General features: G+C 40.1%; 13 protein-coding genes across 16 annotated transcripts; 6 read left to right on the top strand and 7 right to left on the bottom strand.

The window, feature by feature from the left end:
* Positions 1–31,893: 31,893 nt before the first annotated feature.
* paxbp1 (PAX3 and PAX7 binding protein 1) lies at positions 31,894–42,139 on the top strand. 2 transcript variants are annotated; one of them, XM_083926382.1, is made up of 18 exons: positions 31,894–32,331; positions 32,561–32,677; positions 33,939–34,145; positions 34,544–34,765; positions 34,864–34,964; positions 35,827–36,050; positions 36,407–36,596; positions 37,711–37,834; positions 38,476–38,578; positions 38,869–38,984; positions 39,116–39,315; positions 39,419–39,566; positions 39,675–39,796; positions 39,909–39,985; positions 40,086–40,152; positions 40,424–40,570; positions 40,992–41,146; positions 41,376–42,139. In XM_083926382.1, the coding sequence occupies exons 1-18, from the start codon at positions 31,995–31,997 to the stop codon at positions 41,494–41,496; spliced, it is 2,778 nt and encodes a 925-aa protein (XP_083782508.1). In that variant the 5' UTR covers positions 31,894–31,994; the 3' UTR covers positions 41,497–42,139. The 2 variants fall into 2 exon arrangements, with proteins under 2 accessions (XP_083782508.1, XP_083782507.1); XM_083926381.1 differs by having other exon boundaries at positions 32,558–32,677.
* A 355-nt stretch (positions 42,140–42,494) lies between these two features.
* On the top strand, positions 42,495–60,776 carry slc7a1a (solute carrier family 7 member 1a). Of its 2 annotated transcripts, XM_083926680.1 has the most exons (14): positions 42,495–42,564; positions 42,649–42,707; positions 48,259–48,540; positions 48,632–48,814; positions 48,913–49,071; positions 50,079–50,256; positions 50,471–50,604; positions 52,378–52,600; positions 53,831–53,967; positions 54,338–54,440; positions 55,655–55,860; positions 55,955–56,106; positions 56,209–56,317; positions 56,889–60,776. In XM_083926680.1, exons 3-14 carry the CDS (start codon positions 48,354–48,356, stop codon positions 57,071–57,073), a joined length of 1,956 nt encoding a protein of 651 aa, XP_083782806.1. In that variant the 5' UTR covers positions 42,495–42,564; positions 42,649–42,707; positions 48,259–48,353; the 3' UTR covers positions 57,074–60,776. The 2 variants fall into 2 exon arrangements, with proteins under 2 accessions (XP_083782806.1, XP_083782805.1); XM_083926679.1 differs by lacking the exons at positions 42,495–42,564; positions 42,649–42,707 and adding an exon at positions 46,051–46,180.
* A 12,150-nt stretch (positions 60,777–72,926) lies between these two features.
* On the top strand, positions 72,927–122,452 carry mtus2a (microtubule associated tumor suppressor candidate 2a; the record flags this gene model as incomplete). Its single annotated transcript, XM_083927284.1, has 15 exons — positions 72,927–74,963; positions 76,502–76,760; positions 80,313–80,561; positions 89,966–90,130; positions 93,228–93,326; positions 117,597–117,784; positions 117,862–117,987; positions 119,281–119,347; positions 119,713–119,927; positions 120,062–120,167; positions 120,458–120,531; positions 120,637–120,735; positions 120,868–120,987; positions 121,107–121,207; positions 122,023–122,452. 15 exons carry the CDS (start codon positions 72,927–72,929, stop codon positions 122,450–122,452), a joined length of 4,335 nt encoding a protein of 1,444 aa, XP_083783410.1.
* Positions 122,453–126,841: 4,389 nt separating this feature from the next.
* On the bottom strand, positions 126,842–130,472 carry stoml3b (stomatin (EPB72)-like 3b). Its single transcript, XM_083926388.1, has 7 exons — positions 130,372–130,472; positions 128,549–128,652; positions 128,373–128,445; positions 128,167–128,249; positions 127,877–128,080; positions 127,559–127,693; positions 126,842–127,403 (listed from the first exon to the last, which is right to left on the bottom strand). The coding sequence occupies exons 1-7, from the start codon at positions 130,433–130,435 to the stop codon at positions 127,215–127,217; spliced, it is 852 nt and encodes a 283-aa protein (XP_083782514.1). The 5' UTR covers positions 130,436–130,472; the 3' UTR covers positions 126,842–127,214.
* Positions 130,473–131,902: 1,430 nt separating this feature from the next.
* Positions 131,903–141,077, bottom strand: proser1 (proline and serine rich 1). Its single transcript, XM_083926767.1, has 12 exons — positions 140,490–141,077; positions 140,344–140,409; positions 139,827–139,895; positions 139,511–139,605; positions 139,331–139,424; positions 138,874–138,984; positions 138,526–138,627; positions 138,002–138,080; positions 137,607–137,699; positions 135,024–136,365; positions 133,288–133,432; positions 131,903–133,165 (listed from the first exon to the last, which is right to left on the bottom strand). The coding sequence occupies exons 1-12, from the start codon at positions 140,532–140,534 to the stop codon at positions 133,040–133,042; spliced, it is 2,367 nt and encodes a 788-aa protein (XP_083782893.1). The 5' UTR covers positions 140,535–141,077; the 3' UTR covers positions 131,903–133,039.
* A 621-nt stretch (positions 141,078–141,698) lies between these two features.
* On the top strand, positions 141,699–146,655 carry vps36 (vacuolar protein sorting 36 homolog). Its single transcript, XM_083926833.1, has 14 exons — positions 141,699–141,862; positions 142,046–142,114; positions 142,227–142,297; positions 142,811–142,925; positions 143,073–143,162; positions 143,707–143,793; positions 144,220–144,252; positions 144,411–144,488; positions 144,739–144,873; positions 144,979–145,044; positions 145,183–145,247; positions 145,632–145,716; positions 145,877–145,953; positions 146,123–146,655. Exons 1-14 carry the CDS (start codon positions 141,767–141,769, stop codon positions 146,202–146,204), a joined length of 1,149 nt encoding a protein of 382 aa, XP_083782959.1. The 5' UTR covers positions 141,699–141,766; the 3' UTR covers positions 146,205–146,655.
* A 2,465-nt stretch (positions 146,656–149,120) lies between these two features.
* Positions 149,121–156,464, top strand: thsd1 (thrombospondin, type I, domain containing 1). Its single transcript, XM_083927610.1, has 8 exons — positions 149,121–149,186; positions 150,239–150,363; positions 151,348–151,742; positions 151,833–152,493; positions 153,514–153,675; positions 154,514–154,922; positions 155,025–155,565; positions 155,668–156,464. Exons 2-8 carry the CDS (start codon positions 150,312–150,314, stop codon positions 156,307–156,309), a joined length of 2,862 nt encoding a protein of 953 aa, XP_083783736.1. The 5' UTR covers positions 149,121–149,186; positions 150,239–150,311; the 3' UTR covers positions 156,310–156,464.
* fgl1b (fibrinogen like 1B) lies at positions 156,457–160,380 on the bottom strand. The gene is made up of 9 exons (XM_083927611.1): positions 160,290–160,380; positions 160,100–160,198; positions 159,570–159,825; positions 159,235–159,394; positions 158,980–159,077; positions 158,770–158,858; positions 158,044–158,169; positions 157,868–157,932; positions 156,457–157,301 (listed from the first exon to the last, which is right to left on the bottom strand). Exons 1-9 carry the CDS (start codon positions 160,293–160,295, stop codon positions 157,121–157,123), a joined length of 1,080 nt encoding a protein of 359 aa, XP_083783737.1. The 5' UTR covers positions 160,296–160,380; the 3' UTR covers positions 156,457–157,120.
* A 2,220-nt stretch (positions 160,381–162,600) lies between these two features.
* tpte (transmembrane phosphatase with tensin homology) lies at positions 162,601–169,200 on the top strand. Its single transcript, XM_083927512.1, has 19 exons — positions 162,601–162,827; positions 163,636–163,726; positions 163,851–163,931; positions 164,015–164,062; positions 164,143–164,304; positions 164,726–164,845; positions 165,623–165,722; positions 165,851–165,914; positions 166,015–166,079; positions 166,284–166,344; positions 166,435–166,516; positions 167,341–167,429; positions 167,566–167,627; positions 167,714–167,794; positions 168,096–168,201; positions 168,309–168,406; positions 168,499–168,594; positions 168,689–168,759; positions 168,845–169,200. Exons 1-19 carry the CDS (start codon positions 162,773–162,775, stop codon positions 168,945–168,947), a joined length of 1,635 nt encoding a protein of 544 aa, XP_083783638.1. The 5' UTR covers positions 162,601–162,772; the 3' UTR covers positions 168,948–169,200.
* A 420-nt stretch (positions 169,201–169,620) lies between these two features.
* Positions 169,621–175,364, bottom strand: smpd1 (sphingomyelin phosphodiesterase 1). 2 transcript variants are annotated; one of them, XM_083927104.1, is made up of 9 exons: positions 175,232–175,364; positions 174,741–175,020; positions 173,784–174,104; positions 173,133–173,413; positions 172,559–172,732; positions 172,109–172,280; positions 171,731–171,807; positions 171,035–171,180; positions 169,621–170,955 (listed from the first exon to the last, which is right to left on the bottom strand). In XM_083927104.1, the coding sequence occupies exons 2-9, from the start codon at positions 174,957–174,959 to the stop codon at positions 170,537–170,539; spliced, it is 1,809 nt and encodes a 602-aa protein (XP_083783230.1). In that variant the 5' UTR covers positions 174,960–175,020; positions 175,232–175,364; the 3' UTR covers positions 169,621–170,536. The 2 variants fall into 2 exon arrangements, with proteins under 2 accessions (XP_083783230.1, XP_083783231.1); XM_083927105.1 differs by having other exon boundaries at positions 174,741–175,016; positions 175,232–175,340.
* A 952-nt stretch (positions 175,365–176,316) lies between these two features.
* ilk (integrin-linked kinase) lies at positions 176,317–185,619 on the bottom strand. Its single transcript, XM_083926765.1, has 13 exons — positions 185,488–185,619; positions 184,790–184,926; positions 180,828–180,993; positions 180,613–180,708; positions 180,331–180,427; positions 180,120–180,203; positions 179,947–180,032; positions 179,738–179,847; positions 177,820–177,947; positions 177,542–177,663; positions 177,294–177,393; positions 176,939–177,069; positions 176,317–176,805 (listed from the first exon to the last, which is right to left on the bottom strand). Exons 2-13 carry the CDS (start codon positions 184,876–184,878, stop codon positions 176,656–176,658), a joined length of 1,359 nt encoding a protein of 452 aa, XP_083782891.1. The 5' UTR covers positions 184,879–184,926; positions 185,488–185,619; the 3' UTR covers positions 176,317–176,655.
* Positions 185,620–187,779: 2,160 nt separating this feature from the next.
* Positions 187,780–191,265, bottom strand: timm10b (translocase of inner mitochondrial membrane 10 homolog B (yeast)). Its single transcript, XM_083926574.1, has 3 exons — positions 191,077–191,265; positions 190,893–190,988; positions 187,780–189,300 (listed from the first exon to the last, which is right to left on the bottom strand). The coding sequence occupies exons 1-3, from the start codon at positions 191,104–191,106 to the stop codon at positions 188,647–188,649; spliced, it is 780 nt and encodes a 259-aa protein (XP_083782700.1). The 5' UTR covers positions 191,107–191,265; the 3' UTR covers positions 187,780–188,646.
* An 8,591-nt stretch (positions 191,266–199,856) lies between these two features.
* LOC310957210 (uncharacterized protein) lies at positions 199,857–205,771 on the bottom strand. The gene is made up of 7 exons (XM_083927680.1): positions 205,661–205,771; positions 205,112–205,450; positions 204,536–204,645; positions 204,239–204,395; positions 201,818–202,285; positions 201,021–201,129; positions 199,857–200,808 (listed from the first exon to the last, which is right to left on the bottom strand). Exons 1-7 carry the CDS (start codon positions 205,740–205,742, stop codon positions 200,685–200,687), a joined length of 1,389 nt encoding a protein of 462 aa, XP_083783806.1. The 5' UTR covers positions 205,743–205,771; the 3' UTR covers positions 199,857–200,684.
* Between the last annotated feature and the right edge of the window lie 3,750 nt (positions 205,772–209,521).

Below are 209,521 nucleotides of genomic sequence, written 5' to 3'. Positions count from 1 at the left end.
TCTCTCTCTCTCTCTCTCTCTCTCTCTCTCTCTCTCTCTCTCTCTCTCTCTCTCTCTCTCTCTCCCTCTCCCTCTCCCTCTCCCTCTCCCTCTCCCTCTCCCTCTCCCTCTCCTCTCTCTCTCTCTCTCTCTCTCTCTCTCTCTCTCTCTCTCTCTCTCTCTCTCTCTCTCTCTCTCTCTCTCTCTCTCTCTCTCTCTCTCTCTCTCTCTCTCTCTCTCTCTCTCTTTTTCTTTGTCTCTGCATGTGTTTGTGGGCATGCATGCAAGTGTGTCTGTGGTGTTACATCCTTCCCTGGTTAAAAGATATTTCTGTCACAAAAAGGTTTTGTAAACAAGGGGAACTTGAAGACACTTTGCCCCAAGGCAACAAAGCTATCATCTCACTCACTTACCCATACACTCGTCTTTTGGGGTTTGCAGGGGTTCACAACTGTGAGAGTGACAGATAAGGAACGGTAGAATGTGTTATCAGCCCTACATACTATAGAAATTCTTCTCGCTGTGTCACAGGAAAATGGCTACGACTGATTTTTATGTTTTTTTTGTAAAACTATAATTGTGATTAGAACATGCATGAATTAAAGGCAAGATGGAGATATGACTAGTCCTTCACAACTCCTAGATTTCTAGAGTTGATTTTGACTGTTTAGTGACTTGAATTGATGTATCATGCTTGGAAACTATTAAAACAACTGGAAAATATGTAATGCACTGCTGTGTGCCAATAAGGCAGTCATGTCCCCCAACTTCTGCGGGAGCTTAAAGTCAGCAAATGCAAACAATTAACAGTCACACTGGTGTAAGCACAGAGTTGTATTTTGTGTTTCTGCTTCCCAAGTAACAAACCATTAGTATATATTTAGCCCTATCAAAACAAGCAATCTTTTTGTTGACACATTCTGTCAGTGTGTTTTTGAGGCTCACAGCTAATAAGACAGTGTAATTACAACCAAAATGCCTCCCATGATATTTGATTAAAATTGCGGAAACTGCATGAATATCCTTTCAGCTATTCTGATTTGCAAAAATAAAAAAACATATGTGGACAGCTTTAGGATCAGCATTCCAAATGGCACTCAATTTATTTGGTTGTTTTTACAGCCTTCATTGATGTACTCAACATCTAATGATGCTCATCTTCCTAATATGGTCACAAGGCACCTTTCCACTAGAGAAAGATGGCAAGGCAGGCAAGTTACTGCATAAGAAAAATTATCCCCAGCTATTGTTTGATAACTATAATACTTGCATAGTTCATTAATTCATCCTTTTGCCCCTCTACTCAAGGTTTCTTTGTTTTGCCTTAAACTCGCTACCCAGCATGCCCATTTAGTTGGAGGGCTTGAGTGCTGCTTCTTCTTCTCCTTCTTCTTCTTCTGCCATGTAGAGACTGCTGAACAGTCCTGGTACTTGGAAACAGATAGGGCCGTTAAGGTGCTTTCATTGTCTCCACCATCATTATTTGCCTGATGCATATTCAGCTATGACTAGGGTAATTCACTTAAGATAATTATGGGAAGTAGATTTGTTGTGTAAATTCAGCCATCCCCATGTCTTCTCCATAACGCTTTTTCTTTTTTTGGTTTCCTTTTGGCCTCACCCTCCAGAGGAACAATTAGGCCAGTGATCCATTGAACAATACAGACAGCATCTGCCCCCTCCCCTCCCTACCTCTTTATTAAGAGAAATGCATGTTTCAGTTGCTTTTTGAATGCCTGAAGAAAATAAAACTTATACGAGTACCATCGAGATAAAAGCTGCATGAGCTGCTATAGAATCCATATTTCTAGAGTAAAAACATACCATGTGACATTCCTGCCTTGCTAATATAGCCAGGTACATTTTTTCCACCCATCCCTTTCTTATTGATCATCATCCTTATCTGGACTAATTCTGCCCCCTACTGGGTCTAGTCTTTTTTTATTCATTTAATAGTTATTCTAATTTTTCACTTAACAGCACAATAAGCATCTGTTGAGTATAACTTTCAATATGCAACCTTGTCTTTAACAAGATTTCATGTCCTCATTCAGGGAATTGTCGCTGCAGAATGTGCAGCTCACGTTCATAATGTCTTTCCTGTGTCATTTTCAGTGAGGACGTAGCAGTAGGAGCCATCTGTTGTGACTTCAAATGCAACGTGATTTCACAGGCTGCTTTTACTGCCTGGAACTATTCTGGCCTCCTCAGCCTGTCTTTATGAGACACATCAAGGACAACTAGCTTGTAAAGTATGTTTGTGAATATGTGTTTGTGTGTGAGGGGAGAGATTGTGTGAGAGAGGGATAGAGAGAGGGCACCATCTATTGCCCTGTAACAAAAGCTGCTCCTGTTAAATCACCCAGCTGAATACACATAAACACTGACATGCATCATTTGCAGAGGTAGGCAGAGACATGCCACCATTACTCTGTTCCAGCTACTTGACTATATTTTTCAAATATTTGTCCTCTAAATAGCTTCACTGGACTATTGGTTGTGCTGATTCAACTACAGTATATTGAAATAAACCGCTATGTGTATTGTTTTGTCATCATATCATTTAACCTATTTTAATTTAAGGAACTTCCTCTTAAATGTTCTGACATTTTTTTTAATCTAATGTACAGTAAGTCTACAATGGATAAAGATACTGAGCAAAGGGATAGTTCAGATTTATTGAAGTGGGGTTGTAGCCTATAAGGTACTTATAGTCAGTGTATTTAGCTGTAGTAGATGGCGGTCGACATGGCCCCAGTTTGGAGAAGCAGGTAGGGGGACAGGCACGGAAGCTAAGCAATGTACTGCTGTGGATAGGGGCTGCATCTAAAGGTATTTTAGGCCCACCTAACAACATCAATGCCAGTGTACACTATATTGGAAATATTTTCAACACTTTAACTTGCTCTTAGATAGCCCTGTATAAGTTTGTACATGGTAAACTAAAACTGTTATCTATGCTCTTATCAAGCCACCAGACTCCATTGATGAAAAAGTAATTTTACCTCACAGAACACAGGAGTTGCTGGTCAACCGCTGCCTCAGTTGGTTAGTTTGTTAGTTTCTAACCCAAAACACCAAAGTCACACAGTAACTCACGCGAACAAACTAACCAATCAAGGCTGCGGTAGAACAACTCACATGTTCTCCAAGGTAAAATTGCTCTACTGTATGTAACTGACTATAGCCTACCTCATATAACCTCATTTAAAAAATTCTGAACCATCCCTTTAAAACTTGTAATTAACAAATGTTTACGTGGAAACTGGTTAGAACACCAATTAAAATATTCTACTCGTTTTACTTTGCATATTACATGTAAGGAGGAAGGTTTTGTTTTTTTTACACCCTAGGAGCAGGCTAAAATGGCATCCATAATTGACACAGGTATGTCAGTGCTCAAGAATTCAAGCAGATAACAGCCTAAAAAATCCCATTAAGGACTGAATTGAATAGATTTGAAGGGACCTGGCATACGACTAGCCTCTCTGCTGACATCTTAACTCTAATGTTAATTCTGCATTCACGTCATATTGAATTTACCATGAATATGAGAATCCAACTGGGGGAAAATGGGCATGTCAGCCTCCTCGTGCAAAAACAAGCAGGATGTGGGAATTTTTGTTGGCTCTGATATATCCCACTTGGCATTACAAATTGCAAAAAGCCTGTCAGCTGGCAAACACAGCAACAAACCCACTGATGTCAGCAGTCGGAGGCAATACAAATTAGTATGATCAGTCATAATCACACTAATATAATCAACCAAAAAGCCTGTAATGTAAGATTGTTTGTGTTGGACTTAAATTCAGACAAAAACTGTGTGGAATTTAGTCAGTCCAAAGAGGTCCCTTCAATATGACATTAACAAATAGAATGGCTGACAGAACAACAACAACAACAAGAACAACAACCTAATTTTATTCTGCCAGCATTAAAGAAACGAGGCAGTTGTACCTTGGGCATTAGCTATTGATTTGGGTTGAGTTTACTGCTTGGGGAAATGTTGCCCTTTAATTGTTCCCATTACAGAAATGCTCCCTGCTTGCTGATCATATCAAACTAGTACAGACCAACACGAACTTTGCATTCAAACAGTCACCCAATCACATCTGACACCACAGACTTCTCAGACACACCCTGAGACACCTACACTCTCAGGTGTGTAAATTATTAAAGCAAACACAAACCTACTGCAATTACAAAGTCATACTTATGGCTGCACCCTTCAGATCACGCAGTACAACAGTAGATCAGCTCTGGGCACAGTTCAGTAGTACGGTAGCTCTGGCACAGCTGCCTTGTGGCTGTGAAATTGTTTCAATGTCCACAGAAAGCATGTACCCAGCCTGTCCTTGTTCAAATACTGCCATTTTTTGACATTTGGAAAGAGGACGTGGAAGTGGAGAATGACATGCAACAAAGGTCCGTGGCTGGACAGGAATCAGGGACACTGGAAAACATGACCTTAACCCCTAGGGCCAAGGCCATCGGGTGGCAACAGGTTTTAAATTTGGGATAAACAGATCATTTATATATCATATATCATACAGTTTCTAACCAATACAATTGAAATTCACAGCGAGCCTATTAAATATTACAGAGACAAAGATCAAGTTAAAGTTTTTTTTGACCATAGTCAACTTACTGTCAGAGTATACATCTATATTTAAAATAGTATTTGCTATCTATGTTGTTAGGGATTGCAGGGATTGAAGGAGAATAAGATATTTCACTCACACTCATTTATATCCTTCCCTTGAATACCCTCACCCCGGCCTGTGCATAAAATGTAAGATGCTGTTCATTTGACCGATAGGAGAGAGGGAAGAGGGAACATCACTAGGTGCCAAGAGCCATTATCAGGTTAGCACCTTCAGTGCTCAGTGTTACACACACACACACACACACACACACACACACACACACACACACACACACGCACACACACACACACACACAAACACAGATATACATGTTTATATTACAATCTTAACATATGCTTGGGCTGATCTACAGTGGTGGCATTGTGTCAAGAAGGTGTTTTCAATCAAGTATTTTCAATAAAGTGCACAATCTTTGCAGCAGTTACTAGTTCTCAGTTCATAAACACATCACTTATTTGTCACGCTTGACTGCTGATAGATGTAATAACCACTGAAGGAAATAATAACCCTGATGATGAAATTCCTCATTACATAAATTTGCAGTATTTGTAGTAAATTGGGGTGCATTACAGGAAGAATATAAGCATTTTAGAAGTCTAATCGTCATATTCAATTAAAAACCATGGAAGATCATTAAGATAAACAACAGACATGTTCACTTATTAAGCCTTTAATTAACCATATAATTGCTTCATGAACTCCACACCTTTAGGCTAAATCAGAATTTTTCCATTTTCAGTTTAGAGATTTGTGGCTATTTTTCCTTTCATACCGTCTCTTCTTTCAGACTTGTGAAAAGACAACTTTGTTAAAACTTCTATTGTTGTCTATAGAGTTTTCTTAAATTCACCAAAGTTACTATTAGATACAACCCCATTTGCATATTTAAATATAACATAACACACATTATTTTAGAAAAAACCTTTTAACAAAAAATTGGGATTTACAGTAGTTAACATTTTGTATCCTATTCACCTGTTATGTGAGCCAGATAGAATTTTACAAAAGCCATTTTCTCCAAATGTGTTTTTTGCTCATATACTTCACTAGCACTTACATATTCCTATCTATAAACTGTAGGTTTTTATACAACATATTATTCCTAAAAAGCAAAATTAGATTGTGTATGTCTATTGCCAGTATTTTCTGATTTACGGAGTTATAAAAGGAAATATCCTAAACCCCCTCTGTAAAAACCTAATATCTCTAATATGTCAACAAAATGAGATAATTTAATTTTCAACCTGGCTTGATCCTGTGTTCAGATTTCTGTTCTGGAAATGTACGCAAATTGGCACATATTTCAGGACAATGTCTAGTTCACATAATTAAAAAACCTTTGTACATGGGGCGCACACTCTACCAGGTGGGCTAAGTAATGTCTCAACCATGGAACATTCAAATCATTTATTCAAAGAAAAGTTTTTCCATTTTGGAAATGGAACCAACTACTGTGTAGACTGAGTTGATGGATAAAGAAAAATATACAAACCTGAGTTATCTTGTCTTACTCGCCTCCTGTCATTGACGCGGGCCTTCAGCTTCAAAAGATAATTTGATTCTTCACTCCCACATCAGGAGGGGGGAGCCTACCTTAGCGTCGTGGGTCAGTCCGAATTTGTGTGTGTGTTTGTGTGTCTGGTGGGTGAGTATTTATTTGTGCTTTTATTTTGTGTGACTACTTCCACCTTTCATCACTTAGCGTGTCTTATTGGATGGCACTGCTTTGTATTTGTGTCTGTAATCTGTCTGTTCACAGGAGTGAAAAGGTTTTTGAGGAATGTTGCCTGTACTGAGGTCTGTGTAAACACACAATACTGGAAAAAAAAAGGTTCAATCTCACTCACATCCCTTTTTTTGGTCTCTGTAAATATCTGTTCAGTCTGACTGTACTTGCTGACCTTGTTGGTGAACTCACCAGCACTGACTGTGAATCAGAGTTGGCTGTGGAAAAAGCAGCTGAATACTGAGTGGTGCACATTTAACCAGGGCATGTGAAAAATTCTTTTTTACAGGCGCTCTCTCTACAATAATCCAACCAGCACTTCATACGGCACACAAAGCAAAAATACAACATATAAAAAAGAATTCCTTGGAGGCAGGGACAGACTGCTGTGATCTAAACTAGGTGTACTTGACAATGGCCGTGCTCACTGCCAATGAAAGATAAACCTTGTAAATGACACAAAAGAATGAATCGTGTGATTGGTGAAGTCATAATAACATGAATGCTACATTGTGTTAGCTTGTTGGTGGAACAGTTAACAATGTTCCAACACACTGCGGCTAATATGAAGGTGTGGATTAACTTTTCTTGCAAGTGATGCTGTCACAACATGTAATGAAATTTTAGACTATAGGCACTGGGGCTCATCAGAACGACCGGTGTTATATTGCCATAGATACAGCTTGATAAAAGCTTTATTCAAAATCATCACTTTCCTTGAGCAGGGAAGGAATATTTTTGGGGTAAAATGCACAAGTGTATATGCATGTGCCAATTGCAAAGCAAAATATGCGTATTTTCCCCACGGAGAGCTTTGAGTTAAAGACTGTATAACCTAACTGTTTAGCCCCAAATGGTTTCTAATTATAAGTACCATGTGCTGGGATAAAAAAGAAAAATACAAGTAAATTACAAATTGAAGTAACGCTTGCCTGTTTGTCTCCGCCCAGCATATTTAATCAAGTCGTTTTCATTCCTAGGGCGTCAAATGGGCACCAGAGTGACTTGTATGTTAGTTGTCTGTTGGTGGATTAAGACCGCCAAACTACATAAGAAGGGAATATGTGGTTGGTGGATAGGTCAAACCAACACTGGAAATCTACAGCTGTAGAAACACTGGACTTTTACCCAGGAGACCAGGGTTTGTGTCCCATTAATGTCTGGTTGGTCCTGTGCATAGTTACGTTAAAAACATGCTTATTATAACCCCACCCACAATCTTTTCCTAACCCTAACCAAGTGGTGTTATTGTTTAAACCTAACCATGTGGTTTAATTTGAGCTCACAACGTAAACAACGTCTTCTTGTTTAAAACAGTGACCATGTGTTTTATACTCAGGACATTTCCAAGTGACACCAAAGGGTCAGGACAAAACAGCAGAATGTGACGAGTTGGGACGAGAATGGGTTGATTTATTACACTGATTGCTTGATTGTAAGAAAGTAATTGTACACATTCTTTAACAATGATTACATTGCTGGCTTTAAACATTGTGTCTATTTTAGCCTGATATAACAGCTCTGTGATATATTCAGTACAATTCGTACGAAATGATGACAGTTAATTTAAAATATTTTGCGGCCTTGTTAGAGGTCTACACTGAAACACTAAAACCAAAGGCTCCTCTTGTTCATGTTGGAAGTATAACGTGCACACGACACCAAATATTAATGTTTGATATATGGTGGTCAAAAATCAAACAAAGACAGGGTTAAACCTATGGGTTAAACACATTTCCACCATAGTGCAGTTGACTCATTTTAGCATGGTACAAGAATGCCTTAAATATAATTGCATGTGAATACATCAGATAACACACACGTTTATTTTATTTTATCAACATCTATTGTTTTAGCTGCACTGCATTGCTATGGAAGCCAGAAAACTATCTAATGACCCCAACAATCTTATAGCTATTATGTGAATGCCAAAGGTTAGGTAGAAAGCTATCACATCGGCTAACTCAATGCAGCATTAAAATGTAGCATTTTGATACATTCACAGTATTTATATAGCACCTAGACCTGCTTTATAATCACAAAAGAGATGAAAATCTCACTTTTTGCAATATGGGGCCGTTAATGTTAAAAAAAGAAGAAGAAATTCAAGCACAATTAAATAGCAGTGGGGTTACATTTCTCCTCTCGCAAAACTGTTTCTGACAGTGGGGTAGAAAGTTTGAAAGGTTTCAGAGAAGTTTAAAAGTAAAGAAAATGATCATTTTCATACCGAGCTGATGTTTGATTTATATAAAGATAGAAAGGAGTCAGTGTTCCTTTGCTGTGTCATTGGAAAGTTAATAAATAAGTTTGTTTATGTGACTTCAGTGTCTTTTGTAGTGGCTTTCTCTGCCAGTCGTTATTTCTCGCACTTTCTCTGACACACACACACACAAACACACACGCACACACGGGCGCACACGCACGCGCACGCACACACACACACACACTCACACACACACACATAGCTGTCTATGAATCCCTGGAGACCAATTTTCTCCTGCAGCTGGCATACTGGAGGTGGTACAGGCCATGGGGCATTTACCCATTTACTAAAGTAATGAGGCTTACTACTATTCATGGGTCTCTTACTCCTCCGCTTAAACAAAAAAAAAAAAAAAAAACTCCTCCATTTTCTCCCACACGCAGCGCAGGAAAGTTTTTTTTAAGGCTCAACGTTAGTTCAAGAATTCACATAGTACAAAATCAAACTGGACTGCTGCAATTTAGTGTTCTTCTAAGGCACAATGGCTTTTAAGGGAAAACGCAGGTTTCTAACTGAGCTGTTTCCACACAGGAGTAACAATACAGTGGCAGTCTTGATCACCACACAAGCACATCTGTGTGTAATAAAACAGCCCCCATAAAGAAAATACATTATCTGAGTGAAGCGTTGAGGTGTACCAAAGAAGTTTCACAAGCTGTGCAGGCCCTGTAAATGAGCAGGGAAAAACAGAGAGTAAGAAGATTAGTATTATCTGAAAGGGAGCAGTAATTTTAGCTGCATTATTGGACAATGGTTTAAGCCTCATCCCTAAACTTCTGCTTGTTGTAAGGATACCTGTAATTCTCTGTCATATCCATCAGGATGCAATTTCTTTTTTTCTGTGGCAGCACAGCACCTGACAGTAAACATAAATCTTTTACTGTTGAGACTGATAACAATCAGCAACAATTGTTTGCATCCTTAAGTGGAGGAGGTAAAGTAGAGGGTCATGGCACATTTCAGTGGCAGCAAAGAGACAGAAAAGCGTGTGCACATAACCCACAAGTCAACTGGATAGGAATTAAGAGGTGGAGGCCAGGCTGGATGAGGAAATTAGAATGATAATTATCTTCCTGAATGAACTTCGACGAAAAGCTTTTTGTCTTAAACAACAATGAGAACAAACTACTGTAAGTTAATTTTTCACAAGAGGGTGATTTGAGGTGCAAAAATGGAGCACATATAGGGAAAGAACTTTTTGAAAAACCACATAAACAGCATGTAACTAAACACAGGAACTTGGCACATTAAAAACATGAGGACACATACATAAAAATGCATACACACTGCCCTGATAATAACAAAGAGCAACAGTGGGAATCATCCCACCCATCACAACTATAGGTCCCATTATGGAAAAACCCACATCCTGCTCCTCATGTTCAGGAGACCAGTGGATCAGCACAAATGAGTTTCTGTAGCTATTAGTCATACCAGTGGACAGTATAAAGCAGGAACTAGTGGTAGGAGTTGAAACTTATGCTGAAGTCAGGAAGAATTTATTATTGAGTAGGTGTATGTTAAGACAGCTAAGGGAACTGGAGGATTGAAGCAGACAAATGAAAGCAACTTTCAGTCCCACCAGAGATTGTCAGCAGCAGTCTGAGGCCTGAATGTGAATTACAGTCCAGCACTCAGCCCCTCTGTTTACTTGGTAGAGTTCACCCTGATGCGAGAGGAATGGAAGATGAGGGCAGAGTACCCTTTCTAGATTTGTATGCCACATTTATATGACTTAAGAGATTTGTGGACAGGGCCAGAAAGGCCAGCCAATGACTCTGGCTGGAAAGAAAAAAAAATGCAAGTTGGAGTCGAGACTATGGAAATTCATTTCCCCACTAGAATATACAGGAAGTTATGATTTAATGTTGCAATGGCAATGTTATTGTCAAAGACTCACAGGAAGTCATAGAATTTACTGTTCCCGAAGCAAGATAGATACTTTCTGTCCAATGTCGATCCTTTGCCTTTTTCTTTTTGGTATTTTTTTTGTTTACTTTAACAGAGTTTCTTCCCGTTGTTCAGTAAGTGAAGAATACATGATACAATAAAGACCCCAGCATGACATAGTATATTTAATTAGGTAATGATATGTTTAATTTAGGAGTATTACCCCCTGCGGTCTAGAACCTGGTGGTGGTGAAGAGAGGTGACTGAAGATCTGGATGATGGGACGTGGAGCAGGAGGTAAATTGGGTGGAGGAGGGTTGCGTTTTGAATTAAGATGACAACCGAGAGCAGGAGAGAGGAGAACAGATTTAAAGTCCGACAGCAAGGATGGGTTTGGCTTAGGGAAACTGATTGGTTTAACATGAGCGGATGCCCGGTAAGAGAGACAAAAGATTGTGAATGCGTAAAGAGAGTCTTCCTTGTTTAACTTTCACTGATCCATTTAATTCTAAATATAAAAGGAAATTCGAGGTCAAAGTGATGATGGTGAGGGTACTCCACTGGGACTCATTTACCTGTTCTGATCGTACTGCAATTTATGTATTAAAGTAGGTCGATGTATTACATATTTTCTGGATTAATGGTGAGCAAATGATTATGGATTTAAGATGTGTGTTATAATAGCTGATAGAACTAAATTCAAATTACATGCAAATATTCTCTAACTTTCATTCACTGCCCAGAGTCAAACTAAGCCTCGTCTCGTGCGAGTCCTGACCCCACAACGCAGCGATGCTCTCCCACGGTGACTCTGTGCTTCTTGCAGGATTCCGATTGATTGTCAGCCTCAACTGTAGTTGATTACAGTCAGATCAGTATTGATGGTGGTAAAGAATTGGGGCACGGTTTATAAAGTCTCTGTCGACATATGCTTAAAAAAACAAAAATAAAGAAGATGAAAGTATCTGAAGGGAGAGGTGCCCAATTGAACACCAATGGCGACAGAGAGCCCCGGCTCTTATTTACCAAACCTCATCAGATCTCTAAACATGAAAGGACGTTTCCTCTATAACCACTAAACACCATAACAGATACTTACATCAGATCCATGTGCACTGACAAATGATTTGTATTCTTCTTCTCTACTGTAGTTCTCTTCTTGCAAAAATGCCTGGATGTGGAATTTAAGCAGCATAAATGTCTCCTGACAAAGCAAAGTTCAAGTGAGAGCTGTGGGACTCCAAGTTCCTTTTTTCTGATAATTATATTCTACATGGTTTTTGGGCTATTTTTTTCTTGTAATTCAAAGTACTTAAGAATTTCATGAGGAATTCTTAAGTACTAATTTCAATTTTAAAAAGTCTGTCATTACTTTTGAGCCCCAGGATTAATAGGATATGAAGCAACATTAATCTAGAGCATAGCGGTAAAAGTAGGCTGAGAATGAAGCCATGTGTCACATCCATGATATACTGTATGTAAACCACCCCTGTCTTCTAAAGAGATATGTTCTGATGAATCTGCATCCATATTTATGTTTTTGGGGAAACATTTTGTCCAGGCTGTTCGGAGAAGTTAGGACTTCATGCCTGATAACCCTTTCAAACTGAGGCACGTTGTGGTACGGTTGCTGTTAAACCATAGACTAGATAAAAAATGACAGACTTTAACTCCGCCTCATTTCCTCTTACCAAAAATGGGGATTGATGTAGGGGGGAAGGAGATATGTCTATCTGGCTGAGGTATAGATGAGAGTAACGCATGAGGCCGCGACTTAAGTGCGACTCGAGTCCGAGTCTCAAACTGAGACTCTATATCTGGTAATGGCTAATAAACTAATAGTTTAGATCACAGTGTTGTTATGTTGTGCATGTTATGTAATGGGGAATATTTTAAGTCTAAAAACAAAAAGGTTATCTTTGCTTATATTTAGGATGAACATGATTATTGCTGCCTTGTGTGCCCCCCATATCACCGGGTTTGAATCCACTTGATCTTTATCATCACCCTCTTCGCACAGCAGAAGTCTGCTCTTGCAAATGTGTCAATAGTTTTCATTGGTTTCACTCATTTTTCACGACCTTTTTCAACACAGTTTTCAACACAGATCTCATGTAAGAGCTCTATTGGGATAATGTGTTAAACAAAAGGAAAACTCTAAAAAACTAAGCTGATAGAAATTATCTCCATAATTATGGATCTCTAATGCACCTGTGTGTATGCGATTTGTTACTACTTTCAAACTTCCAGTGAAATCATATCGTCAGTGTGTTCAGTGTGTTCCCTCAGAGACACAAATGAAAGCACATTATTATACGCTTCCCCTGTTTCATATTCTTGTGGTTGTCTGCAGAGTGGAAGGTGAAGTAGAAGTAATTTGCCATTACTATTCCTGTTGATCGGTGGAGCCAGTTGTCAGCACAACACCCTGAATGTGTGAGGATCATCATCTTGCATTAGCTACTGTGGCTCTACCTCATGTTGGCTTGAAGCAACTTTCTTTGACTTTGCTGCCATTGTCACTAACTCTTGTATTTTCCCCTTACAGTTTGACAACCTTGTTTTTGGTCAGGCCTGGGCATAGCTTAGTACTTCTGCTTTTTTGTCCCAGATGTGATGTTGCTTGCTGGGGTACATTTGGATACAGTTTTTTTCTTTTTGAGTGGACCACTCAGAAGTGTTCACACAAAGACCTAAACTGAAAATTTTGGGCCAAAATGATACATTTTGTTTGCAAAATGCTCTTACACTCACAAAACATTTAACACATGCAACAACAACCAATATTTCCTTCAATATATTATTTCAATCAATCATTACACAATGGACTACAAATTACAGCTATCAACATGAACCGGTTCAGCCTTATTTAGAGCATTATTAGACAAGAAAGCAGATCACAGCGTTCTTTTTGTCCAAAAGAGGATTTCACTAGAGATCACAAACCCTGATCTGTACCTTTTATACTTTTTTTTAGATGCCCTGTTGAAATACTGTAAAAATAAAAACAACCCATGTTTTGAATCAGCATCCTTTTGTGCAGGTTTTTCCATGCATATGAAATGCTGTTTCGATGTAATACCTATTACATCGAAACAGCATTTCTTCATTCTAGGTAAACACCTAGACTAGACCAAGTCAGACATTCTGGTAACGCGTTTCTACTTCCTCAAATAACCAATAAAGAATGTCACCCAAATTTATAAAAGGCTACTCAAAAACTTTTTTTTATTGTACTGCATCCAATTTTTCGATGTCATTCTTTTTAGATGGAACACAACAGCCATATACTAGGTTTCGACTTAGTCTTTGACAGAGATCCAGGACCACCTGTGCCCCTGATGTCTTGTTTCCATCCTTTTACTTGGTTTGCTGATGATCCTAGATTGAAAAATTGTGAAAAGAGGTTTCACAAAGGTAAATAAGAGATTCATAATATGTGAAAAATGTGTGAAACCAATGAAAAGGTGTGAATAAATTGGCGAGGGAAGATTTCCGCTGTGCTCAGAAAGTTATGAATGATGAGAATGATGATGATGAAGATCAAGTGGATCCCACTTTCATTCAGGTCTTAGCAGTTGAGAAAAACTGTAACACAATGAATCACATTTGTCAAATTTCTGTATGTAATTGTTTTGTTTTAGTAAGTGCAGGGGAACACAGGACTAAAGGCACATAAATGTGTACCCATCTCTCAAATTCTGAAATCGCATTAATGCCGAAATTAGACTATTACAGTTTTTCACAATTTGAAAAAAACATGTTAAATTAAATTTTAATCATGGCAGAGTAGTTTTAGATACTTTAAAACACGTTGTGGGACTTTGAGTTGAAACTAATTAAATCCACATTATTACGTTTTTTAGACAGTGGCTCATACTGTCCATCATTCCATCCATAGAACAATAGAGTAACTGAGCTAAGCGTGTGCCATGTGCCCAAGCTTTTTTTTTTAAACACTATTCCCATGTACACACCATTAAACTCATTTTTTTGCAGGCCAGACTGTGAATATGAAGCTCTTACTATAAAATGGCTCAGTCCTCCCACTCCTTCTTTTTCCTCATTCTCCACCCCACAGCACGTCGTGATGATGGAGAAAAATATAATGTTCTGAAGGCCCCTCATCTGGAAAGTAACCTTTCCCTTGCCTCTTTGCTGTGTTTTCTCATTATTTATATGTTAGCAGAGAAATAAAGTATTACTAGATACAAGATACATTGTTGACGGTCAGACGCTTGGTCAAAAAACTGGAGTCATTTTCAAACGTCACCCCATCTTCAATAGATTCCTCTTCACACACCTTTTCTTTTCCTCCTCACCTCCACATGCATCTCCTGCCCGGCTCTCACGCCGCCTGTGGCCCATCGGTAGCAGCAGAAGTTTGTGTTTCCACAAACAGAGAGAAGGCAGGAGAAACCCACCATGACAGGCAGATAACAATGCTGCAACACCACACTAATTGGCCTTGGGCTTACAGAGAGAGTCTGGTGTTCAGCAGCCTGGTATTTTGGGATGTGAGAGCAGAAGGGGGGTGGGTGGGAAAGGGGTGGAGGGTGGAGGCAAGGAGTGTCAGTTTTGATTATGGATGAGTTGCGAGATAAGGTGAGTTAGGACATGTTTTTGTAAGGTGGAAAGAATTGTGTGTGTATGTGTGCGAGTGTTTATTTGTGTTTGTGTGTGTGCGCGTGCGTGTGTGTGTGTGTGTATATATGTGTGTGTGTGTGTGTCTATGAGCGTGGATTGTGTGTGCTTATACAACGGGCATGCACGTCTGCCACACTAAGCTTGAATCAGAGGAGATGGATGAGGTTTTGGCACAATTTTTTCTTGCGATCAAAGAGGACACTCATAAAGAATTCTAACGTAACCACATTCACCCAAACAAGCATTTCATTTACATACCCACAACTGCCTTTGATGCGATTTCTATAAGGTCTTATTCTGAAGTCAGGCTAGGATGTTTCATTAGGATTGCTTATAACTGGGGAATTTACAGATGTTTTATTGATTCATGCCTTTGACATTTCAGAAACAAATCATTGTACAGCGAGTCTCAATCTATAGGAGGTACATTATACAACTACCAGCTATCTATGTAAGCTTATACTTACTTCACGTGATTTCCTCCGATTCTTTTCAACTTTCTTGTTGGTTCTCTTAGCAGGTCAGAAAACAGACTGCATCATTAATCATAGGATAAAGGGACAGCTGACCTTTTTGACTTAAAACAGTCCACTCAGCAGCTCAATAATTGAGTTGAATCAGATTTTTTTTTAATGTTTAATTACATAGTGTAGCACAAAAATAAACAAGAGCGGGGACCTCTTCTGTTGTGCTTTTTTGTCTCACCAGACCCACTGGGACTTCACCTGAGAGTTTGAGAGTTTTTTTTTAGGGATCAGGGTGTGTGAGTGGACATGACATTGTGTAAGTTAAGTTCTATAAGTTAAGTATAATATTTGCATTCTGGCTCATGTCCGAGTATGATATAACATACATGATGCCTTCTTCTTCTTCTTCTTCATCTTCTTCTTCTTCTTTTTTGCATGTCTGTTATGTCAATGGTAAACCCTCAAAAGAAAATAATAACACAAGATGGATTATATACAGATTGAGGCTGAAACCTGTCTTACAAGCTTCTCATATTCACATTTTCTTATCAGTCTTTCGAAGACAAGGATATAAAAATGCTTTTTTAAATAATTCCATAACACATAAAAACACATTGCACGTGTTAAGAAACAAACACACACATGCAAACACACACATTGTAGGTAGAATAATTGAAATATGTCATGAGGAAAATGAGTTTGTGGAAATTGAGTGGGGGCTGAAGGAAAGGTAATATTAGAATTTTAATGGACTCACAGCATGTACACTATGTGCGTATGTTTGTCCATATGCATGCATGTGTCAGTGCATTTTATAAATGTATTACATATAGAGTATATATATTTTGCAAACCCTACTCACTACAAAACTCTTTGTGGGGCTGTTATTGAGGGCATAATGAGTTATTGTGGTTGTAAAAAAAGCTTTATCACAGTCTTGTCTTTGAACATTTCCAACTAAACAATATGTTGCAGCACTGTATGTGATCTATTCTCCATATTTACATACGAATGCAGAATCTGTACTAAATGGTACAGGATTTAGTATTGGAAGTGTTCAGGTTTCTGTTTGCAGTCTCTTTGTAGTCTGCGTAGTATTAACCAATAACATTTGAGCCAGCTTTAGTTGAATGCAGGTAAAAAGTCTGTGTGGAGAGCAAAAGAGGCGGAACACATTGGCTAAAATGCAATCTTGGATTCCATTGGCTATCGACTGATGATAATTTGGCTGTTTATCAGCTTTTTAAATGTATTTATGTGCATGCATATGTATATATCTGTTTGTAGAGATTAGCCGAAATGGTGGCTACACCGGAACCCCAGAAATATTGGCCGTTTCCCTGAGAGGCTATATCGTCATCAGACCGATAGTCAATAGGTTGTATATGACCTAATGAAGGTTGACAGGTTTTCATTTGGCTTCAACTATATAGTATAAAGTCATCTCTACCAAAACAAACTGGAGCTTGTGACAGTTTCAAATCCTCTCTATGCCTCTTGAGAAATTAAGTTGCATGACTGTCAAATCCTAAAGGTCAACAATGGTCTTTCTCATCTGTCTTCTCAGGGGCCACACTCAGCAGCCTCCTGAAGATCTTTCCTATCATACCCGGACTTTGAAATCATATGAGCCTTAAAAAGGTATAAAAAGTATAGCTTTATAGTCGGCCCCTCCTCCTCCCCGGCTCGTGCTCAGAGAGAGAGAGAGAGAGAGAGAGAGAGAGAGAGAGAGAGAGAGAGAGAGAGAGAGAGAGAGAGAGAGAGAGAGAGAGAGAGAGAGAGAGAGAGAGAGCATGTACAGCGATTGTCGAGCGAGTGAGCAACAGTCTGAGTGGAGAGAGCGTGCTCCATTGAGTACGGACAAAGCAGCGAATCAGAAGGAATTAAACGGTATTTAATGATTGTTTCAATGCAGTTAGGTTTAAAGTACAAATAAACACACATATACCTTCACAGAGTTGTGCTAGAAGGTACCGCACTGGATAATGAGTAAAGGCAGAGCTTGATTGTCTCTGTTTGTGTCTGCTTTGCGCCCTGTGCTTATGTATTTGATGCTGAGGGGGAGGGGCATCACAAAGTGTCAGTTAGGAATCAGTGGGCTGCTCACCCTGCGCACTGTAATTGGCCAGGGGTTAAACCCCCACATCCAGGTGCGTCACCATCCCTCTCTACATGGCAGGTAAACAGAAAATACAGACAAGGGGCAGTGTCTCTGCAGATACAGACACAACCCATTCTTCCAGTAGGTCATGAGTGATGATTGAGAGGGATTACTTTTGTACTAGTTTGCACATGTTTTGTTTTTTAGGATAAATGCTTTTTCCATTAAAATATTAATGTTTAAAGTGACGTACACGATTAAACAAAATGTAGCAGTTTAACACTATTCTATCATTTTGACATGTTGTGGGGAGGATGTTGCATTTTTTTAAAAACCCTGGGACCTTGTTTTTTACGAAGTGAAACAAAAGGTTCAGCCCTCATTACCCCAATAATCCCTTATTTTATAGTATTAAACTCTGGCTAGAGTCTGTCTGTCAGTCTATCTGTTGCTGCACTTTGATATTATAACAATTAGGGAAAACAGTGTTGCCTTCCAGTGTCAGTTCTTTTTTCTTGTTCATTCCATTGATCTACACTTTTAAGGTGAGAGAAGAGAAGACTAGATTGGAGAGGAGTGTTTGCTTGAGCATCCGTTGCTCCTTTAAAAGTCTTCCAGGGTCCTTTTGGGAAGTTTGAGCCAATCAATAACCTGTCAAATAGAAAGCCTTTTCACTTTTTGGCCAGTCCACATGCAACTCAATCCAGCTCTCTCCTTGTTTTCAGCCTTACTCTCGTTTTATTACCTTGAGTCTATTGAGTGGACCTGCCAGCTCAAAGAAACATTGTCCATTCTTACACAGCTCAGACTCTTAATAAAAGAAGGGTCATAGTGTCATACGCTCAGCAAATTGGGTGGGGGGAAAAAAACACACATTACAAAGTATGAAGCTACTCCTGTAAAACCAAACCTCACCTCTACTTCTCTCAAGTGTTCCACTTCCTACCAACACACTGCTGGCTTTTGTTTCTGTGGACTGAAGACATTTTGTCACTTCAAAATTGATTATCTAAGCTCTAAAAGGGCTGACATGGTTCATAGTAAATCAAAGATATAAAGGTCCCTTTTTGAAAATTGTGGTAATGTCTGAAAATATTAATAATCTTGTAAACATTAATCAAATTAATAAATTAATTAAATAATGGTTTTAATGGCCCGTGATTTTTTTTAATCCATCTTATGACTGAACAAAAAGGATGTATAGGAAAGGAAACACAAAAATATATATGTACATTTACACTTTTCATGTATTATTATATTTAAATAAATTCTACTACATTCACAATAATATTCATGAGTGGCATCTGGCCCAAAACCATTTAAATTAATTCATTTTTAAATGATTTTATTTATTCATTATTTTCATCCTTTGATTACAATTGTGTGGTCAATGAGAGGCTTAAAGTGCATTTCTGCAATAAAGTTAACTAAAAGCAACGACTGCATTACAATATTTATCTTATCTCTCATATCGCGAGGAAAGATGGCCTTACTATTTTACAGGTCTCGGACGAGATTGAGGGCGCTATTCAGAGCACCCATCTATTCCACATACACACTTATTAAGAGGTTGCGCACGCAGCTTGCTGTGCTCTATGGGACCAATACCATGTCCATAGTAAGTCCTGCCCCTGTAATACAGCTTCATGTAGACCCCATGGGACCCTAGCTCCCAAAAAACGTGCATTGGGGTTTTATTTTCGGGTCCCAGTCATTATCTGTCCTGCGCATATGATGTTTACGGAATTAAATGATAAAATTTCATGATAAGAGTTGACAGTTTATTATAGGCTTGTTCAGTGAAAGGCTCTTGAAAAAGCGTAATGAGTATAAGCTTATGTGATGTCACATCATCACGCTTTTCCTCCACTTCTCAACTATGCATGCTGCTGCTGCGTGTTCTGCCAAGATTGTGATCACTATGCCCGTGTTTTTTGTGCCAGGATGTCAACATTCCAGTAAGAACGGGTGACTAGGAAGCAGACTGCAATAGTTCACATTTGTTTAAAGGAACAATTTGTATTAGAAAAATATGGCGGCATGTGTTAACATTCTGGGTTAGGAGAACATTCTTGCATGGGGCAGTAGCGATCCTCAATGTAAGTCCACTAAAGGTGTTTATTTTTGCCACTGATAGGCTATTGCTATTGTAAGTGTCTAAGAACATTATGAATAGATGAAGACGTTTCATTGTCCTGCCATGGTCGTGTCTAGTTATTGATGCAGATCAACACAGTACAGTACATACGTCCAGACATTTACAAATCTGAGCCCATCAATTGCAAAAACAAGCACTATTAGAGGACGTACTGTATATTGAAGTGCACAGTTGCCCCGTTTGATTATATCGGACATGTTTCGCGGCTGCTGAAGTGCTCTTGCTGGAATTCTTCACCAATCACAAAACATGTTGTTCTTATTAGTCACTAAGAAACAAAAACATGGGAAAATAAGGTCCAGGTTGAATAAAATTTGAATTCCATCTGAAAGGGGAATCTGTATTATGCAGCTATGCAAAGGTTCAGAAAGTTTTTCTGACTTCTACATTTAGACATACACTACCACATACTCATTAAGAGGTAACAGTTAATAATGTGGTCTAATAACAGCTTCAAACACTGTTTACAAATGTATCTAGTCAAGGGTGATAGACACAGTCGATCATTGACAGCTGACTTTGATTTATTTAGTATAAATTTATTTTACTCTCAGTTGGTCTCAAGTCATCTTGCAATCTGAACCAACAAGGTAAAAGCCCCAGAGAGGTTTACTCTCGGGACCAGAAACACCCCTCAGCTCAGGTAATCATCATATGTCAATCATCCATCACTTGCAGTCTGTCAGTACATGCTCATGGCATCACATCATTTAGATGATTGATGACCAGTTGGGTTTGAAAAAAAAATAGTAGTCTGTCTTACAATCTATTTCTCTAAGAAATACTGTGGTTATTCACATGCACAGTCATGCACACTTCTGTGGTTACAAATGTATTCTACTATTACACACCACTGTGACACAATTATCCATTAATTAAACCCTTTTAATTAAACTGAACACATATCCTGTTCGGGGAAGAATAAGCTGCTTTGGGGTTTGTCTGTCATCACCAAACAGAGGAAAATCTTCTCCCCACGCAGAAAGATGGTTAAGAAAGGCGCTCTCATTGAGCTCCCCTCAGTCAATAGTTCCTCCTCTCAATATCTGTTCATAGTTTGGGCATCTATTTCTTTTTAAACGTTAGTAATTGACTAATTAAATGGCATGTCAATCAAAACAGCAGAGCACAGTATAATGCAAGTGACTGCCTAATAACAATGCACAGCAGAGACAGCCAGTGTAGTCCAGATGTTGTTGCATACCACAACACCTGCTCTGCAAGGACAGAACAAGGACAGTAGTTATTTTACAGAATTATAACTTCTTTTCAATTAAAATGCCTTTAAAAGATTTGTCACTGTGAGTTGCAGTAACTATGATATCTGTAATTGAGATTCTTGGAAAAAGTTCAGAAATGATTGCGAACTAGTGGCTGTGAAGTTGAACTAACCTAGATGGAACATTTGATCAGTTTGAGGTGAAGTTAAATTAAGTTTTAATTGAGTCTTCATTAACCCTGTTGGGCTAGTTAACTTCATATTCCAAAACTGAGATTGTCAGTCTGCTTATTTAGTATATTTTATCCATATTACCTAGACCTATTAAAAAAAATATATCAACTAAGAGATAATGCATCACACACGTCTCATTGTTGACTCATTTGAGGAGAAAATATGAAGGCCTTGTTTATTGAATCTGCCGACATTAAAGCACTTGGAAATTTAAATCTTTATTTTAATCATTGCTGTTATTGTAGTTCAAACTTGACATCAGTGAAGGCTAACAGGTTACACAGATAATTGTATTGTGTGCTGTAGGCAATTTTTAATCACCCATTTATATGACAGAATGAATGCCAAGCACTGTCGATGAGCCAAAACCAGCCTTGATGCTGTTGGTTTTTGGGAAGCTGCCATTGGGCACAATGCAGCTTGGTTGCAAGGTCAACACATTTTTAAAAGAGCTCAATCTTCAGCAAACGGCAAAGTCTGATGACCAGTGGCGACACTGTGATTATATTGATACTTTGGATTTATGTTTTATTATTTATGAAGCATGTATTCATTTATAATACACCCATGGCCGCACTTTCCATATGACAAACATTTTTGAAAGACCTGTCGATACACCTCTGTATAAAATCAGCTAATATATTATACAAACACACATACACGTATCCCTATAAAGGTGAGTGTTAAGCCAGGCACGCTCCTTCATCGAACCACGCAAAATGCCTGAAAGCACATTGACCGTGGTAGCCCAGTGGGACTGCAAAGTCAATACAAACCAACAGGAGTGATTGATTGATTGATCCCCTGCTACCCTACTCTCCTTCTCTCCTCAGCCTCATCATGCCCTCCTTCCACAACCCACCACCCCCCTCCCTGCAGTCTCTATGGGCTTGTTCAGACCTAGTATCTTCAGTGCAAATTGGATCAAGATCCAGTTGACATGAACTATAGTTTAAACTTTGTATTAGAATGCATCTCAGCCCACTTTCACAATAAGCCAGTTTTTTTGAAAACTTTTTGAAATGACATAAGAAAACAATGTGTTTTTCTGATCAGTCTAACCTTATAATAATACAATTGTGGTCAGATCATTGTCTCAGAGGAGCAATGCAGTCCGACAGAAGGGAGGCAGCTGAGCTAAGTAAGTTTGTTGTGATGCGCAATTTGCATACTGAAATAACAACAAGAAGAATACATATGGCTGCTCTCCTGTCTTTTTGGCATAGGGCACTTGCTGTTCACACTGCCAAATGAATTCGGTCAGATGCGTCCAAGACCACCTCCAAATGTGGTCTAATTGATCTGATCTCAATGCGTCCTGGGTGCATTACACCAGTACACACCAGTACTTAGAGCTGTCCACTTGTGATCTGATCACTCAGGACGGATTTAAGAAATGAGTCTGAACAGGGCATGTGAAAGGAGAAAAAAAAACAAGAGAGTAAATTTAGTTCAACTTCTCACACCACTGTTTAAACTGGATTTCAACTGCAAAAGTTGCAAAGTACAAAAAAAATGCATTTGTGTCTGGCTACATTATTATAGAACAAGATTGCATTGGCTCTTTCCTCTGACACCGACTTCAAAAAATGTGTCAGAGATGTTTGGGATATTTGAGCTATTCAGATACATGTTCCTGATCACCTTGATTATTGATTGGGTGGTCCTATCCCAGTGCATCCACAATATGGTTTGCCTTTAAAGCCATTTAGGATAACATCACTCAAGACAAATTTTATTGTGTGTGCAAAAAATCCATAATCTCATGGTCATCCCCCTCAACCTGCCTACTATAAACTTTTCACAGGAAATTGAGAAGCAGCAAAGTTTCAGTCCTTATTTGTTGTATTGATGGATTTTCAAATTGTATTTATTTTTAATAAATAGATTTACTAGATAAAATATGTATTAAATATCTTCCATTTAAGTACCAATGGCTCGTATAATTCTCACCTGATTATTTATTATTTAATCTTTGTAGGAAAAAAAATGTGCATGTGTTTGACTAGAACTGAGGTTCATGGTGAACTCCCATCTGGACCCTATATCAGGGTGCATATTTTAATGAGCCAAACCAGAATGAGAGACAGGAAGCGAGGTCAGCTTTAAACACAGTGATTAGCAGTTCAAAGAGAACAACCGGGGTTTCATCTACTGCTCCTCCTCTTGGCCATCCCTCCCCTCACACTCAGTTCCTCTCATCTTCAAAAGACCCAGGTGGAGGGTGGAGGGTGAGGAATGGCCTCTCCTGGGTCAACCGACAGGGAGCATTGATGGCAGGAGGATGGGAGGCTGGAGGGCAGCTTTGTTGCCTGCTTGGCCTCTCCCCTTGCTGGGCAGTGATTAAATCAAGGCCCTGGTGTGAGGCCTTCTGCTGGGGCAGCAGTGGGCTTCTACCCCCGGGGAGCTTGGATGTGTTCCTGAGAAGAGATGTTACAAAGTCCCCGTTATTTGTTTTCTGAAATCATTGTACATTCCCTCACAGGACTCTTTTTTTCCTACCATGCACCAAATGCAGCACTCCAAGATGCCCCACAGCTGCTCTGAATCTCAAGTTGTTATTGTTAAGCGGTTGGATATCAAACATAAGATCAGGCTGGCTTTTGCTGCTCTTCACTGATATACTTCACATAGCCCCTGGACTTCAAGAACAACAGGCACTCAGTAAAGGTGACAGGAATCAGAAAAAGGTAATCTCAGGTCTAAGGGTCGGTGTTATTGATATTCTTTGGCTGTACACAGGCACGCATACTGGTTTTGATTAAGAATTTCTCCCTTTTCTAACCTCATATTTAGGCCCCAGAACCTTGTTAATTATGAAAAGTGTCCTGTGGAATTTGGGATTTAAACCGAGAGAGAAAATCTGGTGGAAATGAGCTTTCCCTCTACAGCTATTATTGAAGTACCTATGAGCAATCCCAGTGTCGTTCACTTTGGGTTGCTCAGTGGCAAGCAGCTGAATGCGGTTGCCCTTGGCAACTCCCAGGCGGGAATCTATATAACCATATGAATGTGACACATAGCATGTATGTTCAGCTGAAGCCCCAGTATAAATAAAGATTCAAAAAGAAAAACATTAAGCAAATTGCACATAATGTGTAAACTTTTGAAAGATTGTAACTCCGTCCTGAATAGCACTTGCGGGTGATTGCTGTGCCCCAGGTCATACTGCCAGCTTGACAGAAAGAAGGAGGAATGCATTCAGGGAGTAGAGTTTAGAGTTATTCTTACGCAATCACTCTTAAAAAATCTTTGTCGTTTCTTTACATGTAAGCTTTTGGGATTCTCAAACTCCCTCCTGCACAGTAGCAGTGATTGCTCTGCCCCGGGTCCTGTTCCTGATGGGTTGACAGAAAGAGGAGAGAAATGCATTCAAGGAGAGTCATCATTTATCCCTATGTAATTACTCTGAAATCAAGGTGCTGAAATGTCTGCGCTTGGGCTGACAGAAGAGAAAAGCCTCCTGAACAAATGTCTGAAACATACACTGCAGAGAAAATGAAGAGCCGGAGAAGAGAGGCAAATCAGAGAAAGAAACGTGAAATGAAGAAATGAGAGGGGATAAAAGTTGATACAAGGTCAAGCAGACTTAAAAGAGTAGGTTTAATGAGGAGACATATACAATGGTAAATCAGCAATGATGAAGAGTGGATTGTGGGGAAAGAGTTTGAGTGAGTACTTGCATACTTTGTGTGAGCTAAACTGTAGTCAAATCGTTATTTTAACTACATGGAAATGCGTCACTAAATTAACTAAATATGATTTAAATCTGTTGTCTGAAATCATCAAAACCTTCTCAGTTAAAAAGCGCTCTGTTTGGCCGTAACAGGAACATCTGCTGTTGAAAGTGTGTATGTTTCTGGATGTGTGCCATTGGGTACAATGGCATACGTATAACTTTAGTTTATACCAAAATGTTGTTAAAATCCCTTTCTGAATTATGCCCACTTTCATCTTCTAAACATCCGCATTAAAAATTCTCTCTTTTCATTTTTTCCTGCAGTAATTCTCTCAAACAGGAGTCTTCTCACCCTCCCTTTCTGCCAAATAAGAAGTTTAGTTAACACATCCAGCACTAATCTTGGGACCATTATGAACATTGCAGGGATGAAAGAATAGTAAGAGAGCGGATGAAAAGCACGGCGGGCTTTTCGCTTCTTCTCCTCTGTGCTGTCCGCTGATGAGGGGGTTTTGAGAATGTTTGAGTAGATCATTAAGGAGAAAATAAATCCTGAATTCTCCCTCTTCCCTTCTCTTCTTCTCCTCTTCTACTTACACTCGATGACAGCGGTTTGTGAGCAACGTCTCTCGGCGCGCAGATCCTTTCCAATTCAACATGCATCTTGCAAGACACGCGTTCACTCATATAAGCTGTACACACACTCAAGTGTTTGCGACTATGACAGGAAATGAATATTTAAGCATTGAGCCGCAGGTGTAGGAGACGCAGCCATTTCTTGAGTCTTCTTGAGCACATCATTTATTTACCAGTTTGAGGCTTCAAAGTGGGTTTAAATATCATAATTTTCTCTCTTGTGTTCCCTTTAATCAGGCACATCATCTCTTCCACCCTCAATGTTCATCTCCATCCTTTTTGCAGGAGAGGGACAATCTTGGAGATACATATATGCAAAGCAGGAGGAGATATGCATGCATGTGTGTGTGTCTGTGTGAGCAAAAGTCCTGATAGAGTTTCCTTGCCCGGACAGGATGTGCAACTATGGCTACCAGTGATGGGGCTTTGATGTTACCTGGAGTGATAGATGAGAGAGGAGGAGGGTTAGGGGAAAGGTGATGCTGCTGACACCGCAGTTCGAGACAACTTTCTTCTCCCCAACTTTATCTTTTAAAAAAAGCCTGTACCACTATTTTATCTACACTCCTTAAACTCAGCACAAAAAACAACAACAGTATGAACTGTAAAAAGGAGGAGGGGGAGGGGTGAAGGGTGTTAAAAAGAAGCATGAAACTGGTAATGTATAATGCATATGAAGGAGGCAGCTGGAGGTCATTGCAGCATTCACAAGTGCGGGTTAACACCACCTGAGACAAACACAGCGCAGTAATCAAGTCGGATCAGATATGGAAAAGCTCTATGTGACAGGAACAACCAGAGATAGGCAGAGGAAAAATACTCTCACTGACACACATAGTCAAATGGATCACCTGCACACAAAAGACATTCACCAGTATAAGAGAATGCAGTAGTATTTCCTTCTCTCTATAAAGTAAATAACTGTCAGAGATTCCGCACATGTTTAAAATGTGTTTTGTTAGAGCTTTTGGGTCCATTTGTGTTCAAATAGCTCTGTCCTTGCTAACAGAGGCAGTTTGTTCTTGATTTCGTCTCAGTGATTGATGTTTAGAATGGCCGGTACACACTTGTTATTCTTCCTCTGCTCGAGGAGGAATAACATACTCTGCTCACACAAAGCATACAGAGTGCCTAAACAGAAATTACCTCAGTGAATCCTGATCCCCTGTTAGAGATAAGTATAATTAGTTATCCACAGTAGTCTTTTTTCTTTTCTTTTTTTTTTTTGCAGCTTTGTACATGTGTGCCTGTATCACAACATTAATCTTCTGTCTTCAAAGGACGCCATTACCTAGAAGCACTGGGATATATGAAGAGCTAATTTCAAAATTACATTTCTGTCTTAAGAGAAAATGGACTTCCTCTATTATAAGAGCATGATTATATTCATGAAAGCAAAACGATATTATGATTCATATATGGACATGCTTTAGCGTTTGTTTTAAAAACTGATGAGTTTTGACATCTTAATTTTGTCTAAACTAATATACACAACCTTGCATTAATTGAGGTCCTCAATAAGAGGGGGAAGGTGCAGATAATTTTGTCCTTTCATTACGGCGCCTCTTTTTTTTTCATTGTCTTTCCATCTTCATTACCTCTTGACACGCACACTGTGTATTTAATAAGCTAGGTTATTCAACCCTGATGTTTGTTCCATCAATGCAAATGAAACCTTGGCTTCTATAACTTTGCTTTTATAGTTACTGTATCCTGCGGGGGTAATTTAAAGTGGCATCACTCCTGCTACACTACTCAGAGAAGAAAGACTACTCTGCTCCCTTTTACCACGGCTCCTTGCAAAGCACAGCACACAAACCAAACAAATAATGATAAACATTTCACCCAAATTAAATAGCTTTTCTTACACAAATAATCACCTGAAATGGCCACATAGCAACAGCTTCCTCTTAGCGATAAGAGGAGCGATTCGATGAGCCTTATGAACTTTTGAGTAGGAGTATTGATGTCATCTATATTCATGCTGGCTTGTTTCAGATACATTCATTGGATCAGGAAATGTCATTGTATTTCATTAGCATTTATACATGAGTGAACTATGAGCGCACCTTGGCCACAAATAAGACTTTGCTTTTTTTGGTTACAAGGGGCTACAGTGCCCCCAAGTGGTTTTTATATTATTTTCATGCTCACACCAGTCCAAGTTTGTGTGTCTCATTATAACTTATAACTAAGTGATTCCTTACAGGAGACCAGGGCAATGCTACTTCTGTCTTTCCAACTTGGTTTCAATTGATGGGATTCTACCTCATTTACCTTGTCTACCTTTACGGGACATTCACTGACCCAGCTGTAAATGTCCCATATTGTAAAAAGGGATATTTCCATGTCTTTGTTTTATTATAAAGCAGGCCAAGGTGCTATATAAATACTGTGAAAGTGTCAAATTTGTATCAACATTGCACTCCAAAAGACAGGCCCTATAACAGGAAATTCAGAGGAGTTATTATACATATGAAAATGTAAAGCTATCCAGATTAGTTCAATGAGCAAATATACAGTACTTCCGTTATGTTATGTTTATTTCAAACATACACCAGCCTTTACTGCATCTACAAATAGGTTTCTGAAATAAAAATATCAGCAAGAGAATGTTAACCACCACAGCTTCAGTAGCAATTGACCAGTTTTGAGAATACTTGCACTTCTTCAGAATAGTATGAGACTAAAGTTGTCTGCTCTAATGATGGATGTGAGAAAGTGTTATGGGGACAAAAATGTGCTCTGGGACTTTAACACTGAAATGCTACCATGAATGGGAAGATATTTATCTCCAATTATAATTTTAATGGCAAAGGGTCATCTTGATGTTAATTAATCAATCCATATCGCTCCAGCTTCATCTGTGGTGACACTTTAATTTCAGCAGTTATTAGCACTACCACAGCACACACTACACTGTGTCAAGTAATGGATCTGTAATGGCCCTCACTTACCGCAGCTCATGGCTGGCATTTATTAAAAGCACTGAATGCTGTCATAGTCCAGAATGCATATTATCTGTTCCTATCAGGACAGACATATGCTCCTCTGAACTCGTCCATTGTCCATAATATATTTAACATGCCACCATACATACTGTAGCAGGTGCAATTTCAGAGGTATGCCTTTGGATCTTTCATCTTCTCCAGACTATTTTCTCAAAAAGCTGTCATCAGGTAAGTAGGTAAGTGAAAGGAATAGCCTAGAGATATAATGAGGGGTGAATGAAAGTGAGCTAAAATGAAAAGAGACCATTTTTGAGGAAGCTGAATATGTGAGAAGGTCATACAGTTGAAAGTCTTTCAAATGTTTTCAACAGGTATTATTTCACTTATGTATCTGTCTGGCAATCTTCTTAAACATAAACTGACCACAGACCTAGCTAATAAGAAGCATATAGCTCTAAACAACACATTTGATGAGATTTGTTTTAGGAATTTAAAAGCATAACAACTAGAATGAGTATTAGACACATATATTCCAGGGGATAACACTCAAAAGCGTAAAAAACATATAATTCCAAAGTGGTCCAAATAAATGCATTATGCGTTTTATTCATTTAAGTCAAGTCACTTTGTCCACTGCCGCTGTCCTATATTCTGAATCTTAATCTGAAAAAATGGAAGGTCTAGTCTTACTTAAGACCATATGCAAATACTTAGTTCAAGACTTAGGTCAAGACTGGTTAATGACTGCACAGCCTGTCATGGCTTCACTGACAAATACAAATGAACTGTGAATATGTTATAGTGAGATATCATTAGCCTACCGGAAACTGTCATATGGGGTTGATCTGGCTGCCAAAATCAACCCCATATGTTATTACAGTGTCATCAATAATTCCTGTCACCTTAAGTAATATAGTTGAGTTATGGAGTTGCATAGGAATAGTGTGTTCTTACATTGCCAAGTGCTCTGTGTGAGTGTTGTGAGTCGTCACAATGATTGCAATGACACAAATGCAGGACACATCAAGTTCAGTAATTAGGCTTACACCTAGAAAACACACAGGTTACAGATAGTTTGCACTGTTTGGTGCTCCTAAAGAAAGAAACCATAGGTGATTGGAAGAGATGAGAGAATGAAGACCTGCCTGCAGCAAGAATTGAGAAATTTACTGCATCTAAGGATCTGGAGAGCGGAAAGGTTGAATTCAGAGAAGCCTCAAATTAAGAATAAAAAAAGACGATTAATTCCTGGCCAGATGTCAGTATTTACGATGGAGGTGGTGGCAATTTTATGGGCACTTTGGTGGGTAGAGGACAATAAAGTGGAAAATCCCATCATATAGGCTAGTGATACAACAGAAGCTTTCATTTCTATTTTAAAAAAGGCAAAAAGAATTCACTAGGCAGGGTGTGGGTCGGGTTTGATTTGGTTACCAGCATACATGAGTCTAGAGGGAAATGAGATCAATAAGATCAACAGTCTATCAAAGTTACCATACAACTCAGTCTATGTTCGGTTCGATTGTTTTTTTTCTATTTCTTTTAGATTCTAAAAATACCATGTATCAGATCTATAGCCTAATAATTGGATTATTTTTTAACCAGATATTCGTAAGGACATGTCATGCAATCATGCAAAAACTGAAATAACGAGGCAGCTTGCTAAGGGATTACTGTAACAATCTTAAATTAAAGTGAAGTGAGATTTTGAAACAGTAGGAGAGACATTGCTACATTTACGCATTTATATATTTAGCTGGCAAAAAGGTAAATAGTTGTTTGCCTTCTACGTAAGAATGTAAACACTTCTACATTATCAAATCTTAGAAAAAATGAAGAAAATAGGTTTTCTTTCACTAAAATACGCACAAACAGCAATCACTGAACTGACTGAAATAGGCTACATCAGGGCTCTTCCAGTAATTTGGAATTGAGGCCGGTTGACAAAAATGATCCAAAATGAGGGGCTGTAAAAAAATATGAGCATCACATTAATGGATATTGTAAAACAATGCAGCGACATAGGAGTACATACAGTATATTGTTTTTATTTTATCAATGTAAATATTAGTCATAGGCCTCAAAGTGCAACAAGCTTGTCAAAAACAATCCTTGTTGAATGAACAAACCTGTAAACCAGAGGTTTACACTCTATTATTGGACTCAAGTAAAGTTTGAGGTTCTTCTCCTTTACTTCAGTATTTTATTTACATACTACTTTATACTTCTACTCCACTACAAATCAGTGGAAATATTCTACTTTTTACTCCACTACATTTATCTGATTACTTCAGTAACTAGTTACTTTACCAGGCTGACAAGCACATATGAAACATTAGTTTATTCATCAAAAACTGGACTGACACAAATTAACGTAACATAAATGCAGAGTAGCATGATTTTTCTGAAGATGCCTTCTCAACTTCTCCTCTTTACACTCAGATATGGCTGCAGAGTAAACACAGGCTTCACAGTGACAGAAACAAAAACTCATCCGTCCACTCTCTGGTGAACTGGCGGTTTTCTGTGGCCACTTTTATTTTTCAGAGTAGAAAGAGACATTGTGGGTTTGATTTAACCACGGATTTAACCAGACTGAAACGATTTAGACAAACAACAGAGCGGAGCTTAGCGAGCCGCTGCCAAGAGGATTCAGAAACCCAGGAAGAAGAGCGTAGCGGGAGCGTGGCACATTCGGCCTGCCATAAGGGGGCGCATTTCACGGCAGGGGTGCTGAAAAACGGCACCGGGATTTGACGCGCTAAAACGGTAGCGCTGAGATGGTTACGAGAAAGGACAACGGTCATGAAGGCTTACGCTACGTTGCACCTTAAATAAACAGTTCCACTCCTACTATATATATATATAAAAACATATACATAGACATAGATATATATAGATAGATATATAGATAGATATATAGATAGATATATATACATATACATTTACATATTCATATTTTATACATGTACATATATACATTTACATATACACACATATATACATATATATACATACATGCATATATATGTATATATATATAAATATACATTTATATGCATATATATATATATATACATATGGTGCCTATTTATATTATTTCATTTGTTTGTTTTTGAAATTATTTTATATAATATATATATATATATATATATACATGACTAAATGACTATAACAAACTGTAGAGGGCAGCAATGCGACAGTGCAGCGTCTAGTCTACCAAACCCAAAGAAGAAGAAGAAGAGGAGGAAACGCACTATCTGACAGAAAATGGCTGACTGGCGGTGTGGAGATAATTTCCTTCTTTTCCAAACACAATTTTAAGGTATCCTTTACGTTCGAGCACACGCTGTTGCATTTAGCGGAGAAACACAATGTTTAAAAAGGCGAAACGAGCTAACTTTCGACGGAGGAATGAGTCAGACGAGGATGAACAGGAGGAAAGTCGGCAGCAGCCGCAGCCACCGCCGCCGCAGATATCGTTTGGGCCTGCGGTGGAGGAAATCCCGTTCATGGAGACTACGAACCACAGCGTTACCGGACCATCGAGCAGCACCGATAACTATCACAGCAATGGGGTTCAGCCTTACATTAACTGTGTGAGAGCTGTCAAGAAAGAAAAGAAATGCAAAGAGATAGCTATCGTCGCAGCTAACGTCACGGTGCCTGGACCCACAAAAGCCAGTCTGCTTAGTTTCGACGATGATGAAGGTAACGTGAAGCTAACACGGTAAACAAATGCTAAGTTAGCTAGCCGGATAACATTAGCTTGAACGTAATTATCCTGGAACTGAAGTATTGACATTACACTACTTGATTGCATAGTGGTAGTATAGTATGTGTTATTGCATAAACCAGTATACTTGCTTTCTTGTCCACCAAACGTGATCTGGATGGTGTGCATTGTTAACTGGACTTACCGCTCTTTTGTAACCAGAAGGATCCGAGGTGTTCAGAGTGAAGAAACCCAATCACAGTAAGAAGATCGTCAAACAGCTGAAGAAAGAATACAAGGAGGATTTGGAGAAGTCTGGAGTCAAACACGAAAGCAAATCAGGTGGGGTGTCCCACTGTGTCCATGCACACACCGTTTGTCTGTCATCTCTGCTGTCACATTCACTATATGAGAATACTTAAACCTAATTTACCTAGAGGACTTTGCAGCCGCAACGTTTGTCACTAAATATGAAACGTAGTGCTCTATTGAGGCGTATCATTGTAGTTTGGCTGAAATGTATTTGTATTGGAGTATTTCACTGTTTACTCCAGATCATTGAGGGTAAAATGTCCCATGTTGCACCATAAGATGTGACAGGGAAACAAAGAAACCTTGATTCTAAAAAAATAACTGAACCTTTCTAAAGTCATCTGAATGAACACAAATTTAATCACACAAATGTATCGATGGCCTTAATAAATCCTTCTTTCACATGAAAAATAACTGCTTCAAAAGCCCTTTAGCCTGCTATGAAACTAGCGTTACATTCTCAATGACAATATTTTACGGAAACAATTTGTGAAACATAAATGTAAAAGCCATTACAAATGTGACCCAATTTTAATATATTATTGCAGGAGTGTAACACTGCTTTTGTCAAGTTAAAATTTTTTGTCAATAAACTGTGCCTTGAGGCTAAGCATACTCATACTAGCCTTGTTAGTAATCGGTTTAGCGTTGGCACGGTGAGTTTTCAAATTTTCCTTTTCGCAAATGTTGTGGTTATCAAGGTTCTGAGTCTTGCTGGTGGCAGTTTCTGTCACTGATCTTTCTCTGACATAGTGTGATGCTCATACACAGTCGGCATTTGCTTTCACTGTAAACAAACCGCACACAGCACCCTTGACCTCTTACAGCAGAAATCATGCCAGCATCGTCCAGTAGCAAACAAACAACACCTAAGAATTGGCCACCGCCATCGGGGAATGTCCCTTTATTTGCAGATAGGTCAGTGCCAATCAATGGGGCATTTAATGGCCGATATCAATGTTTTTCAGTTAAATCGGTGCATTGCTAATACTATAATGCGCATAGTTTGGCAGACGTTTGTATGTCAAGGCCTGTGCGTGGTTGCAGTGCATGATCACAGAAGCCTGTCATGTGCAATACTTAAAGATACTCATTGAGCATCCTACCTGAGATACTCTTAAGATTCATTATGCTATTAGGGTATCTGAACGGGCTAGATTGTCCTGTAACATGAAGCATAATATCAGCCACACCATAGCATTAGTTAAATGGCCATTATGTTAAATGTATTAGACGCTTGTTGGATCTGTTATCCTCTTAGCTCACCTTTCTCTGCATTTGCTTTTCCTAGATGCTCAACCTCAGCTGGCTGTTGCCATCAAAGAGGAAGTTATCAGCAGAGCGGGTAGTGAACATGGGGAGGAAGAGATGGAGGTGGACAGTGCTGATGAGGAAGAGGCGAAGAGTCAAGGTGGCCAGGCACAAGGTCAAGTCTCAAAGAGCAACAACACTGGAGCATCATTTAACACACTTTCCTCCCTCGGCAGCCTGAGACCAGGTAGCGCGCGCACACACACACACACACACACACACACACACACACACACACACACACACACACACACACACACACACACACACTCAAATTTATTTTTGTTAAATTTTTCATCTATCATCACTGGCACAACAAGGCTTACATTCACATGAGCACTTTTCTAAAGAATGGGCAAACTCCTGGTCTTTTTGAGAGCTCTGTACTTTCTTTTCCTGAGTATTATATAATATGAAATATCACTGAGTTTGTTTTTTGAGATTTTTTTTTAATTGAATTCTGCTACTTATCTTAGACATAACTCCATACCCTTCTCTGAATTATTGGTCATCTAATCAGTGACACTAAATCTGACAGAAACTACACGAATACTTAGATCAAGATCTGTTTCTCTCTAACTCTAGGGGAGATCCCTGATGCGGCATTCATTCACGCTGCCAGAAAGCGCCGGCAACTGGCTCGAGAACTGGGGGGTGAAGCCCCTCTGGTAGAAACAGAGGCTCCCAAAAAACGTATGGGACAAGAAGACCAAGACGGCAGCGACGACGAAGATGAGGATGAGAAGAGGATCCGTTTCAGTGGAGTCAAGAACAAAAGCCAGAGACAAAAGATTGCCGAGGAGATAGGTACCCTAAGAAAATGGTGCACTGGCTGTTCGTTGATTACATACTACTGTTTTAATTCAGTCATCTCTAAGACATGAACATCCCTTTCACCCGTCCAGGTATTGAGGGTAGTGATGACGAGGCTCTGGATACAGGTCAGGATGAGGAGGTGAGGCGTTGGGAGCAGGAGCAGATTAGGAAAGGAATCAGCATACCCCAGGTAAGATTTACTAAATCTTCTGAGCTTTTAAATACTCCTAAATAATGCTTTTCTCTGTTTTCTATCATTGTGTATTGAATGTTTATTTGACTTGTTGATGGTCACAGAGCACAAGCAATTTTGAAAGTTGTGATTTTTCTGGCATTTAATGAACTACAATTAATCCAAAATGTATCAATAGTTAAATCTATAATGCAGAAAACCATTAATTGCATTCTTAATTAATTGTTAGTAGATAATAGTAATTATGCCCGCTACACACAAGTCAATTTTGGTTTCACGTTGGTAAGAACAACATACTATCAAATTATATTTACCGCTTGTCAACCGCTATTGACTTTGAATTTTTGAATGTTATATACTCCAAAACTGTGAATGATATTTGCGATGATGATTTTTACTCCCCTCCAGCTCGCGCTGTAACATGTACAGTCCACCTTCAAGCCAACTTTTCATCCATATTTTTATTTCTTTATGAACTTTCTGTTCAAGTAGAGAAAAAACTCTGCCTGATATCAGATAGAATTGTCAACTAGTTTAAATCCATTTACATCTTCAGTCAACTCTGTGGGCGTATTCTCTAGTCTGGATCCAGGCAAACAAAAACATTTGTTAACGCTAAAGTCATATAAATCACGTGAGATCTCCTGTTTTCAGAGTTTGGACTCGGGTTGTTCATGAGTGGAGTGTTGTTGTGCGCTGTTTTGGCCATATCAATGCTCTCCACACACTAAAGGAACTCAACTGTTAAATGTATTATCACATTTCAGTAATTGTTAAGATTTTAAAAATCTTTTTGTTGTGGGCCAGCCATTAGTCATTGTATTAAAGCATTATCTTTTTTCTTGTTTCTAATGACTAGGTCCAAAGCAGCCAGCCAGAGGACAACACAGTCTACTACCAGAACAGCTACGAGACCCAACCCTATGGCTCTTCCTACAGCATGCCTTTCACGTACAGCACTGTGGCCCCACAGATTGCCAAGCCAACTGCTCGAGCAGACAATGGCTCTGTTCACTATGGGACACCTGTTAGTGATCTAACCCCAGTATCCATTGATCTGGTAAAGAAACGCCTGCAGGATAGGTAGGTCCAGTGAGACTGCAGCGACATCTAACATCAGTCTTCAGCTCAGCTGCTGCCATCTTTGTATGCTGTGGTCCTGAAGCTATCCACAGGTCTAAGGACCAGAGAGGGAGTGTGGGGTTCTGGAGGGGGTTACATTAGTCCTTCCTACTTAAACTACAAAGGAGTGCATTCTTTTAGCTTCTTGTCTACTGTTAATCTGTTTTCGTGATGTTTCTCTGTTTATTTGATAAGTGCACTCTAAAGCAATTTCTGCTTGGTGTATGTCAGTAATTAAGAGATTAGACTAGCATTGTTTGTCCTCGTTCCCAGCCAGTCATCATTACTGTCTTTCCCTCCATGTCGTGTGTCTATAGGCTGAGCCAAATGTGTGCAGGCCACGACGCAAACGCCAGGCGCTACAAACAAATCGAAGAAGACCTAGCTGCCTCTGAGAGTGCCATACAGCAGCTGGAGGGCTCATCCAATGACAATGCAGAGCAATATAAATTCTTGCAAGAGATGCGAGGGTATGTTGGAGACTTGCTTGAGTGTTTCAGTGAAAAGGTAAGGGAGAATTTATCTGCTGTCCGATTAGCTGTTTTCTGTTTTGTGTCTGTGTGATCTCTGGCCACTTAATGTGGATATTAAAGAAATAGAAAGCTGTATTGTGAAGCATTAATTGAGTCATACAAAGCCTTGTTTTTAGTTATTTGTTGTTTTGTTTTTTAGATACTATTATTAAAGTCAGTTAACAGTGCTGACAAGCCAATGTGACTGCAAATTAGTAATTTGGAGCACATTTCATGTATGTCCCATATGCTTCCCTTGTGCTCTCATTAGAAATATAACAATCTGTTATCTCAGTAAAGTCCTTTATTTAAAATGTTTTTTGTATAGAAAGGAAATGCTATTGCTTCATAATGAATCAGCTTGTTTAACATTCTCAGCTAGTTAAAAAAGAATGAACGTATACAAGTCACAATGTACAAAAAGTAAACAAAGTTATCGTAAGATGAGTTGGAGCTGTAAGATATCTATACTGGATAGTGGCATATGCACACTTACCAAAGAGCATGAGTTCACCTTTTTAAAACAATGAATTGATGCCTCTGATACAAACTATGCATTTTGTACACCTATAGCTACTAAATGCATGTCTAAACAAATAATTTAGTCTTGATCCTGCAGCAGCAGAGAGAACTGGCCTGCAAGCTGCCAACATGCGTTTCCTCAACCACACTAATGTCTGTTTTAACCCCATTAGGTGACGGACACAGGACACTAACCAGCTATTATCCGTATGACTTAATATGGAGTCATTTAAATATAGTGTAAACATCAAGACTGGAACTGTATATTGACAGTGTTGGGTAAAAACCTTCAACGCTACAATTTTACTTCAAAATTGTGGTTTTAATGCATTAACTTCACAAGGCATTCAACTATGCTTTTAACTTGGTTTGATGCTACTTTTAGCTTAAACCATTCGCTGAACAAAAGTCCATAATGGACTTAGGACTTAAGGAAATATGAAATACGTTTTCACCCAACACTAGGGATATTTTGGTTCCAGCATAATGTTGTCCATCATGCTCCTCCCTCCAGCAAGACATCCCTATGACACGGAGCCCCCGCTGTTGTTTGGGTCAGAGGTCACAAAAAGCATCATATCTTTCAGGTGCCTGCTGTCCTGGAGCTGGAGGCTGCCATGCACCAGTTACTAAGGCAACGGGCCTCACGACTTGTCCAGAGAAGACAGGATGATATTAAAGATGAATCGGCGGAGTTTGCAAGCCTTTCAAGTCAGTCCATCTTGAAGGTTTTTATGATTTATTTGAACGGCCTCGTTAGTTCTCTGTGTGCGTGCGTGTGTGCTGTTCAAATTCTTGTTTCCCCACAACCTCCTTTAATGTTTCCCTCATATGTCTGATAAGGTTAATTGAAGAGTGATTTTGACTGAGTGAGCATGTATGTACATAAGAACTGTTTTATTGGAGTCGCTGTTTCGGCTACTCTTTATTGGCCGAGTCTCGCAGTCAGCTGGGTGACTGTAACTCTGCTCAGGCAATGAGTCACTAAGTACAGATTAAAAAATGATCTGCTAGTGACATGCCATCTGTCACTTTCACTGTAACATGTAGGATGTTGCAGCCAGGTAAGTGACTAGAACATTCATGATACCAAAGTATTTGTAACAAATATGATGATGCATTTTTATATATTAGGAGGTTTGGATCAATATTTGAACTTGTTTCGTATGTTAAAAACAATCCTTTTACCTAAAACTTGCCAATCTCATCCAATTTATGTTTAATCATTTTAGATTGTTCTAAATTTCAGTATTTTTTTTATGTTTCTGAGATGTTTCGGGTTTATGAGAATGAGGTTATGGGTTGTCTCATCTTTTTATTGCTGGTTCTAACATGGCTCCTGTCTCTTGCAGATAAAGCTGTCATGGCTCCTAATCTGGACTCATTTGGTCGAGACCGCACTGCATACCAAGAGAATAGTCGTCAGAGGAGGATAGCAGAAAGAGAGGCACGACGGTATGAAGCTTAATCATACTCAAAGACATGTTTCTAGGATTTGTAGGTTGAATGGTGACATGATTCTAGGCTAATGGTACAGACTCAATTGTCCCTGTGGGATGCTTTTTTTTTTGCTTTCTCACACTACAAAATGCCCCAAACTTGCATCTAGGCTTAGTTTTTTAGCACTGCAAAAAATCCTAAGTTCAGACTTTACGGAGTCATTTTAGTGCCGAGCTGTTAACAGTTTTTTAGAAATTCTGTCCTTGGTTTTAATTATCTTTCTTTGTGCCTGTGGGTGGGTGTAGAACTCGACGGCGACAAGCTAGAGAACAAAATGGAAAGAGGGCTGAGCATAAAGAAGGCTTATCATCTGATGATGAGGAGACCTCTACTGACATCACCAGCTTCAACATGGAGAGAGGTACATCATTAAATTGCTGCAAAAAATTAATAATCGACCATCATGAGAATTGGCAAATTTGTTGATTTAATGTGATTTAACATCAGACATTCTGTAGCTCATGCCTAACTAAAGCCTTTTGTCCCATTCAGATCGTATCATCAGGGAATGTAAGAAAGTGTTTGAGGACGTGCTGGAGGACTTTCATTCTCTTGACTGCATCAAATCCCATTTTGAAGTGTGGAGGAGAGAATACGCCGACTGCTACAGAGATGCTTACATAGGCCTCTGTCTGCCTAAACTCTTTAACCCTTTAGTCCGTCTGCAGCTGATTGCATGGACCCCCCTTGAGGTAAGGCGCGTGTGGGTGGGTGGTACACCCCCCCCTCCCTTTTTATTTTTTTAATTGGAGGGGTGAATTCTGAAATCCACTTGTCCTTTTTTCCCCTGCCAAGGCTCAGTGTGCAAATTTCGAGTACATGCTCTGGTTTGAGTCGCTGTTGTTTTACGGCTTTGAGGAGCACAGCACGTTGCAGAGAGGAGATGGGGATATCAGCTTGCTGCCTGCTATTGTGGAGAAGGTCATCCTCTCCAAACTGACAGGTAGAGTAACCCAAACAGATGCACCTAGCATACTGACATTTAGTTGGCATAACAATGCAGGACAGTACAAAATATGTGTGTAATTATGTGTTGGTTTGTGCGTGTAAGTGTTGGCAGAGCAAGTGTGGGATCCGCTGTCAAGCAGTCAGACAGCCAGGCTGGTGGGCTTCATTCACCGACTAATGAAAGGTTACCCCACTGTGCTGCACGGGGACAACAGATACACGCAGGTACTGTCCACTCTTACTACCTACGTACATACACATAGTGTGCTTAATCGGCAAAACAAGAGATTACTTTAAGTTCTTGTGGTAGAAAATCTTAATTTCTTTTCATCATCAGGAGCTTTTGAAAGCTATCGTCTTCAGGACCAGGCGGACCCTGGATGAAGATGTCTTCCTTCCACTCTACCCCAAAAAGTACATAACGCAATTGTTAACAGTAGTGGAAGTCCAGTTTCTTTGATCTGTACAATGGAGCTTGATAACTGATTAAAATTGTGTTTTTGCTTTTCTTCAGTGTGTTGGACAACAAGAACAGTAGTCCCTACTTATTCTACCAGAGGCAGTTCTGGTCCTGTGTGAAGGTATGTACAGAAGTGGAGTAAAGACAGTTGTTTTTAGATTAATTAATCCATTAATTTACCAATTACACTGACGGCTATCTTCAAATGAAGGTCCTGAGTGATTGTCGTCAGTCAAATCACATATACAGTAAAAGAAATTGGTGGTTTCAAAGGTGTATTCTTGACAAGTATAAATGCTTACCATATATGACTCTTTCTGTGTGCTTGATATAGTTTGAACACTACCCACTGTTGCTTATTTATGGTGTATACTGTTGTGTTTCTGTCCTAGCTGTTGGGCAACATCCTGCAGTGGGAAGGTATCTTGTCCAGTTCCTGTCTGAAGGATCTGGCATTGGACAGCACTCTGAACAGATACATCCTCTCTGCACTGCAGACCACAGATACCGGGGAGGACAATGTTCCGAAGTGCCAGAAGGTAGGAGATGCACCAGTTGTTTTGTAGTTTCATGCTTCATGTGTAAATAGACACAACAGAGTCATAAAATCAGACTGCTTATTTGTTTTTAAATGATTTAAGACAGGTTAAATGATTTCTGTTTAAATTATTTACATTTTACTTCAAGACACTAATCAGTAGTGCAGTGAATGGAGCAATTGAATGTTTCTTTCCAATAGGTTCACAGATTTAGTCTGAGATACGAGAGAATCAAACTGCACAGCTGTGATTGGCTGCAGTGCAATTCCCTTTGATTTTTTACAGCTAGCAGTCTTAACTTGACACACACCTGCTGTGGAGGAGCAGGTGGCTTATTTGGTCAGTCGTGGCAGTTTGTGACTCACTAAACAGCGTGACACAGCCAATGTTTAACTCCTTCTTCCCTTGTACCTTTTCTCAGGTGGTGGAGTGTTTGCCAGTGCAGTGGTTCTCTGGACTGAAGGGCCAGCAGACGTTGCCTCAGTTGGAGCCGTTCTGCCGGTACCTCACCCACCTGGCCAACTCTTTGCACCGCAGCAGTTTGGGCGTTTCTGATATGGAACGGCGCACTGTCAAGTAAGAGGCCCTGCTTGGCTCTGCATGTACATTTCATTTGTTTAAACTGGGGAACTGGAGTTACAGCTCCATCTGTTGGAATAATATAGAAGGACACAATGGAAGATTATCAGGGTTGTTTTGTTAAATCACACAACAGTTTACTAACTAGTAAATCTTTTTAAGCTGTGATGTAATGCTGTGGGTTTTTGAACATACTGCTTCTAATATCACCCATATCTGCCAACAGGGACCAGGTCAAAGAAGTTGTGAAGATGTTGGGCCAGATGAATGCACTGGACCACATCATCACGGTGGCAGCAGAGCATGGCATTAAAGACATCAAACCACTTTTGGAATCCAGGTCGTAGAGGAGGATACGGCAACAGCAACTTTTCATTCATCTTTTGTCATTTTCGGCACATATACAAGCCACAGGGATCACTACGGTTTGATTCCTGAAATGTGTGCGTAAATGGATTTGAAATAGAACTCAACAGTTGCTACCTTGCTTGAAAAAAATATGGTAAATACTAGTGGTGTAAATATTGTGAATAATGTATAGAAAAGTGTGCTCCTATGCTCAACAACAGACTGATATTGAAAGTAGGCCCTGTAGTCAGCTCTAAAAGACTTCATTCATACTACATGCTGACAATGTTTCAATGCTTAATTTATTAAGAGTAAACAACTGTTGACATGGGTTATTGGCATATGTCCGTCTATGAAATGTCTGACGTCTAGACTGATACCATACTCAACCTGGCTATCTGTAAAAACTGCTTCACCACCTTTTCACCTCACATGCTCAACTTTTCCGTATGCACCAAAGGAATACCCGATTTGGCCTAAAAGGTGGAAATTGCACAGCAGCAAAGATTGACACGGCTCCACCCTACAGTTCAACCTCGGTTGTCACCTGCAGACCGCCCCGATGCTTTCTATTCAGATTTGTAAAACTTTTTTTTTTTGCATTTTTCTTTGCCTGTGAATAAAGTATGCATTTGAACGATTGCTGCCTTGTTGAAATTAAGTGAAAGCTATAGCTGATGAGACAGTGTTTTTGTGTTGTTTTTACATGTTCTCACCATAAAAGGGACAATTCAGACTTATTTCTAATGGCCGCTTAATTTAAGAATGCTTTTTAAGTATTTGAGCTGTTTCCGAGCAGATGTGACTGCATTCTTTATTTTCAGTTTCACATTGCCTGTGTGATGATACAATCCCTTAACCATGCTGTTAAAATGAAATCAGACATAAATTTGTTGTTGATTTCAGTCAGTTGCCACTTATTGCAGTTGGTTACTAGTGTGGAAGTTAGAGGCTAATGGCTATTGCACAACTGTAATGGTTGGGCGGGGCTGCTTGTTTGCCCCTGTATCCCCTCCTCCATCTGAACGCGCTGAACGGAGCAACCTGAAATTTCCTCCTCACCACCTGTAAGGAGAGACGTAACTTTGCTGACGATCGTGTGTGTCGACGCAGTTTTCTTTTCTACAGTTAATAGTTATTCTTTGCTTCAGAGCTCAAGGAAACCACTGTCCTGGATCACTACTCCATGCGCCCCCGCAGCGTCTACAAGGTAAATAACTACTCTAACAACGTTGGAGTATGCCACAGACGCGTGCAAATGTTGAAGTACTTTGTAATTACTAACTTTCTAGTATCTCTGCCCCAGGCTAGACGATTTTCTGGCGGTAAACACTAATTGGGAAGCCGCAGGGAAACGGACTTCCGTGCGTAAAGTTTAACGGGTGCATGAAAATGCTGTAAACCGCATGGTCGTTTCGCTCAGACCCCATCTTAAGCACTTAATAGTACGTGCTACCTATTCCTGCAGCATGCATGCGAATATGGCCGAAGAACTACTGAAAATCATTTGCATAATGTCCTTTAACTGTAGCTTGTAATGGGTGCCAAACTGTGGAATCACCCAAACTTCTGGATAATTCTATATTTAAGGACTACTGCACATGCATTGTCTGTAACCAGGGTCAAGTAATACGAGAGAGGTGATCCTTGGGGCGGGTTAAGACTGTTTTTTTAGGAGCTGCGGTTTAACCAGTTAAAGGGGGGTGGGGGTGCGTGTGATGAAGTTGGTGGCAAAGAGTGGGATGCAACAACTCTTATACATCCTTACCGTCCAAACTCCGAAATCGGTTTTGAGAGGTTTGCACCCTTGTGGGGGGGATGGTGGTGGGGAATGTTCCGGAGTGAAAGCAGCAAGTGGCCAAGGGTGGAAGCGCTAGAACATGTATTCACTCACTGTAAAGTAATAACAGGGTTTGAATCCATCCATTTAGGTTGAAATGTGAAAACTCCTCTGTAGAGTTAAATTACTGATGTACTTTAACTTGGTTTGTAAAGGCACTGTTACTTGCCCGCTCTGGACAAATAAAAGGTCACTTAAGTGAAACACACAATCAACAAAACTGCGTAAGTCATCATAAAACCAAGTATTCTAGTTTGATGGAGGTATTATTCAACCTGCCTCAGCCTAATGGATTTGGCCTAAAGCAGCTGGAAATACAGTAAAAGTAATAAGCAGAATAAGGGAAAAAAGAGATAAATAAATAAATTCCAAATTTAGCTATACTTTAAGAACGATTAAGTAACAAGAGTTGACCTTTTCGATCCTCATGGCAAGACCAGTTCCAGTGGTCTAACTTTAGCTGAGCTCAAAGTGGGTCACTAGCGAGCAAGTTGCTGACTGCAGTCTATACAAATGGACAGAAGGGTGTGTGTGTCTGTGTGTGTGGAAGGTTTCCAGGTTAACTGAGATTCTGGATATGCTAGAGCTTCATATTTCCTCTTTGTCGCATCTCCAAGCTTCATGTTTGATTGCCTGCATCATTTGTTATAACTGCAAATCTTGTATATGTCTGAACAGTGTTTACCTTTTTGTTTATAGTCAGGTGAGATGACACAAGTTGCAATGGATGGTTGTGGCCATTGACTTGTCAAAGCTATGCACAATGTAGCTGCAGGAAATAGATTATACATAGAAGTGTGAACAAAACATAGATCAGAGGCTTATTGTGATGTTGACTAATATTTTCACAAACGCACACACACACACACATATTTATGCTAACAGAAGTGATTTGCTGGAATAGAAACAGACAAATATTGTGAAAGACATTTATATTTCTCTGCAGTGCAGTTTTGCTGCAAGGGCAAATAAATCTCTCAGGGGGATCATGTATGGAAGAAATACTTGATCAACCTTTGAAACACATGTTAATATATTATAGGTTTAAAACTGGATGGCTAATTCTGATTGGCACGGTTTCTGCTGAATACCTTATTTGTCTGTCAGCAATTGCTGACTGCCCAAATGATCAGCAAAGAGACTCCAGTGTTTAAGAGGTCTGCATGTTTATAAAAATCAGTATGGGTTTTAGCATCATTGTTTGTTAAATTGAATGGAAGTCTATCTTTTGTTTCGACAAATATGTGATTATTTCTCTAGTCTGTGTCAGGGAAGAAGATAAGAGTAACATTGTTGTGTGTTCAGACAGTCTATGGGTCAGGCAGGTAAGTCAGGTGGAGGGGACTTGGCTGTATATGGCTTTGCCTGTTCCTGACAGACTGACCAACCGACCGACTGATTGCCACATATAGTTGAACCAGTTCACGGTGACACAGTGGGGCATGCGGTAGGTCAAACAGCAACACGTACCTTTGTTTTGCCCCTGCAGACTAAAAGATAAAAATGTGTAAGGTAGCTGCAGTTATTTTTGCTACACCAGGACATATTTGGAAACATAAACAGTCACACGCTTGTTTCATCATTAAAATGGATATAGCATTTCAATAATTGCTTATTCATTGGGGAGTTAGGCTTTTGATAAGGGGATGTCTGCTTTGCAGAGTTGGGTAGCATCATGAACACATGACATGGGAACTGAGACATTTCAACAAGTAGCGATCAACACTCCGCTGTTGCATGCCGTTCTTTCTCCTCAGTGAACCCACCTCCAGGAAGCAATTCCACAGTTAGCTGGATGCCTGTAGTGAGTGTATGTATGTGAGCAGTTGTTGATAGCTGAACTCAATGACCCCTAAACAGTAAAACTGTCCACAAAACATTGAAGAACATGCATTATACTGTTCCATTCCTCCAATATATGCAGTATACTACACTTGCAAGAGGGGGACTATATTCCTGCTATTTATTATATCAAAGATAGCTATTTAGAACGCAGATTGAACAGGACTCTCAGCCTTCCTAAATGTCAAGCAGTGTCATATGTGAGGTTTACTTTCATTGGTTATAAGGATCACACCCCCTTTCCTGTTCATCCACTCTCTCCCACTGACGGGCACTGCCCCTGCTCTCTGCACACATCTCATGTGCTGTACTCTCGTCTTAAGAGAACACCTTTAAAGTGTCAGTGATTCAGGCATATGTGTGTACACTGTCATAAGGGACCATGCTTTCTGAAGCCTACATTTTGCAAGGCTATTGTTACTTCATTCATTCATTCCCTGCACTATTTATTATTGTGTAAATAATAATTTTTACAGTGCATTCAAACAAAGCTTACATGTATGGATGGATGTGTGTGCTCAGATGCAAAGGCCTTTCTGAATGCAGCCACTTTTAGAACATGCTTGTACATTTCTGTTACACAAAAGGTTGCTTTAGTAGATAAACTGTGTTACTTTGACTGTTTACATTGTTGCAGCTGCAACTCAGGCATTATATAAGAGCATACAGGCATCCAGAGTTATTACTGTAAAAAATACATTTGTTAAGGCTTTCACGGTGCGACAACTACTGTGAGATTTTGACTGTGTGCGTGTGTGTGTGTGTGTGTGTGTGTGTGTTCGTGCGTGTGCGTGCTGCTTGGAATAGCCAAGCCATGTGATTCCTCCAGATTGTATTTCAGAACGGCTGCTGTCAAACGCGCCGCAGTCTTCCCAGCAGCTTGGAGAATAGTTAAGAAATATGTTGTTTAAGCCCACTGTCACGGTCCTACGGTCTGTCACCGTTCCTTCAAACCTTTCGCTCAGATCAACAGGTGAAGAGTATCTGTAGGCGGTTTTCAAGTAAGTACTCTATGTATTTTCTCATTCCGCCATCTGGGAATAGGTAATTGACATTATGACATTGATCTGATTCGACATCCGTTGTGCCTCCCATTTCAAACAAACAAGGTTGTTTGAAATAGTCAGATAGTCTGATGCATTGTACTGAACAGTGTATCCTGGTCAGTGAGGGGTCACGTGTTTGTTCCTCTAAGCGCTTCATGATTACTCCTGGATATTTGAATACCAACTTCATTCAAATTCTTGTTAGTGACAATGATGTGGCACACAGTTATTTAATAGATTGTTTGTGCAAAAGCTGTTTTCATTGCAGTTAGTTAACAGATGAATGAAACAGACATTTCTCTAGATGCACTCTTAATTTGCTTAGTACGTCTTAAGCATACAGTTCCATTTGCTGAATATGTGAAAAGCACTATTTGTATCCTGAGTAAATGCAATGCAAGCATGGTTATGGTCCATACTTTTCATTCAGGAAGAACTACATTTGCATACATACAGTACATGCATTTGTTGCAGGAGCTGGGCTGTAATATCTTTCATGTCAGTACAATAAACCATAGCAAAACACTCAACTTAACAACGGGTTACAGCAGAAACTATTTTGCTGATCAGGCAGGGAGTTGGTCTTCGGGACGGTCCAGGTTCAGAACTCTGTTGTTGGCGTTTACACTTGCCGAGAGTCTGTGGGTTGTTGATCACTGCAGAGTGTGTGTAGTTGAGGCACATGTGTGTGTCTTTTGTGGCGGTACAACAAAATCATTATCTGACGGTGCTGATAAAAAGGAAACACTGCCATGTGCAATATGTTATGGTTTTTAGCTTTTTTTTAAAGATCTGTAGAGACTAGCTACCATTGTGACTGGTTGCATGCCAGACATACCATACCGTAGGAAAACAATAGTTATGGAGGTGTTTTCACGTGGGGTCAAATAAGCCATCTTAGAAATTACATCTGAGCCTGATTGTTTTCTGGAAAGAAAAAAAAGGCCACACGGTCATCACCCTACCTTACCCTTACGTGGAAGTTTCCATGAGGTATGACATGACTGTTGCACTTTCCACCTGACCTTTCTGGGTTTATGTCCTCTTGTGGAGAGGTGCCATTATCTCAAAATGGGTCATGGTGACACGCTGCTGCGTGTCCCTCGCTCAATTCCCTGGTCTGTCTTCTTTGGGACATACCTCTGGACTTCTGCCAGCAACTTAACTTACATGGCTGAAGGACACTGTTTATAAGAACCTCCCCTCTTTCTTGCCCCTTCCCATTCCCTCTGCTTGCCCTCCATATTCTTTCTCCCTCCAAAAAAATCAAGTATTACCTCTCAGTTTGTGAGCTCAGTACTGGGGAATGTGCATGCCATGTTGGACAGACAGACCCAGAGTATCTTCTCAGCCCACCTATTATAGGAAACAAGTCTTTCAGTTGCTTACACCCTCTAGAGGGTAGCGATAGTATCAAACTGCGCTGGCTCTTTAGGATTGTCCCTGTTTACACAGAATGACCCAAAACATATGTAAATAGTTACAGTCTTTGTAAGTTAAGCTTCTTCTGCTATGTGTAGGAGTAACACAGTGTAATGAGCCTCCACGGCATGTTTCAAGAACATCTTTTCCGTGACAATTCTCTTTGTGTTGTACAGCCTGTTCGAGGGCTTTGCCTCCTCTCCTGTGAGTTATGTAATACATGTCAGCAACGTATCCAGCAATAAGATGGATTATCCCTATAGGCCTCTGGTTTTTTGGCTCGCACATTGTGGATTTGGGTCATGTTATGTAACACCCCCAGGAAGCTGTGTGCTACTTAAAGTTTGTCAAGTTTGCCCCCCACCACCCAATGTGTAACCAGTTTTAGAAAGACTGAAAATAAAAAATTCCTGTTTTTTTTTCAAAGGCTCTTGAGTCAACTAGAAGTGTGTGTGTGTGTGTGTGTGTGTGTGTGTGTGTGTGTGTGTGTGTGTGTGTGTGTGTGTGTGTGTGTGTGTGTGTGTGTGTGTGTGTGTGTGTGTGTGTGTGTGTGTGTGTGTGTGAGAGAGAGACTTTTTAACTACTGTCCCTCATATTTTCTTTCCCATTAGGGTGTGTGTGTGACCTCTCCCCCTCCCCCCCTGTGGCCTCTGAATCCCTGGTCAACTTTCTCCCCTTCCCCTCCCTGAGGGCCAGACTGTGATCCATGGCGCTGGGGAAGCTTCTGCATTTTGGTAAGCAGTTGCTGAGGGTGAAGGTGGTGGACTGTAACACAGAGGACTCCCGTCTGTCCAGATGCCTCAACACTTTCGACCTGGTGGCCCTGGGAGTGGGCAGCACGCTGGGCGCTGGCGTCTATGTGCTAGCCGGCGCTGTTGCACGAGAGAATTCAGGTGAGTTCACATTACCGCAAACAGTTAAAAGATGTCTTGCAAGATAAATCTTAAAGCCGCTAATCATATGATATCGATTGTCCTCCCGTAGGTCCCGCTATTGTGCTGTCTTTCCTGATAGCAGCCTTAGCTTCAGTGTTAGCTGGTCTGTGCTATGCTGAGTTTGGAGCCCGTGTTCCCAAGACAGGCTCAGCTTATCTTTACTCCTATGTGACTGTAGGGGAACTCTGGGCATTCATCACCGGCTGGAACCTCATCCTCTCCTATATCATTGGTAAATACAATGCAAGATAGATAAACTGAATGCGAGGATACAATAAACAAAAGCACAGACACCACAAAATCTACCTCGACCTGTCTCTCTCGTCTCAGGTACCTCCAGCGTGGCGCGAGCATGGAGCGCTACCTTTGATGAGTTGGTAGGGAAGCGCATAGAGCAGTTCTGCAGAGAGAACATGTCCATGAATGCACCGGGCATATTGGCGGAGTACCCTGACATATTTGCCGTTTTCATCATAATTATCCTCACAGGTAGGAAAAGTTCTTTCTTTCTTTCTGTCCCCCTGGGTATGGAAGCCCTAAAGGGTCATAGGTACATGCATTTGATTTCCTCCGCATTCCTGTGAAAAAGATAATTTCACTCCGTTTTCTTGTGATAACGAGATGATTAATTTGAGAGATAATGAATGAAAAGTGACAGGCCTGAGATTTCCATCAAACCTGACATGTCATGCCTCGTAGCTGGTCAACTATGTAGTTAATGAGGTCATCAGGCTCACTTAGATTGCGCCTTCGATAAAGCCGAAGCCTTGTTAACCGTCTTCTTAGATGTGGCACACTAATGTGTATTTACATACATTTATCACTTCTTTGTAATAGCAAGGCATAAAGCTCTTTCATCCTGTGTCAGGCCTTGATAGAAGAGATCTGTAATGCGGTGATCGACATTCTCCTGGTCCTCTGACATTGCTACACTGAATGATGTTTCCTGTAATGATTTTATAGGCTAGACTATCTTTTTTTTTTCTCGAGATCTCAAATTAATTATGTTGTTATCACAGAAAACGGAGGAAATAAAATGTTTGTTTGTTGACCTTTAGAGCTTCCGTACATCTGTCTTGTGTGCTTTTTTTTGCCAGTTTGCAGTGTCCACCTTTTACACTCAGGGTTCATACGGGTGCTGGAAATCCTTGAAAACTTGAAGGATAATGCAATTTTTTTTTAAATGCCAAAGTGCTTTAAACTGCTGGAACTTTATACATTATAAAGTATGCCAAGTCTACCTACAAACAGTTGACATTTTTGGGAGTTTATTATACAATAACATGTAATTAATGTGACAAATAAGTGCAATAATCTGTATAGTGTATATACTGCATGTACTGTATATAAATATGGAATCTTTCGCAGCTGTAAGATGCTGGAAAAGCTTGAAAATGCACCATGAAATGCTTGGAAAATTGAATTGGAATTTGTCCCTTCACCCAAAACAAGTTTTCATTTCCTCTCTATCTTTCCATGTCTTCTCCATTTCTAAGGTCTGCTGGCATTCGGGGTCAAAGAGTCAGCGATGGTGAATAAGGTTTTTACTTGTATCAACGTCCTAGTCTTGTTGTTCATGGTGGTCTCTGGCCTGGTCAAAGGTACTCTGAAGAACTGGCAGCTGGACCCTGACGAGATCCTACATGCCAATTATACCAGTAACTCCAGCCTCAAGTAAGAGTGTAGACATACACACACTTCTTTCACATGTGTTACACATGTTATATCCTGTGTTATATTTGATACTACATTTTCCATCCTATAGCCCTCATCTACTCAGGTTAACCCACAGACAGACCTGTTTTTTTATTTGGGTGAAATAACCCATAAAAAATCATCGAAGACTGATCATCCTTTGCTGTTTTTTTTTTAATCACTCTTTTTTCAGTGTGACAGACATCCTGCCAACCAAAGAGATTTTAGGAGCGGGCGGCTTCATGCCATTTGGTTTCACAGGCGTGTTGTCGGGGGCTGCTACCTGCTTCTACGCCTTTGTCGGATTTGACTGCATCGCTACCACAGGTCAGTGCTGGAAGAAACCAGAAAACCCTCACTCTGTTGGCCCTTTCATTCCCTCGTGTTCCACTTCTCGTACCCTTCTACTGCCCTGCATATGTTTCAGTTTTTGAGGGTCCGATGGGGAGGGGGTGTTGTAACTTAATCCAGAGTCGGTCGCATTTCCATCCTAAGCATGTCTAAACATCCAGAAGTGTTACATAAGAGGGTCAGGGGCATAATGAAAAGACGCAGTTTAGTGCGTTTGGCCCAATCTCTTAGTGGAATGCAAAGCAACGTGACGCAGGTTAGCAGTTTAAATAATCATATGAGGTTTGGAGAGAAGATGTGCCCCGGGTTTTATCTACACTGTGCAGATTTACACCTGTGAATGGGTCCTTGTCTTCATGCATGCATTCTGTTCAATGGGTTCAAGGCAGCTGGTTTGTGGAAGAAAAAGGGCGAGTTTCTTCCAGTTTGCCTGCTTTATGGCCCCCCGGCATTTCCCACCCCTCTTTTTCCTGAATTCTAATTGGTTAGTGTGAGGTTGACCCTGCATGATTGCATGCGTTTGGCTTGTGGGGGCATGTCTGTCTCTCTCACACACACACTCACCAAACACACTCTCAGCAAGCCTTTAACTATGATTTGTGTGTATTTGTGTGTGTTCTGGCTACTTAGAGTTTAGTTGGCATGAAGCCATTATCCCTTCCCCCTCCACATGCACACGCCTTATGTAGATAAAGGAACACATACATCCACAAAACTGTCTGTTGACACTGTTGCATGTGATTTGAATATGATTGCCAACCACCCAATAATCTATGCGATCAGTAGCTGTCACCTGTTGGGAACAGTGGCACAGAGATGATCCAGACAGTCACTCCATCATCACAATGCGATTTCACTGCAGAACAAGTCTTGAGTGTTTCGCCTGAGGAGCTTGGTTGCGTAATCATCTGCAGCTGAATGGTTGTGTGTTTCAGTCTTGTTGGGTGCACAGGGAAAATAAGCTCCTTGTTCAGTTTGTTGCAAAATATTTCTTTAATGCATCTGTTTGCCCAGGTTTCCAGATTTATTGGAATTCTGCCAATACGGCCATACAAAAAGTGGTTGGTGTTTACAATCTGCTAAAAGCTTCCATTAAACTGAATAGTTAGGTACCAACAAACAGTGTTAAATGGGGGGATGTTGGACTGATGTTGGACCGATGTTAGAACTGACGGGTTTAACGTTTTCTTATTATGCTCCTTTTCAGGTTTATACTACTTTTCTACAAGAACATGTTCACATGCTTTAATGTTCAAAGGAATACCTTTTTTTCCCTCATACGGTCTGTCTCCAGACACCTGTATTCTTCCTGAAACGCTTTATTTTAGTGCCTGTCTCTTTAAGCCTTCCTCTCGAAAATGCCCAGTCTGTTGTGATTGGTCAGTGTTCCCGGGTGTTAGGCAGCTCCTTCTCAGTGTCTCTGCACCATCCTTGTAGCCGGGGAATGACTGTAAAGGCACTGTAGCAGCAATTTCTACTTATATATAGTACATTTGTGACATCACAAGCGTACAGAAGTCCTGACGGCTCATTTAAAGGCACACTTTCTGAATATTTCTCTGTGGATTTAGCATTTTGATAAGTTTTGATTCTTTCAATGTATTTATATAGCACCTGCTTTATAATAAAAAAGACAAGTAAATCTCCCTTTTTTACAATATGGGACCTTCAAAAATAGAATGCACATGAATTGAAAAATAAAAAAAAGTTGTACTTTTTGCTCTGTGTTACTGTCTGTGTATGTCCCAGGTGAAGAGGTGAAGAATCCCCAGAGAGCGATCCCTATCGGCATCGTATCCTCGCTGCTCATCTGCTTTGTTGCATACTTTGGTGTTTCTGCTGCCCTTACCCTCATGATGCCATACTACCTGCTGGACAGCAAAAGCCCTCTGCCTGTCGCTTTTAAATATGTGGGCTGGGGAGGAGCCAAATATGCTGTAGCTGTAGGCTCTCTCTGTGCTTTGTCTACTAGGTAAGCAGTTACACACACCTGCAAAGGTCTGCCATGAGCTTTAAATGCATGCTCATGTGCTCTAGTTCTCTTTCTCTCGTGTGCATTTTCAGAACTATGTTAATGCATATTTGATCCCTTGACTAAAAATAAGAGCACTGGCACTGCTAAAAATATATTGTACCATAAGCATGTTATGCAACTCATGTCACCAAAGACCACCACAAACTTCTACTGGTGGTTATTATTGTACATACTTTGTCTTATTTTGTTGCTTTGATTGATAATTATAGTAGATATTTATGGATTTTATGCATTCCTAATTATAAAATAAATAGTATATATAAGGTTAACGGTTCATTTGTGTGTGCTTTTATATTAAACATGTTCCTGCATGCCACTGTTGCCACTATGCACAATATACAGTATATCATGTTATGTAAAGTTACAGTGTGATGGTCCTTGTATCTGTGAGCTGGTGTCTTGTTGTCTCATGTATGTTCACGGCATTCTCGTGGGTGTAAGTGTGGATACTATATATCCTGGTCTTTCCCCTCGGTAGCCTGCTGGGTGCTATGTTCCCTATGCCCCGTGTCATCTGGGCTATGGCCGACGACGGGCTGCTTTTCAAATTCATGGCCGAGATCAGCCCCCGCACCAAAACCCCGCTAACTGCAACCCTCACCTCTGGCACAGGGGCAGGTGAGACACTAACACGCATGTTTTCAAACAGCATCCCATTTTACTTAGGCTTCTTTTTCATGCTGCTGGCCTGAGCTGTGCTGGGTTGTAAATACTGATACTGCACAATCTGTTTAAACTGTGTTTGAAAGAAACCTGCCATAAATCAGCCGCCAGCATGACAAGACAATTCAGGTTATACTTCTTCTGCTATAATTCTTCTAACATGGGTCAGTGGCTAAACTGGACTGTTTTTTAATGAACTTAAGGATACTTAATTTTCTACCTGCACATAGAGCACCATATTTGCTATAGAAGGGGGAAAATTTTGCAGGCTGGCATCAGAATGTCCTAGGTCCAACATCCACAAAATCCAGCCAGTCTGGTGTATCCTGTTGCACGTTCTCCCGCCCTAATCTGCAACTCCTGTCTTGCCAACTGTGTTTGTCTTCTTTTGCTAATTCTTCCCTTATACTGACCTCCTTCAATTCTTCCTTTCCTCTTGTTCCTCTACCTTACACCTACACCGGTCGTCCCCAATCTCATGTTTTCCTCCCCGCGCCTCCCCAGTCTGTTGGGCTCCATGTTCCCCCTACCCCGTATCATCTTTGCCATGGCTCGGGATGGCCTGCTCTTCTCCTTCCTGGCCCGCATCAGCGAGAGGAAATCCCCCATAACTTCCACTGTGACCGCCGGGGTTATGTCTGGTAAGATGGATAGGAAATGTAAGGGATAGATAAGAAAAACAAAGGCATGTATTTAAGGAGAGGGAGGGCTGGGGCATAGGGTAGGTATTAGAGGATGTGAAAGTTGATTTAAATAAAAACCAAGAGCAATCTGCATGATCAACTTTTTTTAATTATTGGATGCTATTTAGAAACATAAATAGCCACAGAGAAAGAGCGGCTTAATTATTACATGTGACCATTCTGTTGTACAAAATAGCCTACATTTTTCTAAATATATATATTTTTATGAATTATATATAGCTCAATATGAATTATTATACAGTGTCCAGGTTCCTAGGATCATATAAATATAATCCTTCCAACTCTTTCTCTCTTCTCTCTTTACTAGCTATCATGGCATTTCTGTTCGACCTGAAGGACCTGGTGGACCTGATGTCAATAGGGACGCTGCTGGCCTACACATTAGTGGCTGCCTGTGTCCTGGTTCTCAGGTAAGTGGGGGGGACACAAGTATAAAGAGTTTGACCAGGGACACTGGTTCAGGGAAGCAGAATAGTTTTTAATTAGTCCACCTTCCTGTGTGCCACATATGCTTATATCTCTTTTTAGCAACCAGTGAAACTCAGCCCTGCAGTCTTGTTGAAAGCAGTTTCTTACTCTGTTAATGACATTACAATATTATCAATCTTAGAACTCATTGGCTGTCAGTGTGACAACAATTTAGCCTCTTGGGGCAGTGGTCAATATTTCTGGTAGGGATGGGCACGAGCAGTTTATCCAAGATCAAGGGATCACATCAATTCCTCATGATCCAATCGAGTACTCGTTTTTACAGATCTACTTTTACAGCAATACAGCCTACCCAACCCCTAATGCTTATTCTCAATCAAAACAGTTACAATTAGTTTATTAGTAATTTGATATTTTATATATATGTATGTATATATATTTATATTTCTGTTTTTACAATATATATGTTATCTCTATAATATTGTTGTTGTTAAATATGTTGTTTGTATAGCTGGAGTTTGCAACAAAAATAATTTCCCCTGGGATTATTAAAGTATTTCCGATTCTGATTCTGATTTAAGGAATATTTTTTCATAACCCCAACTTCAAAACATTGTATCCTTACAAAAATGTAATTAAATCCACGGGCATGATCAGTTCCGCTGTGGAAAACAGGTGCTCAGCTGTTACAGAAATGGCAGGCATCAGCAGGTGCTGCTTTGCTCAGTTTTTGTACGGGTGCCTGTTGGACTTTCTGAGGATGAATGTATGGCTCACTGAAACAAGCTTCTAGCTTGTTGACATCCATATTTTCGAACTTGTCCTCCACGAAGAGCGTGTCCATTGCCTCTGTGCTTGCGACGTTGCGGCCCCAAACATCACTGCTTTCCCCCTCCATGCCGTCTGGCCCTTGCACAGTAACCCCGTCATGTAGATCACACAACTTCTCGCGGATGGTGAGGGGAAGAGCGGGTTTATTCAGCATATCAGCATGCATATGTAGATATCTTTTTAAATACATTTCTCTTAAATCCAGCTCCATTCTCGCATCTCCAGATGTTAATCGGACTGTAAACTATGACCGCCGCAGGGAAGAGGAGGTCTTGGCCTGGATTTCCATTATCCATTGGCTACACTGGAACCCAAGAAATTACAATGGTAAAACAGCTCATTGTTTATGTTTTGATTGTGACAGGTACCAGCCCGAGCAGCCCAGTATGGTGTATCACATGGGAAATACCCAGGACGAGGTGGACCTTAGCGACGGCATCAGTGTACCCAGTATGGGCATGCTGCCTGGCATGGAGGAGAGGTTCAGCTTCAAGACCCTCCTGTTCCCAGATAACCCCGAGCCATCCACACTGTCAGGCTTTGCTGTCAACATCTGTGCCTCTGTCATGGGTAGGTGATCATAGATTAGTTTAAAAGTCTTGGTTGTGCATGAAATTGCACTTAGTTATAAATGAAATTATTTAAAAAAAACCTATTCCTGCAGGAACGTTGATCCTGGTGTTCAGTGTACTGGCAGTGCAGGGAGGCTTCGCCGTGTGGAACATCGTAGCCCTCACTGTCATCTTCATGGTGTGTCTCCTTCTCACCTTTATCATCTGGAGACAGCCCGAGAGCAAGACAAAACTTTCCTTCAAGGTTTGATTCCTGAAACTTTACATGTGTAGGCAAGTCTGGATTAGATTTTTATATCTTTTTCAACAAATCGCCCCGTGTCCTTTGATATTTTTTACTCTTTAGGTTCCACTGCTACCATTCATTCCAGTGATCAGCATGTTTGTAAATGTTTACCTGATGATGCAGCTGGACAGAGGCACTTGGATACGGTTTTCTGTCTGGATGGCGATCGGTAGGTAATCTTTTCAGAATTTAAACTGACTGTATAAATTGTATTGGTCCCTTAAAAGTAAACTTCCTTTTGATTTGACATATTTCACTTGACAACTCTGGCTAAACAATAAAAATGTTGGTTTTGTCATACACTTCACTGCAGTTGCTCTCAGGCTAATTACACAAAACTGGCACTTGTTTGCTTTTGTAGTTTGAAATAGCCAACATGACAAATCACATTTCAGTTGAGGTTATTATGTCATACATAATAACACAACACATTTGGAAGCAGGAACTATTTTGAAATATCATGTTTCAAAAGCAAGCAACGTATATCTACAGACAGTTCACACATTTTGAAAAATACAACTTGTGTGTTTTCCTTAAAGTTCATATCCTTCTGGTGTTATGAAACACAATTTTAGTTGTTTATAGAATAATACTTCTCTTTAAATGTGATAAAAAAGTGAAATTGTCATTTTCAGCATGTATGTATTCACTGAAATATGTAATATACCACAGCTGTAAGGTGCTGGAAAAACTTGAAAACAGCTGTACAAACCTTGAACAATTATTGCGCTGCTTTTCAGGTTTTGTGATCTACTTCTGCTACGGCATGCATCACAGCGTTGAGGCGTCTCTGGCCCGTTCATCTCCAGATACAGAGATGAAAGGCTTCAAGTGCGAACACAATTCCGAGGCCATGTCAATGGAAAAAGAGGCCTTCCTGCACAATGGCATCGATGATAGGGAAGAGGACGATGATGATCTGTAGGACGCATTGGAACATGCAGTGTACATCTCAACCTCCCTGACGCCAGTCTGTGTGTGTAAGAGCATTTTTGACTGAACGATGCATGTCCATCACTGGCAGTACTCTCTTCGGGGGAAGTGATGATCAATAACTTTGACCTAAAATTCACAGTTTTGTTTATTTCCCCTTTTACTGGACACACACACAAACCTGGACAAACTCATGCAAAAATAGAACTTATTGAGCTGAAATTGACATGTTCTGTTATTTCAGCATTATGTAATGAGCTTGTTTCTTTCTTTTGCTTGGCCTTGAGCTTCAACTGCTCATTATAGGTTGGATTATGTTACTGAAATGTGGACTATGTGCACATGTGTAAAAACATTTGTTGTCTTTCATTATCAGCATAATCTAACAAATCAGATAATACAGTCAGTACTAAATACAGATTGGTACCAATAGCTATATTCTCTTAAACCCACCAAACTGATGTTGAAATGCTGCTCCCTGAGAAGCGGGAGCTTGCACAATACACTGTAACACACTTGTCTGTGATATGATCACCCCTGTTCGCATGGTGGTTGGGCCAATAACTGCACATACAGTATAAAACTGTTTTCTCACATAAACTCCAGGTAGTGTACAACGAATCAGGTCTGGGCATTGAGATTTGGGTCAGATGTTCTCACCTACTGATAATACTTTGTTTAGACACGCTGTGGTACCGTTGTAGATCGTGCAGGAGGCAGGACATAACACAGAATGCGTCCGGTCACAAAGCTGGTTCGTAATTTGGTCATAAACAAGCGGGTCTCTTGCCGTTCCAACATCGACCCATACAGACATTACATACAGACTTTGTGTAAATGATCCTTCTTCTTCACCCTGGGATGTTTGTTTTCTTTTCGGTTTCTTGTGAGCCGCATGATAGAAATGCTATGTACTAGGGAGCTGGCAGGGTAAAGTCCATTTGATGTCTGATCCAGCTGATTCAGACATTTGCATTCTCCTCCAGGTAATGTTGAGATAATTTCATGTTTGCAGTGCATGTGTGAAAGTGGGCCAGTGAGGAGCTTTTTTTCTGTTTCCATGAGCCCAGTTTTAGGTTGGAAGGATTGCATCGATACCATCAATAATAAGCCTGGGACCTCACCGCAAACTATGATGCAAAAACGTCTGTAACAAGAGACTAAAATACATATCTCGTTGGACAGTTTCTTACTATGAGATTCAGAGGAAGTGATTGGGTCTCAAGCCCGACAGGAACATTTTAAATTTCTCCAACCACTGACCAGTGATAGTTTGTTAACAGAAGCCTGGTTGTTCATCCTCTTCAGAATAATAGTGTCAGTTTTGAAAATACTTGTTTGGGACATTTAATACCCTTGGTAAATATATGAAATCTGGTTTGTGAATCCTGATACATGTTGAGCATCAGGTGAAGGCACTGACAGTATTTGAATTTCAGTCGATGTCATGTAACATTAGATATTAGTGGATTGTCACAGTGCTGGCTGCTGTGTCTTTTTGCATCTGTAGCTTAGCTTTCTTTTCAAAAAAATAATATGGGATGTATTTGTTCTCAATTTACTTTTCACATGTTTATTAATGTCTTTTTATTACCCGCTTCATTAAACACGGCCATTTCCAATATGCTTTTAAGATTATGAATTGGATTCAACTTGATAATTACAATTAAGTAAAAGTAAAAGCCTATGGATTATTTGATCAGGTAGATTTCCGCCGAACTTGTAATCTCATATACATCAATTTCTGTTTGAGGAGTGAGCTACAGAGGTCTGGTAAACTTTCTAATTCCACACACAGCATAGTGGTGGAACTCTTCAGACCCAACCGACGTTGACTCAAGTGACACAACTTAAGGGAATCATCGGACTTTGTACAGCTCTGGAGCCACAAGAAAAGGCGCTACACAAGTTTTTTTCCGCATTATCCCTGTAAACAGACTTTGGTGTAGTTCTCCATTAATGAAAGTTGAATTCATCATTTAAATACAGACTTATTCATTAACACTTTTATCCTGGTCCCATTAGTTTTAATCTATAAGTGCATTCACTGTGGTTTTGGGAATCCCTCACAACAAAGTAGCCATCTAGTAGAAACACATATGATCAAGACATGTATATAAGATATTGTTTATATTTCTTGCAGTAAATTATTTGTAAATTGGGGGGAAAACATATATTATGTTGCCCTGTTTGTATCAGACAGTGTTTTCTTTATTGTGTTTATATGATCAGTGCAACTGAAGCTTTATCCTCAGGGTCAGCAAAGTCATTGCCTTCACCTTCTTCTTCATGATTTGTACCATTCATGCCATATTAACAAAAACATTGCAGTTATAACAACTGTTATGAGTGTTACAGAGACATGTTATTTATGCTCATAGTGGAAGTATAATAATAATCTGGGACAATTTTCATTCTTCAACTCTCACTGTTGTCAACCATGCATGACTGACTTCCAGGGGCTTTGGTCATTTGTGAACATATTACCTTGTTGAATCATACTGGAATTCAGCAATATCTACTTTCATGATCATCATTTTTCTAAGAAAACAAACTATGCACAGCATGACAAAAAATATAGCAACAATGCAACTGATTCATGTTTTGACTACTCTCCTTGTTAATTTTGAATAGACAACGAGATTCTTGTAAATTGGAAATCTAATCTGGCATACCGAGTACTTGTTTTACCTTCATACCATGCCAAACCCCAGTGTTTACTTTTGAAAGAAGTTCTATGTATACACATGTGTAAATAGATAAAAGAAGGAGCTTCTTTATTTATCTTTAGATGCTGCTTTAAACCCTACTGACCTTAGCCTTCCCTTTACATAACATGTGTCACTTAATAAGGCTTTTGATGTTTAAAATCCATTACCAGTGTTGATGATCGGCGGCTTCATGTTTATGTCATTTTGCTGTGACTTTTTCTATCCCTTTTTTTTTGCTTTCCTTTTCCTTGGTCATTGTCGGCTTTCAGTGGGTTCGTAACTGTAAATGTTGAAAAAGCACAAAAACAGACTGTATGTATATTTGGGTCACGTCGGTGGTTTCTTATTTTGTTATGAATCACTGACTTCACTAGCTTTATATGGAGCTTTTAATCATATTTTACAGCCTTCTTCAGCAGATGGAAATTAGTTGTTAGTGTAGCAACACCGACATGGACATGGAAGTGGTCAAGGTCCGACAACAGAGCTGAGAAACTCTATCCGCTGTTGAGGACCTGAGATGTGGCTGAAATCTCCAGAAAAAGGCTAGTGAGTGGGCCTTGAGTTGTTGTTGTTTTTGTTGTGGTGTTATGTATAGTTTCATGCAGCCTATACCTCTAAAGGTTATATGCTAGATTAACTGGCTTCAAGATCCTACAGTGTTAGACAACTGGGTGAAATGTGTGGAATATTTCACATTGAAAAGGACTTGAAACGTCTGTGCGCCACCTTCAGGTACAGTCAGAACTGAACTGACCCAGGGATACTGAAACTCATGGATTTTCTGTTTTTAAAAACAAACAAAAACCTGTGTCCAATCACACACGTGCAAAGTTTGATGCTAGTGTCAATGCATAGCAGGTATTCACTCCTGTAAGTGAAGACATGTTTTACCTGTCCGTGTTTTTTGTTTTTTTTTGTTTTTTTTAAAGTCAGTGTAAGTTTCATGCATCACTCCTGTAAATAAAACGAGCTTTTCAACTTCCTGTCTTCTTATTCGGTGGCAGTTTTTTTATTTTATTTTTTGAAATCCACTCATTTCATAGGCAGACCTTTTGTCATATTTCTCACATGATCCAGCAGAGAGCGCAAATTCGCTGACAAAGAGAGACGCCTGAGCATGAAGGGTGCTGCTCTGCCAGGTGTCGGCTGCAGCATCAGCACCGCTCCGCCTCCTCCTGCTGTCCGCAGCAGTAAGAGTGAGAGAAAGAGAGAGAGAGAGAGAGAGAGAGAGAGAGAGAGAGAGAGAGAGAGAGAGGAAAGACACGCTTGTGCATCCGTTTGTGCATCTGACCGACATTCTTAGATGAATCAACACAGGAGAAACCTGAAGGTAAGCCGCACAACTAAAAACAACCTGCTGTTTTTTTCGGGGGTTTTTTTGTATTATCATCATATAGCCTATGTTATTTTTGCAACGATTAAGCATCTCTTTTGAAGTGTCGTACATATTTTGCCCGTAGGATTCGGGTCTTGGTGCCGACTCGGTTCGCTCAGCATTCTCGGGATGACATGCTGCATGGTTTTGTTTAGTATTTGCAGGCCCGACGTATAGTGCAGCTTGTAAGGGAATGTGTGTGTTACTGCAAAAAAAAACAAAAAAAAACAACAACACTGGAATATGGAAGTTGACCTGCAGATCGCAATGTAAGTGGAGCAGTAGGCTAAAGGACAACACAGCGTGGTTGGTGCGGTTGAGCAGGTTGGTGTGATGGATGGAGCAGGTCAGGTCTCTGTGGGTGATGCTAATGATAAGACATAGATTATCCAGGCTTTAGACCTAGTCCCAGCTATGATCCACTGTACTGAGAGGTGACAACAAAGTGACTTTGAAGGAATGTGTATTTATTTTGTAAGAATTATTATTTATATTTTTTGTACATGTTATATTATTAGATTTGTTAGGTATTATAGCATTATGAAGAAAAACAAAACAGTAGTTAAAATAAAAAAGATAAAAAATATCTGTTTTATAGTTGTGTTATAGTGTTATAGTGCTCTTATGCTGACTCAGACCGTAGCCATTTAATGGAAGTGGCTTTGGAAGGAGCCGTGTGTTAAGTATGTGAAGTTGACGTACACCTTGTTCGGGGGCTGACCATTAAAGGCATGAGTGAGACTGCCCTACTCAGCTGCACACATATAGACCTCATAAGACCTCACTTCTTATTTTTGTATCTTCAAACTCAAAGCCAGAGGAGACACATGCATAGTAATTGTGTGTGCTTCAGTTGCTTTTGCAACAATTCTCGTGTCCTCAGCCTCACCTTTAAGCTACTTAGAGGGACTGTAGAGGAAAGACAGGAAGGGGTGGATTAAATAAAGGTGAGCAGAGTGAGGGCATGTGCTGTCTCTTGTTCTGATTGATTGGTGTCTGATGATACGGTTGTCCTTGAGGTTGTGTGTGTGTGGGGTGTGGTTATGGTGCATCACCTATTTTATTTACTTGACTGAAATTGTTGTACTTTGTTTTAAATACTTTTTCGGCTTTGCAACTATGCAAAAGTTCACACCATTTAGCATTTGACTGCACTGCCGGACATGTAGTCGATAGACGCTATACCCTGTGCATAAAATGAGTGTGAGAAGTGTGGTTTTTATGTTTATAGGAATTGTCTGCTGCCATTATCGATCCGGATATCAGAGACTTCCCACGTCTTTGGATCTTCCAGTCCATCATGCTAAATCTTTCCAATCCCTCCCAGTCATGTTAATGTGGAGGTTGACACTGCATCAAAGCAGGGCAGCACAGCCTGTGGCCTTGGCTATAGCTGCTGTTCTAGATGCTGATGCATGTGTGATTGATTCATTACATCTGACCTCTGCAATGTCTGAACAGCAATCAATTCTGCAGATCTCTTCTAGGAAAACCACTCTCAACAGTGTGTGTGTGTGTGTGTGTGTGTGTGTGTGCGTGTATGCGTGCGTGTATGCGTGCGTGTGTGCGTGCATGCTTGTGCGTGTGTGTGTGTGTTTTGTTGTTGTATGGTCTCAGGTGCTCTTGTGTGTATGTTGGTTTCTGCAGGTAAGACAGTTTGTCACAAAGCCCATGAGTCTAACACACCGGTGCGACCTTCAAGGTCATTTTATAGGGCAGAACAGAGAAGGTGAAGGGAGGGAGAATATAGGGATGATAGTGAAGTGGAGGAAAAATATGTCAGTATGCCTCTCAATTTAGCATGCGCCTATATCCAAATCTTTCTTGTTTTTGTGTGTAAACATTATTTTGGTAAAAGTAGTCAAATGTGTGTTTGTGTAGAGAGAGAATGACAGAAAGACAAACAGGCTACAGTTATTTTACTAACCTGTGTTATGACTCAGAATTGAACCATTTGGAGGCTTCTTTTTTCTCAGTATGAGGATGGTGTGTGTGTATGTGTGTGTAAGTGTGTATTCAGTGGGAATGAAGTGTCAACACATGTGAAAACACCCATTCTCCACTTCACGCTGTCTTTGTCTGGAAGGTGGCAATGAGCTTGTTGTAGCTCCTCCCCTGCAGTCACTGTCAGGGCATCAGAGGGTGAACAGAGAGGAACGCCTCCGCTCATGACACATACACATACACATACACATACACATACACATACACATACACATACACATTCACGTTCACACTTTCCTGTCCTGTGAGGAGTGAACACTTTTTTTTACTTGTACATAAGCATGTGCATCAATTTGCAGAATACGTGCAGTCAGTTTGAGGGAAGTGCTACATTTTTTTTCTCCAGTTTTTAATGTATTTTTTGGTCATAGGTCATTTAAATTATATTAGTCAGCAAGCTACAGCCACTATTAGGCAAATTAATGCTACTCTATGAATGAAGCTAAACAGAGTGTGTGCAGCAGGACAGCCTGTAAGTCCACTTAACTTGACTGTGAAAAGCCACAGAATCATTCATTTTTTATGATACTTTTCCAGGATCGTACATCTACATTCTTTTTGAGCCTCATCCATGTTCCCAAAAATAAACTTATATGTCAGAACATATAACACAAACATGTGAATCCCTAAAGTGAGCATCAGACCTCAGGAGTTCTCTGCCCCCTCCTGTACTCTCTCACCTTCCTTTGTCTAATGTATGAAAACAGTCTTACACACACACACACACACACACACACACACACACACACACACACACACACACACACACACACACACACACACACACACACACACACACACACACACACACACACACACACACACACACAGCCCTTTCAAACCATTACCGTTTTTTTAATGCATATCATCACCACCCCAAAAAACCCTCATCTCACTCTATTATTCGCTAACCCCTCACTGATCCTTTGCCAGTTTTTCCTCCCCCACACCCCTGGGGTTTGCCACTTGCATATTACACATGCAAACACACACTCACACATTGCAATACAAACTAGAATCCCCTCACATCCCGGTTCATCTACACCCCCTCTCCTCGCTCTCTGCAGCATCATTTGTTTCTATTATCATTTTTTTCCTAAAATAACCAGAAGTGACTCAGCCTGTCTAAGTTGCACTCAGCTTTTCTTTGTCTGGGCTGCCTCACCTTGCCAGCTTTATGTCTGACTGTGTGTGTGTGTGTGTGTGTGTGTGTGTGTGTGTGTGTGTGTGTGTGTGTGTGTGTGTGTGTGTGTGTGTGTGTTTGTGTGAGCATGTGTCCTTATGGTCCCACAGAGAATTCTATCATTCTCTTTGTCTGCTACTGCTTTGTATTTGAAGTTAAGTCCTTTCCTCTTAGTCCAGTCATACAGTTTCACCTACCAGCCATGCAAGAGTTAACATTTTTCTCTGCGACAGGAGTGAGGGTAGTGGGTGGAGGGGCTTTGATAATAACAATGCGGTGCAACCAGCAACCAGCATGGTCAGACACCCCCTTTCTCCTCTCCTCCATGCCACCGCTGTCTGCATCTGTATGGTGAATTGAGCCCTGCAGTTAGAAACACAAGTTAGTGTTTTAACTGCTTGGCTCCTTGAACCAATAATAACCAAACCTCATGCCTTCTTCCTTCTCCTAATTCTCTCCTCCGGATTGTAGCAGCCAGTGTATTTCTAATCACGGCAGTCTCTTTACCAGCTCCTCTTTTCTCTTTTGTTCCCATCTCATTCCTGTTGTCGTTCCTCTTTTCATTTCCTGCACATTTGTCTTCCCTTTATCCATCTCAACTACAATCCATCCTCACAGGCTGTGTAGTGCAGCAAAACCAGACAGGAAAAGCAGTACCATGTCTAATTTAGTGGAGATTCATTTTCACTACTTGCCAACATAATTAAGGAGATTTTTCATCAGTAAGTGTGATTTTGAAAGCCACATTTGTGGTGAGAGGTTGTGTCTTTGTCTCTGCTCCTGCTGCAGTGATAGTCACTGTGTTTGTGTGTGTGTGTGTGTGTGTGTGTGTGTGTGTGTGTGTGTGTGTGTGTGTGTGTGTGTGTGTGTGTGTGTGTGTGTGTGTGTGTGTGTGTGTGTGTGTGTGTGTGTGTGTGTGTGTGTGTGTGTGCGTGTGTTTGTGTGTGTGTGTGTGTGTGTGTGTGTGGAGGTGATACTCATGTTACCCTTTGTAACTTTGCAAGCGCAAGTTCAATTACATACATTGAGCTCACATTTAAATCTTTAAGTGACACTTTTAGTTTCTTCTATTTCCTTTTTTAGTACAGTTTGTCATATTGTCAGCTGCGTGAATACCAATGAGTAAAACATTGTGTGAGCTTCCATTTTTCATTTCGCTTCGGCAAGTAAATCCTATTATTGGCATATTGTGATTTTCCGACAATTTCATAGCAGGTCGCAAATACCGCATGCCTGTGCGCAATAAGGATATTAATTCGTTTTTATTGCAAATTATCTCATTTTCTCATTTTCCTTATTCAGTTAAGTATGACCACCACTCTAACCTGAGATCCTACATAAATCCTGTTACAGTTCCCCCTTGCAATATAAGATGAATCCCCCTGGGGTACAAAAAAGGCGTGAGAGGGAGAGGGGGAGAGAAGAGGGATTATTTGGACAGTCTGCCGATGTGCTGTCTTTAAAGATGAAAATGGGATTGATCATTTCGCCCTGCCCTCATTGACTCTGTATTATTAAGGTGGAAGAGAAGATGGAGGAAGGGCAAGGAGGAAGAGATAGAAACAGGCATGAAAATATATTTTGAGAAAGCAATAAATCACACGGGAATAACCGAAATCCTAATTGAATACAATTGGGAGCTATACTGTGCTGTAGTAGGGGAAGCAAAGATTGTTGATAAGGAGCAGGATTTGTTGTTGTGTTTTGATGCACATCTATCAAAAAAGAAAAGATGTGCAAAGCAATTAAAGGATCCTATTTCTGGATATTCCCCATTTCTGCTTCACTGTTCTCTGTGACGGTAATCCCAATTTCAGTGCTATTGCTGTCTGTGTTGTGTCACTGACAGAGATGGGAGGAGAAGGACCGGATGACTCAAGCTTAGCTTATTTCTGAATAGACTTTCTCACCAAGCATTATCCTTCTGGATGATTATGTGAATAGAATATAAAGAACGCAGAGATACCAATACTTTACCCCCCCCCCCCGAAAAAAAGAATTGGACAAGAAGATTATTGTTTCTGTGTGCGCAGCATCTGTCAGTTTATTTTTGAAAGCACAAAAGCCTTAAATGTAGCCACAGTTATGTAGAGGGTAGATGTTAACAAGTTCACACTCGCACACACTTTCATACACACGCACACATTGCCAACACAATCCTGCAAAGTGTACAAGGACATGCAAGGATGATGTCATTAGAGATTAATTACATGCTTGCAAAGACACAAAACATGCTGTATTATAGGATTGGAGTTTCATCTTTAAGGATAACTAATACATTGCATTTGAACGTAAACCCTGCACTAAATCTAATTATGCCATGTGCTAACACTCAAGAGTCATAAATTACGGTTACACACATGTCGCCGCTCTGTCCATTTGTGTTCCCTCCCTCTCTTTTGCTTCTATTTCGGTGTGTTGGAATTCACTGCAGAAGTATGTGTGTGTATATGTAGATGAAAGAGAGATGGCACAGGGGGAATACGTGAGTGTGTGTGTCGTCTGGGATCCCCAGGGACCAAGGAGCTATAAAACCTGTCTACTCTCCAGTGGGGGAGGAGTGGAATAAAGCAAAGTGCCAAAGACAAATGGCTTCTGTAATAGCCACATGTGCTGCTGGACCGACAACAAAGACGCTGAGAGTGTGTGTGTGCATGTGTTGATGTGAGTGTCTGTGCAGGTGAGTATGGTCGTGCAAGACACAATGGACTCATATGCATGTATGTGTGTTACACTTCTTACCTGGCTTGACTTTTGAAAAATATTTGCAGTTAAAATGTATTTCTCTGAAATTTCAAAATAAAAGCTAGCTTTGTGATGTCAGTATTTATTTATTTTTTAAATTTATTTTACATAAATCACATGAGAAATTATAGAATCTGGGATGAGAAAACGTTGAGGGTCTCCCCTGCTCTCCTTAAAATTCCCGGCTACCTTAGCAACATTAAGAAATAAAAAAAAATCCACCCCCTTCTCTGAGCCCATCTCCCGTACTAATGATTTTCATATACAGTCCCTAAGAGGGAAGAATAGCCTACGTATGTGCTCACTGGTATGTGGGCTACCTGCAGACCAAAACATGTAAGAAATGGAAATATATGCCACCAGTTTTATCGGTGGGAGCAGTTTAGCACTTATTAGCATTATACCTATATGGTTACGGAATTTCAATATTACTTTACTCTTCTCTCTTGGGCTCCGTAAGTCACTTCGCTATAGTTCATATTATAGAGGTTCAAATTATGTATTCCCTTCCATCAGCCTAATTAGAAAGCAGTAACTCTCCCACGTCAACCCTCTTCTTTTTTTGTATCCATCAGCATGTCTCATCTCTGCCACCTCGAGTCTGTGTCTCATTCTTTCTCCCACACAGACCTACTCACATTCAGAGGAGACAAATTCTACTCCACTCTAGATTTTTATTTTTCCCTCTATTTCCAGCGAGTCCCTCATCATGTCACATTCTCAGCTTGTCATTTTCCACCTTCTGAGAATGGCAAGCAGCACTTGATAGGACAGGAGCCCAGTGAAAACCATCAATTCCAGTCCTTCACTGAATTTGATCACTGCTGAGATATCGTCTTATCCTGCCCCGTCCTATCATCACTTCAGCAATCTGTCTATCTACCCTCGTGCAGATGATTGCTCCTAGATGAGTAGTATGTAACCGGTTGAGGGGGAAAAAAACCCTGGCTTTCACTCAGCTCTTTGTGTTTTTTGTGTGCACTGTGCATTCCCATGGCTGCATATATCTGGATCTAGCATTTTATGGCAGAATGCATGCATGAGCTGTGAGTGTAAAAGCATAAAGCTGACCTTCAGGACAGCCCGTCTCTTTCTAACGATGACCCTTTTTCCTGATGGAAGACACAGGGGTCAGGACGTGTATTCTCCAATTTCCAGGGATATTGCATTACCATGACAACAGGAGCGGAACTGTTTTTTATTTTTACCTGTTATCTTCCCAGACGAGTTCAGACCAAGTAGTTTCGTCAAGAAAAAGGTGAAATAAAGTCTTGAGTCATTATATATTCCAGCCCAGATCAACCCAGCATGCATATATACAGTATGCAGGAATAATATCAGTCTTGTCCTCGCCGGTTTGCTATGAATTCCATCACAAAGTCAAAATCAGTAGCACAAAGTCAAATTCAGTAGCAAGGTACCGTATCACCTTGAGGCAAATTTATCTTATTTATTCATTTGGGATAACTGGAGCTTGGAGCACCGTTGGCAACAGTGGATACACAGCAGCCAAAACTGCGCCCTGTATATTCTCTTTTTTTGCTGTGTTACCTCTGCTCAAAGAGAAGGGGCTTGAAGATCAAAGATGTCTGCGTTTGTTACACTTGTAATTGCATAATTCATATCCCAGTCAACGGAAACATCAGCACTTTACCACGTGGTCTAAGAAGTGTGACCAACATGAGGCAGTGCGACAGCAAGGAAGAACCTGTCAAATAATTTCTCAAACAAATGCCCTGAAGCATCCCAAGATACACCTGTTTTTTTAATGTTTTTTTTATCATCAAAACAGGTCAATTTATGCACATAGACAGGTTTTTCCTTTTCTCTGTATGATTTATGTTAGGGGTTTCGGCAGATTTCGGCTTTGTCTGCCTCTGCGAGGTGCTGTGCAGCTTATTGTGGTACAGCCACTGTGACCAAGCTTAGTGCTCAGCCTCCCCAGACTGCTGTCATCAGCACAACCTCCAGTACTACATCAGTGCTGTAATTGATCTGCCACCATGTTCTCTCAGAGAATTCTCTCACTCTCTCCCTCTCCCATTCCCCTCCCTTTCTGCCTCTTCGAATTGTGTGCTTTATAATTAGCTAATGATTTGATTGTGTGCACCAGTTAAGGGTAAATATTAGCAGTGTTCACAGAGAGAACAGAAGACAGCGCATGGATAGTAATACATGTTTGTCTATTTGTCTGCTCCAATAAATTATAGCTCTGCCTCTCTGCAATCTCCGATCTCAGGCAGACTATTACCAGTATAGTAAAAAAATGTTTATTTTGACCAATATCTGATATCAACATCTGATCATTTTAGAAAATATGATACAGTGGCAAGTGAACAGGTATTCTAGAGTGTTACATTGTTTGATATCCCAAATATTCGCAATCCTTGAGTCAAACAACCTTCTTTAAACCTTATTCAGCTCACAACAGCTCCTATCAACAGATGCTTCAAGAAAATAACTTCAATTTGCTTCTAAGATGACCTTCAGGAATACAAATCATATCCTTGAATGTTTATCTTCCCAGCGCATTTGGACAAACTGTAGCTCGGCACCCGATTGGAGTAGCATCAGACGCGCCACAGGCAGTGAGAGCTGCTTTCTTAGCAGTTCACTCAGTTCACTGATATCGCTGCCACAGGAAACATGGAGAAGGCACCTGCTAATGAGTACGCACTCCCCCAATGCACACATATAATTAAAGGGCTGGAGTTCTATTTGAACTTTGGAAACTACTCAAATATTCAGCCTGATGGTTTGAAGACACATATTTGATCTAAATATACAACATTCATGGCAAACACAGACAGATAACAGACAGTTTTAATAGAATGTGATTGCAATTGAGGCTGTTATAACACCAACAAAATATATTCTCCTTGAACTGGAGTCCATTAATATTGCAGTCTGGTTCAAGACAGAAGGATAATTCCTCAAAGAGTTTTTGCATAATTATGAAGCGATTGAAAGTAGAGTGAAAACACAACTGAGTCATTTAATGTTGCCAGAGTTCTCTCGAGTTCTTTTACTTGTGGTTGTTTATTGATTTTACCTGTATTAACCCTCACTCTTTCAAGCACACAAACATTCAAGTGAATTTTTTTTTTTCAAAATTTCTGAAAATTAATAAAAAATTAAAAACTAGAATACCAGTGTTGGAAAAGTGTTGAGTCCCTTAAGAATAACCATTATAAACATTCTCAGGTATAGCCAATCACCTGGCCTCCACAGGACATTGTGGTGTCTCCTAGTAATGCATGGTAACACAAATAATAATTCACCATGGTTGGAAAGATGCTTTCATAAGAGCTCCAGGATAAATTTGGGGATAGGCACAAGTTAGGAGAAGGATATAAAAAGGTTTCAAACTCTTTAACTATCCCTCTTAGCACCGTTAGAATATTGTCAAGTGGAAGGCATATGGCACCACCCAGACCTTGCCTAGATCGGGCCGCCCCTCCAAACTGGATGACCGAGCCGGGAAAAAAATGATCAGGGAAGCTACCAAGAGGCCCATGGTGACCTTGAAGGAGTTACAAGTCTTAATGGCAGAGGTTGGTTGATCTGTGCATGTGACAACAAGTTCTACATGTATGGCAGGGCGGCAAGAAAGAAGCCTCTCTTTTTTTTTTTAAATGTATGCTGCCATGGAAAAGAGAACTGACTTGTGTGAAAACAATTATCACCTTAGAGACAATAAAGAACCTAACCCAACCTCTTCTGAAAAATGGTCTCACTGAGTATCGTTTACAGTCTGCCAAAAAACATATTGAAGATTCTGATACCATGTGGCAAAAGGTTGTATGGTTAGATGAGACCAAAATTTTACTTTTTTGGCTGAACTCCAAAACACACCATACCTACTGTAACAGTGAAGCATGGTGGTGGCAGCATTATGTTGTGGGCTTGTTTCTCTTCAGCAGGGACTGCAATTGGTCAGGATTGAAGGGAAAACGGATGCTGCTAAGTACACCCAAATTCTTGTGGAAAACCTGCAGCCCTCTGCTAGACACTTGAAAATGGGCAGGTGGTTCCCTTTCCAGCATAACAAGGACCCAAAATACACCGCCATAAAAACAACACAGTGGCTAAAGGACAGGAAGGTGAATGTCTAGTCAGAGCCCTGACCTAAATCCTACAGAACAACTGTGAACGAACTTGAAGAGTGCAGTCTATCACCGCTCACCTCAGAATTTGACTGAACTGGAACAGTTCTGCAGGAAGAATCATTCTAGGTGCACAAAGCTGGTAGAGACATATCCAAACAGATTGATGGCTGTTATTGAAGCAAAAGGTGCCTCCACAAATGATTAAATCTGGGGACTTATCACTTTTCCCACCCTGCTATTCTAGTTTTAATTTTTTTATTACTTTTCAGAAAATAAGAAAAAAATATATCACTGGAACGTTGTAAGGCAAAATGTGTAAATCCCGCTGGAAAAATCTATTTTTTTTATGTATTATCGTTTCAGGCTGTAAAACAAAAAACGGACTTTTTCAAAAGGGTATCATGACTTTGTAAAGGCACTGTACAGTATATAGTACAGTTGTGACACCACAACCGTACAGGAGTCCTGAAGGCTAGTTTAAAGGCACATTTCCTAATTACGGATTGTGTGCATTTCTCTGTGGATTGAGCGGTTTTGAGCGTTTCACGTGTTTCACAACATTTATAACATTTTACTTCGACCTGCTTTATAATAAGACATGGTGATCTCATTTTTTTAAACAGGCCTTTAAATCTCACTCTTCTGTACATCATTCAGAATGTTGTCTTTAAAAGAAGCAGTATCCTGTTGCTGTGTATGATGGAATCGTGGCATTGACTAAATCAGCCATATGGCATGCTAGAAAGGACATGTTGAGAGAAGAGTGTTAACCCTCCTGCAGACCGACAGTATGGATTTATCCCTTACCCTTGACGACATCCACACATAATTTTTTTTTCTTGTCGGGAACATGCATGCACTTGATATTAGAAACACAGCTTGCTTCCAAAACCATTTGAACGTACTGTTATTGCAGATGTTTTCACCCTATCCTCATTCTGCCTTCTATTTTTCTCTCTCTCTTGAGGAAAAAAAGCTCATTACAAAACACTTTACACCCTTCCCTCTCTCTTCCTTCTCGCCTGTCTTCATCAGATATCCCGGGGGTTTTTCCTTCACTCACAGTCTGTATCTGCCACTCTTATCACGTCTCTCTTTCCCTAAAGAGTGATAATTTGATAATTGCATTTCAACAATGCTGTACTGCTCTCGCTGGTTTCGACATAAACATTAGTACTATGAAAGATTAGACTTTTAAGACACAAATGCCTAGCAGGTATACTTCCAAGACTGCCACTTCCTGTTTTGCTTACAGTGTACTCCCATGGGCAGAGAATAAAAAGCTCAAACGTGTGAGCTTTGCACAGCTGCTTTTAGAAATTACTGCTACCCAGACCAGACTAAATATAAAACACATTAAGTGGCACTGCAGGGTGGGAAAAACTGAATGGGTTCTACAGAAGTGGATGCATTTCCGCCATAATTGTCGCCCTTTCTTACATTTTCCTTTCTTGTTTTTTATTTCAGATTGAGCGGACTTCCAACTCCTTGAAGAGCCATCAAAGACAGCTTTGTTAACTCACAAGATAAGTGGGGAGTTGAAACTAAAAAGGTTTAGAGAGATGACATTTTGTCCTTCGAATAATCATCTGGAGGGCCATTATCACACAGACCCTGAAGAGGAGAGAAAGGGAGCGAAAGAGACACTTGTAACTCCATAGATGGCCTCAGGACCCTGCAAGTGTCTTTGAACGCAGCAAAAGAATCAGTCCAACATGAGCATCCCAACTTGTTTCCAGGGACTGAGCGTCAATGTTGACAGAACTGAAAAAACTGGAAACAAAACCCAGCTTCAGTTCCCCCAGTCTGGGGATAATAATGCCAATCGATTATCTTCGATTGGTGATCAAGGAGAAAGAGGACTGATACAGGACACAGGGTACAGCACAAGCTCCATCCCTCCTTTGGTCTCGCAGAGTGAATCCCCTGACAAGTTAGTGATTTGGGGTTCTGAGCAGCAATGTTTGGAGTCTGGGTTCAGAGAGTTTGAGCTTTTGGAGTGTCAGGAGATGCATACATTCTCGGGAAACAGGGATCCAGAGGGGGAGGAGTTTGAGGAGGATGAAGACGATGGAGGAAGTATGAGGGATGGAAAAGATGAAGGTCCCATGTCCATATCCTCAAGCTCAACTGCCAGCTCTGCTTCGACCGGTGTGAGGAGAAATGACAACGACAACAGCAAAGTGGAGAGCAGAGTACAGAGGGGCAAAGAGGTGCAGAAGAGGATTGCCTGTCATAGCACTGAAGAGCTAGACACATGTGTGACAGGCTCAATAGAGAAAAGAGACACCAGGTCAGGCAGAGACAGGGAAAGACGGAAGGGAGGTCTAAAGGAATCCAAGTCTGAGACAAATGTGTTTGTGTCTAGTCTGTCAGCCGTTTCCCTCAGCGGGAGCCTGTCGAGCGCTCTGGATAGTAGCAGAGAAGTACAATCTATCGTCTCTCTGTCCAAGACCAACCCTTATCCCAATTCAAACCACACTACCTCAGCCCAGATTAGAACAAGGGTAGCCCCTGTAGATGCCAACCAGAACTCCCCACCATCGCATCCTCAGGAAAAACACGGCCATCTTCAATCCTACAGCCAGGATCATAGACAGGACGATGGAAGTCGTCATAGAAATGGATTGTCCTCTGACGGGGGGCTGGGCCAAAGGAGGAAGGCAGGATTTGAGGAGAGAGTCCTGCCACCACGAAGACAACAGCTTGTCAGACCCCTCTGTCAGTCAGAGGTGGGAAGGGCAAGAAGTTTGGCGGAGCCCAATGCTCGTCAAGCTGAGACAGGACAAGCTTCTTCCCCCAACCCCTCTCCAGATTCCCACAGTAATGGGTCAAATAGAAAGTTTACAAAGTCCTCCTTACGTGAACCATCAGATTTCTCCAGTCTGTATAACACACCGGGAGTCTCACAGCCCAGGCAGCCCAACCAGGCATCCCAGAGGGAGGCTCCACCTGGAGAAAAACAGCTGGCTACAACTGTATGGCGTAATTTAAGTCCTTCAAATCCTTCCACTTTAGAGAAGAGACCCCAGACTCAGCTCACATACAGAAGGAATTGCTCTAGTCCCAACAGGACAGGGGTTGATTCCAGATCATCTACCCCTCCCCACTCCCCTCTCAGGACACCCCAGGGTTCACCACACAGGCAACCCTCCATGTACCTCGTTTCCAGGAATGTCCCTGGAGTGGTTAGACACATCCCGTCAGGATTCAACCCTGCTGTAACGACATCAGCTCAGGGCTATGGCAACAGTTGCATGAGAGCACCAGTGAAAACGAATATAAGCACAAGTGGAATCCCCAAAGCGCCTCTTAACAACCAGCAGAGCTCTAACCACAATCCAAGCCCCAAAGAGAGCTCCCCATCACCTAAACTTAAACCTAAGGGAGTTCGGCCGAAAATCATTACCTACGTCCGTAAGAATCCTCAGTTTAAGCCCCAGGCTGTTGACGGACCTTATCAGGTATCCTCTCTGCCATCAAGGCTGTCAACATACACACATGGCCAAACACCCACTTCCTTCAAAGACACCCCTAAAGACATCACCAAGCCTGACCCAGAAACCAGAGGAGCCACAGTGCTAAGTGCCTCCAATCTGCTTTATGACAAGTACCGCCAAGAGATGCAGACAAACATCTTCCCAACAGGAATGATGAGCAGGAGTATCAGGCCCCCTGGACACACACACAGCCACACAGCACCCCCGAAACTGGGCAGCAAAGCAGACAACTTCTACGGGGCACCATCAGAAGTGAGTATGCAGCCTTTAGTTTAAAGGAATGCTTCAATGATCATTTAAATATCAATTACTGACCTTGTGTTATCTTGAATTTTTTGAGGAAGCTTTTTTTTCCACTCATGCCTCCGCAGTGAACAAAGAATGAAGAATTAAAGTAATAGGAGACTGCATCATGTGGTCCCCTATTACTTCAATTCATTCTACATTTTTCCATTCTCATTCACATTGGAGAAACAATTTTCTCTTCAAGAATTCAAGGTAACACAGGGTGAGTAACTGATATACAAAAGAACATTTTAAGAGTGTAGTCTGCCTTTAAATAATATATTTATATTATTAATCTTTCTTTGAAGAATGAAGCTTGCATTCTGATTTCTATTATACTGAACTAAAAAGCCGTAATGATGCAAAAATGTAAGCAAATAAATGGGTTTTGAGTTTGTTTACTGTCCCAACAAATGAATTTTTGGCACATTAATGATGGATTATGGTTTACTAGTTTTTCATTGCATATTTTTTTTATCCAAATCCAATCCTAACTTCCATACTTTAAGCCCAGGAATGTGCAGAAATCATGTTATTAGTGCTTAGGCTTTGTAGGGCAGTATAGTTTGGAATTGTGCTCACTGACTTTCTATCATGCCATGGTTCAGCATAATTCACTATCAAATCACACTCACACAGAGAATTACTTTATGGCATACATTTCCTTATATATATTATTTCTTATATACATTAAGTATAAAGACAAGTGTCGCCTGTTAAATGGTTGATTCTCCACATCAGTCTCACTAGCTGATGTTGATAATTTCTATCCCACACTAAACCATGTAGTAATCACAGATCTTGATCTGCATATTCCTACTCTCTCAAGAGCTGTTGCCTTAAAATCATCCCTTATTGATTCTGATTAAATAGCTTCATTTGGAATTCATATTCATAAAGTGTCAAACACCAACATGCAAAAATAAATAGTTAATGAATTCTGGGGGAAAAAAGCCTGCAGGGACAAGAGGTATCTTAACGCTTTGTAATCACTGCATACACGTTAGCACTAACCACTACACCACTGTTCCACCTGTCAGCCTTATCATATTTTAATAATTTGCTTTGTTCATACAGGATGTTTGATGACAAAGAGACTTAAGTCTATATGGATAAGATAATAGATGTAAAATATATATATTACAGTGTTTGCTACTTAGAATACAGGGTGCATCATATGTTTTTCTCCCTAGTCTGTCCACAATACCACAGTCAGAATATACAACATTTTAGCATGTAAGTGAACACCAGCAGGAAAAGCCCATGGACTTTAGAGAACACACACATTTTATTGGGACACTGTTTATATCTGTGTTACAGTTATAGCAACATGCATGTATCAAAGTACTCTCCCACTATTTTATTATTCACATTAACTTTAACCCTTTGCTGGACATACTTAATATTTATTTTTATAGTATATATTTTTTAGTATAAATTACATTTTTAGTATATATGTTTTTCACAGACTTTGGATAAAGTCAATTTCATTATTTGATCTCTAGCTGGGAAGGTCTGCCAGTTTTAAAGGGACTTCTGCTGAGGATGCGCTGCAGTCACGGACGGCCGCTCAGACCGGAGGGAGCAGCAGTCTCCTGCGCTCTGGCAGAGGTCTGCGTCTGGGTCTGGGAGCTGTCAACAGGACTACTACAGGCTCAGCCAAGGTCAGAGGACCTGGTCAAACTCAGAGGTCAGCACTGGTCTTCAGCCAGCCAGTCCAACCCGTCAGCCCAGCGACCAGTGTGAAATGTCAAGATAACACAGGTAAGAGATTTCCCCATTATGTTTTTTAAGTAGCTTTATATTTTCTCACAAAAAAAAAAAAAAGAATACCAGACGGAGAGAGGGCCTCTTTTGAGCTCAAGTATATGTCAGAGTTTATTTTTTCCCACCTAAAATTTGACACACCAGAGGAGTACCATATCTCTCTTCTCCTTAGTAGCAATAAGCAGTGGTGGGACTCCCATCTCCAAAAGATTCCTTTTGACTGATCCGATTGGAGGGTTTTAGGAAAGAAATACTCCAAGGGGACTTTTTGTCTGCTTCAGAAGGCTGCCATCTACAAAACGAAATAAATAAATAAACACCCAGCAAATGTCTAATTCACATGATTCAGATACCACCTCTGACCGCTGAAGTCAGATTCACATTATAGCTCGACTGTCGCTGGAATAAACATGTATTACATTTGCTCATGGCCCTGCACACTGCTGGAGGCTATGCCATTTATCATATCCATGTATATTTGATCTGCTCTGCAATAAACCTGACACACAGTTACAATACACAGAAACATACGTGAGCATGCACACACTGACCTACACATAATCCAAAAGTGCACATACAGAATTGATCAGCATTGTGTTATGCAGCTTCCCAATCCTAATCCATATTAATACATTATGTGGTGTCTCAGTTTTGTTTGGTCTTCTGGGAACTACTGGCTTTGAAGTGCAGAGCAATTAACGTTTAAGTAACATCAGTATCTTCCTGCTGGAATCATCTCTCATCCTTGCTGTACCATGGATAAACACTAGCTAGAATATTAACTGTATATGTAGCATCTTGTGTTTATAGGTTATGTTATGATCGTGGGATTTCTGCTGTTTTTTTACTGTTGTGTTCATTATTCCCCCAGAGAAATCTGAGCTGTAACTCTTAACAGTGTTTCAATGAGCGCTTTATTTTCCCTTTCTTCTTTTCATCTCTGTGTATTACAACCTTTAAGGTTTTTATAAAGGAAAGTGCTATGTTGCATACACATAATGCAATTATACTATATAAGGCAGTCAAAGTACTCTAACTACTCACATAATTACTGTATCGGTTTAAAACTCTCCGTTGTTACGATAATGAGGATCATTTACTTACAGGACAGGACGTTTGTGATGTACTATACATGTAACTTCTGCATAGTGAGGCTCTCATCCTCCCATCCTCACAGCAGCGAAGCCTTGTGCTTTGCTCAAGCAGCTCTCTGTAAGAAATGACTATGCATTCAAGTAACACATTTAATAACATGCAATGTGACGCGTTGTGGAGGAGTTCCATGCAGGTTGCCACAATTCACCATGGGTTACAATTAAAATCAGTCGGTCATTATAGTGCTTAGCCTGTCTCATTGACTTTTTCGGAGCTCAATTTACATAATACATCCCAAGTTAGGTGGTTCTCCTGCCAAGAAAAGCCAATGGATGGAGAGGTTTTCCCTTCTCAGGGGGGTTGATGAGAGACTGTAGGTAGTGTTTCCGACCTAAGAGGAGAGTAAAGTGGGTTTTATTCAAATATTCCGAATGGCTGAAGTGAGACAACTGCAAGCTCAGGAAAACACCCAGGGTTTTATGATTTATCATGCATTCGCAAATCCACACTTATAAAAAATAAATTGTGGCCCTTTATTTTTTGTACTTTTTGAGAGTTGCTTTATCAGATAGAGTGTATTTTGCAGGTGCAGTTTATGGAATAAGAAAGTGACAGTGGGGTGACCTTTAGCTCACCCAGTAGATTGTGTCCGTTGCAGGCTGAGTCCTTGGCTTCAAATTAGTCCCACAGCCCTTTGCTGTGTGTGAAATTCTTCAGCATTTTTGATAATTTTTTTTTTAAAAAAGCAATAAAATCCCTAAACGTCTAGAAAAATAAAGGGACACATGTGAGAAAAAAAGCTAAAAGAATAGAAAATTATGACAAATAGAAAGAGAGAAGGACATTCAAAGACATATTAATAATTCCATCTTCTTCCTATTCCTTTTTCGATTGTTATGAATAATGTGTATCTTCATTTAGCAGGAGCTCAGGTCCGGGATATCTAGGTTGAAGATGTTTGTCAGGCTCACTCCTCTCCCTCGTCTCTCAGAGGGGATGAATGGAGTGGTGGGAAGCAAGAGGGAAATGAGGACATTTATCTTTAATGATCCTGACCTTCTCACTCAAGAGGAGCGAGCTCCAATCTAATAAACAGGCCGCATGGCACACAGACTGATACTGAGGAAGAGGGAAATAGGTGATAAACGGCACTGATGATGTTTTTCTCTACCAACAGAGCTTGTATTCTCCCTCTCGGAGTTCTTTCGTTCTTGTATTGATGTGGTGGTTACCCTGTAGCATGTACTGAAGCACACAGCTGTGCCAAACAGTTGAGGAAAGGACGGCTGCTTACCTTATCTCTGCAGCCAGCAGGGGATAATGGTCCTCTTCTGCCCAGGATCTAAACCTCATACTGTAGACTGGGGTAGCCAAGATGGGGATTCTATCCAAGGATTTGCCCACTGCCCCCTGTGTGTGTGCAGTGTTGGTTGTGCATGCTGACACATTTCCTCTGTTTTGCTGTTGGAAACCATAGATTACCGAGAGGGAGGATTTCTCCCCACGACTCATGCTGCCACTATGGAGCTATGATTACTTTCTTTTTCTCCATTCTCTCTTTGATTCACTTTCTTTTCTCTCTCTCTTGCTCTGTAACAATCTCTCTCCTTCCTTTTCCGCTCTCTTTTAAGCCACCTTTAATTTTCTTTTCTGGTTTTAAAGGCCAGAAACCTGAACGATAGAGCCACAGCTTTGATGCATTTAGAATCACTGTAATACCTATATTAATGAGGGATTGCTGATTATGTAATGAATTATAAAGGCAGGCCAACACAATGTATGTATTGGAAAGATATATTGTCTGTGGCTTAAATTGTGGGTGTCATTTTGAACGTCATAACGGTGCTGGCTGACAGCCCAGTCTGCGAACGCACAGCCTGAGCCAAAGGCAGCTGTTAGCAGGTTGTTGTGTATATTGTTATTACATTTGCTTGCTGTAGCAGTCGGATTCATAACCTAGAAAACTTCCTGGTGCCCACTGAGAGCTTAGTCAACACAGGATGATGATGAATGATTCACAGGGGAAACAAACACACACACACACACACACACACACACCTGTGCTGAATCACCTGCATTTCGTTCGTATGTGAGTGTTTATGAGTTTACAGTAGTAACTCAAATACACACACACATACTCACACACAATTCTTGCGGTGCTGTCCGGTCAGCACCGTACGCTGCAGCTCAAACAAGCTGAGCATCAGTAGTAACATGTTACATGTGCTCTGTTACATGTACTCAAGTAACTTTTGAGTAAATTGTACTTGTCAGAGTAGTTTTTATTAGAAAACTTTTTTTAGAGAAAAAAAATTACTTTTACTCTGTTACATTATGGATGCATTCATCGTGCTACTTTTATTGATTAAATGCAGGAAATGGTTTGTAAATTTAACATGCATAAAGTAACGTTTCTGTTTTCAAAAAGGACTCTTCATTGTACATTTCTAACAGATGACCAGATTTTCACCCATCATACTCCTGCTCCAGCGACAGCAGCAGCCCAGCCCCAGGCGGCAGCCTCCAGGTCTTTGCTTTCCAAATCTAGCCAGTCAGGCCTTCGCCCCCCAGGTTTCAGCTCCAGCCGTCTCCCCCCGGGCCGCCTGGCAGCCTTCGGCTTCGTCAGGAGCTCCAGCGTGTCCTCCGTCTCCTCGGTCCACTCAGCCGACAGTGCACAGAGTGACCCCTGCAGGACAGCTCACCGTGAGTTCTCTCTGTTACAAATCTGTCGACGACAGTGCTACTGTTTGTGAGAGTGTGCTGGTACCTTGTTTGTTAATATGAATGGTAGTTTCACAAACACCTACTTTATCACTTAGTACTTATCAGCATACTCTCTTCATTGTTTTCTTCTATGAATTCCCCTCATGAATATAATTTGTATAAACATCCCCCTCCCACATTCACTATGTTACAGTTAGCTTTCTCTTCCTGTGCTCCACCCCACTTACAATTTATTCTTCACTCAAACTCTTTTTTCATACACAAGCTCCAGGTCAATAACAAATGCAGGGCTGCAGCTTTGCAAACCACATTTTATATAACAAATGGGGACACAATCTAAGGGATGTGTCTGGCAACAGACATTACCAGCGCAATTGTACCATTGTTAACAGTTTAGACAAAGTTTCCATGCATTCAAGTTTCAATGTGTACTCATATACTGAAAAAGGCATGAAACTATGGATGTGAAAACAGAGCATGTGATTTCATTCCCCCGGACTCATCAGTAATTTAGCGGGCCTGTAACTAGGTCTGTGCTGCAGAGTCAGTCAGTATTAGCAGAGATAAAAGTTTAGTATAGATGCTTTTAATTTTCACAGTCGTGCAGAGCCCAAAGGTGTACTCAAAGTGATTTCAATGCCTCTTGGCAAGGCTGGTCGGTTAGGTGGCTGAATTTGTGGTAGCTGCATGTGTTTTTAATGTGACCTACATAGGGAACGCATCCTCTTCCTCTCCCAGTTACAGTTGACGTAAGCAGCTCCATTCTCACGCACATCAGGCCCCCCCTGTTATGTCATCGCTCCTTTCCCTCCCCCCGCCTCCCTCCTTTTTGTACTCATACTTTTTTAATCCCTCTTTTCTCTCTACCATTGGTTGGAAATGAAAACAAACGGTGTAGTAATGTGGGGGAAGCACATTTTTAGTGGTATAAGTGGTATAAATGTGGCGATTTTCATGTATACAAAGCTTGTTATACCTGTTTCATATAGGCCTAGACATTGATTTTGTCATTATTTGTATCAATTGTTTTTGCATGTTCGGATAACAGCGTGTAGTTCTCTCGTTGCATTGAGTATGTATGTATGTAAACAACGAATCAATGATTAAGAAAATAATCATTAGTTGCAGCATTATTGTCCAACTATAGCACTATACGCAACGCTCCTTTTATTCTCGTCTCTCTTGTGCTCTTCTTCCCTTTCTGCCTTTTCAGTTTTTCTTTTATTCTCTATAGCTTATTCTCATGCATGAACAGAATGATCGCATGGAGTTTCCACCAACTGTCAAACATTTTTTAAAACCATCTCCTAGATTTTAAATCCCATATCTCAAACTTAATCTAAATAAATTGGAAAAGTTGTGGCGAAGTACTTACTTACTTCCCTCCGGCATTTTATGTAAGCTAAATCTGTGCAGTCAAAGTGTCAGTGCACTACAGTAATGAGCTGGAAAACACAGTTTCCATGGCACTTGGGTACTTGCATGCCATCAACTGCCGCTTGTAGCTATGTATTTTGATTTTTCTATTTACGTTTTGGCTTGTTGACAAATGCAACTTAATTAACAACAGTATTGAATTTGCCCCTCCCTTTCCTCCAGATAATAGCCTGATTTGTACAGTACCCTTATAAATGAATTACCTTGCAAATATCAATATCCTGAATCAATTAAATGAGAATGATGAATGCTGTATCATTCTGGCCAAATATCACACATCTATTCTCAGCAACATACATCAGATTTAATGTGACTCTTTGTTACTGCAAGTGCTTCCACTCAATCCCAAAGATAAATATACACAATATAATTGTGACTGAAACTCTTGCTTGTTAGCATAATCTATCCAGACAGCTGTCAATATTAATGTTCAGATTTACTTTAGTAAACTATTACCTGTAGTCCAAACCTCTATAAGTATTTTGACCACTTTATAATATTAAATCTGTAAACACACACACACACACACACACACACACACACACACACCGGAACACCTGCCAGCAGAGCAACTAGAAGTTTAAAAGTATCGCCTGCAGCACAATGTTCGCTTTCCTGCTGTGAAACTGCTGCTGCTCGGTGCACGGTGAGACCAAAATGGAATCAAGGATGATAGAGATGAGAGGCTAAAGATGAAGAGCCTTTGATGTTCATTTATATGTGTGTGTGTGTGTGTGGGGGGGGGGGGGGGGGGGTCTTGTGCCCTTTTACTGTGAGGCATATAAACTTCCGGACTAAACTGGGCTTGACTGTTGATCCCTCACTCCCTGTGAGCACTTGTTGAGCTTTAACCAGGGGAGGGTCTGTTTTTTCTTTTTTGGCTTTTCTTTGGGACGAAATGAATGATAATGAAAAAATGTCTTTTCTTGTCTTTTGTGGACCTGGAGTCAGTTGTTATAAATTTGGCTGTTCAGATTGTTCCCTGGAAAACTACTGTGTATGAAACAGGCCACATATCAAAAGTTACCCAGAGCCTTAACTGCAAAGTTTCAGTATTGCAGGAATATGAAATGTTGTTTTTGGTGGTGTAAGTTTTTTTATTTTTGTCCTTGGGACAATTTAGAAAAGCCGAAAAATAAGGGGTGACATTTCGCTCAAAGTTAAACTATTCCCTGATTTGAATTTTAGATATTGTCAAATTTATCCAATTGCATTTTGGAAATCCTCGAGGCACTGTGCTTAAAATTGGTGCAGGTTTCTGAGTGACTGCACAAATCCATTTGTAGACTGCAAGATGGTGAAATACGGATGGGTATGGAACAGTTAAGTGAGAGTGGTAAACAACCTTTTGTTTCATTTTCAAAGGCTCTGTTTCTGTTTAATCTGTGTTTATTTGTGCAGGTGTTGGAAAGTATGTGAAGTGTGCATGGTGTGTTGTTTATGATACTGTGATTTTTCTCACTCACTTTGGGATCATTGCCCCATCTCATCACGCTCCAACTCTGATCAAAGTACATACAGATTGACAGATGAATTCTCACACATGCTTGCATCAGGGATGTCGGGGGAGCCAGTTCCTCCTACTGGAACAGAGAGAAGAAAAGCCAGGCTCAGTTATTCGTTATCCCCATTGATCAGCAAGCAAAACAGACTTCATTAGGGCTCTGGATGATAGTAGAAATCATTAAGGAATAGAGCGGTGGGGCGGAAAGGATTGCTGGGCAATCCTAAAGTGGGTTAGGGGAAGGATCCCTGGAGTTTAAACTCCCCGCTGTCGTAGCTCGTCAACCTGCTCTGATCAATGGAAAACGTGGACATGTGTATATGTGTGTATGAGCAATGGTGTGTCTGAGTGGAGAGGCAGAGGAAGACTATGTGGATTGGGAGAATGAACTAATTTGCACAGATATTAGTTTAGAATCACAATGTTAAAAGGGCTCACAAATTACCTCACAGTCTCTACCTACGCCCCAATGACAGCATTAAATTGAATTTTGTTTGTGGCACTCAAAATAAAATACAAAAGAATTCAACAGCATCTTTTATATCTCTTCCCCGATACAATGCAGGGACATTGTATCGGGGAAGAGATATAAAAGATGCTGTACTTGGAATAATCCACTGAACATACTTTCAAATTTTAAAGGGACTATTTTTCAGATAGAAACTCGTTCCAATATAAAGTGTTGACAGCTTGTTCTAATGATATCCAATGCTGTGAACACCACAAATGAAATTAAATTCAAACACACTGTGTTGGCAGTGTACCAACCCTTTTATGTTTGTGTAAAGAAGTTTTTTATTGTGAAATAAAAACTACTAGCCTTCAAGATACATGCTAGATTATTTGAGGTGAAACAAATTACATATACTGGAGACTAAAATGAAAATCACTTACACACCCCACATTGACCTAAACTGGCTTTGATTCTTATCGCCTGTTTGCGTATAGTATGCATGCAATTATGTTTGTGTTTGTTTAGCTTCTAAGGGGGCTATAGGTTACTCTATATGACATTGATGAGCCATTAACCCAATCCTCCCTTTAGCCCATTCGCTGACATCCCCTAAGGTGTTTCAGGGATGTGTGTATTGCATGTGCATTAAAAACAGAGCACCCATGATTGTAAGAAACCTATGGGGATACCGTGTTAATTCCGTTATGATTGACAGACTCCATTACATAGCTGAGATTAGAAGCCAGATCAAGGCTGATGAAGCCTGTGCTTTTGAGCCACACTGACTCCATGATTGAAACTCAATCGCCAAAACAAACTTTGTATTATTAGGGCATTATCACCTCTATCTATCTTCTCTTTCAGTGAAAATCAGATAACGGAAGAGAAAAATGAGCAAACAGGTGAAGGGAGATGCGGTGATGGAAGAAAATTCAATGAGACAAAATGAGCATTGAGGAGAGAGGAAGGAAAAGAGAGCGGAAAGAGAGATGCATGGAGGGATTGGCGCAGGGAGGAGAGTGGAAGCCATACCCCAGATGCCATGGCTCAGATCTGGTCTGTGACTCATGCTAGCTCACTGTGAACAGATGGTTTCTATGGTGCATGCACGCACAGATATGCACAAACATGTTTATACACACGCACAAGCACACACTAGTAGAGCAGCAAATTAGATGGGCCAATTAGATATAGCTGCCATTCTGCGGTTGAGGAGAGTAAAACTAACATGGCAGACATTTATTGAAGAAGCAGAGCTTTGACAGGGAGGATGGGCTAAATGGGCCTGTTCGTTAACTGATAAACTCCCAGTATTTCATCCAGCTCTGTGTTAATCATTGTTTATAAGCTTAACTGATGGTCCAGACTAAAATATTGGGAATGTGAAAGCATCAAATCAGATAAGTAAGTAAAATATACAGATTATAATCAGTACTCATAGGTGATGTTGTGTATGTTAATGTATGTAGTATAATTAAAAAAAAAAGAAACGTGTGATACCATTTACATTTACATGATAGCATTCCTGTTTCTCATACTCTTCCCTTCTGAGCTACACTCTTTTCTTTTTACATTGTCAATAAATTACTTCTTGTTCCACAGCACGTATAGGCTTTTTAGCTTATAGCTTTTAACGCTCTCATTTTAGTGTGGTCCCTATCAAAGTGCAAAAAAAAAAAAAAAAAAAGGTTTCATCCTGTGAAGCTTTTAGTTTTAGAGAATCCTTTTTGTAATATATTCTTTTCCTTTTTTGCGAGATAACTTCATCAACAACACTGTGAGAAAGATTTTAGAATGTATGATGCAAAATTAGGATTTAGCTAAATCCTTTTGAAAACCGCTCATCCAAACAACTTTACACTCGACACTGCGCTTCCTTGGATACTGAGCAATACATTTGGGACCAGGCTATTTTTAGGAATAAAGGTTTGCCTTTTAAAAGCTTGGTTTGCATTTAAGTTTAAAATGTAATATTTCCAGTCTCTCTTTCTTCATCTGTTCTTAACTGTGTTGTTCTTGAATGTACTGTGGCAAGCAGGGGTGAAAGTAGTTTTTATTTCTTGCTATCATATTGACCAATAGTGCGCATAGTGAGTCTACTTAATCAAGCTTTCACCAGGACTTCTTATCACTCTAGTACTTTTTATTACAATGCTAGTGGGAAAGTCTCAGGGTCTGTCTGCAAAAGCACTTTGATTACCAGCTGCGCACGCTGGCACAATATCTGGTTAAACCGTACATGGGCTGCTCGCTTGTTGACTGACCAGCGAAACACTGCACTCATAAAAACAGAATATTGAAACATCAACATATTTTTCTGTATATGTTGTTTTTATTTGGTAGACTTTGCAACAAACTTCTGTCTACTAAAACACTCTGGAAATTAGCTGCACATGTTGGCGCAGGATGGATGAGCAGTACCTGCACTTTCTCGCTCATTGTCCGTCGAGTGAAACGCTGTACGGAAGGTTCAGACACAATTCAGAGACAGTTCAGAACAAGTTATATGCAATGTATACTGGGGAAAACGTGCTGCTTCTGGTAATTTGACGTTAGCAGGTGTGTTGTCAAATTGAAAGTGCGATTTTTTCAGAGACAATATATTTTTCTTTCTGGTACAGCGTTACCCCTCCAAATCTTTTAGTGGTATGCTGTACCGGCCAGTACCGACTTACTTTCACCCCTGGTAGCAAGCGACAGAAATCGAGCTGTACTCAGCATGCCGATCAACGGGGTAACACTTAGTAGAAGTCCTCACTCTAGTCCACTATACAATGTGTACAAAACGTATGACTAATGCATATGTTCCATAGACACTGCACTTCCTCGGGTTCTTCGCTGGTTGTGAAGTCGATCCGATGAACAGTTTTAACGTATTTTAGTTAGTTGTCATTCTAACAATGCTATTTGATCGGTTTCGGTAAATGTTGGTCCAAAATGCATAAGTGTCACTCTTGTGTTGACCCTGAGAGGAGAAATACATGACCCTCTGTTTGGACGGAACCTTTAATCTCCTGACATCTGGGTCCTGGCAGAGATCAGGAGGCCCGTTGATGCGGCTGTCAGCTCTAGTGTTATCTAATCTATCTCACAGTCTGCAGCCCAGGTCTTGTCTCTGCATGGTCATTACTTTGCGTTTTATGTATGCAGCTTTAACCTTGACCTTCACACACATCACTGCAGATGCACATTGGTGTATTTTGCATTTGCAGACCTTATTGTTTCCAATATCATTCAAGAAACACAGTTTTGCACAGTTTTACAGCCTTTATGAAGTTTTTTGAGTTAAGGTAGTGTTTCTTTAAAAAAAAAAAATTAAAACCTTTAACCCACAGACACCACACTGATTTGCATGTAATTTAAGTGTACCGTTTATCTTTTGGCAAAATGGAAGGGAAACATGCTGCTTTAGTGTTTAGACAGATTTCCATATTTCTCTCGTGACAGCATTAAACTTTATGCAGACGATGTGTGCATATACTGTGAGCATAGTAAAAATATGAAGGAACGCAAGATTAATAGGGAACAAAGTGTCCCTTGCTTAAAGACTGATGGATGGAGAGTGACAGCTTGACAGCTAAAAACAGCTTCAAACGAATGACAGGAAGCAACGATTAATAAGCAGGACAAATTGTAGGCTCTAATGAAGACGTACTTCAAGCTTAATGACACACAATGTCTCCTGTACAGAACAGCGCAGAATGAAGCTGACATCTTTGAGATGTGAGTCTGTGAGAACATGTATTCTTATAAGGCAGGCACAATTAAAGTTAGACTTCAAAATCTAATAAAACTATAAAAACAAAATCTATAAAATCTCTGGTATTAGATTATTTCATGTTTTAACCCTTAGTTTCAATTTATAGCTCATCAGCTAGCCCCTAAATATTCCAATGAGTCAGTTTTTTTAACATGGAGTACATGTTTCATTCACTTGCTTCCCAGGGGCTATATGTTTTTTGAAGAATAAGAGCTATTTCTTTGGCCCGTCAGCACTTCAAGCTGTGCTGTGACTGTGTGTTCGCCTGGCTGTGTGCCACTTGTACTGTACTCAACCTGGACAGACTGCTACGCCATGATCAGTTCCTTTAGGAGTTTCTTTTTGATGTTCTGATTTAGCTGACAAGCACAGAATGGTTTATGCTACAGTATTATTTATTTATTTATTACTATTTTTCAATCAAATTAAAACACAACTTTCAGCTTCATTGCCATTTTCCACATACGCCAAGGAAAACTCTAAGGATGCACATAGAAACCTCCGACCAATTTGTTTCCTTTTTAGTCGTTGTATAGAACTGATATATAAGAGTGAGCATTACTCTACTGATATTGGTTTTGGTGTGAGGTGTAGTGCTCCAATAAAATTACCTCCCACTGATCTGGAAAACCCTGCAGTATTTTTTTCCTCAGCTGTTGCTTCTTGCTCATGGTCAATTTTTAATATCTTTGGCAATTTTTTATCTGTCTTCTTAATAATATTCTGTGCTTGCTACTGGCTCCTCTTTGTAGTTCTTTTTATATTATTTTGTTTGCTTCATCCTGATCCCATACAGCCAGCCTCTTCCTTCCCTCTTCCTTATCTTCCTCACACTCTTATCCATTATTGGCTTCAGTGATGCATATCAGCTTGCTCTAACCGTTAATGAAATACATCCCTTTGTCACTCTCTAATCGCACACATTCCAATGTCTGTTTTAACATACACAGCATTCTTCTATTTCAAACATCTGACGACCCAACTCCATCATTTACTCTTCCTCTTCCTGCTTTGTGTATTTGTTTCGCACATACTTAACCTAATGAGTGAATTACGGTTCATGTCAACCAGCCAATTGATATGTGTCAACTCAGAAAGCGGAGCACCAGTCACAGCATTTGACGTTAATGCCAGAGATTACTTTATTTTAATTTTTTATTTTAACCAATGGAACTATTCACATAGAGGATTTTGTCATAAGTAATTGCACACCTGGACACACTGCTCCAGCCCTTAGTTCATGAGAAGGCAATACTGTGGACAGCCTCCCTGAACAACTTTTTGAGGAGCTCTCAGTTGACTTGAATAATGACATCTTCATATGTACAATCTGAGAATTGTTATTAATATCCATAGTGTATGTTTCCATTTGTATCAGCCAATCTCAATTCAATTAATTTTTACATTGAGACATATCTAAGCAACCATTGCTTGTATATCCCTTTAACCCATGGGAGAAGTGTTATTTAACACAAGTTAAGTTACAGCGCATTTTATTACATGTTATTGATGATAATAACATAGCAAACATAAGGCATTGCAGACCAAAGGAAACTCTTGCGATCTAGAAATTTCACAGCAGCTGTTTCTATGGTGTTTTTTATTTTTATTTTTAGTATCGCATTTTCCAAAGTGTACTGATCTCTGAGGAAGCAGAGAGATTGTGCTCGACGGCTTAATCGCCTTCTTACAGGCAGCTTTACATTAAATTGTTCATTGTCGCACAAAGATGGCGGAGGACTGCAGACAATCTGTTGTGTCATTATTGATCGTGGAGATGAGCATACACAGTATGTGAGAGTGTTTGCTTGCAAGTCTATAAAGTACCTGCTAGTATTTAATAGATTATAGCTGCAATATAGGCTAACATGAGTGGTGATCAGTGCACTTCTCTGTGAGTGTGCAATGTATTTTCCTGTGTGTCCTTATGTGGGAGCAGTGAAATGTCCCTTTGTAAACATATGTGTCAGACTGTGTGCAGGATAAGTACGCTGCTTCAGGTTAACAAAAAGGAAGATTGAGAGCAGCTGCAGCGATACCCAGAGGTTAAAACGCATTTCTCAGTTCAGTGAACCTAAACCGTACATATACAACCCAATCAGACTGTAGAAAAACCAATATGTGAGGGCGAAGAGACAACAAGATAGATATATAGGTATAACAAATCAAAAAGTGAGCTCTGAAGATATATCCTAACATATTTACTAAACTTCTGTGTTCAAATCCAGGTCTGAGTGTGAGCGAGGATCCTCCTCTTCACAGAGTGACCACGGTCCCTCCGTCGACAGATCACCAGAGAGGGGCACCATGTCGCAGCAGCAGTCTCCAGCCGCCATCTACCCCGGCCCTGCCCCGGCGCTACCTGCCGGCCCAGCCAAGAAGCTCCCCTGGAGGTCAGTCAAGGTTTTTGACGGAGAACAGAGTATGATTCTTGCTTCGACTACATAAATTAGTCAGAAATACTCTTGTGTCAGGAAAGGGTGGGGGGCTTGGGATGCAGATGCGGACCCAGGGGAGTCTTAGAGTTATCTCAGATGGATAACCACAATAGCGATATATTGGAAAGGGGAAAGAAAGTAATAAAACTGTATGGAGCCACTACAGGCTTCCTTAATGAAATAAAGCACTAAAATGATTGACTATAAAACCACTGCCAAGCGTGTATGTTCTAGATAGAGCCCCTTGCATATTTATATAGTGAGATGTCCATGATTGCACAGACATACCGTGTTCTCACTGCATAAACTACACAATTTTTATTTCTCAAATTTTCTTTGCCTTCATATACAGTGGAGCACCTGCTTTCAGGGGTTATTGAAAGTCATTTTGGGAAACGCTTGAAGCCACTAACTTAAAACTATATTTCAGTCACAAGATCAGTCACAGAATGTGCTGAAAAGATATCCAAGGGGAGAATTGCCATTTTCATCTACAACATGTTCAAATACCAAGATAAAAAAGCTTAAATGTACATTTAGGCGCATGTGATGCTTTTCACACATTTGTATTTTTCACACATGGAAATGTTACACCAGAAGCCCTGTGGTATTACACTTCTCTCACTCACACTTATCCCATGTCTTTAAACTTAAAGTGCCCGATTGGATAAAAGACACAGAAATCAGAGACCGTGGCTGTAGTGAGAGCAGACTATCTCAAAGACGGACACAATTTTACCAGGGCAAATTTACATTTTAGACAAAACAATGTAAAGATCATTCTTGCATTGTCCCCCTCCAGCCAAGTCTACGTGCTAGGAATGCAGACAGCGTAGCTGGCTGTGAGGAAATTTCTCTCACCATGTGTTCCTGTAGGCTTGAGCAGATTTTGAATGTGCTGTAAATTATTAATGAAAAGATACCTGAGGAATCCCTATCAACAGAGGCGGATTAATGCCTAGGGGCCCCAGGATTGGCCAGACTATTTTAAATTTCTTTAATTTACCCAGGGTTCGTACAGATGCTTGAAATACTTTTTTAATCTTAATGTTGTCTTGTTAAGGTTTGAAAAGTGCTGAAATTCTGGATTAAGTACTTGAAAAGGCTTGATATTCTATTCTTGTTCTTTCACAACAAATAGCTATAGAAGTCTTTAATTTTTTTTTCTGTTATTACAAAACACAATGTTAGTTGTTTATAGCCTAATACCATCTCTTTTAACATGGTAAAAAATTAATCATTTTCAATATGTATGTATTTGTAGAAATCTATAACTTACCACAGCTGTAAGGTGCTGGAAAGCTTGAAAATGGACGTTGAAAGTGCGAATTTGACCTTGGAAAAAGTGTACGAACCCTGTTTACCTCGCTGGGAAAAAAAAAAGACATTTAAAAACTTAAGTCGCTGATTGGATAGATATGGGACACATTTACCCAATCAGCTGCCAGCCGGGTTCATAAGGTCAATTTTGTTGTCAAGCGTAACGTCACTCACTGTTACTAGAAAGTATAGCGGCAATACAACAGGACCAAGATCTACTAAAGAAAATTCCTAAATTGATAGGATTTTTCTGTTAAAGCATGATTAATAATGTGGGGGGCCTTAATCCACCTTAATCCACCACTGCCTGTCAACCTGCAAGTCGTGCACAGGCACTATATTACATTTATGTCTGTCTATTTCAATAAAGCACAGACCAGCATCTCTGTCCCGCTGAACCCCTGAACGCTTTGGACAAAACCCTTCTTTGCACAGAGCCCACAACAAGCTTTCACTTGAGACTGACCCCCGCCCAGTGGCATGGCAGTTTTGCCCTGGCCAAAATTTAGCCTAACTTTGCATTATTTAGCCCGCTTCTCAACAAGCTAGCATGTTGTTCGCTCCAACTTTGAAATTGAGCCTACTACACCCTACTACACACCAAAAGGGCTTCTCTGTTTACATCCATGTGGCAGAAGTAATTGTATAACTGCTTGAAAGTCAAAATATTGTTTATCCACAAGAGCAAGATCATTTTGCTACAAGGCATGTTCATTATGCTTTTTTATATCTGTTTACCCCTGCTTCTAGTCTTTGTTCAGCTAAGCTTAACACCTCACAGATACCTCTTGCCAAAATATATTTGGGAAAGTGTTTGTTTAAAGTAGACTTTAAAATCCAACTTAAAGTACAAATGCATCGCAGTCTTGCTTGTATTCTTGCAAGTAACAGTGTGGTGGCATGGCAGTGTTTGTGAGTGAGAGTCTGGGGTTCACTTGGCAGTAATGAGTCAGAGAGCCACATTTGCATGGCCACACCAACACATGCACACACACACACACACACACACACACACACACACACCCACACACACACTGTCTCTGCAGACCCAAAGTATTTCTCCAGGGTTATTTGGGGGATTTGTTCAGGATCAGAGGCTTCTCTCCCATTACAGGTCTAATTAGTTTCTTTTCAAGGCCTCTCTCCTCTCTGCTTCACAACAGATTCCCTGCTAACCTCCTGAAACCTACTTCTTTATTCACTATCATCTGTTTGGTTTTTCTCCATTTTTTTCCTCCTGGGTAACGCATCTCACATTTATTGTTTCAAATCCAACTGCCTTCTAAAGTCCCATTCATCTCACATACTCCGCGACGGAGTTCCTGATTGCCTTGGCTAGAAAGTGTCACAGAGAGAAGGGAGAAGATGGGCACATCTTTACTTACCCAGTTTGCTCTGCTTCTCTTTGACCCAAAATCCCATGGGACATAGTTATACAACACAGCGGGCGGGGAGATAGATGGAGATGAAAGCAGGAGGGTAAAAGAAAGATTGAATAAAGTTAGGAGAGTGGGAACAATCAGCAAATCAATGGAAAACAGAGTAAAGAGTCGGAGTGAGGAGGTGATTTTGCGTGTATACAGGAGGATGTTTGATTGACATAATGTTATATAAAGCTGGTATCAGGTATCTTTTTAATATTACTGCATGCATTTACATTCTGTTATAATGTCATTGTGTGCTTTTCTGATTAAAGAAAGTCCCACTGATGGGTTGTATCCTTGATTGACAGTTGGCAGAAAGGACTTTCAGCGGAGTTCAGAGGTCACACGTTCTCTCCCGTCCTCCCCAAAGAGGCTGGCGGTGGTTCCTCCCAAACCTCAGTCCCCGGGTGAGTGTTTTGCCCTTGTTACCGAAACACATCATACAAAATGCACATAACATGAACCGTGGCTATAATCCTTCTCTTCCAGTGCCTGTCTACCTCCACAAACCTTTCCAAAATGAACCTCTTGAAGCAGTTTGCATCTATTTCAAATATCTTGTGATCTGATCCATGCAGTCTGAACCTTTTCTTCCCCTCGGCTCTGCTGTGGTAAAATCATTTTCTTACAGGATTGCAGAGGGCCTCCCCATCTTTCCTTTCTCCTCAGGCTACACCTCTCTCTTCGCTCACTTCAAAAACATTTTTTTACTAAACTGCTGCTGTTACTGTTCACCCATTCTCTTTGCTGCACCTTTTGTTGGACCTTGTCTCTTCCCACACAGTTGCAAAATCAAATATAAAAAAAGCAGTTCCTTTCTCTCTGATTCTCAGCAGTCTAGCCTTTCTGTTGTTTACAAGGATTTACAGATATTGAAAGTTTGCTGCTCTTACTTCAAGCAGCTCTGGACAGTGTGCAAAATGTGTTGAAATTTATACACACACACCAACACTGCACCCCACAAGCTCTGCCATCACCTTTTCTCATTGTTCCTCGCATCATTATTCCTCCTCCATCAACCTCTTTGCTATCATCTGCATGCTACCTTCATACTCAGTCACATAAACTCATTTAGTATTCACTCAACTCTCCCTAACCTTTCAGGTAGAACCTACATGTGTGTGTGTGTGTGTGTGTGTGTGTGTGTGTGTGTGTGTGTGTGTGTGTGTGTGTGTGTGTGTGTGTGTGTACTTGTTTTCATGACAAATCAGGACAATTTTATGATAACACACCTTCACTATCAGGACACTCGGAAAAATGAGGACATTTTTGACGTCCTCATTTTTCTGAGCTCTCTACAGTGTTCTAGACTCCCCCAACATGCCCCCAGACCAAAAATCTCCAATGTCCTGACATATCACAATTTTAAGAAATTAAGTGTGTAAGTGTGTTTAGCATTTTTGCTCATCTTTGAGTACGCCAACTAGTGGTCAGTTTTGGAAGTTAACACACTTTTAACACACTTTCAGTGACGTCACTCTGCGGGTCCTCATATGTCACTTTGTTCGGACACACTAACACATTTGAAGCACTACTGCAATACACATATTCCATACAATTATAGCCAAATAATAATAATAATAATAATAATAATAATAATAATAATAATAATTCTCATCAACATCTGGGTCATAGGTGCAATTAGTAATATCACCAACAGTAGCCCAAGGCCGGTTAAGTGGGTGTAATGTATTGTGAAGGAACAACACTATTAACAGCACTGGTAATAACCATATATGCAATATTTATTATAATCACTACATTTTTAATAATTATAAGCAATACTCTTCAACTGTAGTAAAGAAGTGTTACACACAGTAAGCAGTAGGGTTGCAAATGGGTGGAAACATTTCTGGGAACTTTCCATGGGATGATTAACTGGGGAATTTTGGAAATATTCCAAATTGAAAACTTGCCATGGGAATTAATGGGAAATGTGGAGTAATTCATACAAACTCTGTCATAAGCAAGCATAAATATAACACTCAGACTTTTTGAATTATTTTCTTTTCGTCGTAACATTTTTGAAGCTGAAATAAGTAAATCCCACGGGAACCGTGGCAAAAGCCAGCCTCAACTGACTCAACACTTCAGCCCGCACAATAAAGACGCTAGCAAGGCAGATGCTAGCAGTGTAGCAACAGGTGGAGCCCAACCGTTAACACTGGACTTGCTCATCGGTGAACTAAAAAAAAAACGCAACGATGTGACAGCTCACCACCTCCCTGAATACTGCAATAGCTCCTATCCAAGCATCTCTCCAAAAGATTGCTGATACCATAGCCCCACACACAGCTACCATCTCCGCAATTGAAACAACCCTCACTTCCCACTCAGGTGACCTGACGACTCTGCAGCAAGAAGTGGCCACACTAAAATCCAAGGTGGAGACCACCACTCAGATGAATGATGAAAGCTACAGCTGGCAGCTTGGTTGCACGATCCAAATGGCAGAATCTGCATATGATTGGCATCCCAGAGGGAGCGGAGGGGACTGATGCTCGACTCTTTATGACTATGCTGTTCAGGGAGGTGACCAGAGATGCTTTAATGGGCTTTAAACTGGACAGAGCTTGCCGCAGTCTGGGGCCAAAGCCAGCACATGGTTCCCGGCCCATTGTTGTAGGCTTTCACAGACACATCCAGAAAGAGCGAGTGCTGCTATGGGTGAAGAAAGCACGGAGCATCTCCTACCAGGGTTATCCCATAAGGATCTTTGAGGATTTCAGCACCTCACTCACCCAGAAACCGGCATCATTCAACAAATTGAAGTCTCTCCTTTATAAGGATGGGACACGCTTTGGTTTGATATAGCCGACGCGGTTACGGGTCACCGTCGCATATTTGACTCCACAGATGAAGTAGAGCGTTTCTACTGTGATCTCAGCAGTAAGTGAAAACATAACGTCTCTTTACACATCTCCTTTAACTTTTTTGGTGCTCTATGAATAATGGACTAAGGTTATAGGCAGACTGGTCTGCCTGGTAGGATTTAACTGTGCTGTTAAACATTAGTCCAAAGCTTACCTATGAAAAGCACAATTGGTTTTTGTTAAGTACGGTAAACTGGTACACTAAGGTTTTTTCGCTGTCAAATGTTAAATCAGACGTGTACACATTTTCAAGGCTGAAAAGGAAGCAAACTCCTTTCAACTCAATCGGTTGTGTAAAGCAGTAGTTCCTGCATGCTCATCAGTGTTAAAGATGAAGTTAGGAAATATGTAAGTTTCTTTTGAACTTGAAGGTGTCACTAAGGACATCTGCCTTTTCTCTTTTTTTGAATATCTTTGGTAGAGGAGTGTTCTTTTTTTCCTTAAATTCTCACGATGGCACTGTATATGTTGTTGCTACTTTGCTTAAAAGTAATAAAATGACTCAGCTAGGCACCATATCATCAGAGCACTTGGAGGATTGATATTTTGGCACTGATTCTATGACTGACATAAGCCAGAAAGACATGTTACGAACCATCAGGCTCATGAGATGGAACGTCAGGGGACTTGGTGGAACTATTAAAAGGACAAAAGTACTTTCACACCTTAAGAGTGTGAAAACAGACATTTCATTTCTACAAGAAACCCATCTTTGTCTATGGAACCACACAAGACTACGAAAACCCTGAGTTGGACAGGTTTTCCACTCCAACTTCAATAGTTGCACAAGAGGCACAGCTATTTTTCTGCACAAGCGAGTACAGTTCTCGTCAGAACAGGTCATATCTGATCCCAATGGGCGTTATATTATTGTCGTTGGTGTGCTGTTCCAAACTCCTGTTATTATAGTTTGTGTTTATGCCCCCAACTGGGACTGCCCTATTTTTATGACTTACCTATTCTTATCCATTCCAAGCCTAGATACACATCAACTCATCTTTGGAGGGGATCTTAACTTATCTGTCAATCCCACACTTGACAGATTGGGTTCAAGAAAACTAACTCAAGCCAAAGCAGCTAAATGTGTATCTGTGTTCACAGTTCAAATTGGCAGTGTGGAAGTGCAGCGTTTTTTTCCACCAAACAGCGAAAGAATTTTCAAACATACCCTTGAATAGACAACTTTTTTCTTGATGAGATTTTATTACCCTCAGTGAAACAATGTGAATAATTATTTCAAGCCATGCCCCCCTCTTATTAGATTTGGAACTAGTCCCTAAAACCAAAAGCCACTCAACCTGGAGATTAAACACTGGGCTATTATCATCCGACAAATTTTCTGGATTTATTTCTGACAGGATTTCATGCTTTCTCGAAAATAACAAATCTGACTCTACATCACCTTCTCTCTAGTGGGAAAACTTCGGTAATATGTGGAGAGATTATCTCATATAGAGTGAGGATACAAAAGGGTGAGAAACAAAGACAACTGGAACTGATGGAAACAATTCTTCAAATTGACAGACAACACTCCACTTCAGCCAATCCCACTCTCTAGATGGAGAGACTTAAATTACAGACTGAATTTGACCTCATTTCCACAAAAAAAGTGGAGTTTCTTTTAAGGGGTACAAAGCGCACTTATTATAAATATGGAAACATAGCTAGCCGATTACTAACAAGGCAACTAAAACATCAATTCTCTTTCTAATTCATTGCACAAATTCGTAAGAACCCCCAAACTTCAGTTACAGACCCAACTGAGATAAATATTTTGCTTCATATTATTCTGATTTATATAAATCAGAAGCCTCCTCAGACGCTACCTCAATAAACAAATTATTAGATAACTTAGTCCATTGCCGCTTCTAGATAGAATCAATTCTATCAGAATGAATGTCCTACCAAAATGTTTATTTCTTTTTCAGCGTCTACCTATATACCTGCCCAAAACTTTTTAAAAAAAATTGGATGAGATCATTTCACATTTCATTTGGTCGGGAAAGACTTCAAGGGCAAAGTACTCAATTTTGCAAAGAACCAAGGATGAGGGTGGCCTCGCTCTGCCGGATTTCAGGGCCTACTATTGGGCAGCCAATATTCCAAAAATCTAAATGTGGTACAACTCCCCAGCACAAACTGGTGTCAGATGGAAGTCTACTCATGCAGCTCCATCTCTTTATTAGCTTTAATATGTGCCCCTCTAAATGCACACCCTACTAAAGTCACCTCCAACCCAATATTCTTGACTACTATTAAGAATAACACATTATACTACTGTGTATGACAAATTAATGACTTTTTAAAAACCCCACACCTATATAACACACCACAATCTCGACAATGTGTAAAATGAGGACATTTTCACATGCTTATTAAGTGTTGTTTAAGAACAGTTTCCCATGCAAACGGAGCCTAATTAACTGTAACAGCAGTTTGCAAAACATTGTTGTGACAACTCTCAACAACTTAGAAACATCGTTCTTACCTGAGCTCCGGTGTGTGCTGCTGAGCTTCAACTGTAAACACGACGGGGAAAGTCCGTGACTGATGAAGCTCCTGCATTAACCACTTCCTGTATCTCTTTCTTTCAAAATAAAAGCCCTCTAGAGTTATATACACAGTTCAGTCTTATTCTAGGTTTCAGTTTTGTTTCCGTTTGATCACACACTTGCGGCTGGCAACCAACTTTACACAATGATTGCGTTTCAGATCAGCGTTGGACTGTTAGTCAGTCAATCAGTCAGTGATGCGGCATCTTATTTGGCGATAGACTCAACCCAATTGCTAGGCCTCTGAAACGGATACGACCGCGGTGGAGCTCTCGGTGAACGGCACATCCGGGACCTTCAGCTCAGGAGACATTTAATCCTTCGACGCTGATGCTAGACACCCACCTCATGAGGTAAAGTTGATTAATTAGCATGCTAACTAGCGGAATTCAAACACGCAGTGGACTCAAACAAACTGGAGGGTATGTAGTAATTAATTACTTTTGCTTAATCTTCAACAACAGGTAGTAGAAGTTGTTGCTAAATATAACTGTTTATAACAATGCAAACCTGAGTTAAAGGGAATTTTCTCCAAACAAACTTTTTCATCTTCAACTGCAGAGACAGTCAAAGTTGTTTTGCACAAGCTATTTTTCCTGGAATTTAGATGATGTTTTCCTATGAAACACACATTGATGATATTAATTAATCAGTACAGGTAGAGTAAAGTTTTATAATGATTTTATAGTAGTATTTATCTTGAGTTGCTTTGTTGTTGCTTTGGTAGGTTAATATTATTTGTTAAAGTTTTTAAATGTTTAATGACATTTGCACAGGGTTTACACTGATCTATTAGCCTGATCAGCAAATGAGTTATGAATAATACCATTTTGTAAGTCCTCTTTGATTCAAAATAAGTACTGGTCTTTTTTTGTACTTGTCTCGTTGACTTCATGTCATCTTCTCATGTAGATGTTTGCAGGTTGAGGACTACATGGCCAAGTAAAGAGCATGTCAAAAAGAAGAGCCAGACTTCGTCCTGAGGCTGAGGCTACTCAGTTTATTTTATCTGGAGGTGACAAGCCTTGTTTAAAGGTCCAGCGGATCAATGACTATAAAGGTATGTTAGATATCATTCCTGATGTTTACTGCATGAACGTTAGTAGACATCATGACAACATAATCACACAACACAACCAATTGCTAATGAAATTGTTGCCATCTATTTTAATAATCATTTTTTAAAGTCCACGTAAAGCAGGAATAAATTTGTGTTATGAGTTTGTCACACCACAGAAACATGTGTCATTGACCCCTGAGCCAAATTTGAAAGATTAAAAAAATTAGCAAGTATATAAAATTGGGTCTCAAAAATGTGGAAAAACAAGCACTTCTCTCTGCTGTGAAACGCTTGGGGCATGTCAGTTTGAGGCGATGAAACCACGCCAAAGCAGGGAGGGGAGCCTCCTCCGTGTACTGTACAAGGACAACCTACAGTAACAATGTAAGCTAGCAGCATCATCAGAGGACCCAGCCGACCTGTGTAAGCCATCAAAGCCAGAGAGTGACTCTGAGTCAGACACTGATAGTGCTCAGCCTCGTTCCTCACAGTCCATGATTTACATCACACACAAACGTAAAACCCCAGTCTACATATAATTCCTTGTCATAGCTATATTGGAGCGCATAAAATATTACCTGTAGATTATCATTGTGCTGTCAGATGGACTCTGCTCAGGGAATGAGTCAAAATCATGTCATAATTAAATGCAATAACATTTCCAAACATTACATGGACATGACAGGATGCACGATGTAAAATCACTGTCAGGATTTGCACCTTCAGCAAAATGCATTTAATTGCCCAAATGTACAATATTTATAACATGCATAAGCACACACTTGGCACTCTCTGGCGGGCACATAATGCGAGCGGCGGAGTTGAGAGCATCCGCTGTCGGCAGGACGGAGACGGTTGCAGGCGCGCACATAATGCCGTAGGCCATGATGGAGGCACCCGCTGTGGGTGGGATGGGAGGATGCAAGCCGGGGACGGAGACGGTCGGTTCGGCCCCACTGACCCGCATCAACGGACTCTTTAGATATCCAGACTTTACCTGGTGATAGCTGCTGTAACTATCGGGGGGGCGGGTAAAGTGGACACTGCAGAGACGGTGATGGTGGTGATTTTAACTCTCCGCAGTAGCTCCTCTTGACAAAATCGATCCATATGTTGTCATCCTTGGGAAAAATATACGAGCCATGTGGAGGAGACATTACTGTTTAGGTGGTTAGCTAGCTGCAAAATATTCTAAGAGATGCTATCCAAGACTCGAGAGCGAGCAGAAAAACCACCGAAGCTAATGCACTGAATGTATTTAGACCGATTCCGCAGCAGGCCCGGGTTTATACAAATCATGGCCGGGTTACGTAATGCTGCCATGATTTCTGACCCGTCCATTAAATCCTGAACACAGAAATGTTGAAACACAGTTTGTGAGTCTAGCTCCAAAATTAAATTCTAAATGGTTGAATGGCTTTTTACATGTTTTAAGGAAATACATTTATGACCCATTTAATGTGTTTACAAGAAAATTACTGAATTTGCTTTACACGGACATTAAGTGATTTTATTGATTGCAGCCCTAATCATCAATTCCAGACATCACCAAACATCATTCAGATCTTTTTCTCACTGTTAAAAAGTTTTATGTTTGTTTGTTCTGCATATGTTTTATCATTACCTGATCAGCTGCAGTTAATAAACCTGATTTGGATTGTATTACTTGACACTTATCAGTGAACTTTTGTGTATTAGGACGTGGTGTATTTGCCTGTGCACCAATTGAAAAGGGATCCTTTGTGGTCGAATACCGTGGGGAGTTGATTTCACAATATGAACGGGACAAGCGGCAGAAAAAGTACACAGAGAAGCAAAATGTTTTCCTGTTTGATTTTGAATGGAACAGTAGCTCATGGTGGTAAGTAAAGGCCTATACAACATGAATTGTTCTTTACAACAATATGGTTTTAGTGGAGAAACCTTGAATATGTTTCTTTGTTTAGCATTGATGCCTCCCATGAAGATGACTCACTGGGCCGGCTGGTTAATGATGGCCACAAGTCCTCAAACTGCAAAATGAAAAAGTTGACAGTCCAGGGTAAACCTCATCTTTGCTTGTTTGCTGTTGAAGACATCCAAGCAGAGAGTGAAATAACCTATGACTATGGAGAATCTCAGTGGCCATGGCGAGCTCTGGTGAGTAAATCCTCTTCATAGAGTATACAGTAAAATATCTGTTAAGTATTAGGAGATAAAAAAGACACATTAGATTAAAATTATTCATAGTAATTTCTAGTTCAATTCACATCACTGTGGGGTTTAGAGCTTTCTTTGACAACAACAGAAGAAGTTAGAAGGAACATGGACTCTACGTGTGTTCAGTCGTCATATCCTCATATTGTTTTAGGCTGTGAAAGACTTGAGTGTGTTTCAGTTGATGTGCTCATGGTCTGACCCATCGACTGTAGAGCGTGTGTTACATGTCCTCATATTGCTGGGTAGCAGATGCTGTACAGTGTTAGCAGTTTCTATAGAGTTTGGCATAATGAGCATAGATCCTCCTGTGAATTATGTTCACTGAAACAAGTATGATCAGTTGTTCATTAATTAGTCAGGATTTACAGTACAGAATATGTCTGACACTGTATTGTTGTGTTTTGTTGCAGAGACAAAGTGTTCAGATCCTGACTCAACCTTCTGTAGACCAAGAAGTTAGTGAGAGATCCACTTCATCTGTCCAAAAGGTAACTACACATCAATTTATTCTATTTCCAATTAAGTATATGTCTCAGTTGGGCCCAGTGCATACATGAAATGCCCTTTCTCTGTATTAAAACATTTGTGTAAAATGTTCACAACATCAAGGTTAGCATCACTTATTTGTGAATAGCTTAGCAGACAGACATTGGCTGTACCATTTGTTAGCTCTAACCTCCCCTTGAAGCATCAAATTGATCTGTATTCTCACTAAATTCTTTATTTTTAGTCCTTTTTCCAAATGTTTTTGTCCATTTAACATCTGCTGAACAGTTTACATGATTGGATTTCTGGGGAAGTAGATCCGTTCACATCAGTGCAGGGTTCAGAGCCTTCTTTGACAACAACAGAAGAAGTTAGAAGTCAGGAACATGGTCTCCACATGTGTACAGTCGTCATGTCCTCATATTGTTTTGGGCTGTGAAAGACTTGAGTGTGTTTCAGTTGATGTCCTCATATTGTTTGACCCATCGACTGTAGAGTGTGTTTCAGGGGATGTCCTCATATTGTCTGACCCATCGACTGTAGAGTGTGTTTTACATGTCCTCATATTGTCTGACCCATCGACTGTAGAGTGTGTGTTTCATGTCCTCATATTGTCTGACCCATCGACTGTAGAGTGTGTTTCAGTTGATGTCCTCATATTGTCTGACCCATCGACTGTAGAGTGTGTGTTACATGTCCTCATATTGTCTGACCCATCGACTGTAGAGTGTGTGTTACATGTCCTCATATTGCTGGGTAGCAGATGCTGTACAGTGTTAGCAGTTTCTATAGAGTTTGGCATAATGAGCCTAGATCCTCCTGTGAATTATGTTCACTGAAACAAGTATGATCAGTTGTTCATTAATTAGTCAGGATTTACAGTACAGAATATGTCTGACACTGTATTGTTGTGTTTTGTTGCAGAGACAAAGTGTTCAGATCCTGACTCAACCTTCTGTAGACCAAGAAGTTAGTGAGAGATCCACTTCATCTGTCCAAAAGGTAACTACACATCAATTTATTCTATTTCCAATTAAGTATATGTCTCAGTTGGGCCCAGTGCATACACGAAATGCCCTTTCGCTGTATTAAAACAGTTTGTGCACAATGTTCACAATATCAAGGATAGCATCACGTATTTGTGAATAGCTTAGCAGACAGACATTGGCTGTACCATTTGTAAGCTCTAACCTCCCCTTGAAGCATGAAATTGATCTGTATTCTCACTAAATTCTTTATTTTTAGTCCTTTTTCCTAATGTTTTTGTCCATTTAACATCTGCTGAACAGTTTACATGATTGGATTTCTGGGGAAGTAGATCCGTTCACATCAGTGCAGGGTTCAGAGCCTTCTTTGACAACAACAGAAGAAGTTAGAAGTCAGGAACATGGACTCCACATGTGTACAGTCGTCATGTCCTCATATTGTTTTAGTCTGTGAAAGACTTGAGTGTGTTTCAGGGGATGTCCTAATATTGTCTGACCCATCGACTGTAGAGTGTGTGTTACATGTCCTCATATTGTCTGACCCATCGACTGTAGAGCGTGTGTTACATGTCCTCATATTGCTGGGTAGCAGATGCTGTACAGTGTTAGCAGTTTCTATAGAGTTTGGCATAATGAGCCTAGATCCTCCTGTGAATTATGTTCACTGAAACAAGTATGATCATTTGTTCATTAATTAGTCAGGATTTACAGTACAGAATATGTCTGACACTGTATTGTTGTGTTTTGTTGCAGAGACAAAGTGTTCAGATCCTGACTCAACCTTCTGTAGACCAAGAAGTTAGTGAGAGATCCACTTCATCTGTCCAAAAGGTAACTACACATCAATTTATTCTATTTCCAATTAAGTATATGTCTCAGTTGGGCCCAGTGCATACACGAAATGCCCTTTCGCTGTATTAAAACAGTTTGTGCACAATGTTCACAATATCAAGGATAGCATCACGTATTTGTGAATAGCTTAGCAGACAGACATTGGCTGTACCATTTGTAAGCTCTAACCTCCCCTTGAAGCATGAAATTGATCTGTATTCTCACTAAATTCTTTATTTTTAGTCCTTTTTCCTAATGTTTTTGTCCATTTAACATCTGCTGAACAGTTTACATGATTGGATTTCTGGGGAAGTAGATCCGTTCACATCAGTGCAGGGTTCAGAGCCTTCTTTGACAACAACAGAAGAAGTTAGAAGTCAGGAACATGGACTCCACATGTGTACAGTCGTCATGTCCTCATATTGTTTTAGTCTGTGAAAGACTTGAGTGTGTTTCAGGGGATGTCCTAATATTGTCTGACCCATCGACTGTAGAGTGTGTGTTACATGTCCTCATATTGTCTGACCCATCGACTGTAGAGCGTGTGTTACATGTCCTCATATTGCTGGGTAGCAGATGCTGTACAGTGTTAGCAGTTTCTATAGAGTTTGGCATAATGAGCCTAGATCCTCCTGTGAATTATGTTCACTGAAACAAGTATGATCATTTGTTCATTAATTAGTCAGGATTTACAGTACAGAATATGTCTGACACTGTATTGTTGTGTTTTGTTGCAGAGACAAAGTGTTCAGATCCTGACTCAACCTTCTGTAGACCAAGAAGTTAGTGAGAGATCCACTTCATCTGTCCAAAAGGTAACTACACATCAATTTATTCTATTTCCAATTAAGTATATGTCTCAGTTGGGCCCAGTGCATACACGAAATGCCCTTTCGCTGTATTAAAACAGTTTGTGCACAATGTTCACAATATCAAGGATAGCATCACGTATTTGTGAATAGCTTAGCAGACAGACATTGGCTGTACCATTTGTAAGCTCTAACCTCCCCTTGAAGCATGAAATTGATCTGTATTCTCACTAAATTCTTTATTTTTAGTCCTTTTTCCTAATGTTTTTGTCCATTTAACATCTGCTGAACAGTTTACATGATTGGATTTCTGGGGAAGTAGATCCGTTCACATCAGTGCAGGGTTCAGAGCCTTCTTTGACAACAACAGAAGAAGTTAGAAGTCAGGAACATGGACTCCACATGTGTACAGTCGTCATGTCCTCATATTGTTTTAGTCTGTGAAAGACTTGAGTGTGTTTCAGGGGATGTCCTAATATTGTCTGACCCATCGACTGTAGAGTGTGTGTTACATGTCCTCATATTGTCTGACCCATCGACTGTAGAGCGTGTGTTACATGTCCTCATATTGCTGGGTAGCAGATGCTGTACAGTGTTAGCAGTTTCTATAGAGTTTGGCATAATGAGCCTAGATCCTCCTGTGAATTATGTTCACTGAAACAAGTATGATCATTTGTTCATTAATTAGTCAGGATTTACAGTACAGAATATGTCTGACACTGTATTGTTGTGTTTTGTTGCAGAGACAAAGTGTTCAGATCCTGACTCAACCTTCTGTAGACCAAGAAGTTAGTGAGAGATCCACTTCATCTGTCCAAAAGGTAACTACACATCAATTTATTCTATTTCCAATTAAGTATATGTCTCAGTTGGGCCCAGTGCATACACGAAATGCCCTTTCGCTGTATTAAAACAGTTTGTGCACAATGTTCACAATATCAAGGATAGCATCACGTATTTGTGAATAGCTTAGCAGACAGACATTGGCTGTACCATTTGTAAGCTCTAACCTCCCCTTGAAGCATGAAATTGATCTGTATTCTCACTAAATTCTTTATTTTTAGTCCTTTTTCCTAATGTTTTTGTCCATTTAACATCTGCTGAACAGTTTACATGATTGGATTTCTGGGGAAGTAGATCCGTTCACATCAGTGCAGGGTTCAGAGCCTTCTTTGACAACAACAGAAGAAGTTAGAAGTCAGGAACATGGACTCCACATGTGTACAGTCGTCATGTCCTCATATTGTTTTAGTCTGTGAAAGACTTGAGTGTGTTTCAGGGGATGTCCTAATATTGTCTGACCCATCGACTGTAGAGTGTGTGTTACATGTCCTCATATTGTCTGACCCATCGACTGTAGAGCGTGTGTTACATGTCCTCATATTGCTGGGTAGCAGATGCTGTACAGTGTTAGCAGTTTCTATAGAGTTTGGCATAATGAGCCTAGATCCTCCTGTGAATTATGTTCACTGAAACAAGTATGATCATTTGTTCATTAATTAGTCAGGATTTACAGTACAGAATATGTCTGACACTGTATTGTTGTGTTTTGTTGCAGAGACAAAGTGTTCAGATCCTGACTCAACCTTCTGTAGACCAAGAAGTTAGTGAGAGATCCACTTCATCTGTCCAAAAGGTAACTACACATCAATTTATTCTATTTCCAATTAAGTATATGTCTCATTTGGGCCCAGTGCATACATGAAATGCCCTTTCTCTGTATTAAAACATTTGTGTAAAATGTTCACAACATCAAGGTTAGCATCACGTATTTGTGAATAGCTTAGCAGACAGACATTGGCTGTACCATTTGTTAGCTCTAAATTCCCCTTGAAGCATGAAATTGATCTGTATTCTCACTAAATTCTTTATTTTTAGTCCTTTTTCCTAATGTTTTTGTCCATTTAACATCTGCTGAACAGTTTACATGATTGGATTTCTGGGGAAGTAGATCCGTTCACATCAGTGCAGGGTTCAGAGCCTTCTTTGACAACAACAGAAGAAGTTAGAAGTCAGGAACATGGACTCCACATGTGTACAGTCGTCATGTCCTCATATTGTTTTGGGCTGTGAAAGACTTGAGTGTGTTTCAGTTGATGTCCTCATATTGTCTGACCCATCGACTGTAGAGTGTGTTTCAGGAGATGTCCTCATATTGTCTGACCCATCGACTGTAGAGTGTGTTTTACATGTCCTCATATTGTCTGACCCATCGACTGTAGAGTGTGTGTTACATGTCCTCATATTGCTGGGTAGCAGATGCTGTACAGTGTTAGCAGTTTCTATAGAGTTTGGCATAATGAGCCTAGATCCTCCTGTGAATTATGTTCACTGAAACAAGTATGATCAGTTGTTCATTAATTAGTCAGGATTTACAGTACAGAATATGTCTGACACTGTATTGTTGTGTTTTGTTGCAGAGACAAAGTGTTCAGATCCTGACTCAACCTTCTGTAGACCAAGAAGTTAGAGAGAGATCCACTTCATCTGTCCAAAAGGTAACTACACATCAATTTTATTTATTTGCAATTAAGTATATGTCTCTGTTGGGCCCAGTGCATACACGAAATGCCCTTTCGCTGTATTAAAACAGTTTGTGCACAATGTTCACAATATCAAGGATAGCATCACATATTTGTGAATAGCTTAGCAGACAGACATTGGCTGTACCATTTGTAAGCTCTAACCTCCCCTTGAAGCATCAAATTGATCTGTATTCTCACTAAATTCTTTATTTTAAGTCCTTTTTCCAAATGTTTTTGTCCATTTAACATCTGCTGAACAGTTTACATGATTGGATTTCTGGGGAAGTAGATCCGTTCACATCAGTGCAGGGTTCAGAGCCTTCTTTGACAACAACAGAAGAAGTTAGAAGTCAGGAACATGGACTCCACATGTGTACAGTCGTCATGTCCTCATATTGTTTTAGTCTGTGAAAGACTTGAGTGTGTTTCAGGGGATATCCTAATATTGTCTGACCCATCGACTGTAGAGTGTGTGTTACATGTCCTCATATTGTCTGACCCATCGACTGTAGAGTGTGTGTTACATGTCCTCATATTGCTGGGTAGCAGATGCTGTACAGTGTTAGCATTTTATATAGAGTTTGGCATAATGAGCCTAGATCCTCCTGTGAATTATGTTCACTGAAACAAGTATGATCAGTTGTTCATTAATTAGTCAGGATTTACAGTACAGAATATGTCTGACACTGTATTGTTGTGTTTTGTTGCAGAGACAAAGTGTTCAGATCCTGACTCAACCTTCTGTAGACCAAGAAGTTAGTGAGAGATCCACTTCATCCAGCCAAAAGGTAACTACACATCAATTTATTCTATTTCCAATTAAGTATATGTCTCAGTTGGGCCCAGTGCATACATGAAATGCCCTTTCGCTGTATTAAAACATTTGTGTAAAATGTTCACAACATCAAGGTTAGCATCACGTATTTGTGAATAGCTTAGCAGACAGACATTGGCTGTACCATTTGTTAGCTCTAACCTCCCCTTGAAGCATCAAATTGATCTGTATTCTCACTAAATTCTTTATTTTTAGTCCTTTTTCCTAATGTTTTTGTCCATTTAACATCTGCTGAACAGTTTACATGATTGGATTTCTGGGGAAGTAGATCCGTTCACATCAGTGCAGGGTTCAGAGCCTTCTTTGACAACAACAGAAGAAGTTAGAAGTCAGGAACATGGACTCCACATGTGTACAGTCGTCATGTCCTCATATTGTTTTAGGCTGTGAAAGACTTGAGTGTGTTTCAGTTGATGTCCTCATATTGTCTGACCCATCGACTGTAGAGTGTGTTTTACATGTCCTCATATTGTCTGACCCATCGACTGTAGAGTGTGTGTTACATGTCCTCATATTGCTGGGTAGCAGATGCTGTACAGTGTTAGCAGTTTCTATAGAGTTTGGAATAATGAGCCTAGATCCTCCTGTGAATTATGTTCACTGAAACAAGTATGATCAGTTGTTCATTAAATAGTCAGGATTTACAGTACAGAATATGTCTGACACTGTATTGTTGTGTTTTGTTGCAGAGACAAAGTGTTCAGATCCTGACTCAACCTTCTGTAGACCAAGAAGTTAGTGAGAGATCCACTTCATCTGTCCAAAAGGTAACTACACATCAATTTATTCTATTTCCAATTAAGTATATGTCTCAGTTGGGCCCAGTGCATACACGAAATGCCCTTTCGCTGTATTAAAACAGTTTGTGCACAATGTTCACAATATCAAGGATAGCATCACGTATTTGTGAATAGCTTAGCAGACAGACATTGGCTGTACCATTTGTAAGCTCTAACCTCCCCTTGAAGCATGAAATTGATCTGTATTCTCACTAAATTCTTTATTTTTAGTCCTTTTTCCAAATGTTTTTGTCCATTTAACATCTGCTGAACAGTTTACATGATTGGATTTCTGGGGAAGTAGATCCGTTCACATCAGTGCAGGGTTCAGAGCCTTCTTTGACAACAACAGAAGAAGTTAGAAGTCAGGAACATGGACTCCACATGTGTACAGTCGTCAAGTCCTCATATTGTTTTAGGCTGTGAAAGACTTGAGTGTGTTTCAGTTGATGTCCTCATATTGTCTGACCCATCGACTGTAGAGTGTGTGTTACATGTCCTCATATTGTCTGACCCATCGACTGTAGAGTGTGTTTCAGTTGATGTCCTCATATTGTCATACCTGTCGACTATAGAGCGTGTGTTACATGTCCTCATATTGTTGGCTGTGAGTGTGTGTTACTGTTGATGACCTCATTTTGCTGGGTAGCAGATGTTGTACAGTGTTAGCAGGTTCTGTAAATTATGTTCACTCAAACAAGTATGATCATTTGTTCATTAATTAGCCAGGATTTATAGTACAGAATATGTCTAACACTGTATTGTTGTTTTGTTGCAGACACAAAGTGTTCAGATCCTGACTCAACCTTCTGTAGACCAAGAAGTGAGTGAGAGATCCACTTTATCCTCCCAACAGGTAACTACACATTAATTTATTCTATTTGGAATTAAGTATATGTCTCAGTTGGCTCCAGTGCATACATGAAATGCCCTTTTACTGTATTTAAACAATCAGTTTGTGTGAAATGTTCACAATAGCATCAACATCAATATTTGGTTTCTTGGGAAGTAGATCAATTAACATCAGTGTGGGGTTTAGAGCTTTTCTTTGACAACAACAGAACAATTTAGAACCACTATTAATTTAATTTACAGTGTAATTAATTGCATCATAATTTCCAGTTACAGTTCTGCATAATCTCAAACAAATAATGAATATCTGTCTCTTAATTTAAGGTCAGTCAGAATACTGGAGGTGTCTCCTTCCACCAAACAGCTACTGCAAAGCAAGTAAGACAGCTGCGTCCTTCTCCTTCATTCAAAAATGTTAAGTTATATGACTAGGGATATTTACTTTTCGAGGAAATATTGTAGAATCTTAACCAAGACCAAGGTTCTTTACATTTGATTCTTGATATGGACAGTCAGGAGCAAGCCGTCGTCTGCAAAATCTAAAGCGGCATCATGCTCTGTGTGAGGAACGTTACGATGAGGCCCAGAAAAAGATATTTGAGAGAGAGAGGCAGATGACTTTTAGTCTGTCCACCAGAATGAATAATTCTGTGAGTATGCAAATCAATGCAAAAACCAAACATTTGGTCATATTCAAATGAATTATTTTCAAGGTATTTATTTTACAAGAACCTCCATTGGCCTAGCAGAATTTCTCTCATTCAGTTGTTGTTTCCAGTTCATGCACCATCTTCGAAAGACAACATTGCAAAAGATTTTTTCGCTCTTTTATACTTTTATGTGATAGGTGAGTCATAGTAACGCAAAACTTTATGCTATGCATAGTCCTCCTTTATATCATACATATATATATCATAACATCAAATCACACACTGAGATGTGTTTTGGTTTAGGGATTCAAAGTGTTATCGAAATCATTTAATCATTTACACTTTAATATAACTGTGGTTAAAATGTCTATTCAGTGAATTGTATTTACAGTATTAATAATGGTTTTAAAGGTTGAACATCCCTTGGTCGATGAGGGTGGATTTGATGATGGAAACTCTGCAAGCTTAAGTAACCAGGTAATGAATATGACACTGTTGTGAAATAGAAAAACAACGGTATTAAGAAATCCAATTCAATTCAAGTTCATGTTTTTAATGACTCATCATGTCAAGTCAATTTGTGTTATGCACAATGTGATGGTACTGTACGGGGAATGATAACTTGGCTATTTAGGAATGTAATAATGCTTTTTTTCAGATCTCTACTGATGAATCTTCAGATTGTACAGATTATGAAGATATTGACTATGTTCCAGACTCAAGTGGCAATTCCTCAGACAAAAGTGTTCGTAGTAAGGAACTGAGAATCACAGAATCTTCTGCTCACAAAAAAGTGTTGAAGGACATTCTAGTGGGGATAGATACAGCACACAGTGGGGAGATGACTGATACAGAGAAACCTACAAGTTCCAGTTCGTCACTGAGGAGCAGCAGTCATAGCACTTCAGCAATGAGTTGCAGCGCCAATTCATCAGGGAATACATCACACAACAACAGCTCCATAAAAGTCGCTCCATTGCCAAGCACAGCAAAAAAAAGGAAGTACAACAAGAAGCAATATTGTTTTTATTGTAAAAAGGCCATTTCTAAATTGGCAAGACACCTTGAATCCGCCCACAGTCAACAGCCTGATGTTGCAAGGGCTTTCAGTTTTAATAAACGATCCCGTGAAAGAAGAGATTCGTTACGCTCTATAAAGAAGAGGGGAAACTTTAACCATAATGCCACCGTGGCAACCTCTGGTGCTGGAGAAATGGTTGCTTGTCGAAGACCCACTACAGCAACAGAGTCTGATGGTTATCGCCATTGCAAGTTTTGTCAAGGACTATATGCAAGAGATTGCCTTTGGAGACATGTGAGAAACTGTCCTGAGAAGTCCATTGAGGGAGAGCCTCCCACTGGGCGAAAACGGATCCAACTGCACTTACCGAAACCTGATCCAATTCATGAAGCTGTTTGGAAGATTGCCTGTGAAATGAACCAGGATGACATTTCCTTAGTAGTTAGGAGTGAAAGAGACATTCTTAGCCTTGGTGAGTCACTGTATAATGCCAGGAAACCACATGAAAGAAGGAATGATTACATACGCCAAAAAATGAGAGAGATGGCAAGATTATTGATAACGGCAAGAGCTATGACACCTTTAAAGAGCACTGAAGACCTTGTTATGCCTACTAACTTTCCCCAGGTCATACAAGCAGTCAGAGCTGTTGCTGGTTATGAGTTGGAAAGCAACTCATATAAAACCCCATCCTTGGCTTTGAAATTGGGGCACAGTTTGGCCAAAGTTGCAGGCATTGTGCAGTGCAATGCCATCATAGCAAATCGCCATGATGTTGCAGAGTTAGCCAAGCAATTTGCAACTCTGTATGAGAAAAAGTGGACAGAGTCCATTTCAGCTGCTGCATTGGGTACACTTAAACAAGCCAAATGGAATAAACCACAGGTTTTACCATTCACACAGGATGTGTCGCTGCTGCACAAGTTTCTTGCTACCGAATCTGCTAAGTGCGTGAAGGACCTGGAGGAAAACCGCAACAGCATAACCTTTGGAAATCTTGCTAGAGTGACTTTAACACAGGTAGTACTATTTAACAGAAAAAGGCAGGGGGAAGTTTCAAAAATGGAGCTCCAGGTTTTCACATCCCGGAATCGCACAGAGTTGAATCCTGACATTATGATTGGCCTTACTGAGTTGGAAAGGAAGCTTGCAAGGCACTTTGACAGAGTTGAGATTCGTGGTAAAGGGTCAAGAATGGTACCTGTGCTTCTCACACCTGACATGATCGCTGCAATGGACCTCCTTGTGACAAACAGGAATGACTGTCAAGTCTGCGCAGAGAATGTGTACTTGTTTGCACGCCCAGGTGTCTTTTCCCATTACAGAGGCTCTGACTGCTTTCGCAAGTATGCTAAACAATGTGGTGCAAAGTACCCAGAGGCACTCACCTCAACAAGATTGCGGAAACAAGTCGCCACTTTGTCCACAGTACTAAACCTTAAAGAAAATGAAATGGATCAACTTGCCACCTTTCTCGGACACAACATCCGTGTCCACAGAGAATTCTACCGGCTTCCAGAGAGTACCCTGCAGCTTGCAAAAGTCAGCAAACTGTTGATGGCAATGGAGAAAGGAAAACTGTCTGATCTGCAAGGGAAAGGGCTGGATGACATCGAGATCAATCCTGACGGTATTATTTTGTTTGAAACATACTTTATAAAGCTTTAAATGTAAAATGTATGCATGTTCAGCCTTTAATTTAAAAACTTTGGCCTGACTTTTTTACTCAATCAGATGAAGTAACCACGAGTGATGATGATTCCAGCGAAGAAACCGTTGCTGACCTACATCAACACAAAGGTATCCTGACTCGCACAGTATGTGGTAACATCTTTAAGTTATGAGACTGGAGACAGTTAATAGGTGCCGTGATGATCTTGTTAGATGGGCTTAAGGAACAACAATATATTAATTAGAGAGGATGGTAGACATCATGTATGAATATTGTACTGAAAGATCTGGAAACATTGAGAGAAAGAAGATGAACAGGTTGAAGCGTATTAGGTCTACACAACAGAAAGAAAAAGAAATTAGTGAATGATAGGAGACACATAAGAAAGCAATGGAGAAAAGCAACATTAGATGACAAAAAGGGAATTAATGTTTAGCAATAAGAGCTAAGAAGTCAGTTAGCAGTATGCTGGAGGGCAGAGCAACTTAGAAGGAAGGTAAAGAGGAGGTAGCAAGTCAGGAAAGCCTTTTCCATAGGGATCCATTTAACATATTTCATTGTTACTTTTCAAAGGCTCCAGAACTGAGACTCCTGGGAATCCAAGCCACGCACCTGACTTAACCACCCTGGACAGCATGGAGGGCACTTCTGCCTCAACCACCTTGGACAACATGGAGGGCACTTCTGCCTCAACCACCTTGGACAACATTGAGGGCACTTCTGCCTCAATAACCTTGGACAACATGGAGGGCACTTCTGCTTCAACCACATTGGACAACAAAAACGGCAACACTGAACCAAGAAATGGTAAAATATAAAATGCACCCAAATACAGAATGTTTGAAGTGAATGTTCATGTGATGAAAAGAAAAGTTAAGTCTCCTCAGGCTTGGCGGAATGTGAGTGCGTGCTTTTATCATAATACATATTATATTTCAATCTTTTAGATTCACAGAAGAGCACAGCACTTCAAGTGGGTACATCCCAAGCATCCTCAAATTGCTCCAATGGAAAGCAAGGTTAAAGAGAATTTTGTATTGCATTATAAGCTAGAATATTTTCTATCCTTCATTTTTTACATTAGCAGAGCCATTGTTCCATTGATAAAGGATTTTCTTTTGTTTCTGTTTATAACAGCTGGGAAGGTGAGAAGCAAGTGGACAGGTGACGAAGTGAAGGCTGTTGAGCAGCACATGTTGCATTTCATAACAAGCTGCAAAGTACCAGGTAAAAAGGACTGTGACTCCTGCCTCCAAGCAGAGCCGGTAGCTCTAAAAGACAGAGACTGGGTTGCCATCAAATACTACATTCACAACAGAATCATAGCATTAAAAAGGATGATGAATAGATAAAACTATAACATGCAAACTGTGGCCAAGGTACTATCCTTTATCAGTTGAACTGAATTTTATTTTCATTCCATGTTGTTTGTAAAAGATTGTGCTTAGTTGCTCAGTCCTGCCAAATTTTCAGATTAATGAGCATGTGTTTTTCAACCCCCCATTCTCCTGGTTTCACAGTACCTGCCATAATTTATTTTAGAAAATTAGGTTCAAGAAGTTCATACTCTCTCAGTTTCAACAAGCAATAGAACAAGTACTTAAAGAAATGGTTACTTCCACAGATATCTCCTACGTTTTCAGCAATGCGTTGTTCTTAACCATAAGTTGTTGAATCTGGTTTTTGAAATATTAGACACTTCACTGGAATGGGAGCTATATAAATTCTGACTGTATTTAGAAAGGTTAGCTGAATATACTGTTTCATAGAAGCTGTAAACTTCAATAGAGGGTTAACTGTGGTCTTTTTTTTTATAGAAGGATACAAACTGGTTCAGTCTGTTCTGTTTCAATTTACATATGTTGCCAGCAATTAAAAAACTGAATGGCAGAAAGTGTTCCATGTTTTTATTGACATGAACATCTACTACAAAATTCATAAATGCAATACAATAATAACACTTAAAAAGTAGACTGACCACATTTTTTAGCTATGTCTCCTATAAGTCTCTACAAAGCTCAGTTTTACTGTGTTGTGTTAACATGTGAGTTTCTGACATATCTGTCAGAGGTTACCTGACTGATGAGCATGACTGTTGTACACCTGTGTTTATTATATAGGTATTTCAAACATATGCAACATGAGTCAAGGTGAAAATACAGACCACACCCTTTCCTGGTCTTTATAATTCATGTATACATGAAAATTGTGTGTGTATCCATGGTTTCACAATTCACCTAAACATGAAATATCAGTGTGTGATGTTATTGCACCCATAAGTCACATAAACCTGACAATGTCCTCACAAGTAGCATTAAAATCAGGTTTGACCAAAAGATGGCCCTAGCCAAAATCTCAACAGATGGGCATATTCCTGGAAGCATGGGGAACAAACATATAGATTCCCCAGCCTCTAGAACCTTGGGAAAGACATGTACCCATTTTTCACGTTTTTGTCACATGTCCTGATATATTCGGAAAACACGTATGTGTGTGTGTGTGTGTGTGTGTGTGTGTGTGTGTGTGTGCCTGCAAAAGAGAGAGAGACATAATTTACATAAGACTTCTAGAAGTCGTTTTCAAAAACGGGGGAATCCCATTGTACCTTCAAATCAAAGACACTGATGGAGATGTAATATTGAAACATTTGTTGACATTTGCCGCTTCGCACATTTTTTTCGAATCAAAGCCTAGATTCCTTTGAAATAATTTTTTTTTTTTTACCATTTGATGTTTAATTCTTACATTTTTCTGAGTGAAATTCCCCCATTTTAGGTTTCACCTGGGCACATACACTTCGATTTATACCTTGAGCAAAATTGGCCTTAAACATCTATCACCATTACGGTCAAAAGTCCAGGAACCTTCCCCCCTTCTTACTGAATTCTTTGTCTCTCCACTCTCTTCTCTCGTTTACCCGTGACCTATAGCGCTCCCTTCATTTTACCCCCCCCCCCCCCCCCACCTCCCTCTAACCGATCTTTCACTCATTACCTGGGACCCTGCACCCCAAGCCCTGCCACACGTTGCCATGGAGACGGCGCCTCATGCTTCAGTAGGTCTGAATGATATGGTTTAGGCAGGTGATGCGGAGCTGCAGTGATTTGGCTGTGTGTGTGTGTGTGTGTGTGTGTGTGTGTGTGTGTGTGTGTGTGTGTGTGTGTGTGTGTGTGTGTGTGTGTGTGTGTGTGTGTGTGTGTGTGTGTGTGTGTGTGTGTGTGTGTGTGTGTGTGTGTGTGTGTGTGTGTGTGTGTGTGTGTGTGTGTGTGTGTGTGTGTGTGTGTGTGTGTGTGCGTGTGTGGAGACCCCTTATGCCCACAGGCTTATGTCAGTCCATGTGGACATGTACAGAAGATACATTTCAAAAGAATTTCATCTATCCGGGTGAAGCTGTGTTCTTGATGCTGTGTTTCTCCACAGGCTGATATATGCTCACACTACATGACAAGGTGACTCACACAGAGGTTAACTGGCCTGCCTGTATGTCAATATACAGCTTAATGGTTGTGACTGACTGGCCTTTAAATTACCCCCATCCTTAATGGCGTTTACTTATTGCGCCTAATGTTTTCACACAAACACCTTACACATGATACACTCATACATGTATACAGTTACATTGTCTATATTATTACATGCTGCGGTCAATTATTTCTTGATAATGTTCACATTAATCATGAGATTAGACGGTTCATCCTGAGGAACACCCGACCGGGAATTACCCCAAAGGCTTCCTCCGTAGATAAGATTGAATTAGCTTACTATCATTTATCATGTGAGCACAGTCATTAGCAATAGGTCAGGTCAAGCCTCCTCTGATTTAATACTCATCTATTTCATTATCATAGATAGATGTGTCCTAGTTAGATTTAAGAATTAGTACAGGTTTAATTCATGGGAGATATCATAATCTGCATGTTTCATTTTGAAAATGTCTGTATCATATGTATTTACAAAGTTTTTTCCTAGGGGAAAAAAACATTCTCATACAGAATTATTTATAAATTAAAGTAATTCGGGGGGTGTATGAGGTAGTTATCCATAGTCAGTGTATTTCCTACAGTAGATGACTGTTAGCACACCCCCAGTTTGGAGATGCAGATGAAACATATTTAAGTGAACGTAAAAAAAAATGTATGCCACATCTAAAATATTATCACTGCTGTACCTTGCCGTCACACTGCCCTTTCCTTTGGCACTACCTTTTTCTCAACATATTCCTTTTTGCAGCTGTTTGAGTCAGACTTTCCTGTGGTTTATGGGATAAACGAATATGAAAATATAAAAATATCCTTAATATAGTGTACAATTTAACTGACATGGATTTATTTGTGCAGGCCTTTTATGTTGGCTAAAATATGTTATGTTATGCTGCCCCCATTCACAGCTTTCTTAGCTTCTGTGTCAGTACTCCTGTCTCTTTCTGCTTCTTCAAATTGGGGGCGTTCTGTTCTACTATTGATAATTACCTCATACGAACTCACTTCAAAAAAGCTGAATCATCCCTTTAATTTTAATTTTTATGTTTGTTATTTCTCTCCCTACAGTCCATTCTGGGCAGCGGCTCGCAGAAGCAGTGCGAGGGTCAGCTCCCCCGGGGTCCCCTCTCCGCGTGGCCCCCCTGAGGCTGCAGCAGGAACAGCAGGAGTGCCTGCAGAGGGAGAAAGAAGAGGCTCAACAGAAAGAGAGAGAAAGACATGCAGAGGAAAGAGAAAAAGAAGAGCAAAGGGAGGAGGTGAGTTGCTGAGAAAATCTCCAGCACCAACTGAGACTTTTGCACTATTGTATTCTATTTCACTCTTTGTCACTTAGGTTCAGAGGCTGCAGGGACGCTGTGAGCAGCAGGAGAGGCAGCTTGAAGCTCTAAGAGAAGAACTGCGGAAGACTTCCTTGGGTCTGGAAGCCTTTATAATCACCACTCAGCATTACTGCCTCAAGGTAGCTAGCTTGTATAATAAAATCAATGAATAAATATTCATTAAAACGAATTTTGTGTTACACCATAATAAGGCTGTACTACGGCACCTTTATGGAGTTGTGGTGTTATCATGTACCAGGTGTAGCTGAATATTTTTTTAACTTTGAAATGGCAAATTGCTCCTTGATGGACAGTACAACCATTCTACCAGAAACCAACCTCTAACTAACTTACATACTACTGAGGTTATATGTCCTATAGACAAAATTGCCTCAACATTTCCATGTACTCAGCCTGTATGGTAGAAAACACATGCTTAACTCATGAACCCACACATAGGCCACATTATTCACAGCGTGGTCCACGAGCAGCACAATGAACAAGAGTGGTAGGATCCTCCAGAGTTCAGTATGTCATTGATCTTGTTTCATCCCTCTGTGTCTGATGGAATGAATTAATCTCTGAGGTGAGATAGCTGTTATACTGCTGCCAGACTGCTGAGGGACTGTCTGACTTCTTTATGGTCACTTAGTGCTGCAATCACCAGTCCACACTCCACAATGCAGAGAGAAAAGGCAGGAATGCTCAAGTGTGGGCCTGTTTGATTAGCTTGGAGCTCCCTCTGCTGGCATCAGTCAGACACAACAGCTAGCCTATATGTGTATGTATCTGTATAACTGTTGACAGCAGCATGCAGTATACATGCTTGAGTTTATTCATATCAATAAGCAATATTTACAGCAGTGTTTTTCACATGCAGCTTGTTCAGGTAAAATTTAGTTTAACCACCTTTATAGCCATGTAGGCCCTACCACAATCACAAGCTCTGGTTTCTTATCTAATTTTCATATTTCTGTATGTATAAATATATTCTTAAACATCAATTCAATGAATCATTGAGTATGATCAAAATGAAGGTTTTGTTTTTCACATGTCTATGATTAGCCATGCTAGCAAAACTCTAAAACTATGTCTAATACTTTGGTTACTGAAACTGCTTAACTAATCTATTCCCATCAGTGCTAATTAGCATATGTTAGCATGCTAGCACGCTTAACTAAGTTGATGAACATGGTAAGCTGCTACACATCAGTATTGCTGCATTGCTGTCATTTTTGTGAGCATATTAGCATGATGACATTAGCATTTAGCTCAAAGTACCTCTGTGACTAACATACATAAACCTCCAAGAGTTGCTGGCTTGTAGTCTTGTTACAATATACAGTTGTTGTATTCATAGCCCAGAATTAATTGTATATATGGTACTTTAACCCTAACCCTAACCCGCCAAAATGTTTATTTCCTATTTTCAGTATAAAACTACAGAAGAAAATCAAAGGAAATTGTCATTGGAAATGGAAGAGATCAGAGAGGAAATGGGTGAGTAAGAACTAACATGCGATGAAACAAATTAAACACATAATTAATCAAATCCAAGAACAGCACAGGTGTTACTAATAGCACTAACGACGGCTCGTTAGTGATTTGTTGTCGAAGTGATATGTTCCCTGAGTGAGTTTGAGGGGGGAACCTTTTAATTCCGTTGTTTTTATTTAAAGAGATAAAAAAAAAAAACCTACTCTGTAAAAGAAAAGTTTTATTTTGGAATTTTATCTGGCTAAAATGAAAGTGCGTTAACTCTGACCCCAGTTTGAATAGTGAGTTATGAATGCACAGTAAAACTTTGAATACTCTGCACTCTCTAATAAGAAAGCATCATTAGATACACTCTGCTTCATGCACAGCATCCAACTCGGCACGATGGGAGAGACTCCATCGAGAAAAGACGGCATTGGAGGTGGTGTTTGAACGAGAGCTGCAGGAGCTGCAGCTGCAGCAGGAAGAGGAGCTGGCTGCTGTGGAAGAGGGGCTCAGGAAGTGTCACTCAGCAGAGGCAGAACACCTGAGGGAGGAGCACCGGTCAGAGATGGAAGAGCTGAGGACTCAGCAGCAGGAGCAGGTGAAAGGCTCCATGGGATATTCATGGGTCAAGTTATGTTTGCTTTGATGAGACCTTTTCTTTCACATTCAATCTGATCAGTCATTAAAGTGTGTGTGTGTGTGTGTGTGTGTGTGTGTGTGTGTGTGTGTTAGATGGAGGAGATAACAGTCAACCATCATGCAGTCATTCGGGAGCTTAGAGATATGCATAACATCACCATGGCAACTCTGCATGAGGAGCACGCCCGTACCATGAGAGGTGTGATTTTTAGACTTTGTTAAAAAACACAACATGACACCAGCACTGCTATAAACAACATCAACTATTATATTATATTTGTGTGTGTGTGTGTGTGTGTGTGTGTGTGTGTGTGTGTGTGTGTGTGTGTGTGTGTGTGTGTGTGTGTGTGTGTGTGTGTGTGTGTGTGTGTGTGTGTGTGTGTGTGTGTGTGTGTGTGTGTGTGTGTGTGTGTGTGTGTGTGTGTGTGTGTGTGTGTGTGTGTGTGTGTGTGTGTGTGTGTGTGTGTGTGTGTGTGTGTGTGTGTATAGACTTAAGGAAAGCTCATGAGCAACAGAAGATGCTTCTAGAGGAGGATTTTGAGAAACTCAGGCTTTCTCTGCAGGTATGTTGCTATAAAAGTGATACCTATTGATTTACTTTTTTTTCGATTAATGCACTTGGGCGACATACTATGTTACTGTGTTTGTCTGTTTTGATGCTTCTTCAGGATCAAGTAGACACCCTCACATTTCAAAACCAAAGTCTGAAGGACAGAGCCAAACGCTTCGAGGAGGCTTTGAGGAGAAGTACAGATGAACAGATAGTTGTGAGTTTACTTCCTCTATAAGAAAAAACACAGACACTGCTATCCTTCTAAGCCCCATTGACCACTCTCTGTCTATATTTTCTCTTCTTGTTCTTGTCTCTGTATGTGCACATGTGTGTGTGTCTGTAACAGGATGCTTTGGCTCCTTACCAGCACATTGAGCAAGATCTGAAGAGCTTGAAAGAGGTTGTGGAAATGAAGAACCAGCAGATACACCAGCAAGAGAAGAAGATCTCTGATCTGGAGAAAGTGGTATGCTCAAATAAGCTATCTTCTCAACAAAGACGCACCTGCACACTGGTCAGGATATACACCAGGGTCAGTATGTTTGGTGAATGAAGATTACATTGTAGTTGTATTCTACTTTTGAGCAGGCCCAAAAGAATGTGTTCCTCGAGGAGAAGGTCCAGGTTCTGCAGCAGCAGAATGAAGATCTGATGGCTCGTATCGAAAATAACCTTGTCCTGTCCAGGTAAGACAAATTCAGTGATGATTATTGTCATTAATGTGATCTGCATTGTTTACATTAATCTATCTTTACTCTATACTTAAAGCAATTCTAACCTTTATGGTATTTTTACACTTTTCTTTTGTAATCTTAAAATGCTCCTAATAAGCGTATGGCAGAGACGGGAATTGTGGCTTCAACAAGTCATCTCCATGCCATGTATTTGTTCTGCTCAGTCACTGAAGCAGGTGCATTTACTAATTGGCTCATCTCCCTGGCTGTAGAGCTGTGCTGATTGCAGTCAGCTGGTTCAGTGACTGAGCAGAGCAAATATATGGCATGGAGATGACTTGTTGAAGCCACGATTCCCATCTCTGGTGTATGGCACACTAAAGTGTAAAAAAATCCACCAGGCGTTAAAACTCATCAATATTCGATTCTCATTTTCTTCTGATAAATAATTTATTCGGTCCGAATAAAATGATTTGCTGAGCTTCCTGCCTGACAACCGTTGATCTGTTTCAATGCTTATGCTGAGTTCAAGTGTCATGGGAAGTCCAAAGTTTCGGACCTCCAAGTAGGCAAAGTGCACTGGAATGCCTGTCAAAGTTGAACCTCTTTCTAGCGAATTCGGGGTAGGTAGATCTCCCCCAAATTTGCTATGCAGCATTTCTCTCAGCGCACATTTCGGGGGAGCGGTCAGGCAGGGGGAAGAGGGTGGGACTCTGGAGGGAATTGCTGTGAGACATGCAAGAAAGGTAAGAATTGCTTTAATGCTCAGTTGTAGCATGTGCTGCTTTATGCTAAGGTTAGCTTCCTCTGTGCTGTTTTCCATGCAGGCAACTGTCAGAGGAGAACGCCAACCTCCACGATTCCGTCGAGAAGGAGAGCACCGAGAAGAAGCGGCTAAGTCGGAACAACGATGAGCTTCTGTGGCGTCTCCAGACCAGCCCCCTCATGTCCCCCGCTTCTTCCCCGCTGCACCGCTCCTTCTCCGCCTCCCCTGTCCCCTCATCCCCATTTCTCTCCTCCTCCCCCGTGGCGGGGTGTGACTCCCCCACCCACTGCCACGGCTGTCCCCAGCAGGCTCAATACTGCTCCCCCTCCCACAGAGCCGCCACCAATCAAAATCTCTCCCCCGGACCAGCCACGCCCACCCACAGGGCGACAAGCAATCAGAATTACTCCCCTGGCCCGAGCACGCCCACACACAGAGTGGCAGCCAATCGCTGTAACTCAGCTGCTTGTTTCAGCTCTTTGCAGAGATAAGATCACATCCCTCTTGCTGTCTTCATTTTTCACAATTGGCTCTTTTATTTACATAATTCTCCTCATCCCTTTTTGAATGTGAATATCATTGAAGTACATGTTGGAAGCAAATAAGGACTGTAGTTTCCAGTTGACAGCCAAGGTCAAAGCACCAAGGTCACCGAGTCTTGAACTTCTCAAGCCACTACAGCTGGTGGTGTCCATGATGTGAAACACAGCTTTGTACACACAGATAAATATTGTAATGGAAAATGGATGCAGATGACTGCAGCTCAGTTCTCTGTTCCCAACTTGTATAAATACAGAGTCTTGAAATGCAGACTGTACATACTGTATGATAGTGAAGCCTCTCTGCATGGATAGTTATGAGTCCTGCACAGACAGAAACAGATGGAAAGTAGCCCACTCTTGTCGCCAGAACACTACACTTAAAAAAAACACACGCTTACATCCTTGTTAAATAAGCTATTTTGGGATTAGTTACCCATAGTCGATTCCTCCTTTTTTCTTTTGTTTTTTATCTGAAAAAAATCCCCAACAAAGCGCCTTATACTCAGTCCTGCCGTCTCACCAGCAGAGAACAAACCACATTTTATTTCGTAAAGAACTTTGAATAATAAATTGGTTTGTAAATCAAAATGAATCATGTTTTTCAGCCTCCTCAAAGTGTTTGTAACTTTTTGTAATTAGTTCAAGGTTGATAGTTTTACCCTGGCTGGAACCCCAGCCATTTTACCTGCAAAAATTCAGATGACTTAATGTTTAAACCTTTGTCGGGTCTTCCTGCTTGTACAGCGTCTTGCCGCGTGAGCTACTCTTCACTTTCGGGAATCCCTCAGGTCAGCTTGCAAAAACTATGTCTGCCATTTTGTATTTACCTCAGAGAAAATGTGCAGTCTGATGTGTCTGTGGCCCAATAGCAACAACGAAAACACATAGCTACCAGGGAGCTCAAGGCTAAGGGAAGAAACCTAACATAGGACGTTTTAAATGTAGATTTCTTTCAAATGTGATGTTTATATCTCATTTAGTTGTTACATGTATTTCGCTACTGAAGCAAGCATGTACTGTGAGAGTCTTCCAGTCTTAATGTGAAATGTATTATTGCTGTTATCTGTCTATTTATTAAGCTTGAGGTGTGAAGGAAACGAATGGTGTTTATAACTTGGAAAATATCACCTATAGCGGAATGTGTGATGTACCCCAGGAGGAAGGAGATATACCGACTTGTTGTCATCACACATACATAGGTGATGTTCAGGGGACTGTCTTATAATATGATATGGGTCTATAAGCTACTTAGGTTGAACAAAATACAGCTTAAACCTCTCTTTACCTCTTTGTGACTTGTGTTGCAAAGATGTAGCCCTTTGTAAACCTCTTCATAATGTCTTCTGATGCTCTAATTTCTTTATTCGAATGACACTTTTTATCCTTTTGAGTATTGTGTTCAAACTTTTGCGAGTTACACTGAACTGTGTGGAAGTATGTATTGTTCAGGGAATTATTTTCTAAATTTAGATTAGAAATTCTTTTGTATAACTTCTCTATGGAAACATTATACATTTAAGATATTTCCCAATATAATTTTACTCTTATATGAAATACAATAGAGAAACCAACCTTTGGTATATAAAAAAATTGAATAATTTTATAACATACAGTTTGTCTTAGCTGCCTCCTGTACTGTACTCTACTGACTAAGTTACCCTCAGGATTCCTAATCTTTCATCTGGCTTTTTTTCATTGAAAACTTCAGTGTTATACAGTTTAATCTCAGTGATTTACTCGCACACGAACAAACAAAGCTGTTCACACTACTCATGTAAATGAGCCGCTGTAAATAAACAAAGCCAGTGAGAAGGGATGAGGGTAAGTCCGTGTTGGCTGTTGACAGTCACAGCAACATTTTATAATGGAGTGCTGCAGGAATGAGTACTAAAACCTGGAAGTAAGTTGGTATTTTTGCACTTCCAGGACTTTTGTCTCCAAGGCAATGTTTTTTTTGTTAGTGGGTTTTTGGTGAGGTGCCTGAAGTAAGAAATGTGGTTAACACGAGTTTAAACAATTTTCACGTTTTGTTCTACGACAAAGTATTTCTAAATGCCTTAATGAGACTACTGAGGTTAGGCAAAATTAGTTGGAAGCTAGTGGTGGAGGAGTTGCAGTTTTGCGACCATTATGTAGTTAATTTATAGCCTGACGTTAGCTTTTGACTTCTGCCAGTTACGTTTACGCTTCAAAAATCAGTAAAAGTGGTATGCTTTTGTGAAGATTATCTCGCTGAACAAAATATGTAAATCTTATAAACTTTTGTTTGCCACAGAGTTTATTTTCTGCAATAATCCAAAATCCAATGAGAAAATCCCATTGGCTTTTTGTGGAGGGAACCAAGGTTGTGTCTAGATGGTAACCCAAGATTTGCGTTAGTCTCGTTAGATGGTTGAGGCTAGGCATTAACTTTGAATTTAAGGTTAGATGGTTAAGGTTAGACAAAGACCTTGAATGCTTTTAGTAAAGGTATAAAGGTTATTGCAAGAATCTAAAATACATCATCTCTGCAGCACTCTATGGAAGCATGGGTTAGGTTTTGTCACTTTTTCTGTTACAGGTTAGGTAAATATAACCTTTTACCAGCATGTAAATGATGATGTTTTTGCTGTTTTTTTTTCAGTAATAAACTTTTAAGTAGATCTTTAACTGCTATACCAGCACTTTTGATGGCCATGAAAAAAATCTGTTCATGGATTTTCAAGATTTTTTGTATGACGTACGCAGGGTTAAATGCTCTTCAATGAAAGAATGTCAAATACAGCATAGAATTTGAGAAATGTATCTCGATTCTCACTTATTTTATACCTACACTGATGATTTTTGAGAATGTCTTTGCATAACGATCAATTGTATGAATTTACTAGTCAGAGAGAGTCACTGTATTGCGAATGTTTTAGGATTACAGTTCACCTACGTCATTGAATAATTCTTCAGGGTCCTCCTAAAGGTCACTTCAGGTGTACAAAATACAAGTCTACAAAAAATATTGTTTACAAATGACAGCGTATAGTCACAGAATTCATCTTAAATTAATATTTCACCATTGAGTGGACTATGATTTCTAAACAATGAACTGGAATTGTAATGACCCTTCAATGTGTCCTGTGGACATCTGTGTCTCTCTAAGTGCTGAATGTCAAAAATGTAATGGCTGCATTTTATAGTCATTCATGTGATTTTGTTTGATATTGAAGGACCTCTCGTCTGACCTCTATGTAGCAGCCATTTAATATGTAGCACTTGGTTTAGCCTCCCCTCAAGAAACATGGGTAATGTATCTAATCCATTAGGGGTTGAAACATCTATGTTCATTGTAGCAAATGTTTCCATGGCTTGTCAAACTTTCAGCACTAGAACTGGAATTTGTGGAGGTAGCTATATAATTACCCTGCGTGGATTTGGTCCAGAGACAACATTTACTGAATTTATTTGTTCTGGCACTGATTGTATGTTTGAATGTAAATACATTTACAACATGAGTTGTGTCTTAGTGCACCGACAAAGTAATAGAAGCATGTTTTTTCTGTCTTTGCTGTTTCTTGCTCTCCCTTTCTCTTATTATACCTCTGCATTTGTGATGTTCAAAATTTAACTGTAGCCTAGGAGGCCTAGAGGACAAAGAATGAGATAGTTCAAGATGTAATGTATACAAATGTTAATGCTTTAATTTGTACTTTTGGGGAGAACACCGTATTAAAGAATTCATGAAACCCATGTGATGCCCATGCTTCATTCATTGATGTATTCTGGATAAAATTGCTCATCCATTTTTATCACCTACAGTGGACGGTGGTCCGCCTGCCCACAGTTTAGAGAAGCTGGATGGGTGAACTGACAGAGAAGCGCAGCAGGTTAATGTATTTTAGCCAAGAAAAAAGCTCAAGGCAGTTTAAGTTTAGGCTATAGAATATTTCCACTGCTTTAGCTTTCTGCCAGACAGCCCAGTGAGTTTGTGTGAGATTGTGTCACTGGGCAAAGCCACAGACTCAATCGATAAAAGCATTTATTTTTTTGATCAGATATATCATATGCAATATAGGCAGTATCGGCCTATATTTATTTTTCCTCAAAACACAGGAGTCGCTGGTCTACCACTGCCTAGATCAGTTAAAATGTTATTTATTCACGCATTGCCTATCTTTTCATTTCTAAAAGTATTTTGTCGTTTGCCACAGATTCATATACATATTCATATATAGATTCATATAGTTTATACAAATATGTTCATACTGTCAATGAATGTGTGAATGTCAAGAGGAAAAGGAGGTCAAGGCAACAGAAACTATGTGAGCTTGAGCTGTATGACTGAGAATAAAGCTTCAACAGTTTGTTTTAAACATTAAGTGTTTAATTCAGTATCAAAATATGCAACTGATCAACATGAACTCCCATTGATCATAGAATTCGATAGAATATGATCAATGAGACACCATCATAAAGTTTTAACAACAGTTTTATAATAAATGTTGTCAAAGACATGTAAACCATGTTCACTACTCTGTGTTAAATCAAAATCACATTGGTTGGACGTCTGACCTGACTATATAAACCATTTCTGTGATCACTCTAAAATGTTGACCACACAACAATAGCATTATCTCACAGCCTGAAAGTTTATTTCTTCAAGGCGCCACAGAAAAGTACCCTGATCCCATTCAATTCATGTTATATTTAGCTGTGACTTTAAAGGGTGAACAAGTTGAAGGTATCACTTCCGCATGAAGTGAGATATGATATCCATGGGCAGGGGGAAGATGATGGTGGAGTTCTTCTCTGCTGCAATGGTGTTGAGAGTCTGCAGGTAGCGGAGCTGCAGAGCTGACGGAGACTCTGCAATCACGAGGGACGCCTCCTTCAGGGCCCGAGATGCATTCATTTCACCCTCTGCTGCAATTACCTATACGAAGATTTTTTTAATTTAAAAGTGAGATTAGGATGGCTCACACTAGCCTTAAATGAACATGAAAATCAATTAATGCATTGCATTTTACAGTAATACATGCAGTAGCATAACACTGTATGCATGTACTGTGTCATGCTACATGTCCTGACCTTGGCTCTGGCCTCTCGTGAAGCCTCTGCTTCGGCAGCCATGGCTCTCTGCAACTGATGCGGCAACTTCACATCTTTAATCTCCACTCGCTCCACCTTGATGCCCCAGTTGTCTGTGGCTTCATCCAGGTTGGACTGGAGGAGAGAGAAAGAGGAAGAGCTTACACCTGTAGTTGATGCCCTTATTATTCCATAACCGACTACGGATGAAATTCACATGGTAAGCATTAGAGATGAAAGTCTAAATGTATTTCACAATTTTTGAAAAACAATCTACTATGAACACCTATGAACAAGCTTCTCTGTTGTTCCCTGTACCTGCATGCTGTGAGCTATGCCCTCACGGTCAGACAAGAGCTCAGCCAGGTTCTTAGTCCCCAGGACATTTCTGAGAGTGGTTTGAGCCAGCAGACGGGTGGAGAAGTCAGCATTAGACACGTTAGCCACAGAGGCGATGGGGTCACTGACCCGGAAGTACACCACTCCGTCCACAGAAACTGTAACTGAGTCCTTGGTCAGGATCTATAGTTGAAATACATGACAGTTTGTGAATATGTCCACAGATTTGAACCAAAATCATTTTGTGTTGCTCTGCGTGCCAACACTACCTCTTGTGGTGGGATGTCAAAAGAAACTGTTCGCAGATCAACTTTTACAAAGGAATCAGTACAGGGCAAAACAAAGAAAATCCCTGTGGACAAACAGGAGACAGCATGAATTTTCAGTTGCTAATAAGAAAATGACATTACAATGTTGCATCATCTGAAATATATTTTAGATTTTTTTTTTAACATAGACATAATCAGTGTTATACCTGGTCCTTTAGCCTTCCTGTCTGTAATCCGGCCCAGCCTGAAGATGACGGCGCGCTCATACTCCTGAACAATCTGCAATAACAGCAGCGAGACCCCAGCGCAAGCTCAATTCACATTTGTAATAAAGGAAGTGGTGTTTTACTACATTTCAACTGACTATTCAAAGTTCACTCACCTTCAGACAAAACCAGATGGTAATGGGGAAGAGGAGAAATGTGAAGATGCCAGAGAGTATGACTATGATCCAACCAACACATCCCAAAGCCCCTGTCCGTTCAGCTAGAGAGAGGGGAGGACAACAACAAAGTGTGTTTGAGTGCGTTTGGCATACTGGGAAATCACTAAAACAAATATGAAATGGAGAGGAAAGAAACAAGATCCAATTAACTGGGGCATAATGAGGGGAAATATGAACATCTGCCATAAAGATCCAGAAGCTTACTGATTTAGTGGAGGTGGTGTCCTTTGGCCTTTGTACAAGACAGGAGTAAAGGAAAGCTTTCAACCCTCACCTTAAAAGGTCAACACAATATACATCGGGCTACTAATAGTGTCCTTGATATCACAATAGAACATTATCTGTTAACACGGATAACAGCAGTTGATACACAGAGAGTCATGCACAATTAGAGCAAACAGTAAAACAGCATGCAACACAATCTCTGGATGTAATAAAAATAAGTCATTAAGTGAGAGAAAGGTATTTACATTTGTACCGTCCGTGCCATCATTTCCAGCTCAAATGATGCTTTTTTAATTGTGCATCATGTGCAACCAGCCATCACATTTCACAATGAATCCTTTGTGGTCAGTGTCAACCTCGTGTTTATAGACAAAACAGCTGTCAATTGGATGTAGTCACACATATTATAAGCACATTTGACTTTGACCGTTCATACCTCGGCACCCTGCAGTATTACACTGTCATTGGAAGATGATTATATTTTAGTATTTTGCAAAAAAGCTTCAACTTCACGGCCTGTGTGCCACTTTAGTTGTACTGTCATTTCTGTTTTTCTTTTAACAACATTGTTTTCTCTTTCTAGGTCAAACCACAGGAAATACGGTTTCCTGAGAATGACTGTTGCACTTAGCTGAGCATAAACACACATTAGAGGCTTGCAAAATCCACTCCAGATGATTCACATTATCTATGACAGTTAATGGAAAAGGCCTGATAGTTTGAGGATTGCAACACTAAAGTCATAACTTACGCTGTGCCAATCTTCATTATATCTGCTTATTTTTTCAATTAAATAGTTTTTAAAAAATGAATGAATAAATACAATAGCACTAGTGCTGTGTTTTTTTTTTTTTTTTGGTGGTAGAAATTCTAATTCTAATTTTACATAAATCTTCATAATCTGTGCACCCAGTCACTGTATTGTTGTATTTGTGCTATATCACTACAAAAAAAAAAAAACACCTGCGTGAAAGTGGATACATGCAAATGGTTTGTGTACACAGCACTCTATGTCATATGATCCTGTCCAACAGGGTGGAGATGACAAAGACTGATTATGCTGCAAAATTATATTATATGAAAAGGAGCCATTATCAGCAACCAAACGAAGGGCATGACAGCTCGTTGTTCACCTGAGTTCACAGAGCATGGATACACACACACACACACACAAATGAAAGGGGATACACACAAACACTGAGTCACATGCTTTGGGGACTCTTATCTCAGTGACATGTGATTTCTGTTTCTATGACGATGGAGTTCTACTTTGCCCTATCCTCTCGCGCTGCTTTCAGCCTGAACAGGTGCACTCCTATGTATACAACACATATAATACACACCCGCTCAAACAATGGTAATGTACATTCAACATGGTGCTGATGGTGGAGAGAAGAGCAAACAACCCCTTTGTTGATCAAGTCTTACACCAAGTCTGTGTTAATAATATTTACTTTTTTTTAACCACAGTCAGTTAAGTAACATTAAAACTCAACAGAAACGATAGTAGAATAATTGTGGTTTATCGTACTTACATATTAAATCATCTTTGCTCATTCCTCTTCTCTTCTGGCTTTCCATTTGGTCCTCCATTTCCATGTGCTGGTTAAAACTGAGAGGGGAAGTGTGTTGAGAGACTTTGTTAAAGTGTTTCTGATCAGGAGGTAGTCGCCCAGCCTTTTAAAGCTGTAATGCTGCCATTGAATTCAGCTCAGAGACGGTGTAGGTGTGGCTCTGAATCTGAGTTGATCATCAACAAAGTGCAATTATCATGATGGTAATATGTAACTTGATAATCTCAGTGTTAGGAAAATACTGTATAGTTAGTGTTTCATTGAAGAGATCCTGACCTAAAACAAATCCCATTTTTCACTTAAATGAAGGAAGTAGTGCAAATACTGGTATGAATTATACAATAGGGTATTAAACGCACTTTTTCCCCCATTGTTGCTAAGAGATTACTCGATATGCTCTTTGCATAGTCAACCCTACCAGTGCCATTTACATATTAAAGAATACATTACTGATGGTACTTCTCTGTAGAAAGCAGAAATGCAGAAGTAAAGACTGCACTTCTTCCTGATTTCACCTCCTGTGATTCAATGTTTGATGGTTTTCCAGAGATATTAGTTCAATTTAATGAAGGCAGAAAGAACAGAAAGGGAACATTCAAAATGTCTTTTAAAGAGACGGGCATCAGAGGGATCATCATTTGCTGATTGGGATGAAAACTATTTTTTTTTACACATTTGCGATAGTACACAAGAACCTATTTGTTACATTACCAACACTAGTTTTCCTTTAGAATAAATAGCAAGGTAAAGAACTTGAAGTGAAATATTTTTTAGCATTACTTAGTAAAATGATAGAAATTAAATAAATGTGAGCATTTATATCATAATTAAAACAGACCAATTATTACAAATAGCAAATATATATAAAATCGAATCAAATGTGCCTAATTATTGTTAAAATTAAATAATTATTACAAATCTATGTTGATTTATAATAGGATTGGTTAAGGAGATAGTAGCGGACAAAGTATGACTAGAATGGAATATTTTGCAATAATGGGAAAAGCAAATTGTTCTAACGAGACCTCATGACTAGGTGTTGGAGTCTCATGACTAATATACACCTGACTGACCATGATAATGATCATGATAAGCTCTGTGTAGAGCCCTAAATGGACTGTTTGTAGGCTGTAAAACAATTATAATACTTAAGGTTGGATAAAAAAAACAATGAAACAAAATACAACAATCATCACATACCAGTGGAGATATGTGTTTACCACAGCCTTCAGTACAGATTCAACTATGTAGTCACTTTTGAGAATGTATTTTGTAAAACATTTTGAAATATTTCACAACTAGCCTATTATTTGAGTCTCCATGAACCTTTACTTTTGACCGTTACTTTTCTGGTACAATAAACAATGTCCATGACGATGTGTTTAATCCAGTGCACTTGAAATTTACCAGACTTTACAGCCTCTTTTGATCTTGACCCTTTTTTTTTATTAAAAAGTCACATAAATTGGTGATGATTGTTACACCTCTTCAAAAGCTCATAACAGCTGGCCTTCAACTACATGTCTAGCTGCCATTATTTATCTACACATCATTTTGTCCAACTCAAGTAAATCTATTTGAGGGGCTTTGTTGATAGCCATGGCGTGACACAGAATAGAGATACAGCAACCAGCAGTTTACTGAGAAAATAATAAAAGAGGTGCAAATACAAATGAAAAAAGGGCAGAACAAACAAAACACGGGGCAAAACATGTATCTATTACTCTTAACTGTCTCTAGGTGTACAGAAAATGAGGTAAAATGATAGTTTTCACTATGTTGCAAAGCATTACTGAAGAATACAGACATTTGATATCTCGAGCCAATATATGCATCAACATATGTTTGTTCTCAGAAACATCTGCATACAGTACATCTGGTCAAATACTGTATCAATAGAACTAGCAGGGTGATATCTGTCATGAACACATAAAATGTGAATCACAGAGTGTGTTCAGTGAAAATAACACAAACATGAGGTGGAACTGATAAATGCAAGTTTTTGTTTACAACACTCCCACCCTTGACAAGCACAAGGATTCAAAAAAAATGATTATGGTGTGCCCTCTTCAGAATATGAATGCACCATTAAGCTCCAGAAGTCACCTAAAATGTCATGTCAAAATACAGCATTCACTTCAGGAATATCAGTCAGTATCACACACATGTCCTTTCCACTGAGACTGGACATGTAAATACTACATAAGGATACTGTCAATTCATTACATGGCATCATGTACATTTTTCAATTTAATTTCTATAATTCATTATTCACTAATAAATGTTGATAAACTTGATTAAAAACAGCCAAGTCCAGCTAACATTAAAACCAGTCACAGTCTACTTGTAAAACCTAACAACTGATATTTACAACTGTTCACTTTGAATAATATAGGAAATATGCCATCTCTCCCCCACATACTATTGCAACAGTTTTCATGATAGTGTTTCTTGTATTAAATCTTTTTGGGTAATAACATAAACATTATTTGAACTCTTCAGTCCTTTGCTCTTCTGGATTCAAGGTAAAACACATGACTACTGTCAACTGCTGAGGGGTAGGGCAGGGTGTACAATATGTGGTGTGTGTGTGTGTGTGTGTGTGTGTTTGATCAGTGTATTGTGGGTTTTACTGCCAACCCAGCTGTGGGTGCAGGCCTGGTTGGAGGGGGAAGGGGTTTCCTGGGCCTGGAGGGTAGTTGGGGAAAGTGTTGGGCTGAGGAGGAAAGCTCTCCAAAGCAGATGAGGGATGAGCCTGGAACAAGACAAAGAGATCAGTTAGGCTTTATCAAGCTGACATTCAAAATCATTTTACCCTGCCAGAGTATAGTGTGTGCGCGTGCGTGCGTGCGTGCGTGCGTGCATGCGTGTGTGTACCTGCAGCAGGGCAGACTGCATGGCTTGGTTGTGGAGGCCACCGAGGGAAGCAGGGGAGGCGGAGGGAGAGAAGCTCGGTACCCCGGGGAAAGACAGCAAGCCCGGGAACCCGCTACTTCCTGGAGGCTGGAGTCCACTGCTCAACCTTTAACATGCAGAATACACACAGTTATTTTAATTATAATTTCATCATTTTCCACATTACTCTGTATCTACTGAGTTTTATAACATGCTTCTAAAAGTGCTTACAGGTCACATCAAAAGTTGTTTTTTTTGTCTTTCAACGCATCCTGGTAGATGGAAAAACATATTTCAAGAGGCCAAAGGGCTCCTAATGAGTATTATTTTTGTTTTTCTTTAAAGGAATTGTGGAAATATGCATGGTGAAAGATAATATGACAAGACCAATATGCCTCTTATATCTGTTTGAGTATAAAGCAAGAGCCAGAATCCTGATGACGTGGCATAACAACTGGACGAGTACCAGCTCCTCTTAAACTCATTAATTAACATGTTATATCTGGTTTGTTCAATCTGTACAAAATAGGTGTGTAAAATAGCCCATTGTCTGTTTTACAGGAGGAAATGTAATCTATATGACCAGTTGCCAGGCAACCAGTGGCGATTACAGGAAGTTACTGCTCTCATCTTACTCTCTGCCACAAAGCCATTTAGCGCATTTACCAAAAATCAATATAACTACAAGTCTGTATAACTGTTCCTTTAAGTCTGTGTGCATTGTGCGAGTATACAGTATAAAAGTACCAAAATGTTTTTATATTTCTAATGAATATACAAATGTACTGTATGTGTTCAGAGACTTTTTCTATGTGTGCCATGGACTTGTTGTATTTTTGCCATGGTATCGAAAAGAGGAATCGAGTGTCATATTTTTTTGCACTAGTATTGTATTGACGTTTGATATTATGGTATCATGACAACCTTTTTCATATTTTCATACTTTTAAAAGTAAAAGCAAAATAATAGAATAAAATATGCTATATGGTTGGATCTGTAATTTATGTTTAGTGTTCATGTGTTTATATTTTTTTAATTGTTTTATTTTTATTTATCTTTTATCTGCCCACTTGTAAAATATGTTCGATTGCTGATGTGTATTAATTGTACTATATAAATGAAGGTACCTTGCCTTGTCTTATTATAATATTGTCCCATTCCCCAAGTATAACTTGTTTGCTAATTTAATAGGCCTTGCAAGAAAGATACCACCTGCCTCTTGAGTGCTTGAAATGTCAACAAAAGGTGAAGCTTGTGCAACACTTGTTCCCTGACAAGATAACGTGCTTAATATATGGCAACAGTAATCACCTAGTAGCCAACTGGCAAAGAACTCTTTGAGACAACACAAACCAAAGTCTAGGCCTGACACTCCAGAGTAGAAGAAGTGGACTTTGCACTTAGATGCAGTGTTTCCACTTATAAAACCTGAAGTGGAAAATCGATGTATGTGATCTATGACACTCTTTTTTCAAGCCATATTACACGCAAGTGGAAATCAGTGACGTGTTCAAAGAAACAGGTTACTAGAAATGGAGAACAAAATAGGACTACTTTAACAGTTAGCAAATTAGCATACACAGACCTAAATTTAAATTTGGTAGCTCCCATTGTCATTGTATGTAGGCTAAAATAAATATCAGGAAATCAAAGCTTCATTTTAGATTATCCATAAAAACATGGCTTCTATAGACTTGGCAATAAAAATGTTCACATACCCAGGCTGGAAGTTGGAGCTGAAAGCAGACGCAAAGCCTGGTAAAACTGGCGATGATGATGGAACTCCAGCTGCAGCTGCTGCTGCCGCTGCTGCCGCTGCCTGCAGCGGTGCGACCGATGCTACTGAAGCTGAAGAGGCTCCTGGCAGACCCATAAATGAAGACAACACAGGACTCCCAGCACCATGCCCTCCTGAAACCCCCAACCCTGGGAAGCCGGCTGGGCTAGTACCAGGCGGAAGGCCTGGGAATATAGACTGGGCAGAAGTGAGGCCCAAACCAAAAGGGGAGGCCGCACTGGCAACAGCGCTGTGCGCTAGCCCTGGGTACATGGAGGTTTGTGGATGGTTAGAAATGTTTGTGGTGGAAGCCATTGTGGCCATAGATGATGGCATGGAGGAAGGAGGGAGTGAGGAAGAAAGGGAGGAAAAGGGGGACAGGCCAGGATAATGAGAGGGTGCTGGACTGGAGGAAAGAGCTTGGAAGCCAGAGATAGCAACGGCATTAGAGAGAGAGACTTGAGGAGAACCTGAGGGGTGTGACAGACCCAAGGAACGTGCCAGGGCAGCCTGCGCAGAACCTGGTACCACAATAGAACTAAGAGATGGTGTACCAGAGCGAGAGGTGCCTTTGAAAGCGGAGGGCACAGGGCTGTTACTGCCACTGTTACTACCACCAGTGTGTCTGTTCAGGACTCCGGCCGCGGCCATGGCAGCCTGCGCAGAATGAATGGGAGAGGGTTTGGGACTGGGGCCTGGGGTGGAACAATTTGGAATACCTGGAGTGGATGATCCAGAGGGAGTGTAACTTCGGATCACTGAGCCAGAGGGGTTACCTGCTTGTTGGTGTATGCCAGGGTGGGTGGGTCCTAACTGGTGGTCTGTGGAGTGAGAAAAAACCCTCTGCTGAGTTGAGCCCATGGAGTTCATCTGAGATAAGGGGTCTGAGCCACTGCGGGAGGTAGCAGGGGTGCCTGGTCGGGAAACGGTATGGAAGGGGGAAGGGGAGAAGCCCCCGCTGCCGGGGCCCGGAGTTCCACAAGGGGTGCCTGAAGGGGTGTGGGCTTTAATGACAGAGGGTGTAGGTGTAGCATGGCCACCGGGGGTCTGTGGGCCTGCTTTGATCACAGATGGGGACGGAGCAGGGGAGGGAGAGGGGGCATTAGGGTTGTGAGAGGGAACCATTCCGGGGAAAACTGGTGTAATAGGGGTTGTGGGGAGTGGCTGAGCAGGAGAAGCCTGAGGTTGGACAGGGGTAGAAGGCGTGGACCCATGAGGAATGAGGAGGGGCCCGCTGTTGACTCCAGGTGTGGTATTCTGCGGATTGCCTGGTTTGGCGTAACCTGAAGGGAGGAAAATACAGGCGTTGGTCAAACAGTTAATCTGAAATGACAACTGCTCTGATCTGTCAGGGTGTTAGAATCCACTAAGAATAATCAAAAAAATGAAAAACATTTAAATAGCAACACATAGCTGCATTGAATAAAATATATATTTTATTTATGATCACTAGTGTTATTGTTCAAAACCTATTCTGTTTCAGGATACAGACAGAATAGGTTTAAACCAAACACACTCTAGAAAAGAATAGAGGCAAGATAAAGCAAGGAGGAATGGCCAGAGAGCATACCAGCATGAAACTTATTGCATGGAAATTCTAACAATTTTCAAGATTGGAATAAGTCTTCTTCTTACCTTTGGGGAAATGTTTGCACTTATGTCTCTTTCATCACACACTGATTTGGATATTTGTCAATTTAACATTGATACGTCTTTGCGTGTTTGACCACATATCTCCCCAAAGGCCCCAAAAGAGGTATTTCAACTGTGAAAACTGATGATGTAAAAAAAGGTGCCACCGAAGCGATGCATGTTAAATGCCAGCACGCAGCATGATTCCAGAAAGGGGAAGATTGAAGACATTAGTTTAAATCTATTCCCAGTCCAGGCAACCAGAGACCCAATCCCTACAATTCACCAAAGCATACTTCTACATTGACTGACCAGAAAACACAAGTACCTGCGATACAATGTGACAGCCTTGCAGAAAAATGTTTTTGAATACCGTTTTAATTGTTTGTGTTTTGATACCATTCTGTGGTGGTGTATTGGACTGTATTATATGGAAAAGTATTGAAATGTAATTTTCCCATATTGTCTACTTCACCTATATATTTGGCAGAGAACAAATACTGGATTACATAAAATGCATAACACCCCGATAAAAATGACGTAATGACAGAACTGAATAGACATCTCTCCAACAGAACAGTTCTAAATTAAAGCAATCCAATACGAAGCTGAATTGAATTGCATTCAAATATAATGGGGGCTGGGGGGTGTATTTTTCTGGTCACTCAGTGCACTCCAGAATTAAAAAGCACATTCTTCCCCTGATGAAGCCATTAAACTTGATAAGCGCAGGTAAAGCAGCATGCCAGATAGTTAGGCAGCAAGCTTCAATGAGAGTCTATTCGCCGTCAAACACACACACACACACACACACACACACACATACATACATACACACACACACACACACACACGCACGCACGCGCACACGCTCTCTCCCATCGAATCATACCTGCTACTTTGTGGGTGGAGTTGTAGGGGGGAGGGGGCACGCTGGATGTTATAACCCCTCCCATAGAAACAAGGCCTGCGTTGTTGTACGCACCTGAGTAGCAGTTACAAATATTAACGGTGTCCATCACAAATTCATTCATACACACACACTACACACACACACACAAACACACACAAATGTGATCATCACATACAACGCACCCCACGAATAACCTTTCCCTCAACCAATCCCAACATGCCTAATTGTGCCTAAAACTAAATTCCTTAATAAAATTGTTTGAGAGTCCCCTGTCTTACCTCTGTTATATTATCATTGACAAATTCTATGTGTTCAATTACAGGGCAGGGTGGGACAAGGTAGGAAGAAGTGTGTGTAAGAGGGTTATTTCTTACTTGGTGCGATAGTGGCATGGGGTCGGCACGGTGGTATAGGGTAGGGCACAGGCCGATGAGGGTTGTAGGACGAAGGAAACTAAAAAAGGATAATAAAAAATATATATAAAACACTGATCAGCTGATTTTGTTTAATTATCTGAACTTCTGTGTACGGAAAGAAAAAAATTGACATGTACATTATATAGAAATAGCTGGAGTACAGTGTGAAGAGTTCATTTCCATGGTTATCACCTAAATTTGAATGGTGACCGTCAATGGCTACTTACTCGTACAATATATATTTATTTCTGTATGCACTGCCATTATTCTGCTTATGCCCTTTATTGTACAGTCTATACTCCAGTCTATTTAGCTCTATCGCTGTGGTGTATCATTAACACCACGGCTTGACATGTAGGTCAAGTGTTTTTATCATGTGTACGCAATGTAATTAGTCATGTGAGGCCTCGTCACAGAGTTATGACGTTTCTTTGGGGCACAATCACATCATCCCAGTCGGTGATTCTCATTCTAGTGCTTACAGGTTTGAATGGTCCAATAATACGAGCAGAGATTCCTTTCCCATCAAGACCGTTAGAAGTGTCCTCTTTCTTCTCGCTTTCTTTCTTTACTGGAGGGATCCCCTGTAATCATAAACAGAATACATTTATACTACTACATGGTTAGGCTTTTTTTGAGCAGGCAAAACATTGCGCCCCATGCGGCATTTTTTTCTGCTATCTACTAACATTAAAAATCAAAAGAAAAATAAATAAACTCAGCATTACTATTATATTTTTCAACCCATTTAAAAAAATGTATACCACTGACAAACATAGCAAAATACATAATAAAATATATATCTTTGTAAGAGCCATGCACATACTTACAGGGAATGTTCCACTGACCAGGCTGGGTCTGCCTTTAGGGTATGGATTTCCAGATATAATACCACAGGATGAGATCATGGCTACAGGAGCCTTGCAGCCAACCTTACATACCTGGTGACATATGAGTAGTATTATTTATAACTGTTTGCTTGTGTTCAGAGCACGTACTACAAAGTATAATTATCAAGGATGTCGAAGAGAATGAATGTACAACGCATGTACACCGCTTTTCTGAAAGTTCAAGTCTCAATCGCTTTATTATTTTTTAATTGCTTCAAACCGCTTGTCCCTGTACATCTTGCTAGGCAACTGTTGTTCCTTGGGGCTTTATGGCTACCGGAGGGATTAAACAAGGTCTTTTGATACCAATGAATAAGATAACTAAAAAGAGTTTCTATGCTAACCTATCTAGAACACAAACAACACCATGAAGTTGAATTTGTAAAAGGGTACTTACTTGCTCCAGTATCCTGCGAGCCCGCTTCTTCTCAGACAAGTGTATGCGAAACAGATCCTCCACAGGGCGATAATTTTGGGCATCTGAAATGTTCCTGTATGGGAACAGAAATCCAATATTTAACAAGTAACTAATTAGCCTTACCAAACAGTCTGATATTACAATAAAACAGGTACTCACAAAGCTATTAGTTCCAGGACAATCAGTCTGTCCTTTGAGAAGGTGAAGCAATTTAGGATGTTTGCAACTTTAGTTGTAGGGATTGCAACCATTTTCTGAAAGCAACAGTAGGATAAACATATTTAACAACCACTTTAAAACATGCCAATGACAGAGAGATGTGGCAATTTACTAAATAAATAAAAACTTTTTACAACTTCACTCATATTGACACTGTGTTTGTTTTGTCACAATTGAATTATATCCCTTTTTAGAAAAGATATGAATTAATGTGATCCATAAACTGGTCCCAAATCTTAAACCCCATGTTACTCACATGCTGCAGCGCTTTAACTGCTTTGATCTGTGGCTCTGCCCATGAGAAATACTTCAGTATCTCCATCACCTGCAGGTGTAAAGACAGTGTTAGAGCTGAGCTAGGGCTGCAATGCTCTACAGTAGGATGGAAGAAGTTTCCTCCATTAAGTCTCTACTCATGAAAACACATAAAAGCATAGCAAATACATGTTTATCCTCAGTGTGAAGTGATCTAATAAAGCATAATATAACAACACACATATACAGTACTTAAGTATTTAATACTCCCAGATTTTTACCACATATGCACTGCATACTTATACTTATGACAAGAGTGATTTTGATCTCTGATTTAATATCAGACAGACCCAATCTTCCCCAAAAAGATTACATTTATTTTGATGAATAACCTTAATGCATGCAGTAGAGGGACAAGTGCTTTGTGACATTGTGAATATTTTACAAATGTGTGGGAGCCCCGTCTATCTACTAGTGTGGTAAACATCGCATAGCTGTGGTGCTGCCGGGTCAGTTACCTGCTCACTGGAGAAATATCCATGCACCTGCTCTATGGCTTTGATCCGCTGATCGGTCAGGACGCACTGCAGCACAGAACCAAGAATTACTAAAACCCCGAAGTTAAAAAATCGGACAGACAATTTGGGATCAGGACGCTCCTTACCTTTCTGATCTCATCCAAGACTATATCAAATGATTTCTTATCCATGTTTATTGATTCAAACAAACACACGTTCGACTCTTTGTCAATCAAGTTATTATACTATGTAATTGGTAAATTCGCGATTTTACAATACACCAGTTTTGCTGATTTAAGTTGCAATGCATGCAGATGATTTTAAATCTAAATAATGTTACTGATCCAACATTTCTGATTTAAATTCATAATGCTGCGAAACCATTGCATATTCGCTGTAAATCATTACTTATGTAGTAAAACTGCATTGTCTTTACAGTCCTTATATATACAATACAACTTTCACGCTCGCGAACAATGACTTCCAAACAAGAAAAGCAGTGTCTGCAGTGCAGAAACCTGTCTGCACCAGATCTGTCCGCAGCTAACAACAAGCTAGTCAGATACAGCTAACTAAATTCTGGACACAGCTCAATAAATATACACTATAAAATGCGAAAAAAATATTCGCACTTCGGTTTGGTTTAAAACCAGTGCTCGTGATGATTACGATAGGGACTGGAAAATGTAAATAATTCAAAAATCTCAAAATAACGCGCTAGGAAAAATAGTAGCCTTGCTAGCTTCCACTGACAGCTGGCGCTAGTAACGTCAACACCGGAGAGGACCCCTCTGAGGCGGACCACTCCGAAACACACCGTGTGGCAAATTCTGTACGTATTATTATATCTAGTTTGGGTGATACCATCAGTAAAAATGGTTTAAATTACGTCAGCATAATCATACATATAATTTACTCTAACTTATCATTTTATGTTGTATTTTAGTGTTTCTCTGCAGGCAGTGTCAGGCCAATTATGGACAGCGTACAAGGCCAATGGAAGAAGGCTGAGACACATAACAAAAACAGTCTGAGCTTTGGATGTGGCGCATGCGCAGTGGAACTGGATCTGCGCCGTTGGATGGTTACAGCAGATGGCGCTAGAAATAAAGTGATGGTTTCCGTTTAGGTGCTCTTTGGGTGCAATTGGGCCGTTCCTTTATTTCATTTTCACTTTTTACATCTTTATAAATAACACAAATAAAGTTAAGTGCTACGTAAATCAAGTATGATTACTTTCCAGAGCAAGGTCACAACTCTTAAACACAATACTTTCAATTATTCTATGGTAGTGATGGCCAGATGTTACTGCGCCCCCGGGTGCCCAAGCCTCCTTCCATTAGCCTTGGCAGGAAGTAAACATAAAATGGTTATCGGAGCGGAGTAGCAGAATAAGGAATAGTTTTCTGTTGTAATAGAAAAAATGGACCGTTTCTCGTGGTCAAACGGGCTCTTAGAAATCAACGAAACTTTAGTAATCCAGCAACGTGGTGTCAGGCTATATGACGGTGATGATAAGGTATTGTTTTGTTTTCTGACAGCCAAGTTTGTGGCCTGACCCAACAACACAGCAGCCAAAACTAATGTGCAGCAATAATAATACGATAGTTGAATACCGCAGCAATATTGACTGTGCACAGACGTTGCTGGTGGTGTAAGGTTATACGATATAAGAGAATAATAACCTGTGTCATTTTACCAGGCTAAGCTGGATCTTGGAGTTGCCCTGCTGAGCACCCATCGGTTGATCTGGAGGGACGTTAAAAACCATGTAAGACAACGGTAACTGTGTGAGAATTGGAGCTTTTTGTTTACATATGTGTCTTCTGACATGTGTGTGCTGTCTCTCATATTGACCTCAGTATTTCTCTTGCCCTCTGTAGGAATGCTGCATAGCCATGCCCCTGTCCCAGATCATCTTCTTTGAGGAGCAAGCTGCAGGAATAGGAAAAAGGTCAATCAATTGTGGGGTTTATAACAACAGAAATCATAAGGAGGATTTAAGTATTACATCAAAAATGAACAAACACAAATCTTTTCAGTATTTGTGCCTAAATATGTAAGCAAAATATGTTGACCAAAAACTCTTACATCAAGGTCCACTTTCAAAATCCCTACATGTTATTTCTATGGTCTAAGCCAGTCCAAACATATTAGTAAACTTGAAAACTCAAATATTTGATGCTATCAAATATAAAGTGTTGAACTGCTCCATAAAAAATGAATTGGTAAAGCCCTCATAGATGACACTGAGAGCACCCAGGGGGTTTTCTGAGTATATGGGCACATTTTCTGTTTCAGAACTGAGAACACTACATCAGAATAAAGCTAGTATAGGTATATATAAAAAAAAGAAAACCAGTATTACTTTTATGGTTTCTGACGGTTTCTGACTCTGGGAGAGATATAAGCTCATGTTCAACAATATTGATTGAACTAACATCATTGACCATCTTTTATCCTGCAGTGCAAAAATAGTTATACACCTGCACGCAACACCTGCCAACAAGGAGCCAGGTCCTTACCAACACAGCAAGTACTCCTTCATCAAGCTGTCCTTCAAAGAACACGGGCAGATTGAGGTAATCCCACTTATACAAGTAGATAAGAGATTTTTTTCCTCTTAACTCTTTGAACCTATTGTTCACCTCCATTACGATCCTTCTTAAGAGAGACTTTGTGTTTGATTCTTTATTACCTGGAACTGATGCGGTGTCGTTTGCTTGTAGTTTCATAGGAGGTTAACAGAGGAAATGACTCAAAAGAGATGGGAGAACACACCAGTTTCACAGCCCATCCCCACAGGAACCACCTCTCAGGTTAGAAGCCAAACAGATGATCCTTTTCATCCGACTAGAATCTCTTCCTTTCCACTGTCATATTCCTGTCTGTTTTTTTTTATTATGCAGATGCCAGAAGATTTTGGAATTTGTTTCCACACAACATGGCTTCCATTTAATAGTTTAATAGTTGATGTACAAACATTAGAACGCCACACCTGTCAATTCAAATTTTGTTCCACAGGATGGCAGTGTTGTCTCTATATTCTTAGGCTGGACAGTTAAAATAGTCCAAATCTCTGCCTCTGACTATTGACACACTTTGCTCAACTGGTAGAAATTGTCTATAACATCATTTTATGCATAGTATCCCATCCGCATTTGGACTCTTGTGCCATGTATCTCCAATTAGTTTACATTGATGTCTATTTTTTTGATAAACCAATTGATTTATGTACTACAACTGCAGTTGGCTGCTTTTTGTTTACCCCCTCACTGTCTTCACTTGTCCTTTTAGGCTTCTTTTAAATTGACTTTGTGTTTCACTTTTTTTTTTTTTTTTCTTTCCTTTGTTGTCATGCAGGCAGGAAGGACACGTGCCGTGGGGATTGTCGGCATCGAGAGGAAGATAGAGGAGAAGAGGAAAGAAACAGACAAAAATATTTCTGAGGTACTGTAAAGCAGAAATACCAAAATACTGGGAAATGTGTCTCCTCAAAGCTCTGTATTTAGCTATATTTGAATGAAAATGGACATACTGAGAATACAGAGTGGTGTAGTTTAAGTATAAGTTTCTTTGAATATTTTGATGAAAAAAAACGTTCAACCCTCAGAATTTATCGTAACTGACATGAATTCAAGTTGACTACTACTAGGCATTCATGATGCACTGTGTTCATAAAACTGCTGTGTAATGTAATCAAATTGACATATGCAACAAACAAATGTGGGTTTAGGTCTAGGGAGAATATTCAGCTGTATCATCAACCAAAATGAAGGTGTTGGAGCTGTGGAATTATTTTAAAAATTATGAAGTTTTGTGGTTTATTTAATCATGAAGCTTGAGCACTATTACATATTGCGTTCTTTTTTTCAGGCCTTTGAGGACCTCAGTAAGCTCATGGTGAAGGTAAAGATTGCGTTCCTTCTTTGTATTTTCACTTTTTCCTGTAGTTGAAGTCTTCTTATAATTTATCCATCATACTGTATGATTCTTTTAAAAATCATAACCGTGGATACCAAACCTGTGGTTGGACTTGCTGGTGATTGTCTACTCTTAACCAACAGGCCAAAGAGATGGTGGAGCTGTCCAGATCTATAGCCAACAAGATCAAAGACAAGCAGGGAGACATTACAGAAGATGAGGTAGGAACTTGACCAGCATAATCACACACAGGAGACAATGGACATGGTTTAAAATGACTGAACATGCAGCAGTTGTTACCTAAAATCCCTAAATGCCTTTAAGTAATACTCTTCATACTCACTGGACCAACACACACACACACAACTGATGGTGTTATTACATGATGCTGCTGCTGCTACACCATGCTTTTCATTTTTACCTTTAATTGCTCACAATTTGGTTTTCAACTAGTTTTGTTCTTCTTTATAGACGATACGGTTTAAGTCCTACCTACTGAGCATGGGTATTGCTAACCCTGTTACCAGGGAAACGTACGGAACAGGTACACATTACCATATGCAGCTATCAAAGCAGCTGGGAGATATGCTACAGGCCCCTCTAGAGGTAAGTGTCAGTTTTTTTGTGTCATGTGTACCTTTCTTTTTCCATTTTGATCTCTTTCTGACTCTATTTCTCTTACTCCCCTTTTACCACTCCCTACTCTCCCAGGAGCGCGGTGGTATGATGGCTCTCACTGAGGTGTACTGTCTCGTCAACCGCGCTAGAGGGATGGAGGTAAATCAAACGCAAAACAGCTCAAGATCATACTTGAGCACGCATGTCACAGCTTGGCTATTTATACGTTCATGCGGCACGCAAATGTCTTTGGTGTCAGGTACTGAGGGGACTGTATTTTTCCCACTTTTTCCACAGCTTTTATCTCCAGAAGATTTGGTAAACGCGTGTAAGATGTTTGAGTCGTTGAAGCTCCCGTTGAGGTGAGAGTTTAGTTTGTCGTTGTATTGTTTCCGTGCATACTTTCATACAATAATGTATGTATAGACTAGGCAGGCTTTGTGTTTGTTATAGGAATATGGGGCACGGTGGCGCCTGCTTCACAGGGGCCAGGCTCTTCCTGCCTGAATTCCTGTTGTTGGAAGTATTGTCCAGTCCTCTGCGACTGTCATTTCCTGTCACTTCCCAGGGTTACAAGAGAAACACTGGCCTGTTTTACTACCACACCGGTCCTAGTACCCCTAATCGGGCTGCTGTTCTTTACCTGGATCCTTATTTTAGCTTCATAAAACAGATAATGTGTTCCTATCTCTCTCTCTCTATCTCTCACACACCCTTTCCTTCATCCATCTTGTCCTCTTCTGTAGGCTGCGTGTGTTTGACAGTGGTGTGATGGTGGTCCAGCTGCAGTCTCACAACGAAGAGGAAATGATAGCCTCAGCACTGGACAATGTAAGCTTAACTGTTACAAACATTGTACTGACATTGACATGGCCATACTTTAGAGTTTGAAAAATATCTAGAGAGAAGTCACAGTCCAAACCCTTAGGTTCAAGGTTTTCTACTTTTTATTTTATTCCCTGTGTTATCTCATCACCTTCCTCGTCTACAGGTCACAGACAAAGGCTCTTTGACGGCAGAGGAGTTTGCAAAGCTCTTGGGTCTCTCCGTTCTTCTGTCTAAAGAGCGGTAAGTTAACGCATAGATAAAGACGATGCACAATATTGTTCTAACAATGAGAATATTCACAGTTGTCTTCGTTTCCCTTTTTAATTGTTCTCTGTTGCTGCATTCAGTCGCGTCTCTCTTCTTAATTAATTTCTTTGCATCCTCTTCTCTCTTCCGTCCTCATCTCCAGGTTGTTACTGGCTGAAAAGATGGGCCACCTGTGTAGAGATGACTCTGTGGAGGGTTTGAGATTCTACCCAAACCTCTTTTGACCTGTTTGCAGTCATTATCGTTGAGATAGAAAAAAATATCTGCAACTGGGGCTGCACTGTCGCTGCTGATAGACTGATGCATTGCCACCACGTGTGCTGTATATACTGGTGTACAGCAGCAGAGTGGCTGAGTTTTGAACCATTGTGCTGATGGTGGTAGATCGCTGCAAATTCACTATCATCTATTTTCTGTCTAGGTCAGACTCTGTCTCTAAAGTTTATCAAGGAGATACTTTTCCAGTAACTGCTCAAAGACCTGCAAATACTGCACATCAAGGAAAGTGTTCCCAGATTTGTTTGCTTAGTAATAAATAAATAAATGGGTTGGGGTAAAATTGACTCAATGGAAAAAGCAGTGTAAATGTTTTCACACATTCTTGTGCCGCAGAGCCTTTACCTTTTTACAAGTAGTGGGGATTGTTCTGAAAAAGCCCATAGTACATGATCACGTTTTCCAATGCAAAATATACATTTATGTAATAAATGTTAACGAAATGAAGCGTGTCATGCTGTCTCGTCTTTTGAGGATGTAGAGAATGTGCACAAATGTCCAGGTTTCAGTGAATTTGAATATCCCGATATCACCTTTCATCCTGGTTTAGTCTCTCAAGCTTGTCCATCACGATTATTGTTCCTTCTCCAGTCAAACTGTTATTGACTGGCATAGCTTTTGTCTAGAATGCAGTCAAGAAAAGACCATGGCTGATCTGCTGTCACTTTGATTCACAGTGAATTCAATATAGAGCATGTTGACGAATGGCATTATTCAGCCAATGAATCCCTTCATTGCAAAGGGTATACTATATATCTATTAATCTGCATATTGTGGCAATAAGTCCCATCTGGTCGAAGTAGTAATGTCAAAACTGTGTGTGTGTGTGTGTGTGTGTGTGTGTGTGTGTGTGTGTGTGTGTGTGTGTGTGTGTGTGTGTGTGTGTGTGTGTGTGTGTGTGTGTGTGTGTGTGTGTGTGTGTGTGTGTGTGTGTGTGTGTGTGTGTGTGTGTGTGTGTGTGTGTGTGTGTGTGTGTGTGTGTGTGTGTGTGTGTGTGTGTGTGTGTGTGTGTGTGTCTCCTTATACACACAATAGAACAGTGCCTTGTTCCCATTGTGAACAGAGCTGAGCAGTAAAGGGTGTTTCATCTCCAGAGAAGCTTCCTGTTTTCGTCCGTCTCTCTTTGGGGGAAAAATGAAGGTCTGCAGAGCTCTACAGCTGATTAGATTACCCTGCCGTTTGGTCCACTTATTGATAGGGTATAAACTAAATTGATTTCAAGGAATTTCGAGAGCTGAACAGAGGCAGTTCTGATCTGAATAATTGAGGATTCATGCATGACATTGAACTTTTGGCGAATGTTTTTCAACACAATAGGTTCTGTTCTTGCATTTCAAGATGGATTTACTCAGTGGTGTATTTTCAGCTTATTCCTGAATGACTGAGTGTCATCAACACAAATCTCAGAAATGTTATCTTTCATTAATGGATTACAGAAGGATGAGTTGTCAGTCATCTTATGTGGGGAGAAAGTAATCCAATTGGATGAGATGAATAGTTCTGCTGTTTACTGTTGTGACTGCTGTCTGGGCCAACTGTGGATACACAATGCCATTCTTTATGAATTCCCATATGACTATATCATGAGTTTTTTTTTTTTTTATAGATGTAATCAACACATTTACATAAAACATGCGTATGTGTGATTGTGTGAATTACACATCAATCTGTTGAATCACATATTTCTCCCATGTAGTCACCTCAGTTTCTAATGACCAGGAGCCTGATGTTGTTTAAGCTGCTAACAATCTCGACACAACCTTGATCCATTCCCTTTTAAACAGTAGTCTATGATGCAGACTTAAACTGCCAGTAGAATAAAAGGGTCTTTCTTTTGTGCTTTTGCTTGGAATAGTTCCCATTACCTGTAGTTAAAAAACAACAACAATATTTTATGAATGCTGCTACATCATGGGCACTATAGGCTACTTGAGAACCAATATTATGGAAATTGACATTGATTTATTTTTATTTCACACCAGACCACAGTAATCAGACAAAACAAACTACAAACACCAACATACCAATACAGCAACAACACAGCTAAGAACAACACCTGGCCTGAAAAGGAGATGGATGAAGCATAGCTTTTAAATTTCTATCCCCCATTTACATACATATAAACACACAAAGACACAGTCAAGACTCACATAACAACAAATAAGTAAAAAACAACAAGCAAACAAAAAAAACATTGCAAACTCTCTCAACAGTCCTACATTTTTCCTATTTTTATTTATTTATTTATTGAATAGTTGATTGATTGAACCACCCCTATCTTCCCTACTGTACAAATCAAACATATGTGTGTATAACAACTGTATCACAGATGTTTTAAAGCCAATTGTAAGAACCACTTTCAAACCAGTGAATTGTTTTGCCTCATTTTGCATTTTAAGGATCAAATACAAGCATATAAGGCTAAAATCTGTTTAAAGGGCATTTGAGAAGAGGCTGTGTATCTATTAAAGGAGTTTGATGGAAAGTAAATACGCTATATTAAGGTCGGAATCATTTAATATGTCGATGACCTACTCATTTAATCATACAAATCTCTGGATTGTTTTCTGAAAGAAAGTAGCCTGTTGGTTTGTTTACAGACGCGTCACAGAACGTCGTCTTGACTGTGTTTGTACATTTGGGGAGTCAATAAATAGTGAGTTACAGTTGCACATAATATCAACACGCGCTACCGTGGACAGTGAAGTGACTGAGCGGATCTCTCTCACGCGCTCCGAACACCAGCGCGCGCTTCCGTAGAGCTCTGTCGGCTCTGTAACGCTCGCCCCCCACACTGTCACTGAAAGTATTATCAGCGGTTTATCAGTCAGTAGAAATGAATAGCAGCCAGCAGACGGAGGGGACGTTGTTGTCGGTTGGTGTGCTGGGAAATTGGAGAGTAATAACACTGTGCCGAGTCAACAAGACATGTGAGTACAACAGCTTTATTTTCCGGCTAAAACAATGACGATATGACCACTGCAGTATATGTGCCAAAGCCATGGTAAACTTTAGGGCTACGGAGCACTAGGTGGGCCTATGCTAAAAGCCCAGGGTTAGAATAATGTATTAGTTTGAGATTTGTTGTTGAGAGGGTGATGATGATAATAATAATAATAATAATAATAATAATAATAATAATAATAATAATAATAATAAGGTTATTTAATACAGCACATTTTACGTACAAAGTTACAAAGTGATAGTATTGGTAAAATTAGACCCAACAACAAGAATTAAATAGCCATTTGAAATATGGCTGACCATGACAGATAATGCTATAACTATTTCAAGGAAGTTACATTATCATTATATATAAGCTATACAGTCTTTCCGATGACTATGGCCTATGCACAGATTTTTATTTGATTATTTGAGGTGTGTAGGTTATAAAGGAGAAAAATACTCTATGTGGCTGGAGTTGACTCTGTCTGTATTAAACTCTTCACCTAATACATTTTTGGCAAACTTTTAGATCCAGCTACAATGCATTAAAATGTATTGATTTTAGTAACTGCCACCTCATGTGATTAGTCTATGGCTAATGCAAAGCAGACCAATGTAGTCTGAATTTGTGTAAAATATAAATCTCAGCAACCTAGTGAAAAATCAAAAAAGGTTTGTGATTTGTTTCTGAGAAAGCTAGGTGTCTACTGTGTGTGTAAGGAAAACTTTGCCAGCATCCAAACAACAAGGATTTGGCTCTACCGCATAAATATTTATTAAGCGCAATAACTACTACACTTGTGCACCGACGGCAGCTCACCCTACCCATTGTGAAGATGGAAGGAAGAGGAAGACGCCACTGTAAACCCAGAAAATTCATGTTCACAGCTCTAGCCTTCCTGTTTTTCATACCTCAGATCAGTGCACTACATCTCCCATGCCTTCTCCTGTCAGACAACATCCTCAAGCACAATTGCTTTTTGCCTGCTGAACTTTCTTGTGGATTATTTGTTGTTTATTTTGTGATTTGCCTCAGATTTGTAGAGGTCAGGGATGGTGGAAGAGGACGGTCATGTGGTGAAGGAGAAAAGTGAGGCACTGACATCGGAATGCCACAGGCTGTCTCACTGCTGCCCTTCCTGCTGGCGCTCATGGGATATGGTGAGTGTCATAAACCATCTCAATAGTATACATGTTTGAAAGGATAATTGCTTTTTAAATTCATATGATCAATCAAGCACACTTAAATGGGCTGCACCAGCCTGAAGGCAAATGCAGAGGAATGACAGGGGTAATGGAGGGTCAGCCTCTTCCTTTTCCCACACCCTCTTTGCTTTGTAAAGGGTTTGCACAACAGGATTTACCTACTACACATCACAATAGCTCTTAAAATAATGTGCTACAACATTTTCATTTTTCCCCTGGGTACCAATATTGTAATAATATACTCAGAGCTCACATGTAAGTGGTATTACTAAATGGATTACTCAATGCTTAAATTGCTTACTTACTACTGCTCTACTACCACTGATGCCTATCAATTGTTTTTTGGATCTCCATCATCTGTGCTGAAAGATGAGTTTATTATTTAGTTGTACTGTGCAAATTCCATAACTTGTGACTGTGCGGCCATTAAAATCGAACTTGACATGGGAAAAATATCATTAGGCCTAACCTCATTTATTGTTGTATAATTGTACATGAATCATGATGCACAATTATGTTGTAATAAGTGACACTACATAGCAATTAAGCCAGATTTCTCCCAGATTGGTTTCTAAAAAGTGTGTCAAGTAAAAATGACAGTTCCAGTGTGATTTCCACTTTCCATACATTCCCAACATCAACTTGACATCTTATAAGATTCCACACGTAAACAGATGTTAGGATATATTCTAGAAAATGTCCTGTTATTGAATCACTGCAGTAAAGTGAGCAAGAAACACACAATATGGCACAACAATAGCAGCCTGCAATGTCACATTGAAAAAAGAGCATTGGAAATTCACATATACAAAAAGTAGATTAAAAAGAATAGACAAAGAAAAAATAACAAGGAAATCTGTGAGACCACATTTTATCCATGAAGAAAAAAAGTATTTTCTCTTTATTCCCCTATCTCACTGTGTGCATCCTTTCCTGTAGCTTTTGCAGGGCTCAATATCTGGCCCTCCTTCCACATTGCCCTTAGCAACGCCAGTGTATTTGTGGACTTCAGCACAAAATCCAACAGCAGCACCATCCGCAATGCAACCCTCTCTCTGGTCAACACTGAAACCAACACCACCCTTCTCACCAGGACTCTCCCCACCAACCAGTCAGCCGGTAGGGTGGAGTTCAACTGCTCTTGCTTCCTGTATGCTGGAACTTTCCGGTTCCTGCTGAGGCAGACCAGCACCTCTGCCATTTCTGGCCCTAATGGCACGCACAACGGTAGCATGGAGAGCACTGCCTGGTGGTGGAGTTCAGAACTACAGGTGCAGTGGCCCACCTTTCACATCGCTGTGGACAGGGCCGGAAACCACTCGGGATCTTTTCAGGCAAGACAAACAAAGATCTCCAACTTTACACACTAAGTTTATTGTTCTGCAGACTGATGATCATACTTGTCTTCTTTGGTCTTTCTCCAGGTTGGGATATCCACCAATGAGCACTTTCAGGCTTGCTCAAGCGGCATTGACTCGGCTCTCTTCCTAGAAGTGAGCTACATGGAGTACAACCAGATAGGGCGAAACAGCATCGACAAGGTCCAAGCCCGTACACGACACTCAATCAAACCCCTCCGTTCCCAGAGTGTTGAGTTATCCTGCGCCTTCCCCTTCACAGAAAGAGACTTTATACGAGTGGCTCTACGGTCTCCTCATGTCACACAGGATGTAAAGAGCTCTGGACCTCTCTACCTGTCCCGTATCTTCTCCTATAAACTGCTGGTGGAAAACACTAATGCATACAGGAGTGGTTGTGAAGGGACTATGACTGTTAAACTGATAACCCCACCTTGTGCTCACATCAATGGGAAAGTATTGCTGTATAAGGATGTGGGTGTCGGAAGAGGGGTTGCTGTTTCCTCTGGGATGGAAGCAGGTGGAACAGCACTGATGGGGTTTGGACCAGAGGAGCCCTCTTCACCGCTCTTGGCCTTTAACTGGCTGACTCAGGGAGAGAATGAAACAGAATTCAACTGTTCAGTGTTTTACCCAGGAAGGAATAAGTACTGCTTTCGCTTTGTTTTCAACTTCAGCCGATCCCCTAGTCCTGCACAGACCTGTTTGGTGGTCCACAGGAGTTCAGGTGAGATTTGATAAATCGACACATTCACATTTGAAAGCCGCCACAAATACATTTACACTGCGATTTCCACAATAAAACCTGGATATTAAGGGGGGGAAAGAGTAACTTTGAACCTTTTATTCATCCACATTTTCCCAGATTAACGAAATCTGATGGTTCGATAAAATCCAGTCACTATTTTAGAAATGGCCTCACTAAAGAGAAGGCAAGAGGGCGTTTTCATAGAAGGCATTTTGACTGGTCAAATAGGAAAAGTGCAGGTGTTAAAGTTAAAATGAATGATGGCTGAATTCCTTTAAGCTGCATTGGTTTTCCGGTTCCTGGTATTGTGTCTGCTGGCTCATTGTCACACTCATTCTATACTTATTAATAGCAATATCCTGTAGAGACTGAACATCGCATCAAGAAAAGAGAGATGACAGTCTCATCAGGTTATTATTATGAATTAAAGTCAGACTTTAAGAAGAGAAAGAAAAGACCACATCACTAATCGCTATGAACTTATATGTCTCAACCACATGAAAATATCACGCATTATCTGCATAGACAGACAAAGAGCAAATAGCATTGTAGCCTGCAGCTTACATGCCATACCATTACTGTATATACACCTTTGTAGTTTCCCTTGCACTGTGTATGATGTCATAGCATACTGAAGTGTCAGCCTCAGTACATAACCAATGATTCTGTTATGTTGTGTACATAACCACAACTGAGTCATTCATAAGAAATAATGATTTTCAACACCAACAAATATAAGCCACACTTAATGTCAGGCCACTTACTAAGTTAAATGAAACCCATTCCATTATAGAAAGTTCCTTATGTTGCTGTGTCCTCCCTTTGTTAACTGATGTCATGTGATATGATAGTATCTCCATGTAGCTGCACACTGTTATACTACTATTAGCTTTTATTCCCTCAACATGATCCCAGCATTGCATCGACATTAACAACACAGGATGTTGTACACTTATTGATTTATCTGCAATTTAACATTTTTATCTGTCTTTTCTGCAGAGTCATGGGGCCCTTGGCTGCCATGGAGTGTGTGCAGTGTGAGCTGTGGAGAGGGGGTGAGGGAACGAGTGCGTGAGTGTTTGCTGCCCTCAGGTGTGGGAGGGATGCAGTGCACCGGCATGGTGAAGGAACAGTCCCTCTGCTCGCTGGAGGACTGTGTCGGTCAGTCTCCTCATCCCTTACCTTCCCTTTTTCTCTCGTCTCTTGATTTTCTGCAGAATTTCATGTTCTCATATTTCCTCATTTTTAAAAGTATCTTTATTGCCCCTTACAGGCAAATTGGTTTTCAGCCATGATGTTACACAACAAAAAAATACAAAACACAGATAGACAACGACAAACAACTGGACATAATTTACAGAGTGGTTCAGTAGGAGGTTATTCAGCATAAGTTCAAGTAAGCAATGTAGGCACTGTGTGCAAATAAGCAATCTGTGCCATAAACAATCTCAGCAAATAAGAAATTTGTGCAAATTAGCATTTTGCAATCTACAGATAAAAAAATAATTATATCTACCGTACCATTAAACACATGAATCGCTGCAGGGACGAAGGAAACCTTATATCTCTTAGTCCGCCAAGACTGACAATGAGGCTTCTGTAAAAAAAGACTCATCATCTTAGAGGAGAACTCAAAAGAGCACATTTTCCTCAGAAAAAAATGTGTTTTTGGACCTTTTTCTTTTCTTTTTTCAGTTTGTTATCAAGAACGATGCCATAGTATTTAAAAATATGCACCAACTCAAAACCAGCACCATTAATGATGCTTTGTAGAGGGTTTAACTTTTTGAAACTGATTATTGTGTCTTTCATTTTCGACACATTTAATTGGAGGAAGGAATCATCGCACCAAGAAACAAAATCATCGACCATAGTCCCATGGTGATGCTCCTCCTCTTCCCCACAGAATCAAATGTGATATTGTCTATTTTGTATCGTTGCTTTTCTTTCTGTGGAGCATATTTAACATATTAACACAAGTGCCTCCCTTTCTTCCCAGGGTTGCCTGCTCCTTCTCCATCCCTAACCCCTGTGGCTAGTGGAGTCGCGCCCTTAGGTGGTAACATAGTCGTGGTGGCTGGCATCTCCCTCTGCCTGGTTGTGATTCTGGCTACTGTTGTGGTGACTTTGTGGCGGAAGCTTTGCAAGACCCCTCAGTGCAGCTCCGTCCGCAGAGGCTCCATGCATTCCCCAGGAGGACGCAAGCTCTCCGATGAGGCGTCCATCTGTGGCTACAGCCTCCAAAGACCCAGCCTGTCTGACGGCCACGGTCCACCGGGGGCTATGGGTGTAGCCCAGAAAGACATGCCTTCCCCGGGCAGCCAGCCTCTCTCACAGACCCTGGTATTACCTCTCTCGCAGGACCCAGAAAGGCTGTCCCCTTGCAAAATGTTTCCACCAATATTTGGGTATGTTTAGAATATGTTTTTTTTTCATCACACCTAAAACATATTGTCAAACTTATTCTGCCACTCCCCAGTCTTATACATAACATATAATTGTCTCTCTAGCTACCGATTGGCTCAGCAGCAGCTGAAAGAAATGAAGAAGAAGGGATTAAAGGAGGCAACACAGCTGTACCATGTCTCTTCAAGCCCAGTCCATGACACCGTGGTAGAGACATCTGCTTCACCCACCAACTCCCCCGTTTCGACACCAACTGGATTTGCTCATCCCACACTCCCTTTGGGCCTCCAGGACAACGCTAACCACAATCAGTTTTGTATTGCAGTTCCCTGTGAGACACCATCGCAGATTTCTAGGGTCACGACGGACAGACTGAGTCCCAGAGTGGAGCTGGTCTTAGGTCCTTCTGTCCCTGCTCATGCAAGTGGGGGCAGCTCAAAATGGCGTGACCGCACCGCTGACTGGGTGGAAATGGTAGAGAGGAGTGGGTTAACAGGTTTCAGAGGAGGAGGAGGAGACGCAGGGATGGGAAACTCCTCTCATAAGAATCCTAATTTCCGCCGGACCTCCAGTTTTAATGACACCAAACCCCAACCTCTATCCTCTGTACACACCAGACAGTTCAGAGAAAGGAGCATGACCCAGGTCTTCTGTCCAGCTCTATTCATAGGCTCACTATTTATCTGTGTAGTTTTGTAGTTGTGTAAGCCTTTTTCATTGACAGAGATTATACTTTGTCCTTTTCAGGTGGGATCTCGGACCCTTCCTGAAGGAAGTTGTTGGAATAAAGGAGGATGGGAGAGGCAGCCCTACAGCTCCTACCCCATTCCAGAACACGGGACCCCAGATTGGGCTAAATTTAGACTCCAGAGAAATGACCAGAAGAAGCCCTGGATAGAGACAGCTGCTCCTTCTCACAACAGTGAACTCAAACACACAGGAACCAACACAAACAGCATATCAGCCTCTGACAAACATGCTAAAGCAGACATCAGTGGCACCGGGGAAAGGCTAAGGAGTGGTGAGACTGGAGGTGGAGGAGAGGGAATCTCAGGGATCGGGGGTCCAGCCACAGGGCCTGCCAGCCTGTGTGTGAATCGGGCAGAGCGCGCTGAGCAGAACTGGAACCGCCGCGGCCCTTCACCAATCCAGAGGAACATCTTGGCCAGGAAATTAAAGGAGGCTCAGTCGTGTACCGGGGTCAAGGGACGGCAGCGCAGCTCCACCTTTAGTGTGTCGCCCTCGGAGCAGAGGAAAGGTCGCTGCCACTCTCTGCCAATGTCTGGAGGCTACAGCAACAGCGGTGGCTCGCCCTACAGACTGAGCGAGGCAGAGCAGAGGATGCTGGACCTGGATCTGTCTTCAGCATATGTAGGGGAAAGGGAGTAGAGGTTTGTAGCACTACACCAGGAGGGAATTGCCGTCACATTTTATTCCTAACCTAAATCCTCTGCTACATCGGGGAATCACATATCAGTGAAGATTCCATTGTATGTTAAAGATTTAGGAAATATTTTTATCAATGAGAACAAGAGCAAAACATGTATTATTTGTTTGTTTTCTGAAAATATATTTAAGTTAAGTAAAGTTTTCCATTGCATTTTTTAAAACTGTTTTTAAACTTTTTTTTTAACTTCAGAATTACTTTTTATGTTTATTTGTATGTGGTATTGTACCTCTGTCATGTGCACTGTTAAACACGTGCCCTATCAATGTCAGTATTCAAAACACTACTGAAGACAGGTTGGTCCTCTTGTTCTACACTGCTGAATGGGCTGTCTTTATCATGCTGTGAAGTCCCACGGTGCACAACTGTATTGTCTTGTGAAACATTCTCACTACAATGTGGTTTGCTGATTAGGAACACTTTTCTATATGTGACATAAGTAAATGCCAAGCATTGTTCATGGGTTTTCTGCTGAATGCACCAGTTAGAACAACAGTATGCAGTTGTAAATATGTTTGAGGACAGTCAAGTAGGCGTTACGGCTGAGATGCTGTTTGTTTATTGTTTGAGTAATATCATACACATCATAGAAAGTAGTACTTACTGGAAAACAGATGATACTGTACTACCAACATTTTATAATGCTTTCAAAAGATGAAGTCAAGGCAGAAGTTCAAATACAAAGAATTGAAATGTGACATTAGTCTTTGGCCTCATTCAAAATCACACTAGGGGAAATGAAGCCTGATGTTTTTACATTTCACCTGCTCCACTTCCCATCGCATCCAAGAAAACCAGAGGCCGCACCTTCATGGTGGCGTGTCTAAGGGAATACCATAGGCCTTTCCAGGTCCCCCACACCACACCATTGTCATGCTGGCCCTTGTACTTTCCTGTGCGGTAGAACTTCCCATTTAGGTTGGCAGCATGACATCTGTAGATAGAAGGTTAGTACACAATGTCAAGGATGTTGCATTTTCCAGAATTAAAGTAAATCAACTGTTTTTTTTGTTGTTTTTAATAAATAAATGTGCTACACATGAAGAAGTGTGTTCAAACACAAAACTGTGTCCTTAAAAAGAGAACAGCCCAAAGCCATACACGTGAACGGAACAATGCAAAATAAGAAATAATACATTCACATTCAACTTAATGGTTCTTAACTCAAAAGCACCTTTAAAACCTCCTGACTGTACTTACCCATTTGCACTATCCTAATTACCAGTACAACACTACTGTGCAATATGGAACACCACAGCTGCTATTTTTCTTTATCTGTAATTATTTTCTTATTATACTGTATATATTACCTTTTTATATATTTAAAATTGTTGTCGTGAATCGCATCATTTGGGTTTGACATTTAAATTTCGTGGTGCTATGACAATAAAGAAATTCTGATTCTTAGCTTGACCAGTACTGGCAAAAGAAAGTCCAGTACAGAAACACAAACTTTATATCCAGAAAAGTCAATAGTGATACACAAAATAAAGGTCTCACCTGTTAAACCACCAACCCGCCTTATTCTCCTGAGCACAGCTGCCCTGAAGGTAGCGGTCATTGTCCTGTCAATGACCATCACCATCATCAGTGCAATCAGCTGCATATTGTCGATCATCTTAAATTTATTAGCATCATAAATGATATAATGGGGGAAAAGGGGATAGACGACTAACCTGGTCTCTGGTGCTGAACTGCATGCCACTGAGGCAAGCAGACCACTGCTCTACCATCCCGCCACCACCAGTCAGTGCATCTCCAGCTTGCCCACTATATGGCCCATACTGGAGACGATACTTGGTCTGGAATAGGCATTTGGGCAAATGATGTTTGTTAGCAATTTCCAGTGGTGGGAAGTAACTAAGTACAATTACTCAAGTACTATTTGGAGGTACTTGTACAGTACTTAACTTGAGTAATTGCTTACTTTATACTTCTACAAAGAAATATTGTACTTTTTACTCCACTACATTTATCTGGTAACTTTAGTTACTAGTTACTTCACAGATTAAGAGTATTAATACAAAATACTATCAACAAATGAAATAGCATATTGTTTTAGATTAGGCTATCTGGCAGTATATAAAGTAAATTAAATTAGCCCTACCTTAACCTACCCTGCAACATTAAAGTGATATTTACACAAATCTCTCAATAATGGTAATCAAATATTCTGAAATTGGCCATTTTGCATAATGGGCACTACTTTTTGTACTTTAAGTACATTTTGATGCTTTTCCTTTTGTACTTGTACCTAAGTTACATTTTGAATGTAGGACTTCAAAGGAGTATATCTACAGTGTGGTATTACTACTTTTACTTAAGTCAAAACTGAGTATTTCTTCCACCACATCAATCGCACTTATTTCTGAGACCTGGAACTGAGAAATTGTTTATCTTACAGCCTCATCAGTGATCCTGAAGTTTTCGTAAAATGCGTGACTTCTCTTTCCATCCCAGTCCATTAGATCTATTTTCACCAGGTTATTTCCTTCAGGGCAAAGAGATAGGCCAAAAAAGAAGAAAGCAGCTAACCAACCAGAAAATAAGATGCTTTTAAGAGAATACTTTTATTATTAAAAAATTAAACTGGATTATTAACAACTTCTGACCCTTTGAGAGTAGCGAATACATGTGCTCATTCCCCAACCAAAACTCATCATTCCAAAGTTTGAAGTCACCAAAGCCGTCTCTGTAGTCCACCCAGTCTCTAAAATGAAAATTAGTCAGACATTTCACCTCACAAGAAACAGTAGTGTAAACTCTATCAGCACCTACTGTAATCTGATGCTCTATGGGTTTGCACGGATTTGACTTAGACAATTTTCCCACAAACTGAACATGGACTACTTTCTCTGCTTAAATACCTGTTGAAGTCAACTTTTCCATGCCGACGTCTTTGAAACACTGTCCACCCTCCTCCATCCTCCATGTCACAGTAGGCCAAAATAGGTTCCCGGTCTAGTTTGGGTCGAATGCGGTAGAAACCACTTGATGGTCTCAATCTGTCAAAAAGCTCAGAACAGTCTGGGAAGATAGCAATTTAAAAGATCTTAAAGGTTGCTGATTATAACCCTTGCTATTGTACCTCATAATATACTTTATGCTGCATATTAAGGACCTATAATCCGTTCACGCACAGTGAGCTCTGTACATTACACAGCCCTAAACTTCAATTTGATATGATGTGAGCTTTTCATACCTTTGTCGTGGACAATTAAACTGCCTGCTGGTGGAAGCGTCACACCAGAGCTGTCTAATCTCCCACTGCTGTTGTGGGTTACACCAGGGTCTGCGTCAGTTTCAGGTTTAGCGTTAGACACAGCAGGTTGAAGGGGCCGGAAGTATTTGTGCATCTGCAGGTGCTCGACCTGCCAAGTCCCGATCAAGAGTTTATTCTCCAGTTTCCTTATGCTGCGCTTGAGAGATGCAACTTCAGGCCCACATGAATCCACTGCCTTCAATGAGGGAAAACCAATTTCAAGTTATGCATAACATTTCTACCCTTGTTTTAATACTATACTGATACCCAGAGAAGAAGGTCACATCTGCAGGCATCTATGATTCTGATCTTTTAGGGGTAGTTTTTTTTATGTGGATTTTTTGGACTCTCTAGGAATTCTTTAAAAGCCCTGTCAGTAATTTATGCTTTTTGAAACATGTTTTTCATTTTAAATGTCAATACAAAAACAAAGATCCTGAAGCCTTTAAAGAGTAAGATAAGCCACATACTGACAACGGTGAAGAAGAGGCCATGGGTGGACACACCAGAGTCAACAACAGCAACACTGGCATGGTTTCTGTGTAAAAATCCCTTGCTGCCATATCAATCTGAAATCAAACAAACAATATTAAAGACTGAAGAATAAACAGATGCTACAATTCTTCAAACTTTCTTCAAAACTCCGCACCACAAGCCTACCTTCATTTCACGATGTCTCGCCTTGTTGTCCAGATTCAGTGTTCTTTTCTTCTAAAAATGTGTCAGCATTATTTATAGACTGGGCCGGTTCTGCATGGTCCACATTAGAGGATCCAGACTCAACCAACCTTGCCAAAGAGTGAACTGAGCCAGTTTGATGCACTGACAAATTACTGTCCTTTTTTCTTCCTTTTTCTTTCTTTTTTTTGGTAAACAAGCTAATTTTGAGATCTGTGTATTCTTATGCTTGAATTGTAGATTTGTGTTCTAGCAAAGGACACAGTGTTTTCATCAATAGTTTAGAAGAAACCCTGAAAAGTTTGTGTTGTAGCTGACTCTCCACATAATTTGTCCAGTACCATAAAACGATAGCCTGATGTCTATATTTTTAGGTATGATGTACTATGGTTTGGGTGGGACATCGTGGTCCTGAGGCTGAAATATAAACAAGTTATATGGTCCCCACAAATTATGCTAATTTGCCCTTAAAAGCAAATCAAATATCATAACTTTTGTTTTAATAGACGCAATGACGTCAAACTCAGGAATATATAGTTGTAACAACTTTATTTGCTGATCCTTGCCACTAAGGTCTCCATTTCTATGACAACCGTTGCAACAAAGGACATTTTACCTATTTTTGCATTGTTTTAAAGTTTATACAGCTTGCTCAAGAATGTCAATCTACAGTGACGTGAAGTACAGTCAATAAAATGTAATTTGCACTCCTGTCAGATTTAAATATATTTGTTTTATACATGAGAAATATCACATAAACCTCCAATAGTGACAGAATGGCTGAAGTTTAATACAAGTTTCAAAGGTAAGACAGAATTATCTGTGAAAATAGTAATAAGCAATAACATTTCTTTTGACAGTACATAAAAGTATCAAAAGCTTGACTTTAATACTGAGCTAAATTCATTGTTCTTTGTTGGATTTTACTATCATTTTATTTTCCAAATAATCAAATTCTATTTGAAAAGAAGGATGTCCCACTCGGACCACAGTGCATCATAGGCTATCATTTTAAAGTAGGTAAGTTTCTCACTCTCTAGGCCCCTTCTAATAATCTCCTCTATCAATTTGACATTAAGAGAAAAAGAAACATTAGGAAAATTATAACAAGCAATGCAGAACATAGAATAAAGAAAGTGATAACTGCTATTATAATAGAGATGATCACTTTAGGCTATTAGAGTGCAAATGCAAAAAAAGCCAGGGGTTGTACTTGCAGTAGCTATAGCAACAGCAACCAGAGTAAAAAGAATAAAATAATATGGGGGGTGATGAAAAGAAATCCTGAAATTCATAATTTTATAACCAACAGTCAAGACTCAAATATATTCAATTCACAATTATATGAAACAAAGCAGAATTGTGCTTACCGTGTGCTGTAGATATGGCTCCCTCTTGTGTAAGTTTGTAGTTAGTGGTAAAATCCAGTTTATAAATAACAGTTTACATTTTTATGGTCATGACACAGTGACAGTAGTTATCCCGATTGATCTACATCGATGTTACAGAAAATATTAATGTAAACAGTTAAAAAACTAAACTGTACTTAGTCAGGTAGTTATGAGATTGACCAGTGATTTTCTGTATGTTTCTTGTTGTTGGACTGTTTAACAGTTTTTGGGTTCATTTGTTCCCATCTTTTTGTTCTAGTTCTATAGGAAAGTATAAAGTGTCTTTTAACTGTAATTTAACCTGTGCCTTTCATTTTGCCAAATCCCATCTAATGGTTTCACATTTTTAACTGATAAATAAATTATTCAATAAGAAGGGCTAGGACCAGAACTTCTTCTTACCAATTTTGAACATGAACGATATTATCTGAGTTGTTTATTGTTTTTTTCGTGTTAAATACATTTTTTGTGTATGTATTATTTTAACATATTCAATAAATTGACTAAATAAAATAAAATAATAAAGTGTCTTTTAACTGTAATTTAACCTGTGCCTTTCATTTTGCCAAATCCCTTCTAATGCTTTCACATTTTTATCTGATAAATATATTTTTTGAAACATTTTGCAGAAACCCAAACGCACAGCTGTCGAGTTGTGCCGTTACACCCTCATACCTTTCACCGGGACCCGTTTCAGACCGTCTTTGACCGGGGCATGGGTTTGAGAATGCGTTTTTAATTCAAACCAGATGTTACAGAGAGGAGGGAGATGTGAGACGGCTGTTGCTAACTTTTGAAGCTCACGCTTAAGGTAGCGCTTTAAAAAACAGGTTCTGTACAAGAAGGTAAGGTTACGGACTCAGCCCGTTTTGGTGTGAAAGTGGTTCCGTGAAGGAGAGATGAGCAACGAAGAAGAAAAACAGGGCTGAGCGGTTTTTTTTCCACTGAGCTCCAGGAAGTTCCAAAACCGCTACGTTTGCAAAAACACAAAACGAAGAGGAATAGCGCTGGTGGATGGACAGAAGAAAGAAAACCGACCCGGTTAACCTTTGAACCGTCTTCCGTTGTCCTCACATGAAGAAGTCACAAGACAAACTCTCGTATAATTTCACGAATGACAGTCCCAACGGTAAGAGGCGGTTTACGGAGTTTAGTTTTGTTTGTTTTTTTGTTCTTTTACTTTCAACGGGGTTTAAAAACAAACAGTCCAGGGAGAAGAGGGGGGACTTGGGAAGGTGCTTTGGACCAGAGGAGCTGCTGCTGCTGGTGGTGGTGGTTTGTGTAGTTGAATCTAAAGCTGTCTCTTTCATTGTTCTTAGAGGTTATAAGGTGTGCTGCAACTCTCAGCTCCTCACTTCTCTGTTTGCAGCTGCCTTTCCAAATCAATTTATCATTTGCTCATGAATACTGCACTGCTACTTCGTTTCCCTTGATATTCTTGGTTTTATTTATTTTTTTTTAATAATTTTATCTGCTTGTTTTTATTTTTTTGTAATTATTTTTTATGTGAATGCCATTTTCATATCTAAATGTCATTTTATATGTGTGTTTATTTCCACTGATTTTAATGTTTCATGTAAAGCACTTCTTGGAATCACCCTGTTGTTGAAAGGTGCTATACAAATAAACTTGCCTTGCCATGACTATAATGAATTCTGGATACTTAAGTCTTTCTTTTTCTTTTTTTGTAAATTTCTTGCTCGTTTGTTTTTGAATCAACTTCTAATCAGAACTGTTTGCTATGTGGTTGGCTCTAGGAAGCATTAATGCACTGCCGATTAGAAGTTCCACGTGTTTGTCTTACTTGTTTGTGGGTTTATGTGAAAAGAGATACAGTATTTTATTTCAGGACATGGCACAGACTTGATGTCCTCTAACTTGTCTTTTTTTTTTACATTGTAACTTTGCAGCAACAGTGTTCTTGTTTTCTAACGCAGAGACTACACGTCCAGAGCAAAGCAAGAAGGAAGACGCACACATCATGTCCTCTGTCTATTTCAACCCAGGGTCTGATTCAGGTGTAAATGGGTGAGAAATGTAATGTTTGAACTGTTGCAGTGGTGTTTTTGTTTCTGCAAGGTGTTGTGTGATTTCAGATTTTGTTTTGTTTTGTGAAAAATCGTATATCTTTTTCGTTATCTCTATCTAATAGAAACATTGCAAAGATGGAGGATGCTAAAGTGGAGATTGACGACGGGAAGGATGAGAGTGTGGTACCAGACACAATGTACCAGTAAGTTTATAGCACTTGGACACAACAATTTTAATTCAAAGGTATATTTACATGCAAGCATTATTTGCTTTTCTCCTTTGCAGCAATATCCGAAAGAAGATAACACCTTTTGTCATGTCCTTTGGATTTCGGTGAGTGTGTTTTTTTTGGAATTCCTTTTGGAGGACAATGCTGCATTTGATGACGCTGAAATTTCTTTCTTTTTCTTCAGTATATTTGGAGTGATACTGATTCTAGTGGACTTTGTGCTGGTGATTGTGGACATATCCCTGCCAGCCAGGAGCAGAGATGTCGGAGATGCCTTAGAGGCGGTGTCCCTCACCATCTCCTTCTTCTTTCTCGCTGACATTTTCCTGCGGGTTTATGTGGAAGGGTGAGTGAGAAAGGGAGGTCTTTGTGTGCAGTGGTGCAGAAGTAAAGCCTCTAGGGGGATTCATTCAGGCACTAGTTGTGGTGTTGTTGTAAAAAGATTGCCATATATTCTACACTGTAACCAATATTAGCTATTAAATGTGAGAACAAGAAATGTTTAAGGGAAAGCAAAGTTTCCCAGAGTTCCATGTCAGCAGAAATCAAGAGTGATTAGCTGTTAAACAGGAAGTTATGAAGAGGAAGTTGGACAGGAAATGTATGGCATGTATGGTCCTGGTCCTTGTGAAACATAACGACTCAGGGTACTAGTACTGGATAAATACTTTATACTACAGTACTGTTAGATTCAGAAACACACATTTGTTGCATGTTTGGACAGTTTTCCCAGCAGCATGTTTTCATTTTCTCATGTGTCTTTTTAGGTTCAAAGTTTACTTCAGCTCCAAGCTGAACATCATAGACGCCTGTGTTGTTGTAGTCACGCTGGTGGTGACCATGATCTACACCTTCAGTGACCTGTCAGGAGCCAGTCTCATCCCCAGGTACCTGCTGCATTCCCCTGCCTTCCCAGTCGACATGACATGTTATATTAGTAGAAATGGCACATACAGTTTTGTCAGACATTTGGTTCGTTTGTAGTGCATATATATAGTATGTGGAAGTGCTGCAGGGTCTGGAGGGATTTTTTAATTTGGGTATAATGGTGGATTCATTTGTAATGATCTTTAAATTGCTTTTTTTTTTTTTAATAGTCCACACACTCACAGTCCACCCACACAAGTGTCTTCACTTATGTCGCCTGATTAGATCTCTTCTCAGGTCTGTGTACAAACTACCTAATTAACATCTCCCTCACTCTCCTGTTGGTATTTTTGCATCTGCAAATCAGCCAGGGTGATTGAAAACCCCTGTGTGGGTGTGTAGGGCCTTTTAAGAATATTATGTTTTTAAAAAGCCAAGGTGGAGACCCTTTAACTACCCCCCCCCCCAAAAAAAAACAAAAAAAAACAAAAAACAACTGAACAATCATTGCAGTGAACATCAACACAAAATTAACATTTTGTGCTTTCTTTCATATATTAAAACACTGATTTGTTATGTAATATTGATTTCAAACATGATTAACCCCAATGTCACCCTACAGTAGGTCGAGTGCCATTTACCTTAGTATTGTTATAAAATTGAGTTCATTATATGCAACAGCATTTATATGTTGACTATTGTTCAAATAAAAAATAAATAAATTGACTACATTTATATACATATTAGACACAGATGGTGATTCACACGTAAATTTCTTTTCTCTCATTCTTCATCAGGGTGGTGACGTTTTTCCGTTTCCTGAGAATAATAATCCTGGTGAGGGTTTTCAGACTGGCGGCTCAGAGGAAAGAGCTGGAGAAGGTCACCAGGAGGATGGTAAGGTCATCATCATGGATGCATAGACAGCTGAATACCTCATTTAGTAAAGTGCAACTGTTTAGAATTAGGGTGTACCTCAAGAGAGATCTACTACTTCCTGATCATTGACTTGTCCTTTTTCTCAGGTTTCTGAGAACAAGCGGCGTTATCAAAAGGACGGATTTGACCTCGACCTTACCTATGTCACAGGTAGTTGTTACATGCTGTATAACACAAGACAAAAAAACATTAATGCGTGTCAGAATATAAGAAGTTGAACATTTGTTTGCATCTCTACCTACTTCTCTAGACCGTGTCATCGCCATGTCTTTTCCCTCCTCTGGGAAGCAGTCCTTCTACAGGAATCCAATCAGGGTATAATTCTGACACAACCTTGGTTCATGCATCTCTTACTTTAGTTTAATCTAATTAATGTCACAATTCATCAATTTCAAAATTAAGCCCATTTATATGCACAATTTTTCCAAGGATGCCCCAATATAAAGTAGACCCACGCACTTCTAAAGTATACACACCTCCACAGGTCTTTTAAACTAGTCCTTCTCGCTTTCTGTACAGGAGGTGGCGAGGTTCCTGGACACTAAACACGAAGGCCACTACAAAGTTTACAACCTGTGCAGTAAGTTGGCCCCTCCTCTCGTCACATGTATTGCATTCCCTTTTATGCAGAATTACACGAAACCATGTCAACATCGTCTTTTGTTTCCAGGTGAGAAAGGCTACGATCCCCAGTTCTTCCACTACAAGGTTGAACGGGTGTTCATTGATGACCACAACGTCCCCTCGTTGGAGTGAGTAACATTTTCTATTGAGAATCGTGATGTCTTTTATTTGTTTCACCTCCCCCTTTTATTTGTTGTATACTGAAGCACTTTAGACATTGACACAACCATAATCCCTGTAAATGACACTTGAATAAAGTTTATCTTATCTTTTTTTCAAAAGGCACTATCGCTATTGTTTTTCAAGGCACGTATACTGACTACAAATATTTCTATAAAGTATTATGAACATATAGAAACAGGATGTAAGATAAGTTATTCCTTTACTAGTCCCACAAAGGGGACATTTCCTTAATAGTGCAGCAAGTGGATAATAAACATTGAAAAAGCAATACTAAGAAACAATAAATTGTAGAAATATAGAAAAAATCTGAACAATATAAACACAGGGAAATGTAAAAATAAGGATTACAGGAACAATATTTATTGTATATAAATATATATATAAAAATATTTTTAAATTTACACTAAGGCACAGAATAAAAATAATTTAGGTTCATGCACCTTTTCCAAAGTCAAATTCAAGCACTTTTCCAGGTGCATTTTCATGCTTTTCCAGCACCTTACAGCAGTGGTAAACTACATATTTGTATAAAGTACAATACAATAACATGCAAAATTGTCAGAAAATGCCGTTATCAGTCACTCAAATAAGCAGATCTTACTTTCTTTGTGTTATATAATATATGCCATCCCATATAACATAACATGTCAAGCAGTTTCAAGCACTTCAAAATTCAAGTGTTTTCAAGGATTTCCAGCACCCGCACGTACAGTAGTTTGCCCCACTTATCACAATGACTTTTTATTGTGTGTTCTACTCTCTGTCTCAGGGACATGTTAAAATACACAGCAAACGTGAGGGAGTGGATGTCTGCTGATCCCAAAAACATCATCGCTATTCACTGTAAAGGAGGGAAAGGTGATGTCAAAGATCCCAACTTGTTTTTATTATTATTTAGGGAATTATTTGAGTTGAACCAAGACATGTGTTTGGTGTGCGGTTGTTGAAAATATGTTACTTTCACTCTTAGTTTACCCTCTGTTCTCATTTACAGGACGCACAGGTACTATGGTGTGCACCTGGTTTATTGACAGTGACCAGTTTGAAAGTGCACAGGTGCGTATAAGATTTCTCCAAGCAAGGGTTGATGAATTAGCAAATGTCTAAACGTTGCCTCACATTCAGTGCTGTTTGTCCACCAGGACAGTCTGGAGTATTTTGGTGAGAGGAGGACGGACAAGAGTCGGAGCTCCAAGTTTCAGGGAGTGGAGACTCCTTCTCAGGTAAGAACAGATAATAATAAAGGCAAATACTGCAATCCCTAGCAGTATGATCATTTACCATACATATATACTGTAGCATACAGTGTATATATACTGTATATGTGTGTTTTATTGTATTATGGACATACAGTATGTTTCATACATTTACCACACTGATTTGCTATAAGATCATAATTATTCTTGACGGTTTAAGACGGTTTGAATGAATTGTCAGCTAAGGAAATGAGTCTCCCTCATAAAACCTCAGACACTGAATCATTGCGTGAAGAAGTCTTAGATCTGTTGTCTGTGTGAACCTCAGAGCCGGTACGTTGGGTATTACGAGATCATGAAGAACAAGTTCAACAGACAGCTGCCTCCACCTAAAAGCCTCATGATCAAGAGCATTCGCATCCACTCCATAGCAGGTAAAACACAACAAACCAGCAGCGCACTCCATTATGTAACTTTATCTTTTACATATCTCTTTGTGCCTGCATTAATGTGTGTGTTTGTTTTTTTTGCTCTCACCCAGGTGTGGGTAAAGGTGATGGCAGTGATCTCAAGGTGAAGATAATTGTGAAGAAAGAGCTGGTATGTCAATGCGTGTGTGCCAAACAGGAGAACTGCACAGTAAGCCTCACAAACTGCACATGCACATATCAAGTCATGCTCATCGACAATTTGTTGAATGTGTGAATTTTTTTTCTATTTTTTTTTTTTAGGTATTTCCTGATGTAGGCAATAATGCAGTAGTCATCAGCCTACAGAATGGGCCTGTGGTTGAAGGAGATGTGAAGGTCATGTTTGAATCAAGTGCTGTGAGTTGTTGCATTTACACCTTCGAACTACATAAAGCTGGTGCCTGAATGTCCCATGATTCACTTATCTTTTATGTCCACCATTCCCCTTTAGGGTCTGCCAAAAGGGTACGAAGATGTTCCATTCTACTTCTGGTTCAATACCTCCTTCGTAGAGGACAACAAGTATGTTTCCGGTGCAATTATTTATGTGGCTCTTGCCAAGTAGCTTTTGACATTAGTACTGACTGAACTGTGTAACTCTCCACAGACTGTTTCTACCCAGAGAAGAGTTGGACAACCCACACAAACCAAAGACCTGGAACCTGTACAAGGAGGACTTTGGTGTCACAATGTCCTTCTCAGAACCATAATAAAAGCCCTTTAAAAAGATTAAATGGCTTGTTACAGATGTACATTTCACGATGAATAGTAAGCAGAAATTAGTAGATTGAACACTGACTCAATAAATGAATGAGAGTTCAGTGTTAAAATTGAAGAGAGGCATGACATTACTTATGTTCAAATGTTGTATCATCTTGAGGGCAGTAGAGTCCTCCACTGGATCAAATCCTGTACTGCAGTGTTGCTCTGTTGAGTCGTAGCACTTAAACTGAAATTTATAAATGGAGGGATATGTAAAGAATTACCATTAAAATGTGTCTTCCAGCGATTCACTTGATCTCTGTATGTGTGGTGTCCTAAAATAGAACTTAAAATGAGAAACACTTGCACCTGAGGAAACTAGTTCTGAAAGGCCAAAAGATGTTGGGTGGCGCTAAGCCCCGGCTGCAGTGATGGTGCCCTTGCAAAACAGAAAAACTGCTGAATTAGGCGGCCAATGGCAGGCTTTATCCAGACAGTTTACATCCAGTGATTCAGACTAGGCGTTCACTAATTTCATTAATGTACTGTCACAAAAAAAAAAAAAAAATCACTTTTTAATTTATATTCAATATTTTTCCCTCACAGCAAACAGAACAAGTAGACATGAGTATCAGATAACTTCTTTTATTCATAATTTATACAATCTCTTTAAATCACTGCTCAATTTACAAGTTGCATAACTTGTCATGCTACATCCCGGGTGAACCAAGAGCTGAGAGCCTTGAAAGCTTGTCACACGTTGAGCCTATCAAACATGTTAACTAGTCAACAAAGAACTAAAGTGCAGACAGAAGTAAACCTCAATGAGAAATACTGTAACTTCTATAGGTTTGTCTTTGCTGAGGCAGATGGTGCTGCAAAAAAAGTTAAAACTTTACTGGCCTAAGACCCAACAAGAGGTGCTGACAAAGGAAGTCAAAATGATTGAGTGAAACCACTGAGATAGCTAAAATCAATTAATCCACCACAATAAAAGTGGCTTCTTGATTGGCTTTACAATGTAAACGCAAAAGGACAGATGAATTTTAATGCTTTCTTCCTGCTATGTGTCACAATTTACAATAAAGTATTTGAAGAAAATGAAATGTATCCTTGGGATGCTATGAAGCCCATCCTCCTGATAATCCTCCAGGACATCAGCATTGAGCATCATTTTACTGTGCGTTTAAGACTTTTTCCTGATTCAAAAAAGGCACCAAATACAATAGCATCACCTAAAGCTTCATTTCAAGTAAACAGAACACCATTCAGGACAATTACAAAAAGAATTGGCATTGAAAAACAGCAGTTGACAAACCAACATTCTTTAACAATCAATCAGTTGGAGGTCTTTGTAAAAACATGACCTATTACACAAGGCAGACTCTTCAGACAAATGTCAGATTCAGGAAATCCACATCAACTGTATCAAGATACAGACTGATACTTATCAGTAAAGGCTCAAGTGACTTTGTTGTCATACAAACAAACAACCATCCTAGTTGATCAGCCACTAACAGGAAAAACACTTTTCAGCTCCACTTCATATTTGGTCATATTGCTTTTTCCTCACCCAAATATTCAGTCCTTCCTCCGGTCAACAGAGGGTTTTTCTGGCAGAACGGGCCAAGTTTCCTCCAAAACCGTTGAGGAGGTCGCACTGCTCCAGCTCGTCGTACCGCCCACTTCGCAGAAGGCAGAGCATTGACGTTTTGCATGTCTCTTTGCAGGGCTCTGAGACATGTCCTTTAAATCTTAAGTACCAGAACTTCTGGAAGACCCGGTCATCACTGATAAAGGTTCGCATCATCCCGTCGTAATCAGAAGGGAACAGACTGGTCAGACCATAGGCCTCGGTGGCACGATACAGCAGTGTCCATTTGGGGTTCTGCTCTGGGACGCTTGGCACTGCTGGACTGTGGTTCACCTCCGTGAGGTTGAGGATGTAGGTTTCATGGTCAAGCACCAGCCGAGAGCTGCCTTGATAATTCCCATCCACATAGTAGACGCGGAAACCTGGAAAGATAAACATTGTTTTAGCCATTTGTTGTTTCCGGAATGTTGGGGAGATCACTCAACTAGTTTATAAACTCACCTGGGTTAAGATTAACATAAGTAGTGACACTGGGAGCGATGAATGCCACTCCCAACGGGCGGGTCATGGTTGCCTCATCATAAAACATTTGGAACTCATCCAGGTGTGTATGACCAAAAAACTGTCCAGTAACTGTACTTTCATATCTGGAATAAATAAATAAATGGCTGTTGGACAAGAAAGATACACCTCTACAACTTCATCTCTCTTAATTGACCACAGTAGAAAACAAAAACAATAAATCTTGCATATTCATTAACTAAAGCAGACCCACAAAACCACACAGGATGTCTGACTAAGCCATGCAAAAAAAAGAGGAAGTGAAAAAAGGGTTGCTCGTAAAGTCAACCACATGTTTATTTGACCATAATCATCTTCACATCTGATAATTCTCCCAAGAGCCTCAGACTTTCGATACTCTGGTTTGATATACCATACCGTTTACTGGCATTACATTTAAGTGGATGGCAGCTACAATAGGCAGATGTTATAAACTGACATTGGGGAAATGCATGTCCTGAATCATGTATCTTGGTCTTAAACTGTTATAGAAAGTCAAATTGTACATTAACAAGAAATCATTGCTGAGTGTTCAGGACACCGTGTCCTCTCCTCAGTGACAACAGCAAGTAACAAAAAGATGCAAATAAGACTTTTGTAACTGCATCTTTAGGTTGAAACGATCAATGTAGCTACCTGTTGATAATGTGATAGTAGTTCCAGCTCCAGCTGCCAAGACACAGGCCAGGTGGGATGTGACCTATGATGTGGACCTAAATAAAAGGAGAAAATTACACCACATAGAAAAATATTATACCAAAAAAAGAAGGTTTTATTGCAAACGCATGCTCAGTACTAGTGACTACAGGGAAGTAAAATGAGAAAGCCATATAGTCATTATCCACATTTAATGTGAAGCACGTCACTAAAGTGGGAAATGGACCCGAGCCTCATTAGAAAAAAAACAACAACCAAAAAAGACACACACTAAAGTTTTCTATCAGCTTTACAATGTTTAGTGACCAAAGTGTTGCAGCGTCTTCCATGATCTTTTGTTTTTGCTGCTCTACTCACTTTCTCTCCTTTGTCCTCGCTGGTCTGGAGAATATGGACCAGCCACTGCAGCTGGTTAGCAGGATCTGTGGAGTTCACCATCAGCCAGTAGTTTTCTCGAGCACAAAAGTTCATGTTGAGAGAGACCACCCTAAGACCAGGCTGAATCTCCACTGTGTAGAATCCTCCGTATCTGAAATCACATGATCCAAAGACTTAGCTGGAGGACTCAGAAAGTCAAATTCAAACCCTCTTTATAGGGAACAATATACTAAAAAAAATGTGACCACTTCAACCAAAGTGAAACTGCAAGAACAAACATAAAAACACAGTTTATGATCTAAAAACAAACCCTTTGCTTTATGCTACTTTATATTTAACGACAGCACTTACATCTTATCTGCAGGGTAGTCTGACATGCACAACAACGTCAACACATAATAAACATTTAGATCTAATAAAAATATGAACCTCAAAGTCTTCAAAGCCTGCTCTGGTAACCACGGTGCCCATTCCTCTGCCATTGTATCGTAAAGCCAGGCACATGATCTGTTGCCATGAACAAAGGGTGGAGGGAAGCTGTTCACTGGCGTACTCTCATGGTTCCCTATAGCAGGGTAAACTGTCACATTGGGTCCGAGGTGTCTGGACAGAAGATAGGAGGATGGAGCATGGGTCAGTGGTTGTTTGGATCAATTCCAGGCAACGCATGAACAATCAGCACAAATACTTTCAACATGTTCTGATTCAGAGTACAAAGCCAATTTGAGGTTAAAATAGAGAAACTGCTTTATTCCAAAAGCAGCTGTCAATCACCAGCAACCTGGTTAAAAAAGGTCTGTAGCCTTTGTGGTGTGTTCAAGTGCCACTTTTTGGGCGAGGCACAGAGGTGACATAACAGTTGGTTTTCCTCTAGTTCTTTGATGTTGGCTTGGTAAGTGGTAAATGTATCTGTAGTGTTGCATACACTAAGTAAGGGTTTGAAAGAAGAAATTATGTTTCAATAAATAGAAAAAAACAAAAAATAATCCCAAAGAAAAATTACTTGTGGATGAGCCTGGAGATGACTGTAAGCTCCGACAGCTGCTGTTTCCTGGTCTGAGACCAAACATTGTGAGCTGGTATGTCTCCCGTCCAGTAGACCCAGTCCCAGGGTCCGTCTCTGGCTGCATTTTCCAGGAGGTTCTCCACCGTCCAAAGAGGCAGGTCACACTTACTGTAGGTTCCCCAGTACCCAGCCACCCGCCGCCTCCAGCTGGGAGAGCCAGAGTCTTTACGACAACACAGAGGATACTTGCAGTCTGCGGCGCTGCCGGCCACATACTCCTGTCAGTGGAGAAGATTCATTTTTTAATAGTAGGGTTTGAGCCAAGTCAGGTGACCAAAATCACCCTACCGATTTCTGGTTAGTCATTCCAAATTTCCTGGGAAAACTGCAACTTTACTTTCAAGTAAATCAGTAACTTGAGCTCGTATGTTGGAGGGTAGATTGTGGTGCTTGAATTTATACTTTTCACTATCGATATTAAACTGAATTTAATGCACACATTGTGATAGACAAACTTTGAGGGTCTACAAAAATCTAGCATGTTATCACATGTAAAAAATTTGCTAGTATAAAACGGTGTACCAGAATTTGCTGTGTGGTAATGTTTCAGTTCAAGTCTGTTTTGGCTAATCTCTCAACGACACTCACCTGGTCCCAGTGGATGTCAGTTAGAAACAGGACCTTGCTCTGTGGAGAACCGGGTTTGGGAGGAGAGGGTGGTGTAACAGGGGGCTTAGGAATCGTTGGCAGGGTGATGTTCCAGGAGGCATAGAGGTCAAATTTGCCACACGAAGGGCCCACCAGCACAGCACACGCTTCAGAGGGCCACAGGAGGGACTGCTGCAGAGCCCGGATTATGTCATCCCTGAACAACTCTGTTATTTGTCGACACACTTGCTCATCAGCCAGATGGAGACGGATACATGCCTCACCTACTGCACGAGCCACTCGCTCTTCATTTGCATCACTCTGGGAGAGGTAACAAATGCAGAGCAGGATGAGATTAGAGGGGTAAAAATGCAATTCAATGTAAAGATTAACCTGAGAGGTCTTTAGACATGATGCTTCACTGACAAATGTCAAAACCACAAACTTCCTGAAAAACGAGCAAAGCTGAAGTCATGCTGAATCTAAAACTCAAAATTACTAAACCACAATAACACTTGACATTATGCACAAGTGACACTTTTGGATGGCTGCAGCATTCAAGTGTAATATTTACACACTATTTGATTTGAGTAAAAAAAAAAAAAGATGGCCAGTTTAGAAAGCCTGCTTTTGGGAGGTCAACAGCTGTAGCTATTGGACAACAGGAGCACTGGAGGTCAACAAAGAGACCACATCATCAAGATGTCTTGCGGATGTTTTTTGTGCTTAATCAGCTCTAAATACTAGGAGATATAAAATAAGAAGGAGAAGTAGAAGAAATGTGTTTTTTAAAAAGGGCAGAACAAGAATTGGACCTTCTCCATATGGGGACCTTGGTGTCACATGCCACATTTGCTTGCAAACTTGAATAACCCCTGTATAAGTCAGTCACATTAAAATCAGGGTTCAACGTGGGTTTAGAGGTGAGTGAGGTGCAGCAGAAAGTTCAAACGTTACCAGCAGGGCGATATCAAGGACGGCGAAGAGAGCTTTGCACAATGGACAGGTGACGTTTCTCCAGTTAAAGCCGACCCCTGGGCGGCTAAGTCGCTCTATGAACACCAGCCTCGACTGCTCTGAGGTCGGTGCTGGATTACAGGAGCCAAACAGCGTCAACATTACAACCAGAGTGCATGTTATCAGCCCGAAGTTGGACAGCAGCGTGGGGAGCCTCATTGTGTTGATTGCCAGCAGATGTGCTTCGGAGAAGGAGAACCTGTTTGTTGGCAGCCTCTGACTGACATGAACAAAAAGCGAGAAGCGTCAAGGAAGTAACACTTAGCGGTGACTTAGTGTCATTTTACACTTCAAGTTGAGAATAAATGACTCATACACACCCACAGACACACTTGAAGGGGGGACAGTTTGACACAAAACCGGCAGCCGCCTGCTAACAAAGCTAGCTACTCGTTTGCCACTGTAGTTCCCTCAGATAAAAAGGTACATACCGAACTTTCGTCGTCGTCTTCCCCGTAAGCGAAGGACACAGGCTAGGCTGGGCCAGGAGAGTCCCGCTTCCACTTCCACAAATAGTACCGAAACAAGGTCGACAACGAGGCGCTGCTGCAGTGTGCTCGTCGGTCGGCAGCACCGCTTGTTATGATGTGAGTTTCTCTATGCACGGTCTTGTGAGAGGCACGGAACGTCAGCTGATTAATCACGTGGCGGACTTTTCCCTCTGCGTCTCCTGCAGCTGTTTTGGTCACCAGTTTTGATTCCGATCATTCAGACTACAACTCACATTTTGACCAGCATGCAAATTCACAGCGGCAACTAATTTAATGCTGAAACTATTTATCCTACTATAAGATCCCATCATAAACCCAAAGTACACCCTATCACATATTCCCCCTCAGCTATTCACATATGCAGCAACATTCAGGAACATTGCTGCCTTGCACGTTTCCACGTTTGCCCTGGCAATGCCGAGATGGATGGGGAAGGGACGGTACAACAGTGCTTGTCCCTGTAATGTTCCTGCTTGCAGTCACTCTGAGATGTTACTAGGTCATAAGGTGGGAAATCAGTTGTACAGAGAGGAATAATATTGACCCCTGCTCACATTCACACATGACCCCTTGCAGGAAATGTCCCTGCACAAATCAGCTCTGCGCCCCCATACTTAATTTGCTGTTATACAATGTTGACTCTGACCCTGCATTAAAAACGGGGAATGCATCCTAAAAAGCTTTTCCATTATATGTTCTTGCCAAATCTGCAGCCATAGCCTCTGGGCTGAGCTTGAAGATCCACTTGAACATAAGTTTGACAAAACATATTCTAATCACAGGGTCCATTTACTGCAGGTTTTCTGGAGCTTTGAGCTCCATCTTGTGGCCTTCATCAGTGGAGACACTTTGCTGAGTGTGGACGACAACTGAACTAATAACAGACTTAGCTCCATGACAAACTCTTATTAACCTGAAGAGAGCCGCAACCTTCGTCTGAAAACTTTTGTGGTTTTAACAAAAAAAAAAAAAATGAACAAAAGACCAAGGATTGGTCATAAATATAAAACATTTTATTGCATTGATATTGGCTAATGTGCACAAAAGCATTGTTTCTATACACATTTCTTTGGATCTGTTTCATCACTGAATGTAATCCACACTGGATTAAAACGTTTGCCAATATTTCAGTGAACATGTTTCAGTCATATTAAAAGAGCACATAGGCTAATGAACATTTATACCTCAAATTTAAATAATGCAAGAAAAGCAATATAACACTTGAATTGTTTGACTTGTGTAAACTAAAGTGGTCTCTGATATTATTTACAGTGGCTTAGCAGATACATGAATGAAGTGAAGATACAGAGTGGTTTGATGATAAAAAAACAAACAAACATAGTAACAGATGGCTGTGAAGGCATTCACTTGTCTTGCATCTTCTCCAGGATGGGGACGATCATGTCAAACTTGGGTCTCTTGGCTGGGTCTTCGTTCATGCAGAGCCTCATTAGCTTACAGATATGAGGGGAAATTCCTGGTGGAATGGTTGGCCGAAGACCTTCGAGAGCCACCTGAGGAATGGGGGTACAAGGTTAGAAGTGGTGTTTGTTGCGGCATTTCCGTGTGAAACAGAGATGTGGATGTGAACTTACAGTACAAGCCTGTGGGTAGATAAATACTGCCCCCTACTTTACTTTACTTTACCTTCATGCCTATCTCCATGTGTGAAAGGTCCGCAAAAGGGACCTCTCTGGTAACCAGCTCCCACAGTAACACCGCAAAGCTCCACATGTCAGCAGATCTCCTGTTGATGTCTTCAGGCCTCTTCTGCAGGGCTGAGAACAAGAAGGACAGGGAGAGCCGTAAACACAACGGGGTAACTCATAGGCTTTTTTTGTGTTTTGTTTTTATTCTGTAACACAGGCAACACACCAGTGGGACTAAATGATACAGTATGTTCCTTACTAAATGACTCATAAAGTCTGAGGAGGCATTATGGGAGGGGGAATTAGGCTAAAAAGAGGAGAGCAAAGAAGAAGAAAACAAAGGGGGAAAATACCTTCAGGGGCCATCCATGCTGGAGAGTACATACGACCAGGACACTGGAAGGAGAATTTAGCATCTGCCATGCTTAATCTGGCTGTCATGTCCTCATCGATCTGCAAATGAACCAGCTTGTTACTCATCACATCTCTGGCTAGTCAACGGGTCACAGGATCATCTTAATTGTGGGTTAGTGTAGCGGGAGGAACAGAGTAAAATCTTTTGGTTTATAATTCTGGTTGCTTATTTGTCAGTCGGTCTTACCATGACATGCTTACTGTTGAGGTAAAGGCGTGAAACCATCGGTTCCAAGGTGTGGACGAAAGCCATGCCACTGGCAATGTCCAACGCAAACTTCACCGCTTGGCTTTGGTCGACCACCAGAGCTGAGGAAGAAGAAGACATGGTGTGAAAAAGTGATGGTGGTGACGTGAGGATGAGTGTGCGATGTGCTCCATCTATGGTAATAATCCTCTATCATAGTGCTTTGGTGCTGGAATACACTTCAAGTTTATACACGTACATAAACACAAATTACTTACTAGTGCCCTGGTGCAGTATGTTAAAGAGGGATCCATATGGCATGTAGTGGGTAATGATGATGGGGTGAGGGGATGGAGGTGACTGACAGGCCCCAAGAACGGGCAGAATGTTTGGGTGAGAAAAGATCCTATGGAGAGAGACAGAGAGAGAAAGTTTGTGCAAATGTTTCAAGTACATGATTACTGTCTATATTCTTAGAACGTGGAGGTTTTTCTCAGATGATCAGGCATTAACAACTTCTCAAATGTTACCTAACCTAATTTAAAAAACAAGAAAAAAGAAATGCCCTAAAAGCTTGTTCTGCATGAATAAAACTCTTAAAGAACCCATGCACCACATTTGTATCATCTGTGTCCCTTTATAGTTAAGCTGAAGCTCTTTCATTTGTGCAATTACTGTCACACTTTTCCAAAGTACTTTATAAGTGCTTCAATTCTTGAAAAAGGGAAAGAACTGAAGCCAACATGAAAGACAGATGCTGTCATGTTCTTGCAATTCCACACACAGCCTTCCTGCCGGGGGTCCCTTCTTTGAACTGGCCTGCTCAAAGGTTTCTCCATTTCTGTCCTATTAAGGCTTTTTTGTGTTGTTTTTTCTGTCACTTAATGAGGCTCTGAAGTTGGTGGGTTCTTATTATGCGTGGCCAATTTAGACACTATTTGAAAATGCTTTCTTTTGTGGAATGTTTTGCTAGTTTGATTTACACTGCTGAGCATTATGACATTTGATTACATTCGCCAAAGAGGATATGTTTTCAGCTTTGTGTGTTTGTCTGTCTGTCAGTAGGATAACAGGAGAAACTACTGGCCCAATTTTCAAGAAACTTAGCGGAGGAGTGCAGCATGGGTCAAGGAAGAACCCATACATTTAGGAGTGGATCCGAATCACTGGGCGGATGCACAAATTATTCTTTAATTTCCTTAACATTTCGAGACCGGGCGTTTGTGCTGCACCAATGTGGTTTCAGAAGAATCTGAAAAATGAGTTCCCGGCTGTGAAAATTCACACTGTACCAACATCGTGAGATAAAGCACACCCTGGCAGAGGTCTGCGCTCTCCGAGTGCCCTTCTAGTTCTGTGATTTATTTCTGTGGAAATACATGTGACACTTGCTTGAGAGTTGTTCCTTTAAAATAAGCACATAATGCTGCCATAATTGCGTCAGCAGTGATTCACTGAATGTAGAGGTCCTCTTGGGGGGCCTCGCTGAACCTGTCCGAACATGCCTGTGTGACTTGTCTTGAAATGATCTGTACATACTTCAACATACCAAAAGGCACAACTATTTGCAATAATATGGAGCAAAAGCCACTAAGAGCCTAATATACAAACAGACACATTAACATCCGTTTACACATCAGGATCCTAAATAAGGATAAATATCTATGATTGATTGATTTAATCCCATGTTATAATGGGTTTCATGTTGACCGTGAGGGAAGGAGGTATGTGGGATTTGTTTTTCACATTGTAGAAAGCACACAGGACACGGCTGTCAACAACTGCTTCATCACAAAACCACCCACAAACCATTTTCTTGACCTCTAACATTCAAAACAGTTATCCTTCTTGCACAAGAACAATGCATTAGAACCCAAATTTCGACCTCAAATGCCATCAATAAATCACATCCATCCTCAAATTAGCACTATGTTTACCAGGATATGTCAATCCAAATGCTCATAGACTGTGTATGGCTCAGACAAACAGGCTCTGAAGAGACTTAAACAGCAGAAGCAAATGTATTAGCCTCGGTTTATGCAAGCAGATTGGCAGCATGTGACCTTGTGATGCCCATTAACCCTACTTAAACCCTGCTATCTCTATTCAAGACAGGCCAAGAAATACTGTTATGATGAGCTAACAAAAAACACCACTATTACTTATTCATTGTTAGAAAATGGAAATGTAAATTACCTGAGTTTCGGATGCTCCTCATTGAAGTCTCTGCTCTTCCTGGTGGTCCAGTCTCTCACCTGAAGCACCTTCACTACAATCTCATCCCCTTGCCACCGACCCTGCCATAACTGCAGGCAAAGCACCATTAAAGTCCATAAAACAACTACTGTAGGGAGCTGAAAATAAATTAAAAAAAGACTGGCACAGTATTAAACAGTGCAACTGACCTCTCCAGACTGGTTTTCATTGATCTTTGCCAGGAGAGAAAGCTGCTTATAATCAATACCAGCCTGCTTGTTTAGGGTACCATTACCTAAAAAGAGCCAATACACAATAATCAAACAAACATCATGATTTGATACGATGATTTCTTTCTTTTGATGGAGTTAATGTCACTTACGAGGTCGTGTTCGCATGGTGCCCTTCCAGAATGTTTCCTTATAGGGGACTTTGGTCAAACTCTGGCCCATTTTCTCTGCCTTTTCTACATGCAATAAGTAAAATACAATACATCAATGATACATTTTTTTATTTTACCAATATAATGATTTACTTTTCCTAGAAAAAAACGTATTGGATATTAGTGTTAAATAGCCCATAAATGACCTGACCTTGAAGCAGCTGTCTTAGGTGAGGCTTGCCCTTGTCCAGAGGTGTCTGTCCATACCGGTTACATACACACACCTGGGCACCACTGGTCACCAAGTCCTAAAAAAGAGGGTTGTCCAATGTTATGAACACTTCAGATTTTAAGCATAGGTTTTGGATTAAAAGCAAAGACACTGACAAAAAAAACAACTGTTGTGTCTGTTTCTCCCCAGAAGAGGGCCTTTTCAGCCACCACACAGTGCTAAAAGAAGTCTCTTGGTGTGTGTTGGTGTATTGTACTGTACCTCTGCCACTTCGTCTTGCCCCCAGAAGCAGGCGTAGTGGAGTGGTGTGTTCCCATGCTCATTGACTGTATTTGGGTCAGCTTTGCACTGGATAAGCTGGCATGTCGGGATAAAAAAGAGTGGTAAAATGGAGCTGCAAAAGCTAGTTTTCGCCCCTCTCAGACAGAGTGAGCATGGCGTGAATGGTACAGTTGTAACCACAGTGTTTCCATTACCTTTGCCACAATGTCTCTATGTCCATGACTGGCGGCAAGATGTAATGGGGTATCATCTCCACGGTTCATCACATTAATACGAGCACCTCTCATGATGAGCATGTCAACAACTCCGCTCCTCCCTTCCCTGCATGCCCAGTGGAGGGGGCTGAAGCCATGGTCATCACTAAAACACAAGACACATTGAGAGAATGAAGAGCAAAATAAGGACAAATTATACAGGAAATTAATTGGCCTGTCAATCTTTAAGAGGTGATGATGAACATTTTAAAAGTAAGATTCCCATGTCTTTTTTTTAAATTATAAAGCAGGTTCAGGTGCTATATAAATACTGGGAATGTATTAAAAAACCCAGTCCACACAGACACAACACAGTCTGCACACACTGACCAATCAGAAGAGAGTGTGCTTTTTTTGGGAAGGTGGGCATAAAGAGACTGAGCGTTTCAAACAAACCCAGACCTGTCTCCACAGCGCTCTGTCGGTGCTGAAGAAGGGTCTGGTTGCACCAGCTAAAATTCTTGTATACTCACTCACTCATCTTCAACTGCTTATCCGGGGTCGGGTCGCGGGGTCAGCAACTCTAGCAGGGGACCCCAAACTTCCCTTTCCCAGGCCACATTAACCAGCTCTAAGTGGGGGATCCCGAGGCGTTTCCAGGCCAGTGTGGAGATATAATCTCTCCACCTAGTCCTGGGTCTTCCCCGAGGCCTCCTCCCAGCTGGACATGCCTGGAACACCTCCCTAGGGAGGCGCCCAGGCAACTGGCTCCTTTCAATGCAAAGGAGCAGCGGCTCTACTCCGAGTTCCTCACGGATGGCTGAACTTCTCACCCTATCTCTAAGGGAGACTCCAGCCACCCTCTTGAGAAAACCCATTTCGGCCGCTTGTACCCGTGACCTTGTTCTTTCAGTCATGACCCAGTTTTCATGACCATAGGTAAGTGTAGGAACGAAGATTAACCGGTAGATCGTGAGCTTTGCCTTCTGGCTCAGTTCTCTCTTCGTCTCCGGTGTGGTAGAGCGACTGCAATACCGCCCCTGCTGCTCCGATTCTCCGGCCAAACTCACGCTCCATCGTCCCCTCACTCGTGAAAACATTATCCCGAGGTACTTGAACTCCTTCACTTGGGGTAAGGATTCATTCCCTACCTGGAGTAAGCAATCCAGCCGTTTCACACTTGGCTGCGAACCGATCCAAGTCTTGTATAGGGAAAACAAATTCTCTGGGTTTCTTGCATTTCTTTAAACCAATCAAAATTCTCTTGGGCTGCGCTATGCTCCAAATGCAGTGGTTGTAAAATAGATAACAGAAGGAGACGAGAATGATGTCAGGCTTTATACCTGCACTGTACAGCCGGTAACCCCGGACTAGACAGAGAATGAATACAGCTATATTTAGCCAGTATGAGAAAAATAATGTGCTTTATTAGCATTAAAGCATTTAAATATGTTTCTAGTAGAAACGGCAAATACAAATATGAGCCTTAAAATGAGAATGAAATGTCCTCTTTTTGAGCAAATTACGCAACAAAAAACTATCTGTTAGATTCTCTATTTGACGAAGAGCCACACAGGTTCTCAAACCCACTACCTACCGATCTTTATTTAGACTGAAGCACATGCTTCCTTGTGCTGCCGGCAGCCTTTACCCATCTGATGACTGACCTAGTGATAAATATGTCTGGGCAAGCTGGAATGCCTGCTAACATATGCAAAGACACAGACAGCGTACACAGCACTGCTGCAGTCTACAAGGAGCCAAGCTATCACCTATGTGCGACTGGCCCCCTTTAACCCAAGCGACTCCTTTACATTAGCTGACCCCGACACAGCTGCTGGGGATTCTCACAACTCCCTGTAAAGCCACAAACTCTACACTCTGTTTGACAATAAAACCTCAAGAGGGCTTGTATAGCCTGTAGGAAATAGCTGTGGTACTAGCTCACACTAAAGTGAAATAGCAGTTAGTCACATTCTCTGTCAATTCTGATGCAGCGTTGTAGACAGACAGTTCATAGTCTGACCAACCCTGTGTGCTATTAAAAGTAACGGGTAAAAAAAGAAAAAAAACGCTGGAATGACAGAGCGGAAAATACACAGTGGAATCCTCAGCTACACATTCTCTGTGAGTCTCCCTCTGTTTTTCCTGTGTCTTCCTGTGTCATTTGCTAAAGCACACACACACACACACAGCTCCCAGGGGAGATCTGAAATGGCATTTAATGTTTGTCTCAGTGGGATGACTCTCCAGCTACTTTATGCATCAAAAATGAGGAGAAAAAGACATTTTTTCCACCCACATCGTAACACTTATTACTTACACATAATTGGATATTCTGAAGGAGAAAAAAACGACTTCTTCACACACAAACACACACATATACACACACACACACACACACACACACACACACACACACACACACACACACACACACACACACACACACACACACACACACACACACACACACACACACACACACACACACACACACACACACACACACACACACGCACACACACACACACACACACACACACACACACACACACACACAAACACACACATTGAGGCTCTTCAGATTAACAGCAAAAGCAGGCCTCCGGCATAATGACTGGTCTCTCAGATGTTTATGTGGGTCTGCAGCTAGCTGCCCGAGAAGCTCTGTCAGCGAAGGGCCTGGCCCTGTATGGAGTTGAACAGAGGAAATGGCCTTGGCTGTTGCGTGGTTGGCTAGCAGCTCTGCAGCCCTCAAAGTCAACGTCAACAAACTGCACATATATGGCCTGGCCCAAGAATGAGATAACCAAGGTCTTTAGCAGTGAGGTCTTCCAGCTCTGCAAGGAAATGATGTAAACAGGCAGAAGGGCTCACTATATCTGTAAAAAATTAAAAGGGCATCAAATTGTGACCATTATTATATTTTAAATTAATTTATCTATGTGATTATAGGGTGTGGCTTCAAATAGTCGTTTTTATTTTTCTCGTACTTCTTTCTTTTTTACTAACTCTGACAAGGAGGTTATTTTTTCGGCTGGGTTTCCCTGTTTGTTTGTTTGTTTATCTGTCAGAAGGATTATGGACAAACTAAAAGCCCGATTTTCCGAGCATTCGTGCTGCATTCATGTGGTGTCAGAATAATCAGAAAAATGTGTTCCCGACTGGGACAATTCACACTGCATTAACATTGTGAGACAGGGCATGCCTTTGTTGGGTTTTGCGTTATACATGATTTATTTGTATGGCAGGTGAATATATGTGTCTGTGCTTGGTGAAATGACAATGTACCATTGCGGGAGCTGCACAGTCAATTCTGTTGTACAATGTGCAGTGCCAATAAAGGCACCCTTCTCTATTCTATTGATTCATTTTCTGTAAATCAACTAAATGTATGTGCTTTACACTCAGTTGGCATAGGATTTGTTTTAGGTTATAATATACAGTATATATATAGGTTATCTGAGTCATTCACGTCACCGCACAACCTCCACAAATCACCCTCTGCTTTCATACACACACAATTTTTGAGGGATGACATCATAAGGAGGAGAGACATCCAAGGGGAAAAGGGGGGAAAATATTAGACTGGAGTTACCAAAGCTGGGTGACGTTCAGCAGTGTGTGGAGAAGCAGGGAGAGCACAATATGGAAACTATTTGACCACCTCTAATGTGCCAGGGTTTGCTTTGTATACACACACACACACACACACACACACACACACACAAAATCACTCAACCACCATACCAAATGTGGTACGTTTGCTATTAAAGTCAACTCCATTCATTAGAAGACAATACTTGGTTTTATCATTGCACAGACTTTACATTTACACTCTAACATCTGACAGAAGATAAAGGCGGTCATTTTCAAAGCATTATGTACTTGAGTAAGTCGATTACATATATGTATGTATATATATATATATATAGATATATATATATACATCCGCTTACCCCAAGTTGAGGTCATTCTCTGTGTTGTCCAACCACAGACGGACGGCCACAGAGTTCCCTTCTCGACACTGTGTGAAGATGTCATCCATTCTCTTTCAATCTCTTTTGGGATCAGGGAACATGTAGCCTGCAAAAGACTTGTTGTATAGGAGACAACCTTTTATTCTTTTTTTTGGCTCCCAAACATACAACGTAAATATAAAAGGTGTGTACAAATGATTTTTGCCATGCACTGCACATCTTCCAGGGGACTAATATAGGCAGGTAAACAGACATCACTCACTGTCACTCACTCACTGTGTGTGTTACCCCTCAAGTGTGACTGTGTGTCCAAAGCATGGCTGTACTTTACATTTTGTCTGTTAAGGTATCAGTGTATTCCTTAATATTCATTTTAATCGTTGATAAATCTTTAAGTCAATACAGTGAATGTAAAAAGCAACATTTTACACTTTCTGCTGCACAAAGACACACAAACAGTCCCTCCGAGTCCATCGAAATGAAACCATAAGGTACTTAAATAGCTGTACATTCCCACATTCCCCCTTGGCTCTATCCTTCTCGGAAATCGGATGGGCTGGCCTATTGGAAATCTATTGTTGAAAAGTCAAAGTGAAGTTGGACATCCACAACAAAACGCCCCCACACACAATTGAAACAAAACCACCAAACATGCAAAGACGTTTAAAAAGTCTTACCAGCTGCGAATCGATGGATTTCTTGTCAGTTTCTTTTTTTCCCCCAAAAAAGTCGGCCGTCTCCTCCAACGTAAGAGCGGAGAAACGTCGGTCTGGTCTGAGTCCACGCCCCGCTCCTCCGAGTTGATGTGGGCTACTGGTGAGAAGTTAAAGTGGAGCTCTGCTACTGGCAGCCCATGTCCCGGGACACTGGCACTACAGCGCCCCCTGCTGGAGGCAATGCGGCGGAGCCACATCCAGCGGCATAACTACACGAGACAGAGGTCAAGCGCGTGGGCGGGGGGGGATGTAGGAGGCCTTTTAAAAAATAATTACATGTATTAATCATTCATCTGTAACTGTAATTTGTCGCTTCCCTCTATATGAGCTATATTTTTTTCCACATTTATGGGCGTAAAAAAGCAACCTAATGATGACAATACGGCCACCAGGGAAGCAAAACCCATATATTGATGTTTATATATTTGTTGCTGTTGGTTTGTTTGACTGTTTGCTGATTATACTATTACTGTTATTTGCTATAGTTTGTTTAAATAATTTACTTTGTCACTTTTGCTTATTATATATATATATATATATATATATATATATATATATATATTAAAATATATTATTATATATCATATTCATTTATTTATTGTCTGTCTACTGTCTTTTTACCTTATGAGTTCATTTCTATTTTAATTCATTATTTTAACAATTATTTGTTATTTGTACTGTTCGTTAAAAGCGTTCTATCATTTATCTTGCATTGTTGATGTGTATATATGTATGTGTGTATGGATTTCTGTGCTTTTACCTTTGCTGTCTGTCAAAGCACTTTGTAAACTTTTGTTTTTAAATCTGCTATATAAATAAAGTTATTATTCTTAATATTATCTCTTTGTTTTTGTATTGTCTTGTGAAGCACTTTGTAACATCTGTTTTGAAAAGTGACATTCAAATAAATGTATTGTGTGTGTGTGTGTGTGTGTGTGACATCAAACATATTACATTTAGACATTTTTACGTTTGCCTTTTATATTATTTACACCTGTGCATTCACTGTGACATGTCAGAACGTCTTCAGTGACTAAGACCTACTGTATATGCACTGATTAGGAACTTTTACTGTTGAAAAAGAAACTTGTCAGTGCTCTCTGGTGGCCAAACTTTGGTAACACTGGGTCAGACCGTAAACATACCGTATAATTTCTTGCTGCTTATGGGCCAATATGTATACTGATACCAACATAGAGATACCAATATAAATATCTATCATTACATACCAGCGGTTGTATCAGAATGGCTGATTTAATGGTTGGCCTTTATGTTTTATCAGTAATAAATGTTGATTAAAATGAGATACAAGACATTTCCGCATAGAAGGAACATAGGAGGAAAATAAGAAATGTATAGTCGGCTAAGTAATAAAATCAATGGATTCATCTGAATGCCATTTCGCTACTTCAGTTTCAGGGTGCTATCGTTGTGCATGTTGGCTCACTGTCCCACTGGCAAGACTTATTGGGAGACTTGACTAGAACAGAGTCATTGATGATGTTATTAGTAACACCTGTTCTCAGTCAGAATATCTGCTGCGATAAAAGCCTGCTAATGTTGTACTGAAGCTTGACAGATGCAGGATTTTTTTTTTTTTAGGCCAATACTAATATCAAAGTTTGAGATCCAACAAGGATAAATCTGCCAACATTTACTTATTTTTCACAGAAGCAGTTTAAATCTGTTATGAAAGAAATGAGACAAATATATAAGGCCTACTAACCAGAACAATCAGGTGAAAGTTAATATAGGCTAATCAGCAAATTATTCAAATATAATTGGTATATGTTTTGACAAGTTTGTACTATGGCACGCCCATTTTATCCAAACTGGAAAATCAGTGGCTTGAACGAACTATTTTCTATTTATATGCTGAAGAATGTCACTAACCTTAAGGTTGAGGAATAAAGCCCATGGAAATACTGTTTTAAGATGACTTCTCATGGCTTTGCTACTGGACTATAGAGCACATAGCCTGTTTAGTGCAAAGACAGGAAATGATGGGAGTGGAGAGAGAGGTGATGATGTTTGATGAAGATCATGTACTGGACTCACACACACACAACACTGAGAGCATGTGACAAACTCCCAAACTTACTGCTGTTAGGACAGGCCTTTAATGTTTCAATCAACAAATACAAGAGGTTGCCAGAAGCATTCAAAATAAAGAATAACATGAAAACAGCCATGAATAGTCTTTTGTTTTTATTTTATTTAATTTTGTATTGAATATTATCTCATTGAGGCATTCACTGTCACCTTTCGTAACAATTATGAGGAGTGTGTCCAAGGGGTGTCATCAGATTGAGCCCCTTGGGTTGCTGAAAGTCCAGACTGAAGTCCAAACATGATCAGGCCTCCACAATCCAAGCTGCAGATTGATCCTTTTGGAGCTTGGCTGGCAATATCACTGAAATCCTTTCCCAACTGATATTGTACATGCGTACACTCATATTCAGTGTTACAACAACTTCTTCCTTGTTACACTTACACTGAGGATTTTTGTTATCAACATTTCTGACACTTCATAATCTGTTTTTTTCTGTTCTTTTATTAACAAAAAAGTAACAAGTAACAGTGATTCCTGCACAAGTAGTCTAATATGAAGTCTTCAAGTTGCTAATATTGTCAAACAAAAAGTGAATTTAATTTACAATATGAAAACAAAAAGCATTAAAGCAATTCTTACCTTTCTGGCATTCTTACAGTTTTCTTTTGTAATCTTAAAATGCTCCTATTAAGCGTATGGGACACTAAAATGTAAAATAAATCCGCCAGGTGTTGAAACTCATCAATATTAATTTCTCATATATTTCTGATAAGTTTGAGGGGATCACTGTGATGCATGCAAGAATGGCAAGAATTGCTTTGAACGCTCACATTTGAGAGACTGTAGCCTGAAAAGATTATATGACATGGAGATCTTATATATAATAATAGTTGTTGAAAATTTGATGTTATTTAAACATTTTTCAATCTACAGTATTTAGCAATATAGAGAATATCACATTTGGTACTGCCAGTGATGAGTAACTCATCAGATGTGAGTTGTTGGTTTTAGGAGTGAGGGCCACATAGCTAACAGTTGACTGCCTGAGACACCCAGACTGGGCATCATTACTGGCCTGATGGCGGGGGAACCTCTGGGGCTCTCTCTTGGCCTGATGGGCTCTCTGTGGATTTGGACACTGCAGGTGCAGCTAGTGTTGACGCAGGCACATCTAATGATAAGGACATTGGATTAGATGGTGTAAACACAGGCGCTGAGATCTCAGACTCAATTTGGGAACCAGCTATCGATGACTGAGGAAAGCTTGCTGTAAAAGATGGTCCATTGCCTGCTTCATTAAGCACTGAGAGATTTGCGGTTTCAATTGCAGGTGTGAGTGGGGAACCAGCTGATAATTTGACTTCTTTTGTGGATTCGGAAACAGCTGGGATATCTAATCCTGTTGGCGTTAAGACTGAGTCGTGGAACCCTGGTCCGACATCATCAATCGTCATTGACGTTAAAGGTTGATCCAACAGCGGGGGTAATTGTGGAGGTGGTGATAAGGTGATGGCGTTTGGAGAGGCTGGTAAGACTTCTGTGGCAGGAGGCTCCACATACGCAGAAGCGGCTGCCTCTGCTGCCTTGGCATTTTCAGCAGCCTTGCTCTCAATCTCCTCCATCCGGCGCTGCACCATCCCAGGCATCAGCTGCACATAAGTGCCCATCAGGCGGTGGTTAGAGCGAATTAGCTTCCCCGCACAGCTGTCCACGCAGCGCTCCTGAACAGACGACAGCAATCAAAGAGGTGATGAGTGGATATCTAGAGTAAGCACTTTGTAACAAAGTTTGAAAAGCACTATTTAAAAAAAGATTAAGTGTTCATGACACACTAATTTTGTTACTATTGAGTGTAAATTTCAGTAATTACTCTCACATCATTACAGAAACGTGTTATGATGCTGCTTACAGTTTGTGTGCCAATGGTCGGATAGTTTGTGTGTGTAATATGTTCGGATCTTCGGGTGCATTATATGAACATGTAAATAACAATGTCTACTTGCGGTGCAAAAGAGCAAAGAAAGACATTTTTAGTGTCTGTGTTCAGCTCTCTGCTTTATTTAACCGTATCACGTTCGCTCTCAGGTGTATAGGAGTCGTGTTAAACTACTGCTGATGTAGCCCCATTTCCTGATTTTGCTGCTTGATGAAAAAATATTTCAAAGCGCAGGACAACAGGGGACTTTCATTGTGAAGATATATAGGAAATTAATGAATGAATTGAGATAAATGCGTCCTGAGAGTGTTATCACCTGTACTTAAAGCTGTCTGCTTGTGATCCAATCACTCACAATGGATGTTACTGCCAGGTGAAAATTGGGTCATACTTTCGGTCTGGGGCTGTTTTTCATGGGTTGGATTAGGTTCCCTCATTTCAATCAGTGACAATCTTACGACAGTATACAAATTATGTTTTACACAACAGTTTGCTTCCACCTTCACGGCAGTAATCTGGTGAATGCACAAAGCGAGGTCACTGACCTACAGAGCCTGGACCTCATACTAATAAAAAAAACAACCTTATGGGATGAATTAGAATGACAACTACAAGCCAGGCCATGACATGAATGATCACCCTAACTGATGCGCCTATGGCATGTGGTTTTAATATTCAATCAGATCACACATTTTAGATATCCATAATACCATTTCTCTTAGTCCAAATTGAGTTCTTATTAGTCACAATGATAATCAAAAGATATCCACAATGACATTCTTCCTATCTGCAAATGTCCTTTCATATATCCAACACATCACTCTTACTAGTACAAATGGCGTCACTTTTGCCATTCATGTGTATTGGGCTTTCAATTCTAGATTATCCCCAATTACATCCTAGATATCAAACATGAACACTCTGGATGTGGAATGTCATTCTTACTAGTAAAATTGCAGTTGTAAATATCTGTAATGACATTTTTACAAGTCAAAATCACATTATGGATATCTGGAATTAAAATGATAACTAGTAACAATTGGATTGTAAATATCTGAAATGTGATTTTTATTTTCCTAGTAAGAATGACATTGCAGATATTCAATATTCATAGTGCTCATTCTAGATATCTTAAATGTAATTGTGAACATCTAGAATAGAAAGTCCAGTACGCATGACGTACCGAATGACGTTGTGGATATCTGAAATGTTATTTTTGACCAGGAAGAACTGAAATACAGATATAAAGTATGCAACGCATATCCAGTCTAGCTGTTACATTTTTAGACCGCTTGCCATATGCGTCTACATTACGCTCTGCCAGGTTCTAAGGACAGGGATAGCAGTTAATGTATCTTGGGATTCCCAGTAGCCTACCTCGTCCATGGTGAGGTTTCTGTAGTTGAAGTTGCTGCTACATCGCTGGAAGCAGATCTCAGTCATGCGGTTGTAAACCAGAAGGAAATCCCGCAGCTGCAACGAGATACACACACTCGCTATTAAACTGTTCATTTGCACATTAAACAAACGTTACACACACGTTCATATTAACGTGACTTACATTTCTCAGTTGTTGCTGCTCTGGCTCCATCGTGATTCCGTCTCAAATTCACTACAAGTTAGCTAAAAATGCTAACATCGAGAGCTAATGAATTGTTCGTAAGTTATGGTATCCCCGATCCTTCGTCAGCTGTAACGTATCAGTAATAGTACCCGAATATGAAACGATTCAGGGAATAGATTAAGATGGCATGACATTCACATGCGCGCTGCCATGTTTGCAACAAAGTTCGTCTCCGCCCTTGAGAAGCGTCACTCCGCAGAAATTAAAACACCATTTCCGGTTTGCAACCCTAAACGCTGTTGGCCTGTAATTAAATGTGTTAATTGTGCTTAGAGTTGAATTACAGTGACTGTCTATTCAGTTTTGCCTGAAAGACACGTGCAACAATTCAAATATTATTAAAGGTTGAATATGTAGAATCTTATTAAGCTATATGTTTTTTAAAAATACACCCACAGGGTGTTTTGAGGGGTACAGAATGAAAGTACTGCTTTTCCATACACAGCTATATTTAGTCTGAATTAATTTGACGAGTTTGACAATGACTTTCTGTCATGTGCTGTTTACATTTCACCAGCCATTAAGACATTGCGGGTTGCCAGGGTTGTCTGTTGTTGGGTGCAGCTACTGTAGGCTGGCACTGGGTGAAATGGAGTTTGCCAATCCTGCAGCTGCTTATTTGTCCCAGCAGCTGAGTGACCAGAGACGGGCAAAAACGAGATTCAATATAGGCCAAGCATTCACTGGATGGACTGAGATAAAGGAGTTCAACAACATTAAAAACACGCCGAAATGGCTACGGTTCGCCTTGATCGGTAAGCTTACTTTCATTTTTACTTAACATTAACAGCAAATGGTAACTGTTAGTCAAAATCCTCTGCAAGGTGACTGCCCAGACTAAAAACCAGAGGTGACCTTTGCAGCAACTGGTTGTTTAAAATGTGTTCTATAATAAAGTTTGAGTTGAGTTGAGTTGAGTGAGAGAATCAACTCACTGCAATCAAGTGTGTGTGGCACTGATTGGCTTTGATTAAGCCCAGGTGTGGGGAGTTTTCATATACCCTGAGACTCCAGTGCTCTGTGCTGACTCATTATCGCACCATCAGAGGTAGTGAGAGGTTCTTCCTGTGGCTTCTCAAGTTGTTGATGTGTCTATAAACACCAACTCAGAACTTTGTGTGTATTTGACGTCAATTGCCTGTTTCCCGATATATAACCAGGGGTGCTGGAGAGTTTGTTGTGACTCCAGCCTTTTGGGTTATCAAAGGTCTCCCCGGCAGCCTTTGCCTTTTGTTGAGTGTTTTCTGGGTCTCCTGGACAATTTTGGTTTTAAGTCAGCTGCAGCGGTGTTTAAGTCAGTTATTGTAGTGCTTTATTTCATTAAGGAAGCCTGTAGTGTCTCTATACAGTTTTTTTCTCCCCTTTCCAATATTTCGCTATTGCGATTTTGTGGTTATCCCTCTGGGATATCTTTGAGACTCCCCAGGGTTTGCACCTGTGTCACCTGTATGATCAATTGCATAGACATTTAATGAAGACCAAAGATAACAGTTACTCTCGAGACCATTGTTCTAAAGCAGAAAAGGAGAGCCTTCTTCTCATTTATCAAAACTAAATAAAAACAAAAATAGGTTTTACAATGTAGTTATTTCCTATTTATTTATGACATTGTGTATAAAATTCCTTGCCTTGAAACAGTTTCATGGGAAACATAAAGAGCGACTTTTGTATTTAAAAGACCAACTTTGGAAGAAAACTGCTTGAGGTGTCTGAGACTGCTGAAGCATCATAGTTTAGACTTTAATCATGCCTTTAATCATTTCACTGTCTGCCATCACAAGAAATCTTAAAAATGTTTCCGTTTGAGATTAATCTATCTTACCAGATTTACAATGCTGGGATATGCACCAGATGTCAAGCATTTTCTTCTCCTCCAGTAATCTCCACTAAAGGGCTTATCGCTGCCCAAGACGATTGTGATTGGTTTTTAAAAAGTCAGATCGTTTTTTCCCCCCTATGCCAGAATGATAAGCAGATGTAGCCCAACCATACTTCAGCGTGCTGATGTGCTGTGGAGAGAGGTATCGCTATGTGAGACTAGAAACAGATAAAAAAGTGTCCTTTTTTATTAAGTCACCTAAAGCAAACATGGAAATGTGAAAAATCCAGCTGAGACTTACAGTGTAAAATGTGATTAGAGAGGTAAGGCAATGGTGTCAATCACTTATGGTACTTATACCTATGTTTCAGAATCTAGCTAATATTAATTTACTTTGGATACATTTTTTCTAATTACAACTTTACAGATGAAGAGCCGGTCTTTGTAGAAGGCAAAAAAACAACAAAAAAGTTTTTTTTAAAATACCAAAAGTTTAATTCACAGTTTGACAGTGCCATGTTATTTTTGTTTGTCTTTGTCCCTGTATGTCTGCAACAGTCGAGGCCAAAAATGAATTCATAGAGTGGAAGAATGCCATGGTCAGCTTTGCTCAACCGTTTTGTCCTGCAGAGCCCTGCTGAGTTCACTCCAGAGCAGCTTCCTCAGCAGACAGCAGGGCGGAATCCTTCCCAAGAGGGGATTACACAGAGGGAAATAATCATAAAAGCAGTTGATGCATTAGCGTTTAAGTGCAAAAGATTTATAAAGCTAATTATTGTAACTTTGACGCAGAAAATCCTCTGTGGGTGACATTAACATAACAGTATGCCCACAGGGAAAATACAATGACATTACTAATTCCCCACTTATAACTTTCCCCTTTTAACTTTTACTTGACTCTTTTTTTAAATCTGAAAACCAGATTCACATTCGCTTAGGTGACTACATTTATTCAAGGAAGTATCAAGACTTGGCCAACGCCTACAGCAGGAAAAACAAATGTAAGATTCTTTTCCCCCTTCACACCTTTTTATGAGACATCTGTTGATATGTAATTATGAGACATCAAAACAGTTAAAGATCTTCCGTGTCCTGTGATGACCTGATGTTTTCCTTGTCTTTTGCAACAAATTGAGAATTTCCATGTGGCCCTTAACCTCTAAATGTCACACACAGTTTCCTTTTATCTTTATATCCTCTACCTTTCTTACATCATCTGCACAGAAAGGTATGCTTTTTGATCCTCATGTTGCTCAATGTGGAGAGTTCAAGTGGTAGCTTGTTTGCAGCAAAGAGGAAATTGCGCAACCCTTGTTGAATATTTAAGGTAGCATAGTTTCCAGTCCTATAGACGCAGTATGGGACAGTTTTTTTTACTAAAAATTTTCTATCTCTGCCTTATCCTGTTGGTTACTATCATAGATAAAGCTGCTGATGAAATGATCTATGCCACTCTGAATAGCCTCTACCTCTGTTTGCTGTGTGCATACACTGCCATTACTACCATCTTGCTCTCTTTTCCACTCTCTTATCCCCTCCGAACCCAGATTGTCCCTCTCCATGTTTATGCCCCATTCTCTTTCCATCTCCTCTGTCACCTGAGCTATCTGCTGACTATTCAGGTAGATGCTACTGTGTGAAACCATGATGCCGGTGTCTCTGGAAGGAAGGTGAGCATCCATGTCCGCTTCCACTTCCAAGAAAGAGTTCACAGGGGGGGTGAGGCGTACTGGCGGCTCCTCTTGAAGTTTGTTTCGTCCCTGAACGTGACCTTGCAGATGGCGATTCTTCTTCAGGCATTTCTTTGCCATCTTTAGATCCAACGAGGCATAGTTCAGGTCAGGCTGTGAAGACTGGTTTCAAAAAATAGAGGTGTTTACATGATAAACAAATAAAAAATCTGCAGCACTGCAACAACAGTTCAAATGACATCCTGGATCTTGTGGATGTATGGTCTCGTGTATTTTTGTAAGTCTCGTTTATTTTTAGAACATGTCGGCTTAATTGTGTTCACCGGTTCACAGTTTCATTGACCACAATGTCTCTGGTGTCAGCTGCCTTCCTCTTTGTCAGTTTGCATGCTTATTTTTACCCCAAATGTATATTGTATATTTAGTTCAATGTGAATGTAACATACTAGAATATCAGCATTTACAATTTATAGTCAAGCAATTCATTTAGAATATGTTTAGAATATATATAATACTTTGTAAACAACTCACACACCCAGTTTACCTTTAGAGCGTGTTCTATTGACTGCATTTCATCCTCCGTATTGGGCACGCAAAGCTTTAGAAAAGGTAACAGTTTCATTATCCTAGCATGCATTCAAGGTAAAAAAAACTTGTATTGTCAGTCAAAATTAATAACAACAAGCAGGTGGAAAATTAACCCTGCACCACAGCGCACAGAAGCATGGTTATGTCTTTTCCCCCTCACTCTGCTGTCACTCCCTTAACAGACTATCAAATGTATGATAAAATAATAAGCCTATACAGTATGTAATAAGGTTGTCAAAAGTAGTGATACTTCGATACTTTTTCAGTACTGCATGTTTAAAACAATATGATATCCACATCTGATATTCTCGAAAGCACCAAAGCTGTAAAAACCCAATGCTGCACAGATGAAACAACGGAGAAGAAAATCAACTGTGTTGGTGTACATTCAAAGACTTTTTCTGTACCGGCACTGTGTGCAGGTTGTTAATTGAAAAAAAGACCAAAAAATAAATAAATCCTATTTTGTGTGCCTAGGACTTTTTTCCCCCTCTTTTTGCCGAGGTATTGTGACAACCTACATAACAATATCACAGACAGTAGTCTGAACATAGTCAAAGCAATTACCTTCATACGATCCCTTGTGTGTTGCATGGTCATCGTCTCATAGCAAACCTCTAGAGAATCTGCACAAGTTAAGTCAAACACAGGATTTTCACCCATAAATCACATACAATGGAAAAGAAAATAATCTATATTTTTAAATTTCAACAAACACAACTACAAATCTAAATGAATTTAAACAGTGGGTGAAATGGAAATCAAAGTTTGATCTAAATGCATTTTTTAATGTATCTAAAGTTGAAGCTGGATGTTTGTAAAAAATGTGGCCATATGGCATTTGTAAAAATATACTGTCTACAAATACAGAAAAAGGAAACTTAATATTTGAATTATTATTATTTTAAAAACTAAATGTGTAAAAATTCCACAAAAAAAAAATGTTGTATTAGACTGGCATTCCAAAAAAATGATTAGTTGTAATGTTGTTTTTTTGTTTTTTTAGAAAGCTGACAGAATGTGCTCACCTCTTCTGTCTGAGCTGATGTTGCCGTAGATTGGATTTTCCTGCCGCTCTTCATGATTGAGACTATCAAAATAACGCCCTTCATCCTGTATCGGGCTTCGACAAGATGTGGAGGAACAATTTTGCGGTTTATTTCTATAGTAACATGTTAATTGTAGATTACAAAGAAAAAATATTGTAATACTTATTGCTACTTATTACAAATTAAGATGTATTGTACTAAATAATAATGGGCTGACTGCACACATGTTCAAGCCTAATTAAAAAGATAAATAAAAAGCATACCTTTCTTCTGTATAAATGTGCTTGAAGCAGCACTCATCTTTGTCTGCATGGATGAAATATAGCAATTTACTGTATAGAATACCCTGTTCTTGTAAAAGCTGAGAGCGGATTAGAATCAATGGTGACTGCATTTATTTAAAAAAACAAACAACAACCATACCTCTGCATAAAGTGGCTCTTCTTTTGATGCAGAGGATGACATTGAGACACAAAGAAATAAACAAGGCCAGAGATAACAGCACCAGTCCTGCCAGTTCAGGGTTAACTAAAAGAAAAACTCAAAACGTTAAACTTAAATCAAAAAATGATTGTCTAAAAGTTCATCAGCTATCACTAATACTGTTTTGGAATTCCCCTCTGTACATCTCAATAACAAACATTTTAAAAATGCGTCATCGCTTTTGTTCTGGTGACAAACAAAGATAGGAAAACGCTTCAACAGGGAACCGTGGTGGACCATTACAATCCCTGACCTTTAAGGTGAAAAATTGGAATAAAAACAGAAAGTTGCAGCCATTATGGACTGTTACAGCCAATCTAAAAATATAAGTGTATACTACAAGTGTATCTGCTGCGTGCTACTGCATATGGGATATATAAAGATTTTTTATTTAAATAATCTAGAGGCTAAATGATGATTTCTACAAACAAAACATTTTTTTAACTGCTTTCCCAATTTCAGCTAAGCAACACTGACAAAGTAGACAGGATATTCTGTCTGTAACAGTTTTATTGTATTTATCTTACTATAGCTGTAAGCAAAATAACTCCTCACGTGATTCATAAAGCAAGTGTGCTGCACATGGTATGAAAGCTGTACACACTGACACTGACATCGACAAAACAAGTGTATATGTGCAGTTATGCGTAGATACTAAACTACTGTAAACAGAGCAATATAGCATTATATACTGTAAATAAATAATAAAGATAACAATTGACTCTTGTACTGCCATATTCTGTGACATACACTTTAATGGGTACAGTATTAACACAGGTATGTACAATGTAGCAATGTTAGATGCAAGTTTCTAAATCTAAATCACATTTTTAAAAAAAGGTCAAAAAGTTTCTCAGAGCCTACCTGTCATATTCCAGCCTTCTTGACGAAAAAAGCGCTCGTCTGTCTGACACAATTGCTTCCAGACTACAGGGCATCACTGTGTTTAGTCAGTGAGGTGTGCTACACTGTAGTCTATTTTTACTCTGCCTTAGTTACCTCTCTCTTGTCACAGTGCTTTGAAAACTGGCTGCTCTTCAGTTACAAACAGGAAGCAATGTAACCTCATTCTGAGGCACCCCGTCTCAATCCAGTCCTCTTGTGAGATACAATATGATCTCAGATAGATCACATATTACTATATGAAGATGACAATGGTTAATAAATATCTGTTAGCAGCTTCAATATTATTTATTATTATTATTATTTTCACAGTTTATTTCTCAGCTAAGAAAATAGAAAATTCAAAAACTTTCTACCCCTAATTGTAGCCCTAACTTACTGAACCTGATTCTGAACATAACCCTAAAACCCCCAAAATAACTAGTTATACTTTTGGTGAGTTCTCAGATAGTGAGAATGAGTCCCCACAGTGTCATAAATAACAATCACACTTGTAGATTTGGTTTGAGTACAGTAGAATCCAGCTTTATATGTTACACAGGCATGCACAGGGGTTCAGAGCTACGTATATGCGTATGAAGAATGTATATCTTGCATACACACCACATTGTGGTTTTGCAACTTTGGTCGTAAAAAATGCATTTTTTAAAGTTTTTTCTTAGTATAGCTAAATGCGCACAGCAAGTGTGTTTGTGTGAGTGTGAATGTGTGTGTGAGAAAAGAATGTTATCGAGAAACCGAGTTAAGTAGGGTCTGGTTTGTTTTGTCCAAAGATTTTCTAGACTAAATTAAAGTGCATTTCAGGCCTCGCCAATGGCATGAAATGGAATTCACTTCCAGTCCCCTATATAGGCGTGGCCTAATTTCAGAGTGTAGTGAATATGATGTGGATGGAAGAAATGTTATATGTGCCATTTCTTTCACCAACTAACCATATTAAGTATTACAAAATTAATTTAGTTTGAGGCGTTCGTGAATTTGAGTTGATTTAGCTGTGTTCCCAGATCTCACGAGAGTGTGCTGCTAAGACAGAAAAAGGTCTCGAACAAAGTTAATTTTCTTATTATTTCTCTGAAAGGCCATTTTGCTGTCAGTATGTTCTGGATACATGTGGCTTGTGAAAACGGGTCCAACATTTACTTCAGTGACTATGGGGCTAAGTTCATAATCTGCATTCATGTTCACTCAGGAACTCCAATCAATTTGATCTTTAAGGTGCTGGAAGTGAGTCTAAATTGGTAAAAGAGATGTCTGCATACTTAAGTTGATGCAGTGGTTCACTTTATTTTATTAAGCTTTCTGACTACCATATCTTAATCAGAGAATACATCCAACAAACAGGATAAAAAAAAAAGAAGAAAATTCATAAAACCATTCCTCAAAAAATGAAAAGCTATGTTTTCCATTTCCAGCGCCCATTTCCTTTCATGTATATCTTTGTTGGCACATTTGTCCCATGTGGTTTGTGGTTTAAGCCCCACTTTGTATGCTCTAGTGTCACTCTGTGGTACATGTGGACAACAGTGCTTTGATATACGGTACAGCCATCAGCCAATTTACAACATCAGCACTAAACAAGTACATAAGAGGAAGTCATTGGGCTTCTGGGCAAGAAAGCCAGAATTACATTATAGGTAAATGAGCCATATATTTCCAACAGTTTCCTATGCAAGTAAGAATGCTTATATACTGTTGGATGAGATACAGTAGCTGGGGGTTATTAGAAAGGCTCATATAATATTATGAGCATTTTCTTTTAAAGTAAATAACTCTGTGGTGTAAGAGCTCAAAGTATAGTCACAGTCAGATTAAAACAGCTTTTATTGGTTGATTGATTTCAAATGTCAGAAATAATATCATAAAATTGAATGCATTCAACGTAAAAAAACGTTTTTTCTGTAAACGACAATGATCGGGGTCCATGTAGAGTAAACATAACACACATAAAAATATGCCAGATGCATGAAATGCCACATTGCTGGCAAGACGGACCTGGCCACAACAGAATTTAAACCCTCAACCTTTTTATCACCACAGAAGCTTACTCAACTGATTGGATCACTGAAGTGACATAATTAATTCAAACGCTTTCTCACAAGTTGAGATAATGAGATCATGTAAAAAATGTGTCTGTTTAAAAAAAAAAATCACATTAGTATTATTATTATTATTGCATTATTATTATGCTAGTTTCAGGTGTATTGTCAAATATGTTAATGGAGTTTGATATATATATTTATATTAAATTATACATCATAGTTATATAATATACAGTATATTTGGCGAAATAGAAAATGTGCTAATCACAGTACGATACTGAATGTCATTGCGGACTCATCGTCTGACTGATTGAAGCTTGTACATGTACATATGATTTAGCATAGTTTAAAAAAATATTGATCATGAATTGAGCATAGGTTGCAGCGAGGCAAACTGTTCTAAATTTATTTATGAAACCCTTTTAACATTTAAAAGTCACAAAGTTCTTTACAAGGGCATTAAACAACATACAGGGCAAACAGAACAGTAGCTTAGTCACATATGCGGGAGCCCGGCCGTGTAATGCTCTGTAAGTAAGAGGGGAAACCTTAAACTGGATCCTGTATGTAACAAGGAGCCAGTGAAGAGATTCGAGTACGGGGGTAATGTGAGACCATCGATTGGTCACAATTCAGTGGATGTGCTGAAAAAAGTTCAGCTCTCTAGGACATATGTGTGATTTATTTTGGATATTTTGAAGTTTAGAATGTCTTAACATTAAGATTTATTGTAAAAAGCCACGCCCACCTCAATCAATCATCACCAAAGTTTTAAATCGGCCGAGACATGACCCTACATCGTACAAATCAAATTGTGTATAAATCTGAGCAGCCATTTACGAGATTTAAACTTTTTGCTTTTGTGTTGGCCGCTAGACGTGAAGCTTTAAAACGTAAGCTTACTGAACACTTTAGAGTTGTAAGTACAGCTAGAAACTGATCACATTACTGCATGCTGTCATTGTGCAGCATATTAGGCATAGTATGCCGAGTTACACCTTGAAGTGGGGAAAGGCTGGGTTGAAACCTCATGTTGTCTTGCAGCTGTATACTTGACTGGAGGAGGAGGAGGTTTGAATGGAGGCGGTAGATCCATCCTAGAGGGAGAGAGAGAGAGAGAGAGAGAGAGAGGGAGAAAGTTATGCTCTCTATATTAACTGGTGACATTGCTAGAAAGTTAGCTCTATCCAAAAAGCTTGCACCATGTGCATCTATCGGGAAATACAACAGAAATCCGGTTTGCCAGGCGCATGACCCTGGATAAGTGCAGGTAGTTGTACTGTATATGGATAGATAATGAGAACTTTACCTCTGCTTTATAATTCGTCTCCTGTAGAGGAAGCCAGCTGCAGCGATCAATACCAGGATTGGAATGATGATTAATGACAACAAGAGATGACTTCGTAGACCTCCAGCATCTGAGAAACACATTCAAAGGGGGGGGGGGGGGGTCATGTTGGAGGACACCAACAGCAAAAGATGTGTTTTCTAAGATATTGATCAGCTTACTCCGGGGAAACACATAAGACTCCAATATTGATAATAAATGTAAAGCTTCAAAACTTTTTGCCCTGACTCAAAAAAAAGTTTCTTGCCATCCTCCCCCATCCCCCACCCAGCTGGTCGCACATAGAAATTGACACTCTTTTTAACGAGATTCCTTCCTTGAAAGTGCATTTAGCCTGAGGCTAAGAAAACTGGAATCTGCTAAGTCTCTTTATGTGATGAAGATACAGATGGTGAAAGCGGTGAAAGCTGGTATTCATCTGTAGTTTTTAAAGGTAGTCTTCTCTGTAGTTATTTGCCACAAACAAAGCCAACCACACTGTGCCTAAAAACAATCTGAAAGCATTACTAAAAAAGCCCATTACAGGCAAACAAAGGCATGTTGTATAATTCTGGGTCTCGGACAAAGACTGGAAATCCAAAATTTACAGTATAGTATACATATTTTTTCTTCCTTAAACTGTTATTTTTGTAATGGTATGGTAGATAATGGTTACAGATGCTATCATTGAAATATTGCACTCATGGAAGGCGAAAAGGAGCAAAACAAGTATTTGCCAACATGGATAAATCAACTGTGAAATCTTAAGTAATTATTACCTTCACTCTCAATAACTACCGCTGTATTCCCAGTGGGGGTTGCACCCGATTTGCCCCCCATGGACTCATCCGTCATCTCCTGTGTTGATTTGAACACCTTGTTACCGTAATTTAATGTTGTTGACAGATTGCTAGGCACTGATTGGTCAGTAAAGGAGGACGTGTTTAAACTGTAAGTCTGGTTTATCTCAGTGGAGTTGTTAAATTGGTAGGGGTCAGTGTGTGTGGCAGGGGATGATGTGACACTGATATGTGTAGAATTTGTGTAAGAGGCCACATGCTCTCCGGCTGTGACATTTTTGACGTTTGGATTATCATCTGTGACATCAGTGCCCATACTCATGGGCCAAGTTACATTGCTGTCAGTGGTTGAAAGTCCAGTGATCGCCGATGTGGTAATGCCGCTGTCTGTTGATGCGATCAAGCCTTCCTCCGTTACATTCGACTGTGGTGGCACTGTCACAGGATCTGAAAGTAGCAAAACAAGGAAGTCTACAGTATGCTGTCAGCAACAATGGACTGCACTGTCACTGCATCAAAAAAAACAACTTTCTTGGAGCTCCATAGCACTTACCTGACATAGAAAACTGCACATGGATTAACAAATGTAGCCTATCCATAACAAATTAATCTATTAGCAGCATTCAAATTAATGACATAGTTCTATGTGTTGGGAAATATGTGTAATCGCTTCTTGCCGGGTTAAATATGTGGAAATGGAAGCAAACAGCTATCCTGGCTCTGTCTAAAGGTCAAGTTAACTGTCAAGTTGTGGTTAGGTGCTGGAACTGTTTCTACACCAGGTGCAATAACTTCCTGGAGTCTCTGCTGGTTGCCCGGCAAAATAGTCGGGCAAATAACCCACGTAACATTGAGAATTGTCATTTTTACACCTCCGTTTCTGTATGTAGTTCACCAAAATATAGGGAACTATATAGCCCGGAAACCAGAAGACTCTGCCAAGGACATGATTAATTTGTTCTGGCAGATAAGTTTCGCCCACCTCAGACAGCTTTCCAGCCGACCAGGCTCTTGGGACACCAATGACAACCGTTAATCTCATGCGGGCGGCTTTTATGATGCTGACTGACAGATGAGCGTCACACTTGAACGTAGTCACTGACATTGGCATTGTACTGTAACTAGCATTCTCACCTATAATGTTTTCAGACACACATTTTTGTGTCCTGTTTAGCTATAAATTGACAAAGTTTGTGACCCTGGTCACACTGCTCTCATGTGTGTCACTAAATACTAAGTTGTTTTTTGTTTTTGTTATTGGTTGTAGGTCACGTTTTGCTGCTCTGATTGGTTGTAGGTCTGTCTAATAACATACATATAGCTCCTTGGAAGTCAAAAATAATGTGAAAGGTTTCCGACTAATTTGCATTTGCGAATTAGCCTGGCATGCCATGCTTGGAACTATAAGTAATTCACTACAAAACTTTAAAATGCCCAGTGGACATTATTAAAGCATAAAGCAAGTTGGCATTTATCAGAACTCTGTGCATAATCAATAGCTTAAACAATGTGAAGAGCTCATTCAAGAACCTGGACCGTGAAGCTATGGGCACAGATTCCGTAATTACTAATGCATATGTCTTCTTAACTAATGAGCACATTTCATTTGTAGTGCATCACTTGTTTTCAGTTATTTGTTTTCTACCCTGTACAGCCATACACCGGGACAGATCCAATACAACGCAGTGTCCGTTTAAAACAGCTAACTTCAGTATTTTTCAAACCCTCATTTGGGCTGTACTACTCCAATCTGTCCAACAGATTGTGCTCTCACCACGTGCCACAATTGAGAGACGCTCTTGAGACTGATTGTGTTTGTTCTTGCCATGTGAAAGTAGATAGATAAGAAGAGCAGGAAGTGACTTGTGACGTCTTTGTGGCTTGTGTTTTTTCTTTTGTACTGAAACTCTCATGAGAAACATGTAGACAGCCGGGGATTATTTCCCTGCTTAGCACAACCCACTCACATCAGCTGTAACACCAGTGGGGGGAAGATAACATGCAGTTTGTATTGTTTTAAAATTGAAAACAGTGAATACTGTTCTAAACTTGGTTCTGTAGTCACCCCAATTCCACAGGGCAATCGATTTCCTGTTTCACTCCTAAAGTTTAGTAGTTTCCAATTTGTTTACAGTTACTGATGGGTTCTCACTACATCGCTGGCAGCTTCAAAATCCCTTTGAATCTCTCTTTTTCTTTTCAGCTAATTAAAAAATAAAATTGAGTGAGCTTCAGTATAATGACAAAAGTCAAGTATCGGCTCTCTGGTCCAGTGTAGTTTATTAAGTCCCTCAGTCTCTTGGGCCCTCTACTAGATTGTTAATCCAGCCCTGAGGAAATGCTGAAATTGAGTACTGCACAAAGAAAAAAAAATAGCTGCAAAGAAATGGAGAGGCTCACCTGTCGTTAAGCTCTTGGTTGCTGTTAACACTGTGATGATGAACTCTTTATGCAGACTTTTGTTTCCTGTGTTGACAGTCAGTGCATAAGCCCCTGTGTGAGCATCACTCACACACCAAAGCTCCAGAGATTCATTCTCTGACACCAGCGTCTTGTTCTAGGGCAAAACAAGATTATGTAGCACATGAATACCTTTAGATAGATTTTTTTTGTATTGTCACACCATCTTGATGTTTGATGAATGAAGAAAGATTCATTTGAAGGGCAGAACTGGGCTGTTTTTCTGTTTTCCATTACCTTGGTCCACTTGTACCGTGCGTCAGGGAATGCTTTGCATCGGATGGTCACATTTCCTCCATTATGGACCTTGACGGTGCTGTTCACATCACACACTATTTTAACGTCATCTAATAGAGAGAAAATGGGAGATTGATTAGGATTGACAACACAATGATGCTTATGTAAAACAAAAGACTGCCAGCAAAAGATTACTGTCAGATGTGATATGCGTGATCAGCACCTCCTGTAACTGTCTGCAGCCTCTATTTTGTTCATAAAGGGTGTATTGTACCTGCTTCACTGGACAACTAAATGATTGATGAGGAAAAACAAAATAGGCCAAACCGAGGGATGAAAATAAATGCCTTGTGGCAAACAAAGCTCTTAGATGTGTTCGTGCAATTATTACATACATTTGCTCCGGATTAAATAACTGATGAGATTGGCAGAGGTGCGGTGCTCTGATGCAATCAGGAGTAACATGAAATATAGGCATTGGACAATAAGAAAGAAAGCTAGTGCACATATAAAATTCTGTGAAGACTGCGGTGTCTGGTTGAGGTATGGCTTTGCATGTATTTGCTTTTGTCTTACCTTTGATCTGTAGTTCCGTTTCGCTCCTGATGGAGCCCAGAGGAAAACTTGTAACTTCACAAATATAGATACCACTGTCCCATTTTGAAACCCCATAAAGGTGCAGATAGGAGCCCATTGACGTGTTCGCAATCTGCATGGTGACATTTGGCCATAATCTATTGAATCCATATTTTGCGTTGTACACCACCAGCTTTGTGTTTTCATTTTTGTTTTTACTCCATTCAATATTGACAAGCTTGAGATCAGCATTGCCTTTTACAGTACAGGGTAAGGTAACGTTCTGGCCCACTACTGCCTCCATCTTTTCAACATGGAACACCTCAACATCCCGGAGTCCTGTCAAGCACACCAGATATCATTGGAGGCAAGAAAAGGGAGACAATATGAAATTCATATTACAGACTGAAGTCCGCTGGGATGCAGGCAGATACTATCATATCATTATACTATAGCAGCTCATCACACCAGAAGCCAACACACATTTCAAACCAATGATTCAAATTCCATCTTTGCTGGATAGCAACAGCACATGTGGTCCAAGATTACCTTGTATAACAGAGGTAAGGAGCAGGAAAGAGAAAGCCATTCCCAGGACACCTCCAGCCATGTTTGAGCTCCCAAAACTCATTACGATCAATCAGGCTGAATCCATGGAGGGATTCAGAAGACAGAAGAGTAGACTGTCAACTGAGGTTAAATATCGGGGTAGAGACTGTGAGACAGAGAACAGGATGACCTATCTGCACAGGAAGCCACACAGACAGAGTCATATGTGTAATGCTGCAGCTTTGCGGTGGAAATCTCTGGTGCAAAGAAGATACTTGCAATCGACGTAAATCTTTATTTATGTTTTTAGTCTAACAAGATGCAGACTTATTTGATTTTAAATTACATCGCTGATGATTTAAATCATCCAGGAAGAAAGATATCAAGGGAGCACACAAACACAAGCAAGGCTAAAGGATTAATTCATTTTGATTGAATAAACCTCTCTTTTGTTAATTCATTCCAAGCTTCAATGGTTGAAAAGTAAGTTTTTATGTTTAAATGCGAATCCCATTTTTTATAATTAACCAACTAACTTTATGAGCAAATAAATACACTAAACACACAAAAAAGTTGATTCTTGCTGGCACATCCAAAACACATGACCATACTGTACACACACCTTTGATTATGTATACATTTCATTTAACTCCATCTGTTGATCAATAGACAATGCAACCTAGAAATCTTCTTATCCCCTCATTCCATTAATCTTATTGTCAAGGTGAACAATTAACTTGCATATATATATATATATATATATATATATATATATATATATATATATATATATATATATAATACAGACGATACCTGTGAAAAATGTGATCAATTGATTGTTTGAATTTATTAGATAACGTCCTTGTTTAACCCAACGTGCTTGTTAGTGGTTAATGTCTCAGAGCAGAACTAAATAAGCTTGTCACACTTGGGATAAAGAGATAAAAGGAAATAAATAATGGCCAATTCTGGCATTCCTCCAATTTAAATAATTTGTTTACCTTATTCTTTAGAGACAAGTACCATTATTCCTGTAAGACATTATGTTGCAACACTGGAACTCTAATGCCTGAATGAATACTATAAATAATTGAATCGTTTGTCTGCAGCTACAAGAGAGATGTCTTCATATAACTACATCCAATTAGCAAGGATCATAAGAATAAAGTGGGAAATCTGTTTAAATCTTCTAACCAAAGGCTACATCTTTGTTCATACCTAATTGGCTAAGAAAATGCTTATAATTAGGCACATTTTGTTTTGTAGAAATGTTCTTCAGGGATATAAGATAAACCTGTTAATAGATGTTACTTGGGTGGCCATGTTTTCAAAGGTTAGGCACGCAATTTTCAGTATTAAATTTCATTAACTAATCGGAAAGAACGCAATATTATCATTATTATTATTAGTATTACATAATGCTGTCATCGGAACAGTTTGTCCATCTTTCATTCTTTTCAGCTCTGCCTCATATTATGAGCTCTCCCTTTCAATGATTATGAATACTCCCTGTAGACCCTGCAATGCATTTATACGATTAATAACTTTACAGCTATATATGACCTTTATAAGGGCTTAGAAGAGTGACTGCTATCTAAAGGGAGATTTCTATCAGTATTCTTTCAGTGTTTTATCAAAGTGTTACAGGACCTTGCTGCAATGCTCCATTTAATAAGGGCAATATGCTTCCTCTGGGATTTGTGAAAATCTCTGGATTTCCGACAGAACGGAACATCGCCATGACTACTTTTATTTAGTGGCCCATGGATATTGATGAGAACAAAATGCAACGCATTTGGCTGATACATATTATTTTTTGCCTGTAATCACACCCCAGTGTTCCAGACAGGAACATTCTCATTCACCAGTTAAATAATAACCAAGAAAATTAATAACTGCTCTTGGTAGGATTATCATTCTGCTGTCTTTGGTGCGATGAGAAGGAAAGAAATAAAGTCTTGCGACCTGCTGACACACCCTGCACCTCCTGCACACACTGATAGGTCCCCACAGAGGGCTTGGGGGCTCTTGGATACCCCTGTGACCTGCACCAAATTGCACTTTTTGCAGTGTATTGCACCAGAACACTTAATTGTCAACTCTGTGTGTACATATTTGTATCTGTGTGTGAGATGGGTTGTGGCCACACACCCATTCACACATTCTGCACTTCCAATTTAGCCACATTCACTGTTCAGTTATGCAGTGAGCTCAGTTATCTCTGTAAAAGAGTGTGATTTTTAGCCAATGTATTATTAAAATCTGTGCATGTTTTACAGATTCTCTGTCTACAAACCAGCCACAGCCCTTAGAGACTGCTTCAATGTACTGCTGCTAAATATAATAGAGTTGAGGTATCCTACTTTCAGATTCTGATCCTTCTGACTAAAGATAATGAACACGCTTTCCATCTCTCGCATCAGAGTACTGATTGAAAACACACACAGTATTCTGGATCTGAATTATTTGATGTAACTTTGAAGGCAGCAAGAAGAATGGTAGGCTACATATGTCTGAGAGAGCAAGTTGATATATGGTTATTAATGTATCGGAAAAACTATAGTGTTTACTTTTCATGCCAGAGCGGATCAGTGTCAGACGTGTCAAAGAGGGGTGGAAAAACTGGAACCATTTACGACAATGTTTGCAAAAATTATGGTATGGTGGATATTGTAATGGTGTAGTTATCACAATGATAACATGCTGATGTTTAGAGGTTCACCGCCTTAAGGCTCATTTATGCTCTACGTTAGATATGCATACGGATATGGACGGAGCCTTCTTTGCGTCCTCTCCGTACATTTGGTCGGCATTTCTGCTCGTATCCTGCAAGCTTGCGGATACGGAACGTTACAGACCAAACGTTGCAATACCACCAGAAAAGGTGAGGGCAGTGCCCGGCATTGTACACAAAAAAATGCCTTGAATAGCATACAAGATGGAAGGAAATTAATGGTGGCCGCTAGTTGCTCAGCCTCACTGACCGGCGTACTGTGAGAGTTCCCACGCTTAAGTCATCAAAAGCCCCGAAATACATCCTGAAATACTAAAGGTAACATTCGTTGTCAATTTCTCTCATTTGTAAAACCAATGACTGGAATTCTCTGTCCACACTCTGGGATGTATTCAGTGACCACTGCAATCTACAATCCTGCCTGCCATTTTGCCCTCCTCTCAATAGACACAGGATCGTTATCTCCGCCATCGTCACAATGTTTGTTGTAGTCAAACTTTATCAGACTAACTTTTTAATCTGAGTGATGCCCACTAGGGGATGTTTTGCTCAACATCCGTTCCAACGTAAAGGGTGCATGAAAGTATGAAGGCAGTGACGATTAGAACGTTGATAATGTCTCTATTTACGTACAGATTTGCCTTTAGTTTAACTTGCTAGCATGCTAACAGTCCCTTATTAGTACTATACAGAAAATACAGCTAAGACTCAAGGGAATAATTAGTTTAGCTGGTATTTGGGCACAAATCAAAGTATTGGACACATTTACATGTTGACCTTTTGGTGGTGCTAATTGGAAAGTCATGGGATTAACAAAGTCATGCGGCAGGTCATAATCCTCCGGAGACCATGAATGCTTAAACAAAATATCATGGCAACCCATCCAATAGTTGTTCAGTCTTTCACCTTTCCTTAATTGATCCTTGTTTCCCGTTTTCCTCGTTACCCCCCAATATTGTGGGAAAAGTTCAGCCTCTTTTGAAGAATGAATTAATCGGTGTAAATAACAAGCACAGCAATGGCTGAGCAACTAACAACATCAAACTTTCCGAAAGCATGACATCTTGGATTCCGTCGGGAGTGGGGGCGCGAGTGAGTGAGAGACAAATTGAGAGAGCCATTTTGGC

Source organism: Echiichthys vipera (genome assembly GCF_963691815.1).
Source record: "Echiichthys vipera genome assembly, chromosome: 14".
NCBI lineage: Eukaryota > Metazoa > Chordata > Actinopteri > Perciformes > Trachinidae > Echiichthys > Echiichthys vipera.
This window is presented reverse-complemented; position numbering and strand designations above follow the sequence as displayed.

Excerpts from the sequence above, each read along its gene's own strand:
- thsd1 (XM_083927610.1), top strand. The coding sequence starts at position 150,312 with ATGCCACAGGCTGTCTCACTGCTGCCCTTCCTGCTGGCGCTCATGGGA. Across the intron at positions 153,676-154,513 it reads CTCGCTGGAGGACTGTGTCG|GGTTGCCTGCTCCTTCTCCA; the intron begins GTCAGTCTCCTC and ends CTTTCTTCCCAG. Across the intron at positions 155,566-155,667 it reads GAGAAAGGAGCATGACCCAG|GTGGGATCTCGGACCCTTCC; the intron begins GTCTTCTGTCCA and ends TGTCCTTTTCAG.
- timm10b (XM_083926574.1), bottom strand. The coding sequence starts at position 191,106 with ATGGAGCCAGAGCAGCAACAACTGAGAAAT. Across the intron at positions 190,989-191,076 it reads AGCAGCAACAACTGAGAAAT|CTGCGGGATTTCCTTCTGGT; the intron begins GTAAGTCACGTT and ends ATCTCGTTGCAG. Across the intron at positions 189,301-190,892 it reads GAAACCTCACCATGGACGAG|GAGCGCTGCGTGGACAGCTG; the intron begins GTAGGCTACTGG and ends TCGTCTGTTCAG.
- LOC310957210 (XM_083927680.1), bottom strand. The coding sequence starts at position 205,742 with ATGAGTTTTGGGAGCTCAAACATGGCTGGAGGTGTCCTGGGAATGGCT. Across the intron at positions 205,451-205,660 it reads CCTTACCTCTGTTATACAAG|GACTCCGGGATGTTGAGGTG; the intron begins GTAATCTTGGAC and ends TGTGCTTGACAG. Across the intron at positions 202,286-204,238 it reads AACCAAGAGCTTAACGACAG|ATCCTGTGACAGTGCCACCA; the intron begins GTGAGCCTCTCC and ends TGCTACTTTCAG.
- fgl1b (XM_083927611.1), bottom strand. Across the intron at positions 159,078-159,234 it reads GGAAAAGTTGACTTCAACAG|AGACTGGGTGGACTACAGAG; the intron begins GTATTTAAGCAG and ends TTTTCATTTTAG. Across the intron at positions 157,302-157,867 it reads GCGGGTTGGTGGTTTAACAG|ATGTCATGCTGCCAACCTAA; the intron begins GTGAGACCTTTA and ends TTCTATCTACAG.
- smpd1 (XM_083927104.1), bottom strand. The coding sequence starts at position 174,959 with ATGAGGCTCCCCACGCTGCTGTCCAACTTCGGGCTGATAACATGCACT. Across the intron at positions 174,105-174,740 it reads TCCTTGATATCGCCCTGCTG|AGTGATGCAAATGAAGAGCG; the intron begins GTAACGTTTGAA and ends TACCTCTCCCAG. Across the intron at positions 171,808-172,108 it reads GCGAGGACAAAGGAGAGAAA|GTCCACATCATAGGTCACAT; the intron begins GTGAGTAGAGCA and ends CCTTTTATTTAG.
- vps36 (XM_083926833.1), top strand. The coding sequence starts at position 141,767 with ATGGACCGTTTCTCGTGGTCAAACGGGCTCTTAGAAATCAACGAAACT. Across the intron at positions 142,926-143,072 it reads AAGAACACGGGCAGATTGAG|TTTCATAGGAGGTTAACAGA; the intron begins GTAATCCCACTT and ends GTTTGCTTGTAG. Across the intron at positions 145,248-145,631 it reads TCGTTGAAGCTCCCGTTGAG|GCTGCGTGTGTTTGACAGTG; the intron begins GTGAGAGTTTAG and ends CCTCTTCTGTAG.
- paxbp1 (XM_083926381.1), top strand. The coding sequence starts at position 31,995 with ATGTTTAAAAAGGCGAAACGAGCTAACTTTCGACGGAGGAATGAGTCA. Across the intron at positions 32,332-32,557 it reads TAGTTTCGACGATGATGAAG|AAGGATCCGAGGTGTTCAGA; the intron begins GTAACGTGAAGC and ends TTTTGTAACCAG. Across the intron at positions 36,051-36,406 it reads AAGAAACGCCTGCAGGATAG|GCTGAGCCAAATGTGTGCAG; the intron begins GTAGGTCCAGTG and ends GTGTGTCTATAG.
- proser1 (XM_083926767.1), bottom strand. The coding sequence starts at position 140,534 with ATGGATAAGAAATCATTTGATATAGTCTTGGATGAGATCAGAAAG. Across the intron at positions 140,410-140,489 it reads TCTTGGATGAGATCAGAAAG|TGCGTCCTGACCGATCAGCG; the intron begins GTAAGGAGCGTC and ends TCTGTGCTGCAG. Across the intron at positions 136,366-137,606 it reads CTCCACCCACAAAGTAGCAG|GTTACGCCAAACCAGGCAAT; the intron begins GTATGATTCGAT and ends TCCTCCCTTCAG.
- stoml3b (XM_083926388.1), bottom strand. The coding sequence starts at position 130,435 with ATGGAAATGGAGGACCAAATGGAAAGCCAGAAGAGAAGAGGAATGAGC. Across the intron at positions 128,081-128,166 it reads TTGACATCCCACCACAAGAG|ATCCTGACCAAGGACTCAGT; the intron begins GTAGTGTTGGCA and ends TTTCAACTATAG. Across the intron at positions 127,404-127,558 it reads CACGAGAGGCCAGAGCCAAG|GTAATTGCAGCAGAGGGTGA; the intron begins GTCAGGACATGT and ends ATCTTCGTATAG.
- slc7a1a (XM_083926680.1), top strand. The coding sequence starts at position 48,354 with ATGGCGCTGGGGAAGCTTCTGCATTTTGGTAAGCAGTTGCTGAGGGTG. Across the intron at positions 50,605-52,377 it reads TGACTGCATCGCTACCACAG|GTGAAGAGGTGAAGAATCCC; the intron begins GTCAGTGCTGGA and ends TGTATGTCCCAG. Across the intron at positions 56,107-56,208 it reads AGACAAAACTTTCCTTCAAG|GTTCCACTGCTACCATTCAT; the intron begins GTTTGATTCCTG and ends TTTACTCTTTAG.
- tpte (XM_083927512.1), top strand. The coding sequence starts at position 162,773 with ATGAAGAAGTCACAAGACAAACTCTCGTATAATTTCACGAATGACAGT. Across the intron at positions 164,305-164,725 it reads CTGCGGGTTTATGTGGAAGG|GTTCAAAGTTTACTTCAGCT; the intron begins GTGAGTGAGAAA and ends GTGTCTTTTTAG. Across the intron at positions 166,345-166,434 it reads CAAAGTTTACAACCTGTGCA|GTGAGAAAGGCTACGATCCC; the intron begins GTAAGTTGGCCC and ends TTTTGTTTCCAG.
- ilk (XM_083926765.1), bottom strand. The coding sequence starts at position 184,878 with ATGGATGACATCTTCACACAGTGTCGAGAAGGGAACTCTGTGGCCGTC. Across the intron at positions 180,709-180,827 it reads ATAGAGACATTGTGGCAAAG|CTTATCCAGTGCAAAGCTGA; the intron begins GTAATGGAAACA and ends CCGACATGCCAG. Across the intron at positions 177,948-179,737 it reads GAGGAGCATCCGAAACTCAG|GATCTTTTCTCACCCAAACA; the intron begins GTAATTTACATT and ends CTCTCTCCATAG.